Source organism: Notamacropus eugenii, chromosome 3 (assembly GCF_028372415.1).
Source record: "Notamacropus eugenii isolate mMacEug1 chromosome 3, mMacEug1.pri_v2, whole genome shotgun sequence".
NCBI classification, from domain to species: Eukaryota; Metazoa; Chordata; class Mammalia; order Diprotodontia; family Macropodidae; genus Notamacropus; species Notamacropus eugenii.
The window spans coordinates 487439434-487727791 of record NC_092874.1 but is presented as its reverse complement, the minus strand read 5'-3'; the positions used below and the strand labels follow the sequence as shown (position 1 = coordinate 487727791).

Genomic DNA, 288358 nt, shown 5'->3' with positions numbered 1-288358 from the left:
GACTTTATTTGAGGGAAAAGTGTTTTGTAATTGTGTTCATATAAAACCTGGGTTTGTTTTAGCAGGTAGACTCCCAGATATTTTATAGTGTTTACCATAGCTTTAAATGGGATTTCTCTTCCTCTCTCTTGCTGTTGGGCTTTATTAGTAATATATAGAAATGCAGATGATTTCTCTGAGTTTATTTTAAAATTTGTAACTTTGCCAAAGTTGTTTCTTATTTCAAGTAGATTTTTACTTGATTCTTTGGGATCCTGTAAGTATATCATCATATCATCTACAAAAGTGATAATTTAGTTTCTTCTTTGCCTATTCTAATTCCTTCAGTTTCTTTTTCTTCTCTTCTTGCTACAGTTAACATTTCTAATACCATATTGAATAACAGTGGTGATAATGGACATCCTTGTTTCACCCTTGGTCTTATGGCAAATACATCTAGCTTGTCCCAAATTACATATATGGGTTGCTGATGGTTTTGGGTAGATACTGTTTATTATTTTACAGAAAGTTCCACTTATTCCTATGCTCTCCAGTGTTTTCAATAGAAATGGTTGTTGTATGTTGTCAAAAGCTTTTTTGGCATTTATTGAGATAATCATGTGGTTTCTGTTAGTTTTGTTGTTGATATTATCAATAATGCTAACAGTTTTCCTAATATTGAACCAGCCCTGCATTCCTGGTATAAATCTGACCTGATCATAATGTATTATACTCATGATAAGTTACTGTATTCTTTTTGTTAATATCTTATTTAAAATTTTTGCATCTTTATTCATTAGGGAAATTAATCTATAATTTTCTTTCTTTGTTTTGACTCATCCTGGTTTAGGTATCAGAACCATATTTGGATCATGAAAAGAATTTGGTAGAACTCCTTCTTTCCCAATTTTCCCAAATGATTTACATAGTATTGGAATTAACTGTTCTGTAAAGATTTGGTAGAACTCGTTTGTAAATTCATCTGGCCCTGGAGATTTTTGCTTAGGGAGTTCATTGATGGCTTGTTCAATTTCTTTTTCTGAGATTGAGTTATTTAAGTATTCAACTTCCTCTTCTGATAATCTGGGCAATTTATATTTTTTAAAATAATAATCTATCTCATTTAGATTGTCGATTTTATGGGCATACAGTTGGGCAAAGTAATTTCTAATTATCGTTTTAATTTCCTCCTCATTGGAGGTTAGTTCACCCTTTTCATTTTTGATTTTGCTAATTTGGTTTTCTTCATTCTTTTTTTTAAATCAGATTGACCAAAGGTTTATCAATTTTATTATTTTTTCATAAAATCAAATCTTAGTTTTATTTATTAGTTCAATAGTTTTCTTAATTTCAATTTTATTAATCTCTCCTTTGATTTTCAATATTTTAAATTTGATATTTACTTGAGAATTTTCAATTTGTTCTTTTTTTGAGCTTTTTCAGCTGAATGCCCCATTCATTGATCTCCTCTTTCCCTATTTTATTCATGTTGGCATTCAAAGATATAAAACTTCCTCAAGAACTGCTTTTGCAGTATCCCATAAGTTTTGGTAATTTTTCTCATTATTGTCATTCTCTTAAATGAAGTTGTTAATTGTTTCTATGATTTGTTGATTAACCCACTCATTCTATAGGATTAGATTATTCAGTTTCTAATTAATTTTTGGTCTATCTTTCCATGACCTTTTATTGCATTTTTATTGCATTATGATCAGTGAAGGATGCATTGATTATCTCTGTCTTTCTGCACTAGATTGTGAGATTTTTATGGCCTAGTACATCGTCAATTTTTGTATATGTGCCATGTACCACTGAGAAGAAGGTACATTGCTTTTACCCCCATTCAATTTTCTCTCTATCATATCTACCTTATCCAGAGTTTTATTCAACTCCTTAACTTCTTTCTTCTTTCTTTTGATGTTGGGTTTATCAAGGTCAGAGGGGGAGGCTGAGGTCTCCCACTAGTATAGTTTTACTGTCTATTTCTTCCTGTAGCTCTCTTAACTTCTCCTCTAAGGATTTGGATGCAACCTAACTTGGAGCATCCATGTTTAGTAATGAAATTGCTTCATTGTCTATGGTGCCTTTAGCAGGATGTAATCTTTTGATTAGATCTTTTTCTGCTTTTGATTTGTCTGAGATTAAGATGGCTACTCCTACTTTTTTTGCATCAACTGAAGCAAAATATATTCTGTTCCAACCTTTTACCTTTACCCTGTGTGTATAACCCCGCTTCAAACGTATTTCTTCTAAACAACATATTGTTGGATTATGGTGTTTAATCCATTTAATCCATTCTGCTATCTATTTCCCTTTCATGGGATAGTTCATCCCATTCACATTCACAGTTATGATTACTATCTGTGTCTTTCCCTCCATCCCATTTCCCCCTGTTAATGCTTATAGTTCTCTCTTCTCCCTTCCCCTCCACCATAGATTTTAAATTTCTCACCACCTCCTCCCTCAGTGTTCAGTCCCTTCTTTCAGCCCCCCTTTCTTTTACTCCTCTTTTTCCTTAACAATTCTTTGCTCCCTTTTAGCCTCGCCTCCCTTTTCTTTCCCCCTTCCCTTCCTCCTGCCTAAGAGGTAGTTATTTTTCTATACTTAACTGACTTTGTTGTTCCCTCCTTGAAACAAATCAGATGAGAGTAACTGTCAAACAATGCTCGTTTCCCTCCACTCTTTCCCCATGCTGTAAAATATTTTTGTGCCTCTTCCTGCAATATAATTTATCTTTTTCTGCCTCCTCCTTTTCACATCTCCTGTTACAATCCCTTGGCACCCTAAAATCACATTTTTGTTATCACATCATTTAATTTATGCTCATTTCCTCTACCTATGTATATCCTTTCTATATATCTTATTAAATATGCAATTCTCAAGATTAATGGCATTGTCTTCCCTTATAGGATTGTAAACAGTTTGCCCATATTGAACAACAAGATTTTTTCCCCTGTTTACCTTCTTATGCCTTTTTTGAGACCTGTGTTTGAAGATGGAATCTTCTATTGAGTTCTGGCCTTTTCATCAGGAAGGCCTGGAAATTCCTTATTTCATTGGATTTCCATCTCCTTTCCTGAAATATTATGCTCAACTTTGCTGGGCAATTGATCTTTGGTTGTAGACCCAGCTCCTTTGCCTTATGGAATATTATATTCCAGTCCCTTTGATCTTTTAAAGTTCAAGCTGCAAGGTTCTTGACTGTAGCTCCTTGATATTTTAATTGTTTCTTTCTGGATGCCTGCAGTATTTTCTCCATCACTTGATAGTTCTGGAATTTGGCAACGATATTCCTTGGTGTTTTTAATTTAGGATCCCTTTCAGGAGGTGAACAGTGGATTTTTTCAATGACTACTTTGCCCTCTAGATCTAGGACTTCTGGGCAGTTTTCCTTGATGATTTCTTGGAAGATGTTGTCCAGGCTTTTTTTTTTCCATCATGGCTTTCTGGTAGCCCAATAATCCTTAGATTTTCTCTCCTGGATCTATTTTCCAAGTCAGTTGTTTTTCCAATGAGATATTTTACATTTTCTTCTATTTTTTCACTCTTTACATTCTGTTTGACTGATTCTTGTTGTCTTATAGAGTCATTAACTTCTACTTCTCCAATTCTAATTTTTATTAAATTGTTTTCTTCGGTTAACTTTTGCATCTCCTTTTCCATCTGTCCAATTGTTCCTTTAAAAGAGTTATTTTCTCCAGTCAAACTTTGTACTTCCTTTTGCATGTCTTCAATTTTCCTTTTAAATTATTCTGTGATTTCTTTTTTCGTATTTTTAAAATCATTGGCCAGTTTTTCTTCTATTTCACTAATTTTGCTTTTAAAATCCTTCCTAAACTCTTCCAAATACGTTCTTTGTCCTTGAGACTAGTTCATATTTCTTTCTGAAGTTTCAGATGGCAGCATAGTCTCAATGCTGACTTCTTTGGTATTCCTGTTTTGGTCCTTGTCCGCACAGCAAGATTCTATGATCTTGTCTTTTCTACTTTGCTTTTCACTCATGATGATCACCCTTTTCCTTACTTTTAAGGTAGATCTCTGCTTCTGGGACACAGGGGACACTGTCTCAGAGTTCTTGTGCTTAGAACTGGAGGTTTTGTGTGTTGTAGCCTCTGATTCTTTCAGGTAGAAGCTAAAATGCTGTAGCTTACCTGGTGCTGAGCTGGCTGGGGCTGGAAAGCAGAAGCCAGATGAAGTCTTTCTGGGTTTCCCAGAGTTACCCTGGAGCTAGCTGTGTTAAGTGTGAGGGAGGGGTGGTCTGGCCACAGGAGGTCTCCTCTGCTGAGCTAGAGCATAGGCAAGTTCAGAGGTTGCTTAATCCATCTATACCAGTGTCTTCCCAATTCCCCTGTGGTGCTGAGGTATGCTGGAGGTCCTGGTGTTGGTGGTTGTAGGCTCCAACCCCTGGGTCTCAGGATCTCCTCCTAGTTTGCTGAGGTGGGACTGTCTGGGACAGCTCTGGTCTTGCACTGGTCCCCTTCAGCCACAGCAAGAGAGACCCTCTTTAGTGATTTTCCTAGCCTCACTGGCTAAGACACTGTTTGCCCCTTCGACTGATCCCACTGTTCCAGTATATTTTCTGGGGAAATATTCTCTTGGCTCTTCAAAGTCAACAAGTGGAGGGAGATAACAATTACCAATCACTCTGCCATCTTGGCTCCTGGAAGTTTTCCCAGTTCTAGTTTTTAAAGAATTATTTTTTTTGGTGAGCTTCTGTACTCCTTTTTTCCTTTTGGCCAATTCTGCTTTTTAATAGCTGCTTCACTTCGGTGAATATTAATGCCTCTTTTACCATTTGGCTTATTCTATTTTAAGGTATTTTTTTCATCAGGGTTGTGTGTCTGTGTGTGTGTGTGTGTGTGTGCATGTGCATGTGTGCCTCCTTTTTAGAGCTGTTGGGCTTTTTTCATGATTTTCTTGCATCAAACTCATTTCTGTTCCCAGTTTTTTCTCTACCTCTTTTATTTGATTTTTAAATCCTTTTTGAGCTCTCATAGTAGTTCTTTTTGAGCCCAAGGTGACTTCACTTTCTTTGAGACCTTAGATGTAACTATTTTGACATTGTTGTCATCTTCTGAGTTTGTGTTTTAATCTTCTCTGTTGCCATAGTAACTTTCTATAATCAGATTATTTTTTGTTGTTGATTTTTCACTTTTTCCTTCCTATTCCTTGATTTTTCACCTCATGTTAAAGTTAAGCTCTGTTTCTGGGGTGGAGGGGGCACCATCTCGAACTTCTGGTTTTGCATTCTGTTGTTTTCTGAGCTACTCCTGTTTTCAGTTCTTCCAAGATGTTATTATCAAAGGAAAGGTGTGGCTAATGATTTCCTCTCCTGTGCTGTGTCCGTGAGTGATCACAAGCATTCCTTTTTATACTAGAACTATGACCATGGCACCTATTCTCCTGTGGCTACATGCTCTAGTGTGTTATTGCACCTCCTTCTCACACTGAGACTGCTATCTGGAACCACATATAGGCAATGCAACAGAGTCTGGCTCCCAGTGCCAAAAAAGGGTTCACTGTAATCTCCTCTTAATTATTTGTCCGAACCCCCAACTATCTGTGGTCTGAAAACTCTGGAAGCCACCATCACTGATTCAGTTGCCCTCAGGACCCGCTGTTGCCTTTCCTGGGCAGCTTGCACTGGACTGCCACACATTCTTATCCCGGTGATATAGACCTTTCCTGACAACTTTTAAGTTGTCTTGTTCTGGAAAATTGCTTTGCCCCATCTTTTTGTTTGCTCTGATATTCTAGAATTCATTTTGAGGGATTATTTTAAATTTGTTTGGAGGTGAATTTGGGAAAACTAAGGTGAGTCTCTGCCTTTACTCCACCATTTTGGCTTCTCCCCTCATTTTAGTATTTTTAAATAATTTGGTACCTATGACTTAAGTGTGATATTTTTGAATTATCTTTGTTTAGTAGAAGAAGTCTTTCCCTTAAGGCTTTTAAGTTTTTTTTTTCTTAAGATAGGAATCATCTAGTTCAGATTACTCATGGGGTAGCTGAATGAAGTAAAATCCAGAGAAGCTCAAGGATTTGACAGCTTATTGATGTCTATGACAGGATTAGAACTCAGGCTTTCTAAATTCTCCTCTGGTGAGCTCTTCCCATCACAAAGTCACTCCACCCTCACTGTCCTGTTGTCCAAACTGAAAAACAAAGTAGATCATTTGCTTCCTGAATCACTTAAGATTTTTGAAATCCTTAGTCGGTTAGGGACAAAAACATCATGAATTTGCTGGATAGAAAGATAAAATGAATTGTGTTTGATGAGACAGATTTGGAAGAGCTCTTGACTGTAAGGTTTAGGAGAATATAAAAAGTCTCCAGCATTCATTTAAAGGTTATTTTGCTAAATTCAGTAACACAGGCTCACAAACAAAACACCCAACAGCTACTAGACTGAATGGGAAAAGACTCTAAAAGATTTAAAGATGCTAAATGCCCTTCTTACAGAAACTAACCAGAAATTCCAAACCCCAGAGCAAAAAACAAAATTACATATAGAATAGGATAGGACAGAAGAAAACAGAACATAATAGAATAGAGGGTCATCTTTCAGCTTCAGGTTTTTTTTTTTCAAAACAAACTCTTAGTCCCAAAAGCTCCATCACAGAGCATTATAGCTTAGAGTTGGACTTGCAGGTCTGTAAGATTTAGAGCCAGAAAAGGTCCTAGAGATCTCGCCATCCATTATCTTTATTTGATAGAAGAGGAAGCAGTTCTAGGGAAGTTGGATGAATTCTCCAGTGAAACTAAACTATTAAGAGTTCAAGTCAGGAGTGGGAGCTTTTGACACATTGTATGAGTTGTATGACTCTAGACAAGACACCTCTCGGTATCTAAAGTAACTCCCTAAGACTCGCAAGGATTCATCTATTTCTCTAGAGGGACTGGAATTTCCCTCCTAGGAGCTCCATCCATTGATGAAATATCTCAGGTCTGGAGGAAAAGAAGACTGAACATCACCATAGTGATACCAGTGGAATGTTCTCTGCTAGTCATGTGGCAAAAATGTAGATATCTATACAGGCAAGGAAAAAGTCCACTGGCCTTGACTCATAACTGACTGAGTGGGTGACTGGAGTCTAAGAATTGTTGATGACTCAATGTCTGTTTGCCTCAGGGACTCTGGTGTTGTTCTTCAGGGATGTGTGCTCAATAGACTTTGAGATGATCAATTTTTTAATGCATTGACTAAGGGTACAAATGGAATGTCTGTTAAATATATACAGATGGCACAAAACTGGAAGGGAGAACTAATCCTCTGAAGAAAAAAATCAGAATCCAAAAGGTCTCCAAGTAAAAATGTTGGGCTGAATTAAATACGTTAACAGGGGATGGGAACCAATCAGTCAACATTTATAAATCATTTATTGTTGTTTGTTGCTCATCCTTCATTCTCAAAGAGGACCAATGGCATCACAAATGTGATGTCTTGACTTGTGAGTAAATTGAATGGAAGTGAAACAGAACTGTGCAAAATCATCAGCCTCGCTGTCTCCTCCAGAGTCATCACAGTCCAGAGGTAAAACATAAACCAGGGAGATTGGCTGGGTGAAATGACCTAGTAATCATTTATTAAGCACCTACTGCATGTCAGGCCCTGTGCTAAGTGCTGGCAATCAATGTAAAGTAGTATATTGGAATCCAAAAAAACAAAAAAAAAAAAAAAAAAAAACACCATCATCAATCCAGGAAGGAGGATGGGCACACAGCTAGACAACAGTTTGCCCGAAAGGATATCAGGGGGTTTTACGGATCTGAAGGTTACACAGGAGTTAAGAATAGAGAGCAGTAACTAAACAACCCAACCAAGCAACCAATGAGACCCATTCTATCTTGGACTGCGTTAAGAGAGAAAGAGCTTCGAGGAACGAGGAAGTGACAGCTCTCTATTCTCATCAGACCTCATTTGGAGCATTGTGCTCATTTCTGTCCATGGCAGCCAAAGAAGGATGCTAATAAGTTCTAGGGTGGCCAGAGGAGGGTGATCAGGCTGGGGAAGGGCATAGAATCCTTGTCGCAGGGAGAGAACTAGAAGGAACTATGAAAATGTGTCTTGGAGAAAAATTGGTAATGGAAGAAGGTAAGAGCTATCTTCAAATACTTGAAAGGTTGTTATATGGAAGAAGGATTATTGACCTTACCCTGTTTGGCTCCAGACAACAGAGCTAAGACCTCTGATCGGAGGAGGGATCTTGATTTGGGTTTGATGTCAGATAAAAACATCCTAAAGGGGCAGCTAAGTGATGAAGCAAAGAGTCAGGCCTGAAGGCAGGAAGATTCATCTTCTTGAGTTCAGAATCAAACACAAGCTGTGTGATCCTGGACAACTTCTTTAACCCTGTTTTCCTCAGTTTCTGAATGTAAAATGAGCTGGAGGTGGAAATGGCTAACCACTCCAGTATCTTCACGAAGAAAACTCCAAATGGGGTCACAGAGAGCCAGATATGACTGAAACAACTGAACAGCAACAAGAGCATAAACTATTCTAACACTGATAGTGGTCCCAAAGTGGAAGAGCATCCACCTTGCTGAAAGCCTTCAAGCAAGAACTGGATAAACACTTCCAGGTGAGTCTTGGCAGAGCTCCTTCTTTGTGTATAGTTATACCAGACCAGATATCTCAGTGTTTGCTTATCTCTAGCATCTGGAGAACAGAATTCATAGGATATTAGGAAATACTTTTCCTTCCTTCAAAAGGATCCAGGAAGTCACAGTTTACTCTTCATAATTCTCCTCTTCTACCCCATAGAGTATAAGAGAGCATCCCAAATGCATTTGACTAGTTCTAGGATTAACAATAGGTCTATATATTTTCCCCGTATCCCAGGACTCAAGTTTAGCGAACCTACCATGTATATTAGAAATGAAATAAAAATTATCGTAGTAACTTAATGTTTGATAAACTCAAAGACACACGTCTCTGGGATAATAACTCACTATTTGGCAAAAACTGCTGGGAAACTGGAAAAAAACAAGGCACGAACTATGTATAGAACAACATCTTACACCATATAACAAGATAAAGTCAAAACAGGTGCATGATCTAGACATAAAGGGAAAACATAAATATATTAGAAGATCAAGAAATAATCTACTTGTTAGATCTATGAAGTAGGGAAGAATTTATGACCAAACAAGAGATAAAGAGCATTACAAAATATAAAATACATCATTGTGATTATATTAAATTTAAAAATTTTTGCACAAACAAAACCATTGTTATCAAGATTAGATGGAAAGAAGAAAACTGAGAAACAATCTTTACAGCCAGTGTTTGTTAAAGGCCTCATTCCTCAAATATATAGAGAAGTGAGTCAAATTTATAAGACTACAAGCCATTCCCCAAATGATAGAATGGTCAAAGGATGAAGAAATCAAAGCTAGCTATAGTTAATTGAAGAAGAACTCTAAATCACTTTTCATTGAAGAAATGTGAATAAAACAACTCTGAGGGACCACCTCACATCTATCAGATTGGTTAATATGACATAAAAAGGAAAATGATAAATGCTGGAAAGGATGTGGGAAAATTGGGACACTCCACTGTTGATGGAGTTGAGAACTAATCCAACCATTCTGGAGATCAATTTGGAATTATGCCCAAAGGGCAACTAAACTGTGCATACATACCCTTTGATCTAGCAATACCACTACTAGATCTGTATCCCAAAGAGATTAGAGAAAAGGAAAAAGGACCTATATGCACAAAAATATTTATAGCAGCTCTTTTGTTGTTGTTGTTGTTGTTGACAAATTGGAAATCGAGAGAATGCCTGTCATTGTGATACATGAATATAATGGAATCCTACTGTGCAATTAACAATGATAAGTAGGCAAATTTCAGAAAATCCTGCAAAGATTTTTATGAACTAATGAAAAATGAAATGAGAAGAACCAGGGAAACATTGTACACAGCATCAGCAACATTGTGTGATGATAATCTATGAATGACAGCTCTTCTCAGCAATGCAATGATCCAAGACAAAGGATTCATGATGGAAAATGTTATCCATATCTAGAGAAAGAACTGATTTCTCTAAATATAGATTGAAGTATATTATTTTAACTTTATTTGTGTGTGTGTGTGTGTGTGTGTGTGTGTGTGTGTGTGTGCGCTCTTCACTTTTTGGTCTACTTCTCTCACAACATGATCAGTATGGACATAGGTTTGTATTTGCATCTATATAACCTACATAAAATTGCCTACCATTTTAGAAAGAAGGGAGGGGAGGGAGGAAGGGAGAAAAAAAATGGAACTCAAAATCTTGTAAAACTAAATGGTAAAAATTGTCTTTACATATAATAGGGGGGAAATGAAATGCTATTTTTAAAAAAATTAATTAAAAAACCCAGTCAGCCCTTCCCCTCCATGCTAATCCTGATCAATAAGAGTTGAAGTAGAATATGTATATTTAGGATTTTTGAATTAAAAATTTATTTTATTTTCAGTTTACAGAAAAAAATCAAGCATTTCAGTAACAGTACATTTTTTAAAAAAAGATGACCATATATGAAACTGCAAATCTATCACATACAACTTGCTATTCTCTCCAAACATACAAGAAAATTATCTTGTAAATTTTTTTTCTTTTTTTTCTTCTCTGTCTTCCACGTCCTAGAGATGGCTATGACTAGACACAGGTGTGGATAGATAGACAACCAGACAGATAGATAAATAGATAGATAGATAGATAGATAGATAGATAGATAGATAGATAGATAGATAGATAGATAGATAGACAGACAGATGGACAGACAGACAGACAGACAGAGATAAGAGATAAGCAGACTTATTCTATATACACTTGTATGTATCCATTCTTTCTCTGGTTGCAGATAAAATCTTTGTTCATATGTCCTTTATTTTTAATTTATGTATTAGTAATAGTTAAAATGGCTTAGTCACTCAAAGTCATTCTTAATATATATTTATAAATTTATTACATATATTAATATGTTATCAGCATTCTTAAAACCATCGTCATTATTAAGATAGTTTGAAAGCAAGATTGATACTGAGTTGTATATGATGGATCAATCTTTAAAATATTGGGCAAGAAAAGGTAAAAGAGAACAATTATAATATAAAAGTGGGGAGTGAAAGGAAAAGCTAATACAAAGGAATCAGGTGGGAGTGCAAGGCTGGTAACGTTAAAATTTTACTTACTCTCATCTGTAGTGAAGAGTAAATAATGTGTACATCTGGAAGGGTGCAGAAGTCTTCTGAACATGTAGAGAACTGAGAGAATGGGAGGCAGCAATGAGACAGGACTTTTAAAGAGTTATGTGTCCTGGGATTTAGGAGGGTGGGGGACAGAATGGAGGGACTTTTGGAGAGGTGGGTGAAGTGGGGAAAGTGCAAGGAAAAGATAAGGTAACAGGGATAGGGTAAAAAGATTGGGTGAGAAAGAAAATAGCAAATAAAAATAAGATGGAGGGAAATTCACAAATAGTCATAACTTTGAATATGAATGAGATGTTTTTAGCAGCTCTCTGTGGTGGAAAAGCACCTGTATATTTGAGGGGTGAGGAGAGTCAGTAATAGTGCACCAGGCTAGAAGACCCCATAAATCTTGCTTTGCATTATGATGCTCCTAAAGTCCTCTCCACACCTACCTCTCCACACCACACCCTGAAGGTAGCCCAGGTAGGGTGTGGGGAAGGTTCTGTTACTAAACCCTGGCTACTGCTTCTGCTCCCCTTTTTCTGCATCACTTCATATGAGTCTTTCCAAGTTTTGGTGAAATCATTCCTTTCTATTTATACAATAAAATACCATAAAGACAAACAACTTTGTGACAGAAGGACTCTAATCAATGCAATGACCAGAGGACAGATAAGAATGTGCACTATTCACCTACCAGAACAGAAAGACAATGGACTCAAAATGCAGATGCAGTCCAACCTTTGGGGTCACAGACAATGTGGGAATTTGTCTTGTTTAGCCGTGCTTATCTGTTCCAAGGGTTTTGTCTTTTCCCCCTTACCAATGTGATGGTGGTATGAAGGAAAGCAAATAAATGTTTGATAACTGAAAAAAGAACAATTTATAAAAAAGTGGTTCCTGCCTCCTTGAACATTTTTCACCTGAGCTGCCACACAGTGGAGTTGAAAGGACTGGGCCCAAGGGGAGCGTTCTCTCTGGTAAAGGTATGTGGTCTGCACCCCCAGCAAGACTGCCTTTGGGCAAAGAGGAGGGGTAACTAAGAACTGCAGGCTCAGGCCTCCATAGAGAGAGAATTTTCTGCCTGGTTCAGTCCAGGGCACTTTAGGCTGAATCCACATGCCCCAGTCCAAGCTTGCCAACAAACACCCATGAGCCCTCTCACTTACTTCTCACAAGAAGTTTTGAACCTCTCCTCATCTCCAGGAATTGTAGCCCTCTCAGGGCCCTTTTCTTCCAAGTCTCCCCAGAACTAAGTCTCCATGGAGAGACAAATATGATATTTGGGACACTTTTTAGGCACATACTATTAGCTGAATGACTCTTTCCAGTACTATTTCTGAATATGTAAAGGAACTCAGTTTGTGGGAACTCATGTAGGGATGAGAGAATGGGAGCTTCATGAATCTTTTCTCAGTTGCTAAATCAGGAAGAGTCAAAGGGCCTCCTCAGTGAAAGGTCTGGTCACTGGAGACCGTGGGATGGGGGAAGGTCAATGCCTGCAGATGCATGGTCCTGCCTACTGCCTGAAGAGCCCAAGATGATGCAAGATTCTTCTGTGAGTGTGTGGCAGATGGGGGAAGGGGATTTGTGCAATAAAATAAAAGCAGCTTAAGTGTTGACAGAAAACTCTAAGTGTCCAGAAAGCACTAACAGGTGTCTTCTACACTTGCTTTGCCTAAACCAATAAACATGTAGGATAAAGTCAGATTGTTATTTTCTTCCTCTGAAAATTCCCTATTCATATCCTGAGACCATTTATCAATTAGGAAATGACTTGTATTCTTGTAATTTGACTCAGTTCTTTATATATTTTAGAAACAAGGCCTTTATCACACAGTAGTTGCAAAAATTCTTTTCCAGTTTTCTAATAAGTGGAAAAGCATCAGTTGCGTGTGAGTAGGACTTGCTAATATAACAAAAATAGCAATTCTACCTAAATTAATTTACTTATTCAGTGCCATACCAATCAAACTACCAGATAATTATTTTCTAGAGTTAGAAAAAGTAATATCAAAATTCATCTGGAAGAACAAAAGGTCCAGAATATCAAGGTAATTAATGAAAAGAAATACTAGGGAAGGTGGCCTAGCGTTTCTCAAATTGTATTACAAAGTAGCCATCATCAAAACTGCTTGGTATTGACTAAGAAACAGAGAGGTAGACCAGTGCAATAGGTTAGGTACTCAATACACAGCAGTTAATGAATATAGCAATCTATTGTTTGATAAAGGAAAAGTTCTGGGATAAGAACTCACTGTTTGACAAAAGTTGCTGGGAAAACTGGATAACAATATGGCAGAAACTACTGGGCATAGACCAATGCCTGACACTGTACACAAGAACAAAGTCCAAATGGGTACATGATCTAGGTATAAAGTTTGATACTATAAACAAATTAGTGGAGAGCAAGGAATAGCATATTTGTCAGATTTATGAAGAATGGAAAAATTTATGACCAAACTAGAGATAGAGAACATAATGAAGTGCAAAATGGATAATTTTGATTGCATTAAATTGAAAAGTTTTTGCACAAACAAACCCAGTGTAACCAAGATTAGGAGGGAAGTAGAAAACTGGGAAAGAATTTTTGCAACTAGTGTGTGATAAAGGCCTTGTTTCTAAAATATATAAAGAACTGAGTCAAATTACAAGAATACAAGTCATTTCCTAATTGATAAATGATCTCAGGATATGAATAGGGAATTTTCAGAGCAAGAAATTTAAGCTATTTATATTCATATGAAAAAATGCTCTAAATCACTATTGATTAGAGAGATGCAAATCAAAATAACTCTGAGGTACCACATCATACCTAAAAGATTGATTAACAAGACAAAACAGGAAGATGATAAATGTTGGAGAAGATATGAGAGAGTTGGAACACTAATGCATTGTTGGTGGAGTTGATCCAATGATTCTGGAAAAAGATTTGGAACTATGCCCAAAGGGCTACAAAAATGTGCATACCCTTTGATGCAGCGATGTTGGTTCTGAGACTCTATCCCAAAGAGACCCTAGAAATGGGATAGGGTCCCACATGTACAAAAATATTTATAGCATCTCTCTTTGTGGTGGCCCAAAACTGGAAATCAAGGGAATGCCCATCAATTGGGGAATGACTGAAGAAGTTGTGGTATATGAATGTAATGAAATACTATTTTGCTATGAGAAACAATGAACAGGAAGACTTCAGACAAACCTAGAAAGACTTGTATGAACTGATGCTGAGTAAAAGGAGCAGAACCAGGAGAGCTTTGTACACAGAAACAACCACACCGGATAAGGAATTTTTCTGGTTGACTTAGTACTTCATTGAAATGCATGGACTTCAAAAATTTCCAGTGGACTCTTGAGGCAAAATGCCTTCCACATCCAGAGAAGGAACTATGAAATTGGATCACAGATAGAAGCAGAATGTTTTCTTTTGTATTATGTTTTGTTTTGTTTCAAGGTTTCTTTCATTCATTTTAATTCTTGCATGCAACATGCATTTAATAAGAATGTACATGTAGAGCCTATATAAGATAGTATGCCATCTCAGGGAGGGAGTGGGGAGGGAGGAGGAATGAAGAGGAGGGAACGGAAAAAATTCTAAGACATATGAAAGTTATTGTTGAACACTGAGAATAAATAAAATAATTCAATTAAAAATGTATGTAAGTATTCCGAGGTGAGATTTTACATTGAGGTTTACTCATTGAAAGCGTTTGTTTGGCCAGACGAGACTCTGAGAAGACACTGAGGATTCCCCCAGCTTTCAAAACCCATATGTTTGTGCTTCTCTCTCTAGTAACTGTGTATGTGTGGTCAGGCAGTTGCGTGTGTCTATTGATCTATGATGTACTTATAACTTATGTCAGGCAACTGGAAGCCCTGTCTGTTGATTTTGATTTCTCTGTATTTTCTCTGCAGGTTTTTCCTGAACTAAGTGAATGATGAATGTGCTTGATTAAAGTGATTTTTGACCCCAAAAAGTTGCCTTTCCTTTAAGAAAAGCAGATCAAAGAACTTGTACAGCAGACCCTTCTGTGTATGTCAGGGTTCATGCTTTTATAAAGCCCCAGTTCTGCAGCCTTCGAGTTGTATGACATTGGGAAAGTCACCTAACTGCTCTGAGCCTCGCTTCTAAAAATAAGGCTTATCTTAAATCCTTCACTGGATTGTACAAAGCTTAGATGAGAGTAGATTAGTGGCTTTCCTTTGTGTTCCCATAAAGCAAGACAGAAACAACTGAGAGAATCAGAGGTGAGCATGGCAGCCTTTCTCTGGGCATTTTGTGGGGTTTGTTTAGGTTTCTCTGCCAAGGATGAGGAATTCTCAATAAGGCACTTGCTTTATGACATACCCCTGGATCAAAGGCAGCACTGTGATCTGCTTTCCTGAGGTCACCTCTGAGGCTGGCCTGTAAATGTTGTGGGTCATCACCTCTGCAGAATACAAGAGTACCTCTTGCTGTCTCTGTTTCATCCCACTCACCCCCTCACGGCACAGTGAACCTGTGATGACACTCTGGGATCACTTTCGTGAAGCCTCAGATGGATGGCTTTGTTTACTCAGAAGTTATTAATAACTTACTGTTCATCTGAAAATCCTTCTCCACAATACGATTGATCCTTGATACCTCAGATGAAAAGAGAGCCAGAACCTGCCCCCAGCTCTGAACGGGGAGTCTATAATTCCCTCCCCACTCTTCTCAGCTGTTCTCCATTTCTCTTGGCCTGAGTGGTCAGGGCCACAGTGACTCCCCCATCAAGGAGTACAGGAGCATTGAGTCAAGGTGGAAGCCTGCTGAGAGGAGCCAAGGGGGAACCCATCTCTAAAAAATGCCCCTCATGAATACACCCAGCAAACACTTTTGAATCTTCTCATGGTGACCTCAGGGAGCAGTGTCCCTGGTAGCTCCCAAGGAAAACCAGGCCACTTTTAGACAGTTCCAATTGACAGGGTTTGTTTTACTCCCAACTTTTAGCCCCCATTGGCTTGGATTCAGACACTGTTGCTGCTTTTGTCTTTGAATTCCACATGACAAAACAGAACTACTCTTGGATAGCCATTGATTCTCTTGTTCTCCATCCTTCTTCCCCTGCCTTCCCTTCAATCAAGACTTCCAGTGCAGGGTCTCAAGACCTTTCACCATCCTCATATCCTTGAAGTGAACATGGTCTGACTTAGTGTCTTTTTCAAGATGGCTGAATCTAGTCAGAGGCTGAATTTAGTATGCTTATTAATACTATTATAACTGCAATTTTAATGCTAAGAATAAATATCGTTAAGTGGTCATATATAATCATATTTGGACTACTTGAAGCTATCATTATGTAAAATGAGGTCATTGACTAGAGCTCAATAGAAATGTGTAGGCAAATTCAAATAATGTGACTAGTTCAGGAGGTCTCATTATTTGCACTGATCAGGACCATGCCAGCTGTGGTCTGAGCTGGGAGGGCATAGCAAGACTTTTGCCTCCCCTCTGATGAAGGCAATTTCAACTTCGATATCTTAGTTGCTTGCCACATCACACTAATGACTCATATGTTGAGCTTGGAGGGCACCAAACCCCTGAGAGCTTTCCCAGACAATGCTGTCTAGCCCTCTCCACACCTCCCAACACACCTCATATTTGTGAAGCTGATTTTCTGAACGAAGTGCAAAACTTGACATTATCAGGTGTATGGCAGAGTGCTGGTAAATATTTAACAACTATCTCTCAAAAAATATTTGTAGGATCCACCTCTAAGTTTAATCTGTGTTATTCCTATTTTATGCATTACTTCCTAAAGGGCATATAACTGACAAAATGCTCCATGAAGCCTTGTTTCCTAGCCTTTATCCACATTAATCTCAGGACCCAGCCCAAGCTGGCTTCAGCACAGCCTTGAATTTTTCACAATTGAATATCATTCAATTGGGTTCAGTATTATATTGAATTAGAATTGGATTGTCCTCTGCCAAGAGCTTTTTGGGTCCTGACTTTGTCATTCCAGAGGGGAGCTGTCTCTCTCCAGCTTGTTGCCACTTGTCGTTTTGATAAGCATGAGGGACATTGTTGACTCTATATAAGTCACTGACACAAATAGGAATGAAGTCTGACCTTTTACACTACACTTCAGTGTCCGTCCTCTAGATGTCCCAGAGATATCCCTAGATGACAACATGCAGAGTTCATAAATGAAGGTGAGAAGTGGCAGCTTGCAGAGAGATTCCATTCTTGGAAGTGGGGAATTATTTCCTTTCCTTTCTTGCTCCTTGTTCAGATGTGGAAGTTGTGTGACTAAAGATTCCTGAGAAGAGACCAATTGGAGAAAATACCAGGTGACACTCAGGTGGCAGTGCTGGGACTCACCAAGCAAGTAGAAATTGCCTGACTTTATTTCTATACAATACTTCACTGGTCCTCAGTGGATACATACAGAGACAAGAACTCCATGACAGCCTGTACTTGAGGCAACCAAGAGCCAGAGCCAGGCTTCCATATCTAAGGCAAACCTGTCCATTGTCCGGACCTGCCACGGACATTCCAGGTAACTTGACAATTTATCTTTTCACAGTATGTGGGCACGGGCAGAGAAGTTCCTGTGGTTCCCATGTGTATTGGGTGTGGTGTGGCACCTGGACGGGGCAATCTTGGAAGCCTCACAATTCCTAATCAGTAACAAGAGAAGACTGGTTTGGATGTCCTCTGTGAGTGCTTCCAACTTCAACCCTCTGATCCTTTCTGCATTGGCCTATCTACTGGCTAATAGGTGAGAGAGAGATTTAGAAGCTATTTGATAAAACCCCTTTGTTTGATTTGTTTATTCAAAATCTTGATTTTTCTTACACTACAATCATTTCTTTATAGTATGTTCCCTGCAATGAACCTTCCCTTGTCACAAAGAAAAACAATAAAGCAAAACCAAATCAACTCAGAGCCTGTTGCTGTATATTTGTGCAATATATGCTGTTGAATTCTCCCTGCTCCCTCCCAACTCAATTTATATATGAGGGAGAGATGTCTCTTCAGAAGGCAGCTAGGTGGGGAGAGAAAGGCAGAGCCAAGATGGCTGAGAAGTGGGGAAAATTACAGTCATGCTTCCCAATGTAACTACTCAACAAAGATCTAAAAAAATGCTCCAGATCAAGTTCTGATTGGGAAATCAAAGAAAAAAAATTACACTGAATCTTATTTTTAACCTGTGTCATCAAAGAGAAACAGAGACTTCAATGGATGGTGGGGATGGTGACCGAGGATGCACGATGGTGAGGATTCTACCACACAGGAACTGAAAAAGAACCAAGGGTGTTCATCAGGATAAGAACTATTTCAAAATCTGTATCCCAAAGATATCATGAAGAGACTCACATGTACAAAAATATTTGTAGCAGCTCTCTTAGTGTTGACAAAGAACTAGAAATTGAGGGGATGCCCATTAATTGGGGAATGGCTGAGCAAGTTGTGGTATATGAATGTAATGGTGTACTATATGTATTATGCATTATTGTATTGTATTGTGTAATGTGTTGTGCTATAAGAAATGATGAACAGGAAGACTTCCAAGAGTCCTAGGAGGACTTATGTGAACTTATGCTAAGTGAAAGGAGTAGAACCAGGAGAACATTGTACACAGTAACAGCCACAGTGTGAGAGGACTGTTTCTGATAGACCTAGCACTTTAGAGCAACGCAATGACCTAAAACACTCCCAAAGGATTTTTGAGGCAAAATGTCATCCACATCCAGAGAAAGAACTAGAGAATCAGAATGCAGAATGAAGCAGAATATTTTCTCTTGTGTTATATTTTGGTTTGGTTTGGTTTTTCTCATTGTTTCTCCAATTAATTCTGATTCTTCTATGCAACACGACTAATGTGAAAATGTGGTTAATATGAACATATGTGTACAACCCTTATAAGACTGCATGCTTTCTCCGGGAGGAAGAGGGGATTAAGGAGGAGAAAATCTAAGACTTATGGAAGTGATTGTAGAAAACTGAAGACAAATAAATTAATTTAAAGTCTGAAAAAAGAAAAGAATTATTCCAAGACCTGTATAAAAGGATCCTGATCTTTGGCAGGATGTGGGAATAGGTATCAATCAGCAGTTATGTTATTACTACCTAGTTCCAGGTCACAGATCCAGGGTGGACTGAGGAGGGGACCCACATAAAGGAGTGGCATTGCAGGGTGAAGAGTGATCACAGTTCATAACCCATATACTGAGTGAGGAGCCAGTTCAAAAGCAAACGGTAGATGTATGGCTGTAAGCCAAAAAGCAGAGTGGGATCTTAGTTCCAGAATCCCGTCCAAACAAAATTCTGAAGTACAATGACTAGGGCAGGAATCTAAGACCACAGAGGAAGGTGTAGTTTTGTCTCTCTGAACCTGCAAAGCTTTCCAACTGACTTATGGTGACTCAATCAAGCAGCACTTTACTGAAACTTTCAACAAGGAATAAGTCCATAAGAGTGTCGTGCCGAACATAATTCAGATAAGGATCCTGTAGAGCTTAAACTGGGAAGGCAGTACTCAGACTTTGACCTAGGTCAGACAAAATTGTGAACACTAAAAGGTTGTACACTCTCAGTTTGAGTGGTTGCTGAGATTCTGAAATAATATAACTCAGTGCCCACAAGAAAACAGAAAGAGGGACCAAGAGGACAAAGCATCACTCAAGCAATTCCCTCTACCCTGAGAAGTGTGCAAAACACAGTCCTAACAAAGTAGGCTGAAAGAATGAATAAGGAAAAAGAAAAGAATCTTAACATTAAAAAAACTAATGATGACAGGGATGCTCAAGACACAAACTCAAGAAAAGAAAAAGATTCCTAAACATCAACAAGCAAAGCCTCAAAGAAAACCACAACTTGGGTACAAATTAAACTAGAATATCTACAAGAGCTAAAGCAAGATTTTTAAATCTAGAAATGATTTTGAAAACTATATGAGATAATAGAAGAAAACTGGGAAACAAATGAGAAAATGAAATAAAGATTTGGTAAGAAAACTAACAATTTAGAGTAACAGGCACAAAATCTTACCAAAGAAACTAACTGCCTAAACATCAGAATGAACCAAATCAAACCTAATGACCCCATGAGAAAACAAGATATTTAAACTAAGGAAAAAGAAAGGAAAAATGAAGAAGAAAATATAAGGTATTTTATAGCAAAAAAAACAACTGGCCTGGAAAACAGACAAAAAATAATTTGGAAATCCATGAACAAAAAATTAGCCCAATCTTTATATTTCAAGAAATCCTCAAATGAAACAGTCCAGCCCTCTTAGAACTAGAAGACAAAGTGAAGATTGCATCAATCACTTCCTTAAAGAAACCCCTAAAGGAAAGCTCTCAGGAATGTTATAGCCCAAATTCAGAGCATCCAAGTCAAAGAAAACATAATACAGACAAGCTGAGAAAAAAAAAGAACTCAGCTACCAAGGAACCCCATACAGGATCACACATATCTTAGCAGCCATTAGTATAAAGGAGTAGAGAGCTTGGAATATGACGTTCCAAAAGGCAAGGGATATAAGCTAACAACGAAGAATAATTTATCCAACAAAAATTAATATAATCAGGAGAGGAAATGGACTTTTAGTGAAATACAGAGCTTCCAAACATTCTTTTTAAAAATATTTTATTTTAAAAAGTTTCAAGAGTTACAAATATTGTCTTTCCACGTAGGAATGTAAACAGTTCAACTTTAGTAAGTCTCTTATGACTTCTCTTTGCTGTTTAAATTTTCATGCTTCTCTTCATTCTTGTGTTTGAAAGTCAAATTTTCTTTTCAGCTCTGGTCTTTTCATCAAGAATGCTTGAAAATCCTCGATTTCATTGGAAGACCATTTTCTCCCATGAAGTATTATACTCAGTTTTGCTGGGTAGGTGATTCTTGGTTTTAGTCCTAGTTCCTTTGACTTCTGGAATATCATATACCATGTCCTTTGATCCCTTAATGTAAAAGCTGCTAGATCTTGTGTTATCCTGATTGTATTTCCATAGTACTTGAATTGTTTCTTTCTAGCTGCTTTTCTCCTTGACCAGGGAACTCTGGAATTTGGCCACAATGTTCCTACGAGTTTCTCTTTTGGATCTCTTTCCAGTGGTGATTGGTGGATTCCTTGAATATTTATTTTGCCCTCTGGTTCCAGACTATCAGGGCAGTTTTCCTTGATAATTTCATGAAAGATGATGTCTAGGCTCTTTTTCTGATCATGGCTTTCAGGTAGTCCCATAATTTTTAAATTGTCTCTCTTGGATCTATTTTCCAGGTCAGTTGTTTTTGACATGAGATATTTCACATTATCTTCCATTTTTTCATTCTTTTGGTTTTGTTTTGTGATTTCTTGGTTTCTCATAAAGTCATTAGCCTCCATCTGTTCCATTCTAATTTTGAAAGAACTATTTTCTTCAGTGAGCTTTTGAACCTCCTTTTCCATTTGGCTAATTCTGGTTTTGAAAGCATTCTTCTCCTCATTGGATTTTTGAACCTCTTTTGCCAGTTGAGTTAGCCTATTTTTCAAGGTGTTATTTTCTTCAGCATTTTCTTGGGGTGGGGGGGGTCTCCTTTAGCAGGGTGTTGATCTGCTTTTCATGCTTTTCTTGCATCTCTCTCATTTCTCTTCCCAGTTTTTCCTCCACCTGTATAACTTGATTTTCAAAATCCTTTTTGAGCTCTTCCATGGCCTGAGCCCATTGTATATTAATTACCGATGTTTGGGATACAGAAGCCTTGACTTCTGTGTCTTTCCCTGATGGTAAGCATTGTTCTTCCTCATCTGAAAGGAAGGGAGGAGATAACTGTTCACCAAGAAAGTAGTCTTCTATGGTCTTATTTCTTCCCCCTTTCTGGGCATTTTCCCAGCCGGTACTTGACTTCTGAGGGTCCTTTCCACACCCACCACACTTGAAACTTTTAAGTATCTGGGTAGTGGGTGGGATTACACACACACACACACACACACACACACACACACACACATACACATGTACACACAGAGAGAGACAGAGAGCACAGAGTGAATTGAATAGGATGGGAACATATCTTTAAAAACATGAAATTAAGCGGTGAGAGAGAAATGTATCAGGAGGAGAAAGGGAGAAATGGAATGGGGCAAATTATCTTTCATAAAAGAGGTAAGCAAAAAACTTTTTAGTGGAGGGGAAAAGAAGGGAGGTGAGAAAAAAACATGAAATTTACACTCACTTTCTTTTGTATCACTTCATGTTTTTTCCAGGTTTTTCTGAAGTCATCCTTCTTGTCTTATAGGACATTAATATTACATTATAACCATATACCACAACTTGTTCAGCCATTCCTCAACTTATAGGCATTCCCTCAATTCCCAATTCTTTTTAATTTTTATTTAAAGTTTTAAATTCCAAATTCCATTCTTCCCTCCTTCACCTCCCTCCTTTATGAGATAGTAAGCAATCAGGTATAGTTCATACATATGTAGTTATATGAAAGATTTCCACATTAGTCATTTTGTAAAAGAAGACTCAAATTAAAGACACAAATCACAGAAAGTGAAAAGGGCATACTTCAGCCACGGTTCAATCTATATCAGTCCTTTCTCTGGAGGCAAATAGTATGCTTTGTCATAAGTTCTTTGGAATTGTCTTGGCTCATTGTATTGCTAAGAATAGCTAAGTCACTCACAGTTCTTCATCCAACAACATTGCTATTACTGTGTACAACGTTCTGGTTCTATTTGCTTCACTATGTATCAGTTCACACAAGTGTTTCCCAGTTTTTTTTTTTCTGAAATCATTCTGTTTGTAATTTCTTTTAGAATATAATAGTCCATTACAACCAGATGCCACAACTTGTTCAGGTATTCCTCAAATGATGAGTATTCCCTCAATTTCCAGTTCTTAACCACCACAAAAAGAGATGCTATAAATATTTTTATACAAATAGGCTCTTTTCCTTTCCAAAAGTCTCTTTGGGATACAGATCTGGCAGTAGTTTTGCTGGATCAAAGGGTTTGCACAGTTCTATAGTCCTTTGGGCATAGTTTCAAATTGTTCTCCAGAATAGATGAATTAGTTCACAACTTCACCAACAGTGCATTAGTGTTCCAGTTTTCCAACATCTCCTCCAACATCCAACATTTTCCTTTTTTGCCATATTAGCCAATCTGTTAGGTGTGAAGTGGTACATCAGAGTTGTTTTCATTTGCATTTCTCTAATAAATAGTGGTTTAAAGCATTTTCATGTATCTATAGAGAGTTTTGATTTCTTTGTCTGAAAACTACTTGTCCACATCCTTTGGCCATTTATCGACTGGAGAATGATATTTTCTTATAAATTTTGCTCATTTCTCTGTCTGTCTGTCTGTCTCTCTCTGTCTTTCTATTTGTCTCTCTGTCCACACACACACACACACACACACACACACACACACGCATATAAAACAGAGACACTTGGTATAAACATAATTCACTCAGTTTCCTATTTTTCATTTAATTTTGTTTGCTTTAGTTGTCTTTGTGTAGGAACCTTTTAATTATATAAGCAAAATTATTTATTTTACATTTAATAAAGTCCTCTATGTCTCGCTTCGTCCTAAATTCTTCCCTTATAAATCTGACAAGTATGTTCCTCCATGCTCGCCTAATTTTCTCGTGCTATGTCTAAATAATGTACTCATTTTGACTTTATCTTGGTATGTGATGTGAGATATTCATCTATACCTAGTTTCTGCAAAACTGTTTTCCAGATTTTCCAGCAGTTTGGGTCAAATAATGAGTTCTTGTCCCAAAAGCTGGAGTCTTTGTGTTTATCAAACACTAGATGACTATAGTCATTTGCTACAGTGTATTATGTACTTAATCTATTCCACTGATTCATCACTCTCTTTCTTAGCCAGTACCATTCTCTTTAATGAAATTATTGTTTCTGTAATTTGTGCTTTGACCTACTTATTCTTTAGATTATTTCATTTCCAATTAATTTTCATTCTTTCTTTCCACTGATCTTTACTGATTGTAACTTTTTTTCAACCAACATTTATGAGCACACTCTATGTGCTAGACACCAGGTTAAATCAAGAAAAGCAAAAGATAGTCCCTGATCTCAAGGACTTCACAACATGCAAACAACCTATGAACAGATAAGATATTTTTCAGTCATGTTGAATTCTTCCTGATTTTAAGTCCAGTATTATTCACTGTACCATCTAGCTGCCTATCCTACCACTTGTTTTTTATATAAATTTATTTATTTTCAATTCTCAACATTCACTTCCACAAAATTTTGAATTTCAAATTTTCCCCCATCTCCCTCTTACCTCTACCCCAGCACAGCATGTATTCTGATTTCCCTTTCCTCCAATCTGCCCTTCCTTCTATCACCCGCCTTATTCCATTCCATTCCATTTTTCTGTAGAGTAAGATAGATTTCTATACCCCATTGCCTATATATCTTATTTCCTAGTTGCATGTAAAAACAACTTCTAACATTCATTTTTAAAGCTTTGAGTTCCACATTCTCTCCCTTCCCACCTCCCTGCTGAACCTCATTGAGAAGGCAAGCAGTTCAACAAATATTATACATGTATAGTCATCCATAACACCTCCATAACAGTGATGCTGTGAAAGATTAACTATATTTCCCTCTATCCTAACCAGCCCTCCATTTATTCAATTCTTTTCATTGATCTGTCCCTCTACCAAAGTGTTTGCTTCCAATTATTTCCGTAATCTACTGTCCCTTCCATTATCCCCCCTTCCTCATTCCCTTCCCCCTGCTTTCCTATAGGGTAAGATAAACTTCCATACCCAGTTGAGTGTATATGTTATTTCCTCCAGAAGCCAAATCCAATGAAAGGAAGGCTCACTTATTCCTTCCCATCTTCCACTTCTTCCCCTTCATTGTAAAAGCTTTTTCTTGTCTCTTGTATGTGAGATGATTTACTACATCCTATCTCTCCCTTTCTCTTTCTCCTAGCACATTCTTTTCAACCCTTAATTTTCTTTTTTTTAATATTACCCTTTCATATTAAGTTAACACTGTGCCCTCTGTCTCTCTGTCTCTGTCTCTCTCTGTCTCTGTCTCTCTATATATACACATACACACATACATCACACATACATCATATATACATACATATACATACACACACACATATATATATATGTATTATATTTCCTCCAACTCTTCTAATAATGAGAAAGGTGTCATGAATTACAAATATCATCTTTCTATGTAGGAATGTAGACAGTTCAATGTTAATAAGTCCCTTATGCTTTCCTGTTTACCTTTCCATGCTTCTCTTGATTTTTGTGTTTGAAAGTCAGATTTTCTATTCACCTCTGGTCTTTTCAACAAGAATACTTGGAAGCTGTCGATTTCATTGAAGTTCAATTTTTCCCCCTGAAGTATTATATTCAGTTTTGCTGGGTAGGTGATTCTTGGTTTTAATCCTGGATTCTTTGAACTCTGGAATATTGTTTCACAAGCCCTTCGATCCCTCACTGTAGAAGGTGCTAAGGCCTGTGTTATCCTGATTGTGCTTCTACAATACTTGAATTGTTTCTTTCTTGCTGCTCGTAATATTTTTTCCTTGACCTAGGAACTCTGGAATTTGGCTAAAATATTCCTAGGAGCTTTCCTTTTGGGGTCTCTTTCAAGAGGTAATTCGTGAATTCTTTCCATTTCTATTTTACTCTCTGATCCTCAAATATCAGGGCAGTTTTCCTTGATAATTTCTTCAAAGATGATGCCCAGGCTCTTTTTTTGATCGTGGCTTTCAGGTAGTCAAATAATTTTTAAATTATTTCCCCTGGATCCATTTACCAAGACAACTGTTTTTCCAGTGGAATACTTCACATTGTCTTCATTCATTTGGTTTTATTTTATAATTTCATGATTTTTATAAAGTCATTAGCTTCTATTTGCTCCATTCTAATTTTTAAAGAATTATTTTCTTCAGTGAGGTTTTGGATATCTTTTTTTTCCATTTGGCTCATTCTGCTTTTTAAGGCATTCTCCTTGTTGGCTTTTTGGACCTCTTTTGACATTTGGGTTAGCCTAATTTTAAAGGTGTTATTTTCTTCTGTATTTTGAGGTTTTCCTTTAACAAACTGTTGATTTTCTTGCATCTCTCTCATTTCTTTCCTCAATTTTTCCTCTTTGGGGGGGAGGAGCCAAGATGGCGGAGCAGAAAGATACACATATGCTAGCTCCGAACCCACAGCACATAAAATACCTGTAAAGAAGAACTCCCAACAAATTCTGGAGCAGCAGAAGCCACAGAACACGGAGTGGAGGAGATTTTTGTTCCAGAGAGACCCGAAAAAGCCAACCCCAAAGGTCCATCACACCCTGGACCCAGAGCAGAGCCCAGCCCTGGCTTGGCTGCATGGCACCGAGAGGAGCAGATCCGAGCAGGCTTCAGGGGCGGAATCTCCAGCAGCCGCTCAGGTCCCTCCACCCACAGGCACCAAAGGTCAGTGAGAGGGTCTTCTGAGCTCGCCAAGAGGGGAGTGGGGTGTCCCCATAACTCAGGCCCCCTCAGGAGGCAGCAGGGGAGGGAGCAGCATACAAGGGCTCCCAAAGCAGGCAGGAGTTTGGATGCATTGTTGAAGGTCTCTGCATAAAACTCCTGAGGGAACTGAGCGCTATGTGGCGGCCCTGCCTCCACCCCAGCAGCTGAACTTAATCCCACACTGAATAGCAGCCCTGCCCCACCGAGAGTCCGGAGGCTGGGAAGCAGCATTTGAATCTCAGCCCTTAAGAACTAGCTGGGCGGATCTGGAGGCGAGGTGGGTGTGGAAAGGAAACTCAGAAGTCAAGTCACTGGATGGGAAAATGCCCAGAAAAGGGGAAAAAAATAAGACCATAGAAGACTACTTTCTTGGTGAACAGTTATCTCCTCCCTTCCTTTCAGATGAGGAAGAACAATGCTTACCATCAGGGAAAGACACAGAAGTCAAGGCTTCTGTATCCCAAACATCGGTAATTAATATTCAATGGGCTCAGGCCATGGAAGAGCTCAAAAAGGATTTTGAAAATCAAGTTATACAGGTGGAGGAAAAACTGGGAAGAGAAATGAGAGAGATGCAAGAAAAGCATGAAAAGCAGATCAACACCCTGCTAAAGGAGACCCCACCCCCACCCCAAGAAAATGCTGAAGAAAATAACACCCTGAAAAATAGGCTAACTCAACTGGCAAACGAGGTTCAAAAATCCAATGAGGAGAAGAATGCTTTCAAAACCAGAATTAGCCAAATGGAAAAGGAGGTTCAAAAGCTCACTGAAGAAAATAGTTCTTTCAAAATTAGAATGGAACAGATGGAGGCTAATGACTTTATGAGAAACCAAGAAATCACAAAACAAAACCAAAAGAATGAAAAAATGGAAGATAATGTGAAATATCTCATGTCAAAAACAACTGACCTGGAAAATAGATCCAAGAGAGACAATTTAAAAATTATGGGACTACCTGAAAGCCATGATCAGAAAAAGAGCCTAGACATCATCTTTCATGAAATTATCAAGGAAAACTGCCCTGATAGTCTGGAACCAGAGGGCAAAATAAATATTCAAGGAATCCACCAATCACCACTGGAAAGAGATCCAAAAGAGAAACTCGTAGGAACATTGTGGCCAAATTCCAGAGTTCCCTGGTCAAGGAGAAAAGCAGCTAGAAAGAAACAATTCAAGTACTATGGAAATACAATCAGGATAACACAAGATCTAGCAGCTTTTACATTAAGGGATCAAAGGACATGGTATATGATATTCCAGAAGTCAAAGGAACTAGGACTAAAACCAAGAATCACCTACCCAGCAAAACTGAGTATAATACTTCATGGGAGAAAATGGTCTTCCAATGAAATCGAGGATTTTCAAGCATTCTTGATGAAAAGACCAGAGCTGAAAAGAAAATTTGACTTTCAAACACAAGAATGAAGAGAAGCATGAAAATTTAAACAGCAAAGAGAAGTCATAAGGGACTTACTAAAGTTGAACTGTTTACATTCCTATATGGAAAGACAATATTTGTAACTCCTGAAACTTTTCAGTATCTGGGTAGTGGGTGGGATTACACACACACACACACACACACATACACACACACACACACACACACAGAGACAGAGAGCACAAAGTGAATTGAATAGGATGGGATCATATATTAAAAAAAATGAAATTAAGGAGTGAGAGAGAAATATATTGGGAGGAGAAAGGGAGAAATGGAATGGGGCAAATTATCTCTCATAAAAGAGGCAAGCAAAAGACTTTTTAGTGGAGGGAAAAAGAGGGGAGGTGAGAGAAAAATATGAAGTTTACTCATCACATTCGACTAAAGGAAAGAATAAAATGCACACTCATTTTGGTATGAAAACCTATCTTACAATACAGGAAAGTGGGGGAGAAGGGGATAAGCAGGGTGGGGGGATGATGGAAGGGAGGACAATTGGAGGAGGGAGCAATTTGAAGTCAACACTTTTGGGGAGGGACAGCATCAAAAGGGAGAATAGAAGCAATGGGGGGCAGGATAGGATGGAGGGAAATATAGTTAGTCTTACACAACACAACTATTATGGAAGTCATTTGCAAAATTACACAGATATGGCCTATATTGAATTGCTTGCCTTCCCAAAGGGAATGGGTGGGGAGGGAGGGATGAAGAGAAGTTGGATCTCAAAGTTTTAGGAACAACTGTTGAGTTCTGTTCTTGCTACTAGGAAATAAAAAATACAGGTAATGGAGTATAGAAAGTTATCTGGCCCCACAGGACAAAAGAAAAGATGGGGACAAGGGAAGGGAGGGATGATAGAAGAGAGGGCAGATTGATGATAAGGGTAATTAGAATGCTCGGTGTTTTGGGGGGGGGACAAATGGGGAGAAAATTTGGAACCCAAAATTTTGTGAAAATGAATGTTAAAAGGTAAATAAATTAAAAAAAAATTTTCTTCTTTGGAAGAGAGACCATTTCTTAGGGGCTTTGGATAAAGCAGCTTTGCCTTTATTGTCTTCTTCTGGCTATGTTTTGATCTTCATTGTCACCAGTGACAGAAGAAAATACCCTTTCACCAAGAAAGTAGGAGTCTGTAGTCTGTTTCTTTTTCCCATTTGCTCATTTCCCTAACCAACTACTTGACTTTTGAGCTTTGTTAAGTAGAGGGGTCCAGAAGCAATCTCTGCTGTAGCAGTGGTTGCAGCTGCCCTAGGGCTGGGGTTGGGACCAGCAAGGGCTGGGCCTGGATCATGGTCCTGTCTCAACCAGATGAAAGACACTTCCCACTGACCCTTGAAGCTGTCCTTAGTGTTTGTGGGTTGAGAAGTCAGAAATCCGCAGCAGCCACCAGCTATTCTGTCCCCTGAGGCCTGTTCCTGCTCAGTCCACACCAGCGTAACCAAACTGCACTCTGATCCTAGGCTAGTGCTATAGATCCTTCCCATCCACCTTCCAGATTGTCTTGGGCTGGAAATTTGCTCCGGTCTGTCATTTTTTGGCTTGTGCTGCTCTAGAATTTGTTTAGAGTAATTTTTTTTTACAGCTTTTATTGAGCATTTTGGATAGTGAAATGTAACAGGTCACTGTTATTCTGCTGTCTTGGCTCCATCCCCACCCCAAAAAATGTAGTTTTCGTTGTATTAAGAAGTGAAAAGGATGCCTTTAATAATTCTATTCTTCTGCACTTGGTTGTGAGGTTTTTATACTTCAATAAATGGTCAATTTTTTCTAGTGTTTATGAGAAAAAGGTATATTCCTTTCTATGCCCATTCAGTTTTCTCCAGAGATGTATCATTTTAACTTTTCTAGAAATCTAATCACTTTTTAAACTTCCTACTCATTGATTTTTCAGGTAGATTTATCTAATTCTGAGAGGGAAAAGTTGAGGTCCCTCACTAGTATAGTTTTATTCTCTTTTTCCTACTGACACTCATTTAATTTCTCCTTTAAAAAATTAACTACTGAGCCAAGATGGCGGAGTGAAAACAACGACTCACCTAAGCTCCTGGACAAACTCCTCTGGATATCCCTGAAAGGAGAATCTGACCAAACTTTGGAGGTGCAGAATCCAGTGGGTGACAGACTTTGATGGATTCGGAGCCCAGGTTAGACTGGAAGGTCCACGGGAAGGATCTGTTCCTCGGGGGTGAGCCCCAGCGCACAGTGCAGCGCGGTCAATGCAGCAGGGCAGAAGGGACCTGAGAAGCCCGAGAGTGGCGGGCAAAACCAGCGGAGCAGGAGACAACCCAAACTGAGCTGGTGAGAGCCGCTGAGCGCCAGATATCAGCACAGCAGCCCTTGAAACCTTCAGCCTGAAGACTAAACTTCAGTAAGTCACCTACTTGAACTTTCAGGAGCCAGGATGGCGGAGTGATCAGTAAATGCGCTCTCCTCCCCACTGATGTCCATGAAAGAACCATAAAATATTTCCCCAGAAAAATCCTGAATCAGCGGGAACAGCAGAAGGGGGCAAATAGTCTCATAACACCAGAGGCTAGGAAAATAGCAAAGGGGGATTCTTCCTACTGTGGCGGAGGTGATCTAGAAGGACAGACGACCCAGGGCAGAGAAAATTCACACTGAGACCCAGGCAAGCCTCAGCGCCAGGAGAGGAGCCCCAGGTGGGGTGGGAACACGCATTGGCATCTAGGCGTGCCTCAGCCCTTGAGGGGGAAAGGGAAGACAATAGGGAAGCTGGGATCACCATCCCCTGACCTTACCTTTGCCTCAGGTCAGCTGAGGAGATCTCCTGAGACCAGACCACCCCTCCCACACACCTAACAAGCTAACCCCAGGGTTGATCTGGGAAACAAAAAACAAAAACCTGCTTTTAGCCTCGACACACATCAGCTCAACACAAAGATCTGTACCTTCTGACTGAAAGAACCAGAAGCTACAACACTGAGCCAACATCATGAATCGGAAAAAGCAGACGAAAAGTGAAAAAACCGCAGAATCTTTCTATGGGGATAAGGACCAAAACACAAACACCAAAGAGGTCAGAGCTGAGGCTGTACTTCCATCTGAAACCTCAGAAGGGACTATGAATTTCTCGCAAGCTCAACTAGCTTTCCTGGAACAGCTGAAGAAGGAAATAAAAGAAAAACTGGCCAATGATTTTAAAATTATAAAAAAAGAATTCACTGATGAGAACATCACTCTGAAAAGGAAAATTGAACAAGTGGAAAAGGAAGTTCAAAAATTAACTGGAGAGAATAATTCCCTAAAAGGAAGAGTTAATCAAACGGAAAAGGAAACCCAAAACCTAATTGGGAAAATTGATCAAATGGAAAAGGAAACACAAAACCTAACTGGGAAAATTGGTCGAACAGAAAAAGAAGTACAAAAATTAAATGGAGAAAATAGCTCCTTAAAGGGAAAAATTGGTCAGATGGAAAAGGAGATGCAAAAGTTAACTGAAGAAAACAATACGATGAAGATTAGAATTGGGCAAGTAGAAACTAATGACTCAATGAGGCAACAAGAATCAGTCAAACAAAATCTAAAGAATGAAAAGATAGAAGAAAATGTAAAATATTTAATTGGAAAAACAACTGACCTGGAAAATAGATCCAGGAGAGAAAATTTAAGAATTCTTGGCCTGCCAGAAACCCATGATGAAGAAAAGAGTCTGGACAATATCTTCCAGGAAATCATCAAGGAAAACTGCCCAGAAGTACTAGACCCAGAGGGCAAAATAGTCATAGAAAGAATCCACCGTTCCCCTCCCGAAAGGGATCCCAAACTCAAAACCCCAAGAAATATCGTTGCCAAATTCCAGAGCTATCAAGTGAAGGAGAAAATACTACAAGCAGCCAGAAAGAAACAATTCAAATATCAAGGACACACAGTCAGGATCACACAGGACCTTGCAGCTTCTACATTAAAAGAACAAAAGAATTGGAACCCAATATTCCGTAAGGCAAAGGAGTTGGGACTTCAAGGATCAACTACCCAGCAAAGTTCAGCATAACATTTCAGGCAAGGAGAAAGTCATTCAACTAAATAAGGGATTTCCAGAGCTTCCTGACCAAAACACCAGAACTCAATAGACAATTTGATCTTCAAATGCAGGTCTCCAGAGAATCATAAAAAGGTAAACAGGGGGAAAAAACAAAAACAAAAACTTATTACTCAATTAGGGCAAACTGTTTACCTCCCTATAAGGGAAGATGATACCTGTTAATCTTGAGAACTGTGCAGCTATTATGATAAAAGGGATATATGTAGGGGGAACGGGTGTAAAGTAAATGATGTCATGTCAAAAATATGATTTAAGTATGAGAAGGGATTGTAATAGGAGATGTGAAAAGGGGGAAGCAGAAAATGGCAAATTATATCACAGGAAGAATTACAAAACTATAGTAGAGGGAAGGAAGGGAGGGAGATGAGCATTGTTTGAGAGGTACTCTCATCTGATTTGTTTAAAGGAGGGAACAATAATCTTAAGTCGATAATCCTAACTAGCTCTATAGGTAGTAGGAGGGGAAGGGGAAAGAAAGGGGAGGGAGGCTAAAAGGGAGGGAAGAAGCAATAAGAGTAAAGGGGAGTAAAAGGGAGGGGGGCTAAAAGAAGGAGGGGAAGGCTGCAGGAGGAGGGGGAGAAAAGTGAATACTATTGAGGAGGGGAAGGGAGATGGGAGAGCCAAAAGCACAAATGGTGGGAAAGAGGTTGGAGGGAAATACACAGATTGTAATCATAACTGTGAATGTGAATGGAATGAACTCTCCCATAAAACGGAGATGGATAGCAGAATGGATTAAAAGCCATAATCCAACAATATGCTGCTTACAAGAAACACATTTGAAACAGGGGGATACACACAGGATAAAGGTCAAAGGATGGAGCAGAATATATTGTGCTTCAGCTCATGTAAGAAAGGCAGGAGTAGCAATCCTAATCTCAGACAAAGCAAAAGCAGAAATAGATCTAATCAAAAGGGGTAAGGATGGAAACTATATCCTGCTAAAAGGCACCATAGACAATGAAGCAATATCATTACTAAACATGTATGCTCCAAGTGGTATACCATCCAGATTCTTAGAGGAGAGGTTGGGGGAGTTGAAGGAAGAAATTGATAGCAAAACTATACTAGTGGGGGACCTCAACCTCCCCCTCTCTGAACTCGATAAATCTAACCTCAAAATAAACAAGAAAGAGGTTAAGGAGGTAAATAAAACTCTGGATAAGGTAGTTATGATAGATCTTTGGAGAAAATTAAATGGGAATAGAAAGGAATATACCTTTTTCTCAGCGGTACATGGAACATTTACAAAAATTGACTGTTGGGGGTGTAAGCTCAGTTCCATGTGGACAGTCTCGGGCCAGTAAAGGTGAGAACTTCTAAACCTTAGAGTTCTCATGAGGCCCCCCAGGGAACAGCAGGGAATTGAGGTGTGAGACCGAGCTATCTCGTTAATTTCCACCTCTTCCCGTAAGAAAAGTGATGGGAGAGAGCATACCCGCCCTTGAGATTGGCCCGGGTCTGAGCACACCTATTGTTATCTAACAGGCACGGTATTCAGGTGCAAACTATGTGGCAGGAGAGCTTAAGTAAGGTCAGGAAAGCCTGAAGGCGCTCTTAGCTCTGAGGGGCCCTTACAGGACAAAAGGCCCCTCTTCCTTCTCTTCTCTCTTCTTTCTTCCCTCTCCCCTCTCTCCCCACTTCCACTTCTGCTTTCATTCTCTTACTGTAAGATCTTTGCCTCCTTGGGAGATTCCTCACTCCCCAGGAAGAGTTCTCCCTGCACATGTAACCAAGACCCTGAATAAAGCCTAACCCTTGTTTGACTCCGGAAAGTCTCTTCTCTCATACGTTTATCCGGTTTGGTCAGCCGAAGACCTGCGATAGGTAAGGTAAGACTCGGGTAGCCCTCAGGCCTCTAGGCCTGGCATTTGACCATGTACTAGGACATAAAAATCTCACAATCCAGTGCAGAAAGGTAGAGATAATCAATACATCCTTTTCAGATCATAATGCATTAAAAATTACATGTAATAAAAGGCCATGGAAAGATAAATCAAAAATCAATTGGAAACTAAATAATCTAATTCTAAAGAAGGGTTGGGTTAAAGAAGAAATCATAGAAACAATCAACAATTTCATTCAAGAGAATGACAATAGTGAGACAACATACCAAAACTTATGGGATACTGCAAAAGCAGTTATTAGGGCAAGTTTTATATCTTTGAATGCTTACATAAATAAAATAGAGAAAGAGGAGATCAATGACTTAGGCTTGCAGTTGAAAAAGCTAGAAAAAGAACAAATTGAAAATCCCCAAGTAAATACCAAATTAGAAATACTGAAAACCAAAGGAGAGATTAATAAAATTGAAATTAAGAAAACTATTGAATTAATAAATAAAACCAATAGTTAGTTTTATGAAAAAACTAATAAAATTGATAAACCTTTGGTCAGTCTGATTAAAAAAAAGAAAGAAGAAAATCAAATTACTAATATTAAAAATGAAAGGGGTGAACTCACCTCCAATGAGGAGGAAATTAAAGCAATAATTAGAAACTACTTTGCCCAACTTTATGCCCACAAATTCGATAATCTAAATGAGATGGATGAATATTTTAAAAAATACAAATTGCCCAGATTAACAGAAGAGGAAGTTGAATACTTAAACAACCCCATCTCAGAAAAAGAAATTGAACAAGCCATCAATGAACTCCCTAGGAAAAAATCTCCAGGGCCTGATGGATTCACAAGTGAATTCTATCAAACATTTAAAGAACAGTTAATTCCAATACTACATACACTATTTTTGAAAATTGGGGAAGAAGGAGTCCTCCCAAATTCTTTCTACGATACAAATATGGTTTTGATACCCAAACCAAGAAGAGACAAAACAGAGAAAGAAAATTATAGACCAATTTCCCTAATGAATATAGATGCAAAAATTTTAAATAAGATTTTAGCAAAACAAATACAGCATCTTATCACGAGATTAATACATTCTGATCAGGTAGGATTCACACCAGGATTACAGGGCTGCTTCAATATTAGGAAAACTATTAGCATTATCGATCACATCAACAACAAAGCTAACAAAAACCACATGATTATCTCAATAGATGCAGAAAAAGCTTTTGACAAAATACAACACCCATTCCTACTAAAAACACTGGAGAACGTAGGAATAAAGGGAACTTTCCATAAAATAATAAGCAGTATCTATCTAAAACCTTCAGCAAGCATTATATGCAATGGGGATAAGCTAGATGCATTCCCAATAAGATCAGGGGTGAAACAAGGATGTCCATTATCACCACTATTATTCAATATGGTACTAGAAATGTTAGCTGTAGCAATTAGACAAGATAAAGATATTCAAGGAATAAGAATAGCCAAAGAAGCTAAGTTATCACTCTTTGCAGATGATATGATGATCTACTTAGAGAATCCCAGAGATTCAAGTAAAAAATTACTTGAAATAATAAACAACTTTGGCAAAGCTGCAAGTTACAAAATAAACCCACACAAATCTTCTGCATTCCTATATATTAGCAACAAAGTCCAACAGCAAGAGATACAAAGAGATATCCCATTTAAAGCTAGGGTAGACAGTATAAAATACTTAGGAGTTTACCTGCCAAAACAAACCCAGGGATTATATGAACACAATTACAAGACACTTTTTGCACAAATAAAGTCAGATTTAAGTAAGTGGAAAAACATTAGTTGCTCATGGGTAGGCCATGCTAATATAATAAAAATGACAATTCTACCTAAATTAATTTACTTATTTAGTGCCATACCAATTAAACTATCAGACAATTATTTTCTAGAGCTGGATAAAATAATATCAAAATTCATTTGGAAAAACAAAAGGTCCAGGATATCAAAGGGACTAATGAAAAGAAATGCTTGGGAAGGTGGCCTAGCGCTACCAGACCTCAAACTGTACTATAAGGCAGCAATTATCAAAACCACTTGGTATTGGCTAAGAAACAGAGAGGCAGACAAGTGGAATAGACTTGGCACTCAAGACGCAGTAGGCAAGGAATATAGCAACCTTCTGTTTGATAAACCCAAGGACCCCAGCTTCTGGGATAAGAACTCACTGTTTGACAAAAATTGCTGGGAAAACTGGATAACAGTGTGGCGGAAATTAGGCATAGACCCATACCTGACACCGTACACAAGAATAAAGTCCAAATGGGTACATGATTTAGGTATAAAGATTGATACCATGAATAAACTGGAGAAGCAAGGAATAGTGTATTTATCAGATTTATGGAGAAGGGAAGAATTTTTTACTAAAGAAGAGATAGAAAGCATTATGAAATGCAAAATGGATAACTTTGATTACATTAAACTGAGAAGTTTTTGCACAACCAAATCCAATGCAACCAAAATCCGGAGGGATGTAGTAAATTGGGAAAGAATTTTTACAGCTAAGCTCGGGGATAAAGGCCTCATTTCTAGAATATATAGAGAACTGACTCAAATGTATAATCATACAAGTCATTCCCCAATTGATAAATGGTCAAAGGATATGAACAAGCAATTTTCAGAGGAAGAAATTAAAGATATCTATAATCATATGAAAAAATGCTCTAAATCACTATTGATTAGAGAGATGCAAATCAAAACAACTCTGAGGTACCACATCACACCTATAAGATTGGCAAACATGACAGAACAAGAAAATGATAAATGCTAGAGAGCATGTGGGAGAGTTGGAACACTAATTCATTGTTGGTGGAGCTGCGAGCGCATCCAACCATTCTGGAGAGCAATTTGGAACTATGCCCAAAGGGCTACAAAAATGTGCATACCCTTTGACCCAGCAATATCGCTACTAGGACTATATCCCCAAGAGATCATAAAAATGGGAAAGGGTCCCACATGTACAAAAATATTTATAGCAGCACTCTATGTAGTTGCCAAAAACTGGAAGTCAAGGGGATGTCCATCAATTGGGGAATGGCTGAATAAATTATGGTATATGAATGCAATGGAGTACTATTGTGTCATAAGAAATGATGAACAAGAAGACTTCAGAGAGGCCTGGAAGGACTTATATGACCTGATGCTGAGTGAAAGGAGCAGAACCAGGAGAACTTTGTGCACAGCAACGACCACAGTGTGCGAGAGTTTTTTCTGGTAGACTTGGAATTTTGTAATAACGCATGAGCTTCTTATAAAAAAAAAAAAATCCCAATGGTGGTTCTCAAGGCAAAATGCCTTCCACACTCAGAGAAAGAAATATGGAAGTCATTCGCAAAATGTAGCAGATCATGTTTGTGTATGTGTATGTGTTTGTGTATCATGTTTTGATTTGTTATATGATTTCTTTCATTTATTTTAGTCTGACTACATAGCATGACTATAGTGAAAATATACTCAATAGGAAAGTATATGTAGAACCTATACAGAATTGTATGCAGTCGTGGGGAGGGAGGGGGGTTTTGGGGGGTAGGTGGAGGGGATAAAATCTCAATTGTATGGCAGTGATTGTTAAACATTAAAAAATAATAATTAAAAAAATGGGAATAATGTTAAAAAAATTAACTACTATACCATTTGGCATGTAAATGTTTTGTATTGATATTACTTCATTTTCTATGGTACTTTTTAGCAAGAAATTGTTTCCTTCCTTATTCCTTTTAATTAGATCTATTTTTACTTTTTCTTTGTATGAAGTAATAATTGTTATCCTCTGCTTTTTTTTTTCTTTTTACTTCAGTGGAAACATAATATATTCCACTCCAGTCTCTTACATTTACTCTGTCTCTGTGCTCCAAATGTTTTTCTTGTAAACAGCATATTGTAGGATTCTGATTTTTACTTTTTTATCATTTTTATTTAAAATTTTGAGTTCCAAATTCTATCCCTCCTTTCTTTATCTCCCCTCTCCCTGAGATGGTAAGCAATCAAATATAGGGTATATACATGCAAAGATGTAAAACATTTCCATACAAGTCATTTTGTACAAAAAGAGTCAAACAAAAGAAAAAAATGGAAGAAAGTGAAAAATAGCATGCTTCAGTCTGTATTCAGACAATATCAGTTCTTTCTCTAGAAGTGGAAAGTATACTTCATCATTAATCTTTTGGGATTGTCTTGAATCATTGTGTTGCTGAGAATAGTTATGTCATTACAAATCTTCATTGAACAATATTGCATATGTTTTCCCGGTTCTGTTCACTTTACTATACATCAGTGCATGTAAATCTTTCCAGATTTTTCTAAAAGCATCATGCTTATCATTTCTTATAACACAATAATATCGCATTACAATCACATGCCATAGCTTGTTTAACTATTTCCCAATTGATGAGTATCCATTCAATCTTCAATTCTTAGCCATCACAAAAGAGCTGTTATAAATATTTTTGTACAAATATGTCATTTTCCATTTTTTTGATGTTGTTGGTATATAGACCTAGAAGTATTATTGCTAGATCAAATGGTATGCAGAGTTTTATTGCCTTTTGTGCCTAGTTCCAAGTGGCTCTTTGTAGCTCCAAAGTAAAGCCCACATCAACCTCTATGGATATTCATACATATTTCCAGGGTAAATTCCCAAAATATAAACTCTCTTCCTCAAGATGAAACCAAGATATTTATTAAGATATTTATTCATATACTAGAAAGCCAATTCCACCATGGGAACAACAAAGTTTGTACATGTTACCAGTAAAGGGAGTATGGCCATCCCCAAACCTTTCCTCTGTCAGGCCTCCCCACAAACAAACTCCTTTAGGCAAAATCACTCCCTCTCTCACTCACACTAACTGCTCTGCTCTGCCTCCTCTCTCTCTCTCTCTCTCTCTCTCTCTCTCTCTCTCTCTCTCTCTCTCTCTCTCTCTCTCTCTCTCTCTCTCTCTCTCTCAGCTTTACCTCACTTTCTTTTCCTGCTGCACCGTTCCTACTTCACCCATTCAGTAACCTCCTCCCACCATCAGCTCCATATGACTCAGGCTGTGGGCTAGGCCAGAGTTTAAAGCAGGTCACATAGGTCTAGTATGGGGCAGGAAATATCTTCAAATTTTCTTACCATTGCACTACCCAGAATGGCTGCATTGGTTCACAACTTCACAAATGCACATTGGTGTCTGTTTTTTCACATCCCTTCCAACATCCAACATTTTCTTTTTTGTCATATTAGCCAATCTGAGAGGGATGAGGTGGTACCTGAGAATTGTTTTCATTTTCATTTCTCTAATCAATAGTATGACTATAGATAGCTTTGATTTCTTTGTCTGAAAAGTACCTGTTCATAAGCCTCTGATTTTTTTAATTCGTTCTTCTATCCACTTCCCTTTTGTGGATAAGTTCATCCCATTCACATTTAAAGTTACAATAACTAACAGTATTTCCCTCCATCCTATTTTACCCTGTCTATCATTCTCTTTCTTATCTTTTACCTTATCCCTCATTATAAATGTTTTTCTTCTGATCACTGCCTTTTCCAGTCTTCCCTGCCTTCTACTAGTCCTTCACCTTCTCTTACCCCTGTCCCTTTTTTTACTTGCCTTTAAGCCAAGATATATTTCTACATCCAACTGGTTGTGTATATTATTCCCTCTTTGAGCCAAGAACGACAGCATGATTCAAATGTTGTCTAAAATCACCATCACCATCTTTTCCTTCTCTCTAATAGCTCTTTCATGCCTCTTTTTTGTGAGATAATTTATCTCATTCTATCTCCCCCCCCCCTTTCTTTTTCTCCTAGTGTAATCTTCTTTCTCACCCTTTAATTTTGTTGGGTTTTCTTTATATCATCTGATCTTAATCATCTCACATCCTCATTCTCTATCTATGTATACTCATTCTAATACCCTTACAGCAATAAAGTTTTTAAGAATATCACCTTGCCATGTAGGAATATAGACAGTTCAACCTTATTGAACCCCTTATGTTTTCTCTTCCTTGTTTCTTTTTTACTTTTTTGTATTTCTCTTAAGTCACATTTGATAATCTTTTTTTTTTTTAATTAAGCTCTGGCTTTTCATGAGAAATGTTTCCAAGTCCTCTATTTCATTAAATGTCCATTTTTCCTCTCAAGGAGTATACTTAGTTTTGCTGGGTAGGAGATTCTAGGTTGTAATCCCAACTACTTTACCTTATATAATATCTTATTTCAAACACTCTGGATTTTTAATGTAGAAGATGCTAAACCCTTTGCAATCCTGGCTCCATGATATTTGAATTGTTTTGTTTCTGGCTGCTTTTTACTGCTTGACCTGGAGCTCTGGAGTTTGGCTAGAATATTTCTAGAAGTTTCTATTTTGGACTCTTTCAGGTGGTAATTTGTGTATTCTTTCCATTGCTATTTTGTCCTCTAGTTTTATGATATCAGGGAAGTTTTCTTTGATAATATCTTGAAATATGATGTTCTGGCTCTTTTTTTATTGTGACTTTTAGGTTGTCCAATAATTCTTAAATGATCACTCCTCAGTCTATTTTCTATGTCAGTTATTTTTTTAATGAGAAATTTCATATTTTCTTCTTTTTCTATTCCTTTGATTTTGTGTTTTCTGTTCTTGACGTCTCATAGAGTCATTAGATTTCACTTGCCCAATTTTTAATTTTTAAGTAATTATTTTCTTCAGTTGGTTTTTGTATCTCATTTTTTTATTTGGTTAGTTCTATTTTTAAGGAGTTATTTTCTTCAGTGGGTTTTTGTATATACATTTTTTCATTTTAGGGGTTTCTTTTACCAAGCTATTGACTCTTTTTAAATGATTACTTTGCATTGTTCTTTCTTTTTCAAATTTTTCTTCTACTTTTGTAGGTTGCTTTTTAAAAAGTCCTTTCACAGCTCCTTCAGGAGGTCTTTTTGAGTCTAAGACCACTTTAACTGTTATTTGAGGGTTAGCATATAGCCATTATGAAATTGTTTTCCTCTTCTAAGTTTGAGCCTTGATCCTCCTTGTCACCATAGTAACTTTTTATAGTCAAGTTCTTTTCTCTTTGATCATATTTTTTCCCATTTTGTGACTTTGTGCTTTTATGTAATGGTTGGGCTCTGCTCCTGTTTTGTCCCAAGGTTTTTGTGCTGCTGCTACTTATGTCTTACTGCTGGCTTTCACTAGGCCTCAGGGCCTAACAGCCATCTTGCATTGGAGTGGGGCCTCTGTGCTGGCTTTTATTAAGATCATGGACTCCCTGTTGGCTTGTCCTGGGGGCTAGGTCTCATTGGTGGATTGCCTTTGAGTTCAGAACCTCACTGTAGGTCCCCTGTGCGTGACCTGTTGCTGCTACACTGAGACCTTGCTCCCTTCCCACCCCAGTGAGACAGATGACACAGGTTCTGAGGCAGTTTTCAATGTTGTTTGGAGAACAATTGGGGAGAGTTTCAGGATGTTCCTCCCTCACTCCACCATCTTGGCGCTAGAAGTCTCCCAAACATTCTTAGTGAAAAGAGCAGAACTGAATAGAAACTTTGAAATGCAGAGGAAAAAAAAGAAACATAGTAAGGTAAATATGAACAAACAATCGTGAGGCACAAAACAGGAATAAATTGCTTGCATTTTAATATAGGGAGATGACTGATGTATGCTCTCAGAAATCTTTCAGCATCAAGCATCATAAAGGGAATCTAACTGGGGGCCCTGCAGTGTTTCTGTTATGTCTGTATTATCTTACAGAAAATACTAAATGAAAGGAAGAAGAATACTCTAGGATGTTGAAAAAGACTTCCCATAATTGGTATGACTATACAAAGAGGAAAGGGTAGGGGAGATGACAGATTCCATTTAAACCTCACACTCATCTGAATGGGTCAAGAGAGGGAAAAATCCATACTCACAGAAATGTAAACAGTCAAATATAGAAATATATAACATTAACATAAAAACTGGAAAAAAAGGAGTAAATGGAAAGGAGGAAATATGAAAAAGGGTAGATTAAGGGATTTATATAAATAATAAAAATGAAAAAATTTTGTAAGTAATAAATTATAAATTTTTAAAAATTATTAGTAATGATTGGGTCGAATTATTTACAATAAAACTAATGAATGTTTACAAATTTGCAAAAAAAATACAAAAATATAAAATGTCCAGATTAACAGGACAAGAAAGAAAAAATAACCCAGTCTTAGAAAAAAGTAATTGAACAAGTGATAAATGAACTCCCAAAAGAGTCTCATTCCATTATCCTCTACATTCAAGTGATATAGGCTTTTAATATTATGATTGCTTATTCATTTGGAGTTTAGTGAAGTATATGGTTTAAATATAACCTAAACTTATTTTCTGCCAAATTATCTTTCAGTTTTCATAGGAGTTCCTGTTGGATCCTGCCCTTAGTAGTTTATTTCATATTGTACATTTGTTTAGTTTATTTAGTATCATCATTGTATGTTTGGTTACTTCTGAGTCTTCTTCATCTAATCTTCTCTAGTAAACTGCTTTTCAATATTTTAGCTAGTAAAAAAATAAATTACATGATTACTGCTTAGTAATACATTTTAAGATCCGGTAAAGTATTGCCCCACCCCTTTATTCTTATACTTTTTAGAAAGGTATTTCCTCTGAGATTCTAGACCTTTGAAAGTTTCCTCAAATGAATTTCCTTTTAATTTTATCTACTTCTATAAAGTAACCCTTTGGTGAATTAATTGGTATAGCATAAACATCTATAAATTATTTTAGAGAGTATCATTATTTTTAATTACGTTGATGAAATCAAAACATGAAAAGTCATTGCCTCTCCAACTTTCTATTTTCTTTTATTCCTGTACATGTTGCTTGATGCTTTTATTTATTTAAGTCCTAAGTCTTGTTAAGTATTGACCCTTCCATTTTGCAGATGAAGCAACTGAAGTTCATGGAGATAAAGTGTCTTATTCTTGACAGTTTGTCTTTGGCATATCTTGGACTAGAATCAAGCTGCCCAGTCTCTACCTCTAAGGTTCTTTTCAGGACACAAACCTGATTGCTATAAAGTTCAAATAGGAAGTTGTCAGTAATTTCTATTTCCCTTGGGTAGAAGGACAGCAGAGGTGACCAAAGAATCCCTAATCTGTTGGACTAGGGGCTACTCCCAGAGCTGTGTTTACTTGCTTTGATTCCATAGAGATTGCCATGTGCTCTGACTTCATGCTGAAAGACTTGTGCTTTGTGATAATGATGAAATCTGCTATTATCTCCTGTTACTTAGGGTCACCTGCGCCAATGTGGATTAGCCAAAGGCTGGAATATCTGCCCGTTTAGTAGGCTTTGAAGCTTAGGAGAAAAATCTCCACCTTTCTCCCTCCCTCTTGCTTTTGAGGACCTCACTTGGAACTCTTGTCACTTCCCACTTCTTGGGCTGCCAAGTAGAAGGCAAGGGCATTTTTCTTTGGTCCCCCATCCCCAGCTCAAAGGCAGCAATAAACAAATCATTAAGTGAATAGCTAAACATAAACAAACGAATGGAGAAAGACAGAGAGACAGAGATAGAGATGAATGCATGAGTGGATATGCTTGCTGCGAGAGCCCTGAGGGACTTCAAGTCTCTCATTATTTCTTATGTTTTTTATTCATTTATCTGGATCTGAGTCAGTGAACCATGATCTCAAGAGATGAGTGTTTTCAGTCTTGGCAGTTACCTCATAACTGTGGATGGTTGAGGTACCTGAATCCATCCTGGTGGGAGGTGCTTTGTTCATTGCATGTCAGAGGAGAATCTACACTATCAAATAAGGATGCTGTAAGTGAAAAGCAAAAATAAAAAAAAGAAAGAAAAGAAAAACACCAAAATTAAGTCGTAACTTCATTGATCAGGATTTTTGAACCTGAGAGTTCATCAGTCACTAGACATCAGAGGAGAGAGTGAAATATTGGTTCAGTAGTCTCATAAAGCACCTTTACGTTATGAAGAGCTCATAAATATAGCATAAATTACTGTTTTATAAGTATTTCTTTTTTCATACTTAAAATTATTTATGTTTTAAATATTGGTTTTGTAGAAGAAGAAATAAATAGCTGTCCTATACCTAACATCTGCTTTTCACACTTCTTCTCTCTAAGCGATTCCATCTATGCCTTTAAGGGGAGACTAATCATGTTCCATACTTATTTTCTCTGAAATTCTGGTATGGGAGCATAATGGTTGAAAGTGTCCTAGAAAAAAAATCATCTCTTTTTTCCTAGTACTGAACCCATGAGTCTAAGAAGAGAGACCTTTGTCCAGGAAGGACCCTCCTTCACTCATGCGTGATATCGAGTTGAAAAAGTAGTACTCACTTCTGCTATGGTACATTCTGACTGAGGACAGGCATGAGAGCCATGGTCATCAGGATAGACCCATGACGGTGGGCGCTCATCTTTCCAAGTGAAAGAACTTTTTTTTCAGTGTTAACATATTTTTAAGACCTCCACATGAGAGCAATGATGTTAGTATTATCCAGTGAATAAGAAAAGAAATGACCAAAAGCTTCTCTGGATCCAGTGACCTTCTAAAGTGAAGATGTATTATGAATGTCTACATGTGCGTACATGTATATATATATATATATATATATGCGCATATATATGTGGTATATATGCATGTGTGTGTATATATATATACATACATATATATATTCTAATCTCAGTAATAGCTAAAGATATTTGCACAATAGTAATGTGTGTGTGTGTGTGTGTGTGTGTGTGTGTGTGTGAGAGAGAGAGAGAGAGAGAGAGAGAGAGAGAGAGAGAGAGAGAGAGAGAGAGACGGTATTTCTTCATTCCACAGAAGGTAAGTTTGCTAATTGGTTATGCTGAGTCACACTGCATATTTTGTCAGAACTAAATAAGGCTCAGAATGACATAGCTCAGCATAAGGGTGACTGGACTGGTAGATCCCTCTCAGTACTCCCAGCCTCTCTTCTCCCTACCTCGGGGCTCTTTTGTGCCTAGGCTGGGAGCCCCTGGATTACATTTTTCCCCACTACCGATATGCATGTACCTAGACTAAATAGGGACTTCCTTTCTATAAACTGAGAGTATTTTCAGGCATGAGGAAAATAGTGACAAGCCTACAAACTTTTCTGTTATTTTCAGTTAATTTATAATGCCTTGGGGCACTGTGAACCTTCTGAATGCACCTGATACTGATCTGGCAAACTGAGTCACCAGGAAGAGTCCCTGAAGTTATTCAGTCCCTTCTTCCCAATAAAACAATCTCCTTTGGGCAAAAAAAGAATGAAGAACAGATGAAGGGAACCATTGCCCTGGATCATCTCAGAGGCCCCAACTTTAGGTTTGATGGACCATCATGTCCTTCTCCAGTGTGCTAGAGGTGATGCAGGTCTTAGAGCTTTGTGTACCAAGAGCTTTCATATTATTGATTTCTTAAGGGCTCCTAGGATCTCAAATTTTTCTCATTCCCCCAAACAAGTAAACAAAATAATTATCAGGATGTTTGGAGAATGGAGTTACTTGCAAGTCCTCCAATCATACTCTGACTTCTAGCTTTTCATCCTTTTCTTTATCATTGGATGTCATAAATACTCAGTTGAACGTGCCTTGCTTATGAACTTTCTCTCTCACATGCCTTGGATGATCCTGCTTGTCTGGCCTTCAAGGCCTCCCCACTGGCCTTCAAGGTCCAAGGTGGCTCTTGCCATCTCAGGGAAGTCATTTTGGATAGCCACACACCCTGCCTCCTCACCTCCAAATATATGTATCCCCATCAGAGAGTTCCCACCCACCTAGATGTGTGTGTGTGTTTGTATCTCATCTCTTCAGCCAAATTATAAGCTCTCTCAGTATAAAAGCCAAATCTTGCCGATGTTCACAAGCACATCCACCCCAAATGGTCCCAACTTTGTTAGCACATTGGAGTCAAATAGAGAGACCCATTGTCCATTACCTACCTGATCAGTCATTTATAATATGGCCCATGTGGTAGTCAACACCCCCATAAGTCTCTGTCACCTGATCTTGTGGTTTCACTTCAGAAATAAGTTTGGAGGAGTAAGAAGAGACCCAAGAACTTGACCTACACAGCTTCTTTTGATCCCTGTAACAGTGAGTTGAAGCTAGCAGCTGCCATGTAGTTCTAGGAGTGTCAGGAGAGAGCTGGATCCAAATCTCATGGATGCTTGCTCTCTATAGGACCATGGGCAAGGAACTTCTATTCACATAATTTTATTTCCCTTATCTGTAAAATGGAGATAATATTTGTTGGGGCACCTAATGGCACACCAGACCTGGAGTTAGGAAGGCCTGAGTTCAAAAGTTCAGCCTCATAGGTTTACTAGCTGTGTGACCCTGAGCAAGTCACTTAACCTCTATTTGCCTTGCTTTCCTCATCTGTAAAGTGGGGATAATAATAATGCTTACCTCCCAGAGTTGCTGTGAGAATCAAATAAGAACTATAAAGCATTTAGCACACAGTAGGTGCTATGTAAATGCTAGCTATGATGATGATGAGCTATTATGAAAAGTCAGTTAGATGATGCATCTGCCCAAGGCCCTAAACAAACATCCACCATTATCAATTCAATTTTATACCTGTGGCTCAGGCAAAGAAATTTGTTGACCTGGACCTCCCCACACCCTGATCCCCATCAAGTTTCTTTCCTCACATTTGGTGATCCTGCAGAGGTCTAGAACAGGAGCTGTCCAGAGTGTTCAGGACTTATTAGAGAGTAAGAAGCAAAATTAAAGTACAGGCACATGAGCATGTACACACACACACACACACACACACACACACACACACACACACACACTTGAAGGAAGGCCACTGAACTAGCCCCGACTGTCCCAAACCCTGATACCAAGACTTCACCCCATTCAATACTCTTCATGGCCATAATCAGCTCCTTTGGGAGGTCCACCATTGCAGGAGGGGAACAGGCCAATCCCCCTGGCTCCTGCTAGGGAGCCTTTACTAGATTCTTCCTGCTCCCCTTTACCAAGTGGTGAATTCCCTGAGGATTGGAAGAGAGAACACACTTCCCTGCACAACCAAATAATTTATGCCCAAGGAAAGAATAAGGCACTAAGAGTGGTTTCTCCCCTCCCCTCCCTCCTCTTCTCTTTTCTCCTCTCCCCTCCCATCCTTTACCTTCCTCTCCCCACCTCTCCTGTTCTCCAGTGATACATCTCTACCTTCTTGATTAGATTATCTACCTGGCTATTTCACTGGAAACCCAAACTCAGCATGCCCCCAACTGAAGTCCTACATGAAGTCTTCTCAGCTCTCATCCCACCCCATTCCTCAGCTTTACTGGGTAGGAAAGGTTGGGTGCAGTACAGAAAGGTCAAAATCTCCACTTTGTCCAACATTACTCTTTGGGGGAGGGGCTTGTAACAGAGGACAGTGTAGCTATCTTCTCCTTTGAGGGAACACAGCTCTTGAAAAGAGATGATGGAGAGAAGAGGAAAAAGGCAAGACCCAGAGGGAAATTCCAGCCCCCAAGGCTGGAAAACAATCAAGCTGGAAAGCAATCAAGCTGCCAGCAACACTAAGACCCTTTGGCCTGTTCTATTACAACATAAAATAAAAAAGAACTGGGTCACTATGGCCAGGTTTTACAGATGCTAATTAAACAATTACACTATGATAAGCTGATTCATAAAAAGAGTAGAACAGGGGACTTAGAGTGATTTGGGTTGCTCCTATCCCCACCCTTCTCTCTCTGTCTCTCTCTGTCTCTCTCTCTCTGTCTCTCTCTCTCTGTCTCTCTCTCTCTCTCTCTCTCTCTCTCTCTCTCTCTCTCTCTCTCTCTCTCACACACACACACACACACACACACAGACACACACACACTTCCTATCTCTCTCCCTCCCTCTTTGTTTATCTCCCAGTCTCTCCTCTTTGTCTCTCTGTCTGTCTCTGTCTGTCTGTCTCTATCTATGTATGTATCACCTGCAGAGATGAGGAAGGTGATAAATCCATAGTAGTGAACTCTGGCCATCAGATGTTAACCTTACCTTGCCTTGTCTCAACTATTCTGTGCTCTTGCATTCAAGAGCATGTGAACACAGGTGTCTCCTGAATCAACACTGGCCATGCTCTGCCATATTTAATGGTGCTGACATGCTTTAATAGAGTCAGTCAACAAACTGTTAGTGAGCACCTACTATATGCTGACTAGCACAAGTGCTGGGGATACAAAGAAAGGCAAAATACAGTCCATGCTCTTAAGCGACTCCCATCTATTGGAGAAGAATCATGCAGATAGGTATGTATCCATAAGCTAGACACAAAATATATTGGAGATAGAGTACCGAGGCACCATGGAGTAGAGCTGGGCATGTTGGAGAAGAGGGAGCAAGTCAACCAACAGCATCTCTGATGTCTCCTCCAGGAAGGCAGGAAGGCATGAACTTGCCCAGTTCTTGACTAAGCAAACCCCCTCCACCAAGGATGGGCATGGTGTGATGATAACACTACCTGATTGGAACAGGGCAATGGGATCAGGCAGCACAACAGAGCCTCAGATGGTTAGTGGGAGGCCCTTTTCTTGGGGCTTCTTAAATATACCAGACACTGGAGGTTTCAATGTATAATTGGCTGAGGTGCAAATTCAAGCGATATTCAAGGGTCACTTGCCACATACCAAGCACTGTGCCCCCCTCACTGGCACTTTGTATTTTAGGATATGAAACAATCAGGATGTAAAATTCTTGTGCAATTAAATTACATTTTTCCATTCACCAAAAATCAGTGAGTGCCTCCTATGTGCTGAACACTGGGGATGCAAAAACAGAAGTGAAAGTCCTTGGCTTCAAGGAGGGGCTGGGAGATGTAACAGGGTCACACCTAAGGAGTAAATTCAAAATAGATACAGGAACCTTTCTGAGGGAGGCCCTAACAGCTGAGGGAATGTGGGAAGACTTCCTGTAGAAGGCAGCTTTTATTGGAGCTGAGCCTTGGAAACATGAGAGATTTCTACATATACTGTAAGAATTAAGCTTGTTGAAATGAAATGCCATAAAAGATTCTAAAATAAGGTGTCAAGAGCTCCAGATCAGCTCAAGAGGAAAAGAAAACACTTGTTTTTACTCTCTCCCACCCCAACTAAACTAGTGCATAAACCATCCCTCCTGAAGTCACTTTCTACTTTCCATTATCCTCACCTGGGATCACGATGCCCACTAACTAGTCTCCATCTGATGCACCTAAAGGTGTCCACTGGGCACTGAGAAAACATCTGACATAAATCAGGGTTCAGTTGATGGGCTGTCAGACAGTATAGGTCCTCATCCCAGTTGTTATACTTGCTGGCACATTAGCCAGGTGTACATAGGAACTAAAACTTGCTTTGCCCCATCCCTTCCCTACTCTCATGCCACCATGGTGGTCTTATGTGCCTGGCTATGGTCTGACCCTCTTGTTGTTTCTTAGCTATAAGATCCTGCTTTCTGGAAAGGACAATTGCACACTATGTCTCCATTAGGCAGCTGAGCAAAGAATCTGCATTGGTGTGTGTTCATAGTACTAAGAAGCAGATATTCCAAGAACCTACTACAGACAGAAACTGAGCATGTGTAGAAGTGGAATTGCTGAGCACTTTCTACTTCACCATATGATCAGAAATAAGGACCACACTGGGGACCCACCTCCAGACCTCAGTGGGTCTATTGGCTCCCCAACTGGACTTGTTGGCTCCTGAACAAGATAGGAAAAGAGAAGTAGAATGGGGGTTGAAAACTATGTCTCAGACCATGGTCCAAATGGTTCTCTGATGCTAAGTTTCCATGTTTCCAAACAGTGATACAGACCCTGGAAGGAGACATGAAGCCTAGCCCACTACTGGGAACCTTGGTGGACTCCCTTTTCACCTACCTCACATACCTGCCCACAATGGAACCACAATTTCAATGCAAGCAGACCCAGTCCAATGATGATCAGAATTCACTTCTGACTTCCATCCTGTGGGTTTCTTACTCATGTCTGCCTACATATTATGCCTCATATAGCAGAAGAGAAAGGAAAGAATTTTAACCAAGAATGGGGAGTTTATTAAAACTGGCAAACCATGGACAGGAAGCCTCAGTATTTCAGATCAGTTAGAATCTCAGCCCAGCCTATTTTGACTGATCCACTCCTAAAGAAACACATACATGCAAGTATACATGTAGGCACACCCACATATTTGGGCCATTCCTGTTGCAAAAATGTTTTCCAAATGCACCCACCAAGCTTCCTGTGTTGTCTGATCCATTCCAAAGAACACTGATGCTTTGGGACACGGACAATGAAAGCAAATCCTTCTGTTGGAGGTTTTAGTTTTGTATATTTGTTTGGAACTAAAAGAATGGTTGCTTTGGACTGTTTGTATGATGTCCATCCGAGTATCTCCTGACTAGCATAGACAGAACTCCAGCACTGTCTCCGTTGGCCAGTCATTTGGCATTGCATGCATTGATGTCCAAGCTTTTGTTGCATATGTTTTGGATCTTAGGTATTTGCATGCATTTGGGGACCTGGCAGGAATTGTCCTATGGTGGGAAGGGCTTGGGTGGCATCCACTGACAGGCTCCTGAGGAAGATAGATTATAAAATAGCTGACATGATGGACATGAGCTCACTATGAGCAGTCAGCTGACAGGTTTGCTACATTATTCATTAATTTTCTAAGACACTAATCTTCACTGCCATACACTTATCATTTTGTTATCATCTGTGTTCTCAAACTTCAGGGACCTTCTTGTTAATGGTCCAGTTAAATCCTCTCATTAATTTGTTCACACTTTGCTTTGGGGGGGGGGGGAGGCGTGATTCTGTGGCACTTGGATTTCCTCAAGGTGCTCATTAGGACTAGAAATTCATCTGACTTTTGGAATTAACTATAATAATTGGGAGGCTCCAATGGGGTTTGACTTTGCCACTTGGAAGAAAGTCAAGTGCCCTGGAGGGGTGACCAGGCTATGGCTAATAGTGGGCATCAATAGCAAAGCTTATCATATGGGAGTTCAGCTGTAAAAGTAGAGATGTGTCTCTTCCCAGGTCCTTCTAAGGATCCAGTGGGTCACACCAGGCATAGCTAGCGTGAAATGGCAGTGAGGCTTGTTGAGTGCATGACCTCAAGCTCTTTGAAAAGGAGGAGATCTCAAGAGATGATCAGGTTCAAGCCTTTGTCATCAAGTAAGTTATCATCATCCTCTTTTCCTGATGGAGCTGAGATCTAGAGAAGAGTCATCTGGTCACTCATCAAGCATGTATGCCAGGCACCATACTAAGCATTGGGGATATGAAGAGGGGACCCTGTCTTTAAGTCAGGCACATTAAAATGAGGGGGAAGGGGAGATGATATGTAAACAATTATGTATGTTCAGGATATATAACTTTGTAAATGCATGGGACAGAAAAGACCTACAGAAGCTGGGAGAAGAGAAAGGCAGTTGGTTATCTCTTGTGCCTCAAATCCAGGAAGGTCCTTTGGCTTCCCTGAAATGAAGGGAGGCAATGTCACATTTGAGAGAATTGGCCAGTTGGCCAAGAATGAAGTCCTATCTGCAGACTTTAGAGTGAGTGAATCTGCTCTCTCATTGCCTTTCTCCCCATCAACTAAGCAAGCCAGGAGTCCTTAATCCTTCACCTCTCCCCCACCCAGGAGAAGTTAATGCCTTCATTAGATCTGGAAAAAGAGGAGAATTGTGAGTGTATGACTCAGCTTGGCATGTCACCTTGCCTCAAGCCTGAGCCTAGGTGTTTGTTAAAATGCAAGACTTTTACATGGGTTCTCATTTGATCCTTACAACCACTCTGGGGAAGGTACTATTATTATCCCCATTTTATGGATGACAAAACTCATACAGAGGTTAAATGACTAGCCCAGGGTCATACAACTAGTAAGTGTCTGAGGGAGGATTTGAACTCAGGTCTTCTCGACTCCAAATTCAGCACTTTATCCACTGTGGTGTCACCTATCAACCCAAATCACAGAATACTGATCCTGAGAGGTCCATGTTCATTCTTTTGTGTCTGAGTGATCTTGGGGTCCCTTCACGAAGTTCCTTCATAGCCACAAAACAAATTTTCTCCAGCTATTCCCTCCTTAGTGAAGGAGAAAGAGCCTCAAGTCCTAGCCTGGCTTATCAGAAGACATGGACCATTCAGTCAAAAACCATTTATTAAGTGCCTACTATGTGCCAAGCACCAGAGATATAAAGAAAGGTAAAAGACAGTTTCTGCTTCTTACGAGCTCATGGTCTAATGAAGGAAACTATATGCAAAGATCCATGTGCCAACAGGATATATTGGGGGACAGTCGGAAGAGGGAAGGCCCTAGAACTGAGGGAGTCAAGAAAAGAATTCCCAGAGAAGGTGAGATTTTAAATGGTATTGGCAGGAAGTCAGGAGGTAGAGATGAGGAAGGAGAGAGGTCCAGGCAGGGAACACAGCCAGAGAGAATTCAGAGTCTGGAGATGAAGGCTGTAGTGTGAGGAACATTCAGGAGGCCAGTTCATAGAACATGGGGCAGGGTAGATAAGGATGGCATCAGGGGAACAGAGAAGGCTACGGGATGAGGCCTTTGGAAAGGTAGTAGCCTTGTCCCCCTTCCATGAGACAGATTTATAAAGTGGGGCTCTCATCTATAATAACTCTGTACTTGGAAGGCTGGTTATGAAATGGTTCATGCTTATGCTACCAGTGAGCAAAACTCTAAAAATAAACTGGGGTTGGAGCTCCTAGCTCTGGGCTAGGAAAGCTTCCTCCTTCCCAGGGGGCTTCCAATGTGTCCTCCTGGCAACATAAGGACTGCTTCAGCCACAGGTGTTTATGGGAAATAAAATTAAATTTGGCAAATGTCTTCTTTAACTGAATGAATTTTTAAAAATATAATTAAGTGGAAGGAAAGCCAGGGAGGGGTAGATCTGGCTGGTTCCTCTTGGCTCATGTTACTGGAGTGAACACCCACTACAAATGTACACAGTCACACATGTGAGAGCACACACACACATACACCCACACACACACACACCCACACACACATACACCTTCCCCCTCCTTGTTTTGGAAGTGATCCCTCCATTTGGAATTCTATTGGCAAAGATAGTGGAGTAGTTTGTCATTTCCTTCCCCAATTCATTTTGCAGATGAGGAAACTGAGGCAAAAAGGGTTAAGTAAGTTGTCCAGGATAACACGGCTAGTAAGTTTCTGAGGCTATATTTGAACTGAAGCCTTCCTTACTCTGGGTCTAACATTCTACCTAGTGTGCCATCTAGCAGGCCTTCAGGCTTTCATAGGAGCTCTCAGAATCTTCTTCCTATATTCTTCTCACTCTCTCCTATTCTCTCCTCTCCTCAGCTCTCCTCCTCTCTTTTCCATGCAGTCTCTTCCCATGACTCATTACACTACCCTCTGTTTTGGAATCCTCTCCAAAAGGAAAAAGGACTTGATATTGCCAAAAAGACAGCACCCTCAAATATCAATAAGTTTCTCTTTTACCCAACAGAGATCTCTATATAGCTTGGTTCCTTTTAGTACAAAATGCCCCTTAAAGTGATTGTATGCATTCCAATTCACACTATTCAAAGTTATAATTATGTAAAATATGGTCACTGGTTGTGCCCCACTGGAAATGTGCTAACAGACTTCTGACACTGTGACTCTTCTAGAGATTCCTCATTTCCTCCAATCAAGATGTGGTTTTGTATGGGCACTTGGACTCCTCCAGAAGAGAACTATCATCTGCTTGAAATTCTGTGTCAATGCCCCAGTATTCTGGTGAGTCCTTCTTTCACTGATAGAGACTCTGAGCAGGCTCAGATTCCACAAGGGGACTTGGAGCCCTCTCCCCATGTACCTTCTTATTAGCATACTTGACCAAATGACCCAAAGCCCAGGTCTTGTGCTCCTTCACCCTCCATTTGTGACTTCTTCCAGCACTGGAAGGTCACATATAAGAGTCTCTTTTATTCCCAAGAGATGTGCTGCCCAGGAGGATCTCCTCTCAATTGAAGGCCAGGGCCACAAACTTGAACTAGGGAAAACTTGTGAGGCGACCCTCATACTGGTGTGACTCTGGAAAGTCCTTCACCTCTGGTCACAAGCCTAGACTCAGTGACTCTCAAACCTGAGCATGCTGGAGAGGCAAGCCTAAAGGAAGACTGCCATGTGGCCACTGCCTCTCAAAGGTTAAAGGCATGAAATCATCATGTGAGGAATCCTCCCATTGGCCATGGATAAGAACATAAGCCTGCCTTTGCCCTGGGGTTCCTTCCCCAAACCTCAGGACCACTCTTGTCACTAACTGAGATGCTAGATGTGTGACCTCTGACCTGAACTCAGAAAAGTGACAAAGGCCCAATTCAGTCCTGAATTGAAGGTCCAGAAATCCCCCTTTCTCTCAGCATAGATCTAAAAGTAAAACAAACAGATTATTTAATCAGACTTCAGGAGACTATCATAAAGCTTGCTCTGAGTGGTATGGCCCGTGAGGGCATGGGGAAGCAAAAATCATACAGGATGAAACCTGTGTGTATTTATTTTTATTTAGAACTTGATATGAATAAGCAAGGATGGAAATGACAAGCAAATTCACTGAGTATGAGCGTCTTGGAGATATAAGAGAGAAAGGTTGATAGAACAACAAATGAGAACTCATTTGTATTCTTGTGAAATAAAAGGTAATTAGTGAAATCCCAGAATCATGAAGATGGAAGAGGTGCCATCCAAGGCCCTCTCATCTAACCCTTCTTTGAACAAGAATACTGTCTGCAGCATCTCCAATGTATGCTTGTCCATCTTTGGCTTGAAGACCACAGGAATTGGACACCCCTGAATCCTGGGATGGCCCAGCCAACTCACAAGGTTAGAAATCTTTGCTTGTGTGATACCAAAATCTGTCTCTAACTTCCACCCATTTCTGAACCACAAAAAATTAATCCAATCTCTCTCCATGTGACAGTCCTCCAAATACTTTAAAAGAACTATCACTACCCACTTCTCAAGATTCTCTTCTGAAGTCTCAACATCCTCCATTGCTCTATTCACTCCTCATAAGGCATGTTCTTCCCTATTTGTCTACCATGTTTCACCTCTTCTGAAAATGTCTGTGACCCTTCAGCCTCCAAAAGACTCTCACTGATCTGTTCACTCCCATTATCTAGCATCCTCTCTCTCCTGTCTTTTGTGAAAAGGTTGTCTACACCAGGGGCCTCACTTCCTCTCCTCACACTCTTCTTAACTTGTTACAGTCTGACTTCCAGTCTCCTCACTAAACTGAAACTACTCTCTCTAAGTTCATTTACCCTTAATCACTAAATTGAAGTCTTATTTTTCATCCCTCTGGTCTTCTCTGCAGCCTTCCACATCGCCAATTATCCTCACCTTGATGCCCTTCTTTCTGTTTTCATAACACCCCTCTCCCCAGCTCCTCCTTTTCAGGTTCCCTTGCTGGACCTTCATCCTTCCTACTGACTGCAGTTGTTGGCCAGGGCTCCATCCTGGGTTCTCTCCTTTTCTCCTTCTGTGCCATTTCACTTGGTGATCTCATTAGCCCCCATGAACTCAATCATTATCTCCTCACAGAGTATTCACAGATCTACTTGCTCAATCCTAACCTCTCTCCCATCTTCCAGGCTCATGTTTCCAAAGGCCTATCTGGGGGTATTCTTTCATTTCCTACAGATGTTTCAGCTGCCTTAAGTTGTGAGTAGATCTTTCCTTGGCCAATGCCTTCTGTCAGTGCTAAAGCCCACCACGCTGACACAGATATGGAATTGTGGACAGAGACCTGGAGCCAGAAAGGATTGGGACTAAATCCTGCCTCAGGCAATGACAAAGGGAGTGACTCAGACCAAACAGATCATCTTCTCTGAGCCCAAGTTTGCCCATGTATGAAGTGGGGATAATAACAGTGCCTACCAGAACTTTCTGTACTAGTAAAGACCTGGAAAAAATGGTAGACTGCCCATTGAAAAGGAGATGACTAAACTGTCATTTGTAAATATAGTGGACCATTATGGAGTTGTGATCAGTAATGGCTATGAAAGATAGAAATAAGAAGAGAAACTTTGGAAGGCTTGCATGGACTGACTTCAAGTGAAGCAAGTAGAACCACAAAAATTATTTACTTGATGATTAAAACAATGTAATTAGAAAAAGCAAAAAGAAAAAAATCAAAACTGGAGTGTGTGAAAATATAATAACCAAGTTGGGGACCAAAAGAAGAATAGGCAAGTGCAGGTCCCTTCACTGAGTCCAAAGGCAGAAGACTAGATGTGGAAAACTATGTTCAATGTCACCCTGAGCAGGGGTGCTATTTGACTGGAAAGACCTGGGGTATTCTCTCTTTGTTAATCTTTGTTATAATGGAGAGTTCTCTGGGAGAGAACACAGAAAGGCTTATACTTGAAAATGTAGGTGATAGAAGAAAAAAAAACAAACACCAGAATATATTGTTGGAAAAAGTCTCGCCTATGGGTGGAGCCAAGATGGCAGAGTGAGAGCACATACTCACCTAAGCTCTATCACAAATTCCTTCAGATACCTCTAAAAAGAGAAAGAGAATCTGAACAAATTTTAGAGTGGCAGAATCCACTAGGACATAGAGTGTGGCAGATTTCCAGCCCAGGGCAGCTCAGAAGGTCGATAGGAAGGACCTGTTACATGGGACTGGGGAAGTGCAGAGCACACAGGCTGTACCAGTGCAGACCACACCATAGAGGAGCACCATTATGGACTGAATCAGAAGAAGCAGTGAGGATTCTCAAACATATCAGCTCAGGACAGTAGTCTAGCAGAACTGAGTGTGAGAGAAGCACAGCACCCCAGGTAACAGCAGCAGCTGCCAGATTAAATGTCTGTAAGTCACCTACTTGAACTTCTGGGAGATAAGATGGCAGTGGTCTGTAAGTGCTCGTACCCTCCCCTTGTTGACCTTGAAAACCCCAGAGAATATTTCCCTAGGAAAAAGTCTAGAGTAGTGGGATCAGCCAAAGGGGTAAACAATCTCTTAGCTCAAGAGGCTAAGAAAATCATTAAGGAGAGACCGTCTTGCTGTGACTGAAGGGGACCAGTGCAAGACTGGTGCTGTCCCAAACAGCCCCAACTCAATGAACCGGGAGGAAATCCTCAGCCTTGGGGGAGAGGGGTGGAGCCTGTAAGCACCAACACCAGGACCCCAGAAGTGCCTTAGTACAGCCAGGGGAATTGGGAAGACACTAGCACAGACAAAGATTAACAATCACTGAGCCTGCCTATGCTCTAGCTCAGGAGAGGAGGTCTCCTGTGGCTAAACCACCTCTCCCCCATACCTCGTGCAGTGAACTGCAGGGTAACTCTGAGGAAACTCCAAAAGATTTCACCTGGCCTTTTTGTTGGCACACCAGCCAGCTCAGCACCAGGTAAGTTGCAACATTCTAGCTTCTAGATGAAAGAACCAGAGGCCGCAGCACACAAAGCCTCAAGTTCTCAGCACAATAACTGTAGGACAGAGCCCCCTGTGCCAAAGAAGCAGAGAATCACTCTAAAAGCCAGGAAAAAGGCAATCATCATGAACAGGAAGCAAACCAGAAACAAAAAGACCATAGAATTTTACCATGAGGACAAAGTACAAAACACAAATACAGAAGTCTGCACTGAGACTGTACTCCCATCTGAAACCTCAGAAGGGAATATGAACTAGTCTCAGACCCAAAGAGCATTCTTGGAAAAGCTCAAGAATGATTTTAAAAACCAGATTAGAGAGGTAGAAGAAAAAATGGCCTATGATTTTGAAAATAGGAAAAAAGAATTCACTGAAGAGAACAGATCCTTAAAAAAGAAAATTGGACAAATGGAAAAGGAAGAACAAAACCTAGTTGGAGAAAATAACTCCTTGAAGGGAACAATTGGACAAATGGAAAAGGAGATGCAAAAGTGAACTGAAGAAAACCATCTATTAAAAATTGGAATGGGGAAAATAGAAGTTAATGACTCTATGAGACATCAGTCAAACAGAATCTAAAGAGTGAGAAAATAGAAGAAAATGTAAAATATTTCATTGGAAAAGCAACTAACCTGGAAAATAGATCCAGGAGAGAAAAATCTAGGGATTCTTGGTCTACCAGAAAGCCATGATGAAAAAAAAAGAGCCTGGATAATGTTTTCCAAGAAAGCATCAAGGAAAACTGCCCTGAGGTCCTAGATCCAGAAGTCAAAATAGTCATCAAAAGAATCTATTGAATCACCTCCTGAAAGGGATTCCAAACTGAAAACATTAAGGAATATTGTTGACAAATTACAGAACTATCAAGGTAAGGAGAAAATACTACAGGCATCCAGAAAGAAACAAATCAAATATCAAGGAACTATAGTCAAGACCACACAGGACCTTGCAACTTCTACATTAAAAGGCCAGAGCAATTGGAGTATGATATTCCATAAGGCAAAGGAGTTTGTACTACAACCAATGACCAATTACTCAGCAAAATTGAGAAAAATATTTCAGTCAAGTAGATGGACATTCAATGAAATAAGGGATTTCCAGACCTTCCTGATGAAAAGGCCAAAGCTCAATAGAAAATTTGGTCTTCAAATATGAGTCTCAAGAGAGGCATAAAAAGGGAAACTAGGTGGGGGGGGAATCTTTTTATTCAAAATGGGCAAACTATTTACATCCATATAAGGGAAGATGGTACTTGCTAATCTTGAGAATATGTACATTTATTATGATATTTGGAAGGGATATACATAGATAGAGGGAATGGGTATAAATTAAATGATGTGATGATAAAAAAATGTTATTTAAGGGTGTGAAAAGATTGTAATGGTAGATAGGAAAAGGAAGCAGAAAAAGGTAAATCACATCACAAGAAGAGGCACAAAATCATAATATAGTAGAGGGGAAGAGGGGAGGGAGATGAGCACTGTTTGGGATTTACTCTCATATGATTTGGCTCAAGCAGGGAACAAACTCTGTTAAGTAGAGAAATTTAACTTGCCCTATAGGCAATAGGAGGGGAAAGGAGAAAGAAAAGGGAAGGGAATCTAAAAAGAAGGGAAGAAGTAGAAAGGTAAAATGAGAATAAAAGGGAGGGAGGCTAATAGAAGGGAGAGAAGATGGAGGGGGGTGGTGGTCAAAAATTAAAATTCTGCTGTAGAGGGGAAGGGAGAAGGGAGAACTGAAAGCAAAATAAGAGGAAAAGGGATAAAGGGAAAGACACAGAGGGTACGCATAACTGTGAATGTGAATGAGATGAACTCTCCCATAAAACGGAGATGGATAGCAGAATGGATCAAAACACACAATCCAACAATATGTTGTTTACAAGATACACATTTGAAATGGGGGCATACACACAGGGTAAAGGTAAAAGGTTGGAGTAGAATACAGAGTGCTTCAGCTGATTTAATAAAAAGCAGGGGTAGCAATCCTAATCTCAGACAAAGCAAAAGCAGAAATAGATCTAATCAAAAGAGATGAGGAAGGAAACTATATCCTGCTAAAAGGCACCAACGAGGCAATTTCATTACTAAATGTATATGCTCCAAGTTGTATAGCATCCAGATTCTTAGAGGAGATGTTAAGGGAGTTACAGGAAGAAACAGACAACAAAACTATACTAGTGGGGGAACTTAACTTCCACCTTTCTGAACTTGATAAATCTAACCTCAAAATAAACAAGAAAGAAGTTAAGGAGGTGAATAAAACTCTGGATAAGGTAGATATGATAGATGTCTGGAGAAAACTGAATGGGGATAGAAAGGAATATACCTTTTTCTCAGTGGTACATGACACATATACAAAAACTGACCATGTACTAGGACATAAAAACCTCACAATCCAGTGCAGAAGGGCAGAGATAGTCAATGCATCCTTCTCAGATCATAATGTAATAATCCAATATGCAATCAAAGGTCGTGGAAATATAGTAAACTAAAAATTAATTGTCAAGTAAACAATTTAATCTTAAAAAATGAGGGGTTAAACAACAAATAATAGAAACAATCAACAATTTGATTCAAGAGAATGACAACAATGAGACAACTTACCAAATCTTATGCAAAAACAGTTCTTAGGGTAAGTTTCATATCTTTGAATGCCTACATGAATAAAATAGAGAAAGAGGAGATTAATGAATTGGGCATGCAGCTGAAGAATCTTGAAAAAGAACAAACTGAAAATTCCCAAGCAAATACCAAATTAGAAATACTGAAAACTAAAGGAGAGACTAATAAAATTGAAATTAAGAAAACTATTGAATTAATAAATAAAACTGAGAGTTGGTTTTCTGAAAAAAGCCAATAAAATTCATAAGCCTTCAGTCAATTTGACCAAGAAAAAAGAAAGAAGAAAACCAAATTACCAATATAAAAAATGAAAAGGGTGAACTCACCCCCAATGAGGAGGAAATTAAAACAATAATTAAAAATTACTTTGCCCAACTATATGCCCATAAATTTGACAATTTAAAGGAGATGGATGATTATTTTAAAAAATATAAATAGCCTAGATTAGCAGAAGAGGAATTTGAGTACTTAAATAACCCCATATCAAAAAAGAAATTGAACAAGCCATCAATGAACTCCCTAGGAAAATATCTCCAGGGCCAAATGGATTTACAAGTAAATTCTATCAAACATTTAAAGAATAGTTAATTCCAATACTATTTAAACTATTTGGGAAAATTGGGGAAGAAGTAGTCCTACTAAATTCTTTTCAGGATACAAATATGGTTCTGATAACTAAGCCAGGAAGAGGCAAAACAGAGAATGAAAATTATAGACCAATTTCTCTAATGATGCAAATATTTTAAATAAAGTGTTAGCAAGATGAATACAGACACTTATCCCAAGATTAATACATTATAATCAGGTAGGATTTATACCAGGAATGCAGGGCTACTTCAATATTAGAAAAACTATTAACATTATTGATCATATCAACAATAAAACTAACAGAAACCACATGGTTTTCTCAATAGATGCAGAAAAAGCCTTTCTCAAAATACAAAATGCACTTCTATTGAAAACATGAGAGAGCAAAGGAATAAATAGAATTTTCAATAAAATAATAAGCAATATTTACCTAAAAACATCAGCAAGCATTATATGCAATGGGTTCAAGCTAGATGCATTTGCCATAAGATCACGAGTGAAACAAGGATGTCCGTTATCATCACTGTTATTCAGTATAGTATAAGAAACGCTAGCTGTCATAATGAGAAGAAAAAGAAATTGATGGAATTAGAATAGGCAAAGAAGAAACAAAGTTATCACTTTTGCAGATGATATGATGATATACTTAAAGAATCCCAGAGAACCAAGTAAAAAACTACTTGAAATAATAGGCAACTTTGACAAAGTTGCAGGTTACAAAATAAACCCAGATAAATCATCTGCATTTCTATATATTAATAACAAAGCCCAAAAGCAAGAGATAGAAAGAGAAATCCCACCTAAAGCTACAGCAGACACCACAAAATATCTGCAAGTCTGCCTGCCAAAACAAACCCAGGGACCATATGAACACAACTACAAAGCACTTTTCCCTCAAATAAAGTCAGATCTAAGTAAATGGAAAATCATCAGTTGCTCCTGGATAGGCCAAACCAATATAATAAAAATGACAATTCTACCTGAATTAATATACTTATTCAGTGTCATACCAATCAAACTACCAGATAATTATTTTCTAGAGCAAGAAAAAATAATATCAAATTCATCTGGAAGAACAAAAGGTCCAGAATATCAAGAGAATTAATGAAAAGAAGTAGTAGGGAAGGTGACCTAGTACTACCAGATCTCAAATTATATTATAAAGCAGCAATCATCTAAACCATTTGGTACTGGCTAAGAAACACAGAGGGAGACCACTGGAATATGCTAGGTACTTAAGACACAATAGTCAATGAACATAGCAATCTACCCAAGGACCCCAGCTTCTGGGGTAAGAACTCACTTTTTGACAAAAATTGCTTGGAAAACTGGATAACAGGCATAAAGCAAAACTTGACACCATGCACAAGAGTAACAGACATAGATCAAAACCTGACACCATGCACAAGAGTAACAGACATAGATCAAAACCTGATACCATGCACAAGAGTAAAATCCAAATGGATACATGATTTAGGTATAAAGACTGATACTATAAACAAATTAGGGGAGCAAAGATTAGTGTACTTGTCAGATTTAGGGAGGATGGAGAAATTTATGACCAAACAAGAGACAGAGAATATTATGAAGTGCAAAATGGAAAATTTTGATTACATTAAATTGAAAAGTTTTTGCAAAAACAAACCCAATGCAACCAAGATTAGGAGGGAAGCAGAAAACTGGGAAAGAAGTTTTGCAACTAGAGTCTGTGATAAAGGCCTCATTTCTAAAATATAAAGAGAACTGAGTCAAATGTACAAGAATAAAAGTTATTCCCCAATTGATAAATGGTCAAAGGATATAAACACAGAGTTTTCAGTGGAAGAAATTAAAGCTATGCATAGTCAAATGAAAAAATGCTCTAAATCACGATTGATTAGACAGATGCAAATCAAAGCAGATCTGTGGTACCACACCACACCTATCAGATTGTCTAACATGACAAAACAGGAAGATAATAATTGTTGGAGAAAATGTGGGAGAGTTGGAACACTAATTCATTGTTGGTGGAGCTGTGAGCTGATCCAACTTCTCTGGAGAGCAATTTGGAACAATGACCAAAGGGCTACAAAAATGTGCATACCCTTGACACAGCAATATTGCTTCTAAGACTCTATCCAAAAGAGGTCACAGAAATGGGAAAGGGTCCCACATGTACAAAAATATTTATAGCAGCTCTCTTTGTGGTGGCCAAGAACTGAAATCAAGAGGATGTCCATCAACTGAGGAATGGCTGAATAAATTGTGGTATATGGATGTAATGGAATGCTATCATGCTATGAGAAACAATGAACAGGAAGGCTTCAGAAAAACTTCAAAAGACTTATATGAATTGATGTTGAATGAAAGGAGCAGAACCAAGAGAACTTTGTACACAGCAACAACCACAGTGTGTGAGGAATTTTTCTGGTAGACTTAGTACTTGGTTGAGATGCATGGACTTAAAAAATTTCCAATGGCCTCTTGAGTCAAAATGCTTTCCACATCCAGAGAAAGAACTACGGAATTGGATCACAGATAGAAACAGATCTTTCTTTTGTATAAAAGAAAAAGAGGGAGAAGTGAAATGATGACTGAAGAAAGGTTCTTGAACTTGGTGATTTGGTCACTGGTATCCTCAGAGAGAGGAGTTTCAGGAAAGAAATGGGAAAGGAATTCAAAATAAATTCAGAGTATTAAGAAGTAGACTCAGTCTGTCAAGAAACATTTATCAAGCACCTACTATATGTCAGGTATTGTGCTAAGTGCTGTGGATACAAAAGAAGACAAAAAAAATAGTTCTTTCCCTCAAGGGAGCTCATAGTCTAATGGGAATAACATGCAAATAATTATGTTCAAACAAGTCATATACAGGACAAATTGGAAATAATTAACAGAGGGAAGGAATTAGAAGGAGGATTGGGAAAGGCTTCCTGACAAAGGTCAGATTTAAGGTCTATGAGTATAGACTATAATTTCAAGAAGAAATTTGAGAGGGAAAGCAAAGAGAGACAGGGGATGATAGCCTGCAAGGAGTAGTAGGCTGAGGAAAGGTGTGCTCTTTAAAATGTTGTTGTTGAAGCGATTGGGGAGGTCTCATATACAGTGAAAGTAGAGCCAAAAGAGGAGAGATGGAAGATATAAGAAAGAGGTGATAACTGACGGAGGAAGGGTGTTGAGTAGAATTCCTTCCACAGAGGAAAGAACAAAGAATGCAGGAAAAGGTCTTATTCTAAGCTGTGTAACAGAAAATGGCTTCCAGGATGAGGATGGTGATTTTCTGGCTGACCTCCTCCTTGGACAATCACAACCGGAGTGCTGAATTCGGTCTGGGACTTTACATTGTAGGTAAGATAGTGACAAATTGGAGTTGGTCCAGAGGAGGACAACCAGAATGCTAAGTGGATAAGTGATCATGAGCTATCCATGTTTAGCCCAGAGAAGAGAAAGCCAAGCAGGGAGGAACAAGACATCTGTCTTCAAGTCCTTGTATGCAGAATGGGGATTTGATTCATGTTATGCAGCTAGAGATCCAAACTAGGAGCAGGGGCTGGAAGTTCCACAGTGGGACAGATTTCAGCTGGACAGAAGGAGAGATTTTCACAAAACAAACACTCATCACACACCCACTATGTATGACACATTTTGCTACGTGTTGTGAACGTGAAGAAGTAGCTTCCTTCAAGAAGAGTTTAGAATTTTGTGGCAGGAATAATACAAATACATAAATATTGCCGGGGAATTCATCTTTCATCAGCCTCCCAGACCAGAATGAACAACGAAGAAAGGACTTAGGAGGAAAAAAAGTCTTCATTAAATGCCTGCTGTGTGCCAGACACTATATACATGCTTTTACAAATATTATTTCATGTGATTCTTACAATAACCCTGGGAAGGAGATGCTATTATTGTCTCCATTTTGCCTCTGAGGAAACTGAGGCAGGTAGTGGTTCAGTGATTTGCCCAGGTTCGAACAGCTAGCAACTATATTAGGTAGATTCCTAACTCAGGTCTTTCTGATACCAGATGCACCCAACCACCCACTGCAGTCACCTACCTAGATATCAACAAATGCTGTTTTTACCTTTCTTTAGGCCCCCAGATTTTTGTACAATTCCTGATCTATAGCAAACGATTAATAAAAAACTTACTGACTGATCAACTATTTTAAAAAAAGAGAGAGATAGGGAAGGAAACTATATCCAAAAAATCTCGCCTACCTCACAGACTGTTGTGAAGATCGGATGAGATAAAGTATGTAACACCAGGTATTATAATACTGATGATGTGAGGTGCCAGTGATGGACAAATTTTTGTCTGTTGAATGAAGGTAATAAAATTGACAAAAAGACTAGGAGAGATTGGGTCCATTTATGATGACATATATTGGAAGCAGCAATGCAGCTCCTACTTAGTGGCATTCCCTTCTTGGGGGGAAAACCCATGTAGTGAGTATAGATATTCCATCTTGAGGCTCACACGTTGAGTTGCTGTGTGCTTGTTTTTCATGAAGAATAACTTCTTTTATCTCGTCTTATCTGTTTTAAATTTCAATGGATTCCCCCTCTGGAACTTTTTCAAGAAGTCTTACTTTGCAGGCTTTGTCCTGTTACCACACTAAAATAAAACTAACTTCCACAAGACAACACCTTGGCGGCTGCATTCTCCAAGGCATCTACCACACTAACGTAGCATTCATTTTCCAACGAACAATGCTTTTTGGATTGGGTCAAAGGTACGCCATAGTTGATTCATTAAGAGAATTGTCTATAACACTCATCCAATTCTGAAATCAGTGACCAGTGTTTAAGGCCAATGAGTTTGTTTAATGTTGACCCAGGCTAGCATGCCCCAAAAAGCAAGCATGATCCCACAACACCAGATATTTGTACCCAAACCAGTTAGCATTCTCCAAACCTTTGAGGCCAGAGCAGAGTTACAATATATTAAAAAGTTGTGTTCAAAGGATTTTTAATACACAGGAATAATCCAACATCAAGTTGAACAGCTGCTAGCGAAGACTACTGCAGATGATTCACTGTTCTTTCCACAGATATGGGAGTTAATGATACATAAAGAAATATCCAAAATCTGGCTGGAACACTGGAGGCAAGCTCATTCCAGATCCCTTTTCCTTGATCTTGGGACCCCACCATAAAATAGAAGAGGGACTTGATTTATTCTGTTTGCTATAAGAAGGCAGCATCAGGAGCAATGGGGTGAAGTTAAATGGAATAAATTTAGATGTGATGTCATGGGGGATCTACCTCACAGTTAGCACTGTCCAAAAGAGGGAGGATATTTTAGGGATGGAGGGAGTTCCCCATTCAGAGGTCTTCCAGCTTAGACTCAATGGTCACTTGGTAGGCATGTTACAATGGAGATTTCTTTCATGTATTTATAGGATGGACTAGATAACCACTAAGATCCCCTTCCTACTCTCAAGTTCTAGAATTCTTTGATTCTAGAATGGTCTAATGACTCCAGCAGCTCTGTGGAAGAAAGATTGGAATGGGGAGAGAGACCTGAGGCACAAAGACCAGTTAGGAAGTAACTTCAACAGTACAGAGAAGAGGTGATAATGAGACACTAAAAAAAAAAAGCAGTGATTGTGTGAATAGAAAGAAGAGGCTGGAAGAAAGAGATAGTGCAGAGGTCAAGCCTAGAAAGTTTGCCAACTGATTGGCTATGTAAGAGGAGTTGAGGATAATACCAAAGTTTTGAACAGAGAAAACTAGGATAAAGGTAGTGCTTTAAACAGAAATAAGGCACTTCAGTAGGGTGGGTGTTTGGGGAGAAGGATAATGAGTCCAATTTTGGACATACCAGGAGTATGATGTTATCTTGGCCATGGAAGTTGTTCTGACAAAGAAGGTGCCCTCCCTCCTCCAAGGTGTACCCTCCATCCAATGGTTCTTAGGTCTTCTCTTTTATATTAAGTCTAAGTTTGTCAACCCCTCTCACATTAGGGAACTACTGTATTCACACTGTGTCAACTAAAGACTTCTACCTTTGTATGGCAAATGGGCAGAATGTGGACAACTGGAAGGAATTTCCAGAGAGACTGAATTAGGTTTTATGTAGGAAAAAATGCTACAAGTTATTGCTAACTCAAAGAAGAATGGGTTGGCTTTGGCTCCCTATCTAAAGAGACCTTACTGTAGAAATGAGATGCCCAGCAGTTTGGTATGATGAAGATGGTATATTTGTTCATATACAAGTCATGCCAGGTAACTCTCAGATTCCATGCTCTCAGTCCCCAGACAACTGACAGAGTATAGAAATGAGACAGTGGAAGTGTACCTCTCTTGCTGTGGATGATAGAGATACCCAAGTGCTCACTGTGGAATTTTGTGAGAATAGTCATCAGGCTGTTCTGAGTTTTCAACTTCATGATCTCACTCCTGGGTATATCAAAAACAGACATCGAAAGGAAATCAAAGACAAAAATCCCCTCTCCCTTCATGTAGAGCACTAGATTCATAGCATTACTTTGAGGAATAACAACAAACTGGAAGCAATATGAGTGTCTATTAATTATGGGGAAGCTGAACATATGTTGCATGATTGTACCTTATGAAATGATAACTCTGCCTATCCTAGAAATGTAGACTGACTTCAAGGAAGTGATGCAAAGTAGCCTAAGTGGAGTTCATCAAACAACACACACCATGACTACACAGTCATGTAAGTGAAAAGAAACCAAGCAAAATATGGAATCATTGCATGTAAAGCCCTGGACCAACAGGAGAAATGAGGAAGTGCCTCCCTTTCCTCAGGAGAGGCAAGTGACTCACTATAGGTACAGGAGGTTGGGCACACCATCAGATGTGATTGTTGTATCGACTGATGTTACCTAATTGATTTTCCTTCTTATGGGATGGGGGAGCACTCATTGGCATGGGAGTTGGAGTTAAGGTTCTGGAAATAACCATCATCTACAATCAAAAGACACAGCAGCTCTTTTTGTAATGGCAAAAAACTGGAAAATAAGGAAATAACTATCAGTTGGGGAATAGTTACACAAATTGTTCTCTGTGGAAATAATGGAATATTACTGAGCTACAAGAAATGAGGGAAAATATGGGTTGAAAGAGGAAGAATTGCATGAACTGATGCAGAGAAAAGGGAGTCAAACTAGGGGAACAATATCAGTATTGTGAAAATGAAAGGCTTTGAAAGACTTAGGAGCAATATCAACCACGCTTCCAGAGGACTGACAAAGAAGGAAGTTGCCCACCTCCTGACAGGGATAATGGGTTCATATGTGGAACTGACAATGCATTTGTGGCCATGACCAATGTAGGAATATGCTCTGTTTGACTGTGATTTTATACTAGAGTGCCTTACTTTCATTTATTCTTTCAATTTTCTTTTCTTCAGTGAGAAATAGGAAAGATAAAATGGAAGCTTAGTCAGCAAAAATAAAATAATAATTTTTTTTTTTAAGATAAAAGATATAAATAAATTGTCATTTCTTCCAAAATCCTCTTTACCTCAATTTGTCAGCACCTCCTGTGTTGGTTTTGCTTACTTCCTTTCTAACTGAGACTCAGGGCCCAGGCTGGGGTTCCATTATGCCTCCTGAGACGTCCTGACCTCTGCCACCCTGCCTTGGGTCCAGGTTGGTGAGAAAGACATCTTACCTATAGTGGCTCATATGAATGAGCTCTGAAGCAGCCAAGCCCAGCTGATCTCTCTGTAGGCAATGGCCCACAGGCCCCAAAATTGGGGGGCTCCTATTAGGACCTGTTGCTGAGGACCTCACTCTTGGCTCTGCACCTCTGTTAAAGCAGATGTGCTGAATGTAGGGACTGAGAACTTGCTTTTTGGTTTTTGTTTAATATTTTGATAACTTTATTTCCATATTGTTGCTTTCCTTTATAATCTCACACATTTTATTCTATGCATTTGAACACATAATTCTGGACAGGTTGTCCTTAGACTTCAGCAAACAGGCAGAGGGGTAGATCACACAATCAAAGATGAGAGCCTATATGTTCGGGGAAGATCTCAGACCATATCCTCCCTCCCAGGGGAAGGGGAGGCAGTAAGCACTGCTGCTATATCTGTGGGAGTGGGAGATGCTCCTTGCCAATGGAAAGGGGCCTTCAGCACAGCCCCAAATATGCTGGAGCTGGGCTGGGCTGAAAAGAGACTCACCCAGAGAAGATTTCTGTGGAGGACAATGGGGAAATGCAGGGTTTTCTGATGTGGGAGACAGGAGAAGTGAAATCGTGGAAAACAGAGACCTAAAAAATTGCAACAAGAGATGAGAACCAGGATGTACAACATAGGGGAGGGAAACCTTGGCGGGGAGGCTGAATTGGCAGGCACAAGCTTCTGTGGTGTGGGGGTCTGCTCTCTGACACAGCTTTTCCCTGGGGGGACTTGGCAACCAGAGCCTGAGAGTGGGCTGATGACAATACCCATGAAAGTGAGAGACTTCCTTGGGGGCTAGCACACTGCTTTGTGTTCAGAATTACTGAGCTGGGCTGGTTAAGAAAAAAAAAGTCCCATTTAATTGAGGGGTTTCTCTATTTTCCAAACAATGCAATCAAAAACAATGACAGATGAACCGGGACTAGACAAAGAGGAGGCTGACAGCAAGACGCCCTGCCCAACAAGAGCCCAGCCCATCAAAGCAAGAAAGCCAAGGATCTAGCGCTTTCTGCAGCTAAGAAGGTCTGCCATTTCAAACACACAATTTTCCCCGGGAGGCAGAAGCTTGCACATTATTTAACATATTTTCTCCCTTTTTCTAATAGTATTTACACAGACCCATTTTATGACAGCTGTAATGCAGGCCACAGTGGTAATGTCCCCATGTGACACATACCCTATTGGTCTGATTGCTTTGACAAATGGAGTCTTCTAACAATGAATGCTGCCTTTGTAAACACTCACAGATGCAGAAACCCCAGAACAGTGGGTGAGGTGGGAGATGACAGTGCCAGGCACGTGACAGGAAGATGTCTTTGGTCCATGCTGTGTCCACCTGAACCTGGGGCTTGATCCTTGTCCAGGTCTCATCCAGGACCATAGGCAGCAGCTGGAGTGCCAGCAAGGACTTGGGCCCTGGCTAGACAGTCTGAGGTTGCAGTGAGCCATTGCTGAGTCTGATATTCTGACCTTGACATTCAGTGGCAGCCTGCTGCCCCACTTCTTCTCCATGTTGCAAACTCCTACCAATGTCAAGGTTTAATAGTGAATTGAGCATAATAAATTATAGGATTCGAAAGACTCTGCCAATGAGACTTCTCCTCACTTCAGTTCCCAGGATGGGCTGCATCTCACCACCACAAGACAGAAAGGGGAGGTCACATCTTAAGGATGTCTTCAGTCTTCCTCATTTCTCCATCCTGGGATTTAATCATCTTTACTCCTACAACATTCTTTCTTTTGTTTAACTGGTCACACACAAGCACTCTTTCACACATAAATACATGCACACACATGCACATTCACACAAGCATGCACACATGTACATGCACACACACATACATACACATAACTCTCATTTCATCTTGTTTCAGACACTGCTGTGACTGATCTCATCTGACACTCTGTTCTCCTTCGCAGTTCAGGTTATCCAATTCTACTGTCTTCTCCCCATTCATGGAGCCCAAGTCTGACTCTTGGACTTCCAGGACCCTTTTCTTCTTATTCAATTACCTGAATTTATTTAAATTTTTGTTGTGGTTGAGTAGTTTCTGTTATGGCTGACTCTTTGTGACTCCATTTGAGGTTTTCTTGGCAAAGGTCCTGGATTGGTTTGTCATTTCCTTCTCCAGCTAGGAAGTGTCTGAGGTCAGATCTGAACTCAGGTCTTCCTGATTCCAAGTCTGGAACTCTATCCACTGCACCGCCTAGTTGCCCTAGTTAAGTCTTACTCTTCATCATAAACTGAGCTGAATTTGTGTGTATACAAACCCAAGTATATATGTGTGCATATGTACACACAAATATCCATGTATATGTGTGCATATAAATATATATGTGCATATATATTTATATATATACATATACATATGCATATATGTATATATGTCTATTGGAGACCATTCTAGCTTTCTGGTTTCATCATCTTCATCCTCATCTCCAAGGATCTTGATCTCCTCTCCTCACTCACCATTGGCCATGGCCTGAGTTCCCCCACTTCCAAAGTCTTGAATATCCATCCCGACCTTACTAGTCATGCAGGCTTCTACTTCCACTCTCCCCATGAAGCAACACTTGGTTTTTAGTGGGGCTTATAGTCTTTTGTCCCATTCCTCCAAAGAATTTAAAAGAAGATGAAATCATGCAATTAAAAATTTAAAAAAACCTTACTGTCAAAAATGGTTTAGCCCATGACAAAAGTTCTGTCTCTTTTTGTCACCTTTCTCAATGCTGTTGGCATCCTTGAGGTACAAAGTCTCTTCCCTTGTCTCTTCTATCCTTTCATAAAGACCTAAGTGTCCCTCTCCTCCTCTGCAGGTCTAAGCTTCTTGAAAAGTGTATTCTCTCAACTGCTCTTGCCACCTCCTCATCTGGCTCTGAGGATCCTGTGATGTGGCTTCAGTCACCCTGGGCTGAAGCTGAGCCTCCCAGGACCTTCCACAGTGGCAGTGGGGGAGGAGCGAGGGTACTAAGAGCCATTGTGATGGAGTGACAGTATCCTTTGCAGAAAGTGCTGTAAGAGTTAAGTATACTGGTGGCTGACAACGTGGAAGCTGGTTCTCTTCTCTCAGAGAAATGTCACAGCAATGAGATAGCCAAGGAGACCAGACTCAGTACTTCAATCACTGCAGTGGATATACCTCAGAGGCTCTGGCATACCGGGAAAAGACACCACCAACAATCAATGGTTAGGAGCCTTTCCCTTCAGCTCAGTTTCCACTCCTGACCAGCTAGGTAGCAGTAGGATGGAGTCACAGAAACCAGAGTTCAAATCTAGCCTCAGACACTTATCCCTGTGTGGCTCTAGGCAAGTCACTTCACTTTTATCTGCCTCAGTTTCCTCAGCTGTAAAGTGGGAATCATATAGCACCTACCTCCCAGAGTTATGATAATCAAATAAGATAATGTATGTAAAAGACTTAGCACATAGTAGGTGCCCAATAAATTCTCATTTCACTACTAAAAGGGAGTACTGTGAGGACTCATAAGGATAGCTGAGTGGCACATTTGATAGAATGCCAGGCTTAGAATTAGGAAGACTCATATTCCTGAGTTCAAATCTGTCCTCAGATGCCTACTATTTGTGTGATCCTGGGCAAGTCACCTAACCATTTTTGTTTCAGTTTCCTCATCCATGACATGAGCTGGAGAAGGAAATGGTAAACCACTCCAGTGTCCTTGCCAAGAAAACCCCAAATCAGGTCAGACATGAAGAGTCACACATGACTGAAATGACTGAACAACAGCAAATGAGGATTCATAACATAGATAAAGCAAAAAATAGACTATAGCAGAGACTCTTAACTGGGGGCTCTGTGAGCATTGTTTTAAAAAACTGTTTTGACTCATCAAATTATATTTCAATAAAACTGTCTTCCTTTGTAAAGCTATATGTTTTATTTTATGCTTTTCACCACCATGATTCTGAGAAGGGTTCAAAAGGGGACCCTAGATCTCCTGCCTAAGGGGTCAGGACAGACTAGTGAAGGTCTGGGCTATAGAAATGTGCAAAGAAGAGAAGGATGAGATCCCCCACCTGTTTCTGGAAACTCCCACAGTCATAGGAGGGATTTGAAGCTTTGAGGGCAGCAATGCCCTCCCCCACCCCCACTCCCATCTCCTACATATGCAGTCTCTCTCTCTATCTCTGTCCCTCCCTCCCTCTCTCTCTCCCTCTCTCTATCCCTCCCTCCCTGTCTCTGTCTCTGTCTCTCTGTCTGTCTGTCTATCTGTCTGTCTCTCTCCCCCAGAGGCAATTTTTGAGTATTTGCCATTTTGGATTAAGTTTTGGTTCAGATTTGTGATTTCTTCTTTGTGTGGAGCTCTCAGTGTACACACTCCCTCCACCAATGCAGCTAGTCTATAAATACTCTGGGGACACAGAGATTAAATGATTTGCCACAGTCTCCTAGGAAGGATATTGTCAGGGCCAGAACTACATCTTCATGATGCCAGGGTCGCCTCACCATTCATTACTCCACACTGACTCTTACAAATTCACTGACAGGTCCTTTAGTCAATTCAACATCTTGAGCCAATGCAATAGAGGACTGGGTCTCAGAGAACAAGAGTGTGAAAAAGATCTGGGAAACAGTCTCTCACAGACCTCTGAGTTTGCAGGTGAGGAACAAGGCTGGAGAGGATGGCACTGCTCTTTGAGTGCACAATCAGGATAAGAATTCCAGTCTCTTGGCTGTTAGTCCTGTGAAGTGCCCTCCGACACACAGGTGATGTGTAAGGTTCTTGTACATTCCATGATTGAGAGGTGCTTTTCTTGGCATCCTGGATGTGTTCATCCACATGTGCTCTTAGCTAAGGGTTGGGAGTCAGGATGGGGAAAGGAAGGCTTCCTGGTTTGGTTTCTCTTTCCCCAGTCCTGTCCCAGGTGTCCCAGGATATCTTCCAGAATAGCAGTCTGTCCCCCTTCCCAGTTTTGCCAAATCTGGTCACCCTGGGGTTGTGGGATTTTACAGGAGTAATTAATCATGGTGTTTTCTGCAATTGAAAGCAAAAGCACATTATAAAGCCTTCAATTGGCAAGCGTGTTATGAAAGAGAGTGGGTTATGAACGAGTGTGTGTAATGAGAGAGGGGAGAGCCTTGTAATTAAGGAGGAGCGTAAATAATAATGCAAGTCATTAGCGGCATTCAGTTGGAAGAATGTCATAAAGGTAATTGGAGCATTAAAGTGAAATCCATTATGGTGAGCATTAACAATACTGCGGCAGGAAACGGTTATCTTCAGAGTGACAGCAAGAGGTGGGTGGGACAGAGTACTGAGAGCCTCTCTTCAGGCCCACTGAGGCCAAGGAGGGAGTCAAGGAACTAGTCCTGGAGAGCTGATTCCTTTTCTAATTTTTAGTGATGGCATTTGGCCTTGAGTAGATTGCAAGGACACCAGCCATGCTCCCATATATGGGGGAAGGGGGGAACCGGCCAAAGGAAGGGGGAGATTGGAGAATGCTGAAACACTGCTATGCTGGTGCCCAGCCCTTGGAGCAGACATGCAGCTAGGAGCTTTCAACAGATCCAGGAGAAGGAGAGGAGAAGGCGAAGAAAATGAGGACGTTTTAACAATTACATAGGAAATTATATGATGCTGAAATAGAACCACCTCAGCCAGCTCTGAGAAGGGATTTCCACCCACCCAAGAAGCTCCAAATGCTAATGCTGATTTTTTTCCCCAGGGCTATAATTTAGGGCGTGGAAAATTCAGATTGTAAAACAAAAGGAAAAAATTTAAATATGTCTAGAGACAGGCAAGGGGAAACAAAAAGAAGGCAGCTGGAGAAATTTGGAGGAAATTAGGTCTGAAGGAAGTGAGTCTGCCTCTGGGGAGGCTCTGGAATCCATAGGGACCATAGGCTGGTGGTTCTGAGTGCTATGATGGCTACAGGGGGCTGGCTACTCTGCAGGCTGCTGCTGACCACATGAACCGATATGTGAATTAGTAACAATGACAAAGTGGATGGAAACAATAACAGTGTACTTTTACAGACAAAATCTCATTTGATCCTCACCGCATCCTTGGAATGGGAGGAGGTGCTGTTATATCCTCATTTTATCAGTGAGGACACTGAGACAGGCAGAGGTGAAGAGAGTTACCAGGGTCAAGCAGCCAGGGAGTGTCTGAGGCTGGATGTGGAGCCCACGGACTCTTGACTGCGGGCCCAAGGCTTCTGCACTGGAACACTGATCACTGTCAAGCTGCAGGACATCTAGGAAAGACAGAGGTTCTTAACCTTTGGGTCATGGAAACCCTCAAACACTGGAGGACATCCTAAGACTCCTTCTTTTAAAGACCTGAAACAGATTACAAAGCAAATTATAGTAAAATCTAGTTATCAAATTTTTTTAAACAATTTCACAGACCCCAGGTTAAGGACCCCTGGTGACAACATGTACCTTGATTTACCAGCTCAATTAAGTAACCATATAATTATATGTAATCTCTTGTCAAAATACATTCAGTGTTGTTTTTTTTTTTTTTAATGCCCAGAAGAGAATGGAAGGAAGGAAACCAGAAGCAATCAGAGACAAGCAGATGAGCTTTGAAAGTGATATGATGAATTTTTAAGTATTTTAAAAGTGAAGGGGGGAAGCCAAGATGGTGGAGTAGAAGCAGAGACCTGCCTGAACTCTCCCTTCAAACCTCTCAAAATACCTGTAAAAATTACTCTAAACAAATTCTAGTGTAGCAGAAGCTGTAAAATGACAGAGTGAAACAGATTTTCAGCCCAAGAAAATCTGGAAGGTCAACAGAAAGGGTCTGTTGCACAGAGTTCAGAGTAGAGCACAGCCCAGGTTACACTGCACCAGCATATGGCGGACTGGAGTAGTCCTCAGGGCACTTAATCACTGGCAGCTGTAGCAGTTTTCAGACTTCTCAACCCAAAAACACCAAAGAGAGCTTCAAAGGTCAGTGGGAAAACTCTCTCATCTGGGTGGGAGAAGAATGTGTGATGGCCCTAGGCCCAGGGCAGCAGCAGTCACTGCTTTGGGGACCAGCTGCTTCTGGGGCTCTAGGCCTACAGATGGGGGAATCAAGCAACTGACCTAGGTCACAGTCCTGAGTGGTGGTCCTGGAGGGAGGAAGAACACTGGTGTGGCAGAACTGATGGTGGTTGTGGAGAGAGAATCCTACTTGCAGGGTGGAAAAGAGTGTTTGTGGTTGCTCACAGACCAGAGCACAGGTCAGAAAATGGGTAAATATCTCTCCTTTGATCATACCACTTTGAAGGAACTGAGAATTTAAAGATCTCTACAGATATCTCTGAAAAAAACTGCACAAAACCCCTGAAACTTGGGGCAGAACACCCCCCACATAACAAAGAGCTCAAAAGTCAAATAATTGGTTGGGAAAATGAGCAAAAAGGGGAAAAATAAGACTATAGAAGGTTACTTTCTTGGTGAAAAAGTATTCTCTTATGACAAAGATGATCAAAGCATACAATCTGAGGAAGATCAAAGCATACAACCAGAGGAAGACAGCAAGGTCAAGGCTCCTCCATCCAAAGCCTCCAAGAAAAATATGAAATGGTCTCAGGACATGGAAGAGCTCAAAAAGGATATTGAAAATCAAGTAAAAGAAATAGAGGAAAAATTGGGAAGAGAAATGAAAACAATGCAAGAAAATCATGAAAAATGAGTCAACAGCTTGCTAAAGGAGACCCCAAAAAAATGCTGAGAAAAATAATGACTTTAAATGGTGTTATGGCAAAAGATGTCCAAAAAGTCAATGAGGAAAGGAATACCTTAAAAAGAAGAATGGGCCAAATGAAAAGATGTCCAAAAGCTCACTGAAGAAAATAATTCCTTCAAAATTGGAATGAAGCAAATGGATTAAGAAATTATAAAAGAGAACCAAAAGAATGAAAAAATAGAAGACAATATGAAATATCTCATTGGATAAACAACTAACCTGGAAAATAGATCCAGAAGAGATAATTTTAAAATTATTAGTCTATCTGAAAATCATGATCAAAAAAAGAGAGAGTCTAGACATCAAATTTCAAGAATTTATCAAGGAAAACTGCTTTGATATTCTAGAATCAGAGGGTAAAATAGAAATGGAAAAAAAAAATGTATCAATCACTTCCTGCAAAAGATTCTAAAAGGGAAACTCCTATGAATATTGTAGCCAAATTCTAGATTTTGAAGAAAGGTCAAGAAGAAAATATTACAAGCAGCCAGAAAGAAACAATTCAAGTATTGTGGAAACACAATCAGAATAACATAGGATTTAGAGGCTTCTACACTAAGGGATCAGAGGCCTTGGAATATGATATTCCAGAAGTCAAAAGAGCTAGGATTAAAACCAAGAATCACCTACCCAGCAAAGATGAGTATAGGGAATTTCAGTGAAATACAGGACATCCAAATTGTCTTGTTGAAAAGACCAGAGCTGAATAGAAAATTTGACTTTCAAATACAAGAGAAATACAAATTCAAGAGAAACATGAAAAGGTAAACAGGAAAGAGAAGCCATAAGGGACTCATTAAAACTGTTTACATTCCTACATGGAAAGATAATATTTGTAACTTCAGAGACCTTTTTTAGTATTATGGTTGTTAGAGGGAATACATACATATACATATACATACACACACATACATACATATGTGTATGTATATGTGCATGTGTGTATTGTGTATGTGTGTATATGTGTGTTATATGTGTGTATGCATATGTGTGCATGTATATATGCATGTGTATATATGTATATGTTTGTGTTGCATACATACACAGGGCAAGGGCACAGGGTGAGCTGAATATAAAGGGAGGATTCCTAAAAAATAAAATTAAGTGTGGAGAAGAATGTATTGGGAGAATTGAAAGGGAGAGGCAAACTGTAGTAAATCATCTCACATAAAAGAGGGAAGAAATAACTTTTAGAATGGAGGGAAAGGAAGGGTAAGAGGGAATAAGTGAGCCTTACTCTCACTGAATTTGGCTTAAGGAGGAAGTAAGACATATTCAACTGGGTATGGAAATCTATCCTACTCTAGAGAAAGTCAGAATGGAAGGGGATAGAAGAGGGAGGGTAACAGAAGGGATAGCAAATTAGGGAAAGGAGTAATCAGAAACAAACACTTGTGGGAGGACAGATCAAGGGAGACAATGGAAAAAATTGAAGGCAGGGCAGGATAGAGGGAAATGTGGTTAGTCTTTCACAACATGACTCTTATGGAAGTGTTTTTCATGGCTATACATATATGACTTATATCAAATTGATTGTTTTCTCAATGAGGATGGGTGGGAAGGGAGGAAGGGAAAGAATGTGGAACTCAAAGCTTTAAAAATAATGTTAGAAGTTGTTTTTGCATGTAACTGAGAAATAAGTTGTGCAGGCAATGGGGTATAGAAATCTATCTTGACCTACAGGAAAATAGAGGCAAAAGGTATGGGAGAAAGAGGAGGTGATAGAAGGGAGGGAAGATTGGGGAAAGGAGTGGTTGGGGTGCTGTCCTGGGGTGGGGATAGGGGAGAGATGAGCAGAAAATTTAGAATTCAAAATCTTGTAGAAGTGAATGTTGAAAACTGAAAACAAATAAATTATATTAAAAAATATATTTTAAAAGAAAAGTAAGCAGCACATAATAGAAATTCATTATTTCCTGGGTTGCCCAACTTTTCTTTTCTACTCTAGATATGGAATGGCAGCTAGGAGGCATAGTGAACAAAGCACTGGGCCAGGCATCAGGAATACCTGAGTTCAAATCTGGTCTCAGACACTTATAGCTGTGTAACTCTGGGAAAGTCACTTAACACTGTTTTCCTCAGTTTTCTCATATGTAAAATGAGCTGCAGAAGGACATGGCAAACCACTCCAGCGTCTTTGCCAAGAAAACCCTAAATGGGGTCACAGAGAGTCAGTCATGACCAAACAACAACATCAACAAATTTATATGGAAATGTTCATTTTATTTGATATTTGCTATGTTTGTGCAAAATAAAATTTTTAACTAAAACAAGTTGAAATGGAGTCTTAATCCACTTTTTTTAAGGTGTAGATTTCTACCAAACTCTTTAAAGTGTTCTTAGATCTCATTTAACTCAATTCCAAAAAGTCTTTCTTAGGTGTCTACTATACTGCTGGCACCAGACACACTAGGGCAGGAATAAAAAGAGAAAACCAGACTAGTCCTTAACCCCAAGGAGCTTCAATTCTTTTGGCTGATAATAGCCTGTCTGCAGCTAAATAAACACTAAATATTTAGCAATGAGTTACAAGTTCAATTTTTGGAGTTAACAGTGTCAACAGCTGGGGTAGACAGTATCAACATCAAGAAAGGCATTATTCCAGACACCATCGACTTGACCCTAGGAGTTAAGAATTCCAAGAAGAGAAGGCAGGGAGCATGATTTTGTCTAGGGGACAGCCTCTTCAAAGATATTGAAGTAGTCAGAATAGCAATAATTCTATTTTGATTTGACATAATCTATATGGGGGATGGGAAATCAGTTCAGAAAAATGCCCTCTATCTAAATTATCTGGGGTTTTTTTCCTAAAGGCTTTAGGGAGCCACTGACACTTCCAGAGCATGGAATTGATGTGATAAACTGTGTACGTTATGATTGTCAGTTTAGCGACTCTGTGGATGATCATTTTGAAAAGTCAGAGATGAAGCAGGGGAAGCAATTAAGGAGATGACCCAGGGGAGTGGCAACAAGAGCCTGGACTGAGATAGATATAGGATGAGCGGAGAGAAAGAAAGGATTGCAATGATGTTGGGCAGATAAAATAGACCATAACTGGTTCCTAATTGGTCAGGCATGGGCATGATCAGATATGATGCGGGAGTTAAGTGTCAAGAATGATTTCAAGTTTATGAAAATAAGTCATAAAAGGCTAGTGGTACCCTCAAGAGAAATAGGAAACTAAGGAACAGGAGTGTATTATGGGATCGGAGGGAAATGCACTTTATTTTGGACAAGTTCCATTTAAAGTTCCTTTGGTACATGAAATTGGAAGTGTGCAGCAGGAAGTTAGTAATGTTGGTCTTTGTCTGATGAGATGAAAGATGATTATGTATATCTGGTAACTATCTGAATAGAGAAGATAACTGAATCCATGAAAGCTAATGAGAAAGGAAAGGGTCATTGGGTTATCTACACATAAAGGGTGTAACACAGATGATGATATAGCAATAAAGGCAGAAAAGAAACAGTCAGATATGTAGAAGGAGAACTAGGAGACATAAAAGTTCCCAAAACTCAAGGAGGGGAATGTATCCAGGAGAGGACATCACCAGTTTCAAATGATTCAGGGAAAGCACAGAATAGAGAACTAAGGCCATTGGTTTGCACAATGAAGAGTTTATTGACAACAGTGATGAAAGAACTTTCAGTTACATAAGAGAGTTGGTCATTCTTTGGGTTTTAATGACTCAAAGTGAACGTAAACATAAACAACAATTATTTCAGTTGTGGCCGGAAACCCTTAGAGTCTTCCCCTCCCAGACGGATTTTTTTTGAGTAGGTAAAAGAGGCCATTTTTTGCTTCCTTTCTTACCTAGCCTTGATCACTGAACATGACAGACTGAGACGTGGGAAAGACCTTAGCCTAAAAAGGCCAAGGACTTCTACTGCATCCGGGGTCATCTCTACTTGTCCTGATTTATATCTTGCCACTGAATCCAGATGGCTCCACAGCCTCCCTCACCTAAATACAATTCTCTTTCAAGTCAAAGGAATCCTGATGTCATTGTTCCTCTTTGAGGACAAACCACAATGACAACAGAGGTGGAAAGCATTCTGCAAGAACATGAGAAGTGGGCGGGTATGAAGCAGTGAAGTGCTGAGTCTTCACAGCTTTTGCTAAAACTCTAGCCCACAGATTAGAGATATCCCAGGACAACAAGTGCAGGAGATGGCAGTTTCAGATACAGATTTTTGTTAGAGCAGAGGAACATCTGGAAACATTTTAGGCAGCAAGGCAGGAACCTACACACAGAAAACAAAGACCAGAGAGATAGAAGAGATAATGGAAGACACAAACTCCTGGAGGAGACAGGAGGAGAGAGCATCAAGGAATGTGGCGTGAGATTGACCTTGACAAGGGGAAGGACCAGTTCTTTCTTTACGGATAAGCAAAGGAGGAGAGAACACGGAATGTTCTGCACTTATTTCCTGGGGCTTGATGCCATTAACAGCAGATCATCTTCCAACAGGATCCTCTGGAGAACCTGGTGATGTGTAGATGTCTGGACAATTAGTAAAGTATTACAGAAGCTTCTCTTCCTGTCCTTGTGAAGAAGGCGAAGGGCTGGCACTCAGGTTAGGTGGGCTCCACACTGGCTAAGTACCTCAAGCCAAAAATCAAGGGCAGATTTCAAAAAGGCAAATATATGATAGGGACTCTATCCCAGGGATCTGCACTTGACCTTGCACTGGTCCACATCTGGTTTTTAGTCAGTGACTTGGACAAAGGCTCAATGTTTAGGAATCAAATAGGAAAGTGGAAAGTGTAAAGTATAAAGCAATTGGCACAATGCCTGGCACATAGTAGACACTCAGTCAGTTTCTATTCCCTCTCCTCCTTCCTTCTGAGTAGCAATCATTTAGAAAAATGTGGCTTCCCTTAATAAGGCGGGAATGAACTCCCCCTGCTCTGCCTAGGGGTGGTCACATCCAGACTGTGTTCTGGCTTTGTGCCAAATGTCTGCAAGGCCATTGATGAGCTGGAGCATGACTAGAGGAAGGCAGTGAAGATGGGAGAGGATATCAAGGTCACATCATATGAAGACAAGTTGAAGGAAATGGCGGCACTTAATTTGCAGAAGACAAGACTTTAGGAGGACATATAAGACTTCAAAGAGATTTCACGTGGATGACAAATTGTATTTGTTTTTCTTCATCCCAAAGGGAAGAACAAAAATCAATGAAAGAAACTGGGAAAGAGGCAGAGCAGAGTTTCATGGAAATAGCAATCCCTTCACAATTTGAGTTGCCCCAGAGTAGGATGGGGTTGAGTTCCCCTTGCTAGAGTCATGCAGTGGAGCCTGGGCTTTGTTTAATGAAGATTTTCCTCACAAAGTCTCCTGAGCCCATGGGGGCGTGGATTGATGAGTGATTCAATCATATTAGATTGACTTCTATAGAAAACTAAGTTTGGATATCTTTTTGCCAGATGTAAAATAAAATTTTAACCCACCCAAAGATGTCCATGGTCATGTTGCCAACGTATCCTTTCTTTTCCAAATCAAGGCTATTCAGTCTCTCCCCTGCACCAAATCACAGGATCTCTGAACTGAAAGGAGCTACAGGCACCAGCTGTCTACTCTGAGCCATAACTGAGCAAGGATCTCACCCAAGCATCACCTATCAATTTCCATGGAACTTTCCCTCAGTTCCCTCCCCCCATTCAGGGGGAGTCTTCTATGTCTTATTTTAGACAACTCTCCTGTCTGGTCTGGTTTGGTTTGGTTTCTCAGTAGCTAAAGTCTGTATCTCCCCTTCTGCCACCTCATACTTCTTCTGTCCATTCCTAGCACTCTTTGGGACCAAGGAGGAAAAATCAAATTTCTCTTCCAAGTGACAGCTCTTCAAAAATGTGGATACAGTTCCTATTCATTCTGCCCCCTTGTCTTCCCTGAGCCAAGAATACTCAAGTCACAGAACTCAACTTAGCAACCATAGAATACAACTGAAAAGCCCCCAAACAAGCCTCATCCAATATAGCCGATAAGTTGGCCAGCCAGCCTCCAATGAGGGAAGTTCTGCTGTTCTCCCCTGGCAGCCCAGACCACTGTAGTTAGTAAGGTCATTTGTTTATCAGTATCAAGTCTAAATGTACCTGTCTAGAACTCTTACCTACTTCTGCTTTTGTTTTCTGGGACCAAAGGGAAGAAGCTTCATTCATTTTCCAGCTGACAGTCCTTCAAATACTGAAACACAACTCCCCTGCCCCCTAAACCCTCCCCAGTTCTCTGGACACATTCCAGTTTCTTATTGTCTTTATCAGACTTAGGTGCTCAGAGCTGCTGATGGGATTCTAGATGTGCTCTGACCAGGACCTGCTAGGGTCTGGCAACTCTGCCTCTGTCAGTACACCCTGAGACCACATTAACTTTTTGAGTTGCCACAGGAGTCACAAGGTAGCAGAGAAAGAGCTGACCTTGAGCCATGAAGGCCTGCTCTAAGACTTAACTCTTACCCAAGCTGGCTGAATTCCTATGGACATGTCACTTGACAACCTCTCCAGGTTCAATCTAGACTGTTCACTAAGTCGCTAAGTCAGAGAAGTGAAGAAGTGTTGACCTGCACAGAGAAGGGGGTTCCTCTGGAGAATTCCCATTTCAGTGATACCACAGCTCCAGATCTAACCTCTCCCAAGTTGTTTCCCCAGGTAATTCAGTCAGGAAGCTAGGAATGGAAAAGGGAGAGGGATGAGGGATGAGTTCCATTTATTTGGCCGTTAACAGAGAATAAGACAAAGCACTCCATGACCCAGGATCCTCGCGGCATATAGTTACCCCTTGGCACACAATTCTCTCAAAAGGCTTTCCTCACCTACTCATAATGAAGACTTAACTACCTCCAGAAGTTAGCCCTCTGTATTGAGTTAACATTCTTGGACAGTCTTTGCTTTCCTCACCCCCCTTGACTTCTCTGCCACACCTGTCTCTGCTGTCCATTCCCTTCTCCTAAGTCCTCCCTCCTCTAGGACCCTGATCTCTCCTGGCTCTCTTTTTACCTCTCTCATCTCTCCTTCTCCATCCCCTTTGCCACCTCCTTGACTGTCCTCTTTCCTCTATGTGATGGGACAAGCACTAGGACTGTTCTCTGCTTTCCCATCTCAGCCCATAGGATCTCAGCAGCTCCTCAGAGTTCAGTTGTAAAATTTATACAGACAACTCCTAGAGCTGTAGATTCAAGCCTCAGCTCCATCCTGAGCTCCCGTTACACTTGTGATCCCAGTTGTCTGTTGGACCTCTCTACATGGATGCTCCCACAGCATAGCCAACTCAATGTGTCCAAAACCAAATCTGATTTCTCTACTCCCAACACGCCTGTTCTCTGAATCTCCCTATTTCCCCTCCCCCTTCCCAGATTCATCCTCCTCTCCTCATTCTTCCTCACCCCACACAATCCAGTCTGCTCCATCTCATCTTTCCTACATGTCTCCTTCTCTTGGCTCACAGAGTTCCCATCTAATTCAGACTTTCATTAGCCCTACTCAGGAGCCCATGGCCTAGACTACTGTAATAGGCTCCTCATTGGCCTCCTGGCCATGGAGTCCCTTTCTCCTGCCCAAACATCCTATCCTGGCCATAATGATCCTCTACTGAAGAAGTTTAAGTTGTCCCCTCTTACCTCTAAGACATCACACAAACTGCTCTGGCATTCCTCTAGATGATTTTACTGTTGCCTCCCATCACATGCTCTTCCATCTGGCCAAAAAGGTGTTCTCAGATGTCCTGGGAAGGGGTGCCAGTACCCTTTGGCCACGGCAGGCTCAGAGGACAAGTTCTTTACTCAGCAGAGGGACAGTGGGTGCCACTTCCCTAAGTCTTTTACAAAGGTTAACATGTGCCCACCAGAAGGCCCACATACCAGGACTTCAAATCCATCCACCCAGGGATTTGAGAGGGAGGAGATGAATATAGTCTGCTCTGGCTCTGCCTTAGAGCATCTTGACCACAAACCAGGCATATCGTTTCAGATCTTGCCTCTGTTATGAGTGGGGGCAGATGGAGCTAACAACTCACCCAGCTTAAGATGGGTCAGGGTGCTGCATTCAAATACCTTAACCAGGTGAGGATATATCTTTTGAATCAGTCAATGACAGACTTTAGAGTAGAGGGAAAAGTCAGCCATCAGTTCTCATGTCTTGAAAAGCCTTTGGCTGAATTATGGTGACATTGTCCAGGAAATAGGTTGGAACTTCTTGAGGATGCTTGATCATGCTCTGTCTTCTATAAAACGATAAGCCAGCTCAGAACTGAGTAACCAAGTGCTAGAGGTCCTCAGCCAAGCCCCCAGAAAAAATCACTTGAGGGTATAGGAGAGTACCCTGGTCTAGGTATTAGCATCAGTCTCCTCTAACCTGAGTGGCCAAGGGATGATCTAGTGGAATTTGGAGGACCAGAAAATGTGAATTGTTCATTACTGTCCTAGCAACCATCCTGTGAAAGTTGCAGTTGACTAACAGCAATGTGTTCACTTCAAAGAGCCCCACAGGAAAGCAATACCATACCTAAGAGGAACGGTCTGTTCCCAGAGACCAGGTGTGCCAATAGAAAGAACCGCAGAATACATACAAAGCCAAAGCAAAGTCAGGGTCCAACATAGATGGCAGGAGTGGGTTAAGGTTAAGCTCCAAGGAGAAGGGGCCCTTGAGCAGACACAGAGGATCTAAGAGGCAGAAGGGAAGAAGGAATACATTCCAACCATGGCGGTTAGAAGGAGAAGACCTTAGAATTAGAGAGGATTTGTTCGTTGGGCGAGAATCAACAAGGTGGAAAGTTTGGTTGGAACGTAGAATGCATAGAGAGTAATGCACAACAAACTGGAAAGGAGAATGGGAACCAAATTTTGAAGGACTTTCAAACCATACACGGAGACCTTAGGACCTCCTTAGGAGCTGAAATGGAATGTTCTCCCTTACTCATAAAATGGGAGGCAGGCGGCCCTTTCCAGCACAGCTGGGAAGGCATCTCTCCAGGTGAGGAATCTAGGAAACTTGCTTCTGGGAGAATCAGGATGTGTAAGAGAAGACCTGGGAGAGATGGGAGACCTGAAACTGGTCTGACAGGCTAACCCCTCTGTGTAAAAGGAGACTTTCGGAGGTATTCAGAAAGGATGGTCATCTCCAGTGGCCTCCTCTTTGATTTCATTCTCTTTTGACTTCATTCAGTGGTTCATTAACTAGAGAGACCTTAGGAGTTCTGAAAAACAGGGAAAGACAGCCACAAGAATTCTGGCCTCAGAGGTTTTGTAGCCACTACAATCTCGAAGTCCCAGGAAATGAGTGATCCTAGAGACCCCCACAAGGTGCCCATCTGCTGCAGCTGATGGGACATGAACTTGGTGGGACCAATGCCGTGCAGGAATCAAACCAAGTTTCAATCCCACTCCCTGCAGAGATCGAGGGGAAGAGTGGAGAATGTGCCTTGGAGGTTATGCAGGGGGCACAGGGCAGGGGGAGGGGAGATGTTTGCTCTGAGAAATCTTCAAAGCAATTATCCCTTTTTAAACACTACCTGCTGTTAAGTAGTTCAGTAGAACTGGGTGCGGGGTGCCAGGCCCTCCCCCTCCGGTAACAATGAAAAGTTACTGGTGGTGGCCATTAGAGAAAAGACACCTGAGCTTCTCAGAGAGAGATATACAACCCTGGCCCGGCACAGGGAGCCAGAGCACACAGACTACAGCCAGCTAACCCCAGCTCCAAAAGTCTCTCTCAGGGATCTGTGCTACTCTTTACCTTTTTTCTCCTTTTCCATAAAGCAAAACTTTAATTCTGCCTCGTTAAAGGTGTTGCTCCTGCTGCCCATGCTCAGCGCTCTCCAGAATTCTAAGCATCCCCGTCAGAAGCCCAACCAATAGGCTCCACCCCACCTTCACCCCAACCCTGCTCCGGAGGTCGCCTTACTGCCTCTGACTTTCACCCTCCATAAACTGATTTGAGATATCATCCAGGGCACGGTTTTTTCTCGGGAAACAGATCTAGGAATTTGAAGGTCTGCCCATGAGTCAGGTAGACATAAGCGACCTTGGAATCGGTCTATCTTATGTGCACATTCCTGCTGTCGCTCTTGTAGGAACTCCGCTGGATCCTGGTTCTCACGGCAGCCACCGGCATGTCATGGATGCTCTGGAGATTATTCTTGAGGTCAATTCTAGTCATTTCCATTGGAATTTGGAATTGAACAATATTCTCTGTCTGTGTGGGTCCCAGGCCTCACCAGCTGGATGAAGAAGTTGGTTCTGGAAGATGCACAGCTGGGGGTTTCCTGCCTGGTAAAGAGGGTACAAGACACAGTGGGCCAGGACACCCAGGACACAAATTTGCTCTCTACTCTTTACCTCTGAGAAAACCAAACTGGGACACTGAGAGGTGGCTAATAGAGCTTCTTTCCTGAAGAGACTTGGACAGTTAACTGCCATGGCAAGAAATTCTGTGAGAGTCTTAGACAGTTAAGTGCCATCTCTGAGAGAGTATGGGAGGAAATTAGAGCATTTACTGTCATCTTCGTGAGAGTTTGAATGGACACTTGGAGGAAACTGACTTTAACAGACACTAGAGGGGAACTAGGCTTAACTGTCTTTTCTTCCTGACAAGAATGGAGCAGAGTTAACTCTTATTTAGTAGAGACTGTGTAAAAGAGACATTTTGAGGAGAATTTCTGAGAGGAAATTTACTCTTTATATCCTGGGGCTAATTCAGCCCCCTGTTATGTTCATAGGAGAGATGAACATGTAACCTACATGCCAAGGAGAAGGAAGAAAAGATCCTTCTTTGAAGACCTCCCATTCCTCCATCCAAAAGAGAAGAGTCAACAGCTGACAACAAGGGAGATTTCGGATCAACAAGGGCATCTTTCTCCTGCTTTCTCAGGTCAAAGCTATAATTCTGATTACAATTCTCCTCAGAGCTAGTTTACACCAGTCAGCTGTCTATCTAGGTATTACTTGCTATTGCAAATAAAATATGGTCAGTAACACATTAAGCTGATGAGTTCAGGGAATAAGAAGGCAAGCAGAGAAAAAAAAAAACAGGATTAATAGGGAAAGTGATTTCTCCAGTTTTTATAAACTGTTGTGAGGAATCTGACTAGTTAATTAATGACAGATGTTGCATTTTCAGTAATTTCTGAGATGATTTCAGACTATAACTACTGGGTGACATTTATGAGGTAGTCAGTAGCATTTTGGAGAGACAGGCACTTGGTAGGCTTATCCTTGGACTATTGAAGATGTATTACACGCCCATGCCATTTTATTTATGCCCCTCATCTCCCAGACAGGCCACTACATGGATTGGGGGGTGGAGTTATCTCGGTCATGGGATCTTATATTTGTGTGTAGCAAAAGCCACTGCATTTAGATTGATTTTAATCAATCAATGAATCAACAGAAACTCATTCAGCACTTACTATGTATCAGGTGCTGAGATATACCTAAAGGACAAAGCCCAGAATGGATCAGCTCCTGTATCCCAGGAGTTTAGGTCCTACTGCAGGCAATATCATGTGCAAACAGGTGATGGAGAACATGGTCATTGGGAGGAAGCGGGAGGCACTAGTAGCTGGGGAAGTGGGGGAGGAGGCAGCCAGAATGGAAAAAGTTCAGACAGATTCTGATGAAATGTCTATGCACCCAAAACATCAGAGGCATGGATCTGGCCTCTTAGAAAGGCCCAAAGGGACCACCAAACTGACTGATTCCTCCCTTCTTTCTGTCTATCAGAGTGTTTTTAGGTAGAACTAGCCCTAGAAGAAAAGAAAAGGAGGGAGGGATTCTTGGTCCTTTCTTTGGGATTTTCTGTGGAAACTCCATTGAGTCCATTGCTTGCCCCTCCCCTTAAACTATACCATGATTGCCCTCTTGAGTGTGCCTGTGGCAAGAGTAGCCTCCTACAGCATCACCCATATCTGAATGTGGATGAAAGCTTGGCCTTTGCTTGTTTCACTCATTCCAAATCCCCTACATTTCATCTGTTCTGGTTTTCTGCAGCCAACTCAAGTATCTCATAATGATCAACACTGGGTGGGTCATCTGAAGCCAGAGAGGTTTGGCCTTTGTAAATATTAAATTCTCAGTTATTGAAGGACTCATTGTGATGAAGGGACAGAGGGTCTAACTTTGAAGTCAGAGGACCTGGGTTCAAATCCCAATCTGATCACTTTTTATCTCTGTGATCTTGACATATATGGTTACCATGTGATGATGGGATGATAAATTTCCTATCATTCATTTGGTTCTATTCAATTCAACAAATTTTTTGTATTTGCTAAGAAAGAGACAGATAGACAGAGGTAGGAGACAGAAACAGAAAGAGGTGAGTGAGGCAGTGACAGAGAGACAGGGGGATGGAGGAGAAAGAGGGAGAGAGACAGACAGAAAAATGGAAATGGAGGTAAAAGAGACAGAGAAAAAGATGGAGGAAGAGAGAGGCAAAGACAGACACAAAGAAAGATGAGAGGAACAAAAGAGAGACAGACACACAAGAAAGATGGAGTCAGAGAGACTGAGAAAAAGAGGGAGGGATAGATAAAAGGATATAGTGAAGGAGAGAGAAGGGAATGAGAGAAATGCAGAGTTACAGAGAGAAACAGAAACAGAAAAGAGACAGCATAAGATAGAGGGAGAGATTGGGTTGAAGAGAGAGATACAGAGAGAGATGAAAACTTACAGGGGGAAAAGGTTTTGATGGTTTATTATCATTCTTGGAAGGGCTGGGGAAGTTGAGGGGGATTGAATGTGTTGCTGAACACTGAACACAATCATTTCAGATGGCCTCTGACCAGGGCAAGGCCTGTGGGAATTTTTTCACCTCTCTAGTCATGGATGCCATAGGTCTCATAACTCAGCTGACAGTGATCACATTTCCTTTCTTTGCTGTCAGGGCACTGTAGGGATTTCTGGTGAGCTGGGAGTCCATTAAAACCTCCAGGCCTTTTCCAGTTAAATTGTTGTCTAGCCACACCTCCCCCATCTTATGGTGGAAAGGTTTATCTTTATAACCACAGCTGAAGATGCCCCATGGGTGCCTCAGGAACATCATCGTGTTGGATTCAGCAGAGGTCTCTAGCCTGTCAGCACCTTTTTGGTCCTTACTCTGTTGGTCAGTGTAGTAGTCCATCTTCCCAGCTTGGGTCTTCTGCACAGCTAAAAGCAGTTCATCTATGTCTTTATTCAAGTCTTTTATTGCAAAAATAAAATAAAATAAAAGTTTGTTAAAATGCCTTGGGCCAGACAAAGGTCCCCAGACACTTCCTTCCGATTGGACCAGGACTACTCATCAGTTAAGGTGCATGAACCAATTCCAAATACACCTCAGTGTGTAATCTCTGACCCATATCTGAGAACAGTCTTTGTCCACTGTTTTGCTTTGTTTTTTCTAAAGTGAAAATGAATCAGATTCCCAGAATTGTCCAGATGGAGCAGAAGAGTCAAACTGCCCCAAAGGAGGAAACTCCTTTATTCTGATAGGACCTGCCTTTGGGACATTTCAGCAATGGCCTCTTCCTTTTCTAGGTCTCCCAGAGTTCTCCTGTTAATGGTACATTGGAAATAAAGTCCAGCTCCCGAGTCTGTAGTAACCATTGGCCACCCCCAGTTGGGACCAAATTGGGTCTCCTTTGCCATTTTTCTAAGAAAGGTCATCTGGGGCTCTGAAGAGTTTTGCTCTCCTTGGCCTTTCCCTGTGTGGGTTTAGCCAAAGACTCCTCCAAGTCTGAGGTCCCACAATAGCTGGCCCATTTGGTAGTACACCTCTTCCAGTTTTCCTGCTTTGGTAGTTTGTGTGTCACAGGTCCAACTTTTTGCTAACTGTCCTGGCTCCCGTCTTTCCGGGCTCCTATCTAAATACAGAGAAAAGTGAACCCCTCTATTTTCTTTGGGAGACTCTAGGGAGCATTCCTCTTCCTTTTATTCACTAAAGCTGTTCCTGTCCCTCTTCACAGCTCTTTCAAGTCAGGAAAAACTCAAGCCATGCAAACAGTTCTGGCAAGGTTTTGCCCTTGCTTTAACCTCATAAGAAATTAAAATATGCAAAATACGATTAAGACAAAGCTGACAATAAATAGGGACTTATTTCCTAGGTCAGATGGTAAGTGTGTGTTTGTGCACATGGATTCGCTCATGCTTGAGCACACATCTGTCCCACTATAGGATGAAGGACTTCAGGCTTCAGGCAGTTGCTATCAAGATGACCTTTAAGGCCCTTTCCAGCTGTAAAAGTCTTTGATTCTCTCATTTAATACTCACATCTCCCATCAATAAAAGTATTTCTGGAAAGCACTTTCACTCCATAATGAGTGTCCTTTCAAGGAAGCTAATGAACAAGATGTAATGTCACAGTGCCTCCTCAAAGTAGGCTGTGTTTGCCGTGATTGGGTCTTTAGCAGGGCATGGTTCATTCATGGCACATAGAGGAGATCATATGAACAGTGTCAGAATAATGGGTCTTTTTGCTGACAATGACCTGGCCCTGCAGTGGTCACACTCCGCCTGAAAGATGTCCTCCCCAGTGGTGTTGAAGTTGTGTCCAAGGAGCCCAGCTCAGTGCCTGCTTCTGCCTGACCCCTGAGCAGCCCTACCTGCTACAGGGAGCTGGGTAAAGCTGAGGAAACCATCTGGGACAGGAGTCAGAGAAGGTGAGCTCCATCTGCTCAATGCCTAGCTCAGAATCTTGCTCCTGGTTAGTGTTCTCAGTGGCATGAGGGACAGGGGACTGGGGCTGGATCATGTCACAGGCTGACCCTGAAAATGGCCACAGACACCTAGCAGTTAATGGGTGGATAAATGGTGGTCAGCTTAGTCAGGGAGGCTTAGTCAATGGAAGTGAGGATGAGACAGATTAACCTTTGGAGTTTTAGGAGGATGAGGAACACAGAGAGTACAAAGATCAAGGAATAGCACATGTGACATATGGCCAGAACTAAGCCCTCCTCAGCCACAAAATAGTGAAATAGAAATCTGACAGGACTAGAGCTAAGGGCCAGCAGGGGCCTCAGAGGCGACCACCCGTGAGCCCTTCACTTTGCAAATGAAGAAATGAGGCAAGTGGCAGGGCTGGAATGTGGAGCCAGATCCTCTGCTTACTGAAGATCTAGCCATCTGCCTCCCTCTGAGGAGAAAAGGGAGATTTAGCAAGAGTGTATGTAGACCACCATTCTTCTTGGAATCTAGTCTAGAACCCACTCATGGATGGTCTCCAGAGAAATTCATGTTGTACTTTATTTTGTCTGTTTGTCTGTTTGTTCTCCTTGTAGAATTGGCTTTCCAATCCAGTGGAGTCCTGGAAGGAGGATCTGGCCAGTCCTATTCACATCAAGGGTGCCTGTCCTTCTGCTTTTAGAATCCTCATTGTCCTTAAGCTTTCAAGGACCAATGCTTGATAAGCCTTAGGTTTCTGAAGAACAACTGATCAGCTAAAACTAGATTTCCATTAGTTCATTAACAGAATTTCTAATCAAAGAGTAAATCCAGTGACCTTGAAAATGGTCTTTGGAAGTGATTTCATTTGCCTAAACAGACATGTGGGTGCATAGTGAACCGTGGGCAGCATTTAGCCAAGAGAAGTTTCCTGACTTTATTTTCTCCTTCACCATCTGAATAACCATCAATAACCATCTGAATTTAAGCTGAGGACTTGAATATTCCATTTTCCTGTACTTCTAATGCCTTTTCATGCCTCTATAGGCCCAGAGCAACTAGATGTTGTCACAGTGAAATGAAATATTCAAGAGACATAAAAAATATTAAAATCTAGTTAGATACAGTAAGGTATTTCATTTTTCCCTACTAAATTGAGCCTCAAACTTTGTCAATATTAAGTATGTGCTGTGTGTGAATAGGAGGCATGACGTTATATGAGATGCTAACATATTTGGAGGTGCCAGACTATAGAGGGCAGGAGTAAACACATTAGAACTAATACAGCTAGCCTTGCCTTCAAAAGCTTTCCCTCAATTGCTTAACATGGGGCTCAAGACTCACTGGACAGAGCCCCTAAGATTGTCAAGTCAACATGTGTTAAGTCCCTTCTTTCCCAGAGGGAAATTAAGTTAAGACTATGACTGCTCTCCCTGCCCCCCAACAGCATCGGCAATATGGAAGGGGACTCTGAGGCTACCACTTGTTTCCCCAAATGTTCTAACAAGACACCATCGAGTCTTCACTGTGAGATCTCCATGGAGGAAAATTCTCCTGACATAGCCCATTATACTTTGGAATATGTCTTCTGTTTTCCTTCTGTGACAGCTAAGGGACACTGGCAGTCCTGGCCTGATGCTCTTCGGTAATAAGGACCAGGGACTGTCAATCATATGTTCATCAGACCTCTCGACACTCAAGATCTCAACCCCAGAGTGCCTTTGGAGAGCTCAGCAAACTTGGGCTCTCCCTCTTCTCAGCCTCCTCAGTGTGTTTGGGATGTCCATTGTTATTCTCTTAGACCTGGGGTTGACAGGTGTAGATTCTCCAGTAAAATCTGGGTGCAGATGCCACACTGGTAGAACAGCCCTCTGCTCCATTCCTGTCTGTAAGCATCAATGACTAATGTTTCTCTCCAAGAAATGTTGCATAATGCTTTAATGAACATAATAAACGTGAGTAAAGTACAAATAAATAAAAACAAACACCAATATACCCAGCATGGACCTTCTTCTCAGCCCATATGACCTTTCCCAGACTAAGCATCAATAAATAAATCAAAAGTTAATAGACAGACAGATACACAGATACTGGATGATAGATAGATTTGGTCTGAATAGAGCAGACTCACATTCTAGGGATAGTCATTCCCGTCCCATTTGGTTGCAGGGAAAGGTGGAAAGGCATCCATCCTGAGGACTCGCTACTCTCAGCCAAACCTTCTGGTGAGTTAGTGATCAGGGTCTAGGCCACTGTGGCATCCTGGAGCTCAAAGTGCCATCTCTAGTCTTTTGGGGTAGGATGAACTCCATCATCAGACCATCCCAAAGACTGAGATGCCCATATCGGTTCCATAATTGGAGCAGCAGCATAAAATGGGTTGAAGCAGGGGCTGAGGTGGATTGGCAGCTCTGCTACTCACTACCTACAAATCAGGCAGTAGGTATTTTTTAAGCACCTACTAATTGTCAGGTCTAGTACTAAGGGCTGGGAATGCAGAAGAGGCATTCCCTGACCTCAATGAGATCATAGTCTAGTGGGGAAAGCAAGGAAATATATACACACAAACACACTACACCCAGGAAATAATTAACAGAGGGAAGACACTAGGATTAAGAGGGCTGGGAAAGGCTTCCTGTAGAAGATGGGATTTTTAGTTGACACTTGAAAGAAGCTGGTGCAGCCAGCATTCCAGGCATGAAGGACAGTCCGAGAAAATGCCAGGAACTGATGGAGTCTTGCTAGTGAAGTAGCCAGGAAGCCCTTGGATCATGGAATATAGGGTTGGGGACTAAGATATACAGAGACTGGAAAAGCAGGAGAAGAAGTGCTAGGTTATAAAGGGCCTTGAATGCTCATCAGAGAATTTTGTATTCAGTCCTGGAGGCAAGAGGGGGCCACTGAAGTGTATTAAACCAGGAGATGAAATGCATGGACTTGTGTTTTAGGAAAATTACTTTAGTGGCTGAATGGAGGATAGACTGAAGTGGGGAGAGACTTGGGCAGGCAGACTTCAGGCCACTGTCCAACAGCTATTGCCTTAGTCTAGGTGTGAGATGATGAGGGTTTGCACCAGGGTGCAGCAGTATCAGAGGAGAGGAGACATATTTGAGAAATGCCTTAAAGGGGAAGTCAACAAGCCTTGGAGCCATATTGGATGTGGGGAGTGATCGATAGTGAGAAGTTGAAGATGACACATAGGATGAAAGCCAGTGTGACTAGGAGGATTGTGTTGCCCTCAACAATAATGAGAAGTTGAGGGTTAGACTCTGACCTGGAGTGAGAGGACATTCAAACTCTACTGCAGAGAGCACAAATCTGATGGGCTGGCCACATTTTTTCAAAGATATATATGCCTGAAGGACTATTTTACAGATAAGTCACACAAGTCAGGCACTCACCCTGGGGATCAGAACAAGCGATGTAAGGAAACTCTCATGGTCTCCGTAAAGAACTTTGGAATTGATTGCACAGCGTGGGAGGTGCTAGAACAGGATCACCAGCATGGTGTGCCTGCATCAAAGAAGATGATGTGCTCTATAAGGAAAACAGAATCACAGAACCTCAAAAGAAAGGTGCGCTGTACACATTTAGAGCCATCTCCATTCCAAATGTCCCTGTGGACTATCTGTGCCCAGTCTGTGGTAGAGTCTTCTGAGCTCACATGGATCTGATCAGACATGCTGACCCCAACATCATGATGTTATTTTGGTCTTCTTGGAGCACAAATGACAGCAACCAATAGGGAAGTAGAGAAGTTTGTGGTGGGGGGAGATAACGAATTCTACAGCAAATCACCCCAATATCTTTGCCAAGAGACCCCCAATGGAGACACAAAGAGTAGGACACAACTGAAAAATGACTGAACATATTCAGTTGAAGATGTCCACCAAACACACAGTCCAAGATATCTGAAAGACGCAAGACTGGCAGGCACCAGAGAGGTTAGGGAAGAATAGGTAGATTGGAAAGGCAGTAACATAAAGGTGATAACTGGCTTCCTGGGAGCTGATGAGATCACCTGCTGAAAGAAGATGGAAGGAGGATAGAGACCAGGCTGGTACAACAGGAAGTATGGAGGGATGGGAGTGATGCTGCCATGATGACACCCAAGCCAGGCCCCTTGCTGCCTTCCCTGGGAGGATGCTTGAAGTAGGAGATAGAAGGTGGCCAGAATAGAAGTCACTTCTCTTCTTCCCTGAGGCTGGAGGCAAAGTGGGTGCAGTGTCACCTCGAACAAATCACTGGTCACCTCTTTGGGCCCCAGTTCCTTGTGTGGAGAAAGAGAGTTGCTGCTGGTTCTCAGTCTTTTCTATCACAATCTACAGGTCTGACGTATATTCTTCTAAGTAAATACTCTAATTTTTTGTCACCTACGTGTGTGCATTTATTTTCATACATGACAAAATAATGCTATGTTTCACAGTCCAGCATCAGTGATGGAATAGGAAAAAGGCACAGATTGCCCTCCCCTGCTACGGTTTCTCCTCCATTGTTAAGTCCCCTATGTCCTGAGGACTTTCTATCTCGATATGGCCTTGAAGCCTTGTGGAGAACATGCAATCATGACCCCTGCAGCTTCTTCTGGTTTCATAACATTCTCCTTGTTTAGACCTTTTGAGAAGAGTGCCTACCCAGGGAGCTTGAGGGAAGTCAAATTGTGGAGGAGATGAGACTATGTCTCTCTCTCACAAACATACATACACACAGGAATGAGAACAGGGAAGTGGCAAGAAGGCAGATTTCTCTCAGCGGGGGTATTTGCATTTTCATTAAGGACTCTGAAAAGCAATGGTCTTTCAGATCCAAAGGAAGCAACTGTCAATGGTGGCATGTGACAGGCACATGGAGGACTCCTGAGCCAAAGTCTATTTTCCCTCTCCACTCATTTGTTCCCCTCAAAGTTGCTGCACCTAAGCCTTAAACCACTTGCCTCCTATTTAGTGATGGAGAATCAGTGTGGACCCATTTAAGCAACAGCCCTAGAGTTTGTATTTGTCTTCTCCTAGTTTCTGCCCATTCTTTCAGCAGAGCAGCTTGGGAGTGGGGTCTAGGGCAGGGGAGTCAAAAACCTGCTTCAATCTGCTCTCTCTGGAGGCAGACAGCATTTTTCACCAGGAGTCCTTTGGTCTTGTCTCAGATCACTACATTGCTGAGAACAGCGCAGTCATTCATGAGTGCTCATGATACAAGGTTGCTGTTACTATGTACACTGTTCTGGTTCTGCTTACTCACTTTGTATCAGTTCATGTAAGTCTTCCCAGACAAAACTGCTCTTTCCTAAGTTATCTCCAAATTTAGTGGCCATTTCTCAAGCCCACCTCCCTTATATTTTCTTCTCTAGAATTTCAGGACAGTGTTCTCCCCTGGTTCTTCTCCTGCCTGATTCATCCTTCAAAGTCTCCTTTCTCAGATCTTCTAGTCTCCCCCACTAACCATCAGTGTCTCAAAAGGCTCTGTCCTGGAGCCTCTTCTCTCCTCCCTCTATGCTACTTCACTTGGTGCTCTCATTAGTTGCAATGGATCATTTCTATACTAGTGATCTACCTAATAATCTATCTCCCCAGCTCTAATCTTTCTGCTGATCTCCAGTCTTGCATCTCCAACTGGTATTGGACACCTCAAACTTCACGTGCCTCATTATCTTTCTCCCAAGAGCAGACCCTCTTCTAAACTTCTCTATTACTGTCAAACCCCAGGCTAACAATTATTCTACAGGTATCCTCAGTTCCTCAGTCTCACTCACCCCCATTTCCAATCTATTGCCAAGGCCAAACAGTTTTTGCCTTTTTAACATCTCACCTCTGATATGACCACTTCCTAGTGCAGGCCTTCATGTACTCACACCTGCTTTATTGTGATAGCTGCCACAGACCTCTCCCCACTCCAGTCTGTCCTCCACTCAGCTATCACAGAGACCTTCCTAAAGTGCATATCAGTCTGGCCATCTCTCTCTCTATCTCTCTTTCACACACACACACACACACACATACAAACACACACATACACGCACACACACACATACACACTAATGGCTTCCTGTCACCCACAGAATCAAATATAATATCTTCTTTTTGGCATTCAAAGCCCTTCGTAATTTATCCCCACCTTTCGTACCCACACAAATACATTTTCCAGTCTTCCTACGCTTTCCACTCTCCCACATACTCTTCCAGCCAGTAACACTGGCCTCCTTGCTATTCTCCTATCTGTCAACTCTGAGCATTTTCCCAGGCTGTCCCCCATACCCAGAATGCTTTCCCTCCTCATCTCTGCCTCCAGAAGAGTCTCCCTAGTTTCCCTCAAGTCCCACAGGATGCCTTTTCTTATTACCCTTAATACTAGATTCTTTCCTCTGTTGATTATTTTCAAACATATGTACATATGTGTGTAGGTATACATACACAGAGAGAGAAGGGATGGAGAAAGCACTTGTTTGTCCACAGTTGTTCGAAGGTTCTCTCCCTCATTTAAGTATCTGCTCTCTGAGGGCTGGATTGTATCTTTCTTTTATCCCTGGAACTAAGCATCATGTTTAGCACATAGTAGGTGTTTCAATCTTTACTTACTCAAACTGTTCATGCAACTACTACTGACAGACCCATGAGTGGCCTTTCCTTCAGTTTCCTTCTTATTTGCATATTTGCACCAAATTCTAGAAAAGTAGTAACATTTTTTTCTTCCACAATGATAGATGAAATTTATTTTTAAAATACTGTGACATTTATTGAGTCCCTATTGTTTGCCAGGCAGTGTTCTCCTTTCTAAGACTAGAAAGACAAAAGTGAAAAGACCCTACCCCCACTGGGTGAACCACTCACCACTGGTGGCCTTCATAAGGGAGAATGAGCTGACTGGATGGAGCCCTGTGGGAGTGGGAGAATCCGAGGTCTGGCTGTAGGTGCTGTGACCAAACTCTAATCCACTTCTCATTTTATCTCTCTCAGCAAGTTCCCTCACCCAGATCCCAGTGTGCTCATCAGAGGACCATCCATCTCTTGGGCCAGGAGATCTAAAAGAGAGAGAAATCTTACATTCTAAGAAAGCAATTGGTTCAAGACCTTTTCCTTCTTAAGAAAAACTGAGGATAGTTGCCTCTTTGGTAAGCCTCAATTCTGCAGCTTTACAGAGTTTGGGGCAGCCATCACTCTGAAGCCCCTGCTTCCTCCCAGCTGCCTGGCCTTTGTTCTTCCCTTCATTTGTAGGCCCAAGTGTTCCCTCAACACCCTTTCTAGTCAATATGTAGCTGGGGAGGGAAGTCCTCCCTGCAGAAATGAAAACTCCTTGGTGAATGGGCTGGACATCCCTCCTTGACTTTTGGCTCCTGAAGAGCCCATGGTGGGGGGGGAGGGAGGAAGGGATGGTCTTCCTGGCCTCTTCCCAGCATAGAGAAGAGTATGGGGGAGGCAGAGATGGCTGCCTGGCAGGGCTCTGTTCCACCCCAACATTTGGCTGCAAGTCTCTCAAGTCTTCCTTGTTTTCAATCGTGACATTTCTCCATGCTCAGATGCCAATGTGATGTAACATTTCTTTTTGATGTTCTAAAATGGGTCTGGCAGTTACTTTGGCTGAACACAGAATCCGCATGGGAGTCTGCTAGAAAACTTTCTACTTGCTGGTCTTATCTCCCTTCCAGCTTTTACTTTTGAATTGCCATTGTCCTCCCTCCTTCCCAGTGTGGCCATGGGATACACACATTTCCACAGCTTCCCTACTTGAATCCCTCATGGAGATGTGGAGGTGATCTGGGCTCACAACCAAAGAGGACCTGCTTTGGCAGATCTAACCAAGATGAGCAGAGGCTATTTGAGGACACCTTCCCTGAGAAGGTTGTCTGACCCAGCTCATCTGAGGGAATATCTCTGAAAAAATAGCTTTGGAATGACAGACCACTAAAACCAAGGAAGTTGGGATCCTAGGGAACCCACCACTACTCAAAAGCTTTGGAATGTGGAAAGGACTTATTGGTACTTCATCTTATCCTACATATCTTGTTGACAGGGTCAAAAGGCATATTCAAAGACATTTTTTCTTTGATTGAGGCTGGCAAACTCATTCTGAAGTAGATATGTACCATCCTTGTGGTTGAGAAATGATGGAGCTTAGAACCAGAGGAAAGGAATTCTGGGTCCTCTCTCTAGCATGTGTTCATCTTTCGTTGCCAAAGAAGACCATGCTATCAGAGAAATAATGACATGACTTGCACTTGACTTTGTTTTGAGTGAGGAAGGGCTGTGCAGGTCACCAGCCTCACTTCTCCTTCAGAGCCATCTGAATCTGGTGACCAAATATTCATCAGGATGACTAGAGATGACCCAGGATGAGGCAGTTGGGGTTAAGTGATGTGCCCAAGGTCACACAGCTAGTAGGTGTCAGTGTCTGAGGTGAGAATTGAACTCAGGTCCTCCTGACTCCTGCACTGGTGCTCTATCCACTGTACCACCTAGCTGCCCCTAGGCCTAGTTCTCTCTAGCATAGAACCAAAGAGAAGGAATTCTGGCCCCTCTTCCTTCAACTTAGAACCAGAGAGAAGGAATTCCAGGTCCTCTCCATCCAGCTCTGCCAAAATGACCCATAGGACAGACATCAGAATGGTGCAGTTACCTCATTTCTTTTACAAAGAAGGCTTGAGATCTGCAAGCCAAGACCTTAATCTGTTGCTCTGGGGAATGTGTTTAAAATTGTGATCCTCAGCTGGGTACCGGTAGGGGGGTGTCGGGGAACCGAAGCCTTCCCCAGGCTGGATGGTTCTGAATTAGGACCACAAAAATAAATGAATTTTGGGCTAAGCAATAATAAACCACCCCCTTCCCCACTGAAGACCCCCCAAACAAGCTTATAGAGCAACCCAAACATTTGGCATTCTCACTGTCCCCAAGGGATTTCACTCTTCTTCCAACTGAGGGTACCAAGGGCTCTGGCCACTCAATGATCCTGACAGCTGGGCCACACTCTGAATCTCAGAGGACAAGGGAAGTTCAGGGAACCCAGAGGATAGGAAAGCTGTTCAGCTTTAAGCCAAACCTCCTTGCACCAAAAGCAGACCTGTTTAATATTGGGATTGTGTTGTTGTCCCTTAGAGGAAAGTGATACTGCTTAAAAGCTGAGATCTCAATCTGGCTCTGAAATAACCTAACCCCAGAGTCTGGCCACTCTGCTCAGGTCATCCCTGGAGCTTGCAAGGTCTTAGATGTTGTCATAGAGAGATTATCATCAATGGCAAAGAGGAGCACTGGTGCTCCTTCTTTTCATATAGCCCCTGTTGTCTGCCCTCTCGAACCACCCTTCTCCCATATTTCAAGAAGTAGACTTTATTCTATCTTTATTTTGGAAAATAAAGCAGAGGACAGTGAATCTCTGCCTTCTACTACTCCCTGACAGTGAGTCCTCAAATAAATAATTGGGTGATGGATGAATGAATGAATGGATAGATGGATGGATGGATGAATGAATGAATGAATGAATGAATGAATGAAAAATCAAACATTTACCAAGTGCTTACTATATATCAGCCCCAGGGGAAAAAATACAAAAGCTAAGAGAGTTCTTTCTTTCAAAGACCTTATATTTGAATAGGACTAAGCCCCTTAGGAAGTACAGGTAGTGTACTTAGATCTGATTGGTGAGTGGGCCCCTTTGATGAACTCCTTCCATGGAGGATGGAAAGATTGACTTGATTATGATTTCTTTTAATGACTTAAGAAGTGGGTCTTATAGAAGGCTGACCTTTAGAATAAAAGTCTTTCAATTTGTACAAAGAACTTTATATATAAATATATGTATATGTGTATCTATTATATACAGGCATATATATTATATTATATATATATATAAAACATATAGGTGTGTATGCACAGGTTTCGGTGCAGTTTTAGGCTACTAAAACTTAAAACTCTACTAAAACTTTGGAGAAACTCTGGGTACTACCTCCTTTGTTTTCAGAACAACCCTGGGAAGTTGGTGCTAGTATTATCCTCATTTTATAGAGTAGCAAAGTGAGGCAGACAGAAGTCAAGTGACTCGACCAGAGTCCCCAGGTTAGTAAGTATCTGAGGGAGGATATGAACTCAGGTCTACCCTGACATCAAGTCCAGTTTGTTCTTTGTGCTATTGAGAATTGTTATTATTGGTTGGAAGTGTTGTGTTTCTAAAATGAGCCCCTAAGTTTTCAAGAGAGTTGGCAAGAGCTGATTTGTTATTGTTTCTGAAGTGGGTTCCAGAGGTGGTACATTGGGGTGTTGTGCAAAAGCAGGAGGTAGAGACAGAGCTCTTCAGAACCATCTCTCTCTCTCTCTCTCTCTCTCTCTCTCTCTCTCTCTCTCTCTCTCTCTCTCTCTCTCTCTCTTTCTCTCTTTCTCTCTCTCTCTCTCTTTCTCTCTCTCTCTCTCTCTCTCTCTCTCTCTCTCTCTCTCTCTCTCTCTCTCAAGTTCAGTCTAACTCAACTGATTTAAAGGTTTCTAAAGCTCAAAAGGAAGCACTTTGGAAAAAAGGACTGTGAGGAATCCAGGATAAGGAAATTAGTACTTCTTTCATTAAATTTCCCTTGAGTTCCATGCACATGGAAGGAGAGAAAATACTGTTGAAAATGACTTTGGGAAAAGGAGGGACTGCATTGCTGGGGAAAAGAGTTTGGCTAATGCTGCTGCAAATGACTCAGCTGGGGGCTTTCTGGAAGTCTTTTCCGGTTACGGTCCCAAGGGGACACTATGGCCAGATCCTCCACACTGGGTAGCAGGGTATCCTTTCCCCTCCTTCCACATCCTTGGTATTTCCTGCAAACCCCCTAGCAGCTGTGTTCTGGATGATCAGCCCTGGGTTCTGCCAGGTAGAAAGATGGCCAGGATCGTGGAAACCACATTTCTGCCTTGTGATGTCACACAGATATCTTCATTTTAGTCAACCTTTCTATTCATTCAAACTGTCTCCCCACCCCCTTCTTCTCTTTTTTTGTCTTCAATATTAATTGAGTGAGTTGGAGTTTTACACAACCTGCTTTCTCCTGGTTTTTCATCTTCCATCTGTTATTCATTCAAATGGTTACAAATTCTAGCTGAAATCTGATTAGTTTTGCCTCTGAGCTCTCAGGTAACTGTGAGACAGGAGCCTAGGAAGACTCTGGACCATGAGACTGGCGGAGATTACTCACAGATTGCTGGATCTGGTTTTCACCAGCCCAATGATGCTATGTGCTTGTGTATGAGGGTGGGGGATACTTGCAACCACAAATGCACTGCTCTGCATAGATTAATCAAAGCCCAGCAGGAAGAAGGTAAATGTACCTGTTTCTGGGGAGGGGGGGGGAGGAACTTCTGGGAAGGGGAGGATTAAGTGGATTTTTTTGCCTCCTGAGGGCCTGGCCACAAGTCCGATCCAACTACCCTACCATAGACCAATAGAACCAGACAATGATTTCCTCATGAACAAGACAGGAACTCTGAAAGAGCCCTGCCCTCTGTGCTTTCAGGGCAAGGCCTCTCAGAAGTTCACCAAGCTGGAAGGCCACCCAGATAGTGGGCATTGGGAAGAGAATCCAACACCAGAGTTTGTGGCAGGACTGGAAAGCACCTAGGGGCACACTTTGGGTTCTCTCTAAGGGTCCTGCCTGGCAAAGATACAAGACCTTGGATTCCTGAAACCATCATCCCTTTTCTCTGTCCTCATCCCCTTATTCCTGAGAAATCAAGAGTGCTGTTACCAAGAGAGCAGGTATAGGCTAGAGGCAGCAGTTGCCTCTCCTAGTAATCTCAGGGTCAAGACCCTCCTGGCTGGGGTAGGAAAGAGAAGGGATGCACAGTCTTAGAGGGTGGAAGAGGCCAGGCAGAAGTGGGCTGCTGTGTGTGCTTTGGCCCTAATGAATCATCCTCCCCACTGATGAGCAGGGTCCTTCCTCGGGTCTCCGCACTGGGGGTGGAAGGAAGCAGCGACACAGTGACAGTGAAGAAGTAGCCCCAAGTGTCTACAGAGTACAAGGCCACCCGTGGATCTACACAGACAAGGGACCCTCAGAGAAACAGACACAGACTCACACTGGGCGGGCGGACAAGCTGTAAAACTGACTAGGGAGCTCTCTCCCCCACCCCTCCTCCTCTCCTCTCCTCTCTCTCCCTCCCCCCTTCCCTGTCGTCCCTCTCTTTCCCCTCCCCTTGTCCCTGCACCCGCAGCACTGAGCGCTGCACCCGTCTTTCCTCTCTCCTTTCTTCCCTCTCTTCTCATTTTCTCGCCCTAAGTCGGGGGACAGTAGGAGCTGCTGTCAGGTGCTCTCCCCACCCGACTCCAGTGATTGTCCCCTGCCTCCCTTGAGCGTGCAGCAGCTGGGGACAGAGTGGCCACAGCTGAGGATGAGGTTAGAGTCCTAAGTGGCAAGGCTGAGGAGGGCAAGAGGAAGCAGCTGCAGCCCCCGCCACCCCACCCCACCCCCCAAAATCCAGCAGCTCCACGGTAGTGGCGGCGCCTGTGGCAGTAGCTCCACATTGCCTTCAGGCTGGGGTGCAGCACTAAGTGGTGCGTGGGAGGAGGGACCGGGAGGAAAAAGAGAGGGACGACAGAAAAGAGGAGGGGAGGAAGAGAGGGAAGGAGAGAGAGAGAGGCGGAGAGAGAGACGCAGAGAGAGGGAGGGAGGGAGAGAGAGAGAGAGAGAGAGAGAGAGAGAGAGAGAGAGAGAGAGAGAGAGAGAGAGAGAGAGAGAGAGAGAGAGAGAGAGAGAGAGAGAGAGCCGCAGCCCCCCAGACCAAGGAGGGGAGCGGCGGCTGGAAGCACAAGAGGAAGAGAGGAGCAGGGAGAAACCCGAGCGGTGCAGAGGAGAGAGGCGGCCAAGAGAGAAGAGGGAGGGCGGGGGGGGGAGAGGAGGGCGAGGCGGCCCTGGCAGCCAGCACAGACTCAGACTGGAAGCGGAGCAGCAGAGCAGCCGCCGGGGAAGGGACGGAGGGCAAGGAAACGGTGAGGGCAGCGGATAATCGGGAGAGACTAGAGTGCGAGGCAGGCGGAGACCCTCACACAGGCAGCCCTGGGCAGGCAAGCAGCCTGGGTGAGGAGTCGAATCGGGGGCGGGCATCGGCACCTCCCTCCACCGCAGCCCGAGGCCGGAGGAGCGCCAGCCGGGTGAGGAGCCAGAAAGCCAGGCAGCCAGCCGCCGAGCACGCCCGCCCGCCGGCCCAGCCGCCAGCCCCTGCTTCGGGAGCCAGCGTACCCAGCAGCAGCCAGCCCCATCACCGTAGCCCCGCGAACGGAATCAACGCACCGGGTCTACCCGAGCGATCACCGGCAGAGCGAGTCCGGGGTCGGCCCGAGACACCGACTCAGCGCAGCGCCGGCGGAGTCCAGGTAAGAGGGCCGCCCGCCTGCGCGTCCGCCAGCTTGCGCGTCCGCCCTCCTGTCCATCCCTCTGTCAGTCCGTCAGTCAGTGTCTCTCGATCCCTGAGCCTGCCCTGTCTCTCCAGGTCCCTGTTCAGCTACCAGGGCTGCTCGAGCTGCCTCCACCTCTGCCTTTGTCTGCCTCCTTCCGTCTCCTTTCAATCCCTTTGCCTTTCTCGGGGTTCGGGAGATCCACTTCTCTGGCCTTGGCCAACTCCGTTTATGTGTGTGTGTGTTCGTGTGTGTGTGTGTGTATGCGTGTGTGTTCCCCAGCCGCCTACCCAGGGGGCCCTTTAAACACCCCCCAGAGAACCCTCAAAGGTTGGAGAGAAGTCTCCCCCCCGACAGAATGGTTGGGGGGGTGGGGCGGGAGTTGAAGAAAGAGTCAAGGCTCTGCCTGAGCACTGAAAAGTTGTCTAGTGTCTGGGGGAGGAGGGCGGGGAGCAGGTTGGCCCCAAGGGACCTGCTGCCTCAGTGGTCGCCGAGGGGAAAAGGGAGATCATGGGGTGAACGGACCTATGTCTTTTGTGTTTCCCACCACCTCGAGGGGAGGCTCCCGGCCTCCTCTTTGTAACTCGGTGTCGCGACTGCTGTTGTGTCTGGAGGACGCTGCACGCTGAGTTCCCTGCAGACATACTGAGAAAGTTTTCTTAGTCGGAGACTTGTCTGTCTTCATGAGGCCAGAACGAGTAGGGCAAGGTTTGGGGTGAGGTGTCTGGGGGTGTAAGGGGGGAGGGCGGGACCGTGGTCCTTCTGTCTGAGGATAGAGGATGTATGAAATAACAGAGCAGGGAAAATGACAGAGAAAGAGAGTGGGAGGGAGGGCAAGTGTGACAGAAAGAGAAAGAGAGAGAGAGGGAGGGAGGGAGAAAGGGAGAGACAGAGAGAGACAGAGAGAGACAGAGACAGAGACAGAGACAGAGACAGAGACAGAGAGATGCGTCCGGGGTTGAACCGAACTAGAGCATAGATAGTCTTGCCAGGGCATTCCGAGATTTGCCTGGAACTGGCCAAAGTACAGCTGCAGGGCCGAAACCAAAGGAGAGCTGCCGCTAGGCAGACCCCAGACGACCCCCTCCATCCCTTCCTTCCTCTTCCCCAGTACCCCTCCCCTCCCAAGATTCTGTTCACCAAATTCGATTTAAATCGTGTAAGAGATTCTCAACACAGAAAAGCACACAGGAAGGATATGGGATTGGACTGGGTTTGTTGCTTTGCAGATTCAAACCTTAAACTTTCCTTTGGGACTGAGGCAGAAACAGCCAAATGTGAGTGAGAGGAGCTTGGACCACCCTTGGAACTCCCTGGGTGCCCACATTCCCCTACTTCATAGGTTCCAGTTGCTTCCCATATGGTTCTGGGTCCCCACACTGAAGTAGGTCATTTTCCCTTCAGGAATGGTGATGCCCCATTCAACCCTTTTGGCCAAATCCAGAGGACTTTGGTCCTCATGAGTCAGCTAGTCCTTCCAGGGGCCTTTCTATGGAATGGGGGGGGGGGGGGAGTGAATAGGAGGCCAAGACTGGCCTGGTCCAGGGGCAGTTATCTCCAGATTGTCTTGATCATGGTTCATCACATCCTGTACCCTCTGTTCACTCTATGGAATCCGATCCCTTTCCCTAGTCACCTATCTAGACCCTCTAGAAGGGCTGGGGGTGTAGGGATGGGAACTCGGAGATGATATTCCCTTCTCTGTGGTTCTTATTATTCCTGCCTCCGTATGTGCCCCCTGCTTTCACCGCCCACAGGATTTATTTTCTTCTGGAGGGGAAAAAAAGATGCTGGAAATTAGCTCTTGATACCTTTTGATCCCCAGTCCATCTGGGCAGGTACCCAGGGGGATAGGCTGCTACAGCTGCCCATGAGGGGATAATCCCTAAAGATGACTTGGCACATTGGGAAACATAAAAAGTGGATGGATTCACCACAGCTGAAAGGGAGCTCTAACCCCCACATGCTGTCTTGAGAGAAATCTAAATAAGACTACACTTTTTCCTGTATCCATTTTCTCCTTGGATGGAGGCTGGTCCGGGTGTACCAATTACCAATCTCCCGGTGACTTTGCTTCCCAAGTTCCCCCTAAGCAAGACTGAGAATTTTGGACCATGTGTTTTGTTAGAGCAGCCTCTACCTGTGCACTCTGGGACATTCCAATTTCGTTGCTCATAAATGAAGGAGCACTTCCTTCAAAGCCCAAGACAGGAAGCATTGTGGACCAGCAAGGATGGATAGACACCATTGGGTGAAAAATGGGAGGCAAACAGCACATCCATTAGTCCTCTGGAACATTGTATAAGACAGTTTGAATCCCGTAAATGTCATGAAAAAATCTCAGATGAAGTGAAGAGTCCCATGGTGTTTTAGAGGAAACTCCACCCCCCTACCCCTCCCTGCACCCTCTTTCCACCAAAATAACAGAAGTTTTGAAGAAATTCGTGAGTTGTGTGTCTTGAGAGTTCTGAAAAGCTTGACTAACTGAGGGTGGGGCCTGTGGTACAGGGCTACAAAACCAGACATGGTGTTTCTCCTCCAATGTCTAAGGCATGGGTCCTAGAGTCCAGGAAAGGAGTTTAGATGAAACACCTTCTTTCTGGTCCTATGAAATATTTCAGGAAAAACTGAGTAATTATAATAAATTCAAGCAGCCTGACACATGTGGCTTTCCTCTTCTCCTCTCTTCGCTTTTTCTTTCCCCTCCCCTCCTCTCCCCTTTCCTCCTCTCCTCTCTTCTCTTTTCCTTTTCTCTCCCTCCCCTGCTCTCTCCTTTCTTCCTCTCCTCTTCTCTCCTCGACACTGAGAGTCTAAACAGTAAGCCATCAAACCAGAATGTTTTCCTTAAGGTTGAAAGAAGATTCTGAGGCTTCCTCTCTTCCGATCCCACCCTCATTTAAGAATTATAAACTCTCCTCCAATATCTTTTTTGTCACAGTTAAACATTCCAAAGACAGATGGAGCTGCCCTAGCCAAGCCATTTTGCTTTTTGTGACAGATAGGGGCAGGGAGGAGAGATATACTCTGAACGTCGGGATCATAAGAATGAAACATTCGAGAGATCACCTTATTGGCAATATCTCCATCTTTATTGAGCAGGTGGAAAGGATTCTCTTGGTACTAACAGTCCATCTTAAGAGGATGGTATTGGGGGAGGCTCTTCCTTTGTTGGAAAATACCTGGTAATGGAATATCAGAACAATTCTAAGGAAAGGCAAGTTGTCCCTCAAAAGAAAGGATGATGAATTTGAAGTTGACTTTGAGCTTATTTTTGCCACCCAGAAAAATGGATAATGTGTTTTATCCTTTAAATTATGCTCATGTACAAATGAATGCCGAAGACTGGGAATGAAATCAAATGAGCAACCTGGTTCTAAATGCACTGCAGGGGGCAGGAAGGAGGGAAGCCAGAGGAGTTTTGAGACACAGACCATCCAGTGGAAGGAGGGGAAAACAAGGACTGGGTCACTTTAAAAAGGAAACTGCCGGGCATGCAGAGCCAAGTTCTGACCCCTTGTTCAGTCCTGAGAAGTCACTGGACATTTATTTTCCTCTGAGGTCAAAAAGAATTTTGTCTTCAGAGAGGAAAGATAATCTGATACCATGTGCCTAGCACCAAGGGATGTAAAGTGAAATGTGAGTCCCTAATGCCTCCAAAGTGATGGCCTCTGAGCAGCTGCATTCATGTAGACACAAACACACACACACACCACATCACACCATGCCACACACCACACACATACACCACACATATCACACACACATAAAACACACACAGACATCACACATACACCACGCACATGCACCACATACACGCACACCACATACACACATACACACACATGCAGATATGACAGCTTGAGATTCTGCTTTTTACAAGACCATGGCAAGATGTTGTCTAAATGAGGAGTGCCTGTACTGTGCTGGCATTGGGCTCACCAGCCTAACAGGAGTAGGTGACTGTGAATGACAGTCATGGAGGCTGGCTTACTTCACACCCTGGAATGGCAGGCTGGAGCGGTGCACTTGGGGTGGAGAGGATCTAGTCTAACTCATGTAGAATTTGTCCAAATCATCCCTCTTCCATTATATTCAGGAATGATCATTTTGGAAAAAGCATTTTAGTATCCAGTATCATATAACCCAATGGTCATTTTTCCTCTTCATATTTAAAATAAAATATGAACAGTGAGAATCAAATGATTGTGCCTTATACTGGCCACCTGAAAGGCCTGCTCTTACTCCAGAAGCAGGGCAATGCCATGTATGAGACCTGGACCCTTGTCTTCCAAGGTACCAATGGCAGCACTATCCCTTATCCCCACTTAACATGGGCTTGATTATGGCAAGTTCTAATGTCCTGATTTGCTGGACACTTTTCTGTTGACATCAGTTTCACATGTCTTTGATTAAGGCTGAGCCCGGTGGCTGAGCAGCTGGTGACAAGTGTTTCCATGTCATAGCTGCCCTGTAATGTGATAAGTGAACATTGCTGGTTTTATGGAACACTTATTCTGTGTGTGTGTGCGTGTGTGTGCATGGGCGCGTCTGCTCATCTTTCTACAATGCCCTGGATGAAAAGAGGAAGTGTCTGTGGTCTGCCTGAATAGCCTTTCACTGACTTGTGGTCAGTGCTCATCTCCTCACAGTCACAGCATCATCCCCACCCTCAACCTCAAGTAGGGCAGTGGAAAGAGGGAGGTAGGAAAGACACCCTCACTCCAAAGCTCCTGGAAGCTCTAGCTCAGTCGTAGTGATGCAGATAAAGCTCCAGACATAATGGATATGGAAAGAAAGTGGAAGAAAAAGCTGGGGCAGCTGGCTCAGCTCTCCCCCTCAGCTACACATGCTGGGCTCTGGGCTGTGCCAGAGTAAACAGACCAAATGATTCAAGGGGGTTCTGTGACTTCATACATGACATAGATGTCATTCAATGAGTGAATGAGAAAGCATTTATTAAGCATTTAATGTGTGCCAAGCCACCGTGCCACAGTGCTCCATTCCTTGATGTGTCTGGGCTTCTTTCGTAGACAGACATTCACTTGGATTGCTTTTTGAGCAAGTTTTGTTATTCCAGCTACTTGTGAGTAGCATCTACTTGCACCAGAAAGAAGGGGCTTTGGTTTCTTTGAGAAGTGTCCACCACTAACCGAATAAGCCTTGTCAGAACTTGTCGCCTTCTTTTTATTGGCACACCTCGAGAGTTTCCAAAAATCTTGTCCCTGGTGAATCCTTCACCGAACTGTAGGAGGAAGGCATCTGGGTCTTGGGACTGAGCAAGATCCCTTCCCCAAATGTGCTGCCTTTAAAAATGACACCGAGACCTGAGGCTATTCAGACAATGGCTTGAGAAAGGTGGTGTCAAATTTCTTCCCAAGCAAGAGGAATTGGCGTTGTTTGAGTAAGAAAAGCAGTGGAGGGACCTGGTGGGAGGTAGGTAAACGAGAGGAACTGAAAGCAACACATTTTTAAAATTAGAAGTATTTTGTTCATGTTTAAACATGCAAAACACACATTTGAGAATTGGTTTATTTTCTGTCCAAAATTTTGCAGTCAGAAGCCATTTTTTTTTCCTGCAGATTATTCCTTTGAAGTGAACATAGACTGTGCCAGGCACTATGCTGACCGCGCAGACTCCCCTGTGCACACTTACCGAGCAAATGCCCCTGAGCACACACGTGCCGCTGTCCAAAGTGCTCGGAGCCCACTTGCGGCTAGCTCTTCCACTGTCCGACGGCCGCAGCTCGGAGGTCTCGCGCCGCAGAAGCAGTCATTGTTCCTCTCCCACTGGGGTCTTTTTTGTTGCATGTTTCTTCATTTGTGGCTAAATAGTGTGAGGTGAAAATAAAAGGCCTGAACTGACCACAGAAATCGGAGTTGCTCGCATAAACTTTGCATAATTTTCCTGTAGCTGCTAGGAATAAGCTCTCCTAATACCAAACGGAAGCCCTGGAGGGGAGCTCTCTAAACCAGGTATGCAGAGCACCTCGCCTTCCTAATCTCACCGCTCCTTGCCGCCGCCCCAAGGGTCGGGAGCATTGTCACTGCCGTAGAGGAGGAGCTCGAGGCTCAGGGAGGCTCGGGGATTTCAGCAGATACGCTGCAAGGAAATCAGCGAGCTGACATTGCAATAGCCGCGGGTTTGTCTTATTCCAGGACCAGGACACTCCCCTGAGCCCCTCGGCTTCCGGTGGCGTTGGACGTTGAAAATCGTCCTATTTCTCAAAAAATCCTCCAGGGGAAAGCCAGATAATATTATTGTCCTGATCGTCGGCTTTTTTGGTTGTCGTTCTTATTAACCATCGATATGTTCCTATATCAGCCCCAAGGACCAAAGTCCAGAAAGTAAGGACAAGAGCAGAGCGGTCTTCTAGCAAGCCTTTGGGTCTGAAACTCTGCACTTCCAGGCCCAAAGCTGAATGGAAAGTTCGAGAAATCTTTTCGTCCTAGTGAAGCGCAAGAAGCAGAGAGGCTGGGCATTGTGGTGGAGGGGGTGTGGGTAGGCGTGGGGAGGGATATCCTGAGGGACACCATTAAGCTACTTAGAAAAAGAATATAGGGTTGGCATTTCTCAGCGACCATGAGCCCACTGGGAATGGACTACAGAATCTGTGCTGGTGGGAAGGGAATGAAGATGTCTCTCTGACGGATCCCTTTAGCAGCTAATCTTTTCTTGTCATTATAGTGAAGAAATACCTTGTTGTTTTATTTCATTTCCGGCATTTTCTTGTCCAAGAAAGACTTTGGGGAAAGAAGGGAAGCATTGTTCTTTGATGCATTAGCGATCATTGCTTCCTGCTCACCAGAAGCCTAGAGCAGGATGGACCCAACCGTCCTTTAAGGAAACTAAATAAAAATTTCCACCTCAAATGCAGGAGCCAAGAAGGACTGCAGACTAGAGGCCTAATGAGTCATTCGACCAGCAACAGGCCAAGGATAGCATCATCTTTGGGAAAGTGGGGAGGAGGGGGAAGAAGGGGGACCCAAAGAGAGCCAATGCCTTGATTTCAGTCATTTGGGCTGCGGTGCATGTCATTTTGCCAGATGAAGCTAAAGGACCACGATTTTGAAGCCATGAAAAACGACATTCCCATCTAGGCAGTCATATTTCTAAGTAGAATATTTTGATGAGAAAATAAATAGCAAGTCACCAATGAAGGGTTAGAGATTAAAAAGAAATTATTAAACTTAGTTGGAAATGTGCATGTGGCCTTAAGAGCTTTTGGAGCAGTCTGCTAGGTAGAGAGGTGAGCTGCAAAGAGGGTGTCACATGCCACCCTGTATCATGCAGCAGGATTTCTTTGCATATGGAATCTTTTGGTGAACTCTGATGTGGACCCATCCAGTAACATATTCCACAAAAATCTCTGAAGTTGAATTTGAAAGTAATTGCCAAGATTAATTGGGAGGGAGCCCCTAACATGAGATGTGGTATTCCTGAAGCCCTGTACATGTCAGGTGCTTAATAAATACAAGAGTGACTATTTGAACAAAGCCTGCCTAATACCAGTATCTGTTTGGTCTTGACATACAACAGAGGCATCCAAAGGCCCCAAATCTGTTCTGTAAAGGATCATTCAGGCAGCAAAGTCCACAGCTTGGGGTTCAACTCTTTGGAAAGAGTAACAGACAATCAATGATAAATTGATTTAATATGATAGAATAAGTTGTTTCTTCCCCTGTATCTCACAGTAGATGACAAAGGGCTGGGATAATGGAAACCTGAAGGGGATCTGGGGAATTGATTTTTTCTTTCTAATTCACTCTCAAAAAGAGTCTTGCAGAATCATTGCAATATTTTGATTGTAAGGACAGTGTTTGGAAACTTGAAAACCAACAACCAAATGGGGGCATTCATTTCTTTGAAAAGGAATGGAAATCTCTAAGAAAAATGTGAGGGGACCCTCAAGAGCCCAAAGTCATTTGCCATAATGTAGAAGGTCATTGCTTACTTAGGTGGCCATTGACAAATCACTTCTTCTGCTAGGGGTATTTTTTTCCCTCAGCAAAACACTGGTTTCATTTGCAGGAATGTTCAGAAGGCAAGTAGAAAAATGTTCCTAAGATATTGCAGACCATTTGGAGAAAGAATTACTTTTTTTGATGGGAGGTCAAGATCTGAGATGTAATTTCTTGGTTCTCCATTTTCCCCTGTGAAATTCCAAAGGTAAAGAAGTAAAAGTTACCCTACACCAAGTTGGTGCCTGAGCTGGGAATACACTGACTGCTTTCTGTGTCTGAGTGGACCCTTGCTGATGTGACTGAAGGCCCATTGGAAGCATGGATAGTAGTGGAGGTGGGGTAGGGCATGCACTAAAATTCACTTTGTTCCTGGTTTGAGAAGAAAGCAGACAAAATAAACTTCAATGACTTCAGAATGTGATTTCCAGAATGGGATCCCTGCCTTTCTGGTGGTCTCCTCCCCACCCTCTACAGATGGGCTCTGGTTACCAAGAACTGCCAGACCTGGAGGTCTTGCAAGACATCACCAACACATCTATCACCATCCTTTTTACAGGGACAGACTTCTCATCAAAGTTTTGGACAAGCCCAGATGGAGAGCTCAGGTTCAGGTCCATTTCCAGACACATAACAGCCTTAGCACTTTCCCACCTAAACAGCCTGAGCTAGGGCTTTGTTTTTCTTTCCTCTGTTCCAGTCCATGTGCCCAGAGCTCTGCAGCACCTCATTATACACACACTGACCTGAGAGTAACATTTGATTCATTTCCACAAGACAGTGCCCTCTTTCTAAAGCTCTTTGGGATCACTGTCAAGGACCAGCTTAGGATGAGGCCATCTCACTCAGGACCAGCAAGCTCACTAAGTTTCATGCTCTTTCTACCAGAAGTTCAGAGATTAGCTGCTGCCAGTGAAGACAAAGATAAGGACACCTTAATTAGCACCATGAGGAGGGTGGCTTTGAGTGGAGGGGGAGAGGGGTAATATCCCTCCAGTTTTGAATCCAACCATCTTATGTTTTATGGGCCAGTAGACAAAACCCTGGAATATTTGAAACATTTGTTGGCATTGTAAGACTGAGAGCTGGGCATTCAGATTTAGGGGTTATAGCCCAAGCATCTTTTACCTACTTGCCAATTGACTTTTAAGGTTTTCAGTCTGCCAGAAGCAAAGGGCATCTGCCTATGAGGTTTGTAAAGGGGAGACAAAATGCACCTGAGATTTACATGAGCCAATTTATCATATAAGAAAAAGAAAAGCATAGCCACAGATCTACTAGATTAATGAATTCCAAATATTCAGCACCACAATGAAAGTGGATAGAGAACGAAGAGAGGCAAAAGAGAACCTGAGGCTCATGAGGTAGAGGCAAAAGCCTGGAACCTGGACTTAGATATGCCAGGTTAGAATCTTGCCTCTGATATTTACTACTTCAGTGACCATTGGGACTATTTATCATCTCGTGACCTCAGTCTTCTCATCTCTACAATGAAGGTGGGGGTGGGTCTAAGAAGAGATCATTGTTAAGTTTTTTCAGTTCCCAGTCTTGTTTCCCCTAAGCTTTTCTCCTCCTTTCTGCCCTTTTCATTTTGCTTAATTATTGACTATAAAACAGCATGACTGATTTTCCATGCTGTCATTTTCCCCCAGCTTCAAATAGTGGATATAATGCATTATTTGTCAATATTTTATCTGAGGATTATGCTTAGTAAAGATGTCATTTTGGCCAAGCTTGGAAGCAGATATAGACCCCACTTCCCTGGTGGTGAATAAAGTGGAGATCTTTAAAAGAAATACATGTGAAAAGATATGATGCCATTGTTACCATGTTCCTGAACGGGGTCTGTGGTTCCTGTCTTTGGGGCATCCCTGGAGAGCAGGATCTAAGATCTGAGCTGACTCTGAACCCAACTGAGATAGGGCCCTGGCATATTGGCACATTCCCAAAAATGTTGAGATCTCCCTACTGATCCAGGAGCCAGTTTGAGAAAGCTCAAGTGTCATCTTTAATCCAAATGTTTAGGCTACTTATTCACCTTAACCCAGTCAATGAGTATGATCAGAGTGAACTGCCCACTGGGAACATTAGTTACATGACACAGTGGGTTGAATACTGGACCTGGAGTCAGGAAGATATCAACTCATCTCCAGCTCAGACATTTACTAGCTTTATGAGTCTTTTAATCATTGCCTGCCTCAGTTTCTCATTCTGTAAAAATGGGATAATAATAGCACCCTTAAGGTTGTTGTGAGGATCAAATGAGATCCTATTTGTAAAGTGCTTTGCATACATTAAAGTGCTATATTAATATGAGCCAGTATTATAATTACAGCTGGTTTCCCTCCCTCAAGTTCTCCCTCCCAACTTTTGTTCTTGGAATTTCTGTTCAGGAATTATCTCCATCAGAGACCATTTCTGATTCCCTCAAGTTTAGCATCCTCTAGCACCCTAAGTTCAATCCTCCCTGTGCAAATCACCTTTATCTGCTTATCTGTGGGCTACTGTACCCCTTCTGCTCACCCACAATGGAGCATCAGGTCTTCCAGGGCAGAATGGCAGCTGTCTCTCAATTTTGCCTTTGGATCCCCAGAACCTAGCATAGCTCCTAGCACACAGTAGGTAGTTAATAAATGGTTATTGACTGACCATTTGATAGGGACCAATAAGAGAGAGTTGCCACCATAGTTGCTTAGCTTGCCTCACTGACAAAGGCAGAGAAAACCCTCAAAAGATGTCAACCGAGGAAAGTGAATGCAGGCCAAGTGATATCAAGGAATGTAAGGTGGGAGAGGGACTTTAATTTGTTCTCTGGTCCATTGAGGCTTCTCAGAAGCACCTGGAAATGGGACAGGTAAGTCTTGCCTCATCCATCACACTGTGTCACCAGGTGGGTTCACCAAATATGACTGGAACAAGACAAAGGACATAGTTTGTTCACCTAGATAGGCAGCATTCATATGTCAACTCCGGAACAGAAGGCCTGCCTGTCTTGTAAAATTGTGAGCCATGCCCAGGATCTGGCTCTCCAGAGCATGTCCTCTAAAATTAGGCCTTGTGAAAGTGCAGGAAGTGTGTCCTTTTCCTCTGGGTTCTTCAGTGTCTCTGGGGAGATTTACTGCACAGCACTCTCTGTGGTCACCACTCCAGGGAGAAGGCAGCCCACTTGGCAGAGCTGTCATTATAAAGAAAAGATCCTGTTTTATTCCTTTTCTGAGCCTTCATGTCCCAGGCACACTGAGAACTGTGAGTATTGGAGACTCAGCAGTCTTTCTAATACTTCCAGATGCTGTATTCACCCCATATTGTCAAATTCTCTGAATCTGGAAGCTGGTAGTACCCTTGCCTAGAGAAGAGGAAGAGCCAATGCATCCTGGTGGGAGCCAGGGACTGAGATCGTGAAGCCCATTTTCTCATGCCGGCTCCATCACTCACTCATTCTCTGCTCCTAAAGAAGCCACTAAAACAATAACAATACTTGGAACTTATATAGTGATTTAAGATTTATAAAGCTCTCAACTGATCTTCACAACAACTCTGGGAAGTGAATTCTAGTATTATCCCCATTTCACAGTTGATGATGTGAGATTGGAAAGAGTTCAAGAGAGAGGCTGGGCTGGGTCTATAGATTTAAAGGTCATCTTTTCATGGATGAGAATTAAAGTCATGAGAGCTGATAAGGTCACCAAATAAGAGTAAGAGTAATAAAGAGGAGAGGCAATGAGAGGAGAGGTGAGGAGAGGAGAGGAGAGGAGAGGAGAGGAGAGGAGAGGAGAGGAGAGAAGAGAAGAGAAGAGAAGAGAAGAGAAGAGAAGAGAAGAGAAGAGAAGAGAAGAGAAGAGAAGAGAAGAGAAGAGAAGAGAAGAGAAGAGAAGAGAAGAGAAGAGAAGAGAAGAGAAGAGAAGAAGAAGGCCTAGCCTAGACCATTGTAGTATACCAAGGAGTATGACATGAAAGATGACCCAGACACTGAAGAGAAGTGGAAAATAGAAGGCAAATAGGAAGAGAAAAAGGAGAGAGGAGTGTCAGAGAAACACTAATAGTCAGGAGGAGAGGATAAACACCAGTGCTAAATGCTGCAGAGAAACTGAGAAGGATAAACGCTGAGAAAAGACCTTCAGATTAGGCAAGTAAAAGTCTGCTGGTGTCAAGCATGGTGGCACATGCTCTATGTACCACCTGCTCTAAATCCCTGCTACTGGGGAAGGCTGAGCCTTGTGGGTTTCTTGAGCTCAGGAGTTCTGAGCTACAATGGGCTAAAGTCAATCAGGTGTCTTCCCTTAGTAGTACACCAGTGGGATTGCATTAGAAAGCAGGGACCACCAGGCTACCTAAGGAGAGGTGAACTGACAGAGTTATTGAAGTGGATCAGGTCAAACATCTATGATGGTGAGCCATAGGATTGGGTCAGTTAGTGATGGTTGAACATCCAGCCTGGTCAATTTAGGAACAGGGAAGAAAGAAAGAAAGAAAGAAAGAAAGAAAGAAAGAAAGAAAGAAAGAAAGAAAGAAAGAAAGAAAGAAAGAAAGAAAGAAAGAAAGAAAGAAAGAAAGAAAGAAAGAAGGAAGGAAGGAAGGAAGGAAGGAAGGAAGGAAGGAAGGAAGGAAGGAAGGAAGGAAGGAAGGAAGGAAGGAAGGAAGGAAAGAAAGAAAGAAAGAAAGAAAGAAAGAAAGAAAGAAAGAAAGAAGGAAGGAAGGAAGGAAGGAAGGAAGGAAGGAAGGAAGGAAGGAAGGAAGGAAGGAAAGAAAGAAAGAAAGAAAGAAAGAAAGAAAGAAGAAAGAAAGAAAGAAGGAAAGAAGGAAGGAAGGAAGGAAGGAAGGAAGGAAGGAAGGAAGGAAAGAAAGAAAGAAAGAAAGAAAGAAAGAAAGAAAGAAAGAAAGAAAGAAAGAAAGAAAGAAAGAAGGAAAGAAGGAAGGAAGGAAGGAAGGAAGGAAAGAAGGAAAGAAAGAAGGAAGGAAGGAAGGAAGGAAGGAAGGAAGGAAGGAAGGAAGGAAGGAAGGAGGAAGGAAAGAAGGAAGGAAGGAAGGAAGGAAGGAAGGAAGGAAGGAAGGAAGGAAGGAAGGAAGGAAGGAAGGAAAGAAGGAAAGAAAGAAAGAAGGAAGGAAGGAAGAAAGGAAAGAAGGAGGAAGGAAGGAAAGAAGGAGGAAAGAAGGAAGGAAGGAAGGAAGGAAGGAAGGAAGGAAGGAAGGAAGGAAAGAAGGAAAGAAAGAAAGAAAGAAAAAGAAAGAAAGAAGGAAGGAAAGAAGGAAAGAAAGAAAGAAGGAAGGAAGGAAGGAAAGAAGGAGGAAGGAAGGAAGGAAGGAAGGAAGGAAGGAAGGAAGAAGGAAGGAAGGAAGGAAGGAAAAAAGAAAAGAAAGAGAGTTCATTGGTAATTTTGAAAGTACAGTTTCAATTAAATGAAGTTTAAAAGGATTAACAAAGGATTAAGAAGCAAGAGGAGAAGAAGTGGCCTCAGCAAATGTTTAAAACTAAGAAAAACCTTTTCCTTTCCTAGAGTTAGAATTTGAAAGGGATGAAAAATATAGGAAAATAATGTGTGGGGCTCATGGCATCTAAGAAGTTTTTGTAAAAGATGGGTGAGATATAGATGTGTTTGTGAAGAGGAAGAAAAGGAACCAACAGACAGAATGAAAGTTGATATTGGAGGGGATCTGCTGGAGAAGCAGTTGGGGCGGGGGGGAAGATTAAGGTGTGCATACAAGATTTGGCCTTGATCTTGGAAATGGAAAGACCACATCTTAATCAGAGTCTCGAGTAAAGGAGGAGATATAAGGCAGAGATAGTAATGCAAATGGGCTCTGAGATATAAATATGGGAAGAAAAGGGCAAATGACCTATATTTTCTTAGTAAATTATGAGGCAAAGTTCACAGTAGAAAGGATAGCAAGTGTAGTATGATTGAGAAAAGACTTGCAATAGATTTTGTGGGAAATGGGATAAAGAATAAATTAAAGGGGAAGTAAAAGTATTATTGTACCTGAATGAGTGTCTTGAGATTAAATTTGTAGCAGCCATAGTTCATTTACATGATTTCTTCCATCATCTTTCAGGAAAAAATGAGTAAGAGCTAGAGGAAGTCAATGGTGGGAGTAATCCAGGTTTGGGGAAGGATGAGCAGTGATAGGATAAAGGAGTCGAGTCCAAGCTGATGCTCTCCCTCCATCTTCCCTCTGTTCCTCACTGCTCATATTTAACAACTGCATATTTCGCTTACAGTTTATTTGACATTCACTTTTCTAAATAAGTTTATACATGCCATCTTCCCTCAAAATGAACTAAGCTTCTTGAGAGTGAAAGCTATTTCGTTGTTATCTTTGTCTCCCCATCCCTAGCACCACACCTGGAACACAGGAATCTCTTAATAAATTATTATTTCTTTATCAGAGGACTAGATGATCTTGTAGAATTAAACTCATCAGCTATCAGAACAAGATTAGGAAGTGACGAAAGTGAAGTCAGAGTGGGAGGTGTGGTCTGAAAAAGTATTCAGGGATGGAGCGATTGGTATTTATGATGGGATCAAAGAACACGATCAGTAGAGAGTAAGCCACAGGGAGAAAAGGAAAGAGGAGTGGTGAAGAAGGAATGTTCTGTTCCTCCTTCTGGACCAGTGAGTTGAAAGGTATGAGAAATTATAATGCCAGTTCTGGAGAGTGTGATTAGAATGCAGTATTTGCTGGGTAAACACAGAAGGAGAGTGAAAAGTGTCCAGAAGGAAGGGATGTTTGCTAATTGTGGAATAGGAATTGCAGAAAGAACAAAGTGGAGGTCTTCATAAAACCTATTGCAATCCGTAGAATGTGTACATCCTAGCAACGGATGAGCCTCCCCAGGTTTACTGTACTTCTGTCCTGTGTCTCCATATGGGGCTGTAATACAGATGGAGTCACTCTTTAATAAAGGTTTTTTTAGCACTAAGATATGCCAACCTTAAACAATAAAGCCACTCTTTAATCTTCTAATAGTCGGTCAACAAGCATTTAGGGAATGTCTACGATGTGCCAGCACTCTGCTAAGTATTGGAGATACAAAGAAAGACAAAAATGGATTCTGCTTCCAAGGAGGTCACAATCTACTGAATATCTGCAGATAAGATATACAAACAATATACAGGCAGAATAAATTGGGGAAAGTCTCAAAGGGAAAGCACAAAGATTAAGGGAACCCAGGAGAGGCTTCTCGCAGATGGTGGGACTTTAACTGACATTTGAAGGAATCCAGGAAAGCCAGGAGGTGGAGCTAAGAAAAGAGGGCATTCCAGGCATGGGAGACAGCCAATGAAAATAACTGGAGTGGAGTATCTTGTTCAAGGAATAGAGTGGAAGCCAAGATCACTGGATTGCAGAGTATATGGAGAGAGGTAAGGGTAAGAAAACAGGACAGGTGGGACTAGGGGTGGGTTATGAAGGACTTTGAATGCCAAACAGGTGATTTTATATGTGATCCTGGTGGTAAGAGGGAGCCACTGGAGTTTATTGAATGAGAAAAGGGTATTACCATCAGACCTGTATTTTAGGAAGATTAATTCAACAGCTGAGTGGAAGATTGATTGGAGCCAGGGAGACTATTGCCATAAGCCAAGTGTGAGGTGGTGAGGGCCTGCAGCATGGTGGTTACAGTGGCAGAAGAGAAAAGGGGATATATACATGATAGAAGTTACAAAGGTAGAAATGAGAGGAGTTGCCTGGACGTGGAGGCAGGCTGGGAAAGAGTGAGGAGCTAAAGATGGCACTTAAGTTTTGAGTCAGGGGACTGAAGGATACCCTTCACATTCATCTTCCACTGGCCTTTATTTCCCTAAAATGATTTTTAAAACAATTCCGTAGGAAGTCTTGAGTATAAAATGATATTTTGTAGCAAGTCTTTGCAGCTCTAGCACATCTAGATCTTACTTTAACGTGCAGGAAGAGCTCATGTTCCTTCTTTCTGAAAGTTTGACCATTTCCACAAGAAAGGGAGAAGGGTTCCATTTGCTAATATCTAGGCCCCCCCTTTCATTGACATCTTTTCAGTACTAGTGGAGAGGGCACTGGCTTTCCGAGATCCCAAAAAGCTTCATGAAAAGTGGAATGTACTGACTGGAACAGTAGCACAGCCTTCAGGGGTGAGGGTCCTGCTTGCTCCCAAGTTAGGAAAGAAAGGCAGCCTAACTCTAGATGATGGGAAAGCCCTGCGTAACCCAACAGAATTCAGAATGACTCAGCATGCTGTAGTCACAGAGGCAGCTGGAGATCCTGCCAAACCAAGTCCTTGACAGCCGGATGGCAGAACTTTGGTGCAACCTGACCCCAGGACCCCAGTGGCTCTTCATCTGCTTAACATCTCTCCACCCAGGTAATGTGTAGAAGAAACCAGTCTGATTTTGGAAATATAATTCTTTTTACAATTTTTATTTTAAAAATTATTTTATTTAGTTAAATATTTCCCAATTATATATTAAGTTAATATTATATAATATATTAAAATAAAATTTTGACATTCATCTTAAAAACTTTTGAGTTCCAATTTCTCTCTCTCCCTCCAGCCCTCCCTCCCCCTTCAGAAGGCCAGTGCTGTGGTTATATATGTGAAGTAATGCAAAACATATTTCCATATTAACCATGTTGCAAAATGAAACTCGAAATAAAACTAGGAAATTAAAGAAAGTTCAAAACAAAAGGATGCTTCAATCTGCATTCAGGAGTTTCTCAGTTCTCTCTTTGGAGAAGGAAAACATTTGTGTTGCTGAGAATAGCTAAGTCATTCGTAGCTGGTCATTGTACATGATTATGGTTACTGCATACGATGTTTTCCTGGCTCTGCAAGTCTCCCTAGGTTTTCCTGAAATATCCTGCTTGTCATTTCTTATACTGTCTTAATCATATACCATAACTTGTTCAGCCCTTCCCCAAATGATGGATATCCCCTCAATTTCGAATTTCCTTTCCCACAAAAAGGGCTGCTATCAATATTTTTATACAGATAAGTCCGTTTCTCTTTTCTTTAGTCTCTTTAGGATGCAGACCTAGTAGTGGTATTGCTGGGTCAAAGAGTTTGCACAGTTTTATAGCTCTTTGGACATAGTTCCAGATTGCTCTCCAGAATGGTTGGGGCAGTTCCTAACTCCACCAAAAGTGCATTAGAGTTCCAGTTTTTCCACATCTCCTCCAGTATCTGTCATTTTCTTTTTTTTTTCACATTAGCCAAAGTGATTGGTATGAGATGGTAACCTGAGAGTTGCTCTAATTTGCATTTCTTTAATCAGTAGTGCTTTAGAACATTTTTATGCGACTATTGACAGCTTTGATTTCTTTTGAAAACAACATCTTCAGATCTGGGCACTTATCAACTGGGGAATGGCTCTTATTTTTATAAATTTGGCTCAGTTTCTTATATATTTGAGAAATTAGACTCCATCAGAAAAACTAGTTGCAATTTTTTCTCAGTTGAAAATTTACTTCTAATCAATCAAAATGCCATTCTGTGACACAGTAAAGATAGCTGGCTTTAGTAATGTGAGCTGTTTCAAGGTGGAACGAACAGTCTCAGAAGCTCTCATTGAAGGTCTGCATGATGAGTTTGACTGGTCATCTGCCAAGGATGCTGAGGAGGCTGTTCCCATTCATAGCAGCCACCTCCCAAGGACCATTCCAATCATGGGATCAGGAGATACTTAAGGACCTTGGGGCAATAATGCTCAGAACTGGTGGATTTCACTAGGCAGTGACCTAGTTGGAATGTCATAGATAAGTTTTCTGGTTGTGATAATTCAGGGAGTTAGAATTAGACTCATAAGATGGAGGATCAAGGACCAGAGAGCTGCAGATCATTTAATCTGACCGTGTTCTGTCTTCCTCCTTCCCCCAGTCCTACTCTTCAGATGAAGAAACTAAGGCCTAGGGAGGGCTGGCTTTGGGGTTAGTTTTCTCATAGCATTTGCTAGAGGTATGGATGATCACTGTGTGGATTCTCCACTGAGTGGTTGATTCAGGTATTGATTGACATTCAAAGGTGGACATCCAGAAAGTCTCAGGGCTTCTCTTATTGTCATCATGGTCACCCAGTGCCTGCTCACAAGACTGTACTATTGAGGGGCCAGGCTTCAATATATCAGCCTCATCAGAGAGAAGGTCTGACAATGATGCACCAAGGGTGAGGTTTGGCTGCCCATGCCTTATCTTGGCCATAGGAATAGATCAAGCTAAGGAAGCACCCCCTTCCAGGGAAAGAGGGGCCAAGTTAGCCAGGAAACTTCCCTGTAAGCGCCCACATGGGGGAGCCCAGGCTCCTCCTCTTCTGGAGGAAATGGGATGTGGGGCAGCAGGGATATTTTCAGAGGCAGAAGCATCTTGGTCAGGACAAGTGTTGGTTCTTGTAGACCCCAGGCAAAGACAAGATGTTGGCAGGACTAGGAAAATTGCAAGTGCCAAAGATGACATAATTGAAGCCCATTTTCCCCATCTGCAGTGCAGATCAGAGATGCCCTAGACCCTGGGGTAAGGCTGGGTCAAGGGACACCTCTGTGGACAGCTGAGGACATCTCTACCACAAGAATCTATGCCCCTTTTCAGAGCCAACCTTAGTCATTCACATATTGTATGGGCCCCAGGATTCTGTTGGCAGGGACACCTGGATGTGAAGAAAGGAAACTTCCAGGGGTAACATTTTCTGTCATCCCTAAAGACTGCTCTTCTTTGAATTTTGCTCCCTGTTGTAGGGGAGCGTTTGAGAGCTCTCTGTCAGACTGCCCTCCCTGGGCCTGAGGGTTTGGAAACATTCACTCATAGAAAAATGGACCATTCCTGAATGACAGCCCTCCATGCAGCATAGCAGTGATGAAAGGTTGGCTCAAGTAAACTGTGCTGCTAAGACAAGTGTGGGTCCCATGATGTCCCAGGGATGGGGGAGGAAAAAGTAAGGGGCTCTTGATTTGAGAAAGAGAAACAAGACAGGCTCTTGACACTTACTAGCTGTGGGACCCTGACTAAGTCATTTAACCCACATGACTTGCTGGTGACACTTGTGGGCTTAAACAGACACCCAGGTACAAGGGAGAATGGAAGAAAGACAGGGAAAGAATTCCAAGCTGTCATGTAGCAAGGACCATAGTAGATTCCTTAGATTCTGGAGCCTGCCTGGCCTTTTCCTGTATACATCAGTGGTCATTTTCCAGAGCAAACTGAGCCTCTATGAGGTTAGCCATCAGTGTTCACAAGCAGATGAGTCAAGAGAGAGACATAAATACTATGGTGACCTAGTAGAACCTGAGAACAGAAGACTTTCCTGCCAGAATTAAAGCTTGCCAGTGGGGGAGGGGGGCAGAGACCTTGAAGACTGTCTAGGCCAGCTCCTCGTTTTAGAGAGGGCAAAGCCAGGTCCAGGAGAGGAGGAGCTACCAGACTAAGGTCACCCAGGCAGGAGATAACAACCCTTCTTCATTCCTGGGTGACAGGAGACCTGGGCAGAGAGTTCCTGGGGTCTGGCCGCCTCCTCCCCCTTGTGTCTTGGCTTACCCACTCAAGGCCTCCAAGAGCCCTCAAAGGCTTTGGCAACTCATTCACACGGACCTTGGGGAATGAGCAGTCCAAGGCTTCCCAGGGATTCCTGGCCTCATCATTGTTTACTTTTAAATAAGTTTCCCTAGAAAAAGTTTTGTCCCTCAGACATCTACAAGGGACTGTGGAATAATTTGTCTTTGAGCTTGAGAGAGAAGTCAGTTTCGTCTTCTGCTTTAAAGGATGATTTCACATGTCCTGGTTGAGGGCCCACCATGCCATCAGGACTTTCCTTGGATCCTGAGAGGAAACAGGGAGCTCCACTACCCACCATGGAGAGGAGAGGTCATCGATAGGGGCTCTGATTGTCTGAACTTCCTTATCTATAAAATGATATGGTCAGACTGCATCAGCTCCATGACCCTTTCTGGTTTCTGAAGCTGTGACTCTGTAAGCAGCATGGTACAATGGGTAGAACACTGGACCAGGAGCTAGGAGTTCAAATGCAGCCTTAGACTTTTGCTACCTGGATGACCCTAGACAAATCACTTCACATCTGCCTGCCTCAGTTTCCTAAACTGTAATATCAGTCAATCTTTATTAAGCACCTACTATGTGACAGGTGATATGCTAAGTGCTAAGAAACAATAAAAAATAAGAATAGCACCATTTGCTTCACCAGATTACTAAGACCCTTGTGAAGGTTTAACACAGTTTCCTGGCACATCACAGGCACTGTATAAAGCCAGCTATCAGTCATAGGATTGGGGAGTGAGGGAAAACTCACTGCCCCTTTTTTGGTTTTGTTTTTGATGGATTAAGAAAATGCTTTAAAACAAGGATTTTGCAGGGGCCACCGACCACAAAGGCTATGGGCATCAGAGATCACCAGACATGGATCTAAGTGAGGCGTATCCCTGAATGGCAGTCAGTCCCTGAGAACAGAGAGCAGAGCCTGGCTGGGGAGGGCTTACACATTACTTATCAGGCAACAGGCTCTGGGCTTAACACAGAAAGGAGCAGGAGTTGGGAGGCCCACATGTGGGAGTACGTGGCAGAGGGAACACAGGGCAGGCTGAGTATGAGCTGACACCATGAGTCCTCAGGAGGGAGCCATGAGCTGGCTGTGTGTGTGTGTGCACACGTGCATGTGCACTTCTGTGTGTTCATGTGCATGTGTGTACATGTGCACTTGTGCGTGTACATGTGTATGTACACGTGTGTATGCACATGTGTGTGTGCGTGTGTGTGTCAGGGCAGGGCAGAGCCATGGCATCAGGAACATCATGTGCTTGCCATCTCTGATTCAGTAGAGGGCTTCACGCCTTGACCAGGGCCCCTGCTTTGGCACAGGCTTTTCCTTGATGCCTCCGACACTCTCAGTTTACCCTGAAAACCTGAAGAGTTTTCTAAGAAACAGCACCTCTTGCATGGGGGTAGATGCCACCCAGCTGATGGTGGCAGTGCTATCCAGGAAGCAGGTAGCATTGCCAACTCCTGTTCAGGGATGCCTATCTGGGCTAAAGGCTCCTTTAAGAGAATGAATGCCTATTGGAATTAACAACAGACTCCCAAACTGTATCCTCAAAGGAGGTACAGTCCCACCCTTCCAACAACCTGAAGCCTGGGCTCCCTGCCTTATAGGCCTGATGCAGACAGAGTGATGAAACATCAGAAGGTGGGTTCTTGTAGTGTATTTGACAGAGCAAGAGCCTTGAGTGCTTAGTACAGAAATGCTCCTGAAGGACTCCAGTGGGCCTGGGCAAAAGGATCTGAAGTGTCTGCTTTCCTCCCTAGTAGATCAGGGAGATTTTCTATTCTAAGTGAGAGGTATAGGGTGGGGCTCTTTTTTCTCCATCGTATTGTTTGACTGATGCCACTCTTTTGCCCACTACGGAAAGGGTCCTGGACCCTGCTGGGGCACCATGTGGGTGGGGGTAAGTATGATGGCCTGGGGATAGGAGTGGGGGGTAGGAGAACCAGGTTCTAGACCAGGCCTGCCATGACTGAGCTTTGTGATTTTTGTAAGTCATCCTCTCTGGGCTGGATGCTCCCAGCTGTAAAACAGGTGCATTGGACCACATACATTCTCTGTTCTGTGTCTAGGATGTTCTCTGTGTCCTAGGCCATGGGAGCCCCAGCTTAGAGAGCCCATGGGCTAAGCACCATAGGCACAAACCTTTGTCAAATAGGTGTGAGCCGACCAGCAACAGTCAGATGTTTGTGTATGTGAGTCAAGCAAATGCTCCAACATAGACGCAATAATATGTATTTCTCCAAAATGTTTCCCAGGCCATTTTTTCCTTGGAATAACTGAATTTCATTGTAATTAACCATAGTTGGCTTTAATGGATTTAGCAAATTTGGGCCCTTGATTAATGATAGCAAAGAAATGGTTCCCCACCCCACCTCTGCCCTATAAAGTTTTAGAAGGAGGTGGGGGCCTGCATGCTTGTGGAATTCTGAGAATAGTGCCCCCAGCTAAGATTCTCCAGGGGTGGGCTCAAGGGAGCTCTTTGCAGTAAGAAGGGGAAATGGAGCTCAGAGTTTCTGGTAGATCAATGCCAGGATCCGGTTGTTTCTGACCCTTTGGAGCTGTGTTACTTGGACAGGGGTGACCTCAGGCTACTGGACATGGGAATGCCTTAGATTCCTATTGGCTTTGGGGACAGACATTGCAAGTCTTAGATCTTGTTTTCTGCTCTGCAGATGAGGAAACTGATGCTCAAAAGTGTCAGTCATTCATCCAGGGGTCACAGCTGGAAAGTGTTGTATGGAACTTCATATTGGAGGCTGTTTTCTCCCACATCCAAAGCCATTGGGAGCATCACTCCCTGGTTTGACACATTAGAAGTTTTGTTCATTTACATATTGACAAGAAAGAAATGCAGACTCACCTATGGCTTCCTCTTTTTAGTTAAGTTGAGGATTAGAGCAGACCTGGGACTGTTAGGTGAAGTTAGAGGATGACAAGCAGTGGCTATGCAGTTACTGTTCTCAGCCTCATGTAGACCTGATGCCCTCAGTCTCTTCCCTTTTCTTCTTTTTTAATAAAACCCAAGGTAATATCAGTGCTCTGAAATATTCTTCTAAGTCTAAATATCAAAGAAGGAAAGGAGAGGGGAAAGGAAAGAGGGAGAGAGGGAGGGAGGAAGGAAGGGTAGGAGAGAGGGAGGAGAAAAGGAAAAGGTCTTAAAAAAGTGTGGGTTTTGGTTAGGAGACTGTCTGCTCCAGCCTTCCTCAGGATGTTCTTGGCAAGTGGGGGTCAGAGCAGGTGGTATCAAGGTAGGAAGGCTGGTGGTGAAGTCCAGAATGTAGCCGAGCATCTGCTGTCTTGGCGATGTTTGTGGGGGCTTATCTGTAGGGTGACAAGTTGTGCAATCACACATGCTCCCAAAGACCACCTGCCCCCTCTATAGCAGAGGAGGCAGTGTCCATTCTGATGGACTCACTATGCCTTCAAATGAGGATAAAAGTGAAAACTTTGGATAAGATGCATGTGCTTTGTTCATCTGGCCTATTAGAAACAACCCTTCTGGTCCTGGACCTAATTATTCAGCCTGAGGTAGGGGTGGGGCTTGGAGATCAAGCACTCTCTCTTTCCCTCCCTTTCTTCTTTCTGGTCCTCCCCTTTCTCCTGCCTTTTGGTCCTCTTTCTCAATTCCTGTTTTTGCCTCCTTCATTAATATCTCCATAGGGACCGAGGAGCTAGAGAAATAAAACACTCCTCTCACTGGTAGCTTGATAAAATGATGGGGACATATGTGACTCCCCCTGGGAGCGCACGGAGCCCCATACTCTAGGCCCATGCTTAGGCCCAGCTCCCCAGGGCAGCTTCTGGAAAACGTCAGGCCAAGCATGGATTAAGAGCCTCCTGTGTGCTGGCCTTTCTGCTGAGTGTTAGGGACAGATAGAGGCAGAATCGTGGTCCTTGCCTTCCAGGAGCTCACCGTTTTCATGGAGGAGACAGCCTGCAAACATATGTGCACACAAGAGAGATGACACATTAAGTTAGAGGTCAGCTCTGCAGAAGGGGAAGTAAAGGACAAGCCCAAGAGAAGGTCGGCTAGATTGTCGGCTAAACCCGTCCTTGCAAAGGTTGAACCTAAACCTAAAACGACAATTGGAAAGAATAAATCTGAGGACAAAAAGGTTCACACAAAAGGAAAAATGGAGCAAAAGGAAAGCAAGCAGAAGCTACTAACCAAGACAAGAATAAGGATGGCCTGCTTGCAGAAAATGGAGAAGCTGCAAATGAAGAGGTTCCCATCTCTGATTCAGCAGGAGAGAAAGAAACCAAATCTGAACAACACCTTATACCAAGTGTGTTAACAATTGTCCCTGGTGCCTCCCTTCTTGTACAATTCAGAGGAATATTTTTATCAACTATTTTGTAAATGCCAGTTTTTTAGTAGCTCTAGAAACACATTTTTAAGAAGGAGGTAATCCTACCTTATCACGTTAATTTTTTAAAACATTTAGATAAATGTAAGCCAATCTAAAGTGGCTTTATTTAGATTCCTGTTTAAAGAGGTGAAATCATGTGCTGGCTGTCAGTTGGGTTTGTTTGTTTGTTTGAATACAACCAGAAATTAGTAGAATGCTGACTAGTATGGTTTTGTGTGTCTTGTGAATAGATTTAACATTCCATAGGCAGTTTTGACATATTAAATGAAGCATGGATAGCAGTTTGGAGTTGTGGCCATGAATTTCCAAGCTTTCATTTTAATCTGCATCCATCTTATCTTTCAGCACAATTGTTTCCTAAATAAAACTGCTCCCTGGTGTTGGATCTCTCTTTCAAAATTGTGTGCTATCTGTGACATTGCCATCTTTGCTAGTGGTGGCACATTTTTTTTTCCAGTAACTTCATGAATGTGCTTTAAAACACTGGAAAATCTGTATGGCGAGTATAGTTTTATAAAACACAGAATTAGTGCAATTTTGCTTTCTTAAAAACCAAATACCTTCTCCATATTCAGGATGCTGGTATTGGATAACCTCTTTTTAGGGAGACTTGCCTCCAAACTTAAAGTAAGAAACTCGCTGGAATATCAGTTCAGAAAAGGATTACAACTACATAATTTTTAGACTTTTCCAGCATTTTTAAATGTACAGTTTATTCATAGTGTCTGTGTACTGATTATTAAATGAACTAATAAAATCTTGATTATAAAAGAAAAAAATGATGGGGTGTGGGAATGCTAAGCAAGATCTGGGGACATTGGGCCTGTTGGGTCAAATGAGATCTGAATGTTAATCCAGAATTGCTGCTGTACCGTCTGTGCCTAGGCCCGTGACCCATGGAATCAGCAGAGCTGGCCTCTTTAGATTGCTGCTTGGATTATGGGGTCAGGGTCCTAGAGGCTATTCCACTGAGTCAGGCTTGAGCTTGGTGCTCACAGTTGAGTAGAAATGGGACTCTCTAAGCGAGTATTGTTAATAGACACTCTCCAAGTACCTGGGCAGGGAATCCTAGTGTATACCACAGGGAGTCTACCTTTTCTTTGATCAGGGCTAGGGGGAGAGAACTCCCCCTCTCCTCCCTCCCTGGACCTCAGTGGATGTTTTGAAAATATAAAAGTCTCTGGTTGAAGAACAGGGTTTACAGAGTTGTCATTCCACTCTGGCCTGGCCTGCCCCAGGAGCCAGGGACTCCCTCTCAGTGGTCACTAAGCAGAAGTGGGATGACCAAGGCAACTAGAGCAGATACAGGCAGCCTCCAGAGGCCCTTAACCTCTGGGACTCTATCTGTGCACCTCTGACTGGCTGTGGCCTTGAAACTTGATGCAAACACATAATTAGTCATAGAGCAAAGGACCAAACTAAGGAAGCCACTCCTGTCCAACACTGGGCTCCTTGGAGAGATGGCAGCCAAAGCAGGTGCTGGGGGAGGGAAGGTAAGAAGCAAAGGGTTACATTCTTCCACTGGAAAATTGTGTCCTTGTTCCCCAGGGCTTCTGAGAACACTGTGTCTCTGCTGCTTTGGCCAGCTGGGCAAGCTGCCCACAGCTTTGCTGATTGATGGTCTGGTAGGGTGTAGGCTGCTTTCCTGCTGTCTGGCCCCTTCAAGTGCCTGAAATTCTCTGATGCTGGCTTTATGAAATGGTCTTTGGGCCTGTCATCTGAGGTAGCAAGGCAACCTGTCCTCTCCTCCTTCCCCCCTCCTCCTGCTCCTGTCTTCTTCCTCAGTTGGGGCTTGTTGGGCATTTGGGCCAACAAGCTCAGAGGGGTTACACAATGCCAGAACACAGCCCAGCAAGGGAGAGGAATGGGGTCTATGCCGCTCTTTTCCTTCATTGACCTAAGATGGTCTCAGAAATCATCTTCCTGAGCTTGGGACTTACCTAAGATCAGAGAGCTAGTAAACCTCAGGGCAAAGACCAACACTCAAGTCCCACTACACTATCCTTTCTCTCACTTTCTGTAGGGTACACCATGGATTTTTCCTTGAGGTGGCCTGCCTAGCACTAAATGAGGTGTAACTTTAGTCTCTAGGGAAACTAGAGAGCCCTTTGATGTTTCTAGCTCTGACCATTTTCCAAAATGGCGCCCAACCATTGTGTTCTAATCAGCTGGTTTACTTCCCAGATTAAACTGGCAACCAGAATAAGAAGCATGAAGCAAAGCTCCTTCACCTTCAGGTACATCTCTGGGCAGCCTTTGCTGGGTGGGAAGTGGTTTGACTCTCCCTCTATGTGCCTGACAGAATTGGATTTAAAGATTTAAGTGTAAAGATTAAATGACTCCTGGTGTGTGGACCTGGGGCACTGGATCATTACGTTGATCCTGGTAGTGCATCCCAGGACCATGGGAACCACTTGAATGCTTTGACATTGAGATGTGGACATCATTGTCTTTCCCTGTGTCAGTACTGAAATGAACCTCTGGTGTGTGACTGCCCTACACCAGCACAGATCTCCACCTGCACAAGCTTTCTCGCCCTGTGTGAGACTCCCTCACATTCCCTCTTCCCCTGCTACTGAGTATCTGTCCAGCCATCTGGAGGGCCTCTGTTGGTTCTTCTATGATCACCCTGCTGTACCTAGGTAGCCTGTGGCCTGTCCATCTGTTATCTCTCTTACACACTATATGCCCAATCCATTTGTCTGAAAAATATTTTAATCCCAGTTCTGATACTTTCAACAATCCAGCATACTCCTGGATTGTCTTTCCCAGCTGCCTGGCCAGTGAGTTTTGGGGAAGGCAAATTTATCTAAATATTAACCAAATCCTAGTTAATTAGGATTGTAAATCTGCTCCTGAAAAGAAAAGAAACAATGAATGCATTTCACCCCCAAATTCAAATGCCATTTGGATAATTGCTTTTCTGAATTATGTACTCTACTATTCACCCAAAAAATCTTAGTGTGGGAAAAGACTTAGGAGGTCATTTGGTTCAACTCATGCACAAATAGAAATGCCCTCTCAGCATCTCCAGCAAGTATCCAAACTTTTCAATTTATTTTTTTTAAATAACATGCATTTATGTTCTCTCTCTGCCAGTTTCCCTCTCCCATTTAAAGAAAAGAAGAAAACAGAAAAACAATGTCCTTGTAAAAGCCATGCATAGCCAAGCAAACACCTTCCCATGTTAGCAGGGTCTACAAATGTGCCTTTCTATGTCTGGAGTCTGGAAACTGACAACAGGGATCGGAACGATTGAGGGATAAGAATTAGGAAGTTGATTGTTTTACAGGATTGTTGTTACTGACTAAATGTCCCCCTTGCTTTACTCCCTTCATTCTGGGTTAGTTGATACCGAGTCTTTACAGGTTTCTCTGAAATCATACATTTCCTCAATTCTAACCCAACGATAGTGTCTATCACATTCACGTGTCATTTCCCAATTAACGGACATCCTCTTCATTCCCATTTCTTTGCCACTACAAAGAGCTGCTATGTTTTCATGCCTATGGGCCCTTTTCTTCCTTCTTTCATCTCTTTGGCATATAGATCTATCTAGTGATGGCACGGTTGGGTCAAAGGGCAGGCACAGTTTTGTGACTCAGAATTCCAAATTGATTCCAAGAATTGCTGGACCAATCCCCAGGTCCACTAGCAGTGCATTACCTTTCCCTCAGCCCCTCCAACAACTGTCATGTTCCTTTTTATTATTTTCTTCTGGCGTCTTACAATCTGACAAGTACAAGGTAGAAAGTCAGAGGAACTTAATTTTCATTTGCCTAATTCTACATCATTTGGAGATTTATTTTCATATTGCTGTTGATGACGGATAATCAGTCTTCACCTGAAGACCTCAAACTGAAGGAAACTCAACCCTGAGCTGGCCCATCCCCCTTTGGAACAGCTCTTATTGTCAGGAAGCTGTGTCCTTTCCCGCCTCACACCCTTCTGTGACTCCCCCTCATTGTCCCTGGGTCTGTAAAGGAGACAAATTCAACTCCTCTTTTTCATTGATGGCCCTTGAGATACTTGAAGACAGCTTGCTCTCAGTGTCCCCTTACATGATCTCATCTCTCTGCTAAACGTGCACATCTTCATAGTACAGTTGGGGGTCTAGACTGAATCTCCACTGAAGAGATGCTACCCCAGGGCTCTTCCAAATTTCCAGAAGATATTGAACATTCTCAAAATGGACCAGTTTTCTGTGTACACCTGTGCTTTGGGGGGGAGGGGGAGATTGTTTTCCATGCTCTCCACAGATGGGCATGTGCTCAGCTCAGCTAGAGTTCTGGAGCTCTAGGGTGTAGTGAATGGAGCATGGCCAGCACTTCCCCCTGCCTCAGAGAAGAACAATTAACCACTCCACTAATGATAGTCATGTGCTCACTGTCATCCAGGGTAATCATTTGTTTGTTGAACCTACATCTCTGTCTTCATTACCACCAGATGGACCTTTGCACAAATAGGGAGGGAGGTCCCTAGTCCTAGGGCATCACATGGGGATGTTATACCAATGTACTTTGTGACTCTCTGTCAACATCTGTCCCCATCAAGCCACCTGGTGACCATCCTTTCTGAAAAGGTGAATGTGGCTGTATCCATGAAATACCTCATGGAACCTCTCCCTGTTTCCTTTCTTACACAAGGACATTGGTGTGATTACCTGCATTCATGTGAGTGTGTGTGTGTGTGTGTGTGTGTGTGTGTGTATACTTGATCTCTCACACTGCCACCTCTGTTTAACAATACATAAATTCTGAAAAAGCAGGCATCTTGACTGGGTCTTCTCAGGGCTCTTCTGTTGGGCCTGTGCGCACACACACACACACACAAACACACAGTCACACATACCTGATGAACATAGTCAGATCTCAAGGGACATCCATTAATGAACTGCAGATCCTGGCTTGGCTTTCCTCTTTCGACCGTGTCTGTGGATGACTCTGGGGAGTGGGCAGGGGGAGAATTAGGCACATTCCACATCTCCCTGGCCTCAGACTAGCAGAGAGAAACTTCAGACTGGTCTTGAGGATAAGATGGAGGTTAAACTCCAGATTGTCCCAGGTCTTTCTCCTTGTGGGAATTAACTTCTTATATCCCTCCCTGTGAATGGGGATGGATGGATACTGATGCTGAGACTTCAACACTCAATGTCTGTAACATTGTACTAGGCCAGAGAAGGGAGGAGGCGCTTTCTTACAAGCTTTGATTGCACTGCATACAGGGCAAGGGAGCTTGGCTACAGATTGACCCAAACCATAGGTTCACAGATTTAGAGAAGGAAGGGTCCGTTGAGGTCATCTAGCTAAATGGACTCGTTTCATAGAAAAGAAGTCAGTTCCAGGGTATTTAAGTCACTTATTTGGGGTCATATGCAGTAGTGAGTAGAAGAATCAGAATTTGAACCCTGTCCATAAGGAGGCTTTTCAATGATAAAGCTCCAAGCATCTGGGGGTAGATAGTGTTCTAGTTGGGAGGAACTCACTGTCTGTGTGATCCTTTCCTCTGACCCTCAGTATTTTCTTTTGTAAAATGAAGGTCTTCCAAGCATCCTCCTCCCAGGGTGGCTGTGAGGAGCACATGCGGGCAAGGTCATTGCTACCAGCTGCTGTGTGCAATGAGATTCAGGGAACAAGGCTAGCCAGGCTGGTCTTGAGCTCCCCCTCCCCCTCCCTCTTTTCCAGGTGTCCTCCCCCTCCTCTTTTTTCTTCTCCTTCCTAATCCCTTTGGTTGTTCCATTCTTGTTTCCTTTCTCTTCTTTCCCCTTGCCTTCCTCTGAAGCAGGACCACCAGGTCAGGAGTCCCCAGAGAGTGATTTAATGTGGGTAGGGGCCAGTAGCATGGTTGCCCAGTGGTAAACTCTCTTCATGGATGCCACATCATCTCCCGAACTGGCTCCTGAGTGTTGGTTTCCCTCCTCCCAGGCCTTGGGTCAGGACTCCTACCCTCAGATCCCCCAAACTTTGAACTCTCTCCAGATTTCTCATGACATCTCAAAAGGTTAAGAAGAAATTAAGAAATGACATTTCCAGGAAGATTGATGCCCTAAGGGTAGGAAGGAAACCATTGCCCATGGCAGGTTGCATGGAACTAGGTCTCTGTGATCACCCATGGAATTTGAAATTTGGAAGACCTCATTGGCCTCCAGGCCCACCATCCATAAAAGGAGAGCTTACTATGTCCAATAAGTACTGGTCCAGCCTTGGAGACCTCCAGTGAGGGGGCCCCTCCTCCCCAGGTGGTCCCTCCATGTTGGAGCTGCTCTGACCTCAAGGAAGGCTTTCCTGGCATCCAGTCGCTCTGCACTGCCCCCTCCCCCATTGCTCCTAGGTTTGCCTTCTGGGACCCGAATAACACTTTTGCAAGCTAGACCTTCAGTAGCTACTAGGTCCAGGTGGGCAAGTTACTTCCTGTAAGCTGAGCCATTCTTTCTGTGTGTTGAGACCTTCTTCTCTACTCAGAAGTAAACAGACAGCCCTTCCAGGCAGAGCCTGGCCTAGGGAATTGGCCCCTGCCTTTAGTAGCTGAAGTCATGCCAGCAGACCTCAAGAGATGAAGGCAGATGAGCCAGTGTGCCCTTTCCTGGGGTGTGCCTTTCCTCTGGGGTGTGCTGGATGTCTATTGATAGGACTGTTGTGAGAAGCATGAGCCTGTGTTAAATATAGCAGCCTGTCTTCAGAAGCACATTGTGTGAAGGGGCATGGAACATCCACTCCCTCTCCCCATCCCCAACAGCTGATAAACACCACCCCACAGTGGAGAGGGGAGCATTCTGGTTGGGCAGCCAGGAAAGCTGGGTTCAAAGACTACAACTGACATTTCCTGGCTATGTGACCACAAACAAGTCCCTTACCATCACTTAGCTTCAGTTTCCTCACTTATAAAATGGGGATAATACCATCACAGAAGCAGAGAAGTTTAGTCAGAAGGGATAACAAACCCCACAACCAGCCACTGCTCAAAGGCTTCCAAGGAGGCGGACCCTCACAGCCCACAAAGTAGGTCATTCCACTCACTCATGAATAATTCATATTTTAGGATTTTTTTCCTAATGTCAAGCCTAAATTTATCTCTTTGCATCATCCACACAGTACACCTGTTTCTGCCTCCTGGGCCAAACAGACAAAGTCTAATCCCAGTTCCACATGGCAATTCTTTAAATTTTTGAAGATCTAACCAACCCATCATCTCTCTTCCTGGCTAAACATGTCTAATTTCTTCCCCCAATCAATCCTCCTCTGACACAAACTCAAGGTCTTTCACTGCCTGGCCCCAGAATGGCCAGATCTTAGGGTAAGAAGCAGCTCATCTTACTCACTCCACTATACCCAACAGCCTGAAGGCCCTTGAGAAGGACCCCTTGCTCACACATGGGGCAGCCCAGTCTACTTGAGACAGCTTGAGTTCTTAGGAAGTTTAGTTGGGCTTTCCCTGAAGTCAAGCCCACCCTGCCCCTTTGTCAATTCAATGCATTGCACCACTGCCAGAAGCCACACCTCTCTTAATGTAGCCCAGGATCACACTTCATTTGTGGCTGCTCCTTCCCAACGCAGTGTCCTGGAGCCACTAAAGCTCCAAGTCATCTTTCATGCACACTGACCTCTACCCCACCTCCTCCCTCACCTGCCCCTATTAGATAGAGCTGAATGCTCGAGCCTGTAGAGACTTTGTTTGGCTAGTGACCCTTTCTTCCAGTCTGTTGGCTCTCATCCCTGGCCTCATATCTGCAAATGAGAAAAGAATGTCACCATGTCTTTATGTAAATCAGTGAGAAACACTCCATGACCCCTGGGACATTCAATTGGTCTTGACCTGTCAAGGTGACATCGATCCATTTACAAGCACTCTTTGAGTCCAACCATTCAACCAACCTCAAATTTAACTAACTGTATAACTCTATTTCACATTTCTCCATGATTTCCATAAGACTTTTATATGATACTCTCTCAAACATTTGACTGGCATTGAGGTAATATCCAATGTGCATATCCAATGCAGATCACTGCTCAAGTCTAGTAATTTCATCCAAAAAAAGACATAAAGTCAGAGAGACTGACTTGTTCATGAAGCCATGTTGGCCCATTGTCGTTGACATTACCCTTTCCAGATCACTTATTGTTGACTTCGTGATCTCCTCTAGAATTTTCCGGGGTTAAAATTAGAAGCCGTTCTTATTGACCTGGTATTGATAGACTGTTCATTTCCTTTTGGTGTGTGTTGGGGAAACAATGAGGACCTTTTCTCTTCGCAATCATGTAGTCCCTCCCATGTTTTCCATGATTTTCAACCATCACTGACAATTATGTAATCAAATCTACTAGTTCTTTCTGAACTCAATGTGGCAATCCATTTGGGCCAGATGCCTTGAATATAAGGGCAGCCAGACCCTCCCTCGCCATACCCTTTCTCACCTCATATATGTCCTCCTTGTGCCCCTCACCCCTCACATTTTTGGTTTGCATCATTTCTAGTACAAAGACCTCTCTTCTTGCCAAGAACAGCATGACGGAGACTGCTTCATTATTCCCTACTATAGATTCCTGTGCTTCCTTTAGCTCCAAGAAAAAGTTCCACCTCTTTTTTGATTTGGCTCTTTTCCCCCCCTTTAATGACTTTTCTTTTCCTTAGCTTTCCTTTTGGCCTTAGCTTTTTCCCAAGCTCTGCTGCTCTTAACACTATTTTTACAGGATCAGGCTCCCACACATCCCTCCCAGGGTTTTTGTGAGTGAATAAATGTCTATTCCTTTTCCCCTGTCACATATATATATATATATATATATATATATATATCCATCATATATATATATCCATCATATATATATATCCATCATATATATATATCCATCATATATATATATCCATCATATATATATTACATATATACATATATATATCCATCTACTGTGCATAACTCAAAAAAACTAGATTGCTTGGTGAGCTCCCTATGCATCCTCATTTGTCTCTCTCATCCTCTCTATCTATCTGTCTGTCTCTTTCCTTTCCTTCCTTTTATTCTTCCTTCTTTCCTTCCTTTCTTTCTTTCTCCCTTTCTTCTTTATTTCCTTCCTTTCTTTTTTTCTTCTGTCCTTCCATCCCTCAGTCCCTCCTTCCTACCTTCATTATGCCTGGTCATTTAGCATATGGAGAGGAATTGCTCAAGTCTTTTCACATACTCTCTTTTCTGAGGGAAAGGTAACATTCCCAAGAAGCCATTGGAATCAGGAAGACGTAGGTTTAAATCACAGCCTACGTCCATAGCTCATTGTGAATCACTGAGAAACGCACTCAGCTTTCTTGTGCCTCAGTTTCCTCATTTACAGAATGAGAGGTTGGGCCTGGAGCCCTCTAAAGTCCATCCCAGCTCAAATCATTCTATGATCCTACATTTGGACCATGAAGAGCACTCATAGGGAAAGTTTGTAAACATCTTTCAATTAACGTTTTTTAAGTGCCTATTATGTGCTGGGCATACAAAGAAAGGCAACAGGCTCACTCTCTTTCTCTCTGTCTCTTTCTCTCTGTCTCTGTCTCTCTGTCTCTCTCTCTCTCTCCCTCTCTCCCCATTTCCAAGGATGTCACCATCTAATGGGGAGAACACATGCAAACTACTAGCTCTAGACAAGATGAAAGGGAAATAATCAGCAGAGGGAAGACCCTGGATTTAAGGGGGGGCAGCATTGTTGAAAAGCCTTCCTATAGAAGGTGGGATTTTATTTGGGACCCAGAGGAAGCCGGGGCGGGGGGAGCTGGTGGTAGAGATGAGGAAGGAGAGCATTCCAGGCATGAGGGACAACCAGAAAAAATGCACAGAGTTGAGAGAGAGGGGACCTTGTCGGAGGTGTCTTGCATGTCCCTGTATTGAAGAGAAGGTGGCAAGGGAGTAAGGTGTAAAATGCTTGACAGCTGTGAGAGGGAGGAGGCCGGTTGCTAAGGGCTTTGAGTGATGCAAATTTTATACTTGATGGGGAGCTATTGCATTGACTGACTAGGGGGTGCTTGTCAGGCCTGTCCTTAGGCAAATCCCTGTGGTGACTGAATGGAGGATGGACAGAAGTAAGGAGACCCCAAGGGCTGGCAGGCTCCCTCACATACCACTCAGAGAGCCCAGATATGAGGTGATCAGGCACTGTATGATCATAGTGACAGTGTCAGAGAAAGAAGGGAGTCAATTCCAAAATCAGCCTCATAAATACAAAGTGAAGGTGGCGTGGTCAGAGAGCAGTTAGTCTGAAAAAGATCTGGGGGTTTAGGTGGACTGCAAGCTCAAGACTGCACCATGATTCCCAAGGCAGCTAATTCAAGGTCAGGCTATATTCAAAGACATCCTCATGGCCTTGCCCCTCCCCATCATCATCAGTAGCTAATACTCATATAATAAATGAATGAAATATTTCTTAAGTGTACTTAATACTGTGCACAAAGTCCTGGGCCAGCCTCAATAGCACAGGGTTAAAGTGAGGCAGGCCCTGCCCTTGAAGGGCTCCCGCTCTAATGAGGGAGATCCCAGGGCCCTGAGGGGGCAGCAGCAGAGCAGGGGGTCATTCCCACTGAAAGAGTCACAACAGAGCCTGATGGGGAGATGCTAGAAAGGGCCTGAGACTGCTGACCAGGGCTATATTGAGGCACTGTGACTGCAGGCCAGGCTGGGCCCAGGTTGCATCTCCCCGCAGGTGGCTTCCTGGGAAGGGCTGAGGGCACTGGACTGGAAATCTGGTTCTTCCTGAGGCTCTTGGGTTCTGGGTCCTGGGCTGTCTCCAATGGGGTCTGAGGGGAGCTAGGCGTGCCATCCATCCTGCCTCATCAAGGCTAGCCTGTCTGCCCTGTGGTTGGCAGTTTGTGGGGATGGCTGTCCCTCTCTCCATCTGCATCCTCAAATTTGAGGGCAGGGATGGAAGCAGGATGGATTATCTGGAGGAGGCAGGTGCTGCCAGAGCTGTTGTGAGTGGCAACTGTGGCCAAGGCAGGTGTGCCCTTTCTTCACAGTGATGATAGTAGGGGCAAGGCTAGAAGCAGGGGCTTCATGGTCCACAAACTATTACTCATTGTAACTCCCCAACAACCATGTGAAGTAAGTGCTATAACCATTCCCCTTTACAAATGAGAAAATCGAGGCCAGGTCAAGTGACTTGGTCAGGGTCACACAGCTAGGTTCTGAGGTTAGATTTGAACTCTGGTCTTCCTGATTCCAATTCCAGGGCTCCAGGCATTATGGCACCACCTAGAAGTCATAAAATCTAAAACTAGGGAGCATCCAAGAGGCCTCTGGCCTCCTCCTTCAGAGGAGACATCACTTCATTTCTCCTATTTTTATTCCAGTTGGTAGCACAGTACCAGGCACATAAGATACATGCCATGGGTACTTGTGGATGAAATGACTGATCATTGTAGAGAGAATTCTGGGTTGGGGCTAGCTTGGACCTTCCAATGGACCTGAGGAGTGGGGTCTACACTAGGGAAGACCACAGCAATGAAATTCCAGACCCTTGTGGAGCTGGCCTATTGTGGCTGAACTGGATGTCACAAAAAGTTAGTTATGACCCACAGATTCATGGAATTGAAAATCGCTCCCCTCCAGTCCCATGTCTCGGGGCTCATCATCCTTCTGTTTTTTTAGTTGAATCTGAGAGTGCTGCTTGAGAATACCAAAGGTCACTCAATTGACAGGGTTCTTATACTGTGTATGTGCAACAGAGACAGCGGCAGAGGGCCAGGGATGGCCAGAGGAAGAAAGAGACAGAGACAGAGAGGAACAGAGACTCAGGGACAGAGAGAGAATGAGAAGCAGAGACAGAGAGATAGAGACAGAAAGAGGAAGAGATAGAATATTGATTAAATGCCTTTTAATGATCAATCTGGTAGGATTTGGCTGAGAGCCCTGATTTAAACATTCAGGGGTACTTTTAGTTCATATTCCCCAGAGTCCTCTGTCATCCCCTCCCCCACCTCAATGTCTCTGTAGCCAGGATAGTGTAGACATGTGATTAACCAGCTTCACAAGCCAAGCTAGTAAATGTTGTTCACCTCTCCACTTCTAGTTCCCTCAGAGAGCTGGGGCCATGTAGCTGTAGGGCAAGCATTGGATAGATAAACAGACAGATAGATAGACAGTGGGATGAATGGATAGCCAGCTATAAGGTAGATGTTGATATAAATACAGATCTATATACAGAGAGAAAAAGTATGCCCAGCCTTTATGTCTATAATCAGATTCAGCATGTAGCAAGAACACCCAAAGAATGTGGCCTATATGTACATATGTACATGTGTGTGCACATACATGCTTGCCCTGTGGAGCTAGAGTCTGGCAGTGGGGCTCAGTTTCTTTATCTGGAAAACGAGTTTAATGAAATTTACACAGCCTGCTTCAATCCATCAAGAGTCGCTAATAGTTGGGAACTAGTTGGCAGGGGCAGCTTTGGACAGCTCCGCCTGCAGTTACCTGGATACATGTGTCTCCTGCTTGCAATCAAGGGCAGCATGCTTTGAGGGCGTACCTGTACACTCTCAAAGGTCCACTGGCTCTTGGGCAGTGACGATGAATGACCCAGGCCTGTTTAGATAGCCAGCTGGGCTTTGTTGTCAGCAGCAAGGCCAGGCTCCAGGCTCCTATATGCAGGGGAGCTGCTCCGCCTTTACCAATTTGCAGGATCTCTGCTCAGGGAGAAGCAGCTTCAGAGAAGGATGGGATGGAGCAGCCTGAGCTCCAGGGACTGCTGAAGCCTCACGATCCTTGGAGGCCAAAGACCGGGGTGCTATCATCACAGGGAAGGGGCCTTCAGGCAGACCACTCATTGGACCCTGACGTCAGTTTTCTTCCTTTTACACGACCCCTCTCCCTTTCCAAAGAAGGCCATCAGCGTCTTGACCAAAGTCACTTGAAGCCATGTGGAGCCATAGAGAGAACACTGGTCTCATGAGGCTCCCACAGTTCCAGGGAAAGTCACGTACCCTCCTTGGACCTCAGTATCCTCTTCTGTAGAATGAGGAAGCCAACCTCCACAATCTCTGTGGGACTCTGCTTTGTGGTCCAGAAGCCTTAAGAGGGCTCTCTTGTTGGGGGGGGGGGGGAGAAGAGAGACTATTTGGGTTAAATAAAGGTCAGCTACAGCCTCTTTTGTTTGAATTTTGGCTTTCTCTCCTTCAAGCCTTCAGTCACTGACCAGGTGATTACTTTTAAACATCGGCCTCCATCCACTCTCTGGAAAGGCAGGAGAGCAGGTCTGCTCAGGATTGTTCAGGCTGCTCCAAGTGGTGGATCACCTTCCCCTTCTCTCCCCACGTAGCCAGGCTACGACTCCCACAGGTGAGAAGACCTCTCCTCCTCCTTTCTCTGAACTGAGCGATCAAATCCGACAAGCAAGTTCTGGGTCTGTTCATGTCTCCAATGGGAGACAAGTGGTTGGGAGTGGTCCTGCTGCCCCCTCCAGACACAAGTGCACACTCACACACAGAGTGGAGGCTTTTCTTGGGACTCAGCCCTTTACTATCATGACAGCAGGTGCCTGGGAGGGCACTGAAGCTGCCTGCTCCCAGGGCTCCTCTTCTCTCTCCTGGATTCTACTGGTACAAAATGTCAAATGAAAACTGGCTTAAGCATGCATCATGTCACCAGATTGTGTGTGTGTGTGCTTGTATGTGTGTGTTTGTGTGTGTGTGTGTGTGTGTGTGTTCCTCAGGGACACAAATGATCAGGGACTTCACAGAAACCTCCTCAGCTTGGCCTCCTTGGACCAGGCTTTGGTCACTGTAACCATCCTTCCCTCCCAGGGGTCTGGTGGTGGAGAAATGAGCCCTGCCGTGGGTGGCCACAGAATGCAGATCCCTCCTCAGTGAGGAGGAGCCAGGCTGTTCCTCAGGTTCTCTCCTTAGGTCCGTACCATTCCTTCCCAAGGATGCACATGGCTGCATTCTGTTGCTACAAGGATGCATTATGGGCCAAGTTTCAGGAATTCAGCCAGTTCTGGCCCCCTCTCTGCTGGCTGCCTTAGAGATCTGGAAGTCTCTTGTCCCTAGAAGAAAATGATTGAAGGAATGGAAAAGCCTCAAGGCCCTGAGGGTCATGTCTTTGCTCAGGCTCACGGGATAAGGACTTGGAGGGAGGAGAAACTTTGGAGACTAGCTACTCGTTTTGATGATTAAGACCCCAATGCCCAGGGAGGTCAGGTCAACTCCTGCAGCTCCAGAATCAGGCTTCCAGAACCAAAGGCCTCAGCTCCTCCACTTGTACCCTGCTGTCCCCTCAAGAGCACACTTGAACCTCAGGAAAGTGTCCCTCAGAGACCTTTTCTGTGGTTGCAGAATTCCAGTGGTTTTCTGGAGTAACAAGGCCCCTGCAGCCTCCCCAAGCCTCTGACTATCTGGCATCTCCTTGTTAAGACACACCAAGGAAGAAAGGAGGGAAAGTGGGGAGGGAGGGAAGGAAGGAGAGACAGACACATGGTCACGCTGCGCTGCCAGGGGAGCTGTCGGCCAGAGAACAGGAATGACTCAGAGTGGCGTTCACTGTGTCACCCCTGAAAACGGAAGCCAGGCTTATCTGCAGTGGCAAAGAAAGAGCAGCTATCAAGGGAGTCAATGTTTCAGCATCCACATTGAGGGACTGCATCAACAAACGAGAGAAAACCCACCAGTTTGGAGAGCCCCAGAGCTCTGAAGGCCAAGGGGGCTCATTGTCTGCTGCAGCTGAGGCTGACTTTTCTCAAGATGCTGAAATCTTATCACTGGGGAATCATGAGACTCCCAGTCAGGCCAGTGCATTGGGGCCTAGTGCCTCTAGTGCTTGAGTACCACTGAATAGGTGTGGGGTTCATGGAGGATAGTGGACGCAGTCATACAAGACTGCTGAGAATCTAGCCCCCTGTCCTCTACCTGATGGCAGAGCTGACCCCAACCCCTGGGAGGAAACAAAATTATGAAAGTGTATGAAGAGGGCTGGGTAGGAAGGGTTGTGGCCTCCCCAGAGCACCATGGGTCATGTCCCCAGACCCTTTGCCCCCCAACATCATCATGGCTCTGAGGATATGCTGTTTTTGCAGTGAAAAGTAAGGTTTTAGCTTCCTAAACTTCCTAACCACAGGAAAGGGAAGCCCAGGCCCAGTGAAAACCCTGTGGCCCTGGAGCCTGGACATTTAAGCCTTCTCATCAGAAAGATGCAGCCTTTATAGGATTCCCACAGCTGGCATGTGCCCAGACAACACTGCCCATATAGGAGTGGAAGCCACAGTGTCACTGACCTCCCAAATGGGAGACACTGGTCCTCCCCTGATGGCCTATTTGCCCTGCACAGCCCTTGGAAGACCTTTAAGAGTGGTCTGCTAGATGAGGACAGCAATCAGGGCTTGGGTTATAGTACCGGAAGGCCCTGGCTGCCAAAGAATCAGCTCCTACCACCAATGGAGGCATGCCTCTGTCCTTTGGAGAGAAAATACAGTAAGTGTTAAGGATACCCAGAGCTTTTCTTTCTGGTGGGAAGCCTATTACTGATATCTGGCAATGACATCTTCCTAATCAGCTCTGAAGTCTGCAGACTCAGCAGCATTCAGGAGCCCTGTTTAATGAGAGAAGCCTCAGCCTGGCCCAAGGCACAGAGGAAAGGCAAAGCCGTCTCCAGCCACACCCTCCCCATCCTCCGGGCATTCTTTGTCCTCACAGCACCTATAGGACACTTTGAACTGAGTCCTTCATTCAAATCCACACCATTGTCGGGAGTGGAGGAAGTCAACAGAAATTAAGACATAAGAAAAGAAAGAAGGAAACAAGGCCAGTCTGAGAGCTCAGTGTCCAAGGCAGCTTGGTCATTGAGAAAGTCACCTGCCAACTTCTTGGGTAGTGCTTCTGGAGGCTGAATCCAGGGCTACTTCCAGTCGAAACAGCTGACTCCTTACTTGGCCCCTGGGCAGGGGCTGGGGCAGCAGGTGGGGCTTCTCAGGGCCCTGCGAGAGCCTGGGCCCAAAACTTTCCAGGCTGACCATATGACTCCTCTAGAAGATAGAGCCTCACTTTCCTCATCCAAAAAATGAGACAATGATAACACCTCCATTTGCTGCCTGCATGGATTCTTGTGAGGATCTTACAGGACGAGAGGAGCCCTGGAAATGCCATCATAATGCTCCTGGAACAAGGACCCCCGCTCTCCATCACAGTACTTGGCCAACTCCCAAACCACTTTGCTCACAACTGGGCAAACTGAGGCTCAGAGAGGCATTGTTTCACCCAAAACCACATGGAAAAGTCTGGGCTCTCTGCACTGGGTAGCACTGAAGGAGTCTCTGAGACATGAGAACCACGGAAAAGGTTCCCGTAAGAATGTCTAGAGCTCCCTGAGGAGATATCTCCCACCCCGTGACCTTAAGGTGGTATTCAAGGCCTGCACCTAGACCCTCTCCCCTTAATGATTACATCCCAGACAGCCTTCTTACAGAGATACTGGTTATTTCCCCTGACCCACAGTGCCCATTTCTGACATATGCCAGTGATACTGGGTGAGTGACTTGCTGACCATGGACTTTTTAATTGTAACTTCCAGATTGGGGAAATTGAACTGCATCATCCGTGGGCTGCATCATCCGTTCATCATCCGTATTCCATGATCCCCTGTTTCTGTGTTCTATTAGTCTTCAGAAAGCTCTATATCTCTCTGTCTTTGTCTCTCTCTCCCTCTTCTTCCTCCTCCTCCTTCTTCTCCCCCTTCTCTCTCTCTCTCTCTCTCTCTCTCTCTCTCTCTCTCTCTCTCTCTCTCTCTCCTCCCTCTCCCTTTTCCTCTCTCCCTCTCCCTCTCCCTCTTCCTCTCCCCTCTTCTGCACTCTCTCTTGCAAGTAAGACATTATTTTTTTAAATCCTAAAGAAAAACAAAGGTATAATTTTTTTCCCACCTCCCTAACAAGAGGTTGAATAAACCTTGTTCAGGCTAAGTTCCTATAATTCAGAAACCTGTTTCCAAAAGAGGGAGCTCATGCTTCCGCATATGTTGGGACAAAGGACTTGCTGGCTCACAGCTGAATAATGTTTCGTTGATGTGGGGGGATCTTGACAGTACCCCAAATGAGCGTGTGCCTTTATTGGGAGATTGGGCAGAATGGGTACTGAAAGTTTGGCTACATACATCTCATACTGATCCACCAAGGTAGGTAGTGGTTCTCAGGGGCAGGTCTTTTGGGCTCAGAGTCACTGCATCTGCCACCTCAAAGCCCACCTTGGCAAACTCAGAGATAATGCAATGGCAGAGCTGGTGATCTGGGAATGAAGTATGGCCAGCTGTCACCCTCTGACTCCAGGGAAAAAGCTGTTTGTCTTTTGTTAAGAAAAGGTTATTCTGACTCAACATACTGTATACATGGCCACCATTCTAAATCAGAGCTTCCCATGCAGGCTCCTGGATCCCAGGTCTTCCTGAACTGTCATCATGGGCTTGCCCATCCATCACCTAAGGAAATCTGCAGTGTCCTGTCTATTGAAATTCCCCACAAATAAAAGACATCTCATACCACACAAATGACTGAAAAGTATATGATGCAGGAACATGGACAGCTAATGGCCCTGCAGGAACCTCTAAGGGTGTGCAGCGTGAGGGAAGGAAAGGATCCCAGAGCCTCAAGCACCTAGTCTGAGCCACAGCTGAGAAAGAGGCTCCCGCCTCCTCATCCCAACACATATATGCTCCATGCATGTGCATCATACACATAACAGACTTGAGAAGGGATTGTCCCACTATTGATGAAAGACAAAGATTTGGTGAACACCTTGGGTAGCTAAGACAGTATGTGAGCTGTTACGAAAGTGAAGAAATGATATCTCTCCCCTTGGGGAGCCAATGTTCTGGGAAGGAAGTTAAAGCATAGACAGACATCTGGTGTATATAGCCCTTCTTCCAGCCCTTTGGATCACACATGGGCATGCATACATACACATACACACATGCATGTGCATGCACACACCCACTCTATTGTAGGAATGGACTTCCCAAATGAACATACATCTGTCCATAGTCACATCCCTGTCAGAGAAGAGCTGCAGTGCGGGGAGGGAGAGATGTATTCCCACAGTGCGCTGAGTGAAATAAGAGGCACGCTCAGTGTTATGGGAGCTCTAAAGAGGGAGGTGAAACTTGCCCCTGGAGAGAGGAGGGATGCACTGGAGTCCTGTGCCTCTGGAACCATTGAGATCACTCCCAATGACTGTAGTTCCAGGTCACTTTGGGAGTGCTTTTCTTTCTCCAGCACCAGAACCTGAGTCCATTGTCTCTTCAGCTTCTTTAGGGGAATGGGTTTCCTCAGTATTTCACCAAGGCTCAGATATGTAGCAGAGCGATGGCCAGGTGTGGAACTAAGACGGTGTCTCCTGTCAGCTCACAGGAGTAGTCATTCTGACCTCTTGTACAAAGATCCAAGCTGCATTTTTCTGATGGTTCTGCTTCCCCTGGAGATCTTAAACTCTCAAGACAGTCTTTAGGACTCTTAGGTCTACCAGAAATACACCCACTTTACAGATGAGGAAGTTGTTAATCACATCAAATGTGTCTTATTACTTTCTGATTCTGGATTTTACTTACCAGGCCCTCAAACTTAGAATGTTCCTTGCTCTCTTCTGACTTCCAGGTAAACTCATATCCAAATGATTAATATGTTTCTTCAAGACCAAGTCTCCAAGAAGGGCTCTCTTTCTCAATTCAACTCAAAAGAAATTTATTAAGTGCCTACTACATGCAAAAGTCCTGCCCTCAGTGCAATTATGATACATCAGCTAGCCATATCATACCATATGCACCACAGAGCATAGAGGAATGGGCCTAGAGTCAGAAGGATCTGAGTTCAAATGAGACCTCTTGCTATGTGACACTGGGCAAATCACTTCACCTCAGTTTCCCCAGATATAAAATGGGGATGATAATAGCATTCACCTTGTAATTGTTGAGAGGATCAAATGAGATATCTTTTAAGTGCTCAGCACAGGGCCTGGTGCACAGTAGGTTCTATATCAATTCTTATTCCCTTCCCCCCTCCCCTGTACAGCATTCCATGATCCCTTCTACTCTGTCCGTAATCAGTCTTTCCCGATGGCCCTTTGGTTGGCTTTCCTGCCTTTACGATTCGGGTAAGCTTCTCTTAGCTTCTACCACAGCAACCCCACTGACATGAAGATGGAACTTCGAAGTTAATGATGGTGCTTTCTTTGCACACCCTCCTCTGAGTTGGATTCTCCCATTCCATTGGGGATTCTTTGGGGCAAGGGCTCCAACTTTGGTTTGCCTTGGATCCCCTGAAGGGACTACCTGCCATAGTGTCCAGGAAATGCGGTACAGTAAGAAATCATGCTCATCCTGGAGCCCAAAGCTCCCAAGAGTCCACAGCTCATCTTTTTGCTCCAGTAACAACCACGTGCGCTCTTTCATTTCCTTGTTTCAAAGCTTTCTGTGTCCCTCAGGGATAAAATCTAAACTAGGATTCAAAGCCTTTTACAATTTGACTCCAATTTAATAACAGATTATCTCCTAACCCTCCCCCACATATGCACTTTTTATCAACTTAAAATTCCATCTCCTAGCTCTAGGCATTCAAAGGACAATAGTAATAGTGAGTCTGGGGTCATCTATAGTCATCCTGACCTGTGTCTTTTCACTAGACTCAGATTACCCTAACTAGAAGACAGAGTGAGGGTGATGACTTAGCAAAATCCTGACTCAGATTCAATCCACTTGCAAGTCAAGATGTCACCTTCTTCATGTCATGATCCTCTCCAAGAACCAAGGACAGACAACAAAGTCGTGCACATTTACATAGAGTTTGAAGATTTATAAAATATGTTACCTATGTTATCTCATTTGATCCTTATCACAATTATCCAAGGTAGATATGATAATTATCCTCATTTTACCAATGAGGAAACTGAGGCAAACAGAGGTTAAGTGACTTTCCCAGTGTAAGACATAGAGTATCTGAGGCAGTGTTTGAACTCAAGTCTTCTTCACTTCAAGTTCAGCACTCTATCTACTGTGTCATTTGGCCGCTAATAAGTCACCATTCCCCTCTGCTCATATTTAAAATGGATTTCTTCTTCCTCTTTGGCTCATAAACTTACCTTCCTTTAAGGCTCAATTCAAATGTCATGTCCTCTATTAAACTTTTCCCAGGTTCCTCCCAGTTGTTAGTGCTATCCCTCTACTTAAATAACATTATGGTTATTTATCTTGCAAACATTTTTAAAAGAATGAAAATGAGATAATATGGGATGAAACTGAAGGAAACTGACCTATTTAAATAAAATTATGAAGCTGAAAAATGAGGAGTGAATACAAGAACAAACATAAGCACAGACTGTGACCATTTCTCTTTTTTTAATTTTGGAATTCTTAGTATTTTATTTTCCCCAATTACATATAAAACATTTTTAACATTTTCATTTTTAAAACTTTGTATTCCAAATTCTCTCTCTTTCTCCCCCCCATTCCCCTCATTAAGAAAGCAAGCAATTCAATACAGATTATGGGTGCAGTTGTGCAAAACATATTTCCTTATTAGTCCTACTGTGAAAAAAAACACAGACCAAGAAAAACAAAGGAAAAAGAAGTATGCTTCAATCTGTATTCAGATGCCATCATTTTGGGGGGATGAATAGCATTTTTCATCATAAATCCTACAGAGTTGTCTTAGATTATTGTATTGGTGAGAATGGTGAAGACATTGACAACTAATCATCTTACAATATTGCTGTTACAGTACATTTCACTTTGCATCAGCTCATGTAAGTCTTTCCAGGTTTTATCTGAGAGTATCACACTCATCATTTCTCAGAGCACAATAGAGTTCCATCATACTCACATAGCACAATTTGTTCAGCCATTTCCCAAATGATGGACATCCCCCCAATTTTCAAATCACTGCCACCAGAAAAGATCTTCTATAAATATTTCTGTACTTATAGGTCTTTTTCCATTTTTTGTTTTTATTTCTTTTTGGATACAGACCTGGTAGTGGCACTGCTAGGTCAAAGGTTATACACAATTCTATAGCCATTTTTTTTTATTTATTTAACTTTTAACATTCATTTTCACAAAATTTTGGGTTACAAATTTTCTCCCCTTTTGTCCCCTCCCCCCCCAAACACCAAGCATTCTAATTGCCCCTATGACCAATCTGCTCTCTCTTCTATCTTCCCTCTCTGCCCTTGTCTCCATATTCTCTTTTGTCCTGTAGGGCCAGATAGCTTTCTATACCCCTTTACCTGTATTTCTTATTTCCTAGTGGCAAGAACATTACTCGACAGCTGATCCTAACACTTTGAGTTCCAACTTCTTTACCTCCCTCCCTCTCCAGCCCTTCCCTTTGGAAGGCAAGCAATTCAATATAGGCCAAATCTGTGTGGTTTTGCAAATGACTTCCATAATAGTTGTGTTGTATAGGACTAACTATATTTCCCTCCATCCTATCCTGTCCCCCATTACTTCTATTCTCTTTTGATCCTATCCCTCCCCATGAGTGTCAACCTCAAATTGCACTCTCCTCCCCATGCCCTCCCTTCTATCATCCCCCCCACCCTGCTTATCTCCTTCTCCCCCACTTTCCTGTATTGTGAGATAGGTTTTCATACCAAAATGAGTGTGCATTTTATTCTTTCCTTTAGTGGAATGTGATGAGAGTAGACTTCATGTTTTTCTCTCACCTCCCCTCTTTATCTCTCCACTAATGAGTCTTTTGCTTGCCTATTTTATGAGAGATAATTTGCCCCATTCAATTTCTCCCTTTCTCCTCCCAATATCTTTCTCTCTCACTGCTTGATTTAATTTTTTTTTAAGATATGATCCCATCCTCTTCAATTCACTCTGTGCACTCTGTCTCTATGTATGTGTGCATGTGTGCATGTGTGTGTATGTAATCCCACCCAGTACCCAGATACTGAAATGTTTCAAGAGTTACAAATATTGTCTTTCCATGTAGGAATGTAAACAGTTCAACTTTATTAAGTCCCTTATGACTTCTCCTTGCTGTTCACCTTTTCCTGATTCTCTTCATTCTTGTGTTTGAAAGTCAAATTTTCTTTTCAGCTCTGGTCTTTTCATCAAGAATGCTTGAAAATCCTCTATTTCATTGAAAGACCAATTTTTCCCCTGAAGTATTATACTCAGTTTTGCTGGGTAGGTGATTCTTGGTTTTAGTCCTAGTTCCTTTGACTTCTGGAATATCCTATTCCATGCCCTTCGATCCCTTAATGTAGAAGCTGCTAGATCTTGTGTTATCCTGATTGTATTTCCACAATAATCAAATTGTTTCTTTCTAGCTGCTTGTAATATTTTCTCCTTGACCTGGGAACTCTGGAATTTGGCCACAATGTTCCTAGGAGTTTCTCTTTTTGGATCTCTTTCAGGCAGTGTTCTGTGGATTCCTTGGATATTTATTTTGCCCTCTGGTTCTAGAATCTCAGGGCAGTTTTCCTTGATAATTTCATGAAAGATGATGTCTAGGTCCTTCTTTTGATTATGGCTTTCAGGTAGTCCCATAATTTTTAAATTGTCTCTCCTGGATCTGTTTTCCAGGTCAGTTGTTTTTCCAATGAGATATTTCACATTATCTTCCATTTTTCCATTCTTCTGGCTTTTTTCTGTGATTTCTTGCTTTCTCATAAAGTCCTTAGCCTCCATCTGTGCCATCTAATTTTGAAAGAACTATTTTCTTCAGTGAGCTTTTGAATCTCCTTTTCCATTTGGCTAATTCTGCTTTTGAAAGCATTCTTTTTCTCATTGGCTTTTTGAATCTCTTTTGCCAATTGAGTTAGGCTAGTTTTCAAGGTGTTATTTTCTTCAACATTTTTTTGGGTCTCCTTTAGCAGGGAGCTGATTTGCTGTTCATGCTTTGACTTCATGTCTCTCATTTCTCTTCCCAGCTTTTCCTCCACCTCTCTAACTTGATTTTCAAAATTCTTTTTGAGCTCTTCCATGGCCTGAGCCCATTGGGTGGGCTGGGACACAGAAGCTTTGATTTCTGTGTCTTTGCCTGATGGTAAGCATTGTTCTTCCTCATCACAAAGGAAGGGAGGAGATGCCTGTTCACCAAGAAAGTAACCTTCTATAGTCTTATTTCTTTTCCCTTTTCTGGGCATTTTCCCAGCCAGTGACTTGACCTCTGAATATTTTCCTCACACCCACCTCGCCTCCTGATCCTCCCAGCCAGTGTTTGGGGTCTGAGATTCAAATACTGCTTCCAGCCTCAGGGCTTTGGGTGGGGGCAGGGCTGCTATTCAGTGTGAGATTAAGTTCAGATGCTCAGGTCGGGGCAGGGCCACCTCTCAGGCTCAGTTCCCTCAGGGAGTTTATGCACAGACCTTCAACAATGGATCCAGGCTCCTGCCTGCTTGGGGAGCCCCGGTCTGCCGCCACCCCTCAGCTTCTGTCTCCCGAGGGGGCCCGAGCCATGGGGGCACCCCACTCTCCCCTCGACCCGCCAAAGAGACTCTCTCACCAACCCCTGTCACCTGTGGGTGGAGGGACTTGTGCGGCCTCTGGCGATCCCGTCCCTGAAGCCCGCTCGGATCTGTTCCTCTCGGTGCCGCAGCCGTGCAGGCCTGTACTCAGCTCCCAGTCCCAGCGCCCAGTCCGCAGCACAAAGGACCTTTTGCGAGAGGTTTGCAGGTCTCTCTGGAACAGAAATCTCCCTCGCTCCAATGTTCTGTGGCCTCTGGGTGCAGAATTCGCCATGAGTTACTTCTTTGTAGTTGTTCTATGGGTTGTGGGTTCGGAGCTATGTGTATGTGCATCTTTCTACTCTGCCATCTTGGCTCCGTCCCCCCATAGCCATTTTGACATAGGTCTAAATTGCCCTACAGAATAATTGAATTAGTTAACAATTCCACAAACAGTGAATGAATGTCTCATTTTCCCCACATTCCTCCAACATTTGTCATTCTCCTTTCTTACCCTGTTAACCAATCTAATAGGTATGCAGTGCTACCTCAGAATAATTTCAATTTGCATTCCTCCAATCAATAGTGATTTAGAGTACCTTCTCAAACAGCTAGACAGCTTTGATTACTTCATCTGAAAACTGTTCATATCTCTTGATCATTGATCAATTTTTATAAATTTTTCTCAGTTCTGTACATATTTGTGAAATGAGACCTTTACCTGAAAAACTTGCTTCAATTTTTTTCACAGTTATGAGTGTTAAATGTATTTCACTCCATGCTATTCCCCTTGTTTATTCCATTCTCTCTCACCTTTCACCCTGTCCCTTCTCAAATGTGTTTTGCTCCTGACTACTCCCTCCTCCAATCTACTCTCCCTTCTGTTATCCCCCATTCTCCTATTCCCTTCCCCTCCCACTTTTCTGTAGGGTAAGATATTTCTATATACAACTGAGTATGTATATTATTCTCTTTTTGAGCCAATTTTGTTGGGAGTAAGGTTCATTCACTCCCCTTATCTCCCCCATCTTCTTCTTTACTGTAAAAGCTCTTTTCTTGCCTCATTTAGGTGAGATAATTTACTCCATTCAACTCATTCTTTTCCATTTCTCCCAGTGCATTCCTCCTTCTCACCCATTAATTTTTTTTGTTTTTTTAGTTCTTAACCCTTCATATTCAACTTATACTTGTGTTCTATGTCTATATATACTCCTAATTGCCTTAATAATGAGAAAGGTTTTATGTTTCAAGTATCATCTCCCTATGTAGGAATGCAAGCAGCTTAACCTTATTAAGTTCCTTATCATTTCCCTTTGCTGTTTACCTTTTATGCTTCCCTTGAGTCTTATATTTGAAAGTCAGATTTTCTATTCAGCTCTGGTCTTTTCATCAGGGATGCTTGAAAGTCCTCTGTTTCATTAAGTGTCCATTTTTCCCCTGAAGGATTATACTAAGTTTTGCTAGGTAGGTGGTTCTTGGTTGTAATCCTAACTCCTTTGCCCTTCAGAATATCATATTCTAAGATCTCTGATCCTTTAATGTAGAAGCTACTAAATCTTATGTTATATTGACTGTAGTTCCATAATACTTGAATTGTTTCTTTCTGGCTGCTTGCAATATTCTCTTCTTGACCTGGTAACTCTGGAATTTGACTATAATATTCATGGGAATTTTCATTTTGGGATCTCTTTCAGGAGGGGATTGGCGGATTCTTTCAATTTCTATTTTAGCTTCTGCTTCTAGAATAGCAGGGCAGTTTTCCTTGATAATTTCTTGAGAGATGATACCTAAGTTCTTTTTGTTTTTTTATCATGATTTTTAGGTAGTCGATTAATTCTTAAATTATCTCTTCTGCATGTGATCTTCAGGTCAGTTGATTTTTCCAATAAGATATTTCAAATTGTCTTCTATTTTTTTCATTCTTTTGATTTTAATTTATTGTCTCTTGATTTCTTATGAAGTCATTATCTTACATTGATTCAATTATAATTTTTAAGAAATTATTTTCTTCAGTGAGCTTTTTTACCTCCTTTTTCATTTGACCAATTCTACTTTTTATCACATTTTTTTTCTTCAGTAAATTTTTGTCCCTCCTTTTCCATTTGGCCAATTCTGTTTTTCAAGGCATTCTTCCCCTCATTGGCTTTTTGTACCTTTTTTTACCATTTGACTTAATCTGTTTTTTAAGGTGTTATTTTCTCCAAATTTTTGTGTTTCTTTTATCAAACTTCTGACTAGTTTTTCATGATTTTCTTGCATCACTCTCATTTATCTTCCAAATTTTTCTTCCACCTCTCTTACTTGATTTTCAAAATCCTTCTTGAGTTCTTCCATGGCCTGAGACAGATTCATATTTTTCTTGGAGGCTTTGGATGTTGCACCTTTGACTTTGTTATCATCTTCTGAGTGTGTGTTTTGATCTTCCTTGTCACCATAGTAACTTTCTATGGTCATATTTTTTTTCTGTTGTTTGCTCATTTATCCAATATGTTTCTTGATTTTTAACTCTTTGTTAAATTGGGGCTCTGCTTTACTGCCCTAAGCATCAGGGAATTTGTGCAGCTATTTTCAGAGATACTTCTAGGTACCTGTAAGTTTTCAGTTCTTCAAAGGTAGTATGTTCTAATGAGAGATTCTTTTCTTACTCTCCTCCCTCTCAAGTCTGTGAGTGAACACAAGCACTGGAACTGTAATGAGGGTCCTTGCTCCACTATGGTCACAAGCTATAGTGTGCTAGCACTTCTCCTTGCCGTAGGACAAGACTGTAAATTAAATCTGAATATGGGCAAAGCAAAAGAGTCCTGCCCCCAGTGCCAGAAAAGAGACCCCCATAATCTCCTTCTGACCAGTTGTTCAATCCCCATACCATCTGTGGGCTGAGAGCTTTGGAAGGAGACATTGCTACTGCTGATTTAATGACTCCCAAGGCCTGGTCATGTTTGCTGGGGCTGGACTGATGCCACCTCCCCTGAATGGAGCTCCATTCTCACTCAGGTGGCAGACCTTTCCTTTCAATCTTCTAAATTGTCTTTGCCTGGAAAATTAGCTCACCCCATCGTTTTCTGGGTTCTGCCACTTCAGAAATTGTTTTATGGAATTATTTAAAGGTGTTAGGAGGGGTTGGGGAGAACTCAGGGTAGTTTCTGCCTTTTCCAGACCATCTTAGCTCTGCCTATGTGACCATTTCCTAAAGAAGTTCAAACAATATAAATTCATCACCATACTCAGACCAAAATGGCCTAGAATTTGACTGATTCAGCAAATGTTTGGTTTTTCTGCTTCGTGGAGAGGTCTGGTAGTTTAGGTCAGTACTAGGTTAGTTTATGAACCCATTTGTAAAATCTTAATAGAGAAAGGTTTTGGAAGATTATGATCAATATTACCTAATTGAGCAAGAGCAAAGAACAATGACACCAAACAATTTGAAAAAAGTCTGGTTAGAGACTGAATTAAGTCAAATTATCCTGAGGACTTTGGGAATTAATTTGACAGAACAATAAACAAGACAAATGAAGTGGATCTGCAGATATCTTTTCATCCAACTTTTTTCTCCACAAATGCAGTTGGATTCAAATTATTAAGACACCAACATCATAGTACAGGGTTCAATGTGATTAAGTGAAAATAGCTCTGAAGAAAACACACAAGAGAAGAGAAGTTGGAGGAGCCCTACTCTATGGACACTGTCTTTTTTCAGGTTTTTGAGGGATCAGTTCTGGCTGCTTTTCCCATATTTGTTCTATTTAGTACAGTGGGATTGGACTGAGCCTATATAGGGGAAAAAAACTTTACTAGAGAAGATAAAATTGTGAGAACACTAACGAATTTGAATATTTGAGATATTTGAAAGAAAGACACCAATACTACCTGTGTGAGGAGAAACTTTGAGCTTATTAATAAAGAAAAAAGATGACTATCAAGATGTATAGCTCTCATCACTCTCTTCCGCTTTGGTTATATGTGTATGCCTACTGTCGCATTAATATAAAATGTCTGTGAGTCATCGATATACAAATCAATGGTATCCTCAGTGAAGATATTAGCAGGGAACAATGTCTTTTACAGGTAATACTTACTGATGGACCACATTTTTATCATCTCATCATTCTCATGTAGATAATAGAAGATCCTGCTAAGTGTATCATTTGTTAATTAAGATAAATAATTCAATTTGACACAATGAATCTCAGACGTATACATTATTTTAAAGCAAGGTGTCTCCCCTCCATATATAAATAGAATTTAAGACTCCTTGGGAGACTTCTCTGTTCAATGATCCTCTGATCATAGGCACCAGATAAGGCATAGCATGAAGAGCCGTATACACACCAAAGTCATTGTGCATTGTAATCAGTGAGTTCTAGGGCAGAGTTCAGGCTAAGTTGAGATTTCTTGTGTATGGTGGGGCACTCCTAAAGTTCCTGTTGCTGATGGTCTTCTGCTAAATGAATCATGTCCCAGGGCATTGCAGAACTTCCTGGATGAAATCAGTAATGACTCAAAGGAGTTTGGCCTGTCCATCCACAGAGGAAACACCAAAAGAATGAGTGATATTTGTCGCCAAGATTTCTAGGTTTATCTGAGTACACACTTTTCAGAGCTTGTCCAATTATCTATATATCAAGGGCAGAAAGGACAGATAAATAATCACCAGAGCACAGAGTTGAAAAGGAGGTAAGCAGGCTAAATTCCTTTTAAGAAGTTTCAAAGTTACTTTACTTATCTCAAGCTTTCCATGAAAGTAATGCCCCATCTTTTCAATGTTAATTTTATCTGGTGCTGCTAATGAGAATAACAGAGCTTTCAAAGAATTAAAGATCAGCCTCTCACAGATGGCAATGGAAGGGCATACTGGGTGTAAGACTTTGGCATGGAGTAACAAGGGAGGAAGGACAGAATGGGAAGTGGAGATGAGTGAACAATGATAGGTCAATTGTATCCTTGCTGAATCAGCTGAAATTGATGAAGACTGTTAGCAGTGGGTGGAGCCCTTGCCTTGAACATCTGGGTGAATGTGGACCAGAGGAACCCAGGAGAGACTGACATATCTGAGGAGTGATTTGCATTGTCATTGGAAACTCCCAAATCCATCCACAGAGCCATCTGATCACTTCAGAAAGTTCATTTCTGAAGATCTCTGAGAGAGGGGAGATAAATAAATCCGCAGGAAAAATCCCAGATCTTATTAGTAGCTATTGACTTGTATACCTGCTTTCCAATTTATTCAATATCCCTGCATATAATCTACATACATATTAAGGGTATCTTTGAAGAAGTCATAAGAAGGGAAAATTTGCTCCATATGAGACCCCATTTTTACAATCAGGCAATTGACTAAAATATACAGAGAATACAATATTTAAGTCTACTTATTGTTTGCTGTTTGTATATCTACCTCTCCCTCATTCCCTCCCTCTACCCATCTATCCATACACCATTTCTCTGTCTTTCTCATGCTTTGTAACTATTACAACCCCCTCATTTTACAATTGAGTAAACTGAACCCTAGAACAGTACAACGATTTGCCAGCCTATCCCAATATGCATAAGAACCAAGATGAGCATCATTTAAGGCAAACTAATTCAGAACCCAAAGGGACCTTAGGAAGGAGGGAATCTCAGTCTGATCAGTGTCTAACCTCGGCATCAGACTTGGGTGATTCACCCAAGATTGCATAGGCAGGGACAATAAAATGAGGATTCTAGTCAAGTGCCTTTGACTTCAAAACCAGCAGCTTTTCTTGCAACTTGATGTCATCTGCATATCCATGGGTTGAATTATTTTTCCCCAAGTAGATAATAAAGCTGAGCTTAAGACTTTCATCTCCAGTTGTCAGATAGGACAGGGATGACTCCATATCCCTCCAAAGCACATTCCAAATTCTTATGGGGTTTGGTTTCTTTGGGTAAGGGTTTAAGTGAGTGAGTGAAAGATGAGTGCATGAGTCACTGAATGGGTATTTGCTGTTTTACAGTTTTCTTATGCTCTATTTCTTTGAAACTCAAAAATTATCAATGATGAGAGGCTGATCATGTAGACAGATAATCACAGGAGTTACATAGGGAAGAGTTCTAGTTCGTGGAATAACATACTAGGGAAATAAACTTTGTATCTTCACGAGTGGGATAAGACTACTTCTTTATGCTGGTAGTTTAGGAGTGGAGTCTTAGATAAATAGATCCATAGATATATACATAATTATGTAGACATATAGATAGAAATAGAATATATGTGTATGTAGACTAGATCAGAATATGTGCCTACATAATCACAGGTAAACACAGATGTATATGTATGTGTATATGCATTTATATCATCTATAATCTGTCTATCTACTTTCTCTCCATCTCCAATGAATTTTATGTAGTTTCTGTAGATGTAGGGAATGTGATGTCTTAACCTTTTGTTTATTTTTGAGCTCCATTGTGGATGGTAGTTCACAGATGGTAGAAACACATTATCTCCCCATCCCCCATGCCACAGACCCTGCATATGAATTAAAAAATCCCAGTATCTCTGAGTTGAGAGAGAACTCAAAGGCACTTTGTCCATCCACAACACATTGACTTGTCGCATGAATGGGTACTTCATGTTCTCCTTAAACATATGTATATAAACTCAGGCATGTATGCAAAGGTGAATGCATCTATGTATAATGCACATTTATACACAGACACATATCTAAGACATTATGGGGATCAAAGAGATGTGAAAGACTCTGTGAAAGTTTGGAGGGAGTAATTTCATTGTGTCCATATTACCTCTTGCCAGTATCTTACCTCCTTTTCCTCTTGTCTAACAAGGTGCAGGTATTAACCTGCACTACATCCAGAGTAAAAGACAATCTTATTGCAACCTTTATGCCCACTGGCTCTGAGTGGGCAAGGGCTATTTGTCCTTATATTGCTTCCTTTAGGGTTGAAAGATCAAAGGGTCTGAGTTACCCAGCTTGTTTCTTAGGAACAAGGTTCAACCATTCATGTCAGAACAGACAGCTTCACTTGAAATGGTTGTTTCCTTTCTTAATGTACTGTTTCTCTTTGTTTATGACTTCATGATAAATAAAATCACAACAGTTGCCCAGAGATGGAAATATGTATTTATGTGATAAATCCATGTTCTATTCAAGATCATCTCTGTTACTAAGAATTGAAAGGAAATTATAGGATTGTTTTCCTGGCATCCAGATAAAGTGGGTGCTTAGTTTTCCCTTTTTAATACAACATTAGAGAACAGAATTCAGAACAAAATATTTCTGTCATGTGTGACTTTGCTACTCACCCCCAGTGAGAATATTGGTGCAGCGAATGGTTTTCTAGCTGTCTTCTTCTCCTCTTTCCTATACCCTTACCTCCACCTCTCGAAAAAAGAAATGATTCCCCACAGGACAAGATCAACCAATTCACTCAACATTTCCTGGGCACCTACTATGTGTGACTCATTGTGTGTTCATGGGAGGGAGATGAGGGGCAAGCAAAGGTGAATAAGCCATGCTCCCTATCCCTAAGGAACTCTCTGTCCTATAAAATGTAAGCTCCCTGAACTCAGAGACTGCCTCGTGATTGCCTTTGTAAACCCCTAAGCCTAGCACATTGCTGGCAACAGCAGGTGCTAAGTTTTGGGTCCCAAATCAGAACATGAGCAGTATATATCAGATGTCTGAGACATAAGACTAGTATATAGTGGGTGTCTGAGACATGAGAGCTTTGAGTGGGTGAGGGAGCTGAGGCTGCTGGAGTAACGTGACCAAGAGAGCGCTCTCTGCTTCTGAAGGCAGCTTTCTAATGCCAATGTGGAACTGCATGACCTTCCCCAGGTCTTTTCACAGTCTCAGGCTTCAACATGCTCCTTGAGATGATAAGAAATCTATGGTCCTTGTGCCCTTTGTCCAACTTGGGGTGGAAGGGGCTGGAACTCTTTTGCACCTCCCAAATGAGAGGCTGGAACTTTTCACAGAAAGCTTTATTCTGGAGAGTTTAGCCTGCTGCTGGCCATGGTAACAGCTCAGTTTCTAATGAGCTGTTGAGCATAGCAGGATTACTTTGTTTGACCATGGCTTTTAACTGTCTTAATCTGGGAGCTGGGCAGGAATACAGTGTCCCCAGACTTTTGCTGTTTGACCTTTGTTTAGATGGGGCTATTGGGTTTTCAATGTGGTAGGAGGAGAGCTGGCAAAGACTTATCAGGTAATTTCATGTCAGTTCCAAAGGAGCAGCATATGGGATTTCAGCAGATTAGCAGAGATAAATTGAGTGTAACCCTCAAAATTACATTTGGGATAGGAAACATCACCACTAGTGATAGCTTACAGAAATGCACATAATCCTAAGTGCCTTTTCTGTGTTCAGCCGGGCTAGAAACACTTGCGAGTGTGATTGCAGGAGGAAATGGTCCCTGGGTTTCAGTGCAAAGCCCTCCAGCTAATGTAGGACGGAAAATGATCATGGGAAGAGCAAACCCTCAGGATTGTTTCCTCTGGCCATGTTCTTATTGCATCCAAATGAATGCCTCTTGTTATTTTCAGCCCCAGATTTCCAATGGGAGCTATTTTACAAAGACCAAGATTGAGCATAAGAGTATAAACTTACAGTTCTGACTCTAGAACCAGTGGATGCAGGTGTGGCAGCCTTCCCATTTGGGAGGCTTAGTTTACCTAAAGAGAGGAAAGCAATACTCTGTCCTGCTCTTCAGAACAGAAAGCTCAGCTATCCACTTAGAGAAGCTCCTGGAATCATAAGCAAGCCATGACAAGGAAGGCATGTGAGCTTCTTCAGGAGTGTTAGACCCATGGATGAGCAGACTGAGGAAGGGGTTCATCATCCAGGTTAGTCTTGGGCATGATAGCCCTGATGAGCTTGTGCCTCAGCTGCCTGCTTCACTATTCACAGAATCCCATGTCTCAGGTGGGAGGAACATTGGAAACCGCCTAACCCAACCCTTACCCAAAGAACTCCCCACCACAATTCCTGATTACTGGTCACCCAGACTTAGAGATCTCCAATGATGGGAGGTGTTGCTCTGTTGGCTTTCTCAGAATTCTTCCTGTGATTTGTGAGAGTGACCAAAGAGCTGGACATGGGACCACAGGGATGATGGCTGAAGCCAGAGTCTGGTGCCACCATGTAAGCTCAGGGAATGATGCATCTTTTTTGTTGCCCTACTTTCCTCCCTCCACCCAATGCTCTCCCAGTTCATTATAATGAGCTAAGGAGCCAGGTAGAGTATAGAGGTAACTGATAAATAAACAAAGGCTGATATTTGCCCAGATCTCAACCTAGGAGGGGTCTCATTCACCATCCAGTCCAATGCCCCCATTTAACAGGTGAGGAAACAGAAACCCAAGTATGTTAAGGGACTTGCTCAAAGTCTCATGAGAGAGAGACTCGAACTCAGATCATTTGGATTCTATGTTCAAAATGTGTGTGGCAACATGAAAACCTCAAAATATTTGGAGAAGGGTGCTCTGGATTTACTTTTGAGAGATTGCTAGGCAAACAGGTCAAGAGTTAGCCAGCCTCCAAGCCCTTGGTCTCCTGATTTCAAATCTGTTATCTATAGATACAAGAGAGGAAAAGTGGAATCAACACTCCTTCACAGACAATATTGTAGCAAAGGAAGACCTGATCAGGTTCAGGTCCTGCTGAACACACACACATACACACACACACACACACACACACACACACACACACACACACACATTGCCTACATGACCAGGGGCAAGTCACTAAATGGTCTAGGCAATCTTCTGTGATTAGAAGCTCAAGAAGAATGACTGATCTATATTAGTGGAAGGAATTTTCATGCCTAGATTTCTTTGCACTGATGAAATCACTCATCTAGACTGAAAAATAACCCAAGATGCTACCAGAGAATGAGTAACTCAGAGTGACTTAATAAAGATTTAGATAAACTGCCTACCCAGCTGCCTCTATCTAGCCTAGACTTCCAGTCTATTCAGGGTAAGATCATTCCAGCATGATAGGGGGCAGGTAGGTGGTACAGTGGATAGAGCACCAGTGCAGGAGTCAGGAGGACTTGAGTTCAAATCTCACATCAGACACTTGACACTCACTAGCTGTGTGACCTTGGACAAGTCCCTTAACCCCAGTTACCTCATCCTGGGTCATCTCCAGTCATCCTGATGAATATCTGGTCACTGGATTCAGATGGCTCTGGAGGAGAAGTGAGGCTGGTGACCTGCACAGCCCTCCTTCACCCAAACACAGTCAAGTGCAAGTCATATCATTATTTCTCTGACGGCATGGTCTTTTTTGGCAACAAAGGACAAACACACATACATCCCAGCATGCTTGTTTCTGGGGTTTAGTACAGCTGACCTTTAGTCAGGTGGCTGGATAATTCTATGGAGGCTCTCCATTCTTGTGCATCCCCTTTTGGTGCTCACAACAACAAAAATGCTGGTGTGTGTGCAAGTTGACAGCAGTTATGAGTGACATCCCTCCTAGTTAATCCAGTTGCTGCCAGTAAGCCAGAATTCAGAATTCAGTCTCTATCATTGATGGCTGAGCTTATCTGCTGAGGCCGCTCCCATGTGACTCCCATCATTCTCTTTGGAAAAGTAAATGTGTCCTCCTTGGTATCTTGAATGTCAGTTCATGCTCATCCTGACTCTGATTATGTCCGTGTCTCTTAAGATCTCAGAGACTCAGTCTCCTTATCAGTAAAATTGGAGTGCCTACTAGGAGTGTAATGAAGACCAGGGGAAACAATGATTTTTTTTTTTGTAAAGGAAGTTCTTGCACATACAGAAATAATTCATGCAGCATGCTACATCAGTGTGAGTTATTGTCAGTATTGTGCTTTGAGACCACAAGAAAATGGCCGTTTGATGTCATGATGCTTGAAGGGTCCTTTAGCATCACAGTCATCTGAGAATTCATGAGGCCTACAGAGGAGCAAGGTAGAGGGGGAACACTGCCCTGGCTACTGCCAGTGTAAGAGATAGCTGCTATGAATGTCACCATCTGAACACTGATCAGTTAAGAGTCTGGAGATAACCATTTGAGATTGATAACTGAAGTGACTAACTGACTGCAAGATGGCATTTTGGGGTGGAATTCACTCCTTGGAACAGATGTTAGACTCATAGAATTCATGATAGAGACATACATGGATGCCAGCTGAGCTTGGAGTCATGGAGACATGGGTTCAAGTCCCTTCTGAGACAGCCCACATTAACTCTTTGACCATGTCCTTTAATCTTCATGTGCCTCACTCAGTTCTTTAGGACCAGTAAGTCCTCAAAGGACTGAGATCTTCTGTGGAGGAGATGCTTCTCTGCTTGAAGAAATCATGGATCATCACATCCCCCTATTCTTCTGCAAGTACATAGATTATCTCTTGGATGCGATCTATGTCTATTGTCCCTGCTCAGTGTGTATCCTAACTGGTGGAGACCAGAGATTTGTTCTGCACTGCTATTCTGAGCAGACTCCATCTACTGTGTCCAGTTGTGGCAAGAATGCCACCCAGGACAACCTCAGAGCAGTCTCTTCTCCTTGATGGTGAGAAACGAAGAGAGGAAAATGTAGGACAAATGGTAAAGGAATAAGTATTTAAGTACCCACTATGTACCAGGCACTGTGTTGACTACAAATGTGATCTCATTTGTTCCTCACAATAACCCTGCAATGGGGTGATTTTATTATCCCCATTTTATAGTTAAGGAAACTGAGGCAGACAGGTTAAGTGACTAGACCAGAATCATACAACTAGTAAATATCTGAGACTGGATTTGACCTAAAGTCATCCTGACTCCAAGCCCAGCATTTTATTTATTGTGCCATCGGACTGCTTGTGGATGGGTTGGGAGTGGACTAGATAGTCTCCATGACCCCATCTAGACTCTGGGGTTACCCATGACCTTGGTACCAGAGTCTTACATGTCTCTCCATTGGGTACAGGACAAAGTGAAGTCAAACAGTTATATTCATTGCCTGGTGGAAAACTGTCTTCATTACTACCGTTTTTGATTAATGTCATTGGTGCCATGAGGCAGTCAAAGATGGCAACCTGAAGACTGAGGAGAGAAAGAGCAGCAGGGAGGTGATATGTGGTCTCCAAGACTCTTCCATCTAAATGGGTTTCCCAGTGAAGAAAATCATTTTAAAGTTTCCCCCAGAGTCCTTTGCTCTGCTCCTCTAGGATGCAAAGTGGTTCCATACTTTGTTTTCTTGCCATCCCCTCCAATGACACTTGGGAAACTCTAAGCAAATTAGCCTCAAATGTCTCCTTGTCAAAAGAGATGGAGAGGAATGGGCTAGGCTAGACTGTAGGACTATTAAGTGAACTCAGAATGGAGGAAGACTCGGACTGAAAAAGGAAGCTTTTAATGTCTCAGCGTCAACTTCAAAGGAAACATGCAGTCACAGGGATTTGGGCTTCGCCTTATGCATTTAATAATCATCATTGTATATGATTAATAACACATATTAGATATTGATAATTATTATTTTAATAGAAAATAACACTTATCTCTTAGGGTGGTTGTGAGAATCAACTGAGATTATTATAGCTAGCATTTATATAGTGCCTACTATGCTCTAAGCTCTTTACAAGTATTACCTCAATTGATCTGAGGTAATAGGTGCTAGTATTATCCCCGTCTTTCAGATGAGAAAACTGGGACACAGAGATGTTTTAGTGACTTGCCCAGGGTCGCACAGTTAGTGAGTGTCTGAGTCCGGATTTGATCTCAGGTCTTCTTGACTCCAAACCCAGTGTTCTATCTATGATGCCACCTAACATGGAGCTCTTGAAGAGGCAGCATGGTATAGTGAATAAAGAGCTGGTCTCAGAGATTCAAGACCTGGGTTCAAGTCCCATCTCTGACACATGCTGACTGTGTGACCTTAGGCAAGTCCCCTAACTTCTAAGTGATCTAGACAGCTCTCTAATGACATAAGTTGCAGAATAAAAGACATTTCCTTCAGGAAATCATGCTGTCATTTCTCATCTTCTCTCCTGAAGAGTGGAGTCCACTTAGCCTGAAGAAGAAATAAGAGATTCAGAAAGAATGAGCTGTCTCAGAACTGTCATGAAGAAGAAGAATTAGCTCTGTTTTCTGTTTGACCCCAAAAGGCAGAAGCAGGACCAGTGGGAGGAAACTTCAAAGAGGCAGATTTAGATTCCTGGGAGAGGGAAATATCAAATATAAATGCTTCCCAACCACTGGAACAGCCTGAGAACAGAATGGGCAGGCTACCTGGAGAATAGGTGGGGCCTCGCTTCCTAGTGGTCTGCAAAACCAAGCTGGGCATTCACTTGTCAGATGCATTGGAGAACGGATTCCTTGAGGGAATCCTCTGGTGTTACTTGCTTCATTTTCAGCCCTTTCTCTACCCCTGGCTGACCATTCTCCCTGCCTCTTCCTCCTCATCTCATCCCTATGCATTCTTCAATCCAGTGACACTGGCCTCCTGGCCATCTCCTGATGCTGGGCATTTTCCCTTGGTGTCTCCATCCTTAGAATCATTTCCTTCCCCGTCTCCTCCTCCTTACTTCTTTGGCTTCCTTAAAGGCCCATTTAAAATCCCACCTTTTCTAGGAAGCCATCCCCCACCTCCCTTAATTCTAGAAATCTCCCCTCTGGCAACTTCCAATTTGGATTGTATACAGCTTGCTAACATATAGTTGTTTGGATCTTGTCTCTACATTAAACTGTGAATTCTATAAAAGCAGGGACTGACTTTGCCCCTTCTTTGTATCCCCAGGACTTAGTACATAGCACATAGTAGGTGCTTAATAAATGTTTATGGATTACCAGAGTCAAGCACAGTGCCAAACCTCAGGACGATGAATGCTGATGCCAGAAAGGTTTGACAGTAAGGCACTGGAATGTTTGCATTTTGACACTGTCTGGGTGGAGATATTTCCTTGGGGCTCCTCCCGGTAGGGTTCTAAGTCTCGGAGTCAACAGAACTTCTGTCTTTGGACCTGCAGCTGGATGTGTGAGGCCATCATTATACACATAATGCCAACTTCTCTGGGGCCTTTCAGGAAGACTCCAAGGGCAAATTGTGTCCCAAGAACAATCTTTGACAGTTTCAGTCCCTCCAGATCTCTGTGAAATCACATCCTGTTTCATGAGTCAGACTTGAATTGAGGATTGCTCGGATATGACTTATGGACCCAAAGAGGAGATGGAGGAGGAGGGGGGAAAGAACGAGAAGGAGAAAAGGAGGAGAATATGGAAAAGAAGAAAGGAAAAGAGAAAAAAGGAAGAGGGAGGAGGAGGGAAAAGAGGAGGAAGATGGGGAGAAAGGGGGAGGAGAGAGCAAGAGCAAGAACAAGAAGAAGAGTCATTTCACTTTAGCATCCTTAACTTGAGGTGCCTTCCTGTCTCACATCCTCAGCTTTGGCAGTGGGGGGAGGGTGCTCCTTCTAGCTGACACAGTCGGCTTTCCTTGGGCTGTCCCTGGAGTATACCCCTAGTCCCTAACTCCCCAGGATGCCAGATCTATAGCTCCCTACCTCACATTCCCCGAGCCCTCTCCAAATCCTTAGTCCCTAACTTCTTAGCCCCACCCCCTGACTTAAGACCTCTAGACTCCAGATCCCCAGTTGTCCATCTACCCAGTTCCCAAGTCCCCATTAGTCCAGTCCCCTAATTCCATGGGCCCTCAGATCCCAGTGCTCAGGCCCCCAGATTCAGAATGATCCTCTAATGCTCTAATGCTCCCCTAGCCTCTAGTTCCCCAGAATCCCAGCATCCTTCCCCCTAGCTCCCCAGCTTAACATTTCCCCAGGCTTCAGATCCTCAGACCTCCATGTCCCCTGTCTTCCAGAACACAATTCTGAGTCACCATCTTCTCATGTCCTCAGGGTTCTGTGTACCCCCAGTCCCTATGTCCCCAGACCCCCAGGATCCAATTCTCCAGCCCTCCCCCAGCATCCCTATCCCCCTGTATCTCATTTTCCCAACTCCCTAACCCCCTAGACCCACAATCCCTCTGTCTCTCATTCCCTGGTCCTGGCTCCCCAAGATGCTAGCATTCTGCTCCACCTTCCAGTTCTCCAGCTCGTAGGCTCCCAGCCCCCAGCAGGCCTCGTGCCACAGAAAGAAGACAAAGGCTCCCTCAAGAAGTGTCAATTTCTCTTTGAGTTTTATTTCTGCCCACTCATGTCACTTAGGGTTCAAAACAGCTCTTTGGAGATTTGACTTGCTGGGGGAAAAAAGAAGGAAAAAAATAACTTTTTTCTCCTCCCTTGGTCCCTCACTGAGGCTTTTCATTTGACCAGTTGCTGGGGGAGGAGAAAGGGAGGAATGGAAGAGGAGAGTCAGAGAATTCCCACCATGCCCAGAGTTCTGGTGGCTGTGGGATCTCATGCTGGTGACATTCATGGCCCGCATGTCCCTGGCTCCATCAATTAGCCCAATCTGCACTGTGAGCACTGAGGGTCACAAAGAAAAGGGAGCCTTCATCAGCACCTGTGGACACTGGCTGATTCCACAGGCCTCCTGTAATCTATTCTCACATTCTCATGCCCAGTATGACCCCAAGTGGAGTGTGGAATCAATGAACTTGGCCTTGGTGGTCATCAAGGTGATGATGTTAGTTTTCCTGACAGCAGTGAGTAAGGTGGCTAATTAAGTGATCGAAACAGATTTCTCCTTTAATTCTTCCACTTCAGGTGGTCTCTGAGGTGGGGCAGGTGGGGGGGAGAGTTCAATGACATCCCCTTCACCAGCCCCCACCAACTCTGATCTCCAGCTCAGTCACCTTCCCTTGGAAGCCCAAGCTGACTGTGTGTGCAGCAGCACATCAGCGCACAGTTGGCAAGGCTGTAGCACAGATTCCTCAGATAAAACCAGGGACCAAGCCTGAAGCCATCAGCATTATGGACCCACTTCCAGGGGCTCTGCTCCGCCGCTGTGAAAGGAAATAAACTCCTGGGAAAGGATACTTAACCCTCTGAATTACTCAACGTGTGTGTGTGTGTGTGTGTGTGTGTGTGTGTGTGTGCGCGCGCGCGCGCGAGCAGATGAGAATCTCTCCTCCTTCCCCCTCTCTCAGAGATGCTACCTGAATGTTATTCACAGGGGTTTAGAACTAAGTTCCTGAAAGAAAAGAAAAGAAAAGAAAAGAAACTCATGTAAAGTGTTTCCTAGGAGAAACTTGACGGCCAGAGTACCTGGCCCGAGGGAACGCTGGGAGGGGCGGATGGGGAGAGCAGGTGCCACAGCCTGGCTGGAGGTGGGGGAGGGGTTGTCAGGCTGGCACAGTCTTCTTAGCAAAGAGAACAATTATAATCAGTGACAAAAATATTTGTGCTCCATCTGTCCCTCTGAGCTCATGTCCATCTGCTCCTGCCGCGAGCACGTTGGGAGCTGACGGTTCTATGATTCAGGCTTAGAGCAAGCTCGTTCCGTAGGTCCCGATTTAGAGGCAGGTGCTAATTCGGTCAGGCTCTATCTTTGCAGGCATCGTCAAGCACATGCTCCATCTCTGCTGTGACTTACACTCGCGGCACACACACGCGAGCGCGAATGAGCCCTGGAGCGCGCGCGCGCACACACACACGCAAACGCATTGAGGCAAATAGCTCTGACTCCCGCAGCTGCAGTGAAACCTGTCTCATTTGGCCCCCCAAACCCCACACCACTTCTTCGTGGCCTGGAGCTCTCCAGGGTACCTGTGGGAGGGGGCGGCAAATGCCGCCAAAAAAAGGCCCCTGATGAGAGGCGAGCCTGTGATTCTGGGAAGGTCCCTGCAGGTGGCCTTCAGGGGCTACACAAAGTTAAGGCCTTGCTCCCAAGCCTTCTTAGGGAGAGTGATCCAGAAGGGAATCGTGGGCTGCACTTGACATCCTCAGGGAATGTTTCCGAAGCTTGAGAATTCCCCCAAAGCAGAAGCGAACATTTTCCAGTGACTCAGTATGATACGCCCTAGAAACTGGTAGCAGACTAGAATACCCAGTTTTGTGTCCACAGTATTGTTTTCCCCATTGGTTTGTTGGGAAGAGGCAAGACTTTGCAATCGAGTGGGGTCGTCTTATTGTGGGCTCGTTGTAAGAAGGCTGGTCTCCGGCACCCTGAGGGTCTGTGGCGACAGAGAGAGCAAACCTCCGAGACCTCGTAGTGTGGGGCGCCGGGGCAGAGTACCCCCGGCAGCCTACTATCAACTCACGGCACAGGGTAAACTTGTGGCGCCACGGGCTCTTGGCAAAAGTCCCCTGTGTTTGTACGGAAGCTGCCTCCGCCGCTGCCGCCGCCGTAGGAGTGGTGAGAAGAAGGCACGCGCTCCAGCCCTGGTTGTTTGCACCACGGTTGGAGTTTGAAGATCTGTCACCCAAAGCTTCGCCCGGCCTGGTTTGCTGGCAAGCAGAGGGCCCGAGTGGCGGCAGTAGCCTGGGGGGAATGCGCAGCTGGAGGGAAACTGTGGAATCCACAGCTTTGCCTCTGGGAAGCCCAGCCCCCCTCCTGCCCCACCCCCCAGTAAAGTTTGTCATGATAACCATTGTTCGTTCCTTCTCCCCCCACCTTTGAGTAGATGTGCCTCATTAGACGTGATCAAAGCAACTTTCTGAGAGAGCGAGAGAGCTAGAGCGAGTGAGCTCACCAGAAAAGCTGCCTTTAAAAAAAGCCTTCGCAGCCCAAGGCTCCGTCTTTAATTGGGCCTGACGGGTGGGTTCCAACGCAGGACTGCCTTTCTGCTCAGAGGTGATATGGACTCCCATTGAAACTAACATCCCCGTTTACATTTTTTCATGCAAAGTGGGGGATTTCACTAAAAAAGGTTAAGCCGCCTCGGTGAGTAATGAGAGGCGCACAACGCGGGCGTTAATTTTAGCTCGCTGCGTAGGAGCTGTTGGGACTTGAGCAGCGGCTGAAGCCGCTTCATTAGAGAAGAAGCAGGCGGTTGGAGACAGGTGGAGGGAGCTCCATCGGGCGGAGCCGGCGATTGGCCTGAGCTGGGCAGTAGCGGTGGAGGGGAGCCAGCCGCTTCTGTCGTGTGCTCTTCGTGGCTGCGGTCATGATCGTCTCCTGCCCGTCTGCCTCCTAGTCACTGACGACTTGTCCTCTTTTCACAGGTTGACGATGCTCTGTCCGGCCATCTGAGGAGGGGGCATGGAGACGGACTCTCGCACCTGCTGATAGGGACATGGGACTCCACTTGCCATCGGTCACTTGTGTGGATTTTACCGGCCCGGAGCCCCTGAGGCAGAGTGAAAGACATCCAGGACTCCGGCAGAGAACCCCCACTGAAGGTAACCGCCTCCTTGATGTGCCCCTGCTTCTCCCAACTGTCATAGCAAGGTTGGAGTCTGGTCTAGAAGTGCCTATATGTGGTGTACTTGTGAGCAGGATGGGGCTGAGGCACCAGAAGGTTGTCAGCCAGCTCCGGCTCCCCGTGCCCAGAGGTCTAAGCAAGCTTGACCAGGGCCCTCAAAACTTCCTCTTGTCCCATGTGGGATGTCAGGAAACGCCATTCATTTTTCATGAAATGCCCTGAATGAATGAGGTAGGTGACCAAGGAGCACCAAGTACCCTGCCCCCATCCCGACCCCCGTGGGGCAGGCTATTTTTGAACGTGACCACGTGGCACGTCAGGTGAAAGCCGAGATGTCCTCCAGGGCACATTCTCTGCCAAGCCAAGCACTAGTGTTCCCTTCCACCCCATAAAGCCACATGGGCAAAGCCCTTTCTTTCCTAAGTGCCCACAATCCTTTGCTAGCTGAGCCAAAGCAAACCAGTCAGCAACAGCAGCGCCTCCAGTGTATCATTAGACACTCTAGCTTGTGACATGGTACGGTTAGTGACACAAAATTGCCGGCTTTAACGTTTTGCTCATGCTTCCTTTGCCAGTTGAAAATAAAGTTACTGAATTTGTAAATGTTAATTAAGTAGTGCCAAGGCGATGCAGCAAAATACTGATTTGTCTAATGATCGCCATCCTGACTTCCCTTTGAAGGAAACAGGCACCGCTTGGACGTGACTAGGAGCAGCTGCCGGGCTCAGTTTCCCTTGTCCCTTTTCCCTTGTCTTGGGGGAATTTTTTTTTTTTTAGATAAGCCAGGGAAGGAAGGAGAAAGTGCTAAATTATTCATGGGACTCATTTGACATTTGCTTAATGGTTGGGGTAGGGCCAAAATTTTCAAGCAGTGGGGAGGGACAATAAATAAACTTTTACTTGGGCGAGAGCTGGGGGGCCTAGCCATGTACCTAGCATCTCCAGCTGGCCGGGATGGGGACGGGGAGCAGGCCATGGGGTCTTCCTCAGAGCTGCTATTCAGTGTCGGCCAGATTCCCAGGGTGCCTGGGGAACGACATAGGACTGGGGGGAGCTCAGGATTTAATAATCCAGCTGTCAATGTGAAGCCTGGAAATGTTGACTCTGGAAGGTTTCCTGCCAAACTGAGATTTCATATTTATATGGAATATGATTTATCCACCTCCCCCTCACCACCACCACCTCCCAACCTTACTGCATACCTTCTACTCAGGAATGGGACTTAAAGCCCAGACCCTTGAGATCTGTATTTTCATATGAGTGATCTTAGGAAGAGTGCAGTTTGCATGAGTTCACACACTCGCATATATTCTCTCTCCTCTCTCTCTCTCTCTCTCTCTCTCTCTCTCTCTCTCTCTCTCTCTCTCTCTCTCTCTCTCACACACACACACACACACACACACACACACACACACACACACACACACACATACAGCCTGTAACCCAAAAGCACTTTGTCCTGTCTGTGAGGGAATCCAAACCCCTTCCCCCTCCCCTGCCTTTCTCTTTCTTTTGTCTTCCCTTTTTTGGGGTGGCTGGGCGGGGGGGAGGGGAGGCAGGACTGCAGAAGAACTGGTCCTCTCATTCACTGGAGGGGGGAGGGAATGCTAAATGAAACAGCCTCTCTGAGGTCAGATCATGGCTTTTCCTGTCTCACATTCACCCTGTCAATTTCGTGGCTTATTTGAGTTGTTGAAGGAAATTACCCTGAACGCTGGGACAACCACTTAACTTTGGCTTTGAAGGAGGCAGTGAAACCCTCAGGAGGGAAGCCAAAACCAACCATTTGGTTCTGTGGCCCCTTAACCTTGCAGGCCCTCCTACCTTGTTATTGTAATTTCCTCTGGAGAGAGAGAATGTCAGAGCCAGGGGAAGCAACTGCCCAGACAGCGGAGGCCCCAGGGGCAGAGCAGGAAGCCAGGACCCCTGAGAACGGCATCATTCAGTCAGACAGCCTGGATGAGGAAGAGAAGCTGGAACTTCAGGTAAGACCACGGAGACAGGAGCAACCTGTTGTTCTCCCAGGGCTAAAGCCGTTTGGCTGAGTTTTAGCTAATGTTCTGAAAAGCCCAATGTGTCCTTTGCCTCCCTTTTCCTGGCAAGTCATTTTCAGGCTGCCTTGGCACTAGATAGCGAATCCAGACTTAGACACTCCAAGTCCTTCTGGATCATCTTTTCCAAACGCTGACCTAAAGACAGGTACTCAAGGAAGTGCCCAATTTTGGGCCCCAGAGCCACCAGCCCTTGGTCCCTGGGTTTCCTTCCTGGGCCACTCTGCTGGGGTGTTCTTCACTGAAGGTGGGCACATGAAATCCGCCTCTAGAACTGTAGTAGACCTCACCTTAGTACCTCACCTTAGCATAATGCTTGCCAGAGGGACTCCAAGTGACTGAGGCAAATGTTGAAGGACCAGAATTGCTTTTCCTTCTGTTTTAATTATCCTGACCCCATGAAGAACCATTAACTTGCCCATTTCTGCCAGTTAGCTGTAGACAGCCCACCCTTGGTCTGCAGCTTCTTTAGGTCTGGGAGCCAGAGCAGCAATGCTGGGAGGATTAGGGACAGTGTGTACGTACACACCTTACTCTTGTCATTGCATTGTTCCCACTGACAACACTCTGGGGGGCTTTCTCCACACAGCGGCGGCTGGCAGCCCAGAATCAGGAAAGGAGGAAGTCCAAGGTAGGGCTCTCCACCAATGCACGAGGTGGGGGGAGAGGCAAACTTGCTGGGACAGCAGTGGCTGAAGCTGTTTAGAGATGGCTGTGGGTTCTTGGTCTGTTAGAGCAGTGGAGAGGTGTCACGCATTCCTGGGATAGAGCTTACTCTACCTGTTTCCATGGTTTGTCCTTAGGGATACTTGGGGTTAGGACACACTCCTTTGGGAAAGGCTCCCAGGATGGCCTCTCTTGCTATTCACTGCTGTTTGCTGTTTTCCTCTAAAGTCAAATTTGGAGTAGGTAGATTTTAAGAGGCACCAGTGTTGCTTCCCTCTGATAAGCCCATGTCCCGTCTAGATGGGCAGAAGAGGGGGCCCTGGAGAGCTTCAGGACATTTCTTACCATCTCTATGTCTTTTCTATCTGCTCTCAGAGCTACTGATTTGTTCTGAGGTTTGTGATCAGTGTGGAGGGTGGGCAAGTAAAGGCACTCACTTTGGCTTTGCTAAGTATTCATTCTTGTTAGCAAATACCTCCCTCCAGTCAAAGAAATATCAGTTTCTATGAAATGAGATGCTGAGTCCACATCTCATCTGTATGCACACATCAAAGAAATATCAGTTTCTATGAAATGAGATGCTGAGTCCACATCTCATCTGTATGCACACATGCACAAGCATGCACACATACAGAGCTTTCCAAGTAGGGCCTGCTTCCCCACAAATGACCCTTATGCCAGTTCTCCTTCCTGCCTGGGTTAACTAATTCGTGTTCAGTTTCAAGAAGGTACCAAGAATGATGGGAGGGTGCAGCTCCTCTCAGAATCAGCAGCTGCTTTCTTGGGTGTTGTGTTTTTGCTCTCTCTGTTTCCTTCAGTCTGGAGCAGGGAAGGGCAAACTGACCCGGAGCCTGGCAGTCTGTGAGGAGTCATCTTCCCGACAAGGAACAGAGGGACTCCAAGATCAGGTGTGTCCTCAGTGGTCCATTATCCTTCATGCATGGCTGGGCTCCCTCCACTATGGTTCCAATGGTTGTGTGTTGTAGGGGGAGATTAAGCTCAGATCTGGGGGGAGCAACCTTTAGTGTGAGTCTGACCATGACCTGGATCAGCTTCATTCAGACGCTTTGGTGTGTCACAGAGTATCACATTTGCTTTTTTTCAGACTCTCTGAAATCCAGTCAATGGAAAGGAATTCCAAAGAATTTAGATTTAAAAATCACGTAGGAAGGCAGCCTCTCGGGCTCTCTACCAAGCAGGCTGCCCCCAGGAGGCTCCCAGGACCCACTGATGTCTAGCTCAGCCAGGCTTTCTTACCAATCAATTCCCTGAGGTGTGCTCGCCTCTAAGATCCAAGATCTGGACTTTTCTTAGCCTTGAGACACCAAGAATGAGATCCATTGTTCTGTGGAGGACTCATTTGCGTGCCTTGAAGGACACAGGTTCCCCACAGCTGTAAATAAGGTGTGGGAGGGGCTGTGCTTGTAGGGGATCCTCCTTAAGGTCATTAAGCAGGCATCCCCACCATGCTCCTCCCTTGTTGGTCCTGCATATCCAGCAAGTTGGTGCAGCAGATTTCCATCCCCACAAACAGCCTTTTAGGGGCCAACTTGGGAAGACTCATTCCCTCATTTTCATTTGCCTTTTAGGCATGGGATGAAAGAAGAGACAGCCTGGTGCTGGGCTGCTCTCCAAAGGCTCATTTGCTTCACTAGAAATTGGGACCAATTAGGAAAAGTGAGAAAGACTTTTAGGAGCCCAGGGGGGAAGACAAAAGTATTAAACCATTCCATTTAAATGTTTCTTTCTTTCTATTGACTTTAGTTAAGATACCTTAAACTCTCCTCATGGACTCTCAGAGATCCAAGAGCATTTTCTTCTAAAAGACCAAAAAATGCTATCCTTACCTTACTGACAGCTCTGGTTCAGGGGCTGGCCCTTTCCCAGCCCCTCCCCCCCACCCCGCTCAGCTTAGCCTGTCCTCAGAGAGTCAGGAGATGGACAGGTCACCTTTTGGGTGCCAGCTTTCTGTTTCCAAGTGTGAGCTCTGGGTTCTTCAGACTTTGGGAACCATGTGTGGTTTTGGTTCAACATTTTATTTGTGCTTTTTTTTTTCAATGGGGATCTACCAGGAGGATTACAGGTTATACAGAATGGAAAGGGAATGATGTGTGGCCCCTCTGTTAGGGGTCCCCCACTCCTCAGACTAGACAGACAGAGGAGAGATGGACGCCTTGTCTATCTGCTCTGTCTGGAGGCGCCCTATGGTTGTACAAGCTACTCAGAAGAAATCTTTGATTGGATTTGCTTTCCTTAAAAAGATCACCCATGCCCCATCCCATGCCATCCTGGACCCCAAAACCTATTTCTGTTGTACAACAGACAAGGAGAGAAAAGTGATGAATGGTGCTTTTTTTGGCTTCAGCTAGCCCCACACTGCCTTGGTAGGACAGAGCTGGGGCCTTCCTGAGTAGCTAGAGAAGAGGGAGGAGGTGGACAGGTTGAATGTGAGCCCCAGTGGGGCTCCACTGCTCTCTGGGGCTAGGGGAAGAGGCAGGCACATCACCTTCATCAGTCCCCTAGTCACTTACAAAACGTAAGGACTCATGGCAGAGGTATCCCTACTAGGATGATGCAAAGAATGGGTTGCACATTGGCTACCTGATGCCCATGGGCATTGGAGTTATCCTGTCTGAGAAAAATCTCCCCCCTGAATACTTGACCTCAGTCCCATGATTTGACCTCCCAGTCTGCCCTTCAGTTAAAGGAAGCTGGCTGCTGACTCGATGATGCCATTGGCCTCCCTGTGTACTATTGCGCCCTGGATTTTCTACGACTTTTGTTGGATATAATGACCCTGTATCAATGTAACCCTTCATATATGTATTTTACTATTGAGGAAATCAATAAAAATCAGTATTCAACTCAGCCGAGATCATTTCTTACCAATCAAACCTCCAGCTCTTTTGTTCTTTCGACACCAGCCTGCCTTTATCCGTGTCTGTCTGTTTGTAGGAAAACAAGGTGTTGGCTCGAATGGATGTGAACACCAGCCCTCATGGGCCATACTCTTGCCCCCGCTTTCAGTCAGGGCTGCATCCCAAAGTCCCTGGGACTAGATTTAAGCACATAGAGGGTGGACAGCTCCTTCAGTCTTCTCTTTTCAAGAGGCATTGCAAAGAGTAACCCCATCCTAGGCTGTCTCCAATGCTCCTACAGGGTTATTCTATGGCATGGAACCCTCTGCGGCAGGGACTTTGGAGCTGCCAATATCTCCTATGGCATTTTCGCAGCAAGAGAGGGCAAACCCTCCTTAAGCCCCTTAAGAGATGCCCAGGCAGTTTCTTGTAGGCTATTTCTGACTGACCCTGACCAGAGCTAGTCTCCAGGGTCTAGCAGGCATCAGCAGCCCACCTAACTAGTGTTTGCATAGGCCAAGGACAAATGCAGGGAAGAGTCATCTGGCCATGATCCAAGGCAACCACCAGGCCAAGATGCCCTTAGAACTCTTTTAGACAAGGCTTCTTTCTGTCTAGGTTTAACTTCATGTCACCCCCTCACACCCCACCCCCAACTTTGGAAATCCACCCTCAGCTTTGGAATGATTTTGCTGCCAGGGTTCCCTTTGGTTGAACCATCCCAGAGTCTCCTGATGGATGGAGAAGCCATTGGCCAAGTTGCCTGGGAACCACCATTGCCAGAACCTGGTGGCCTTTGTCTGAAGGCCGACTTTGTTCAGCTTCCCTCTCATCACTCTCCCCATGGCCACATGCTTTGTTCTTCTTCTGCCTTGTTCAGTAGCTATCACTGAAATGTCACACTTTCAAGCCCTGCCTGGATTTACACAAAAGTGGATAATGTACTTTCCTGCATTTATCCTTCTTTAAACCCAAGGGATTGGGGATTCTACCATACAGTTTCCCCCATGCCACTGGGCAAGCAGCTCTCAGGACTCAGGGCAATGATCACTTTTTAAAAGCTGAATGATCATGGAGGGAGGGGCAGCCCATCCCAAGACCTGGCTTCTGAGATGTCCCTTCCTGAGAGACTGCTCAAGTCTAGGGCCTCTCTGGTCCTGCAGACACAGCAGGGTAGAAAGAGGCTTGGTCAGAGATGCTCTCAAGCCTAAGTGCAAGCTTGGAGCCCAGGAAGTAGATGGATACCCAAGTTAGAATAACATAGAATAAGCACCTCCCTCTCCCCAAGTACAGCGTGAAAGTTTTCTCTTTACAGAGTGAATGATTTAACCAGGCCCAGAGAGCCACACCTCTGCAATGTCCTCACCTGTGTCTGTCTCCACAACCTGGGCTATCTGTCTCTGTCTGTCTGTCTGTCTATGCTGTCTGGCTGTCTGTTTGGATGTCTAGCTGTCTATGAAGTCTGGCTGGGGGGCAGTTTTGTTGTCTACTTCTCCTTATACAGAAGAATTGGGGAGCCACTACCTGAACATGAATGACGTCAGCTAGGACATGCATACACTTTTTGACTCAAGCACTTTTCTTCCAAGGATAAAAATAAACCTGAAGAGCAAGGCTAACTTGGGAGCTGAGGCCAGGGGTGGGGTAGCGTCATCCCAGGCACAGTGCAGGGGCCAGGCTGCGGGAAGGACAGCAACCAGAGCCCAGCCTCCTGTTGACTGAAAGGCAGTAGGCTCCCACAGGGCAGGGCACTTGGATGACAGGCTTATTTCATTTTATTTTATTCATGTAAGGGAAAAAAAATCACTCCAAGCACCTGACTTTACATTCTTCTGGCATTATTGAGTCCTATTCAAGATGGATACAGGGCAGAGCTGGCAGGATCTGGGCCTGAATCCGTATTTTCTTTCTTCCAACAGGAATCAGTTCATTTACAGCTGTCCAGATTGCCCAGCCTACAAGAGGATGAGAGGCCTAGCAAAGAGGACTCTGAAAGAGACAGAGACAAGGAAAAACCCAAGGAGCGGGAGAAAGCCTCTGAGAAGCCCAGGCCCCGAATGTTGTCCAAAGGTGAATAGGGGAGGACTTCTGGGGCATCCATCTTTGGGGCTAGGGACTAGCCAGTCCCACCTGTGAGCATCTTGTGCAGGTGGCATGGGGAAGCACAGAGATGCTGAGGAAGGTTAGCTGGCACCCTGGGGCCCTTGAGAGGTCCCCCACATTTCAGCACCAAGAAAGCCAAGAAAGGAGATGTTCCACAGAGATATAGGTAGAGGTGGGACATGTGAAGGAGGGGAGGCAAGAAGAGGGACCTTTTGGGAGGGCTCAGGGGCCCAAAGCCCCTGTGTCTTTGCATGCCACAGTGGGGCAAGTCTCCTGAGACTCTTCCCCAAAAGACAAGTTGAATATCCAGAGTCAGGCTCACTCATTCTGGGGGTTCACATAGAATACGGAATGCCTCGCATGTGTCTGTTAAGAGATAATGTCCCCAGTGAGCTGAACTGCCTGGCACAAGTGCCCCCTTTTCCTCCCAGGGCTCTGCTGCAGAACAAGCCCCATCGGATGCTGCCACAGATCAATACCAAGCTATACAGCAGGCCAGGACTGTATTACCCCCATGGATACATGGGCACAGTGTCTGGCATGCAGGGTAGAGCAGCAGAGATTAGAGTTCAGTGGTGTCTACCCTGCCCCTTTCCCACCTCAGGGCAGAGCGTCTGTGCATAGTGACCCGCACAAAAGTGAAAAGGAGTCCAGGGTGTTGGGAGAAGAACTGAGGACGGAGGTCTTGGATCAGCTTGACTAAGAAGGCCAGACTTCCCCCAGAGCCAAAAGCACTTTCCAATAGTTAAGCCCAAAGTCAGAGGCAATGTAAATAAGGACCCACCCTGAAGCCCCCAGGGCTGGTTGGTGCCCTGTCCACCTCACCCACCTCACTGAGGACTCAGCTTCCTCCTTCCCTGCAGCCTCCAGGGCAGGAACCAGCCCTCCTCTGGAGCCTGTATGGTGAGAACTGCCCAGTCTAGAACAGGACCATGTACTCCTGGGCCTCAGACAAGAAGACTGTGTGACTCTGACTCTCAGGGAGTCTGAGTTCACCCTGAACCCATCCTAAGTTCATGTTGTCTGCTGCTACTTTCCAAGCATCCCTGAGGCTTACTTGGGAATCAGGGGGAGAAGAAACAGGGGGCATTACTCAGCTGGCTGGTTTGTTTTAGATTGCAGCCAGGAATACACAGATTCCACAGGCATTGACTTACATGAGTTCCTGATAACCACCCTGAAAAACAACCCAAGGTAAGACCTAAACTCAGTGGGTGTGGGGGGAGGGATTACCCATCTGGGCTCCACTTACACAGCACAGTACTATCTAATTGGAACCAAATCTCCAGTGGATTCAAAGTGATCAGGGTCAAGAAAACCCTGAAGACTCCTCACTGATCTTCCAACAGTTTTCTCTGCCTGCTCTTCCTACGTTCCTTTTCCTCACATGGACATTCTCAAAGCACCTGTTCCTTATGTGTTTGAGGGAGCTACGTGTTTACTGTGAGTCCAAGACCTGAAGGGCACTATGAGGCAGGGGGCAATGTCCCTGAAAATGGCCAGTTCACCATAGACCTAGACACACTGATAAAGGGAGAGGGTACCAAGTGAGGAATTGTGCCATGACACCATCTGGTTCCAGTAGATATGTGTGGGTGCCCAGGCCCTGATGACATCATGAAGTTTCTGTGAAATATTTTTAAACATCCTGTGTTAAGCCATATGACCCATCCATGCACATGGAATCTTTTCCTTCAGACCGTGAGTTAGGATGCACAGAATCTCATAAGAACATTGATGTGATGAAAGCACAAAGTCAGGAGATGAGATGCTGAGGCAGGGCAGGAAGGGGACAGGGGACATCTCATTGAACCTTGTGCAATAACCCTTGGTAGGCAGAGGAGAAAAGCACCCTCAGAGCAGTCAAATAAAGCACATTTCTACAATTGATTTTGCAGAGACAGGATGATACTCTTGAAAATGGAACAAGAAATCCTGGACTTCATCAGTGATGAAAAGTATGTGAACTTTCTCTCCTGCCTCTGACAAAAGGCGGGTAGGCGGGTCCAGGACTGGGTGGGGGCATGTGCCTATGAGTGAACGTGGGTACAGGCAGGGCAGAGGCTTGGTTTGTGGCTGACCCAGAGCGGCTGAAGGGCTGGGAGTGGGGCTGAGTGGAAGACAGGTCCTTGCTGCTCTTGGATCATTTATGACAAGATGACTTAAGGGGCCACTGGTCAGCATGTTGTAAGCCATTGGCTTGCTTTGCCCCCAGCTCTCTTGGTGATACACCTAGCAGGAAAACAAGGTGCTTCCTATTGGGCATAAAATGGTTTGCCCAAAGGTGCTTGGCAGAAGGACTTAACTGGTGCTTAGCTGCTTGTCCATTCAGTCATCTGGCAGTCAGTATTATTAAGCTGCTCCCCCATGCTAGCTGTTGGGGGCACAAAGAAATGGGTGAAGTAGCTGTCCCCACTTGCAGGGTTCTAACATCTTGAAGGGGAAGACAACCAGGGTGTTTGGAAATAAAGAACAGAAGGAAACATGCAAGGCAATTAGGTACAAGAGGTAGGTGGGAAGGGGGTGGCTCGAGCAGTCAGGCTTCCTGCCAAAGATGGTGCCTGGAATGCACCTCAAAGGAAGAGAGGGAGTCTGGGGGGCAGTGCGTCCTCCAGGAGAAATCTGCCTCAGCGAGAAGACAGCCCCAGGTGGGGTCAAAGGAGGACGAAGGCTTTTCACTCTGTGCCTTCCAGAAACCTCAGCTTCCCTTATATGTTGTGCTGTTGCAGGAATCATTACAAAAAGTTTCCTCAGATGTCATCCTATCAGAGGATGCTGGTGCACCGGGTGGCTGCTTACTTTGGAATGGATCACAATGTGGACCAAACTGGAAAATCTGTCATCATTAACAAGACTGGGAGCACCAGAATGTGAGTGCCACCCCACTATGCCCCCATGCCCCTCCATAACCCACCATACCCCATAAAAACCCATCACACCCCAATATAATACAACCCTATACCCAACCATATAACCCAATATGTCCCGCTATAACCCACCATACCCCACCATGTTGTTGTTCATTCAGTCATGTCCAAATCTATGTCCAAGGGGTATTCTGGCAAAGATACTAGAATTGTTTACCATTTCCTTCTCCAGTGGATTAAGGCAAAGAAAGGTTAAGTGGCTTGCCCAGGGTCACACAGGCTAGTGAATGTCTGAGGCCAGATTTGAATTCAGATCTTCCTGACTCCTAGACCAGTGCTCTATCCACTAAGCCATCTAGCTGCCTCATACCCCATCATAACCAACAGCAATGCACCATGCCCTACCACATTCCACCATAAGTCACCTCTACCACACCATACCCCACCACATCCAATCACAACCCATCACTTCCCACCACACCCCACTATAACACAGCAAGATCCACCATGTTCCCAAGGTTGCTTCTTTTGGTGTCTTCTCCTCCCCCACCTCATCTCATGCTCTTGGGTGGAAAAAAGAACAGAAGAGTGTGACTTGTGATGCATTTTTGTTGGCCAAGATGGGCATTTATCTGAAGGTTATCTGATGATTTGGATAAGTTTGTATAGCCAATTCATCCAGTCAGGAGAACGGGGGTGTGAGGGATTGGCTATGTCTACAGGAAGGTATATCAGAGGATCTGTCCCAAAAGCCTGAGAGCAGTGTGGAACTTAAAGAGCTTCATAGCTCCAATAGTTTACAAATGCATTAAGACTCCTGTATATTTACTACAAACATATACATATATGTGTATGCATGTATGTATGTGTGTATATATATGTTATATACACATAATATATAATGCATCTGTATGTACCTACATACAGGCATACATGCGATATACATATATGTATGTATATACACATGCATATTTTCTCCTTCTACATGGAGATAAAGAATATGTGTGGATATATGTACATGCACATATCTGTATATTTATTTCATGGAATGAAAAGTTCCCCTTCCACCATTACTCACACCATTACATGTCCAAAATGAGGATTTTACTTTTTTATATTCTATCCAGAGCATAAACATTTTAAGAGTGCCTGAATTTCTGGACAGCCTTGAACTACTGGGACAGCTCCCCACCCCTCCCTCTCTCTGGCTCTGCTTCTGCCTTTATCTGTTTCTCTCACTCTCTCCCCTCCTTTCTTCAACCCTCCCTTCACCTCATGTCTTTCTACTCTCAGAGCACACATCCTGCCTCTTTCCTAAACTCCTTTCCTCTTATCTGGGGGACCAGTGCTGGGGGTTTCACTGAAGGGGGCTCATTGAAACTCACCCTACTCCCCTGACCCTGTCAAGTGCACACTCAGACAAAGCCCTTCCCTTAGCCTCTTCTCTCTCGCCTCCTGGGAAAAGGCGGCACCCTCGTTAAGGGGCTTCTCTCTTGATCAGGAAACTCCTTTTCTTGTCTGGACATTTAAACTGTGGGTGAATGGAGGTGAAAGTAAATGAAGGAGCTCTGCAGAGGCAGCTCAACTAGGAATCTGGAGTCGGGAATCTTGACTCTGCCACATGGGTGACCTGCGAGGTAGGGTTAGGGTCACATCAGTGCTGAGATTGACATTTTGTTCTTATTGACTGACAGCAAGAGAAAATGCTTTGCCTCTGTTTGCTGTCTTCTTGGGGTTCCCTAACCAAATCGATGTTATACTTGAACCCATCTGGTCTGATGTCCATGCTATGTGACTTACCTTCTCATCCTAGCAGGCACCTCTTCTTTGAGAAAATCACCACCTCTGGGCAATAATTGCCCTGCTGTGTGTCTTATTTTATTCCTTCCTTAGTCCAGACAGAAGATGACACCTTTCTCTTGCTTTGTGATCTCTCCTCACTTCTGCCAGTGAGCATTGGGGCCAATAGTTTCCTAGTAAGCTGGGGTTTTGCCCACTTCCTTGTCCCTGTTGCTCAAGTAAGCATTCACAACTATGGACAAAGCTTCTTGGATCCTGCCTAGATGGAGATCACAAGCTGTCATTGATCAGGATCTGAGGCAGTTGATTTCCTTCCCCTTTCTCAGCTCGGCTGCCCTTAGGCATAGGTTCATCTGAGACAGACCCTATTCTCTGGGTCCTTGGCTCAAAGTGAGAGCACTCTCCAAACTCCAGCTGATTTCCTAGCTGCTATTCATGGCTTTTCTTTGGGGGAAACAAGTGGTGACTTGTCAAGAGACAAGACAAATTGCAAGTGTCTTCACTCAGCATTGCTGGGAGCCAAGTGGCTGCTGCTCGCAGCCTTCTCTGTGGTCTTGGCAGTCTGGGGGAGACCCTGACTGGGCGCATGGATAGTGGCCACTGGTAGGGGCCTGTGTACAAACAGTTTGCTGGCTCAATGTTGTTAAAGTTCTCAGGAGAGTTCTTCTGACTGAAGGAGAAATCCCATGGTTGGTTGAGCTTGCTTCATCCAGTGGATCACTCATCATGCCTGGACCTGTGACTCAGGCATATTGCCATCCACCATATACGATAAAGACAATTTGACTAGGAGTGCTTTAAAATCAGGGCTGCAGACAGCCCCCTTATTGTGGAAAACCCACAACCATCTAGTAGTTCAGGGACATGGAGAAGTGGAGGGGTGAGAGCCAGTCACTGAAGGGGGATGAGGTAGAATTTCAGAATGCTTTGTTTGAGAAGCAGGAACAAACATCACTGACTTCTCATTACATCAACACTGAACTCTATGTAGCCAGCCGGGGGCCCGAGGGCACATATGATTCAGGGAGCATGACATTAGAAACACGTGACTGTGAAAAATGGAAATACCACCAAGTTATTCATATAATCCATTTCAAAAGTCCTTCCTGCCGACAGTGTAGAAATGATCACTGTCTCCTTAAGGAGAGAAAGTCACTGTTACTGTTCCAATCGTCTTCTAGCCAGTCCTTGAGAACAGAGCTTCTGGGAGTTCAGCCATCATCCATCCATCCATCCGTCAGGAGCTATGTGGAGTTTGGGAAGACAGAGAGAAGGCAGGCAAGGAAAGTTGCTTTCTTGCTAGAACTGCATTTATTAATTTTAGAAGGTATAGAGCCAGTTTACTAAGAGAGAGGAGAAAGTCAGACAACATGCATTTATGAAGTGCCTCCGATATACCAGAACAGTGCTAAGGGCTTGAGATAGCAGAAAAGCAATAAACAATCCCTGCCCTGGAGGATCTTGCAATCTAACTGAGGAGACAACATGCAAATAACTGTATAAACAAGATAGAAATGGGGTCCATTGGAGAGAATTGACGGAGGGAAAGTGCTAACAATAAGGGGAAACATACAATCAGGAAAGCCTTCTTGGAGGAGGTGAGATTTTAGATGCCACTTGAAGGAAACCAGGAGCCTAAGATAAAGAGGGAGATTATTGCGGCATGGGGGACAGCCAGTGCTAACCCCCAGAGTGAGGAGATGGAGACCAGTGTCAGGTGCTGCAGAGTATATCAGGGTGATGAGGGAGAAGACTTCCAAGCTAGAGGGGGTCCAGCTTCTAGAGGGCTTTAAAAGCCAGAGGATTATCTCCAGGAGATGATAGGGAGCCACTGGACTTCATGGAATAGGGATGCGACATCCTCAGATCAGCTCATTCAGCAGAGAAATTTGGCAACAGAGTGGAGGACAGGCTGGAGGGGGGAGAGAGGAGGCAGGGAGGCCCTCAGAAGGCTGAGAAAGAGTACTGCCTTCCTATCATGACTGGAGAGAAGCTGAGGAAGGTAGGGAGAAAGAAAATGGAAGGATCTTCTGTATGAAAGTATTGCAACTTTTATTTCATGAAGAAGACTAGCCAGATTCTTTTAAGAGACTTTGTTAAATTGACTTGGCTAGCTGGTATAGGATGCTGTTTTCAGCAGTGAAGAAAGGTCATCTAGAGTTACAAGGAAGGCTTGAGGCGACTCTGGCTATGAGTTTTCTTCCATCTAAAAAGATAATAAAGAATCACTTCTGCTTTCTTAACTATTTCCTTATATATGCCATATTTAGTTAATAACCTTAATGTTTTTAAATACTAGGGGATTAAGTGGTTTCTTGCCAGGCCTAGAGGCCTGAGGGCTACCCGAGTCTTACCTTACCTGTCCCAGGTCTTCGGTTGGCCAAACCGGATAAACGTATGAGAGAAGAGACTTTCCGGAGTCGAACAAGGGTTAAGCTTTATTCAGGGTCCTGGTTACAAGTGCAGGGGGAATTCTTCCTTAGGAGGGAGAGAGAAAATCTCCCAAGGAGGCAAAGATCTTACAATAAGAGATTGGAAGCAGAAGTGTAAGTGGGGAGAGAGGGGGAGGGGAGAGTGAAGAGAGGGAAAGGGAGGAGAGGCCTTCTGTCTGTCAGGGCCCCTCCCGAGCTAAGAGCGCTTTCAGGCTTTCCTGATCCTAATTAAGCTCTCTGGCCGTGTAGTTTGCACCTGAATACCGTGCCTGTTAGATAACAATAGGTGTGCCCAGATCCGGGACAGTCTCGAGGGGGATGCTCCTCCCATCACGTTTCTCACGGGAAGAGGCGGAAATACACGAGATTGCTCGGTCTCACTCCTCGATTCCCTGCTGTTTTCTGGGGGGCCTCATGAGAACTCTAAGATTTAGAAGTTCCCACCTTTACCCGCCCGAGACTGTCCACATGGAATTGAGCTTCCACCCCCAACAGTTTCTTATAAGGAGAGGCTCATAACATGTACGTGTGTATATGCATGTACGTATATACTTAGACACGTACAAATCTGAGAAATGCAACTACTACTAGGAAAGGCAATTTCTCCAATTTATTAGATACATATATATTACTTTCATATTTTGTAACATGCATTCATCTTATTACACATAAATATATCAAATAAATAATATTTCATGAGCTAGAGTAAGGGCTCTGAGCTTCAGTGATTAATTGAAAGAGATGCTGAATTTTTTAGTAATTGATGAGGAAATATTAGATTACCCAAGAATTGAGGGTGATGAAGTTCAATATGTGAACAAGTTAAGCATGGCCTACAAGTGACCTTGATGACCCTTTGGAGCCAAGACTGTTTCATGTAAATGGCTGCTCTTCCTAGCCAGGCTATATTCTGGTAGCAAGGAGGTGGCTACCAGATTGGATGTCAAGGGGAACTCTAAAGTCAGTTCATCTCTTCTTCTAAGTCACTGCATGACCACAGACATGTGGATGTTTCGGGTATCCAACACTGTCATTCTAGTCCACTTTTAAAGACACCTCCTTTAAAATAAAACCAAATAGCTTGGTCTCCTCACCAACTAAATTAAGGTATTGGATGAGACCCTCCCTGACCTCAAGGGCCTTTCAGCCCTTAGATTCCTTGACCTATTGTCTCCCACTCACAGTATCACACAGTGTCGATGACATAGAACTTCTGATAACTCAAAGCTATTAGATGAGATGAAAGATGAAGACAGGGGTCTGAGACTGAGCTAGAGTGAATTATATTGTAGGCAAATGAAAGAGTATCTACCTGTCCTGTATTAATGATCTATATGAAAGAAGTGACAAATGAGTCATCTGTAGTGGGAAGGTAGGGTGAGTGCAGATTGGCTGGTCATGGTAGGAGAGTGGAGGAGCACCGGTGACCAGTCAAGGCTGCTCTGGATTCAGTGGAGGGTAGAGAGATGTAGGGGAGGTCTCTAGCACTTGGGGCAAGACTTCTCTGGAGGAGAGAAGGTAGAAGGGCTTCGACAAGGATCAAACAGGAGAAGGTCCTGAGGAGTGATATATACACTGATTTTATACACACACATATACAAACATGTTCGTCCTTTGTTGCCAAAGAAGACCACGCCATCAGAGAAATAATGACATGACTTGCACTTGACTTTGTTTTGGGCGAGGGAGGGCTGTGCAGATCACCAGTCTCACTTCTCCTCCAGAGCCATTAGAGTTATTAAGTGTCTGAGACTGGATTTGAACTCAAGTCCTCCTGATTCCAGGGCTTGTCTCTATCCACTGTACCATTTAGCTGCCACATATACAAATAGAATCACCGCAAATACATAGAGAAAGATGGATGGAAAGATAGACATGAATATTTTTGTATCAAATTTCTCAACTCAATTCAGCAAATTTGTATTAATCTGTAAGGCACTACCCAGATAAGAGGTGGACATTGTACCATCTAGAGAAGCAGATCTAGCTCCCCTTCCAGGTGATATTAGAGTTGGCTTCATCGATCACCTTCCTGATTACTGCAGAGAGCAATCCATCTTGTGTGCCTGCCCTCTCAACCTGTGTGATTCTTGTTTCTGTGAACTCTGCAGTAACATTCAGAAAATAAATCACACATTTGGAAACAGAAGGGGAGAAGGTGCTATCACCCTCATCAAAGCACCACATGTAGTTTCCTCCTAGCATTCTTTACACAGCCTTCCTCCCCCTACTTCCTTTTCTTCCTTTCTTTCCCCCTCCCTTCTCCCATTATTTCTCTCCTTCCTTCTCTTACTCCCTCTTTTCTCTTCCCTTAGTTTCTTTTCTTCTGTTCTTCCTTTCTTCTTCCTTCCCCCATTTCTTCTTGCCACATTTATTAACTGCCTGCTGTGACTAAAGATCCATGCTAGTCTCTGGTGAATATCCCAAGATAAATACCACTTAATCTCTGCCCTAATGAAGCTTGCACTCAAGTAGGGGTGATGGAGCTTAGCCACACCGAAAGAGGACACAAAGCTGTATATAAAGAATAGAAATCAAGCCTCCCTATACCCTAAACTAACCCAACTGACCAATCTTGCCCAGACTCTACTAAAGCCTCCAACCGTTGTGTCCTCTTCCTTCCTCTCCCAAACTAAGCTGCTGAGGGCACAGCCGGAGCCAGTTTCCCTGACCATGGTTGATAAGGTCTGGATGTAAAACATGATCAATGCTGTGACTTGCTGATTGGCCTGAATTGACATCGTCCTGGATAAGTAATTTGAGTTAGAATGGCTACAGACTTATGCAGTACAGTAATGGGGGAACATGTGCGGAGGATAGGAGGGTGGGGGACATGTTGTAGGGGATAGGTTGTGATCCTCCTCTGGTGAGGGGCACAGAGAACGGATGCCTATGCTGATGAGATCACAATTCCATCCAAGGTCACAAATATAAAGGCTTGTCAGATAACCCAAACAATTCAGAAGTTTCATCTTAGAAAAAAAAATCACCTCAAGCTAAGAGATGGTGGTGGCTCTTTATCCTTTGTCTTTAGGGAACTACTCAGAATCCAGCTTGCTCAAGAAAATTGCTGACCCCAGTAGTTCATTTTCCCCTGCTTAATGGTCCTGAGCTCCAGAAAAAAGTGCTGTAGGGGAGAGTACAGGACAACTGCCTCTCCCTTAGAAGCTACCAAATGCCAATTAAAGGCGATTGGGCTGGACCAAAGTAGGCTGGTACATACGGCATGGCCACAGCTACAAGGAATCACTGGAGCATCTGTTTGAAGCCCCTTGTCTCTCTTCCCTCTAAGCTTTCAGTGTTCTTGAGCTGATAGGGACCCCTGCCCTCCAGATAGTAACAGAGATCTGTCAGTCTCAATCTGCCATGGAGGAAGGAAAAAACCAAAACCAAAACAGAAAAATAATAGAAGTCAGACACTATTTGTGGCATCTTTCCTGACACTTGTAAAGGTTAACTGTGTGTGTGTGTGTGTGTGTGTGTGTGTGTGTGTGTGTGTGTCCGGAGTCTTCACTTCCAATGGAACCCTAGAACAGGCATTTTCAGAGCTGATTGAATTGGGCATTTCATCAGGAGAATTAGAAATCCTCACTGGACAAGGAGAATCACAGACTGCAAGAAGTAGCAGACCTCATCTAACTCAATTCCATGTAACAGATGAGAAGCAGGAAGCACTAAATGGTTAAGTGACTTGCCTGAGCATACACAGAGAGGGGGGGATAAAATGAGAGGAGGCCTCAGGTCTCTTTCTCCAGGTCAATGCTCTGCCCTCTTAATGATTAATCACTGACCATCTTGCACAATTGAAATCCATGCTCCTTAATGCCCTCAACTTCCTGTTCCAGGAGCAGAGACTACACCATAGACCTTGACTCAGTAAGGAAGAGTAACATGTTCACACTCCATGAAAACTCACAAGCACAAAGCCTGGCACACAGTGAGGGCTGAATAAATGCTTTTTTATTTTTGGGGGTCTTTGTCAATCATCTCTCAAGGCTCCCAGAGCCTCTCCATCTTCACCTTCCTACTGATAGTGGGATTCCTCCCCAACAAATGGGCACTCAGTGATTATTCAGGTAGAAACAGGCCAAACGAACCCCAGTAGATGCCTCTGAGGACCTCCTTGTCATCTCATCACAAATCAAACTGGACTTTCTCCCAGCTTGAATGCTGGGGTAGCCATAGCTTAAAGATGGTTCATGTTCTTGGCAAGGTAAAACAGGAAGAAGAGGAACACCAGCAAGAATTGGATCTGGGGGCAAGGATGGGCTTTTGGTGACCAGAAATTGGAGAAAAATGTTATTGATCTGAATGGGAGAACATCTCTCTGCGTAATCAACAGGATGGAGGATATTGGGAATCGCCCTTACAAAGACAAGATTAGGGGAATGACTCCTCCTCCTCAACAAGGACAGGGCATCCACCAACAGGCTGTGCACTTTTCATCATTCTAAGACTCCTGCCTGTGGGTGCTCGTCAGGCAAGGGCAGTGCCTATGGGAGACTATGATACCCTGGCTAAGGCAAGCCCCCCAGTCTGATCCTCCTTAGTTCTTTACAGCATAATGTTCTTTCCCGATAAGTGGCCTTGGAGAGGGACAGAAGAAAATCTTGGTGGCCCTGTTCTCCTGTCCTCATGGACTTTTTTCTCATGTTTTCTTCTGGGATTCCTGTAATCCTTAAGTCTTTTGAGATCAATATGTGTTTCTTGCAAAGTGATCATTATTACTTATTATTTAACATTATTCCTTTTTGCTTCTCTTCTTTCAGATTGTCCTTGACTTCCTCATATTTGCTTCCTCAATCTTTTGTTATTTCTTATTTGCTCCTTTGGTGAGGTTTGCCACCATGAATTCATTTTCTTGTTTTAATTCTGCCAGTTATTTCAACCGTAAAGCTTGCAAATGCAGTTCTTCTTTCTCTCTGAGACCATTCAGACATATCTTGCTGGGATGTCTTGCTTTCTTAGAAATCCACAGAGTCCTCTGCCTCATCAAGTATTGAGCCATTTTCCATTTTTGTGATATATATTCATAGATGTCTGGACTCAGATGATCTGGAAACCATTGGCCCTTCTGTTATTGATGTCATTCCCCCTGATGTACTGATGTGCTCAAGGTTTTTAACTGAGTTTTCTTCATCCTATGATATTTAGTAATTTTCATCTTTTTTCTGGTGTTCCTTTATTTCTTACTTTCTTATTTCTTCTTCTTTGCTGACTTTTTCCCAGAGGAGTTGAACCCCTACTGGGATTAGATTGTCAGTGTGCCATGTGCCACTTGGCAATAATAAGTCATCCGATTTTTCAGTACAGAGGAGGCTTGTCTAAATCTTTGCTTTTTTCAATATTCATCCTTTTCACGTTTGTCTCACAATTTTTTTCATCCCCAAAGCCAACAACGATTGTTGAAGAAGTCATTTACTGGGGACTAATTGCAAACTCACAGTATTGACACTGATGAATAACTTTATTCATTTCTCAAGTCCTTATCCATTTATAGTAGACTCCAGTAAATTATCAGTTTGCATTTTGTTTAGTAGATAGTGGGGAGCCATTAACAGATATTGAGGCATGTGCCAAGGGACAGCACTGAGGAGGAGGCAAGATTGGTTCTGAGAGATGTTGGAGACCTCCCAAGGGGAGCCATCAAGAGATTCCTGCCACAGTCCATACATGAGCTGCTCTTAATACCATCTTGTGGCAGTTCAAAGTTCCAGGTGGATTGGGACCCATTAGAGAGGAGCTACTTCTGTTTCTGGAAACAGGAATGACCTGCAGAAGGTGATCTGAGTTTGGAGATTTCCCACTGATGTTCTCAATCATGTCGTACCACACTCACACCCACTGGCTGCTTGCATTTTTAGATTCTGAGGTCTAATTTCCCCCAAATTATGCCTTGTTCCAATACCCCAATACTTAAAAGAACAACCAAAACTTGTAATCCCATGATACTGTTTAGTATATCCAAACTAAATGTGTCCATGAATGGACACATGTATGTGAGTATAGACTTCTATAGATGAATGCTTTCCACTGGAGCAGTGACACAATCACCTGTAGCTCCCATTTCCTCCTTGTTCAGTGATTACTGGAGCTCCCAATATCCACAGTAGCCTGAGCAAGCTGCGTGGTCTACAGCCATGGCTGAGATTGTCCAGGCTTTCTTTGCACATGTTTCTTTTGTTGGCATTGGGCTTTCCTGTGCCCCACAGCCCCATTTCTTGTGTTGAGGCAGCATTTACTTTGTGGAGCTCAGTGGGGTCAGAACAAGAGCAGGAGGTGGGGGTGAGACCTCCAGGAACCATCCTCTGCTCTGGTAGTAGGGACTCAGTGATGGAGAGATTCCTTTGGGAGGGTGGCTTTTTCAGATCAACTTTCTGTGAAGAAATCATTGAAAAGTTCCTGGACTCAATAGAAAGTGAGTCTTCTGAGGATGTGCTGTGATGGCCTTCCTTCCTATCTTCAGTGACTAGCACAGTTTCTGGGATGTAATAAGTGCTTAATAAATGCTTGAATCTCGCTGGTCCCAGGTCACCTGGGTGGCTGCTTCGAAGTTCTTCCCCTCTGGTTTATCTGTGCATGCTCCCTCTGCTTGTGGGGGTCTGTGGTTACCATGGACAGGTTCAGTGGCTCCCAGAGCTGCTCCAGAAGGTCCATGCCAGGGGCCAGGGGGCACGGTTCAGGGACCAGGTAGCTTTCTTCCCAGTCAGTTGTGTGAGGTGGCAGGAAGGAGGGTAAAGGAATCATGAGCCTGAGTTTCTCAGACAGTAACCACTTTGAGGAATTAGAAGCTGTTTTTCATGAGACTTGTCAATTACAATCATTCTCAATATCATGTTTTCAAAATCTATAAATGGATAGAAAACAAGTTTGTCTGGGTATTTCCATTTTATGTGCATTTATCTCTTTGATTGTGCCACACTCATATGTTCTCTCTGTGTTTCTCTCTCTTTGCTTCTCTGTCTCTGTCTCTGTTTCTATCTCTCTGTCTCCCTCTCTCCTCTCTCTACCTCTCCCTCCCTTTCTCTCCCTTTCTCCCTCCTCCTCCTCTTCCTCCTTCTTCTCTCTTTGTCTCTCTGTCTCTCTCTCTATATCTCTGTCCTGTCTCTCCCCTGCTTTTGTACTTTCTGTGTCTGCATTGATTTTAGATATTAACAGATTTTTTACTCCATGAGGGGAGGGAAGGTGGGGGAGGAATCTTCTTTGCTCCATCCCTAGCACTTCTGAATCTTGAGAAAGAATTCTGAAGGCAGGTGTGACCCTGTGACCCTGGCTTGGACCTAGAACTCAGAAGTTTGCCCAGGCTCTTGCTGAGACACTAGACTTACTGGGTGCATTGACAGGCATATATCTTGCCTGAACCCTGGACTGGGAGCCAGCACATCTGAGCTGGAGGTTGGCTCTCCCCTTAGCATCTCGGTAACCCCTTTCCCAGGTACATCAGCTCCCACTCTGAGCTTCAGTCACCTCTTCTGGAAGCTGAGGGGGCGAGTTCCTGTGATGATCTCTCCCCTTCTTTGAGCTTTCAATGCCATATAAGCTGTGGGAGCGATTCCCTGCCAAGCCTCCTGTGATGCTCCCTCCTTCCTCCACGGAGGCTGTCATCTCCTCATGTTTTTCCTTTGTCTTCTCTCTCACCCACCCACTCCCAGTGACTAGCATCCTCAGTCTCAGGCAGGTGCAGCAAAGAGGAGCTGGTTGCCCCCCCAACCCCTGGGCCAGGGGTCTCGTCAGCATAGTCTGTGGAGAAGGTGCACAGGGTGTAAGGGTAGGACTGAAAATAAGGCGATTCTGGGAGGGTGGAGACAGGCAAGGCTGGGCTCTCGCTCTTTACTGTGGGATGGTTCCCAGTCAACAAGGTCAGGGCTCCATCAGTTGCCTCTGATAAATGCAGGCTGGCCACTGTCCCCAGCCAATGAGAAAATCCTCCTGGAGCTGGTCTCTGGGAGATGCAGCAGATTAGGGATAATTCTTCTACTTCCTGGGGACCCCTTGACCATCGCAAAACCCTGAGACTTCAGCCTTCTCCTGGTGGATGCTGGGAGCAATGGTGGAGTCGGCCCTGGCAGATGAGGCCTCAGTTCTCCTGATCTGGTAGACGAGGTGGCCAGTTCGGTGTTAGAGCTGCACCTTGGCACTGCCCTCTGTGAATCCAGGTGGTGAAGGTGGGGGAAGGATGGTTGAGATGGCTGCCTGGGCTCCGAGAGCTACAGGCTACTGGCCCCGAAGCTCACTTCATTCTTCTCAAGGAAAGCCAAGTTCAGTTTGATCACTGTCCTGCTGGGAGTCCTACCTTGACTGAGGATCTTCCCTCCTCCTCTTACCTTCTTTCATGTGTCTCCCACAGCTGTGACGAGAGGATATCATCTCAGTCAAAGGGGGGAGTAACCACTAAGGCTGCTCCCAGATCCCTGCCCCCACTTCTTGTCTATAAGCAGATTCTGGGTAGGACTGAGGTGCTGTAAGTCCTGAGGGGCAGAGGGTTCACACCACATCCAGAGAAGGTAGGGGGGTGGCTCTGAAAAGCCTGACTCAGGTAAACAGTGCTCAGGCTTCTTTTCCTAAGGGTGGTATTGGGGGTTGGCATTTGTATGGCCTTTCCCTATTCTCTCACCCTCTCCTCCCTACCCTGACAAGGAAGTGCAGCGTCATGTCTTGAAAGTCTTAGAATCTGGGCCCTATGGGTTCCTCCCAGGTGCTGCCAGCCTATTCACAATCTATGCTGCCAAGAGCATTCCCCTAGATTCATTGCTTTGCCTTTGGACTATTTCTGCTGAGCAGCTGTGATGTCCATTTTACGGATAGGAAAGTCAAAGCACAGGTTGGCTAAGTGATGGTGGATTGCACCCAAACCCCAATCCCTTGACTCCCAAAGTGGTAGCTCTTTGTGCCAAGGGCAGGTAGGAAGAAGACCTACCCTCACTGAGCCTTGAGTAGCAAGGCCATAAGAGGTGAGTTCCAGCATCTACCAGCTCCTCAGGTTCCATATACCTCCCCGGAAGAGACTTTGGACCTGCAGCTGAGCTTGCAAGTCTCCACAGGGTGGTTTGTCAGGCAAACTTCAGGCCTCAGCCCTGTCAGACCAGACTCCACTTGAATCCCTATTGCCTTCCCTGACTGCCCTGCTGCCTCAGGCTTCTCCCGGCTGATTGGCCCCAGCTAAGAGCTATAGGCTGCAGACTCAGGAGAGGCAGCTAGCTGGCCGATGAAATGATCTCAATGACAATCATTGAGATTAAAACAGCAGCCAGCCTTGTGTTAGGGGGAGCAGCCCTTCAGTCCCACAGCTCCCAAAGGAAAGGGAGGTCCCATGGAGGTCATCTGAGATGTGTTAAAGGAGTCCCCAATGGAACCTCATTGAGTATTCCTGAATCAAGTGGAGGGCAACCCTGGCTGCCCCAGATCTTAGACACCAGCATCTCTGATGGAAACATGCAGACAGGACCCCCACAAGGACTCTAGGAAAAAACACCAACTTATTTGGTGATTTGGCAGCCCATGATGTGAGTCTAGGGAGACAGATGGGAAGAAAGGACATTTCAATAGAGAACTGTATCTGTGTCTGACAACAAGCCCACCCTGTCACTGCTGCTGCTGAATGTGAGCTCCTGTTCCCCAGATGAGGTCCTCTGGATTCCAAGTAAAATGATCAGCTCCTCTGATGCAGGGTCATGGACTTCCATTATTGAGTCTGTGACTTGAGAGACCATGGTGACACTGGGCATCTCCTCTTCCTATAGCCCTGAAAGGGGCTGATTAGTAAGGCCCAAGAGAGTGACTTGATGTTTGTTGTCTTGGTTTCTCAGCTGAGTGGTTAAGACCAAGTGACTGAGAAGAAGCCTTGGAGAAAGATCATTACCTTCTGAAGAAGCAAGTGCCTCTCACCCCAAAAGATGCCTTTCTCTGCATTCAGACTCAATCCTAGTGGGGTGGCCAAGCTGCCAAGCAGAAGGAAAAAAGCCATACATTCAAAAGTGAATGCCAAAGCCTCTGCTTTAAGCTCCCCAGGTTTTGTGAGACACTGCTACCAATGGGGTGATTCATGTTTAGGCATTTTCCCATGGAAGACCCAAGGTCTCTTTACTTTAGATACTCCATTCTAAGAATGAGCAGCATTATAAACCAAGATTTGGCATCTTTTTGATCCTCTGTGCTGACCCTGACAAGCACAGAAATGTGTCCTGCGTGGTGACAACCCAGAGTATGAAAATGCATGTTCACTGAAGAGGTCATGTCAGGGGCAAAGATTTTTCCCCAACCAGAAGGAATCTCAAAGGTGGAAAATGCTTAAGAGCATCTGATCCATTCAAGGACTGAACATAGCTACTGATGTCATGTAGAGATCTCTGAAGTGATGAGCTTCTGCAGAATGTTTCAACATTCCATCATAATCACAGATCGAGAAGAAGGAACTGGGGAGACCAGTGAATCTGACCTCCTCGTTTTACAGAACAGAGGATAAGTGGTTGACCTAGAGTCATACAGCTCATGAGTGTCTGAGATGAGATTTGAACCCAAGCCTTTCTGACCCTTCAGCCCCATGCCCTAGCCAGGAAGCCACACTGCTGCTTATTTTGAAATGTCTTGAGGTTCAGTAATTCTAGTCACACAAATAGCCAATTAGGAGCACATCTGTTGTGCAAAGGCATAGCACAACTTAAAAACCTGTGTTAACTGCTGTAGACCCGGGACTTTTGAACATTTCTTCTCCAGTTTTGCCTTTTTTGCTCTTTCTCTTTACATACTGTTTGTCCTCATGGCCTTCATTGTGTTTAGGGGAAGAGGGGTCTCATGATAGAGCTGATCACAGAAGGGCTTTTGATGAGGAGAGGGTGAGGCAGGTGCTTCAGAGGGAGGGTTATATCCTCTGTAGATGCCCGGGGCCTGCCCTCTGCATAGCTGGAGGTAGGGAAATAGCTGCAAGAAAGACCCAGATGAAAGCAGCAAGGGGTCAGATTAGAGGGAAGGGGGAGGGGAGAGAAATGTTTCTGCCATCTTGAGGAAGACAGAATCATTAACTATAATACACTGAGTACAACAAGGAGTCCAAGAAGAACATGGTGCAGAAATTCTCCCTGTATCTGAGAAGAGACTCTAGCCATCTTAGGGTTGCGTGCTGAAGAATTTAGAACAAACTCAGGAGACAATGGAGGAGAGAGAAGTCAAGGCAGCAGAAGCACTCGGGGAGTGAGAGGGGGAGGGAAGGAGGCAGGGAAATTGTCTAGATATTTGGTTGATGAGACAACGTATGTAAAGCACTTTGTAAATGCTTGGGTACCCTATAAACATCAGCTGTGATTCACTGAAGGATGGGGGAGAGGACACCAGAGGATAGGGAGAGTGTAGGGAGAGGCTGAGGGCAGCTGTCCAGAGCTGGGGAAGAAACACAGCTTGGGGGTGCAGCTCCCCCTCCCCCCACTGACCAAGGAAGGATTGAGATTGAACAGCAGCCAGTGACAGGAGAGGAGCAGATATATCTGGTAGTCCTGGCCCAGGCTCAATGCTTGATCTTGGAAGAAATGAGATGATCAGTGATGACTCCACTCAAAAACCTTGGGTGGAATTGACAAGTGAAAATCATGTATACGTGTGTGCATGTGTGTGTATATACATGTGTGTATATGTATGGGGAGAGAGAAAGAGACAGAGACGGAGACAGAGAGAGAGAGAGAGAGAGAGCAAGGCGGGGGAGGGAGAGGGAGGGCGAACAAAAAAGAGACCATCTGTCCCCCAGGTTCTGGCCCCCAAACTCCCCTGCCTCCGCTTTCCAAAATGGCAAAAACCCACTCTGTGAGAAATGCAAGTCATTGCTCCTAGGGAAATGGCCCTTTGAGCTGCTTCAGACAGAGTCGGTTCAAGGCCCCTTTCACTGGGGGGGGGGGGGGGGGGAGGTGGGGGAGAGCTGCAAACACTGAGCTGGAGTTGATGACATTGAAAACCAGGTTCAAAAGCCTTGGGGAACAGCAATTCTTAACTTGTGTTCTTCAAACTTATTTTAAAAAAACACTGTATTTTTATAACTACATTTTATATAATTGATTTAGTCTATAATCCCACATATTTTATTTTGTGCACTTAAAAACATTGTTCTGCCTCATCCAGAGGCTTCACCTGATTGTTCAAGGGGCCCCCCACACAAAGAAGGCTCAGAACACCTGCTTCAGAGAATGTGCTGAACCCCAAGGAATCTGGACAGAATAGAAGAGACTGAAAGGGACCAATGGGGGGCAGCTCATCTTTACACGTCTTAGCTGCCCCAAAATCACTCTTTTTGGGTGTCAGATCTGGGAGAAGAATCATGAAGGGGAAACCAGGCAGCCAGGGTTGGACAATGGAACACAACAAGGAGGAGGATGGGTTGGTGGCCACAGCCCAGGGCTGAGCACTGGGGAAGCAGGTGCATTCAGGAGTTAAGAGCAGGAGGAGGGAAGACAGGATCTATCAGATGAAACAAAACTCAACGAAATTCACCATGTGCAGGTGCCAGTCAGGGGGAGCACAGATATGAGAACAATAGTCCTTGTTTTATAATAGAAGAATGGTATTGGTGTGTTCTGAAGGCAGAGAAGTGAGTTCCTCTAGAAAATCTGTAAAAAACACCACAAGGCTTCCCTGACTGAGGTCACTGGCATTTGCTTCGTCTGCCCTGAACTCTTAAAGGGAGAGAGAGAAAAGGCTTCCCTCTGTATGTGAGCAATAACCATGATCATTTCTGGAACATTTTTAGGTTTGCAAAGTAGTTGCACATGTAGGTCATTTGATCCTCACAACAGTCCCATCAGGAAGGGACCATTGTTAGCCCTCTTTGGTAGATGAGGAAATTGAGACACAGAAGGATTAAATTATATGTCCAGGGGTGTACAACTAGGAAGTGTCTGAGGCCAGATTAGAACTCAGGGCTTTCCAGCTCCTATGTGCCATTCACTGAGCCATAATGCATGCATATGCATGGTGTGTGTGTGTGTGTGTGTATGTGGCCCCAAAGCTTCCCCCCATTCCACCTCTGCCTTTTCAAGTGGAGGTTTTACAAAATAACAGAAACTCTCCTCTAGAAGAAGCACAAGATCCTTGCTCATGGGGAGATACCCTGTAGACATCTTCAGACTCATAGTCTGAGCTGGCAGGAGGAGGGGCTTAAACACAGAGCCGGAGCTGAAGGTCAAGTCAGGGACCCTTGGAGAGTAGTCATTGCTTCAAGTAACTTCCCATCCATTATAGGTCACAATAAGCAATCTGTGGTTCATTGAGAGTGATCAAGTATTAGGGTTGACCAGCTCTGGTGGTCTTCCGTTGGGTGCTGTGGGGGATGGACTGCTTCTGAAAGGAGTGAGGTCTCCATGACCCTGGGGATAGAGGTAAAGGGCTCCTCTGCAGGTGTGGGTGTGACTAGACAGTCTCCCAGGCACTCCATTTCCCACATTGAGACCAACTCACCATAGCAGTGATATGGAAAGGGAGAGTCAGTCAGGAAGAAGACATCAGTGTCCTACAGGGCCATGGGGAAAATGTCCCTAATGGAGAAGTCAGCAGGTCAGAAAAGGCCCAATTCTCAAAGGGCTGCTCTTTCCAAAGTTTAGCTTGCATTGTCTGCATGTGGAAGGGGGAAGTGTCTTTTCCTCCTCTTCATTTCCTTCACTTCCATGTATTTAGTTAGGGCCAGCGTTGAGCTCGAGCTCTACATAGACCAAAAAAAAAAAAGCAAGCCTGGTCTCAAAAAGGGAGCATCCAGTTGGCCATGCCAAGGGCCAGGACCCACCATGGACAGACAGTTCTACAAAGACAACGTACAGCCTGAGTGAGACTCAGCAGTTTAGGAGCGAGAGGTCAGATCAGGTGGCAAGTGGTCCTCCAGTTTGGAAGAACCTGGGAATGCAGACTATTGTCTGACTACTCTTCTGTTCAGTCATTTCAGTTGAGTCTGATGCTTTGTGACCCCATTTGGGTATTTTGTTTGCAGAGATACTGGAGTGGTTTGGCACTTCTTTCTCCAGCTCATTTTGCAGATGAGGCAAACAAGGTGAAGTGACTTGCCTAGGGTCACACAACTAGTAAATGTCTGAGGTCAGATATGAACTCAGGTCTTCCTGACTCCAGGCCCTAAGCTGTATCCAATGGCTTATCATCTTTGTGACTCATTTTGCATATGGAAAATGGGGATGGCTATTCTTTCCGACAGAGGATTATTCTGAGGCTCAGCTGAGAGAATGCCTGAGGAAAACCTGTGGATTTGGGTAGTGACGTATGTTCAGCCAGATCGTAATCTCTGGATGGTGCTCTGATATATGCAAAGGTTATTTCAATGTGTATACAGGAGGAGAGAGAATGAAGGATGCTTTGGAACAAATACACTCAGGATGCAGAGGCTGACCTAGGTATTTCTCATTCACAGTAAATAGCCAAAGGTGCTCTTTGCTCCTGGCAGCCAAGAAGGAGGTCCCAGACTAAGGGAGAAAGGTGAATTGCCAGGCTTGCTGGCAGGGGGCTGCCTTGGAGATCAGACAAGAAGCCCTTCCAATGGGTTAAGCTTGTCACTGACCCAGGCCAGCCAGCACCACTTCCAGAGTCCAGACATCTAGCAGTAGACCATCTTAGTGCCAGAAACGAGCATGACTAGGGGACTTAAAATCAATTGGCTAATCGATCCTGGGCAACTACTTGGTGATTTTTTTCCCCCAGGCTAATCAGGCATTAAGTTGTTTAAATAAAATTCCTTTAATCCCCTAATTAACTGCCTGCCAAGATTGGGGAGTGGTTTGGTGCTTCTGAGTGCAGCAGTGGCCCGTGGCAAAGCCAGGGACGCTGCCATCCATCCCACTAACTGCTTATCTTCATGTCTATTGATGCCCATCCCAACCCACTCCCAGGAGTGCCCAGGGAACACTTAATCTGACTCATTAAGTAGTCAGGATGCTAATGAAGTCCAGCACAATTCCTCTTTTGGTGAACCTGAGCAAGCCTAATTAAAATTCAGAGGAGGTGGAGGTCAGCATAACAGAAGGAATCAATGAGAGGCATTTGAGAGAGGGGAGTGCCCCTCCCAGTCCTTGTGCCCTGGGGAGTAGCGCGGGTCCCAGGCTGACCGAAAGCACTCCAGGTCCCTGCCAAAGAGGAGCTAAACCAACAGGAGCGGGAGGGCAGCCCCGCGTGCCGAGGGCGCAGCCTGCTCAGGACAAAGTCCCTGTCCAGTGATCCTGGGAGCGCGATGCCTCTAGTGGGGTGTGTGCGTGTTGGGGGAGGGTGGCTGAGGGAGAGCACGAAGTGATGTCTCTAAAAAGGGAAAAAAATATCTTTATTGGTGTGTTTTCCTTTGCTGGCAGACCAGAGCAAAGGTTCTGTGAACATTTAAAAGATGACAAAGGTGAAGAAGCCCAGAAGCGGTTTATCTTGAAGCGAGATAACTCTAGTATTGATAAAGAAGACCTTCAGGTTGGTTCTCCAGCGGGAGGGAGAATGCCTGACCGTGTGCTGTGGGGCAGGTGGGCTGACTGACGCTCCCGTGGTGTTCTCTGTGGCTGCTCTGCCCCCACCCACACCCCTGCTGCCCGGCCTGGCCCTCCCCGTCCTTCCCTCCGACGCTGCCGATGGCGCTGTGCGGGGCTGCATGGGTGGAGCTTGGCACGGGCCTGGCGCTGCTGCATGCGGGGGAGGGCCCCCACCGGGGGCGGCGTGATCAGCCGAATGTCTCGGACCTGTCTGTGTAACTCTGGTAGTCATTCCACTCCCTACAGCTTTGTCCTTCCGCTGTCCTTCAGCACCAAATGAACAGGCTCATCAGTACGGACGAGGGTCACCCGGGATAGCGGGAAAGAGCCAACCTTGTCATGGTGAGGCCAGGTGGATTTTGCAAACCTTCTCTCATAAGCCTCCGCCAACTGAGTCAGTTCCATGTCCGAGCCACACCCACCCTGCCCCCTCTCCCCGTCGTGTCGGTCGTTGGCTTGTTTGCATGAACTGGGGCAGACCCCGCTCTGCGTGTCGTTGCTTGTGACGGGATGCAGAGTCCTCGAGGCCGAGGCAGAGCGTCAGGACCTAGCCAGCCCGGGCGAGCCAGGTCGGAGAGGCAGGGGGCTTCCGAGCAGCATGTCCTGGAGACCACGGAGAGTGAGCGGGGCCAGGGATACTGAGGATGAGAACAAGGCATTGTAGGAGGAGACATTTAAACCCCAGGGGAGATGACTCCACCCCTCAGGCCCCTCAAATGGGTTTTCGAAGTTGATTTTGGCATCCGAATTTCAGAAGGGAATACAGTCAGTGCCCACCTCTCTAGACATCTCAACTTGTCCTCCCGCTGAGAGGTTTCAGGGAGTCACCCCAAATTAATCAGTGAACTTCTGACTCAGAATTTTAATAAGAACCGATTTTTCCTTGTTTTTCTCCCTTTCCTTTATCTTTTTTCCCCCAGCCATATCGTGGCTGAGTTCATGTTGGCTATGAATCTAGCGCCCCGTACAAAGCCGGCGCTCAGTCGGTGTCTGCTGAATGAACAAACGAATGAATGAGCGAATGAATGCATGGATGGATGAAATGAAAGCCTGGGGTGTTATCTAGTCATTAGAGGCAAGACTAGGGAAGAGGTCTGGGGACCCAGTGAAGGAAAAGAAGTCAGTGGCTCTTCCTCCTAAGGGCTCACTAGAGCAGACGTGGGTCCCATTGGCTTTCTAAAAGCCAATTAAGATCCTGATTTAGTTGTGAGCATATGAAGCTCTTGGTGAGGTTACCGATCTGTAGGTTCAGTCATCTCCACTCAGGGTCATCATTTCTTCACCCCATTTCATCAGTCCCTAAGTTGCCTCGTAGCTCCCTTCTTTCTTTAGCAGTGGCTTAGACGACAAGAAATTCGCCCCCTCTGAGCCCTGGGTCTTCATATGGGTACCGATGCTGCCGTGAGCCGTCTCAGGGTAGTGCTACCCTAGTGAGATCCTATTCAGCTCCCTTGGGCAAGACCTCCATCCCCAAGGACCACCTGCGCTGTCACTGGGGTGGACTGCCCCATGAGCACGTGCACACTAACACAGCTCACACCTACATACACACAGCTCACCCCTGGGCACACACATATGCACTCACACAGTTCACACCTGCACACACACACAACTCACTCCTGCAGACACACAGCTCACCTCTGTACACACACACACACAGAGTTCTCATCTGCACACACACAATTCACCCCTAAATACGCACAGCTCACCTCTGGGTACACACACACACACAGCACACCCCTGCACATACACACACAGCTCATCCCTGCACACACGCACACACACACACACACACACACACCTAAGTGCCTGGCCCAGGCTTCTGTCCTCAGTCTGTTCCAGGGCTAGAGGCGAGGGCCTGACTTTTCTCGCCTCGTGTCCAGCCGCTCTTCACTATTTCTGACTCTCTGTGGCCAGTGACTCGCGGCTGCCGCTCTCGGCTCTGCCTTTGTGTAACCCTCCTGATTTTTCTTTCTGTTCAGCAAAACAGAATTCATCCATTTAGAGATGACAGACGAAGTAAATCAATTGAAGAGAGAGAAGAGGAGTATCAGAGAGTGAGGGAGAGAATATTTGCACAAGATGTGAGTAGCTGCTTTCATTGCCTCTTCAGCCCTCTGTTGTTGTCAGCATTGGCCGGCGGCAGCAACCTTCCTGAGATGGAGCCACAGGCTGGTCCTGGCGCCATGCCAGGGAGGGAAGGAAGGAAGGAAGGAAGGAAGGAAGGAAGGAAGGAAGGAAGGAAGGAAGGAAGGAAGGAAGGAAGGAAAGAAGGAAGGAAGGGAGAGTGAAGTGGGGGGTCCTGGGGGGGGGGGGGGTCAGGCCAAGATGCAGGGGCTGAGCTGGGCTTTAGGGAAAGGAAAGAGAAATGAGGGGCTCAATCTGAATGCTCCTCTGGGAATATCTGTAGGGATGGCCATGAAGCCATGGACCAGGGGAGAGACAGACAGACAGACAGAGACAGAGAGATGGAAAGACAGAGAGAAAGAAGAGACGAGAGAAAGGGACAGAGGGAAAGAGAGACAGAAAGACAGAGATAGAAACAGAAAGACAGACAGAGAAAGAGAGAGAGACAGAGAGAGAAAAAGAGTACTCAAACTGAAAGAAGGGTTGGCAGATCAGAAATTATTTGGGGGGAAAACCTCTGATGTTTTGTGGGGTGTGTGTATGTGTATGAGAGAGAGAAAGCATGTTTTTTCATTTTGTTTTGATTTCTTGAAGCCTCAGACATCTGACAAAAATAGTCAACAATGATAACCCTTGCCTATGATACCCACCCACACACATACCCCTCTCCCAATTCTTACAGTGAGGGATTCTAGGATCTGTGACTGGGACAGATCCCAGAGGGGATCTAGGACAACCCCTCCTTTTTACAAATTAGGAAATTAAGGCTGAGGCCCCAGACTTACAGGCAGCTGGCACCTGCCGTTCCCGATGCTTTGAATCATGGTCTTGGTCCATGACTAAATTCTCCAATAGCCTTTGAAAGTGCGGTCTTGGTTGTCTCTAATCACAGGAAAAGTGAGGTGTTAGGCACCCTTCCTAGCAAGCGAAGAGTGGGAATGCATGCCCTCTGAGCCCTCCAACAGGCCTGTCTTGGAGCCAGCTGCTGTCTCCTTGCTCCTTAGTGAATGCTGAGGTCTGTGTACTGTGTCACAGATATTCAGAGAAAACCAAGGGCTCAGTTGTTTCTATGGCAACATCTGAGGGTGTTTTTGGCCTCCATCTCTCCCTTTGGGAAACATTGATTCAATGGAGGTGCCCAGTGCTGGAGTTTGGCCATTGCCACCCAGGGAGTTTGGGAAAGACCTAGGGTCTTAGCTAGATCCTGCTGTCAGAATCACCGTCAGTCTTGGACTGCTTCCCTCCTCTGGCTCTGGGGGCCTTTCCTTTAAGTCAGGCTGGGGAAGAGATGCTGCCAGAGCTCCCTAGAAGGACAGTCCCAACTTCCTGGCTATCCCAAACCTGCCTTTGCCTGGATCACCCCTTCTCAACTTGGTGGAAACCATTTTTATTTCAAAGGTGGAATAGTGACTCTTCTCCAGGACTTATCTGTGATCCCTGTGGGTACAAGGTAAAAAAGGAAGTTCAGCTGCCTCAGAAAGGAAACAAGAGGCTGAGGCTAGAGATTGTCCTCAGGCTAAATAGACAGAGTGCCAGTAGTGGGGGCCCCTGTGAGTGAAGGCAGGGATCTCCTGCAGGACCATACCAAGCAGTCAGGAAGGGAAATGGTTAATCACTAGTCTGATGTCTAAGATGGCATGGGAACTAAAATGTGTCCTGCCCAGCCCCTTGAGAAGGCAGAGACCAGGCCCTCAAAGCAGACTCTGGCAAGGCTTCTGGGAGGGCAGGCATCTTTTTCTCTGTCTCTCCCCTACTCAGAGTGCTTCATGAAGGGCAAGTAGCCCATCACAGAGTCTTCCACTTTCAAGAAGCAAAGCTCATTATGCAGATGATGAGATATTAATAGCATGACTTTTCATTTCTTTGCCTTCCATCACAGTACATGACATTTAGGAGCAGGCAACAGAAGACAGTACAAGTCATCAGTGCCTTTTGTGGGGGGTGACAGCCTCCTAGACTCAGAGAGTTGGAGGTAGGAAAGTAGGGGGGAAGTCAGATAGTTCAACCCCTTCATTTGACACATGGAGAAACTGAGGCTCAGTGAGGCACCTGTTCCAGCAAGAAGAACATCGGTTGTGACGTTAGAAGATGTGGATTCCAATCCTGCCTCAGTCATTTACTGCACTACCTTTGTGACCCCTTTTGGCCTCAGTTTCTTCATCTGCCAAGGGAGAGAGTCAAAGGAGATCACATTGCCTCCTTTCCACCTCTGGCCATACGATCTGTGTTGCTCTGATCAAGTCTCTATCCCACGAGTGGTTTCATGACTTGCCTAGTGTCACCCCACCAATTCCTGCAGTAAATAAAGTTGGCCTCAGGGGCTGTGATTCTGAGCTCTCTCCCTGGTCTCACTGCAGCTCCCTGGCCTTCCCATGTTTCTTCCCCTGGCTGTGGCCCTTTGAGCAGGAATCCAGTCTCCTCCTCCCCTAAGATCCTCTTTGGTCACAATGCCCAACATGTCCTGCGGCTCTTTCACTGTTCTCTATACCTACCGCAGCAAGGAGCCTTCTGTGAATCATTCACACAGAAAGAGTAACTGGAAGATAAAAGGCCAACAGAGGTGGGAGGGAGATGGGGCAGGGCATGGCCTGACTTTTTAGAATTCAAAAAGGAGAAGGCTTAGGAGACTTAGGAGATACAAGCTATATGGAGGCAGCTAGGGATGCCATAGGGCCCAGCGCTCTGGACCTGGACTCAGGAAGACCTGACTTCAAATCCAGCCTCAGACATTTACTAACTGAGTGACATTCGGTGTGTGGAGGGGGCAGCTCCTTCAAGAGAGCATTAGTGAAGGTGATGATGTCACTGCTAGAGATGAGAGGGGAGGAGCAGGAGCCAAAACTAGAACTAACCTAACAGGGGCTTCACATCTGGGGAGGGCAGAAGGTGGGTACTAAGTAGAGAATGTCACCTGTGCTTCTGCTGTGGAGGTCTGAGAGAGGAGCTCACACACTCCCTCTTCCTTGGCAGAATGGGAAGAACAAAGGTTTACTCTATTAGCCTCTGCTCCTCCTCCTTCTTCCTCTTCTCCAGAGGGGTGGAGAGGCCCTGAGGGTCTCTCATTGGGGGGGGGGGGAAGGATCTCATTGCCATTTTCACTTGGTCTTCCCCAGCTCCTGTCAGGGTGCTAGAGATGCCTGGACCCCAAAATCCTGGCACTTTACATCAGTCAACAAGTACCTATTAAGTTCTTACTATGTTTGAGGCACAGTGCTCAGCCCTAGGTATACAAAGAAAGGCAAAACCATGGCCCCTGCCTGCCTTCAAACAGCTCCCAGTCTAATGGGAGCGGTAACTAGGTCCACATGCCATACAGGAGGCATCATTGAAAGATGGCCAGTGGTGAGGAGCTACAGGGCAGGAAGGAGAAAGGCTTGGTTTGGTGAGCAAGGGAGGGGCAAGCAGTGAGTTACCTCATTTTGACCATAGACTTCCCTGATAAAAACCCTGTCTAGACCCTTTCCCACTCATCACTGCGTTCTCAGGAGATTTGTGCAATCAAAGTGGGGAGAAACAGGAGCTTTTGTTTCTGTTGTGGGGCGTTGGCCTGAACATGGTCTCAAAGGGAGGAAAATCAGCTATAGACTGTGTGGTCTGTTTCTCTTCTAGTCAAGTAGAGCCCTTAAAGCTGAGACAAAAACATCATCTGCTAAAACTGTTTTTTGCCAATTCAAAGGCATCTTCTCAATTCACTTGTGTATTACTTCTGAAGAAAGAGAAAGGGTCCCAAGGGCTGCCCAGTGTAGCATGACCCAGAGCAGCTGGCATCACCACTGTCACCTGGACATCTTGAGTCAAACTGAAAGAGGATGGGCACCAGGTGCCAGGGGCGACTCTAGGAAAGTTCCAGAGAGACAGCTGTGCCCTGGGTCAAGGTCACTCAGGTTCCTCTCATCTTCACTTAGTCATCAAAAGAGCTAAGAGGAAGCTTTGAGGACATTGTTCCATGCACATCTTTCACACATGACTCTCCCATGCTATGAAAATGCTCACCCCCCCACAAACCAGCCATGCCAAATGAGGCTTTGGGCCTTTCTCTGATCAAGGTCTCTGAGGGACAGGCGTTCTGCATCTTGTCTGCTCACCGCTCTCCTCTCCTTGTTCCCTTTCCTGTCAACGTCCCACAAGCCTTTCCCAGCTGGCCAAGCTGCCCTGTTGGCCATCCCAGTCCCCATGGAGTGGTCTGGGCAGGGAGAATGCACTTGTGAGGAAAAAAGAGGCTAAACCCAGCACATCTCCACTCAAAGAGGGGTGAGAGAGAGTGGAGGGAGAGCACAGGATGTGAGGTGGAGGCCAGCCTTCTCTCCCAGTCTCCTTACCTTCCTTCATCAGTTACCTCATCATCAGAAAGACACAGCTACTCAGGACAGATTCAGCTTCTTGAGAAAATGGCTCCAGGTGCCCACTAGCTGCCTTCCATTGGTATCAATGGGCTCCAGCAGACCTGGATGTGATTCTGGGGCTTGTGGCTGCATGGTGTTTGTGTCCTCCGCTGGACCAGGCTTGCATGCTCTTCCGCAAAGGCACCTAGTGCCAGGATGCCCTTAACACATGGACAAGTGTCTATGAGGGGGCTCTGACAGTCACTCCAGCAGAGGCCTTTGGCCCATCTCTCCTCCCTGGGCAATGACTGACTATGAGGCTGACCAGTTTCCACCTATTTCTAGTCTGACCCCAGAAAAAGCCTGAGAAGAATGCCCTTGCTCTAACCCTATCCAGATGTTTTTTCACTTTCTGTCATTAAAAGTAGCCCATGATTTCCTAAATCTTCTCAACACAATGGGGAAAAGAAAATGTTAAAATCAGGCAAGAAACTATGACTGTTCAGGTCCTCCAGAACGTCTGATGCCCTGCCTTTTTATTTTTCAGTCAGTTTGCTCGCAGGAAAGCCTTTTTGTGGAAACCAGGTAAAACAGAATTTCCTTTTCTGTGTCTTAAAGAAAAGTGCCATCCTGTTTGTCCTGTGTACACATGTATGTGCTTGGATACATGCATGAAGACCAACATATGTATGTAAACACATACATATATCTGTGTGTGTAGCTCTCTGGATTTTCCCATTGACTGTGCCCATAAATGGCTCCTTTCTAAGGAAAAGCTCCCCCAGACACTTCCAAGTGACCCAGGGTTTCATTCTCTCACCTTTTTGGGAATCAAGCATCCTGCTCCTTTGGGATTGAGACTTAATGATAACCCTCGAGAATCTCACAATCTCATTGATTTGGTTCAGGTGTCCCTCAAAGTAAGTGCCTCTGTGGCCTCCTCTAGACCTTATTGCTGTGATCCTGTATTTGCATGACTATGTACAGACAGCTAGCAGCAGGAGAGAAGGAACAGCCTCATGCTGGGAGACTTCTGTCCTAACATGCAAATGACTGGTGTGAGGTGGGTGGGGGGCTGATTGGGAGGTAGAAGGAGAGGAGGCTTAGGCAGAGTGACAAGGTAAGGGAAAGAAAGACCCTGAAATGCTTGGACCTCAATTAAGTGAAACGCTCTGCTTTTAGGAGGGGGCAAATCCCAGCGACCCAGCTCACATCAGGGATTCTCTCCCTAAGCCAGTGTCCAGGAAATGGTCTGGAGACCCTACCAATTCAGGTTCACTCTCTCCATCTTCTGTCTCTAGAAATGAACTTGGCTCTGGGGGCATTTAGCCGTGGCTCTGTCACTGACTAGCCTTGGGACTGGGGACAAGCCCTGGTCTCTCCTCGGCCTCAGGGGAGGGCAGATGGTCTCAGAGGTCCTTTCCAGGTCTAACATTTTGTGATCCTATGTGTGACCTCAGACAAGTCACCACACTGTCCTGAGGCTCAGTTTCCTCACCTGTGAAAGGAGGGAATAGGACCAGATAGCCTCTGAGATGCCTTCTGGTTCTGACATTGTGTTATCTCCTCTGGAGGATTGGTATTAGTAATGATGGCCCAGAGGATTTCCAAAGAAAATCAGTTTCTTCATCTGTAAAATGGACAGCATTGGACTTGAGGACCTACAAGTCCCTTGTGGCTCTGCAGGCTGGTCCTGTGGCCCTGTTTTTGAGGCTTTCTTTGAATCCTTGGCAGTACATACTGTGGCATCTCGGACAGACATCCAACAAGGGGCTATTGATTCAGTTACTTGGAGCTCCTTAGGTGTTCTGGTTAGTGAGGTGTTCTTTCTCTTACCTTGGGGCATTCCCTAAAAGAAAAGGCTCTGTACCCTCTTCTCGCACTGAGCGAGCTCACAGGTCATCTCTCGGTGGTCCATGCTGTGTGGTGGGGGTGCTGGGCATTGCTCTCCCCCTCCCTGCCATGAAGGCTGTCCTTCAGAAATACCTGTTCCCCAGCATGGACCAAGGCAAGTCAATTTCCAGCGAGCCAAGAAGAATATTCCTTATTAGGAAAACAAGCCTGGCTAAATGGGAAGACATTTGCTGGGTGAATCAGGGCACATGGCCAAGATGCTACTCAGTTGTGTGTCTGCTCCCATGTATCCAGATGGACACATGTGCATGTTCTGTTACCTACTCTGAAGCCAGGATAGAAAAAGCCGGCTTTGATGTGATACTGTAAGATTTGCAAAGTGCTCTCCAAATATTCGTCACCTGATCCTTACAAGTACTCTGAGAGGGAGGTGCTGCTCTTATTCTCATCGTACAGAGGAGGAAATTGAGGCTGAAAGCAATTAACTGACTTCCCTGGGATTGCTAACTAGAAAGTGCCTCCAGGGACATTGACTCCTCTCTCTTCCCAGGCTCCTTCCAATGCCTTCCCTCACACACAGAGACAACATGACTCCTCTGACATGGGCAGAGGGTTAAAAGGAGCCTGCACTGCACTTGGGTCCCTCTCATGACAATGCCTAATGCAAGAAGGCTGAGTGTGAGCGGGAGGGAGGAGACCCTCTGTGTGGCTTGGGAAAGAAGGGCTGCAGGGAGCATGTTCTGTTGTGTTGAGAGAAATGTTCTTGGATTTCTAGGCATACAGATACATGTCTGAACACACATGTAGGTGTCCATGTGCATAGCTATGTACCCACAACAGTGCATTCATGCACACAATGTGTCCATGCACACATACATGTATGTGCACACATGCATGCATCTGCACATGGATGCATGTGTCCGTGTACACATACACACACCCACAACACAGCTTATCCATTCATACACACATGAATCCATACATGCGCACATATACATCCTTTAATGCACACATGCAGACATGCACACACACATATATTGAGATCAATACTGATATAGCTAAGTGCTTCAGCATGTCTGTGTTGGAGAGCACCCCAATGGTCACCTAAACCCAATCCAACCTGAAAAAGACTCCAATCTGTTTGATGTTTATTACATGTGTGGATATTTCTATATACATATGTGCATACATTGATAAATGCATGTGTGCATGTGTGTAAAGTCTTCTGCCCTTCCCCCTTCCCTGCTGCCAGGCCCTCCTCCCTAGAGAGGAGGAGGATCAGCTCCCAAACATCTGCACCCGGGAGAGCCCTAGGCAGGGCAGAGGTGAGAGCTGCTCAGTTGGGAGCTGGACTAGAGGGAGCAGAGAGAACCTGACCACACCCAGTAACTGGAACCTTGAGAGCTCTCAGGTTTTGTTCCACCCAAATCATTCTTCTCTTCCAGTAGGCTCTTGGAGGACAGTAGCCTATGCAAGGAAATCCATAAGAAAAGGCAGCAGTTTAGGTTGGTATGGTTTCCTTTCTCAATTTTCTTTCAAATCCTGTGTCTCTGGGTCCATGTGCTAAAATACAGGCACCATGTGGAGGAGACTGGGGGAGGAGGGTACAGGGCTCTTTTAGGGCTGACAGTGTGCTGCGGGGGTCTGGCTTCTAACAGCAAGGTAAACTGAGTCTCCAAAGCAATCTAGTTTCATTTTAGGAACATCTGCTGTCTGCCTTTAGGAAACAAAAACTCTAGTCAGCTTTGGGACATCCTGGTAAACAGTGGGAAGGCAGGTCTTTGTTGAACTCTACAGGCTGACGTCACATTTTCAGGTGCAGGAAAACAGGAAAGTGAAACTCTTCTCTCTTTTCATTTCCCAAACACCCTTGATCTTGGGTGTAGCATTTTCTGCCCAAAGTAGGCACTCAGTGCAGTGGAGTCAGTGTGGTCATCTCCCAGTCTAACCCTCTTGGATTTTGTCACCTTGTTCACTTTCTATAAGTCTGGGAAGGCCAGAGTCAGACACTCCAGCCCACTGGGGAGGAAGGAGGAAGACTGCCTTACTAGCCCCCCAGAGGACCCAAAGTCCTGGGCCTTGTGAGCCCATGTCCTCCCCAGGTGGTAAAGTCATACTTGACCCAGGGGTCCACAAGGAAAGAAGCCTCAGGGAGCAGAGGAGATGCCCAAAGTTGAAAGTGATCAGGCATTCCCTTTCAGAAAGAGACCCCAAAGATTCAGATCAACATGGAAAGCTGAAACCTCCCCCAGCAAGCTCTGGGAAAGCCTCAGCTTAATCATTTTGTGTCTGGGCCCTTGGCTTAAATAGTTGGCCACCTGCTGAGCGCTTTCTGGCTATTTTAGGGGATAAGAGGGTCTGTCTCCTGCCTCGAAGTTTAGAGGGGACTGGCCTCCATGGGTGTGGGTGGGGTGGGGGGTGGAGGGAGCTTGAGTGAGGACTTGAATTCCACACTGCCCCCCTCTTCCCCCCTCCCATGTCCAAACAGGCCCTTGGCTTATGCCCCCAGCACAGCTGGACCACCCAGGGGAACTGGAAAAGATTCTTCAAATTCTCAAAGACTTTCAGAACCAAAGTCCTTAGTTCAAGTGGCGGCTGTGGCAGAAATTGGACACCTGCAGCTGCCCTTGCTAAAAATACGGAGCAAACAAAGGGACGTCTCCCCAAGCAGACCCGCAGATCGAGCCCCTGGACTGGTGGGGAACAGGGAGGGTAGGGAATTGATCCCAGAGCAGCTGCAAGGCACTGGTGATGTGTGGCATTTCTGTTTATAGCAGTCTCTTTTTGAGGCTGGCCCAGCAGACAGTAGATGTCAAAGCAGAGCTGGTGTTCTTGGTTTGCCAGCCCAGCCCAGGAGAGGCCCCTTCCTGACCCTCACCTGGAGTTCCAAGGACTCTCTGGAGAAGTCTGCCTCTCTATGCTCAATCCACCCTTTTCCCTTAGGTCCAGGGGCCAGCTCCCCTGTAGCAGCAGTGTCCACACCTTCCCCACAACTTCCTCCCTGATCTGTCCCATCATGAACACAGATATCATCTTCACAAAACCTTCACAAAGCTGGAGGTTCTCTCCTCCAGCCTGGCATAGCCTGCCTTTTACAAAACAGCAAAGGGCAGGTTCTTCAGGGATGGCCCACGGGCTGTGCTAGTGGAGGATGCGATCTTGGACGTGGCACTCTAGCTGAACCCTCAGAGGGGCAGGTACAGCTCAGAGAGCCAGCACTGGTCTAGAGCCTAAGAGGGAGGATTCTAGGGCTTCACTAAGGGATGGTTTGGGGGAAGAGTCTGGAGAGTAAGAAGGATTAGGAAGAAGAGTGAGTAAATGCCAGTGAAGGAAGAAGGTGGCAGGCAGCTCCCTCTCCTGCCTCACTCAGGTTGGACCAGAGCAGATTCTCAGCATAGTCGTTGCCTACCTGCTCTTCAGAAATCAACCTGCAGGGGACTTTGGGGGAGGTAGAGGCACAGGAGAAGGGACCACTCACTCCAGAGGGAGCAGGCCAAAATAAAACGCCCAATGCCAGGCCAGTGCTTCCATGGGACTTGTAAGATAACCAGGAGGAGGTGACTTTGCCCTTGGGAGTCTTTGGCTTTCTAGACCCCTCCCCTTTCTATATATGGCCCAACTCCTTCTCTGATGCTTCATGGAGACAGAAACCTGGGTAGCTCACTGAAGTGTGCCCAGCTTTTCCAAGGGCCTGGTCATAGGGCCTAGTGGAGAGGGGTTCTCGGTACCTGCTTCTGCCTCATCCCAGGGACCCCAAGTGAGGTTCATGTCCTCTCTAAGCCAGGCAGGTGAGGGAGAGATGGTCAGGTGAATCAGAAGCCTTGGAGACTTCAGGACCCTTAGACCACTAGGAATACTTGGAGAGGTGCTAGCCACATCCCTCCACCGTCCAGGGGAGTGTGGGGCAAAGGACCCCCACTGGCTGGAGCCTCCAGCTGAAAGGGAGGAAGTCTGCTGTGTAACAGCTCCAGGACAAGAGCACAGTATCTCTGCTCCTGATGGCTAACTCTGGACATCATGGGGCAGCCTGAGCCTTCGCTCTGATGACATCATTTGTGGAGGGAAAAGAATATTTTTCAAAGGGCCAAATGCAGATTATTTCTTGCTTTCTGGGTCCTATTTTGGTTCTTCTTGTTCATGAAAATTGTTATTGTTACTACTACTACTGGAGTTGTCCATAGAAAGAAGCTCTGACCCCAGCAGAGCGTCCTCAGCCACATTTGTAAAGCAGAGAACAAGGTCAGGCTTTGTCCTGTTGGTCTAGCTTTCTGTTATCTCTGATTCTCCCTTTCCCTTTAAACCCTGAAGCAGAAATGTTTTCATCTCTAGGAAAAGAGACCAACACAGCTCCACCCCGAGCTGCATGCAGCCTTCCTTCCTTTATCTAGCTGCAAAACTTTCCCAAGGATAGTCTGCCAAAGATCAGAAACCACTCCAACTCTCCCACTCTAACCCAAAATACCAGAGCAGATCCTCATGGAGAGCCCAGGTGTTCTGGCTACTGGGACGTGGGGAGCTCCAGTGAACCTCCCCAGGTTTTTGTCTCCATTTCAGGCTCATTATTTTACCCACAGAGATGGTTTTCCCTCTTAATTTCCTTGGAAACTGTCACACATTCCAGATGTTTCCCACATTGTTATCACTGTCGATAATGTTGCTTTTGAAACCAAAGGCTCTTCCACTTGCAGAGGGTGGAACTGCCTTCTTCAGCCCCAGAAGGTCAAACACATAAGCCAAAGACCCCCTCTCCTCTTTGATGTGTTCTCCCCATACTCTTCCCATGGAGTGAAAGTGGGATGAACCAGGAGAGCTAGTGCCTATCAAGGCCCACTCTCCCTAGTCTGATTGCCCACAGATGCTTAGGCTGAGATAAGTCTTGTTCTTGGTGGTCCCCCTGGAGTGAAGCCTCCTGCTCCCCCATTTCACTCAGAATTGGCCTGACTGCTTGTCTATCAGTCACCACTAAGGGATAACAGACCTTTCAATTCAAACCAAGAAGGAAGCTGGTAGGTGCCATAAATTTCTAGATGTTTCTCCTTCTGGGGAAGAGGGTCAGCTTTGTTCTGTGAGGCATCCTTCATATGTCTGTGCCTGTGACCATTCACATACTTTCAGTTTCTGTGACCCAGAGAGAGGTGTGTGAATGTGTATGGGTGTGTGTGTGTGTGTGTGTGTGTGTGTGTGTGTCCACCTGTGTATGCACACCACTGTTTTCTAAAAGAGGGATCTAAGGTTGGGACCTCCTGGGGGATCTGTTTCCTGGGTACAAGCAAGTTGTCACTCTGTCCTCTGCCTCCCGGAGTTATCATGTGTTTCTTGTGCCCCCATCACTGGTGGGGCTCCAGGGGGAGCCGAGATGGGTCAGGCAAGATGTCAGGGAGTCGTCAAAGCAGCACCGAAAATGAATTGAGATGGCCCGACCCCCAACGGCCATGGAGCAGCACAGACTCTGACAGCTCTAGCCGTAACTTCAAGCCAGCCATCACCAAGACCGCCAGCTTTGGGGGCATCACGGTGCTGAGCAGGGGCGACAGCTCATCTAGTGCCAGGAGCACCGGCAAATTATCCAAAGCAGGTAGGTGGTCCTGCCATTTCCCTCAGTGGGCCCCACGTCAGGCAGCATATCCCTACTCTTGACTGGCCTGCTTAAAGATTGGGGCTTTCAACTAGTGAGTCTGAATAGGCAGGTACCTCTTCATCCATTCTACACCATTTCATCTTCAAAATTAGCAGATATGTTTTTACCAAATTGGTGGTTCTGTGATCACCATAAAATCAAACTGGGTTCCTTCTCCTTGGGCCACCTAAGGAAGTCCTCTTCATTCAATGAGCCCAGCCTCATGCCATATGGGCAGCCATAGCTGAGGGCCTGGAATTCCCTTGTGGTGTCCTTGAACTCATGAAAACTAACACAATCAGAGCCTGGCACACAACAAACCCAAGGATGACAAGTTTTAAAGATGGGGAGAAGACCTGTCATACTCAGAAAGGTTAATAAGTTTTAAATCTCGTTAAAATACCCAAATGAAACATTAAATGGTGTGCTGTTAAGAACCCAGCACACCCAAAGAGCTCTTCACAATTGTGAATTAATGTGCCTTCCCCCCCACCTCAGCCCTCCCTTCCCCACTTCCCAAATAGAACCCTTTGGCACATGTGACATGCCTCCTGAAGTCATTCTGACACGCGTGATGCGCGGAGGCTGCATGTGCTGGGAGAGATCATTAGGAGCCCTAAGTGCTTCGGGTAGATAGATAGATAGATGGATATTTTTAAATCTAAGTGTTTCATCTCAAAAGCTTGTCAAGGTGCAAGCAATAAAAGCATTTTTCTTTTTTTTTTTTCAAGAGAGAGCAAGATAGTTTGTCAAAACAAATTCCCATTCTCTTCCAAAGGCTCATGAGGCAAAGTCTTGCAGCAGAAGCCCTAGGAAATCAGAAATGAAAAGCTAATGTATTGCTGACAAAGATGGAAGGCCCCCTTCATTGACCCAGGCCACCAACCCCACCTTCAGCCATGATTTTGCCAGAAACAGTCCCATTCTTCCTTATATGGGATCCAGAGCCCTCTTTGATGTCTAATTGAAGCTATCAGGAAGCTAATAAGACTGAGGTCGTATCCCACCTGGGTCCACAGTGGATCTCTTTGCTAAGCTCCCAGCCCCCCCTTTCTTCTCTTTTGTTCTTGGATCACTGACTTCATCAAAGGAACCTGAAGATTCAGTTCTTTTTCCCATATTTTTCCTGACTTAACTTTATTTCTTTGTTCTCTGTGTGTGTGTCTTTCTATGTATCTGTCTCTCCTCTCTCTGTGTCTGTCTCTGTCTCTCTGTCTTTCTCTCTCTTTTTCTGTCTATGAGGTGACGGTCTGATGCTCACACTTACCCTGTAGTCTATCATCTTGGATTTGATTCCTTCCCCTCTCAGGCCTTTTCTTCTAAATTTGAAAATATGCAAGTATGAGTGTGTGTGCACGCGCATGTGCATGAACATGCACACATGAGCATGCATGCAAGCATGCACCACTTCATCTCTGAGGATCAATTTCCCCTTGATGTCCTTCAGTGAGGCCCAAGGAGTTGCATTAGATGACCTAGGAGATGTCAAGATGTGCTAAGATGGAATCCTCTCATTGTGCCCCTGATAATGCTTTAGGTTCAGCTGCTTACCAAGGTCCAGGTCCCCTTGGCTATCTCATAATCTAGACCACAGTATTCATCTTAGGACATGGTGAACAACTCTGTCATTAGTTTTGCTGGCATCAAGGTCTACAATGTGGTATCATCTTGACCTAGCAAGAGAATAATTCTACTAAAACAGGCAATTGTAGTAGCCTAGCATGATGTGGTCTGTACAGCCATACTGGCTTTTAATGACCTCTGCTGCTCTTTCTAAATGACCTGACCATTCCTTTAAGGATGTCTGAGAATGAGGAAAAGCAATAACCCTATAGAACTACCCCACTGGCGACCCAACTGGATCTGGCCAGTTGGGCAATCTAATCTCTCTCTGAAACACTGAGGGCCTTCCCCTCCCAGTTTGAGGCCATTCTTTGCCTCATTTTTTAACCTATCCTTAATCACTGAATGGGTATTGCCTCAGCCAAGCTGAGACCTGCTAAAGACCTTAGTTTTAAAAGGCTGAAATCTTTCACCATATCTGGTGCCATCTCCAATCATCCTGATATATATCGGGCCATTGAACTCAGGTGACTCTGGAGGAGAAAGTCAGGCTGATGACTTTGTACAACCTTGCCTCACTTAAATCCAGTTCACTTACGTGTCATGGCATCACCTCCATAATGTGGGGGTCCTCTTGGAGAATGAAGGACAAACATGTATAGCAATGGCTCCATGGTGTCATAGATGCAAGGACCTCTTCAACAGTCCAGCTCCTAACCAGTCCATGCCACCTCCTGCTTTGTTTTTAAACAATCAGCAAGCAGAAAACATTTCTGTCTGTACTTTTCAGTTAATTGGAGCCTGTAAAGATTAGTTATAGAACTTGTTCTTGTCATTGTCCAGTCATCTCAGTAATTTCCAACTCTTCCAGACCCCACTTGAGTTTTCTTGGCAAAAAATACTGGAATGGTTTGTCATTTCCTTGTCCAGTGGATCACCTACTGTCAGAACACTCTGCTATGATCTACCTGTCTTTGGTAACCCTGCATGGCATAGCCCAAGGTTTCACTGAGCTGCACAAGCCCCTCCACCATGACAAGGCAGTGATCCAGGTTGTTTATTGTTGAGTAATATTTCAGGTTTTCTAGGCAGAGACACTAGAGTGGTTTTACATTTCCTTCCCCAGCTCATGTTACAAATGAGACTGAGACACAGACGGTAAAGTGACTTGGCTAGGGTCACGTAGTTAGCAAGAGTCTGAGACCAGATTTGAATTCAGGAAGATGAATCTTTCTGACTCCAGGCCCAGTGCTCTGTCCATTGTACCACCTAGCAGCCATAGAGCATCATCTATGAAATCTTGTTTTCTTTTTAATACTTTCACCAAAGGTAACTTTAGTGTAGATCCTTTCTGTCACTATTTTTAGATACCGAAAGTGGGTCTATAGGTCAGTTGTCATTGATGTTCCCTCAGAATTTCCTGCCTTTTGAATGATATTATTTTCTGCTCCTGAGTTCCAGTGTTATGATATAATGACTAGATGGCTTGGTTTCAGTTAGACCTTATTCAAATTCTGCCTTAGACATTTGCTAGCAAGTCCTTAGGACAAGGCTGTGAAGTTATAGACTTTAATGTCACTGACAGTGGCTTAGAAATCACATCTTCCAAGTGTTTCTGTAGCCAAGGTTAGGAGGCCTGGGGGCTTGAACTTATTAAGGGCAACTGAGTTCTCTCTTACTCTCTGCTCACTTGGGCTGGGGTTCAGTGTCCTGTTACCCAATTTTTTTCACCGCAACCATTCAGAAGTTTATTCCCTTAGAAGAGAAAATGGAAGAAAATTAAAGTATTGTCATTCTTCCTCATTGCCATGAGTTATCACTGTTCTGTATATTTGAGCATCAGTCCTTTGCCTTCTTTGGGCCTCCACTCCATAGCAGAAAACAGACATTGGCTTGTCTAGATTGCATCCCTAGCCTTCTCTTAGTCAGGACTTGAGGAGCTGGCCATCGCTCCTTTGGGGTCATGCAGTTCTTTTGACCTGATTTCCATTTTCTCTCTGAAAATATGGGTTGGGGATGGAGTGTACCCTGGCATTCCACATCAATCTCTCTGGTCAGCCACCATCCTTTTTCCACATTGAAATTGTTTCTGTTTGATTGTTTTGCAGCTTAAGAATTTTGTTCATGAGCATTTCCAAGCATGAAATGATGCTTATCCTTCCTCTGAATCCTCTAACATCTAGAGTGTAGACTAGACTTGGCCCAGCTCTCCTCAGTCAACAACTCTAAGGCAGATCAGTGCCTTCCCCACATTCTTATCTCTTCCAATTCGGTCCTTGTTGGGCATAGTCAGGCTCAGAATATAGAATGCCGCAGTCTTGGCTTCTTCCCCCTTTGGAAGGATGGCTTGGCCTCCCTGCTGAGGCAAAGCACCCATGGACATACCTTGGTGAGTGGCAATACTTCTCCCCTTTCTGCATTCTTAGGCACATAACCCAGGTCCAAACCACTGGAGATCTGATGTTATTGTCAGAGCTGAGAGAGATTTTTTATTTCAAACTACCTCAGCTTGCCATGAGGGCACTAGTGCCTGGAGAGAGAGGGACTCATTTTGCCCAAGATTCTGCAAAATCTCAATGGCTCAGGCAGGTCTGGGATTGTGCAGGCTTGACTGGAGCCTGATAATAACTCGAGTTCAAATCGAATTGTAAGGTTTGCAAAGAACATTATGATCTGATCTCATTTAATCCTCACAACAGCCCAGGAGGGAGGTGCTACTATTATCTGCATCTTATAGAAGAGGAAACTGAGACAAACAGCAGTGAAGAGACTTGCCTTCAGGGGAATGGAGGGAGGGAAGAGAATGAGCATTTATATAGTGAATGCTGGGTACCAGACCCTTGGCCAAGCACTTCGCAACATGATCTCATGACAACTCTGGAAGGTAGATACTGTTATTATCCCTGTTTTACAGTTGAGGAAACTGAGTTAGACAGGTAAAGAGACTTGCCTAGGGTCATACAGCTAATGATTGTCTGAGTCAAGCCTTCCTGACTCAGGGACTTCATGAAATCATTACAGGGTCATTGACAAATAAGAGCATTTGGGGACATTTAGATGAATGAAACAGCAAGTCAGACCCAGAACAAGTCAGTGGAAGGAGCTCTGTGCCCCCAGAAGTGTACCTCCCATCCCCCGTCCCTAATAGCATATTGTATTCCTGTCACTCCTCTTTCAAGTCCAAGGCCTTCCTTGGATCTTGAAAATAGCATTCGTTGCTATATGCTACGAACTTTAATGGGCACTGAGAAATGCATTATTAAAGACAGAAATCAATTGTCCAAGGTTAATAATTTAACAATTCCCTGGAGCTGCAATCTTGCAACTTATGACATCATCCACATCTGCAATTACTCTTTGGATTCTGGAATTGTTCTCAGACATGAGGTTAAGTTTTTAATCTGGAGCACTAAGTCAAGGGCAGGCTCCTGCCTGGGTAGGGGCCAAGGCTATCGCACTCCTACTTTCCATGAGGTCTGCTGGGAGAGTGGCACAGGCAGCCCCTTGGGAGCTCTTCCATTACCCCCTTGAGTGAGGCCCCTCCCCTGTTCTGCCCAGGAACCTCCTTCCTGCCCGTGAAGAGCCTGTCCCACAGAAGGTCACTGACTTCTGAGGACTCACTTGCATCCCTTGGACTTCCAGCTCCTCTGTTGGGCTCAGAATCTCGACTGTCAACAGGTGGTGAGCTAGAGTACCCTGCTGGCCAGTGGGAGAAGCTAAGGAGTCAGTGATGGCCTGTGACTCTGACCTTGACCATCTGCTCCTCTGCTGTGTTCCCAGAAGGTTACTTATTCATCCAGAATCAACTGAGTGACATGATCCACTTTGTAAATGATACTCATATCTGTAGTGAAACCTGGAAGAGGAATGGAGGTACAGTTAGAGCCCAGGATCTGTGGGACCTTTGGGCAACAGTCTGCTGGAACTAAGGGAGCCCTACTCAGAAACATGTCTGTAAATGCATTCCAATGCATATAATTACAAAGGAAACTTTATGTATTAAGATATAGCAGTTAAATGTTTTTATTTTCAAAAATAAAATGGGCACAGAGCCTGAGCCAATGAATTAGAGGATGCTGTAATTTAGAGAAATGAATCCCTGAACTTCCTGAAAGTCAGGTTGAAATTCAGTGCTCCCAGGAGAGTTCAAGCCACTCTTGATCTCTTGCCAAGCAGCCTCAGGGAACTGACTGGTCTGGGACATAGGTGGGCAGGACCATAGCCCCTTATCATCTACAGCTGCTGCCCTTCCTATTCAGAAGCCCCCTAGAAAACTAGAAAACCCATCCTTTTAAAGACCCCTGGATTGACTCTAGGAAATATTTGAGAATTATTGCACCACAGATCTTTAGGAAAAACCTCTGAGTCCCTCCACCACCCCTCCCATATTCCCACCTGCTCTGACAAGCCAAACATTGATTTGATCCAGTTCTTCCAGAGTGGGAATTGCTTCACAGAAACTTCTGTAGAGGCATTTAAATCCAGAGAACCCCAAACACTTTCAAGGTGATTTAGGGGCTCATTTGGTTCATCATTGCAGCCTAATTTTGAGTCCATTCCCAGCCTCCTCTCATCGCAGGACGATGGAGAAGAGAGCTTTTCCAGGTAGCCCTATGTAGATAGTTATGGGATGAGGTCCTGGGGTCTGGGCTCTTTGCTTCTCTTCCTCCCTTTAAGTCCTCCCCTGCACACCATGAGACATCTGGCAAAGTCCCATAGTGTTGGCTCTTTTGTGGGTGTGTCTGAGGAGCCATATGCCCACAAGCACCTTAGAGGACCTCAGTATGTCTGTCCTCAGAGTGCTTGATACACACCTGATTCACACCCATCTGTCTCTGCCCATTTCAGGCTCTGAATCTTCCAGCAGTGCAGGCTCTTCTGGATCCTTGTCAAGAGCACATCAGCCTCTCCAAAGCAGCCCCCTCATCCCTGGAGGGCCTGCCCCATCTTCAGGCAGCGGGGCCTTTGCTGAGACTGGCCTGAGCAGCCAGGCAGCCCCTGGCAACCCCAGCTATATTCTGCTCCCACTTGAAGCTACAGGTATCCCTCCAGGCAGCATCCTTCTCAACCCCCACACAGGTGAGTAGACTTGTTAGTTTCAGCATGACATCCAACCCAATCCTTGTCGCCAGAGCGCTTCTGAACCTAGAAGAAAAACTAGGTCAGGATGGGGAGGGTGCAAGTGGCAGAAGTAAGTGCCTGAGGTATCTAGGGCTGAGTCATCAAGGGGGAGCAATCAGCTACTTTTCCCAGTGACTCCTTCCTTGCCCACCAGAGTCATTGGATTTCAGTTTCGTTCAGATGGACAAACCCAGACCGATGTGGACTCCCTCTTTTTTGCCAGTCTCTTGCTCCATATGAGATAGAGTGCACACACATCCTCATTTGAGAGAGATGGAGAGGTCCAAGGAAGTAATAAGAAAGTAAGATCTCCTAGGGCAGTTCTTTCAAAGTGTGTGAAGGCTGGCCATTCTAATCAGCCACTGAATTTCTGATTCTTAAGAGCTTTGGATTTAGGGGAGGAAAAATCCCAACAGAGCCTGCATTTGGAGTTTGGTTTAGCTAAGGGCCCGAGGAGTATTTAAATTATCTAGTCTCATGAATATGCAAAATCTAGAGGCAAACTTGTGACAATAGTTTATTTTTGGCAAATTGATTTGGACTTTCCCTACATTTTACCTGCAAAAGGAAGATTCGGAGGGGAAGGGGAAAATGACACTCACAGTTGTCAAACATTTGAAGAGATATCATTAAGAAGAAGAGTTAGACACTATTTGTCATGAGTTCCCCATCACTGGAGGTCTTTAAGCAGAGGCTAGAGGCAGGCGATTTCAGCATAAGAATTCATGGTTTTGTAATAGGTGGTCTGAGAGACCTCTGGGATCCCTCCAAATGTCATGAGCTTCTGATTTTACTGGTCTTGAGGAAGTCCAGAGGGACAGACACAGTGCTAAGTGCACTGAAGGAGTCACTGGGTGCTAGGGGGAGAGCCATGTACTTAAGACATGTTGAACTGAAGCATTTAGGTTACTCTAACATCATCTGTTTAGTGCTGGGAGACCCTTTGGGAGTCACCTTGTTAAATCCTCTGATTTTACAGAAAAAGAAACTGAGGCACATTCCTTATCACTGATAAGAGGCAGAGTTGGGGCCCAAGCCTAGCTCCTCTAAATTTGAATTTAGGGCTCTTTCCTTTGCACTAGCATCCCTTTGATTCAGAACATGCTTCCTCCCTGTCTCTATCTCACCCCCCATCTCTGCTCTCTCCCTCTCCCTCTGCCTCTCCCTCTCCCTCTCCCTCCCTCCCTCCCTTCCTCCCTTCCTCTCTCTCTCTCTCTCTCTCTCTCTCTCTCTCTCTCTCTCTCTCTCTCTCTCTCTCTCTCTCTCTTTCTCTCTCTCTCTCGCCTCTCCCTCCCTTCCTCCACCCCCTCTTCTCTCTCTCTCCTCTCTCATTCTTTTTCTCTCTTACACACACACAAACACACACACACAAACACACACACACACAGAGATTATAGAAAATACCTTTCCTTGTCCCTGTAAGGAAAATTGTTTTGCTTATGGGGGTGAAGGTAAAAACTGGAGGGAGAGGTGAAAGTGTTCCTTTAATTGAAAGCCATTTGACCATACTGGTTTCAATATCTTGTGAACAGCCTGTGGGGACTTTTGTTTGGCTTAGATTATTTCATTTTGGTGGTTCTCTGAGCCCTCTCCAAGTGAGGAGGGACTTATGGGACCGTCTCTACACTGGCTGTAGAATACCATGGTTCACATTGTTAACAGACTCATTCACTCATCACTTTGAAATAGGGACACTACTAGGAAGTAAGCCATCAAAACCTCTTAGGCATCCAGAGATGTAGGAGTCTCCAAAGGACTCCTCAGTGTGTTCTGAAGGCCATGAGGAGAAGCAACCTTTGGGATGAGAGCCATTGCTGGTGAGCTGCCATCAGTACTCCAAGATCCATAGGCTTGATTTTCTAGTCCCAATTCTGTGTTGTGTGTATGTATGTGTGTCTGTGTGGGTTTGGTGCGCACACATATATGTGTGTGTTTCCCAGATATGATGTGAGTCCTACCACAAATCTGAGATCATGACATCTTCCTAAAGATTCCAGTTCATATAAATATATTCCTTCCCCAAGTGCAGCCCGGTTACCTGTTCTGTATACAGCCCTCTCAGGAGCTCTTCACAAAGATGAGTCTTGGCTTTAGCCATCAAGGGGCTTGCTCTTTATCCTTCGTTCTCAAAGAGGACCATGACATCAGGGAGGTGATGCCAGGACAAGCAAGTGAATTGGATTACAGTGAGTCAGGGCTGTGCAAACACCAGTCTCACTTTCTCCTCTGGAGTCTTATGGGCCCAGTTGCCAGATATTGGTCAGGAGGGCTGGAGATCACCCTGGGTGTAGAAGGAGACCTTGGCCTTTTTAAGCTAAGATCTTTAACATTTATCAGTTTGACTTAGGCAACACCCATTCAGTGAGTAAAGCTAGGTAAGAAATGAGGCAGAGAATGGCCTCTTTACTTAGTCAAAAAAAAAAACCAAAACAATCTGAGTAGGGAGAGGAAAGATTTAAAGCAGGTGTGCCTCACATACTCCTACACTCACACACACTCATACGCTCTCACACACTCACATATGCATGCACTTGTGCATGCACACACACACACACACACACACACACACACACACATACACACACACACAATCATAGTGGCCCAGAAACAATTATCTTTCCACTTCATGGAGTCCTATCTTCCTCTGAACCACTCAGGTCCTACAGATTCAATCCATCATTCTGGCTGTGACTCCAATCAAAAGTGAGATGATAGGCATTGCAGCTGAGTCACCCTCCCTTAGTTTCAGTTTGTCCCTCCTTCTGTCTTTTCCTCTAGATCTGTGGTCTAAGAGCCTTTTCTGAAGGCTGACGACCCAGTGAGCACTGAAAGATAACCAAGGGATTTCGTAAGCTCCATGTTCCCTTTATATATCCTCCATGCATATTTTTTGCATGTTGTCTTCCCCCACCCCCGAATGTGAGGACCCACATTTTTGCCTATTTTTGTATCCCAGTGTTTAGTTCAGTACCTGGCACAGAGCAAACACTTAACAAATTCTTGTTGACTAATTGACTGACTGACTAACTTCCCTGCTCAACACCGGTTGGTCAACACCTGTTAACAGTAGTTTTAGCCTGTGCTGAATTGTGGGTGCTTGTGGCCATTACTGGGAAGAAGTAGGACAGTCTGGTGGATAGAATACTGAACTTGGAGTCAGAAAGACCAGAATTCACAGCAAATTTCAGATGGTTCCTAGCTGGGTGACCCTGGCCAAGTCACCTGACTTCTGTGAGCCTAAATTCCTTCCTATGTAAACGGGGCATCATAATAAGCATCTACCTCCACAGGGCTGTTGTGAGGTTCACACCATACAAGATAATATATGGAAAGCTAAAGAACTTGAAAATCCCATAGAAATGGCAAGTGTTAATATCAGCACCATGGAGAGAGTGAGATCATGATTTGGGCTTTCCTTACTTCTTTCAGTGACATGTTTTCTCAGTGACTATGAGTAGCACTGAGAAAGGTTCTGATTCAGGGACCCCTACTCCTGGCAGAACCAAGGCAGAACTAAGATGATGGTGACTGAGCCAATGGGCAGGAGGCAGTGAGTGCTCCTTAACTGGAAATTAGCCATTCCCTTTTCAGACTGACAGACGGCTGCCTGGCAGGTGACAGCACAACTCATGGCGCTGGAAGCCTGCAGCCCAGAAGCCCTTCTCTCCAGGGCACAGGGCCCAGAGATGCATTAGGCTTCTGGTAAAACTCCCAGTAGGTAGAAAAATCGGTCGCTAGCCCTTCAATTGCTATTGACTAAAAGCTGCTCCCAGACTTAGCAGAAGAGCAAGCCCAAACGAGGCTGAGCTAGTGGGGTCACTGAGAGCAAATGCTTCCATTTGTGAAGGCTCAATCACTAGGAGAGAAGCTCAAGCCTCACCAGCAGCCTCCCTCTGCCCTATCTTTTGGGTTCCTTGGTCAAATGTCTGTTTGAATCATTTCTTCCAAAGGGGAAAGGGGGAAGTGCCCATCCTTAGACTGGCCCCCTCTTCCATTTCAGGCCAACCGTTCGTGAATCCTGATGGGACCCCAGCCATCTACAACCCCCCAAGCAGCCAGCAGCCTGTGAGGAGTCCAATGGGAGGTCAGGCCCAGCAGCAGCCTTCCCCCCAGGCTCCACAGCAGGTGCAGCCACCCCAGCAGCAGATGGCCCCCCATGTTGTCACGCAGGTAGGGGAAGCTGGACTGGCTGGACTAGCTGGGACAAGATGGGGAGTGGGAGGAACCCCAGAGGAAGGCTGGCCTGTTGGACCTTCTCCTCATGTTGTAGTAGACACATGAGGGAGCTGTTACAACAGCAAGAGTCAGTAATTTGGGTTCAAATCTTGTCTACATCACTTATTTGTGTGACCTTGGACAAGTCCCTTCCATCTGGGCTGCAGTTCTATCACTTGGACTCAGTGGTCTCTAAGCCCCCTTCCAGGACTGAGATTTCATATTTCTCTGTGTGTATCACCCCATCCATCATCCACAGTCCTCCTCTAGCCAAGGTGCCTGTTGTAAGGAATTCCTAGCCTCCTGAGCTCTTCAGCATGGCCTGTGTCTTCGAGCCTTCCCTTCACAGTCACAGTATGTGAGGTCTGGGTGGGCCTCCAAAGGCACCGTGCAAGGCATCCACAGCTCCACCATCCCCAGCAAGAGTTGTTTAACCTCTGCTTCAAGGTCTGCCCCCTGCCATCAAGGTTGCCCATTCCAGGTTGAGATATCTTTCACTTTTACCAAGTTGTTCCCAACTTTAAGCCTAAAGCTTCCTTTCTAGTTTTACTCATGACTCCTGATTCTTCTCTCTGGGGCCAAGACAAACAGGGACAGCCCATCCCTATGATAACCCTGGGCACACTTTGTCACTAAACAGCACCTGTTTCTCTTGGTAGCAGTGGAGAGGGGTGAATGTGGGCTGATGTCTCTTCTACTGGCTGTAAGGGTGTCTGCAGTGACTCTGAAGTAGCCAAGTCATCCTCTCCTTGCCCTGGTTCCAGGGTTCCGAGCGGAGTGGCCATGGCCAGGGGTAGCCATTGTTATGGTGATGAGTATGGAGGAGGCTGTCTCCCAAACCAATCCTTCTGGGCTGAGGGACCATGGGGATGGCAGCAAGCCCAATTCTAGGATGAGACTGGCAAATGTACCCCATGTCTCACCCCTCCGTTCATCTTCTCCAACCTGACCGTTGGGGAGGGGCAGGGAACCAATGACCACATCCACATTGTCTCTGCTTTCCTCATTTCTGCCCCAAGATTGAAACTAGGAGAGGTCAAGAAAAGCCACTTGAGGAAGAAAAAGAAAGTCCTAGCCCCTAACCCCCTTCTATCACAGGCAGGCAGACTGCTCAGTGGGAAAGAGGGATGGAGAAAAGGAAGAAATGAGAGCTAAGTCCCCCTGCCCCTTGTGCACCCCAAACCTCAGTAGAGGAGACCTGACCTGGGCCTTGTTTCTCCCCTAGCCTCTGCAGGCTCTGCAACCTTCTTCGCAATCAGGGCAGTACCCCACTGTCTCCTATCCTCCCCAGCATCTCCTACCTGTGTCTCCTGGGCAGCAGTTTTCAGTGCAGGTATGAGGTCTGCACATTGGATTCATTTGGCATGCACTGAAAGCCTGGACCAGACTGTGCTGATAGGAGACAAAGAGCGCATGGAAGAGTGTAGAGGGGTGTATGTGTGTATGCCTGTGTGTGTGAGCATGCACATGCATACGTGACTGTGTATGCATATATGTGCATGCCCGTGTGTGCATTCATGTGCATGTGTGTGCATGCACTTGTGTGCATGTGTATGTGTGTGCACATGTGTGTGATGCCTTAGTTTCGGGCTGTTCTAATAAACAAAACAGTTTCTCACTGGTGGGGGTGGGACAGAGTAATATAAATGCCTTTGCTGTTCCCCTTACCATATTCCCCACCTCCTCTGGATAGTGCAGCCTTCTACTGATTCAGCTGGACTACAGTCCCATTGAGAAGAATGTTGGGAAAGGTTTATGCTGGTTCCACTTACCCTGTGAGTTGGAGCAAGTCTCTGAACATCTCTGGGCTCTGGGTCTTTGTCCAGTCACAAAGAGATGCTCACATCTGCTCAGCCTGTGTGCAGGGCTGCACGATGTCAGTGCAGAATTTCCTGAACCCCCAGTGAGAAGAGGCACCACTCTAAAACATCCAGACGCCTTCCCCAGAATGTCTTCTCCCTTTTCCTCACCTCATCCCTTCCCATTTTCTCTTGACCTGGACTCTGGCCCTGATCCTCCTCTTTGCCCTGCCCCACCCCCATCCATGGTTAGGCAGAATGTCCAGAATTCACTTTTTCATTCTTCTTTTCTTTCTGACCCATAGAGAGATGACATGGCCACACAGTTCAGCCAAATAAGCCTGAGCCGACAGTCATCAGGAGACACCGCTGACCCTCCAAGTGGCCCTGTCTACCCACAGCCCATCCTGCAGCAGCCAGGACAGCAGCCAGGCTATGTCCTCACCTCAGCAAGTCAGCAGCTTTCTCCTGGAGGCTTTTCAGGCTCGGGGCCTCCTCTGTCCCAGCAAGTTCTCCAGCCTTCCCCAGCACCCCAGGGGTTCATCCAGCAGGCTTCCCCTGCCCAGGTAGGTCCATTCAGCTGCACACTTAAGTCCAGCCTAAGCGGGCTTGGCTGCCACATTGATTTGTACCCCAGAACTGTATCTACCTTCCTACCTCCATGTAGGTGTCATGTCCTTTCTATGATAGTCAGGGGTATGGTACTGCTCCAATACTCTTTGAAAAACTGTAGAAAGGCTGAGCAGTAGATGGGCATCCAATTACTAAGTGGAAGACAATGCTTAAATTTAGCCACTTCCCATTATTCTTCCAAGAGGGGCTCCGTGACAGAGTCCAGCCTACCTGGGGCAGGGGAGAAGATGGCTCATGAGGACAGCTCAAAGGAATTGGGATGCCACTAAGAGCCACTTCTCTGGGGCAGTTGGGCACAGGCTTGAGCCTTCTCCTCCCAGTTCTATGGGTTTGAAGCTTTTATACCAACCAAGAATGCCCTCTCCTCAGATTCCTCTCTCCAGACTCTGAATAGGCAGGAGGAAGGGAAATAGACATCCAGAGGCCCGCCACTCCTCTGGGCTGCCATGGGTGCTGTTAATCATCCTTAATTGTCTCAGACATGTAAGATACCACAGATCAGTGATTTCTATTGTCTCCTCCAAGATGGATGGCATTTTACTGCTCACCACCAGATACCCACAGCCCTCTCCCGGGGATCTGAGCAGGACAACATGGGTGATTACTGTCAGGAAGCAAAATAGGCAAATAAAATTCCTGGCTTATTTTCCAGCTGCACATGTAGGACTGAAGTCCAGCCTTCTTAGGAATCCTTACCCTGCCTGGGCTATTCAGAATTCAGAATGCAGTTTCAGTCTCCTCTTGTCACTGGATCCAGGTCATGAGTAAATGACTCTTCAGAGGCACAAACCACTGCAACACAGGGGGAGACCAAAAGCCATTGCTGGTTGGCTTCCAAGGGAGGGCTCCCATAACAACGTTCACCCTCAGTGGTCCTCACTGATCTTTCCTCTTCTCAAATCTGATTAGAGAGAGAGGCATGTTCCTCTGGCTCATGGCACTAGTATTTATGGGAAAGACAGTTACATCAATACACAAGTCATCAACCTCATGTGTCAAAAGTTTTGAAGGCAATACTTCGGTATCAGATGGTCCCGCTGCTGTTCAGCCAAAACAACATCCCACAACTATGACCTGGTTCTACTGTCCAAGGCAAAATGTGGTAGAATACAGCACAGAGGACATTACTCAAGGGGGGAAAAGTAGAAGATTCTGCTCAATGAAGACATTTCAGTGTCATTGTATTAATGAAGTAAATGTACTGAAAAATCCCTAGAGTGTTGTGACCAATGTTTGGGAAGCAGCGAGGGCTGAGGGCAGGGAGAGAAGCCCACAGTCCCTCTAGATTACAAGGCATTCCCTGTTGGGGCTTAGAAGCTGTACAGCCCTGTAGCACACAAAGGAATTGAAGAAAGCACATGGTGGAATTGAGGAGAGGGGGAAAACCAACTCTGAGCAAATAGCCCATCTATAGACTCACAGGAGGGCAGCAGGCAAGGATGCTCAGGGAGCAACCTCTCTAGTCTTCTCTCATGGCCACTTGTGGTACTGGAGATAAATTAAGGCTTCCATTTCTCCTATGTATATATGATCCAGGGATGGATAATTCCAATCAGCATTGTCCAAAAACTGGAATAGATAAATGTCCCTGAATGGTAGTGAGTCCTCTAGCACTGTAGGTATTCAAATAGACTTCATGAACACTGGGTATAGGTTAGAGTAGACGTGTGAATACATGTTCTTGTCCCAAAGAAGAGAGGAGGACATGATGATATCAATAAAAAGGAATCACTACTTCTCACTCATCCCTTTTTCCACATGTTGGATGGGAGGGGCTGAGGCAGACTGGGCAAGGCAATAAACAATCAAGCACTCTATAAGCATTGATGAAGCATCTATCATGCGCCAGGCACAGTAGGACTGGGGCCACAACTAAACAGATTTTTCTAAAAGGATGGCCATTTGTTTGGAGTAAAATGAGAGCCTGACTTTGTGGACACACTTTGACCCTCAGCTTGACTGTCTTCTCCCTCCCTTAGTTGAACCTAATCTATTATCTTTGTCATACAATCATTCTTTAGTGTTGTGAGCCATTAGTAAGCTAACACGGAAACATGACATGCTGCCCTTGGTGATCACATGTCACATGCCTTGAGACAGCTTCAGGTCTCAAGGTTCTCAGCTCCTGTCTCCTTGGGATAAGGAAGCTGAAGTGCACATCTTTCCAGATGTCTAACCAAAACTCCAGTTGCCAAAATGTTTCAGGCTCTTCTTCTGCAAATGAGGAAAGGGAATGAGTTAGATAATAAGACATTTGGGTGAAGCTCATTGCAAAGGGCTAGACCTGGAAAGTAGTCACTGGTGGGTTAAGGGCACCAGAAGGAGGTCTCCAGTGGAATTCCTCAGGGAACCACATTTGACCTTGGGTATATATCCGTCACTTGGTTAAAAGCATAAATGCCTATTCATCAAATAAGAAAGTGACCCAAAAGCTACCACATGAGAGGACAATCAGTGGTCAAAAAATCTGGACAGACTCCAGTATGAATATTGGAGTACTCCAGTATGAACCTCCAATATGCAATCAGGCTAAATGTCAAGGATTTCCTATAGGGTCACATCTATAAAATAGGGAGGAAGATCTCATGTGTTTAGTAGATGAGGGTCTCTCCCTTATGGTTTCTGCAGTGTGATATGACAGTCAAGAGAGTGTGTGTGATTTTAGACCACATTAAGAGAGGGATTGGTCTTTGAGGACCTGACCCTTTTCAGAACACCTTTGAGGGACTGTTTTCTGCTCTGGCCATCACATGATCAGAAGGAAATTGTTGAACTAGAGAAAGTCCCCAAGTGAGAATTTACAACAGTGCTGGAGATTAGGAGCTGAGGCCATAAGAAACATCAATTAAAGGAATCAAGGACATTTATCCTGGAAAGAAAAAGCTGAGAAAGGGGGGGATGTATAAGGATGGTTCTCTTTGAATAGCTAAAGGATCTTCACATAGAAAAGAGATGTTTGGCCTTGTGCTGCTTGATCCCAGAAGGCAGAAGTAGGGGTGTTGGATGGAAAATTTAAAAGAAGCAAATTTAGGCTTGAAGTCAGGAAAATCTTTCTTATGGTTAATCCTATGCCCAATGGGAATAGGCTGCCAGGAGAGGAGAGAGCTGTCCCAACTTGGAGGTCTTTGAGCAAAGGTTATATCTGTTGGGAGGAGACAGGTGCTCATTTATGGGCAAGGCTAGATGGCCTCCAACTCTGAACATCATAAATCCATGATGACATTCTGAATGCTGGTCACCATCACAAACAACAAACAATGCCCCACCCTCACTCACCATCCCACATACACCCCAAAAGAAGCAAGGTCTGGAGCTTATCATAATTACTTTCTCTGAACCCAGTCTCCTGAGATGTTGCCCCTAGTTCTGTGGCTTGAGTAATAGATTCTAAGAGGTCAAACCCATCCATGACCAAAAACCTGCTCTAGAATACAACACTTGGTGCTGAGATAGCTTTTCTGTAACAACTTCCAAGGAGAGGCACCCACCACCTACCTCAGAAGCCCCACTCTATCCCTACAACCCCACTTCCATCTGTACCACCTGCAGTTTTGATCTGGGTTAAATTCATTTTCATGCCAAGCCTGAGAATATCTTGGGACTTTTCCCTCCCTAATTCAAACACCTCTGTGAATCTCTAATTTCCTTCAGATCCCACTTCAATCCATCCTTAATATGAAGCTTTTCTTGATTCCCAGTTACTAAAGTCTCCCCTCCCATTCTTGTATTTATTTTGCATGCACTTATGTGTAAGCAGGTTGTGTCCCACAACAGAATGCTCCATCTGTATCTGCATCTACACCTACACTTCCGTCTACACTTGTGACTACACCTACACTTCCGTCTACACTTGTGACTACACCTACACTTCCGCCTACACTTGTGACTGCACCTACACTTCCGTCTACACTTGTGACTGCACCTACACTTCTGTCTACACTTGTGACTGCACCTACATTTTTTCCTTCTCGATTTGGAGATCCCCTGGACTTGCCTGAACATTCTTGCTTGAATCTTTCAAGTCTAATATTAGGTTTTGCAAGCTTGCATTAAATGATGATAATGAATAAAGGACTCTCAGGTCTCAGAGACAAAGACAAGATAGGCCCTGCCCTCAGGGAGATGACATTCATTCACCGACTTCAGGACTTTCATTCTAAATGGTGTGGAGGGCATAGTGAGGGGCCAGGGAGCCAGGACTAGGACCCAGCTATAATGAGGCTGCTCATAAGGAGGGGTTGTTGTGGACAGTATTGGTAGGACCCGAAAGAGCCCAGATGCTAGCTAGGCAGCCTCTGGTGATGACTGAATCTGAGAGGGGGGGAGAAGCAAGGGTCAAACACCAGGCTAGGTTCTACCTAGAAGCTTGTACTGAGGTGCCATGGAAAAGGTAGCAGGGACTTCCCTTCTCATGGTGAAGCACACTTATGTCCATCAGTATCTCTCTTGCCCTTTTCCCCTGCAGCAGATGCCAGTGTACTATTACCCATCTGGTCAGTTCCCTACCTCATCACCTCAGCAGTACCGGCCCATGGGCTCAGTTCAGTACAGCGCCCAGAGAAGTCCCCAGATGCCTCCATCAGCTGCCCAGCAAACAGGTACCCGCGCCTGATTTCCTTTCACAGGGGGATCTTGATACTGGCTTTTTCCCAATGTTTCCCAACAGGCCTTTGGACACCAGGGTTTTGTGAGTTAATTGGGATGTTGTGCCAAAGGCTGTGTTAGCCTCAAAAACAAAATGAGAGACAGCTGAGGATCCTCTGCTCCGTTGGGAGATTCTGTCATCTCTATTTAAGCCAATGAGTACATCCTGTACTCCACATTCTCTCAAACAAAAATCATGCCAGCACTTTCCTAGAGAAGAACTTTCAGATTTTCTAAGGAAACAGAGAGAAACTGAGACAGGTCTAGCTATGTCTCCTGTCATGCAAGAAATGAACCCAAATCAGGTGAAATTGTTGCCTTTTGTACGGAGGTGACATCCTTCTCCGAAGCTGCGCTGTTTGTGACCATAGATCAGGTGACTCCAGGAATTCATTTGCTCTCTAATCAACCAGCTAGCCAGCATCGAACCAGACTGGACCCCTGTGGTGAGCAAGTGTGCAGCGGGAAGGGGGGCCGTTACACTGTTAGAGAGTGAGTAGCAGGTCTCACAGTGAACCGGTCTCTTTCCCTGCTGTGGCCCTTCCCCGTGGATTTCCTTACACAGACAACAGAGGATGTCAACCTATGGAGGACGCTTCTTTCCCTCTGCCCACGTGGCCAAAGATGATGGGCCATGATGCAGTCAGCCCAAAGGACTGAACAATGCAGCAGACCAGGGCATGTGGGGCCACTTGTCCTGCCCACTACACTCAGGCTGGAATCAGGAAGTGTCATCAGCGTGCAGAAGTGCACCCTGCTCCATGTGTTAGGCATGTGTTTTTTTCTCTGATGACCTTTGCCGTGATGCTAGTGCACAGCAACAATGAAAGAGCCAGACCAGAGAGTCTGCCAAGGGCTACATGTCTATGTTCTCATTTGGGTCCCTAGAGAACCCTGGGAGATAAGTCCTGTAGAGATAAGATGAGGAAACTGAGGCTCAGAGAGGCAAGCATGGTCCTGTGCAATGTGGCCCAGTGTCATATAGCTTAGAAGTGTTAGAAGAGGGACCTGACCCCAGACTTCCTGGCTCCAGGTCCATCCTTCCATCGACTAGAGTAGGCTGCCTCTCACAATGAACATGACATGAAACCCAGGAGGCCGCTGACATCCTATCAGGTGTCTATGTGATGTTGAGAATGCAGGTGTTGATAGCCATGACCTTGCCTCCAGTGTCTATGGACTGGAGGGCATCTTCTCTCTCTCTGAGATCATAACCCAGTTCTGAGGATCAACAGTGAGAGATGCCTGGGGTGTCTTGTCACTCCTGACTCCAACAATCAATGAGCTCATCACAGACATCACAACCTATCCCAAAGGGTCTGGAGTCACAAGAAAATGCTCATTCATGAGTTGCCAAGGACCACTTGGGAGTGGGGCATGTCCCCAGAGGTCATCTAGACACCTGCTGATTGACTGACATCTAGTCCAGGGCTGGTGATACAAAGGAAGTAACCAGTCCTCTGGGCTTTTGTATTCTATGGTAGGGATGAAATTCATATTCAGGAAAGTGAAGAGAGCTTGATTTGAGTTGGGGGCAGGAGAGAGAGGGGCAGAAGGCAACTTATTATAATTTACTGTTACAAGAGTCATGAAGAGCTGGGTTCAAATCATGCCTCAGACTATGTTTTGCTACATGTTCATGGGCAAGTCATATAACTTCTCAAAGTCTCAGTTCCCTCATCTGTAAAACTCACAGAATTGTTGTAAGGATCAAATAAGAGTGTGCAGGCCAAGTACTTAGCAAATTAAAGAGAGATTGGACATTTCATTCTTGGTCCAGCTGGGTGGAAACTACAAAGAGGTAAATTTATATTTGATTTCAAAAAAAAAAATTAAAACTTAATAAAAATCCTTCCTAACAGAATAATCTGAAAATTGAATAGTTTGACTTGGTGGATAGGGAATTCCCTCTCACTGGAAATATTCTAGCAGAATTTTAATGACCACTTGTTGGAAAGGTTTCCTAGAAAAGTCTCATTCATGTTGGCTTTGAGATCCTTATCAACTTCTGCGTGAAATTCTGTCAAAGGTAGTTGGAAATGTTAGTCTGGAAGAGAGAAAAAATGTGAGGTCTGGAAATATACTTTTGGGGAGTTTTCCACAAAAGAGAAATAGGTCTTTGGGAGGAGGCATACAGTAAGAGTTTGAGGAGAAGAAGGCACAAGCTCTAGAGAGAAAGAGAGTGAGTGAGTAGTCAGAGGGTAAAGTCAGAGAGAAAAAAGAGACAGAAGTACCTTGGGGGTTAAAATGGGAGAGAGTAGCAAGAATACGGTGGCAGCAAGAAACAACAAATGTTACAGAGAGGAAAATAAACATAAGGACGTAGAAAAGGCTGCTCAGTCTGACATCACTGATCCTGGTGAGAAAAAAGCGTCGTTACAAAGAACATAGGTAGCAACAAAGTTGATGTGATGAATATAAATGACGTTTCTGAAGTCCTCGCCATCCTCTACTGGTTGTCTCATTTCCTGTCTAATAGATTGTAGTGACTAGAAAGCCTCTTTCTAACAAGGGCAACTTGAGATTTCTAGTCATATATGGAAGCTATAAGTCACCATACTCAGCTATGGAGGCAACTGAATAAGAGTCAGAAAGGTGTCATTTTTTTAATTTTTAATTTCACTATTTGCTGCTGAATCAGTGTGAATTAATCAACGAATTTCTTAAGTTCTTACTATGCACCAGGCCATATGCTGATCCCTGGGGATACAAAGACAAAAGTGAGCCAGTTCTTGGTCTCAAGAATATTGCATTCTCTTACGGAAAACAACCTGCATATGTACATAACTTCATGCAAAATAAATACAAAGGAATTGGGGTGAAGACTTTAGTAACTGGGAAATCTGGAAAGACTTCACACAAACCATGTAACTTGAGCTACATCTAAGAGTGCAACATGAGGAAAATGCACATCACAAGTCTTTGTTTCAGGCAGCTGACTTAGGTTAAAAATTCCCAAGATACTTGCAGGCTTGGCAAGCAAATGAATCTGGGCCAAAATTTAAGTGACTGAGATAATGGCCATGCTCTCCCTGCCCAGTCACCATGCTTACTTTTGTCATGCGTGGGTGGCTAGCAATAAGTTTCCCAGGATTGAATCACCTTCCAGAGAAGTTTGGTTATTCTCAGGAGAAGAAAAGTTAGTTAGAGTTACTTGAGGTCTCAATTGATTATTTTTCATGTATGAGAATCCAGAGCAAGTCTGTAGATGGACTGAGGTGGAGTTGGTGTGTGCACCCAAAAGGGCAGGGGAGGCACGGGGAGGGGGGAGGTAAATAGTGTTGGGGAAATTTCGTATGTGAAATGCTCCAACTTTGAACTTCGAGATGCAGCACCAACCATTTTGCTCTGGGGGCCATGGGAGCAATGGTATTGACATGTGCTTGATTTCCTCTTGGAGCTAAGGTTGAAAAGCTGATAGTCCAAACAGAATGTCTAGTTAAAAGCTTTAATGGATAATGGGCCTCTCCCAGTATGAGAGAATGAGAGTAAAAGGAACCTAGAGCTCACCAAGATAAGACATGGTGTAAAGAACAAGTAATCACTTGGGGAAGGGATAAATTTCCAATATGCTTCTCACCTTTTTATTTTTCTTTAGCAAAAGTATGGTTGTCAGTATCTCTAGCTAACCTGTTTCGAGGGGGGAGGTAGAACACAACCTGTTTCATTTTCCATGGATACGTTTAAGGTTTCAAATTATAATTGAGATGGAAACCATGAAAAGGCAACCTTAAACATCCCCCTTCCGGTCAAACACCGATTCCACTTTGGCTGCACTCACTGGAGCTCATTGAACACACTCCTGCCCACTTTTCTCCTCCCCCATCTCCAAGCTGCAGTAAACAATGCTATGAAGCATGAATCTTAATGTCAGGCTTTATGTTTGACTCACTTTTAATTGAATGCTTAAAACTGTCTTCATCATTATTATTATTAAAATTTAGAACTAATCTTTACCTAGCTTATTTTAACTCATCACACTGCTACTTTGAAAGACTGATGACTTCACTGATGATAATATTCATTGCCATCCACCACATACCCATGATTCTCATCCTGGGCACTTAACTCTTGCCTGTGCTTTCCAATAGCTACCATAGAGGACCAAATGGATACTTGAAGATTGTTCATTATTTTAGTATCTCAGAGTTGCCGGGGTCTCTCTTAGGCTAACATCATGTCAGTGCACATTCCCATTGCATTTGTATATGGAGATGGCGGCATGGTCCAATGGGAAATGGTTTGGATCTAGAAGACATGGAGAAAGATCCTGGCTCTTGGACATACTGGCTGTGACCTCAGGCAAGTCACTTAACCTCTCTGGTTCTCAGTGTCCTCATCTATCAAATGAAGATGTTTGATTGTGTGGCATCTAAGGTCCCTCCCTCTTCTAAATGTATGATCCTACAACCAAGGGAAGGACACTGACATGAAGACAGTTATCTTAAAGAGGGCAAAGGGGAAAGCCAGAAAGATAACTCAGGATACTACTAGAATAATCCAAGAAATAAGGACCTAAACAAAAGTCATGAAAGTGAGAATGAAGAGCCATCAAGAAGTGTACATGAACTGGGGAACTGGACTTGACAGGACTTGGTGATTGTCCCCCCAGGAATGGGGCCATTAGATGAGAGGTGTCAAAGAAATGGATGACTGTGGGTGGTGATTTATTGCCATGGGCCACCCAGGAAGCAATTGTTGGGAACAAAGAAAACAATAGAGAGGCCTGTGGTCCCATGCTGTGGATGCAAAATCTGATTGAGCATCTTCCAAGCTGATGCCTACTTCTCATTTGTGGTGTGTCTCATGAAAGAGATGGCTGTGAGGAATCTGGAAAGTCCTTTTAATAGTTGGGAAAGAAACGGAAAACCAGAGGGTCAGAGACGGGGATGTCACCAGTGGTGTTTCCAGTTGAGTCACTGGTTTTAGAAGAGAAAGGCACATGTAGGAAGGGCATCTACTTGAGAAGGTGAAGTCTGGGAGGAAGATCCATATTTGTGGACCCAGATGGGAAAAAATGGGATATCTAGAGTGTAGGAAGAAGCAGATTTGTCCAGAAACTCACAGGGGCCACAGTCCAGGAAAGAAGTAACCAACACAAGCAAAGGCATCAGATGCTAGAAATTCTATGGCAAGCAGGGTACCAAGAAAAGTGAAGTGTACTTTATTAGTAGGAAGAATGAGCTGGCTAGATGATAGGGAGATGTGTGTTAGTGCATGTGTGTGTGCATACATCTGTGCGTGCATGTGTGTATGTGAGCGTGTGTCCATGCTATACTGAAATGAAGTGGAGGGTCAAAGGAGGCACGGGCTGCTGCTACTCTAAGGGTTGGACTCAGTCCACTTGCACTCACTTAATGAGCATTAGTGAAGTAGCTATTATTTCCAGGTATTAGCTAAACCCTAGAGGTGAAGCAGAGGAGACAACTTTTATTTCACTTCTGTGCTTTCTGCCAAAATCTCTGCACTACAAATTATGGAACAGAAATGACTAGTAGGGAATTTATGGCCAAGAGAAGTGAGGAGAAAGCCTTTAGCCTCCCTGATGGAGTCAAGCCTCCTTGGCCAGCCTCAGGGACAGAAAGAAAGCGTGGCATTAGTCACTGGGCTGTTGTCAGTTAGTTCTTACAGGCAACCTAGAAGAGAAGAGGATAAGAGAAGGGTCAAAGATTCTGGTTTTCATAAAATGACAAAGAATTCAACCTCATGATCACAAAATGGGTTCAGATCGAATGAGGAAGGGGTGAAGGTCCAGGCCTAGTCTGCCTTAAATCTCTGTTGGATCATTGGCCCTAGATCTAGGAGCAAAGTTGCAAAGAGACAATTTGAGGAATAAGTTCAGAAACAACTCTAACAACATAAGTGATCCAAACTGCAATAAGCTGCCATGGCAATTGCTCCCCCTTCACTAGAAGTCTTCAAATGGATGCCATTTGGTGGGGGGAGGGGAATGGATTTTGTACTTGACAGTCCTGGTTATCTGTGGATTGGACTAGATGGCCTTTGAAGTATGAAGAAGCTTGGAGACTCAGTTGGTGCCAAGATCTGATTAGCATGCTGAAGTGAAGGGGCTTGTGCACCTGGTGTCTCTTGAAGTGATACCTGCTCTGCTGCTTTGGACAGGGACAGAGAATGGATGCCTCAAGGGGCCTTGAAATTGGATTCAGGTGAATCCATCAACAATTTACTGAGCATCTTCTGTATGCATGCATCATGCCGTTCCTGACTTTTCCTGACAAGATGTAGAAGCATATTTCTTGTCTTCAAACAACTTCTCACCTAGTGGGGAGACAAGGGAGGTACCAAAGTAAGCATAATCCAAAGCAGCCTAAGAATAAATGACACGGGAGACCAATTAGCAAAGTGCTCCAAGAATTTAGAGGCAAAGAAAAATAGATGAGTTCAAGGAGGCTTCCTACAGGAAGACACCTTTGAGCTGGCACCTTAGAATGGGATTGGATTATCAGAGGTGGAAATGTGTATTAAGCAGTGGACAGGTGAGTGGGGACCAGATCAGTGATGACTGACCCCCACTTTGTAGCAACTACAAAGAAATCACATTTCTTGGGATGCAGAGAGAAGAATGAATCTACTCTTTTAACATAGACCCAGCCTTGTTGGGGTCATTTATTTATTTATTTGTATCAAGGCATTAGCCTGAGATCCTCCCCATGGACTTGAATGTGCACACTGGCTCTGTAGGGAAGGAAATACACGTCCTCTTTTCACCAACTAAAGGGCATACTTGATCAGAGACTTCTAGGAACTTCTTTGCTGTCTGTGATAAGGGCAGGCAAGGTCTAAGCCTAGGAGAACTGGTGGCCAAGCCAGGACAAACTTCTCACTGCATGAGCCACAAGGCATTTGGTCTCTTTGGAGACAACCTCTACTGTGAATCATCTCATCAAATTCAATCACAGGGACCGAAGGGGCCAAGAAAACAGGAGCTATCTCTCATCACTCCTCATGGTGCACAGGGTGGGCTCCACAGTAGATAGTAGGCTCAGTAGATTGGGTATTATGTCTAGCTATCTGGCTGGTTAGCTGTCTCCAAAGAGAGATGATAATAACCCATTGCCAGAATCTATAGCCTCTATGGGAACAACACTTCTCACTGGTTTCTCATAGGGTTTAGGCCCTGCTGCTTCTTAATGAAGTCACTGATGTTGTATGTTAGCATGTTCAAGACCTCATCACTGTGAAATCACAAATTTCAGCTTAGCTTCAGGAGCTTAGTACCAATGCAATCTAAAGGTCTTTACCTTTGGAAGTAGCCTGTAAGACATGCTAGACTTGGAGCCAGGAAAAATGAGGTGGAATCCTGCCTCTGGTGTTTGGTAGCTGTAGGACGCTGAGTAAGTCACTTAACCTCATCTGACTGAGTTGGTTCATTTGTAAAAACACAGATAATTACAGCCCTTACATGACAGGATTGGTGTGAGGCTAAAATTAGATAATCTATAAAAAATGCTAGAGAAATGCCATTGATGCTGTGGCTAGTCAATTTTAATTCCTTTTCTGCCCGTTGGTTTGCTTAGGAAATCAGGAAATTAGGCAATCCCTCCCATTCCCAACCCCTCCCTACCCTAAACCATTTATTTTAGGGTCAGATTACTGAGAAAAAAAGTTTACCAGTAGACTTATAAGACAGTGGAGATAGGCCTTGAATTTACAAGGATGATAATCATGGAGCAGGTAGGGCCTAAGCTAAGCTCCCCACTGGGGTGACCCTCATTATGAAGTCTTCAATATCTTTCATTTACTTTCTGATGAGTCAGAAGAGTTGGTAAGGGATGCAGTCATCAGATTCTATCTGTGTTTTTTCATGCTTAAAATCACATTCAGCCACTTCTTTTAATAAAAAAAAAACAAAAAACCAGCAACTTTGTACCTAGCTATGCTTACTAAAGAAGAGGGAGAGGGACCAAGGAGCTGTGCAGAAGCAGCACAGTTTTTGCTAGGGGAGTCCAGGCTATTTACTTGACAAAGCAATGAAGTCTTTGAAAGTCTCAGAAAGATTGAATGTGGTGGTTCCTGTTGGCAGCAGTGAGTGACACGTGGCTGGGGTGACTTGGCTCAGTGCTCGAAACACTGCAGTAAGACAGGGTTTCTATGGAAATGTTTGAGCTCCGCTTTCACTTGAATTCTAATTATTCCATTTGCAAAAACAGGAACCCAGAAATGAGAAATGTTATGCAAGGATTATGAGAATCATTGTCCTTATTAACAGCAGTAACGGGGGTAGTTATTTATAGACTGACAAATTCGTACCCAGCAGATTCTAAGACCACACTGGCAGCCAATTCTCTTATCCCAAGAGTCTGGAGCATCGTATCAATTCAAATTCAGTCAGCATTTGCAAAGAACCTACTGTGTTCCAGGCCCTGAGGACAGAAAAACAAATGCGTCTGGAAGATGCTCAGGTTTATTATTTGTGACTTTATGAATGAAGGCCTCTGGGTACTGCCGGTGTTCTAGTTCTCAGCAAATCAGGAAGTTTGGCTTGGCCCTCACTGGAGCTGCCATTTGAAAGGAGGATACAAGTTGAAGAAAGTTACAGGTAGCACTCTATCTTTGGAAGAAAACACAAAAAATAGAGTCTTGTTGAAGGCCCCATATTTCTTTTTGTTTAAATGCTCTGACCATGAAGATGGAAATCATACTTTCTCTCTCTCTCTCTCTCTCTCTCTCTCTCTCTCTCTCTCTCTCTCTCTCTCTCTCTCTCTCTCCCTCCCTCCTTCTCTCCTCTTCTTCTCTCTCTCCATTTGTCAACCTCTTCTCTTTTTCATCTATCTGCTTGGCAACACTCCAACTAGACTGCTTCTTGACTCACTGGCCTTATCATCTTCCTTGTATTAATCAATTCTTCCAGTCACTGGAATCTTTGTCTGAAAAGCTGTCCATTCTCTCACCTATTTTTCCAGTCACTCAGTGGATCATTCTCATGAAAGAATTTTCAGCATGGGATCTGGTGGCCAGGAAGATATAGAGGTGGCAGGGAAGGCAAGAAGTACTCAGGGTAGCCTTGGCCTGGAGTTCTTTCCAGTTGGTCATTGTACCTCCTGTTGCCCCAGTGACTTCATCCCCAACTCCACTCCAGGGTGCTTGGTGCCAGTGCAGGGATGGAGCCCAAATCTCAAAGAAGACCCACTTCCTCTGCTGGGCAGACCTCAGTGTCTGTGGCAGTACCTGTGTGCTCTCAGCTGCCAGACACACAACCAGCACCCCCAGGAAACCTAACGCAAGATCTCCTAAGCTCTAGTCTAGGGGCAGCCTAGTGCTGGGGCTGGGGGTGGGGCAGGGACTGACTCAAAGAGCCCGAGGTTGAATCCTCCCTCTGCTGCATACAAGCTGCATGACCTTGGAGTCTCTCTCTTCTCTGGGAAGGGACATGGCCAGATTCAAGACCTCCTTTGGCCCTCCAGGTGGCCAGAAAAGCACCCAAGGAAGCTGCTGCCCTAACCAGCTATGTTACTAAAACCCTTGTGACCATCTATCTTGCCTCTTTGCAGAACTTCTCAAGAAAAAGTATCTAAAATTTCAGAGAAACAAAAGAGAAGCAGGACCTGGTGAGACTGAAGGGGGTAGCTTATGTCTATAAGGAATGCACTTTGGAAAGAGACAGAAAAAAGAGAAGACTGTGATATCCTCCTGACGGTCTGGGTGACCACTCTCAGATCCCTCCCCAGCATCTGTGTCCTCACACACTCTGTGTGACTCTGTGCTTACTTGGCCTCAAAGGGCCACATGCACAGTTCCTATCCTACTCCTTGCCTCAGAGTCTTCCTGATGGGCTTAGGATGGACTTCCTGAACCAGAGATCCAGTGCCTGGCACCCTGTGGCCCTTCCCAGAATCTACAGAGAAGAACTGCTGTGTAGAAGTGAGAAGAAACTTCAGAGGAACCGGAGGCCTCCTGCCTCCACCAGAGCATCCCCCGAAGCTGCTCCCTCCTTTCCCAGGGTCAGCTGTGGCCCACATCTAGCTTAGCTGTCTAGGCTCCTATTTGCTTATTTATTATATTCAGAAAATCATTCCTGCCCACGTGATGGGCAGGCCTTTCTCAGAGCTGCCCAGATACAGCCAGGACAGTAGCCATACTTCCCCTTTTCTTGGGCCAAGCCTGGGCTTTCCCTTCACTGAGAAGAGGGACTCATGACAGGGGAAGGACCAAGTGCCCTGGCCAGCAGTTGCCCAGAATGAGGCATCAGTGCCCAGAGAAGAGGGAAGGGTCCCCAGGTACAGAATGAGGCAGGCATCAGCCCACCAGAGTGGCTGGGCCCTCACATGGGCAATGCAGGACTCTGGCTGTGGCCATTCTTGGTTTCATCCATCAGTGTGCACGGACAGCTTTCATACATCAGCTGGCATCAGGAACAAATTTTCTTGAAATAGTCAGTCCTCAGTTCTCTCCCACTCTGGGCCCACCTAACCTCATCATCAGTCTCAAACCAGAAACTAGGACTCCTGCCCATCCATCCTGAGATGCAGGTGTGCCTCCTTCTCTGTCCTTTTGGCTCTCCTGAGCTCTGAGTGCCACCTTTGGGGCTGGCGCAGCACCGGGGGAGTTGGCATCTCAATGAATGTGCCTGCACCAATGAGGGAGTTTCCCAGGTAACAGGAATGTTGAGCAGCCCCCATAGAAATATTTTTTCCCTGTCTCCTTCTCCTGCCTTTGTGAGCTCTATGACTTTCATAATGCAAAAGGCCTGTGTGTCAAGATCTAGCTCCAGGTGCCCCATACTCCCCCAGATCTGCAGGCCCAGAGCAGGCTTCAGCCCTAACCTGGCTCTTTCCCCCTCCTTCTCCTCCTCCTCCTCCTCTTCTCTTCCCCCCAGAGTTTGGAACTCTTTGACAGCAGCCATGGACAGAAGGAGATGCTAGAGGCCTTGGCCTTTCTGGATGATTTTATTTTGTGTGTGATTCCCCTCAAGGAGTCGCAGAATTTGAATTAGAAGAGGTCTCAGTGTTCCTTTGTCTAAACCATCCCCCAAAGGAATTCCTACCACATCATTCCCCGCAAGGACTTGTCTATCCTCTGTGCGAGCCAAAATAATTGTCACAGGGCTGGGGTCTCCAACCTCTCAGAAGAGCTTGACCAGGACACTTTGGGCCCCCATGATTACCTTCAGCTACAGTCAGCATGGATAGAGAGATAGAAATGGAGAGGCCCTCTGAGACTGAGATTTATGCAGGGAGGAGGAGTAGGTACAAGCCTGGGACAGACCAAACAGAGCTGTGAAGAGATGCCTAGAGTAAAACAAACCAGGTGATCTTATTTGTTTGACTGGTTTTAAGATTTAGAGGATATACTTAGAGGGAATGAAGTAAAAAGCCATGAGGGGATCACTGAACAAATAACAGTCTCCAAGTGGAACCCCTGTCTCTAAGAGGAAGAGGGAGATAGAAGAGGAGAGGGATAGAAGATGAGGGGGAGAGGAGAAGGAGGGGGAGGGGAAAGAGGAGGAGGGAGAGGGAAAAGAGGAACAGAGGAGGTTTTGCTTCCATCTCTTGTTCTTTGCCCTATAAATTCATTTTTTAGTGTTTGTTTTTGAGGGGAGGGGTAATTCTATTCCTTTTCTTTTGTTTTAAAAGAAAACATGCCCCCCTTTCCTCTTGCCCATTTCCTTTTCTATCACTCCCCCTGCTGAAAGCACCTTATAAGATGAATCTCCAAGAATCTGTTGCCCAAGTAATTGAATCAACCTTCTCTTCAACTCTGTCTGTTTTACTTCCATCTCTGTCTCTGCATTTCTGCCTCCACCTCTTTCTAGTTCTCTCTTTCTTTGTTTCTGTCCTTCAAAAGTGACTGATTCTTTAATGCCTCTTGGAAGATTTATTGACCAGCTAGTGCTCTCCACCAAATAACCACTAGTGTTTGCCAGGACTTCATTTGTCTTATGTTGTCCTCACATGGAGACTCCCATAGACTTAAGTATTCACTAAAATTCTTGATAATTCTGAATTCACCTGTGACAAAGCATTTCATTGGCAAGAATTGAGACTTAACTGTTCCAAGAACAATATTGATCAATTTTCATGGAAGGGAAGCTTCTCCCAGCTGCTCTGGGAGAAGAGTCTGGTGTCCTCAGCTGAACTAGGCATGAAGGGAGAAGGGAAGGGAAGGCAAAGGACTCCAAAGACATGGGCCTGGGTAGTTGAGGGGCTGCCCAAAGTGGTGGCCAAGTTGATAGAGGAAGATATTCAGTAGGAAAGCATTATGAACCATTTTTAGTAAGAGCATTGCCAAGTGAGAGCAAAGCCGATGAAGGAAACTGTCCAGAAAGAAAGAACTGGGGCAAAGCCAGGATGAGAAGTAAGGCTACTGCAGTCAAGCTAGTATAGATGGAGATGTGCATTCCACATACTTGTGGGCTTTCCCTATGTAGTCAACCCTGATGGCAACTGACCTCACCTAAAGGTGACCAAGGATGCTGTGTTTGCCACACAGATGCCTGAGCACCAAGAGGGACATGGCTATCATTTGGGGCTGGGATCTGAAAACTAAATGTATTCTGCCTCTTCTTCCACAATCATACAAGCTTATCTTCCCTTAGAGAATGGTCCTTCTCTCACTCACTGGTCAGAAGTGAAGTCATCCCAATATATGTGATGCTCCATGAAACGCTCAGTCTTAACTTGTCTCAAGGAAGGGGTCAGTTGTTCTCTAGATTTGCCACAGCTGTTTCTCATGATGTCTCACCATCCACAATTCACCCTTTTCTCTTGCACCGCTATTGAGTTGAATGGCCCCCTCCATACTTTTCCAAGGATATATGATCCCTGGATGACCAGGCCATTGTTAGCAGAAGAAACGGCATCGTTTGTTTAACTCTCCCCATCACTGATTGTGGTGGCAGATGCCTGTTATGTGGCAGATGTTCTGCTGTTGAAAATTTCATAGACAGATTCCCTTATGTCCTGAGGCTGACCGTGGTGTCAATAGAGCCTGGCATGGTTTATTGAAGGAAAAATGATAAAGTCAGAAATTCCATGATTATTACACCAGAGACTATGAAAATCAGAGGTGCGTAACTAACATACTAGGAGACAGAGCCAGAAATCCAAAAAGATGTTGGTTTACTAGAGAGCATTGCCTAATGCAATGATATTTTATGAAGATAAATGCAAAATTCTGCTCTTGGGTTCAAAAAATAAACTTTACTATCTCAACCTGAGAGCTGCCTCACAGGAAGCTGAATCTAGAAGTTTCTGATGGGGGCACCAAACCTGCCTTTCCTCTCAGATGCTGCCTACTCTATGAAGAAGGAAGTCAATGCATCAGACATTTCTTGTCTCTTGTGCTATTTGGTTATCACAGCCAATCAGTTATTTCGACAGACCATGGAGAGATTTCTTGGTTGTTACTCCCTGAAGTTTACCTGCCAGGAAAGTCTAAAATACAGAGTCAGAAAGGAAGGCGCTGTGGATGAGGACCCTCTGGGAGAAAGGAATTTTCCTAGACTCCCAGTATGCTGCTGAAATAGAAGCTCTTTAATTACCTTCATGGTGGTAGACAGAGAAGAGGGGCTCTGCAGGGAACTGGTGGGGGATCAAGAGCTCCATGTGTTTCCTGTGTATCTGTGTGACTTTTACATCTTTTTTTATTTCCCTGGCAGTGGAATAAAGGGGATTCTGGCTGACACTGTGTGCTTAGGACCTAAAGTGACCAGGGATGATGTCACCAGCTTTTGGGGAAGACTAGAAGGAGCTATTCATAAAATCCAGTAAGAGATTTTCCTTAAACAACTTCAGGAGGGGTAAGGAGAAAAAAATGAACTCAATTAGATCAAGCCTGATCCATCTGAGCCCAGTGTCATAGTGGTTCTTCGGTTATATGATGTCAGGCTACATTAAGGCTTGAGTTTCTAGAAATAAGGAAGCCCAGACTATATCTCTTGGTATTCTGCTCTGGTCATACCACATCTAGAGTACTGTGTTTGAGTTTGGGGTGCCACATTTTAGAAAGCTAAGCTGAACAGTTTCTAGGATGTAGAAGATCCTAGGGTTCAGGACATCTGAAGACCAGCTGAGAGAACTGAATACACTTAGTCTGATGAAGGGAAGTCCTCCCAGGTGCATGAGAGCTGTCTTAAAATCTTTATTCCTTAGAACAGGAATTTGACTTGATTTGTTTGGCTCCAGAAGGAGTAATGGGTTGAAATTGCAGACAAATGGAGAGAGATCCGAGAAGAGATGCTTCCTCACATTAGAGAGGCCCTAAAGGAGGATGGATCACCTTGGATTGTTGGAGTTTCCTCCTTCTTAGAGTTCTTTAATCAGTGATCAGAAAAGCAGTTGTTGGATACGCTGTAGAAGGAATTCACTTTGTGTCACAGGATGAAGGAGATGGCTACTGGGGTCCCTTTAGCCTTTGGGGTTCTAGGGTTCCACAAAAGCTACCTGCAAGCAGGGATGGGTCTGGGAGCACATCCATGCTGCCAATTGCCTGGATTTGAGCAACTTGAATTCTGCGTCTTACAGTAAGAAACAGGAGGACAGAGTCAGCCCTCTGCCTCCACCCACTGAAGGCTGTGAAGAGCTAACAGGCTGACTCCTGCTCTGTGGTGCCACCAGCAGGCTGATTTCGCTGTAATGAGTGGATGGCAAATGTGAACTGAGGTGCAATACGACACACAAGGAAACTTCGGCAAAGCCTACCCTGGCAAGAAAACTGCCTCTGCAATGGTATGTTCCAGGAATCATTGGAGATGTTGGAATCAGCTGGAGAGCGACTCGCTGATCTCTTACCTTCCCCTCCCCCCATCAAGGCCTCAGCCTGGGCACAGGATATTGGTGCTGATTGGAAAAAATCAAAAAACCCAGATTAAATAACAGACAAGAACTAGTAGGAAGAATGGGAAGAGACTGGATCTGGACCCTCAAGCTAAAGGGAGCCACTTCCTTCATGTGGTCCCATTCCACAAACATTGTCAAGCAGGGGAAATAATTGATTCCCTTGTCACCTTTGCTCCTCCTTTTTTTTCCTCCAATACCTCATCATGCTGGATGGAAGTTGCCTATAGGCTCTCCTAGGCTCTACTCTCCATCATTAAATAGGCTTTGAAAATAATCACAACAGTGCAGCATCAACCCAAGGACACAAAGGCTCATCACTAGAGCTTTGATCAGGAAAGGAAGGACTTTTCAGCAGTTACAACTCAAGGGCACCTAACAAATTTAAAGAAAATTTTACCTTAGACTTAGAAGTTATAAAGACAAGTCACTCACATCTGGATTAAAGACTTTCAGGGCATTTTGGGAGGAAGGTCATATAAGCATTATTTCCAGTTTACAGGGGAAACTGAGGTTTTGAAAGTGAGCATGACTTGCTGTGATCATGAAGCCATAGTAAGCTGATGTTCCCATCCAAGGAGTTGTGTTTGACCCTTTGATACTGAACATTTCAATTAAAGACTAACATCACGGCACAGACAGTTTGGTCACCTGTTTTCAGATGACAAAAAATGCTCAGGAGAGGTAAGACATCAGATGACATGGTCCACATCCAGAGAGACCTTCGCAGCAGGCTAGAATATTGGACTGAATTTGATGTGATTCAGTATCATGGAGATAAATAGAAGGTTTACATGTGGTTTTTAAAAATCAGCTCCTCACGTGCCAAATGGAGGAGACATGATGCTTTAAGGCCCCCTAAGCTCAAATTGACTTAATGTTATGATATGAAGGGTAATGCTGCTAGGTGTCACAGTACCTGGAGCTTGGGGCCAGGAGTCAGGAGGCTGAGACTCCAGCTCCATCCTCAGATCCTTGCTGCACAGGTGACCCTCATCATAGCATGCAACTGTCTGCCTCAGTTTCCCCATCTGAAAATGGAATAATAACAGCAAAGTTGTGAGGGACAAATGGGATCCTATTTGTAAAGTGGTTTGCAAATATTAAGGCATCCTATAAATACTAGATTTTACTAGTATTAATAACGCTAATTTGAACTATGTTAAGAGAGGCGTGTTGTCCATGACCCTCTGCCTCTTCCCCGCATTACCTTGTGTCTGCTTTTAGGTGATTCGTATATGCACATACACACATACATCATATATACAGATATAATACAAAGTCCTATCTATATATGGGCGTACATGTATGTGTATGCACATTGTTAAACCTGCTTGAATATGAGCCCCTTGAGGTCAGGGGTGGTTTCCCTGTTGTCTTTGTATACCCAGTACCTGCCACATAGTAGGTCTTTCATACTTGTCTGACTAGTTGATTTCCAGTTGTTCAACCCTGGTCAAATTACATGCAGATGACAGAGTTCACTTCATCCTGCCAGACTTGGCTAGAGTGCATCCAGAGACTAGAATGAGGGTGATGATGAGGGTAATGAGAAAAAGTGGAAGGAGCCAAGGTGATGAGGGAATCAATTATTTTCACTGCTTAATAACCTCAAAGTCAGTCCAGCTGTGATGAGGGTCCAGACTGTGTCAAATGATGATTCATTAAAGGTCTTAGCGATAGTAGGTCTCAAGAAGATAAGACTTTGGGGAGACATGAGCTATCTTCTGGAATGGAAAGATGGTCATATGGAAGAATTAATAAGTTTGTCCTGCATGGTCTGAAGGATTCAACTAGAAGCAGTGTTAGAGACTGAGTGACAGAGAGAGAAGAAGGGAGATAGAGAGAGAAAGAGAGAGAAAGAGACAGAGAGAGACAGAGAGAGAGAGAGAGAGAGAGAGAGAGAGAGAGAGAGAGAGAGAGAAGACAGACAGACAGACAGATTTAGGCAAGATAGCAGGAGAAAGTCCATACCAAGTTGACCTACCAAAAAGTGCATGGGTTCCCATGAGAAGAACTGAGCTTCCTTCCTCAAACATGATGGGCTATTTGGTGAAGATATTGTAGAGAAGATTCTTGCTTAGATCTAGATTTCATTTGGTGGCTACCAAGGCCCCTTAAAACCCTGAGATGCTGCGAAGTATCTGAGGCAGAATTTGAACCCAGTTTCCTCTCCACTAGCTATGTTGCTTCTCCACAGTCTAAGCCAATGAGAAACTAAATATCTGAGAGAAGAATGTTTTCATTAGAAAAGATAATGGAAACAAATCAAATACTTTCCCCCAAGTAAAGTGTGTGCCATCTTTAATTGCCAAAGTCTGACCATGGCTGTTGTCCATACTGGAAGGAGGGCCATGTCACGTGCTGACCCATGTGTGACTGTGGCCATGAGCCCGTAGAAAGCTCATGTAATGAATGCCAAAAATAAAGCCTTGGCCTTGGTCTCACAAGCCAGAGCTCCAACCAAATGGTCTCCAGCCTTTGTTCAGGCGTAGGTACCCTGGGCAGGAATCAAGCAAAAACACTGCAAATCTAGACCCTCTTGGGACGGTCAATGTCAAGTTGCGCTGAGTTTTTCTTTTTTTTTCAAATATTGCTAAATTTTCCTCAAAGAGTGCCCCTGCCCCTTCCCCCTACCCCAAACCTTGTTTGAGTCATGTCTTCACAGACATCATGGACCTGGCTGTCATTGTTAAACATAGTCAGAGACCCTTTGACCATCCCAACCAAAAACTGTTTTATCTTTCTCAGCCAGTTGTCATATTTACAGCATCCAGGCATCCTGGAAGAAAACCCTCCAGGAACAGCTCTCTGAGTAACACAAGGAGGGACCTGTGGGTGACAGTGCCCTCACCACGGTCCCCAGCCTGCCCAGAAATAGTCCCACCATGCTGCTAACTGGCTCTCCTGAGGGGCCTGCATGCTGCTACACAGGAAATGTTATCACAAGAAGTGTATCATTGTGGTAATTTGGGGCCTTTGGGCATCTGATGGGCTCTGGCTGGGTCATTTATCATCGGCACATCCTCTATGGCAAGAACACGCCCTTGGTGGGCAGAGGCGCGGCTAATAGACTTTCCGAGGAGGTCTGAATTGCTTCAATAAATCACAGCTGCCATGCAGAGTGCGCTTATCATGTACCAGAACAGAAGTTATCGCTAGTCTTTGTAGAGCCCAAGCCTTTCCAAGATGGGTATTTGTGTAAATGGTAATGCATCGTAGCTCATTGCCTGCGATGAAATTAGAAGGCTCCAAATGGCTTCTTCCTTTCAGATAGAGTACCTCCCTAGGACATCATTGTGGTTCCCTACTTTATTATTCCTTGTCCTGTAGAGCCATCGTTTATCCCCTTAGCAATGAGACCCCTCCTTTGTCATCTTGCCCAGGAAACTGTTGGGTATTTATGAATGACTTTGCCACTCCTTCTCCCATTGCTAAAAAAAAAAAAAAAAGGAATTTCCCTTTTAATTTACACAGTAGTTCACTCTGAACAGAATGAATGAGATCAATAAACAAGTCAGGTTTGTGTAATTGGACAAATGATGCTCTTGTCCCTGACTTTGTCTCTGTGTCTGTAGCATCCCTTTCACTTTTCTTTTCTTCATAGTTTCCAAAGAGGGGTAGTGAGGGTCCGCCACGTGACATTAGCTGGTTTCTTTTTATCACCAGGCAGTTAACATCGGTCAGACCAAAGGTTCTGGGCTTTGTTGTTCAATAACAGAACAACCTTTCTGCTTAGATCCTGCCACAACTGGCTTTGTAAATCTTCCTCTGGGGGTAGCTTTGATTTCACTTAGGAGGATTGCAGTTACATTTTCATTCTATTTATCTTAATAGCCATGTGCTTCCCAGGAAAGAGGCCACCCAGACTTAGGCTATCTTCTACCCGGATGACTTGGTGACTTCTAGCACCCCAGGCCCCTGGAGGGCTTCTCATTTGCCACCTTGTAGTACCTGCCATGTAACCTGGTAATCTCAGTATTTGTTGGAGCTACATTGTCTCTGTTTGACATGAACAGCTTCCCTTCATTCTGGGATTGCACAGAGGGGTTGATGACTCCAAGCTTCACGTTACTCTCTGGATGCTCCCTCTTCATGTCGAACTTGATACCTGAAGCTGACCTGGGGATCTTACAGGCTCCACTCATGGGACACACACAGCAGCAGCTCTCACCAAAGAGGTCAGAGCTCACCTCAGCCTGGTCAAGGGTGTAGAAGGGTCATCCACAACATGCATCTCAGATCCCCAAAGGAATGGACGTTTCTCAAGCACCTGCTCTGTGCCCAGACCTGTTCTCCAAGCACTGCGGGTCCAAGGACAGATCACTGAAGGATATGTTCCTTAATCCACTGGAAGATGGTTAGTGTGGGCGCAGCTTCCTCTGTGGTTAAAGCCATGCCTCACCTGATGTCCACGTGTCTGCTGGTGACCTCTCCCATCCCACTAAGGCTGGTCCCTAGAATTCCAAAAGGAACATTACCTGAGGCCTTACTGTGTGATGAGACCTGCTGTCAAGCCTTCCAGAATGCATGTTTACCTAATTCTTCTGGTTCTTTGGTCATGATTCTCAGGTAGCTTATGTTCAGTGGACTCATTCAAACAATGACATGATTACTCTCTTAACATGCCTATTAAGCTTAAAGGAAAATGAGTCTGGAGATGCAGCTAAGGTCTCCCTTATTGTATCAACAAGTTATGGGAGGTCTAGTTGGAAAGCAGGGAGAAATAGTTTTCCACTGGCCAGTGACAGGAAAAGCTGTGACATAAACATCTTTGACTGTACTCTGACTGTCTTCCTCCACCACCAACTTGGTTGTGCTTAAAAACTGAGTAAGACAGAAACAAACAGCACAGGGTTTGATGCTGATGAGAGGCGCCATCTACAGATTACACAAGCCATCTGAGTACAAGCCTAGAGAAATCTGGCTGCTCTGGTCAATGAGGTGGTGACTGCGTGTGAGATTCTTTGGCTGTAACAACCCATGGATCCTTTGCTACTGAAAGGCTCTGTGGTTTCCCTATTTGGGGTCTCCTTCTGCCACTGCAGGTCCCAGCCCAGGGAATCCCTGTCATCAACCTTGTGCTTTAGAGATGAGGATTTGTTACCCTGCAGCCAACCTGCTAATGAGCCTATTCGAATGTGACTAGCCTAGCACCGGCAGTTGATGGATCTAACATTTGTCCCATCATTGGACCTGTACTCAGATAAGACAAGACTTAATAGAGCTTGTCTTCTATGCACAGTGTCTAAAAGCCCAGGCTTATGGCCATATCTTAATTCACAGCTGAATAGGACTGCATTGCAAGCAGCCTATAAAGCAAAGGAAAATGTAAAACAGGGGTCATCCCTGGTTAGATTACTTCCAGTTCTTCAGGATGTGGCTGGAAAGGAGGTAGGGGATGGGGGCAGTGTCTTAGTTTTTAGGCCAACGGCAAGCATTATTAACCCTTAGTACTTGTAACGTGAAATCCTTGGCATACTGCAAGTTACGTTCTCACCATAAGTAACCAGAAGACAGAAGGAAGTTAAATGAGAAGATGGTCAACCCCACGTCCTTGAAGAGGGGCAGGAAGAGAGAATGGAAACAAGGAATCTCCTAACGTAGAGCCCTTAGCCACCCCACACTGCCGGCTCTCGGGAGGCCTGGTGTTGACAGTGTTGTGGAGAACGACAGTGTCATGAAGGACCTATCAAAGTCCATTAAACCAAGTCAGCATTACCTTGAGGGCTGGTGACCAATACACCAGTGGGTGGGGGTAGGGGTGGGGGGAGAGAATGGCACTGAAATACAAGTTGAAAGCCTAAGAGGACAGGTGGAGAGGCAGACCACTAGGAGAGATTGAACATTTGGAGAGGCCACCTCCTGGGTGAGCAGACTTGCCTGGTCCCAGGGACACTGGGATTTTGTGAGGATTTGGTCTTTTGGCCACATTTGTTTCATAGTTTAAAGTCAATGGCCTGTTTTCAACCTAATTTGTGTGGTTTTTACATTTTTTTAATTTCCTTCAAAAAAATCAGGAACTAATCATTTTCATTTGGCTGTCTCTAATAAGAGTGGCCTCTTCACCTCATACTTTAACCTAATATCTCTCAGCCTCCTTTGACAGGTGAGGGAAGGGAGACCAAAAGAGAGGTAGGGATTTGCCCAAAGATAAATAGTCATTGAGACAAACTAAAGCCCAGAGAGAAGGAAAGCTCTTCCTGTGACATCATCGAAAGATGTCTTATTTGTGGCCACATCTGAAACCTATGCTGATAAGATATTGTGCCATGGCTTGCTGTGGACTTTTGAGGGACAAATCATCAGAGACTCTAAGGAAATAGAAGAGGTCATTTCCTGGTAGAGTTGGCCCACCCACCTGTTTGGGGAGCCATTCATTTCACAGATGACAAAAGTGATTCTCTCCTTAGCTTGTCCTAGGGCACAGAGAGCATGACAGGGAATGGAAAAGTGGCACCAAAGTGAGAACAGAGTGTGTAGATGGGGTGTGAGGAGAGGGCCATGGTCACAGGGAAGGTGCCTCGGAGCATGACATGGACATGGACCCAGGGATCTGATAGAGTGGTGGCATCATCTTGAGAGTCCACGGAGCTGAAGCAGGTAGAGAGGTAAGCCGCAGGAAGATGAAGGTGGCCCAGGCTGCTGCCCCTGCCTCAGGCTGCTTCTTCTCTCACAGTAGGTTTTCAAGCTCCCAGACCAACCACCCATTCCACTCTGCCTGTCATTGCCCATGGAGTTGTATTTCTGGCTCCACAATTAGAGTTGACAGCAAAGATGCCACTTTGAAGTCGACATGCAAAGGAACCTCTGTCCAGACCAAGACTGAGGAGGATGCAGGCTCAGGCATGGGTTCCTCCTAAGCAGAGAGCTAGCTACCCTCTCCCACAGAGGCAACAGGGACACATGTCCTCTGGCCACCAGCCCTTCTGCTCTCCACCATTTAGACTCTGATGCTGGCCAGACATCCTTGTCAGCCCCCACAACCCTGAGACAGAAATCCACAGTAAAGGAGGGGCTTCATTTCTCTGTGAGCTGCTGTGTTATGCCGTGCCATGGCAGGCCTCATGGGAGGCAGCCCTGCCAATCCTGCAGAAGCATCTTAGCCACCCTCACCTACATTCGCTGAAAGGCCAACTTTCCTTCATTACAATTCAGATCTCCAAAGATTTGGCTACGTGTGGGTTTGTGAAGTTAGTAATGAAGGCACTCTAATCTGGCACTCTGCTCAGCTACCGTGAGTACGCTGGCATTGGCCAGTGGGGGGGCTGGGATGCTCCCTGCTCAGCTTCCAGTCACCCAAGCCATGGCCTGCAGTGATGAGTCCCTTGCCCAGGGTGGCTAGGAGAGGCTAAGACAAGAGCATTCTGTCCTTGGCGGCCTTGGTCCTTGGAGAGGAAAGCTGGTTTGGGGATGCAAAGTGGGAGATGAGCTCTGTACAGTGCTGAGCATGCAGTCTGGCACACAGTAGGTACCATAGAAAAATGCCTTTTGGTGGTGGCTCCAATTCTAGAGATCCCCAGGGCCAAGGAGGAGAAGAACTATTGGTGAAACCTAAGTGTGCCTTAAGTGCAGGTTTCCAGCTGAGGTCTTCTGCCACAGTAGACAGCAAACCAACCTCAGAGCCAAGGAGATCATTGAATAATTATCAGTAATGGCTAAGATTTCTACAGAACTTTAAGATTTAAAAAGTATCTTCTAAATATTATCTCACTTGATCTCTATAACAACCCTGGGAGGTAGGTGTTGTTATTAACCCCATTTTACAGTTGAAGAAACTGAGGCAGAGAGCAGTTGCCTTGCCCAGGGTCACATAGTGAGTCAGAGTCTCAGGCCAGATCTGGACTCAGGTCTCTCAAATTTTAGGTCCAGAAGTCTATCTGCTGGACACCAGCAACTTCAATTACTTGGTTTCAAGTCTCTCTTCTGAACCTTGTGGTTGCATGGCCCTGGGCAAGCTGGTTAACCTCTTCATGCCCCTATCCCCCAGATTCTCCAAAATTACAAATTACACGGTGGGCACAGATGTGCATTAGTCCAGAATGTTTTCTCATCCAGAGTTCCCTGTATCAATGAAAACAACAGTCCAACTTAAAAAAAAAAATCAAAATGAAATTCCGCTAGACTCCTCAGGTTCTCATTTCATCTTTCTACCTTGGCCTACCCCCAATATCCAATTATGTCTTCTCTCACCTCCACGTCTTTGCAAAGATGACCACCCAGGGCAAAAAATCCTGCTTCCTCTGTTTCAATTCTCTGATGCCTTGGATCCTTCTTAGTAAATGATGCACCCACCATCTCAGTGACACTGAGGGAGTCACTGGGATTGAAGAAGGGAGGGAAGCAGATCAGATCCAAGGCTGTTGTGGGTGTGATACTAAGTCAGACAAGGGATGGTGGGCACTCCCCCCAGAGGACTCACCCCAGGTTAGAGAACATTAATTGGACGTGGACCCAGCTGGCACCTCACTGTAGTTTCCCCTAGGGATGTTGAGCAGGTCCTGAATCCAAGAGGAGCAAGCAGCCATTTGGGTCAGGAGGGGGTAGCAGTTGCTAGCACAGAGGGTTGAGGTATGGAGACAGAAAGGGCATAGCTCAGGGCTAATTGTAAGGAGCCTTCTGGGGAAGAGGTAACTGGAGACACCAGTAAATGCCAGTTAAACATATTATGTCGTTTACATACATTTCTATTGAGAAGTGTCCACCATGAGGCTTAAGGTGCACAGTCGTGACTAATTGACTGAGAACAAGTTGTCATTGAGTCCACATTGTTCCCTTTAGCTTTGCTTTGGTCCTTCATCCTGACCCCGTCGTCCTCTTTTCTTTGAAGCTCTTGTCCCGAGCATGTACTCAACTCTGCTCACCTTGTAACTGGTTTCTGTCCCTAGAACTGCATCTTTATTGTGATGTAGACTGTATACTATTGTTCTGATAGACAGTGTCACCCAAGCCGACAAAGCTCGCAGTGATTTCTGAGGCTGAGGGTAGCTCGTCACAGTGGAGCCATCTAGCACACTGATGCACCACAACAGGTTTAGTCATTCCCTGAGGGTTGGATGTCTTGGTTGATCCCAGGGTTTGGGCAATAACAAATGTTGCTCAGCCTTTTCAGTCACGTCCAACTCTTCTTGATCCCATTTTTGGGAGTTTTCTAGGGAAAGATCCTTCGGTGATTTGCATTTCCTTCTCCAGCTTATTTTACAGATTTGGAGACTGATGCAGAAAGGGTAAAGTGACTTGCCCAGGGTCACACAACTAGTTGGAGGCCAAATTTGAATTCATGGAGTCTTCTGGACTCCAGTGCCAGTGATCTGTGAACTATGGCACCACCAAGTTGCCCCAGTGGCAAATGAGTCTACTTTTTTTTCATATATTCACAATGATGGCATTGGATCAAACAGAACCATTATCCTCCAGAAAGACTGTGCCTTATGTGCCTGCTTCTCCCCCATCCTGCCGGCATCGAGCTTGTCAGTTTGATGAGTCCCAAAGGGAAGGCTGGCATTAGTCACTTTCATTTCATTTTCTGTGGTTCTTAGGACTGGCATGTCTTTTCAATTGATCAATTTCAATTCAATTTACTCTTTTGTGTCTCTTGGCCATCACCCTCTCCTGTAATTACTTCCATCTGCTTTGTAGTTATCTCGTGTCCTCCACTAGACCATGAGCTCCTCAAGGACAGTTGCTGATTTTGCCTTTCTCCATATCCCCAGTGTTTAGCACAGGGCCTGGCACACAGTAGGTGCTTAATGAATGCTTCTTAATTGATTGATCCCCTGAAGAAATTATCTGTTGTATTGCCTGAGGTGCTTTCATTTGGGGCACTCACCTTTTCATGACATCGTAAGAATGAATGCTGAACAGGAACAGGGAGCCAGGACAGGCTGGGCCTTGGCACCTAATTTTCTCTTAATCTCTGTCCCTCTCAAGTTGTGGGACCTCCCCTCTGAGTGTGACATGGAACCAGCCCAGGCTGGAGAATACAGGGGCTAACAATTCACATAAATCAGAAGTTCTGGGTGCCACTCCCATCCATCAAAGTGGAGTGAGGCTGTCTGTGGTGGGAGGGGCAGCTTAGTCCAGCGCTGCTCATTTCACCAATCCCAGGCAGTGGAGTCTGGAAGTAGGATTTAATCCCTTTGGTTTTCTATGAGAAGATGCTGCTTTGGCCAGAAGGATGAAGGGGAGCTAAGAGACCCTCTTGTCCATATTCCTGCGTTCTTGGGTGGGGACAGACAGACCCTCATGGATTCTTGCTGCCATCTTCAGAGCACACTATGAGTTCTGAGCCTCCTTTTCCTGAAGTAGCCAGACCTCCAATATGGTGGCAGTCTCATTTGGTCCTTAGATCAACCCTGCAAGAAGGTGTTGCTAATAATTTCCATTCCACAGATCAGTAAAGTGAGAGGCAGGCCCAGGGGTTCATACCTGTTGCTAGATTCAATCCCAGGTCTCCAACCCCCGCCCCTGCCACAGCACCCAGATGCTGGAGGGCTCCAGATCGTAGACCTCTGCCAAGTCCATTCAGAGGGGCCTGGCACTCTGCTCTTCTGCTGACTGCCATCCACTCAAGAGCTTCTGTGGAAATAACAGCCATACCTCAGTCAAAGGTCATGGAGACAGCCTGCAAATATCACATCTCAGCACAACCAATTCCAATTAATCAATAAGTATTGACTGACTGATTGCTATGGCGCTTGGTGCTAGGTTTGCAAAGTCAAGAAGGAAGTGATATCTACTCCCAGAGAGCTGCTATCCCTTTCAGAGGGCCCTGAGACATGTAGGGACGTTGGCCCTTGTCCCTGCCTAGGGCCTCCCAGTCCTTGTCTGTGCCATGGGCCATTCAGGAGGTTCTGCCCTGTGCTCTTCCAGGGACTCAAAGATCTGGCCAGACCTTCATCAAACCACCTGGGTTATCATTAACTGGAAAGCCTCCAGAAAGGCAGCCCAGAGAGGGTGGGTCCCATGGGTGACCAAAAAGGAGATAGAGGCTTCCTCCCACCAGAGATTCTTGGACTTGTATGCAGTCAGAGAAGCTTCCAGGCCCCATGGGAGGACAGTCTGAGTACCCTTCATATGGTCATTGACCTCACAGAGCCTCCAAACATACCACCAACTGACTAAGTGTTCCCATCTAGTCTTCCTCAGGAGGTATCAGACTTTGAGGTGTGTGGGACAATTCTCAGAAGATTTCCCCACTTAGCCAAGCCTTGCCTGTTCACCACTGCCCTGACCAGAATGGAAGCTGTCCTGATGCCCTTCCCATAGACCACGGATTGAGCACAGGATGACCTCTGCGGATATCTGCATAGAAAGAAAAGTCCAAAGTTGGGGAGAGTTGAAATTCCCAGCCTGGCTGGGCAGCAGCAACCTTAGCCTCCACTCCCCCCAGAACCCAGGGTGGCCTGCTTCACAGAGGAGCCATCTTAATCAAACTAAGATCCTTCAGCTTTGACCTGATCCACTGCCCAACCTTTCATTCTTAACACAATCATGCCAACTCTAAAGCTGATGACCCCTTCTTTCTCTGAGATATAGTGCAATATACAAAAGTTAACCCCTTCAATTTTTCTTTGTGATGGAAAAAGATTAGTTTTTCCACTATCACATAATTCAAAAAGGGTTGACTTAATTTTATTTGAGCTTTAAGGGAAAATCAGATGAAGCCAGCTGTGGCCAGTTTCTGCTCCCAGTACTAAAGCTGTCTCCACAGCTTTAAGGAATATTTGTCAGCAATGTATCTGGAGCTATGATCCATCCCCTCAGCCTCATTTTCATTATGAGATCTCCCACCTTGTTTCTTCTCTTAGCAGCCAATATTTCCATTCAACAAGTGCCCAGTTCTGCCGAAGACAGGCACAGTGACCTGCTGCAGGCTCTGCTAATTAACTGGCAGTCCAAGAACACCAAGGTATATGAGACCATGCCTTTGCTTCTGCTTCTCTTGAGGGAGACCCCTGCAGTTGTCTGCCAAGATTCTGGGGGTCTGGAGATGGATTTGAGGGCCTGTCCAAGCTGAGAGTCAAGGGGACAGTATTGATGTCTGTGAACCTCCTGCTCCAGCAGCTTTCTGGGCTTTACTATAACATTTCTGCAGTTCTGCACTCAGTGTCTGATTGAGGTTGCTAACAAGCTCTATGGATAATAATCCATAGTCTCCACAATACAGACAGCTGGGAAGGATGAGTTCTCCAGATGTTGCTGGACATGAGAGTTACAGGGAAAGTGGCCCCTTCAAAAGCAAAGGGACTGAACTCCATCCCAGTCTGACCCCAGATCCTGGCCATCTTGAGCATGTATCTGCCTAAGATGGTGGTGGTCTTGGCTCCAAAAACGTGCTTTGGTTGATCCTATGGAGTCACAGTAGTTTGGAGAGTGAAAGCCAAGCAGAGAGAGCCACCCTCTGTGCTGGTCAGACACTTCCCTTATAAGATAACATGTACCTGACTTTCCTTTTATTCTGACAGTGAAAGGAATGAGGATCTATCAATGGTCATTCCTCAACAGAACTGTGAGAAGAACCATTGACTCACATATTGAGAGCTGAAAGGGATATCAAAAACCATCAGGGCTTAGAGTTGAGGAAACTGAGGCAGGGGGTGGAGGGTGAAGTCACCTGCCCATTGCCATAAGAGGCAGAATTTCAACAGTACAATCTGAAAGAGACCTTAGTGCAATCTATCCCAACCTAACCCATGCAAGAAAGGGTTCTCACTTCCATTATAATTTATCTGGCCATCCAGCCTCTACTTGGAGCCCCAAGAAGTGGGAGCCCACCCCTCTCAATGCAGTCTGTTCCACCTCTGGGCAGCTCCAGTGGTCAGGGAGTGTTTCCTGGTCTAAGGCTGCCTCTTGGACGCTCAGACCCATACCTTGCTCCTGATGTCCTCTGGGGCCAGGCAGAACAAACAAGGTTCATCCCTCCTCCATAGCTCACCCTCCCAGTACCTTAAGACAGTGCTAATGTCTCCACTGGATCTTCTCCTACCCAGGTTCAGCATCCTCCATTCTTTTGTGTGATCTTCAGGAGTCATGAATTTGAGGCCCTTTACCCTCCTATTTGTCTCCTCAGATCATTCTCCCCCTGTCAATGTCCTTTTTAGTCCTGGGTGAGCAGACCTCAGCACAGCACCCCAAATGAGGGCAAAGACAGTGAGACCATGCTTTCTCCTTAGTGCAGTCCAAGGGCCCCCAGCTGCTTGGGCTGCCGTATCACAGGACTGATGCCCAGGGAGCTGGTAGGCCACTCAAACACCCAAATCTTGTTTTTAACCAGAAGAACTGCTGTCTAATTGTGCCTTTCCCATCATGTACATATGAAGCTAATTCTATTTCACTCATGTATAAGACTTTAAATTTATCCTTCTTGAATTCCATCTTATTAGATTCATACCATCATCCTTCTAAATGCTCTTGAGTCCTGACCCTGTCATTCACTGTCTTGGCAATCTGTCCATTTTGTGTGATTGGCAAACTCAATGAGAACATCATCCATGTCTTTATCCAAGTGTTTGGTGAAAAAATAAATAAACCACACAAGGGTGAGGGCAGATCCCTGGGGCATTCCTCTGGAGACCTCTTACCATTTGGATATCAAGTCAATTAACCAACAGACATTTATTAAGCATTTACTGTATGCAAGCACTGGAAGGCTAAACACTTAAGTTTTTTACCATAACCTATTGTGAGGAGATCAGACAATACATGACATTGTTATAGGAGATGTGGTGGATTTGGATGAATTCAGACAGGCTCCCTTTTCTGATTGGTCTACTCTGGTACCAGCGGCACACCTGTGGAACCCCTAGGCCAAGATGAGTGTGGGGTCCATAGCATAACAAGGCTGCTAACATGCTAAAACCTCATGGAGGAAGCATGTTGCAAAGCCAGGTTCATCAGGGTCTTTTTTCCCCAACTAACATTGATCTCCAATGAGGAAAGAGGGCTTGGTTCTCCAGCAACTCCCCGCCCTGAGCCCACATCCTAAGACTTACTGGCCTCTCCACCTTGTCTAAGGATGGCCGGGCCCCATGATGGCCCATGCCAGCATGGTCTGAAGCCTCCTGGACTCATTAAGAACAACGGAAAGGGTTCCTAGGTCTTGCATTGGGATTCTGGGACTCTCCAATCTTCAGCATGGCAATAGGGCCACCAAGGTTCTGAGGATCACCACCGTGATCTGACAGCCTTTTGCATTTAGATGCAGCCAAAGTCGGTTTCCCTTGGAGGCCCTCATTGAAATTCTTAGCACATCTTGTTCTGCTCGTAGCTTAATGATGTCTCTCATGTTTGCCTGATTTCTGAAATCCTTCTTTGTAGCTAGGATAACGTGAGCAGGACAATCTAATTGCAGTAAAGAGGCCCCAGAGCTCCCAGTCTTGGGGCACCCACAGTAAGGAAGTGACCCGCATCCGTGTGTTCTCCCAACACAACAAAGCGAGTTTTCAGAGGCCCCCTCAGCTTTTTGTGAAAGCTAATGAGCAGGCAAGTGATTGCCCCTCTCCCTTCTCACCACCCATTCTTGGGTCAGAGAGGCGTGTGTCCCCTCCTGCCTGGGGGCTCCCACCCTGTACAGTCCCAAGGAGGCAGAAGTACTTCCTAAGAGAGAAGTCAGAAAGCAAGCCAGACAGACTTAGGCAGTGAGTGTGGGGAAAGGGAGTGTTTACATTTCAGAATGAAAGAAGCTAGGTTGGACCTGTCCAAAAGAAAATTGATAAGTCAATGCAATTTATGGCCATCCTGGTGGGATGCTCTTTGGAATGACTATAACCTCACGCCCTACATACACAAACACACACTCATATTCACATACACAACTCACATACACACACTATACACCACATACACCTTACACACACACACACACACACACACACACACACACCTACCAAATGAATACTTGAGAGCTGAACTTAACTTTGACTTGTCTCAAGTCAGGCTTTTGGTGGTCAGACAGGCCATAGGATTCTTGCCTCCATAGACATCTATGCTGTTCTCTTGGCCTTATGACAGCAGATGCCACACACCCCAGGACCATTCATATAGAATTCATAAAACTCACATGTCCCCTTTTGGGTACAGTCAGAAAACCCTTCTCCTGGCTCCCTGATTGGGTCAGTCTCCAAAGGTAAAGGTTCTCTGGAATACCTGGTGACTGCTAGTTCTGGGAAGCTTCTCACCACTGAAGCCACTCTTGACTAGCTTAATCTCCTTGTTCTAGAGATGGAAGGAGAGAGGAGTGCCATACCCTCTCCTGCAGAGTGCATTCCCTGATATCCCCTCTAGAGTCAATATTTCGAGTGGAAATGTCTTCAAATGTGTGCATCTCATGTTTCTTCTAAGCTACGGCAATTCTGCTTTGTTCATAAAGCACAGGATCTACTTTGGTGAGGACATGCCATGCTGGGAAGTCCTGTGCCCCATCTCTCATTTCTCAAATTGATTTCAAAGTTGTTCTGAGAGTGTCCTTACATTATTTCATCTGGTCTCCATATGAGCACTTGCCTTATGTGAGTTCTTTATAAAATATGTGCTTTTGGCATTTGAACAACATGACCAACCTGTCAGAGTTACTCTCTCTGCAGTAGAGTCTGAATGCTTGGCAGTTTAGCTTGAGAGAGGACCTCAGTGTCTGCTACTTTATCTTTCCAAGTGATCTTCAGAATCCTCCTATGACAATTCAAATGGAAGTGATTCAGTTTCCTGTTCAGATTTCACAGACATATATCAATGAAGTCAGCCCAAGGTCTCTGTAGACCTTCAGTTTGTTATGCCCCTTCTCTCCCACACTCTCCTTCAGTCTTCCAAAACACTGAACTAGCTCTGACAATGTGTACGTCAACGTCATCATCTCCCTAGAAAGTATACTGCCAAGATAAGTGAACTTATCCACAGCATTCAAAATGTCTCCACTTGCTGTAATAGATGGTTCCACGTATGGATGCTGCAATGCTGCCTGGTGGATAACCTGTATTTTCTTGATGTTAATTATTATGCCAAAATCAGCACAAGTAGCAGAGAATTGACCCATACTTTGTTTCATCTCAGCTTCAGATTCTGCATTGAGTGCACAATCATCTGTGAACAAGAAGTCATCCACCAATTCTCTCTACTTTAGTCTTGGCTTATAGCATGTTCAAGTTAAATAGTTTACCATCAATGTGGTAGCTGACCTTGGTGCCATTTTCATCCTTGTTGAAAGTGTCTGACAGCATGGTTAAAGCACATGCTAAAAAGCACAGGAGTAAGCACACAGCCCTGCTTCACTCCACTGGTGATTGGGAAAGCATGAGAAAGTCATCCAGTTATCCAGAACCCATGCAAACACACCATTATAGAATGATGTACAATACTCATGAGCTTGTCTAGGCACCCAATGGTGCCACAAGCTCCCATAAGGTGACATTATTCATAAGCTCAGACCTGCAAGGGACCACAGAGGTCATCAAGCCCAGCATCTTCATTCCACAGATGAGAAAACTGAGTTCAGAGCCCCTGGTTCTGAGACCTGCCCATACTTGGAGAAGCTCCCTGTGCCCAGGCTTTGTCAGAATTCCTATCTCAGGCATCATCAAGGCCACTAGAGTACTTCATCTCCTCTATTCATCTCTGGTTTGTTCACCTTGTTTCCAAGGTGATTAATTAATTAGTCCAATGCCCAATTAATTAAGTTCAAGTCAAGTTCTTGGTGTGAAAGAGTTGTCAGTGTGTGATTCCATGTTGCAGAGTCCAGTCATCTTGAAGGCTGGATCCCTACTTGTCTCAGCAGCACATTTCCCTCATCCACAAGGAGAGATTGTAGACTTGTCTTTGTTCTCATGAGCTGGGACTGTGGGTGTGACCTTCCCGAGGTCACACAAGTAGTAAAATGGAAATTTGAACCCAGGTCCTCTGACTTCAAAGTCACTGCTCTTCCCACACTGTCATACTCTGCTGCCTCCCTATCTCTATTTAGCTGAACACTCCAAAATGAATGTCAGGTTTATACTGGGTCCTATAGACCAACTTCTGTTTTGTAAAGATAAAATCTGGGTCCCTTGAGGTCAATGGACTGAGATGTGAGTCCAAGTTCTGTGGTTCCAGCTGGAAGAGATAGATCAGGAAGACCTGAGTTTACATCTTGCTTCAGACAGTTACTAGCTGTGTGAACCTGGGCATCTCTTAACATCTCTGGGTCTCAGTTTCCTTATCTGTAAAATGATGGTGTTAGATCTGATCATTTCTCAGGTCTCTTCCAGCTTTAAATCTATGATTCTGTGACTCTTAACCAAGGATAAAAAATCTACTAACCATGCTTAGACTATGAGCCCATCCTCTCCTGTGGGCTCCAGGACTTTCCATAGTGGAGGGGTTGGGAGAGGGAGGAGGCCCATTTCCCTCCCCTGAGCACCCCGCCCCCTACCCTGTGCACCTAAGATGCACCGGCACATCTCATTCAAAGAAAACACCATGCACCCTCCCAGCTGCTATCAGAGAGAGCACGGAAAGATCATCGGACCACCCAATTAAAAGATGCCAGGTGTGGATTTCACAGGGGCAGCTATTGAAAATCGTGCAGGATTCATGAATATAAATGGGGCATTCCTTGCAGTGATGTTTTCATTTGAAAATTACCCAGCATTTTGCTCCCCATATAAATGTGTATTTGCCTTCACTGTATTTGCTATGAGAACCTCCTCACTGTGAAATTGATGCATAACTGAATGTTAAAATTTCCAAATCATAGAAGGGAGGGAGTTCTGGAGGGGGTGAAGAACCCCAGGGAAACTGTACCATTGATCCTTTCCAGCTTTTAGGGGCTCCCTGGGCCTCTGGGGCCTGGTCTCAAGACCCCCCCAGGCCCCTCAGACCCTCCTTCCCTATGAGCACTGCTTGGTGTCTTTCTCTGAATCCCCTTTGTTTCTGAACACAGGTGCTTAATACATGGAGTTTAGTGCATGACCCACACCTCGTCCTTAGATAGGGCCTCCACTCTGGCTTTTTAAGGTTTTGCAGGATGCCTTCCTCACAACAGTGATGAGCCCAAGGACCCCACCCCCATCCCTAACACCTCAATCCATGGACAAGGGAAGTCTAGAATCCCAGGCTGCTTTCCATAAGCCTAGAAGAAAAAACTGTTCAGTAAGTGGACCCTGGAAGAGTGATTAGCTCAGATTCTCTTAAAGGCAAGTTAGTGTGTCAAGATCTGCCAGGGGCGAGGAACAACCAGCATGCTTCTGGAAGATGGAGCTTGTGAGGAACGACCAGCATGCTTCTGGAAGATGGAGCCTGTGAGGAATGACCAGCATGCTTCTGGAAGATGGAGCCTGTGAGGAACGACCAGCATGCTTCTGGAAGATGGAGCCTGAGAGGAACGACCAGTATGCTTCTGGAAGGTGGAGCTTGTGAGGAATGACCAGCATGCTTCTGGAAGATGGAGCCTGTGAGGAACAACCAGCATGCTTCTGGAAGATGGAACTTGTGAGGAATGACCAGCATGCTTCTGGAAGATGTAGCCTGTAAGGAATCACAGTTGCAACAGAGTCTCTTCAAGAGATACAGAGAAAGTAATTTTTCTATGGAGGTGGGAGGGGGGGGGCCTCTTGGAAAGGAGAGATCACAAAATGCTGAAAGTCCATGCTTTGCCTTGACATGAGGCCAGGGTAGAGTTTCCAGGTGCGGGTAAGGCAGCAGAGGGTTTCTCTGCCTTTTTCTGGGTATCCTGGAGATTTCCTCTTTAAAAGTCAGTTATTGTTCGAACCATTGAGTTTTGGCAGCATTCGCTCAAGGCCCCAGAAGATCTGTATGGTTGGAAGCTAGACAGGATCTTAGGGGTCAGCAAACCTAATATCCTCCTCTGCTACAAAAGAGAAAACTGAGGTCTTGGGAGAAGAAGAGACTTTCCTAAGGCCACACAGGTGATACAAGCAGAGATGGGACCTAAGCTGTGGCCCTGGAGCCAGCAGCAGCCTATCATGTGCTCTCTCTCTCTCTCTCTCTCTCTCTCTCTCTCTCTCTCTCTCTCTCTCTCTCTCTCTCTCTCTCTCTCTCTCTTTCACTGTATATCTCTGTCTCTCTCTGTTGTTTATCTCACTCTTTCCACATCTCTGTGTCTCTGTCTGTCTTTGTCTCTCAATCTGGCTCTCTCTGCATGTCTCTGTCTCTATCTGTGTTTTTGTTTCTATTTCTTTCTTTCTCTCTCTTCATCTCTCTGTGTCTCTGTCTCTCTCTTTTTCTGTTTCTCAGTCTTTGTCTATCTATCTCTCTCTCCTACTCTGTCCAAAGAGAGCATGTTCTGGACTTAGAAATTATGTAAATGGCATTTGTTATCAAAAGTAACTTGAGCTTTTTCTCCCACAAGGCATCATCCGTGCTGAATCTGGCCACCATCTGAGGACACCATTTTTCTTCTGTTTCACCAGGTTACCAGCCTGTCTTGTCAAATCAGCAGCAAGGCTTCCAAGGTCTTATGGGCATGTCGCAACCACCTCAGAGTCAGAGCCTGATGAGCAGCCCGCAAGGGAGTCAGGTGCAAGGCATGATGGTCCCTTATCCAACCATGTCTTCTTATCAGGTACCTTCTACCATGGTTACCTTGGTCATGGTTCTTCAGTTAGGGAATGTTGCCGGTTTGTAGAAAATGGAGATGTTCTGGGCTGGTCAGTGCCCTCCTCCTACTTCCCTCAAATAAGGCCCCATTTCAGTCATTCTTTAAGGCATATTCAGCCTTCTCCATCCCCATATTTCAAAGAAGGGCCATGCTTCCTCCTTGCCTTCCCAGTAAGTGTTTATGAAGCTCTTTCATGTTGCATTACTAGTGTTAGTGCTAATAATTAGCCATGTTCCATCCCCTGCAGACCACTCTTGGGGAGGGATTTAGATTAAAGTCACAAGTAAAGAAGCAGTGATAGGGAGAAAGATTCCCTTTCCAAGCCCACCAAGGAGTATTCTCAAAATGTCTTTGAAAACCCAAATAGCAAGTTTTCAGTGACTTGGAAGGACACCTTTACTCTTTTAACTCTACGTCTCCTTGAGTAGGAGGTGCTAATGAGAATCAAATTCGTTGCTTTGTAAAGTGTATGTACTCAGTGAGTCTTGATTTGAATGCTATATATTCAGTGATTAGTGGCAGGGCTGTGTGTGTGTGTGTGTGTGTGTATGTGTATGTATGTGTGTGTATGTGTGTGTGTGAGAGAGAGAGAGAGAGAGAGATGTGTGTGTGCTTGGAAGCCAAACATTTTCACTCTGTAGAAGGAAGCCTAGTTGAGAATGACCTTGTCCCAAAGTCTTTTTGTGCTTGGGGTTGTTTAACGTCAAGGCAACAGAGTCTTCACTCTGGCAGCAAATCCAGTCCTAACCCTGGCAGGGTCTACTGGCCCAGCTCCCAGGTCAGCTACCCTGGACAGCTTCTGCACCAGAAGGGTGTGAACTCATCCAGAAGTCCTCAGCTCCAGTGACCCAGTGACCCTCGGTCCAGTCTGGTCCCTTCAATCCCTGCTGTGTAGGTGGAAGCATGAACAGAGGTGGCAGATAGAACTAAGAGTGTCATATAGCACAGCTACAGACATGAGTGTGATTGCTGGGTCTCTGGGTGTAAAGTCTTGCCCTTATCCGGTAGCCATCCTGATGACAAAGTGGGGAATGAGCCAAGTCGAGCTCATGCTAAAATGGAAGTAGAAGGCCCAAAGATGGAACAGCCACATGGAGAGCTTAGGAAAGAGTCAATGGAGTTGGCTGCATCTTGTGCAATCAGGACAGCTGTGTTTCATGGGCACCTCGCCACCTTGCGGAGCCACAAAGGAGCCCCAGCTCCCAGATGGACACTTTGGTGACAGCAGCTCACACATAAAACTGTATTGCTGAAAAGGAAATGATGAAAAACTCGTCAAGCTCCTCCAAAATGAGCCAACGTGTTGCCCTGACCCTCAGCAACTTCAGCATGCAGGTGCCCACGGTGGAGGAAAGAGAGAGATGTTACAAAATAAAGATTCGGGATTAAGAACTGAAGGAAACGGAAGGCACATGGGTGACTCAGGGGCCTCTTACCTGACACCCTATGCATTTTCTTCCTGGAGACAGCAGAAGGTTTTAGCAAAGGAAGGCACTAACCACTAAGAGGCAGTTGACCATACCTGGACAGTTTTATTTCAGGATCATCTGATGGATTATGAAAAGTCAAAGTCAACACCAAAGAAGAAGAAATGATCAAGATAAGGAGACTGGCTTCAACAGCAACTATGCCCATGTGATCTAAAGGAACGAACTGTTGATTCTAACAACTGGGAAACATAAAAAAGTAAAAACATTTGAGTCTGATTATTTCTGGAGAAATTTAACCAGCATAAAACAATTGCTAGAACATAAAAACTTGTAAAAACCCAGAAACTGTCTCTATTAGCAAACCACTGACTTCCTTAGGAAGCAGAGGCATAGAAGGCAGAAATAGCCCCCATCTTTAGTACGCTAGATGGCTACTTGTAGAACAACAGACAGAAAGATAAGCGATGATTGCCAATCTCATTAACGCACAGAACAATAAAAAACAGTGAACAGAAAAGTCAATCTGATTTTTTGAAGTGTTATCTTGGTCTCAACTAAAATAGATCATCCCAAGTGGAATGAATTGGATGAGGACGAAATGGGAATGAGGACAAGTAGGTGTGAACCATATTAGCTTTGCCAGCATTGCTGTAATGATCTATTTTCTCCATAAATGGTAGTGGAACCGCCATATTGGAATTCTACTCTTATCAGTAACTGATAATCATGTGATTGAGGACTAGTATTTATAGAGCATTTTAAGACTGGTCAGAGACTTTACATATAATATCACATTTGACCCTCTCAAAAACCCTCTCTGGCAGATGCTTTTAAGATGCACCATCTTACAGAGAAGGAAGCTAAAGCAGATTACAGGATGTTTCTAAGATTACACAATTAGTTATCTGAGTCAGGATTTGAACTCAGTTGTTCCTTACTCTGAGCCAGGCTTTGCATCCACTGGGCCACCTAGCTGGTACTATATTGGGGAAAAGGGAAATGGCCCATAAGTAGATGAAATAAAAGATGAAGACAAATTCAAATACAAATAAACCCATGCTGAAGATAATTTTATAGGCATTCAGGGGTTTATTTTCAAGACTTTCAAAGAGAGGAATACTCTAAAAGAATGGAAATGAAAATTGTATTACTGCGTGGGTTGGGTAGAAGGTGGAGAAGACATCAGTAGCTTCCGACCAATGCATTTGCTTCACATCTCTCAAAATCTTAATGAGAATCATCTGTGTCCAACACTGGTGTCCTCGATGACAAAGGGAGGAAGAAAGAGCAAGACTTACTCGGTTGATTCTTTTCATAGCAAGCCATGCCTTCCAAGTTACATAGTTAATGAGAAGTGTAGAGAATGTAAGACACCATTTACCACATGTTTTGCTTGTGGATCACAAATACATGTTTTAGTAAATATGTGGAACATGAATTCTGCATGCTAGAATGGAAATTCCATGAGAAATAAGGCTGTGGCATTTTTGTCTTCTTGTCCCTAGTGCCTGGCACATGAAATTATATGAATTGATACATGTGTGCACTGGCATAGAGTAAATGGATTGAAGTTTGGAATTGTCTGGGTAATAGTTATGTGGTCTATTGAACTGGTTCCCTCAATACACAAAAGTACTGCAGACAGACAGACAGTGAGGCAAGACCAATTCACTTTAATTCTATAAGCTCTTGCTATGTACCTACTATATTCTGGGAAGTGTGTTAGATATGAGCCACAGATGGAAGACATCAAGTCCTCAAGTCCTACGTTCTCCTAGGAGGATAGGTAAAGGAAGTATACAGAAGGTGTAATAAGCAGAACACTCATTGGCTAGCCTAGCACCTGAACTGAGTTCCTGGATCACTCCTGTCAATTCCCACATGTGACTTTCTGTTCCAAGAACCATCTTGATACATCATGATTCTCCAAGTTATGCTACATGGCTGAAGATCATATGGTCACAGAGACATGGAGTGCAACTACCTGAGAAAAAGGAAAATCCCACATGACCTAAAGAATGATAGAATGTCCCAGACATTGTGGTCAATGATTGACAGGTCAGAAGTTTAGAAAAAGGCAACCATGAAAAACCTGGAGGGATGAAAAGAGGTGATAGGCTGGTTGATGGTGAAATGCTAACTCCAGGACAGCACAGATATCCCAGGAATCTTGAAAGACCTGAAAGGAAGGTCTTCAGAGGGTCAGTCCTCTCTTGGGGATTTAGGAAAGAGGGACAGGAATTACATGGTATAGGAAGGTGAGAGTGGGTTACAATCTTCTCCTGAGGAGTGAGAATACACCCAAAGATATCACAGACCTACCATTTTTGCAGAGATCTGGGCTCTTTAGGGCTTCACAATGTGTTAGCTATGTGCTTATACCGTTACTCTGTATGTGTTCTTATAACACTCTGTGTGTCCCGTATGTGTGCATGCACATGCATTCTGACACAGGAGCTGTCTTCTTCCTTGACACTATCTTCACTCTCCTTGTCTTCACCATTCTGGGGAGTGGCAGTAGGAGCTCACAACCCATTCTCCATTCTTTTTTTGTGTATAGTTTGGACTCCATGCCCAGCAGAGAGTGTGCCCAGATCTAGAGTTAGAAGGGATTGTCCCTGCTCTTTCAGAAAAGGAAACTGAGGTTTCCTTAAAGAAGTGGAGCAAGATCACAGATAGGAAGCATAACAGACAGATTTGAACTCAGTTCCTGTGACTCCAAATCTGTTGCTGCCTGATTCTGCTTCAGTGTCCTGGTCCAGGTGCCTCTCTCCTTAGCACTGCTGCATGAGTTTGGCTGCACATTTTTGGCCATAAGAAAGGTGTCTTCAGATGCAACATTTTTCCTAACCCAACTTCCCAATACTCCCTAGTGCCCCATGCCTAAGGTTTCCACAGGACAGTTTTCCATTGTGGGGTGGGGGGCTGGCATTTTACTCCAGTGCAGTGGCTTTGGCCACTGAGAAGGCAGGAGGATGGGCCACAGGGTAAGGGCCACAGGGAGATCCTCCCTGGTAGGGCTGACACATGCTTCTCTTTTCTCCAGGTGTCCATGACTCAGGGTCCTCAAGGGGTGCCCCAGCAATCCTACCAGCAAGCCCTCATACTCCCCAGTCAGTCAGGCCCTGGAACAGGAACACTAGCCACTGCTGGCAGCATGCCTGTCTATTGCAATGTCATACCTCCAGCTGCCCAGGGGAACCTGAGGCTCATGACCCCCCTCTGCCCCTCCCAGAGTGTCCCGGTGATCTCCGCAAGCTGCAGGACAAACTGTTCCAGTGCCCACAATTCGGGGTGGCCAGTGAAGTACTAGGCATGGGAGCCGAGCCCACATGAAGAGGAGGCTTTGGGTGATGACCAACCACTTCCATCTGATCTTGGCAGAGAGAGGAGCCAGGGGGGAGATTCTTACCCTCATGTTCATGGTGCCCCAATGGTCACTGCTGACATTCAGTTGCAAAAAGGAACAATCAGGAAATGTTGGCTGAGTAATGGTGCATACTTTTGTCATGTCTGCTAGGTAATGCCTTATGGCTTAGCTAAGGACATGATTTCATCAAGGTAAGATTATTTCCTACCACTGAACACCACTGTGTAGACTGTAATATTCCTAATTTGGATTAGTTTTGTATTTTGTGTTGAGTTTGTGAAACTAAAAGTATATAAGATAATTATATAATAAAATCACATTGTACCAAAGCTGTAATGGGGAAAAAACAGTTGCTCCATGGGAGGAATAATTTATATAGACACCATCAAGTTTTTTATGGATATATACTGTATTGTAGTGTTTAACCCAAATAAACTATTTGACCTAATAGAGGAAGGTCAGGTTTCTACCACTGGTGTGGGGTCCTCTTCTGGAACGCCTTTTGGAATCTGCTCAGGGCAAGGGGGCAAAGGTAGTTCACAACTGGAGAGATTGTCTGTTCTTCCCATTTGAGACCTAGTTCAATGACCACTGTCATTCATTTCAATTAGGAAATCATTTAGTAAAAAAACTCCCATGTGCCAGCCATTATGGCAGGTGCTGGAGTCTACAGGGAGAATCACTTGACCACCCACCAAGCATATATTAAGCACCAGTTCCTATGTGCCAGTCTCTGGGGATGCAAAGATGAAAATGAGACAGTTTCTTCCCTCAGAGACCTTCTATTCTTCTACTTTTTCCTTGTCAACAGACCAAGTTACTAACTCATTTGGGCATCTTGTTTTTTCATGCCAAGCAAAGGAGAACCAAGAGTAAGGAATGTAGAAATTCTATTCACTAGACTCTAATTTCTAAAAGCTTCAGTTTAACTCAAAGATCAAAACATTTTATTATGTTCACTGATGGAATTTGAAGGGACCTTTAAGATTAACCCATCCATTTTATAGCTTGGGAAATTGAGACCAAGAGATGTTAAGTGGCTTGCCTCAACAGAGAATGGAGAGGATCATGGATTCTCACAAACTGTATAAGACCAAGCAAGTTCAACCATGACAGAAGGACATACTTAGAAGCATGGACTGGGCAAAAGCCTGAGCCTGCTGTGTGAGGACCAACCTAGCTAGGAAGGTAGGATGACCACGAGGTGGTGGATGGTTGAGCCATGGAGACCCTTGCGAGAAGGATTAATATGTTAATATGTAAACGTACCTGGGTTGTGTGTAACCTTCTATTCCTGTAACCATGCTTTGTAGTGTGACAGGAAATGGGGCAGAGGATGTTAAGAACCCATATTTTAAAGATTAGTAACTGTAGGATGTCGGAGATGGGGGCTCTTTGTCCAATACTGAAATATCCAATTGAGGGTCTAAACAAATCACATTAATGCAATGGTTGGGCTACTTGGTATCTGTGTGACCTTGAGCAAGTAACTTGACTTTGGCCCTCATTTCCATCATCTATAAACTGAGGGAATCCCAAGTCCATGCCAGCCCTCAATCTATGATTACATATGATTCTGTGATAGTCTCATGAGAAATGAAGCCAAAAACAAAAGTAGAAGATCATGAGCAAGATGACATTCAGGTTCTCTGCAGACCAACAGACAGGAGAGGTAGAGTCAATGCACATCCACAGGCAGTGAGCAACATCGGGGCATGGTGCTCCTGGTCCTCTCATCTCCTGGGACTCAGGGTGACTGGGTACCAATGACAGGGAATGAAGCTGCACCTCTCACATGAGGCAGCATCTATTTCAGAGGATGCAGATGGAAAGAAGTCAAATTCACTGGCCTGTGGCTTGTATCCCCCATTCTCTTCCGATTGGTATTTGAATGACATACATCTTTCTTCTGGGGTGCTGGGGGATCTCCATTCTCTGTCACTGGCCTGTGGTCTGTACCCCCCCCCCCTTCTGAGGTGCTGGGGCCTCCATCCTTCATCACTGGATATGACTCAGAAGTTTCTTCTTCTGGTTCTTTCTATCCTTGAGGATGTTTCTGGTGGTGCAGATAATGTGAATTCCTCAAAGGAAGTTAGCTTCCTACTCATTGCCTCCTGTCTCATCTTGAACATCAACTCCCTATTCCTAATATTAAGGGTTAGGGTCCCAGCACCTTAAGATTTACAGAGGACTCTACAAATTTAATCCTCATAACAACTATGATATAGGTGCTATTACTGTTCACATTTTACAGCTAAGGAAGCTGAGGCGGTCAGAGGTTAAGTGATTTACCCAGGATCACATAGCTAGTTAGTGTCAGAGACTGGATTTGAACTGGTAACTCCAGGCATGGTGTTCTAGCCACCGAGGCTCTCTCTCCCTGCCTCTATTAAGCATATTTGCTCTATCCTACCTAGTCCAAAGATCAGAAGGCTTGAACAGCTCCCTGGCTTCTCACTCAGCAGGGACAGTAGTCCCACTCACCCCTAGTCATTGCGCCACCTTGTCTTTGCTGTTTTTCTGTCCCCTGGTGTAGCTTAAATTAAAAACAACCCCCCTTTTTGTGTTTCTGCTTGGCTACCCCAGTTCACGCTAAGTGCTAGTGCAGCTAACACTGCTTTTCAGAACAGCGTCCCCCTTTGTATCCCCCATTGTCTTCCTCTGTTACCTGCCCTGCCATCAATTGCTGGCCAAGTCTTTTGCAGATAGAAGTTGGCTGGTGAGTGCTCTGAGCTTCCACGGCAATATCTTTAACCCACTCATTGTTTCTTCTCCTTCCTTCTCTTTCTCTTCATGTCTTCAGTGTTTCCCTCTTAAGAGCTTCCCAGCCCTCACACATAACTCTCTGGACAGACTTTTAGTCTGATGTCTGCTGCCTGTCCTGTCTCTGAAGTCTTTGAAATCTGCTCATCCTTCCTGCTTCTGTTTGTTCATAATATTTTACTGAGGGAAACAAGCCCCAGACCATCACAGGGCTTTGTCATGGAGTCAATGATGCATTACGCCAATCCCAACAGTACAAAACAAACTAATGAAAATGTCCATCATCTGGCCTCTGACAGGAGACTGGATGGCCAGGCCATGAGTCAAGATAGTGAAGTGAAGAGGAGGAAGAGAGAAGGCAGGGTCTCATTTGGGAAACTGAGCCACACACTGAATAATCCTGACCGTCTCAATGCTAGGAAAATAGTTGCTATTTTTAAACCAATATTTTCCCAGTGACATAATAGTTTTATGAACTCTAAATGCCACAAACTCTGAAGAGTTAACATGGTGAATGAGCAAAGGGAGGACTACAGGAGATCCGATGAGATTAGCTTGGAAAATGACAGTGAAACAAGGATTTGCTGTAAGTAGCAAGATTGTCTCAGTTCTGGGGGGGGGAGGGAGACAGGAGGAGAACGGCTCAATTTCTTGACCTGTAAAATGAGTTGCTTAGACTCAGTGACTTTTAAGAACCCTTTGGCCTCTATATCTTTGACTCTCTGAGTGTATAATCTCATTTTGCTGGAGAATGAGCTAGAAAAGGAAGATTGTAAAGAGAAACATGAACCGAGAGTATCATTTATTTGGAAGCCATGCAAATAAAAATGATGGATCTGGGGTACCATTAATCACAAAAACATCGAACACATATCCCATTTCTCCAAAACTGGGGGGGGGGATAGAATCAGACCTCTAAGTTTCAGGAAATTCTGCCTAATAGTTTACAAGAAATACTCAGAAATGCAAAATAGCTTGGAGACAGAGGTCACAGGATGCCAGCATTGATGAACCCAAAATATATTTCATTCAATTAATCAATTAACCAAATACTGGGCTACATGCTGGTGAAACAAAAGAAAAGTAAAATGGTCCTTGGTCTCAGAGGGCTTACACTCCATTTGAAGCAATAACTGTCCACAACTCAAGGGACTCACAATGCAAAACCACCAGGGAATTTCAGGAGGTGTGTGTGCGTGTGTGTGTGGGAGGGGGGGTGTATGTGTGCATGTGAGTGATACCTTCTATAGAAGATGGGGTCCAAGAAAGGCCTGGAGGGAAGCTCAAGCACATGATGGCCAAAAATCAGACTCAGATAACAGAGAATCCTATGAGTCACAAAATGAAGAAAATAGTCATTATCCCACACAAAATACTAATAAGAGTTTCCTCCAGACTGTCTCTTTGTGCCCCTGGGAATCAGCAGAAGTTGGAAGCAGTCCTCTGTTTGGACTAGTTTTAATGTTGGGACAACAGTGGTCTCTCTATTGTGGTTGTCTAGCTGGTGGATGCCCGCCCCAGTGCCCCTTGGTAGGAGCTACCACCACTCATCCTCCCTTGCCCAGAGCTGTCCAGGATGGTCTCTTCCCTGAGACACCAGAACCCATCCTCCACAGCATTCTTTGGAGAATCAGGAGCTCTTTTCCCCTCTAAACACCTGGCTTCCTCCTGTTTAGGAAGAGCCTCCTCCCTCTCCCGAGTCCCAAAGACTGAGGACCTTTTTTCTTCCTCCTCCTCCTCTGGGTGACGCCCTCCCCTCCAATCTCCAGACACAGGCTATGATTCCTGTCTATCTCTTCAAATCAATGAATCAACAAGCATGTATCAAGTGTATACTACATAGCAGGCACTGTGCTAAACACTGGGGATGCAAAGAAAGGCAAAAACCAGCCCAGCCACCAAGGAATTATGATATAACAAGTAGAGACAACATGCAAATAACCGTGAACAGAAAGGTAGGCACAGGACAGTTGAAGGCACTCTCAGAAGCAAGGCACCAGCACTAAGGGAGACCCAGAAAATGCTTCTTGTAGAAAGTGGGACTTTAGCTGAGCCTTGAAGGAAGCCAGGGAAGCCAGTGGGTGAAGATAAGGAGGGGGACACTCCAGGCATGGAGCACAGTCAGGGAAAATGCCTAGAGCTGGGAGGTAGCGGGTCTGGTGTGAAGAACAGAGAGAGATCAGTGTCGCTGGATAGTAGAGCACATGAAGGGGAATGAGTTCCAAGAAGACTGGCAAGATGGGGAAACATTATTGAAGCCTTTAAAAGCCAGCAGACTTTCTTTGATCTTGGAGGTAATGGGGGGATTATTGAGTGGGGCTTCTATCTGCCCTTTAGGATGATTATTTTAACAGCTGCATGAAGGGGGAACTGGAGTAGGGAGAGACGAGGCTGGGAGGCTGCCCCCACCCCCACCCCCGCAGGGACTGCCACAGTTCTGGCATCCAAGCATGAGGTGATTATAGCCTGCACACCTTGTTTTTGTTTAACATTCAAGGCCTCCTGTTTGTTTGCTTGGTTGGATTTAGGTAGGAAAGCAATAAGAATGAGTGATTTCAATCCCCATGGAACAGTATATAACAGAGAAACTTAGAGATGTGACCAGAGTATTTGAGAAACTGGGTGTCATGGTCATAGGAAACACACTTTTTTCTTGCTGATATATGTAGAATATTTGCCAAAGGGGACCTGTTCTAGGTCAGAAAGAAAGGAAAAAGAAAACTGACAAAGTAGAAATATGAAGTCTTACTTTAGGGTCTTCTGCATAATGCATATAGTCACTAGCGATGGACATGGAGCCTCCAGAATCAAATCTACATTGAGATCCCACCCTGTGTGGGCAAGCAATGGCAGAATGGAAGGAAGGAGACCAGTGGTGAGATTTTGTATTGAAAATAATGACAGGATATAGAGCATCACAATATGTGGCCTCATCATTATTATTGGGGGAAAAAAAATCTATCCTTTTCACTGACTTTCACCAACAATAGTCGCAGTAGGTGGGAGCTCTTGCTTCTCTAGAGAGAAGAGAAGCCAAGTAGGTTACACCAACATAACTTAAATGAATAAACTGCCCAAACCAAGCTGTACTGTAGGAGTCAAATTAGCTAGAGGATTTTGATCTTAGTTCTGAACCTGGCATTTCTCTGGCATAGGCAACTCCCTTGAAAACCTCCATGGAACAAGGCAGATCCCCAACTGCTCTGCGCTTAGAATCTTGAAGAGCTGGGAGGGAACACTGAATGGCTAGATGGCTTACCCAGAGTCTCACAGCCAGGCTTGTCAGAGGCAAGACTTGGACCCAGGTCTCTTAACTTTCCCTGTTGCAGTGGAGAACACTGCCATCCTTCCTGTCACCCAGTCTCCATACAGGACAAATGTGCTGGGGGAACTAGTGGGAGAAGGGCAGAGACAACTTGACTGAATTTGGAAATGAATTGCTTTGCTGAATGCAAAGGTCTTTAGGCCTTGGCAATGATCTCAAACCATAAAACTTTCTGGCAAGTTTTGGTGTTGGTCATTGGATCCTAAGGGATTTCTGTGAAATCCAGACATGGCTTTGGGCTGCCAGGTAACACATGTCTAAGGGGATGGGACCTCCTGGCTATGGGACAGCAGAACCTATCGCTCTCTTCAGGTTTATCGGTATGTCAGAAGTTAGTCTCTGACTGCTCTCTGACACTCAGTGCCTTTGTACAGGGTCATAATTTCTCAGTGTTAGATAACCTTATTTTCCTCCCTCCTTTTTTGCAGCTTCTGTGTAGAGAGATAAGAGCACAAAGCCTCCTCCGTGACTCTTGCTAAGATTTAATTTAATTAAGATACCAATGAGCATCCCATTTGTTCATGGTGGGTGCTAATTAGTTCCAGGATGATTGCAGCTTTGTAATTGCAGACTCTTTTAGCTCCAGGAAGAAATGTGTCCTCATCATATCTCACTATTACAGTAGAAGGTGTAGGTCAACCTGATGCTTCCAGATGCATTCATATCAGTCCTACAATCCTTGGGTTCCACTTCCTGTCAAGTGGAACTAAAGATTCTGGGCCTGATTCCACAAGTATTTAAGGCATGACTCTTCTATTGTCCTCAACCACATCCATGGAAAAGTGATAACATGGTACACCATGAGAACAAGGCAATAGAATGGCAGGGATGCTTGTGGGGGATTCACTGGTGGGGCCTTTGAACAAGACCTTGTGATACAAAACTAGTGGTCTTCTGTCTGTGAGCTCTCTACATCCCAGGCAATATTGGACCTGAGATAGAGGAAATAAAGGAGAATAGAACAATTTTTTCTTCTCATGTCCCTTGACAACACCCAAAGATGGATCTCCCCCTCATTCTACTCCATCATTCACCTCTGGGCTATTCTCATCATTTTCATTGGTGACTGCTCCAAAGTCCTCCATGGCTCCCCATTGCCTACCAAATAAAGTGCATTCTTCTTCCTCTGGTATTGGAAACCACCTCTCTCCCTCACTCCTTTCCTACCTACCTCTACTTTCCCAGCTTCAACCCACATTATGCTCCTCCTTATGCTCGACATTTCAGACAAATAACAGCATCTGCTTCTCACAAGTTTCCTTTGCCCAAGTTTCCTTAGAATCTAGTCCTCTTTCAAATGCTTTCTCATCCCCAAAGACTCTGTTAACAATGGCCTTCTGCATTAGACTGCAGGGCACTCAGTGCCCTCTCTCATGCACCTACCATATAATATTGTCTTTTGTGGTTGTGTGTGGTTTTGCCTTGTTTTTCTCCTCAGCTGTGAACTCCATGGACTCAGGGACTGCCTTGGTTTCTCCTCCAGTTCCTAAGGCAGCATGCTGTATCTGCAGAGGGGAGAGGGGAGGGAAGCAAATTAATATCTCTGGAATTGGAAACAGTCTCAGGGCTGCTGGTATGTCACACAAGACCTGGTATTCCCAGCTGGTGGCCTGTGCCCAAGTGCCAGCAGCACTACACTTTAGCCGGGTGTGACCAGACAAGCTTTTTGTATCAAGTGGGAAGTTGAAACTTCAGTGAAATTGCCCATTTAGGTTTCAGTCACAAGAACTGACATTTCAGAAGCACTTTGTGCTTTGCAAAAGAGATTTTTACCACGCATTAGCTCATTTGATTCCCAAAGCAGCCTCATGAGGGAAGTGCTAGGGCCATTCATTGTTATCTATACTTTTCTGAGGAGGGAAACTCAGAACATTAATTGATAAGGTCACACTGAGGCAAATCCTGGAAGCAGGATTTGTCCCCCTGTCTTCCTGACTCAAGCAGGGGAAGCAACAGGCATTGATTAAGCACCTACTGTATATCAGGCAGCATGTAATTGCTTTACAAATATGACCTTGTGACTTAAACCTATTTCTGCTTTCACTATTGGAGTCAAGTCAAAAGCATTTATTAAGCACCTACTATGTGCCAGTTATTAATTCTGAAGATACAAGGAAAGGGGAAAAATTCATCCCTGCTCTCAAGGAATTTGGTCCAATTAGACAGGCAACATGCAAACAACTGTGTACAAACAAGCTCTAGGCAAGACAAATTAGAGAGGCTCTCTAAGGAAAGGCGTGAGCAATCATTACTGCACGCTTTCCTCCTTTCCATGGTCCTCATCATCTGAGAGGATGCCAAGCGGTGCCATAAGGGCCCTCTGCTAATGAGAACACTCCAGTGCTCAGGAGCTGTATCACATAGCAGACCACAACTCTTTGGAGGATTCAGCCCCCATAGCCATAAACATTTATGTGAAAAAAAAAGGCAAAATTCCCCCCTCTCCCCAGCCTTAGAAGCAGCTTAGAGATTCCCGGGGTTACCAGGAAAGACCAAGACTAAACAGTCAGCAAAAGGGAAGAGACCTTTACTGTGGCACAAGAGTGGGCTTAGGGTCTGAGATGAAACCACTGGATCAGGAAGATCAGGACCAGAAGGGAATGATGCCGCCAGGGTGGTGACTGACATCTCCCGTGCAAAGGCCCTGGGGTCACAGAAACAGAAGAAGGGTAGGGTGTGGGGTGGAAGTGGGGTGGCCTGGATCCTTCAGGGGCTTCCCTAAGACTTCACATAACAGAACCAAACCTTGGAGAGCTCCCATTCTAAAGGGGGAGATGCCATGCATATAACTCTGCCCATAGCAGATTGGTACAGAGCAAAGGGAAGGTGATGTTGGGGGAGAGCTCCAGGAGACAGCAGAACCAAGCTGGAAAATAAGACCAATGCCCTTGTTCAACTTGCCTCCCAAGATACTCCTAGGGACACATGGAGGAGTTTTGCTCAGATCATAGAATTTAAGAAATAAGCCAGTTCTACTCATTGTTGGGCACTCCTTCCTGCATAGCCTTGCTATGTAGGCCGCACCTGAGAAAGGGCGAGGCACTGATGCTCTAACTGAAGCTGCAAATCACTCTTCTGGAACCCAGGAACCTGCCTAGGAAAGGGCCGGATGCTTTCGCTGAGGGCCATCTTCTGGTAAGCCAGTGATAATGTAGTCTGGGCCCATAGGTCCTGGCATCTCAGAGCTGGGAGGAGCCTTAGTTCTGACCAGCAAGTCCTGACACTTCATGCGACAGAGGAGGATGCTGACTACTTGTTTCATCATGTAAAGGAATGTCCCTCTCTTATGTGAGCAGTTTGGCTTTTGAAAGGGACATAAATGGATTACTGCATTTAATTTTAAAAAAGAAACTAAATCAAATTGTGAAAGAAGGATGCAAAGTATTCCCTCTCAGATAGGAATAGTTGGTTGTTTAAAAACAAAAAACTTTTGTCCATAAAAACTTCTAAATCCAGTTGTGAAGATACAGTTTGCTTTTTCATTAAAATGTGAGGACAAGTTGCTAACAGAACAGAGCCAAGCCACCAAGAATCTAGAAATAACTAGGGCTCTGGGGCATTGTGGTCTCTCAACTCATTTGCACAGGACTGTTTTTAGTGCTTGAGGGTTAAACTTCACTAAGTGGTAAATCCAATCACTGTTTGGAGAAGATAGGCTGATTACAAGACTGCTCTGTGAATGATGCATTTGGCAAGTTTTGCCTCTGAAGAGAAGGTGAGTCACCCAACCCCAGAGACCTCTGGCTGAATCATGGAGAGTGTGGAAGGCCCCAGCAAGAGGAGAGATGACCTGCCAGGGGAGAAGGCAGCCGGAGCCCAGGGAGGTACCAGGCAGGGAGCTGGTGAAGGTCAGCTGCTGTACCTGGGAGCCCCCTGACTGCAAGCTAAGCCTTGCCCTGGAAATGGACCCGAGAAAAGGCTGGGAGCCCCAGAAGTCTGCCTCATTTGACTTCTGTGTACAAGTGGAGGTGAAACCTTTCAGAAGAGCCTGGGTGTTCTCTGCTGCCACCTGTTGATCTGAGAGGGATGAGTAGTGGGAAAAGAAACCAACGGCTTTACTACAGGTATAGAAGGAAACTGCTAAAAGATTGTATAAGAGACTCCTGCCACCTGGGCTTGAGTGTATCACCTAGCAAGGTAGGGAAGCTGCAGCCTCATGGCCACATGTGGCCTTCTAGGTGGTTGAGTGTGTGGCCCTTTGATCAAGTCCAGTTCTGTGAAATTTGGATTCTGTCAAAGGGTCACACATGAGGACCTGGAGGGCCCAGGATTTGTTCTGTGAAGTTTGCATTAGTCAGTCAGCTTGAGGAGGTTCATCATGACACCCACTAGATATTGAAGGAACGGATTGAACAACACACACACAATACACACTGCTGAGTAAAACAAAGCCAGCTGGAATTCCCCACGCTGCCTAGAGAACCAACCTGAGGAGTTTTTCAGTTCTCTGGTTTAATGTTTATTATTATAATAGCATAATACTTCAGCAGTGCCCTTCTAAGAGTGGTTATGAGTTAAAAGAGCTTGGCAGTGCTTTGTCAGCTTGTGAGCAGGAATGGATTTTCCCAACAGGAGAGCAGTGAGGATGATAGGGGAGGTAGTTAAAAGATAAATGACTGCATATGGTATACAGGTTGTTTATAAAGGGACCAAGGTGTTGGGGGTGTAAGCTCAGTTCCATGTGGACAGTCTCGGGTAGGTAAAAGTGAGGACTTCTAAACCTTAGAGTTCTCATGAGGCCCCCCAGGGAACAGCTGGGAATTGAGGTGTGAGACCCGGGCTATCTCGTGCATTTCCACCTCTTCCCTGTGGGAAACTTGCTGGGGAGAGCATCCCGCCCTCGAGATTAATCCATGGTCTGAGCACACCTATTGTTGCCTAAAGGCTGAGAACAGGCACGGTATTCAGGTGCAAACTATGCGGCAGGAGAGCTTAAGTAGGGTCAGGAAAGCCTGAAGGCGCTCTTAGCGCTGAGGGGCCCTTAGAGAACAGAAGGCCCCTCTTCCCTCTCCCCTCTTCCCTCTCCCCTCTCCCACTCCTGCTTCCATTCTCTTACTGTAAGAAGATCTTTGCCTCCTTGGGAAGAGGATTCCTCTCTCCTGAGGGAGAATTCACCCTGCTCATGTAACCAAGACCCTGAATAAAGCCTAACCCTTGTTCGACTCTGGAAAGTCTCTTCTCTCATACGTTTATCCAGTTTGGCCAGCCGAAGACCTGCAACAGGTAAGGAAAGACTCGGGTAGCCCTTAGGCCTCTAGGCCTGACACCAAGGACAGTCAGACTTGCAGCCCAGATGTGTGTTTTCACTTATATAGGTGGTGAGGTGTATCAAGAACACTTTGAAATCAAGGAGATTAGAATTCAAATCTGGCCTCAGGCACTACTAGTCATGTGACCCTGGACAAGTCACTTAACCACCGTTAAGTTTCTTCCACTGTAAAAGGAGGATGATAATAACACTGACCTCTCAAAGTTTTTGTGAGAATAAAATGAGATAAGAATGTGTAAAACATTTACAAACATCAAAGCACTGTGCAGATACTAGCTGTAATTCTTGCTTCTAAGACTCCCTGTTCAGTTTCTATACATTTGGGCTCACTCTCCCTGCTTCATGGAGAGTGTGACAGAGGTTTCTATGTGAACTGTGATTTATTGATTGCTCTTGAAATTACTTTATATTTTAAAACTGATGAATTGATTATTCTGACTATGCCAGATCATTAAATAAATGATTTATGTTTGGGAGTTAACAAAGTCACTAGTGCCTTGTTGGTGGAACTATAAATTTAGAAAGTAACTTGGAACTATGGAAATAAAGTGACTAAAATGCCCATCCCTTTTGAACAGATGATTCCCCAAATGACTCATTGATAAGGAGAAAACCCCACATACTCCCCAATATTTGTAGCAGCCCTTTTTGTGATGCTGGGAAGAAAAAGCTCATGGAGGCCCCATGACCTTGCTTGACTTTAGACTTCATGGGAACCCCACAGATGGAGGAAGGGGGCATTCAAAAAAGAAGCTGATTTTCCAAGGCTTTGGCAGTGAAGTGGGGAAGGGGAGGTGGAATCTCTACACTAAGAAGTTGGCTTGCCTGCTTCACCTCTTAACAAAGAAGGAGGGATAACTTCAGGTGCTTTAATGGTGATGTAATAGGGAGCAATGGCTCGAAAGAGAGAGAAGAGATGCAAATTGGACATTAAGCCAACTCTTTGGTGGTGAACACAATTATACAAGGAAAAGATTTCCACAGGGAGAAGCTGCAAGATTCTATTAGCAGAGTTCTTTCAGGAGAGAAATGATGAAGCATCTACCTTCAGTGCAGGGAGGGAGCATGCTCCCATGATTCCTGCTCATTTTCTGAGTTATTTCTAACGAAGTTCCATGCCTCCAGGTCTGCCTCTTCCTCCCCTTTTGGTATTGGAAGACTCTCACGTCTTGGCTCCAGTGCAACTTTCTGAACCACTTTCCCATTGGTCCCCAACATGTGCTCTCTGTTCCACCTGAGGTCTTTTGCCCAACTCACCCCTGGGTCTTTGAGGCATTTCTTCCTCCCTCTACCTCTACGAAACCTGAGCATCCTTCAAGGTTCTGTCCAAGTGCTGCCTACCTTGTCCAACAAGTCCTAACTGACCCCTCCCCAAGTCATTGGTGCCCACCTCTAGCTTTTATTTCGAATATATTTTCATTTACTTCTGTGGGTACATATTGTAGCCCAACTCCAGCCATGTGCACAGGCTTATGATCATAAGCCCCTTGAGGGCAGAAATAATTAAATTCTAGTCTTTGCATCTTCCTTGGCATCTTTGCCTAGCACACAGCAAAGAAGGTGCTTAAGGCATGATTTTGGATCAGAATAGGATGGTCTTTGGATCTGCTTTCCCTTGCTAAGGTCGAAAATTTGATGAAATCTGGGATCCCCAGTTGCCTCTGGGAGCAAAGCATTTCCCATGGTTAGACTCTAATTGGGAATCCTTTGGCTTCCTTGAGCAATCCCAAGCCCGCACCAGCTCACAAACTGAGAAGAAAAAGCAGCACAGGCATTGGCCTGCTGAGGACAGAGCACCGTGCTTAGCACAAAAGATACAGAGTTTGGACAAAGCATAGTCCCTGTCCTCAGGGACTTTACCATCTAACAGGAAGGTAAGAGAGAAGTTGTCATGTAATTTGGAATGTTGCATGACAGGACAAAGTGTTATGTGAAGTTTCAAGAAGTTTGTTACAACCAAGGGAATCCATGAAGGCTTCCAGAAGGAGGTAGGATTTAGGATGGGCTTTAAGGGTAAGCCTTGAAAATCTAAAGAGGGGAAGAATTTAGAGCTGGGGTCATTCTGGTGTCTGACATGTAGTAAGGCTTAAAGCATCTTCCGTCCTCCTTCCCCCTTCTTCCTTCCTTCTTCCCCTCTTCTTTACCTTCTTCTTTCTTCTTTTCTTTCCTTCCTTCTTTTTTTCCTTCCTCCCTCCCTTTGCCCTTTCTTTTCTTTCCTTCCTTCCTTCCTCCATCCCTCCGTCCCTCTCATTTGATTCTCACAACAAACCTGTGAGAGAGGGACCATATTTATCCTTAAGTTATGAATGGTAAAAGTGAGACTGAGAGAGGTTCAATAATTTGCCCAAGGGCTCCTAGCTACTGTGTGAGGTAAGGGTGAGCACAGGTGTTCCTGGTTCTGTCCACTGTACTCCCCTGCTTCTGTCCTGATGGGTTGTAGAGCCCCTGGGGTGCAGCCTCTAAACATCTGGCAGGTTGGAAAAGGGCTATTGTGAAGGGCAGTTTCTCCCTGTACTGTCTCACCCATTGTCCACCATCACTCACCACTAGGTGAGGTTGCTAACCCACCAGCCTCCAGCCACAGGCAGCCAGTCTCCACATCCCAAGCCTCTTGGAGACTCGCAATGGGCTGATGAGAGAGGCTAGTGAAGGTTCCTTCACTGTCTGGGCCTACGGGGAGGGGAGATTCTGAGCACCTTGTTTCTTCTCATCCATGCCCGGGCAGTAGCAGATGGGCTAGAGAGGAAACAGGGTCCCTTTCACTCAGCATCAGTTCACCAAAGTCCTTCCAGGCCTTTCTGAAGTCTTCCTGTTCGTCATTTCTTATAGCACAATAGTATTCCATTACATTCATATACCACAACTTGTTCAGCCATTCTCCAATGGGTGGGCATCCCCTCAATTTCCCGTTCTGGGCCACCACAAAGAGAGCTGCTACAAATATTTTTGCACATGTGGGTCTTTTCCTATTTTTATGATCTCTTTGGGATACAGCCCTAGAAGAGTTATTGCTGGGTCAAAGGGTATGCACAGTTTTGTAGCTCTTTAGTAAGCCTCTATTTTATCACATGTAAAGTGGGGATAACAATAGCACCCACCCTACCTCCCAGAGTAGTTGTGAGGATCAAATGAGAGAACGTTTGTAAAGTGCTTTGAAAACTTTAAAGCCGTCCATTATCTCTATCTTCATCATCCTCACCCCCACCCTCCTCCTCCTTATCATCATCACCATCTTCTGTGGGAGGACAGAACTTTCAAGGGCAAAGGCATCTGCCTCTTCCCCATTCATGGCCTGAAGGGAAAAGGAGCAGCCACTTTCTTGAGGATGCTGGCCCTGTCACCTGTACGGATCTTGTGTGGATGCTGTGGGCACGTGAGCAGATGAGGGCAGAATGAGAAGTAGCAGCATCTGCAGCCTGGCCAGGCACAGAGCTGGCTCAGTGGAGGGTTGGTTTGGTTTTGTCTGATCTTTCCCTTTCCCCTCTCCCTTCCTCTCTCTCTCCTCCCTGTCTTTCCCCCTTCCTCTCCCTCCCTCCTTTTTTCTTTGCTTCCCCCCTCCCTATATGTATGTGTGTGTGTCCATCTACATGTATCTCAGTCGACATCTCTGCATCTCCACCCAGTTATTTGTCTGTCTGTCTTTGACTGCCTTTCATCTTTTCTTCCCTTTTTATGCTGAGCAGATTGGTTGGGAGAGGAAGAATGACAGAGAATTGAGGCTGAAGGAATTGGACCGATGTTGTAAGGACATGTGCCATCTTTCTGTGTGTAACTGAAAGGAATGTGAGGGGAGAGAAGGAAGTCCCTGATGTCATGAGCTGGATACTGAGCACAGCCTGGACACCACCAGGATAGGCAGACAAAGCAACACAACAATGTTCCTTGGGTTTCTTAAGCCACCTGAGGCTCCTAGGAGCAGGGTAGGAAAGCCCACTTGGCTCAGGACACAGGTCACCCTTGCTAAGTGAAGGATGGGAGCATGTTCCCCTAGTCAGTGATAATAAGAATGAGGGCAGGTCTGGCAAGATGGCGGCCTACTTGGTCAAGGTGACTGAGAGATTCACTCCAAGGAGCCTCTCAGTGTTTTTGCAGAGGCACAGAAGCTAGTCAAGGGAATTGGGGAGAGTCTCTGAGAAAGCCCCAGATCCTGCACAACCATCCAGGAAGGTCAGAAGGCAAAGGAACAGTCCATGAAGAAGCTGCAGCTGGTAAGAATCCAGTGATCCCACAGACGTCAAGCTTCATCCTGGGTCTCAGCCCAAGCCTCTCTTGGCTCCAAGCCCCAAGGTCTTTATGCAAAGCCATTGCAGCTATAGGACTCTATCCCCTCTTTGTGCCCAAAACCAAAAAGCACAACTAAAACAGACCTAAATCCCAAGCCCATTTCTCAGGATCACAGTGTTGAAGAGGAAAGAAAAGTGGTCCTTCTCCCAGCCCAGCTTAATGCTTAGTGCTCACATTGAGAATGCACAGGACCTTCACCCTGGATACCAAGAGGCAGAGTCTGACAGAGAGAGAGGCAGAGACAGAAGACAGAGAAAGACACAGAGACACAGAGACACAGAGGCAGAGAGAGATAAAGGGAGACAGAGACAGAGAGGCAGAGAGAGACAAAGGGAGACAGACACAAAGACTGTCCCAGTCTAATTGTTTTAAATATGCAACCCATTTCTGCTATGTAGTCAATAGAAAGATGCTGGCAGGAGAACACAGAAAGCTGTGTGTACTGGGTAGGGATTCTCCTTAGAAGCAAGGCCCCAGAGTTTCCCACAGGCCTCTCTTAGGTGACCTAGGTAGGTACCAAAGCCCTGTTACACTTCAATCAGCTCTGCTATTGTTTCTGGCTGTCAATCCCTTCTACCTCGCACAGTCCCTGTCTTTTGTGACCACAGTGCCCTGGCCCTGCGCACCACTCTGCGTTGTGTGCTGTGTCCCTCATCAGAATGTAATTTCCTTGAGATGTGGAATTGTTTTTTTTGTTTTGTTTCCATCTCCCCAGAACCTAGATCTGTGCTTGGCGTACAGAGAGCTCTTGATAAATGTTTACTTTTTGGTTCATCCTTCCCTTTCACTAACCTACTTTTCTCTGTTTCTTTTTTTACTTTCTCCTCTTTCTACCTCTCCCTTCTTATACGGTGGCTGATGGGCAGAGGCCAGTGATCAAAGCAGATAGGAAGAAAGGTGCTCGGTGGCTTCATTTTCTTTGTCTCCCTCCTGCCCAGTTCTCTTGGTCTGGAGAAATTTGAGATGACATTCATTACCCAGATCAAATTTCCAGCCTTTCAGTATTTCTGAGTTTAGTTAAAACAAGGGCACATTCAGCCTCTGTTTTTATTGTCCCAGTGAAGAGTGTTTATTAGACATTTATTGATGAGTCCCTGGGCATGCTAAATGGAACAGATCTAGAGAACCACACAGTCCTGGCCACCCATGTTAGCCATATTCCACATCAAAGTTTAAAATGGGTGTGCATTCTGGAGGAGGGACTGGCAGGCTCTCATGCCGTCCCTGCTCAGAGCCAGGAAGAAGCCTGGCCTCTGGTCTCTGTAATTCTGCCTAAGATGGCTCATTTCTGTGTCCTCCAGAGAAGCTTGGGCATTCCAAGACCCAATTCCTGCTTCACCCCAGGGATGATGCATGTTGCCATAGCAACATAGAATCACGGAAGAGGAGAACATCAAAGATGGGAAAGTATTCTTGGCCAATCCCCTGCTTAGTCATACAGGAACTGGGGTCTCCCTCACCCAGAGTCAGGCTGAAGACTCTCAATGGTGTTGGGGATTTTTAAAGGCATTTTGGTTGCAATGTCATTGGGGTCAAGCGATCACTTCATACACACACACACGCGCTCGCGCACACATTCACACACACACATACCCCTCCTGGTTTGAGCCTCTACTTTCTTCAAGGTAAAGGAGTGTGATTAGCTTTGTTTCACTCCTTTCCAAAGTCTTACCATTCTTCATGATTCCTTCCCAGAGTTGTTCTTGTTCTCAATCTTTAACCTCAAGGCTGTATTTCCTTTTGTTGGGTCTCAGCTTCTTATGGGTCCCAGAATTACAGAAATTTTGAACTTTCAAGAACTGAAGAGACCATGTACACCACTGTTTCTCTGGAAGGTGAGGACCAGGCTCCAGATTCTCCAGTGTACGCACCATTTTCTCCATGCAAGATGAGACTAGAAACTCCAGGGTCTTTGTCTTCCCTCCGAGTGCCAACCCTTTCCATGTTTAGCTCTCTATGCAATTCTCTTTTTCTTCTTTCTCTTCTAGTCTC

The 288358-nt window shown here is 44.4% G+C and overlaps 1 protein-coding gene across 12 annotated transcripts; it reads left to right on the top strand.

The window, feature by feature from the left end:
* The first annotated feature begins 103417 nt into the window (after positions 1-103417).
* Positions 103418-271194, top strand: ARPP21 (cAMP regulated phosphoprotein 21). 12 transcript variants are annotated; one of them, XM_072599230.1, is made up of 21 exons: positions 103418-103880; positions 169189-169365; positions 171203-171373; positions 172029-172070; positions 172924-173013; positions 176883-177033; positions 178182-178260; positions 178965-179024; positions 179796-179936; positions 199483-199591; positions 201630-201731; positions 206644-206681; positions 209396-209455; positions 213296-213525; positions 219979-220209; positions 224252-224421; positions 225692-225799; positions 226571-226831; positions 231364-231496; positions 265738-265889; positions 270402-271194. In XM_072599230.1, the coding sequence occupies exons 3-21, from the start codon at positions 171245-171247 to the stop codon at positions 270666-270668; spliced, it is 2553 nt and encodes an 850-aa protein (XP_072455331.1). In that variant the 5' UTR covers positions 103418-103880; positions 169189-169365; positions 171203-171244; the 3' UTR covers positions 270669-271194. The 12 variants fall into 12 exon arrangements, with proteins under 12 accessions (XP_072455331.1, XP_072455332.1, XP_072455330.1 ...); XM_072599231.1 differs by lacking the exon at positions 103418-103880 and adding an exon at positions 167365-168781; XM_072599229.1 differs by lacking the exon at positions 103418-103880 and adding an exon at positions 167365-168817.
* The last annotated feature ends 17164 nt before the right edge of the window (positions 271195-288358 follow it).

Bases quoted from the DNA above. Each gene is read 5' to 3' on its own strand.
- ARPP21 (XM_072599230.1), top strand. From the start codon at position 171,245: ATGTCAGAGCCAGGGGAAGCAACTGCCCAGACAGCGGAGGCCCCAGGG. The intron at 173,014-176,882 runs GTGTGTCCTCAG...TTCTTCCAACAG, and splicing joins CAGAGGGACTCCAAGATCAG to GAATCAGTTCATTTACAGCT. The intron at 177,034-178,181 runs GTGAATAGGGGA...GGTTTGTTTTAG, and splicing joins GCCCCGAATGTTGTCCAAAG to ATTGCAGCCAGGAATACACA.